General features: G+C 38.5%; 1 protein-coding gene across 2 annotated transcripts; it reads left to right on the top strand.

The window, feature by feature from the left end:
• The first annotated feature begins 94362 nt into the window (after window positions 1-94362).
• cdh8 (cadherin 8) lies at window positions 94363-227320 on the top strand. 2 transcript variants are annotated; one of them, XM_059351455.1, is made up of 12 exons: window positions 94363-94794; window positions 96751-97306; window positions 142487-142781; window positions 176138-176257; window positions 187595-187762; window positions 188006-188193; window positions 200835-201082; window positions 213344-213480; window positions 217980-218101; window positions 218824-218941; window positions 223800-224051; window positions 224946-227320. In XM_059351455.1, exons 2-12 carry the CDS (start codon window positions 97049-97051, stop codon window positions 225431-225433), a joined length of 2394 nt encoding a protein of 797 aa, XP_059207438.1. In that variant the 5' UTR covers window positions 94363-94794; window positions 96751-97048; the 3' UTR covers window positions 225434-227320. The 2 variants fall into 2 exon arrangements, with proteins under 2 accessions (XP_059207438.1, XP_059207431.1); XM_059351448.1 differs by having other exon boundaries at window positions 224940-227320.
• Window positions 227321-288358: the final 61038 nt, after the last annotated feature.

Genomic DNA, 288358 nt, shown 5'->3' with positions numbered 1-288358 from the left:
ACTTATGGTTTCTTAAAGCTTCATTTGGACATCACTAACCCAAAATACGGTCACTAGAGGCTGCCACCTCACAACAAATGTCACTGTGGGTCATGATAAGTTGTGCTCATCAGTATGTGTGTTACATACAAATTACAGTACTTTACTTTTTCACAGACAAGCAAAACAGATGAATTTGCCTCGACCCAATTTCACTGTGAGAACAAATATGTACCGCTTTCCTGCTTGTGCAATAGAAAAGTGCATCCCTATCCTCATCAGCTACGATGTGACTGGATTTATGGGATTTCTGAGTTTACATGAAAAATATTTAAACAGGCAGGTCTGGCGCTTGCTGCCATTTGGAGCAAAGAGAGATTGATGCTGAGTTTATTACTCCTCAAGAACTGGGTAAGAAATGTCTTCATATTAATGAAATGGTTGGGCAATCTTTGTAACCATGCATGATGCATTGTAAACAAGATCATTCTTCTGACGTTTTGCATATTACCTAAATATACTAAATTGTTGTGGGCTGAATATCCTTATCCATATAATATTGCACAGTTTTCTTGTTTAGAGTATAAAATCCCCAGTCACAGAATGCAGTGTTATTTAAACCTGTGCGAAGAAAAGTGGACAATGGCATCTAAATTACTCTTAATGGAAAGTGTTACCTTTCATTCTCTCTCTCAACCTCTCACTCTCTTTGTCTCTCTCTCTCCCTTGGGTGTTATTGTCAACACTGTTGTTAACTGCCATTTTGTTCTATTAGTTGTTTTCCATACAGCGTTCATACTCCCTTATTTTGCACAGCTCAAGTGCTATTAAAGGAAATGAACACTCACAGCGCAGTGTGTTCCTTTATAAAACGCTCAGAAATGTTTTGAAAGTGGAAGACGAGTATGACTCAGTCTGCAGTGTGGTGCATTTCTGTACACAACATGGGGGAGGATGAGACACGGCAGACCTCCTAAAAGTCAGAGAGAAGAACAAAAATAATGTGGAGGGGAAAAAAAATACATTATTGGCCTCAAATTCACTGTCTGTCTGCCGGGTCAGGTGTTAATGATGTGTTAATTCATTGCCCAACATTTGCTTGCTGTTCTCCAGAAATTAGCATCACTGTGAGCAAGCATGTGTGCGTGTCTGTTGTGTGAAGATAGGAGTATTGGGACATGTAGGTGTGGTGTGGGGGGTGCAACAGCAGGCAGCAACAGACGGCTGAACCTTTGGAGTAAGACTACATCAGGCCTGATAGCTGCTCCTCCACTGGTGCTCATCTCAGGGCAATCTGACATTCCAACATGAGAGATGAACAGCTGGATCGGGTTTTTTCGAGTGTAGCGTGTGAGCAATCAGTCTGTCTTTATTAAACATAAAATGTCTCAGTTTCTGGTAAAAGTGATGTAATGCACCAGACCTAGACTGCTCGTCTTGCTCCGATCCTGAATTTGGTGTCATTGTCAGAAAAAAAGTCGGTAACACTTTCTATGAAGACTACATCTATAGTGCATTATGAGCGCATTCATAGTGAATTATAATGCTCATTATAATCAATCATAATGCATTATGACTGCACTCATAAACACATATAAAGCTTCATGATGCACTATATCAACAGTTATAAATATAGCTTATAATGACTTATAAATCCAAGTGTCTTATGAGTGCTCTTGACTGGTTATAAACTACAAGCTGACTGATGAGGCTTATAATACATTACAACTACTCATACCCCTCTATACACACACCTCAACAATCAATTGTTATAAGGACTCATAGGATGCCATAAGTATAAATAAATGATCAATGTATGCTTTAAGTAAAGTGAGGTTCATATAGACGCATCTATAATGCAGTATAGCTAATCATGATGTTTCATTGTTGCCGTTAAGTAAAGTGTAACACATTTTCATGCATTTAAAAGAAGCTATGCTGCATCATAAGTCTATATTTGGTATCTGACGAAATGACTTATGATGCAGCATAGCTTCTTTTAAATGCATGAAAATGTGTTACTTTACTTAAAGCATACATTGATCATTTATTTATACTTATGGCATCCTATGAGTCCTTATAACAATTGATTGTTGAGGTGTGTGTATAGAGGGGTATGAGTAGTTGTAATGTATTATAAGCCTCATCAGTCAGCCTGTAGTTTATAACCAGTCAAGAGCACTCATAAGACACTTGGATTTATAAGTCATTATAAGCTATATTTATAACTGTTGATATAGTGCATCATGAAGCTTTATATGTGTTTATGAATGCAGTCATAATGCATTATGATTGATTAGAATGAGCATTATAATTCACTATTAATGCGCTCATAATGCACTATAGATGTAGTCTTCATAGAAAGTGTTACCAAAAAGTCTTCATCAGCGTAGACGGCATCAGTGTCGAGCTGCTCGTGGCTTCTCCCTTTTAAAGTCAGATTTATCAGCACAGTGCACATTGCTAACATGCCCGTTGTTGTTGTAGCATGGTGATACTCCAACACAAGACCGCCAACATAATCACACCACACACTGCTTCGCTCTGACAAGATGAAACAGTGTCGGCGCCGCAGAGTGCTGCCACATACTGAACAACAGGACAACATCTGGCTCCCCAGTTGAGTCGAGGATCTTTTGCTCACCTCATGGAGTTCTGGCTCTAAAAGAAAAAAATACTACTGCTTTTTTAGCCGCAGCTTCTTGTCCACTAAGTGCATCCTTGGTTAATTTTAAGAGTGCACTTTGTATCAAGCAGATAATCAAACTGGTGACTGTTGGTAGTCATGGATGGAATGTATTTTTTCGCTTGCTGTCTAAAGAATGCCTAGCTAAAAAAAGGCAATTGGCTTTTGTGTGCCTCATCACTCCAGCTGCACCCATATGCTGACACTTCATAGCATAGTCCTCCCATAGTTCTTGACAGCCAATTTTCAACAAGCACATTTCATTTTACAGAGCAATGAAAAACCACTAGGGTGAACCGCAAAACCAAACCTGAAGCCATTATAATGATGACACAGTGTACTCTATATGGCCATGTGTGCTCATATACGGCTATTCACACTTGGACTTATGGCTGTAGACTCATGATCGGATCATTCATGACGCATGTTTTACGCTTCGTACTATGAGCAATGGTATCCATAAACAACAATTTTCTGTCACAGTAGGAATAGAATTCTGCTGTGATATCAACGCAAAAATCTAAATCAAAACATGACAGCTGGGAGGTTGTTTGCTCATGTTGCCACAATTCAGTTAGGCTTGCCATGGTCATAGTGTTACCTAGTGTTCAGCTGTATACCAATCTTCACAAAAAAACCCACTCTACTTACAGTACAGGCCAAAAGTTTGGACACACCTTCTCATCCAATGCGTTTCCTTTATTTTCATGACTATTGACATTGTAAATTCATCAAAACTGTTAATGAACACATGTGGAATTATGTACTGAACAAAAAAGTGTGAAATAACTGAAAACATGTCTTGTATTCTAGTAAGCAAAGGGTGCACTGTAAAAAATGTTAGTAGAAATTACAGTAAAACACTGTCAAATTGCATCAGGTTGTAAAATTAAACATTGTACATCACCAGAGTAGACACTTTTAATTACCGTAAATCAAAGAATAGCATAAAACTTTGAATTTTACTGTCATAAACTGTAGAAAACACATAGTTTTGCAGTAAATATAAAATTATCATGTACAATGTATGGTGAAATGACATGATGACACAATTACCCTAAAAGTAATGGGATTTTTCAGTAAAAAATTACAGTTTTTGCTGATATTTACATTTACATACGCTCACTGTTTTTTTTACGGTGAAGTTCTGGCAACTACAGCTGCCGGTATTTTACCGTAAATTAAACAGATTTTTTTTTACAGTGTGGCTACTTTGAGGAATCTAAAATACAAGACATGTTTTCAGTTATTTCACACTTTTTTTGTTAAGTACATAATTCCACATGTGTTCATTCATAGTTTTGATGCCTTCAGTGAGTATCTACAATGTAAATAGTCATGAAAATAAAGAAAAACGCATTGAATAAGAAGGTGTGTCCAAACTTTTGGCCTGTACTGTAGTAAAACACTAAGGTTCTTGTCAAAAGTGAGCCAAACAACCGGTGCTACAATTAGAAACTGAAAATTTACAGCAGGGTCACAGCACAGAGCTCTGCCAGAAGCAAGCGGTGACCTTATGTAGATTAAGAGGATGATAGTGAAAGAAGCGGTCATGCTTGTGCAGAGAATGTGTCGAGGATGTGAGGATGACGGCTTCACAAGGTCCCTGAGAGAGAAAGAAGAGGAGGAGGAGGGAGTCGCCACTTGTCCTGAGCTGCAGCAACATCAACATCAACTGTTTCTGTTTTCTTTAGGAACGTGTCAAGGGAAGGTAAGTGCTCTACGGATATTGAACGGCGTCAGACAAATACCTTTTCTAGGAAAATGTCCAGTGTAGTTGGGAAAAACGGTGTTGTCATGAGTTACTGAAACTTGTGGAAAAATGTCCTCAGTGTGGCGCCATACACAGATGAAGCAGAATAGCTGAGTTGTTTTCTGAACTTTAACATTGATTGTTATTTATACTAAATGTTATAGAGAAATAGCTGCCATAGCTATTGAAAATCCAAGGGAACTCGTTCAAGAATCACGTGTGTATTATGTGTTGTTAAAATAATTGATTATTTTCTATATTGGTAAATTGTTTTATGCTTGATTTCTGCTTCTCTGTTGTCTGACTCTGTGTTTGTCTCTGTGCGTGACTATCAGGTCAGCCTTGGTAAATATCTCTATGCATTTATATTAAATGAGGCAATATGATTTTGATACAATGATTATGTTTGTGTGTTAATGTTATAACATACATTTCATTGTCTGTTTCATATTTTTTAGACTGTTAGAATCTATGTGAGACAGTGAAAATGTTTTGTAAGCAAATGTTAGTATTTTAATGGGTTCAGGGAGAGAGTCGTGGTTCAGACTTCACAAACTGAAACCCGTCTGTGTGTATCCGGGACATTAGTTTTTGAACCCGGAGAATCTCTGTAAAATGCACATTTTTTGACGTATTGTAATAAAACTTTGTTAAACTGAGAAACTTGGACGTCTTCAGCTCTTCATTCCCCATCAACGATCTGCGCAGAAAAATGGTGAGGTTTTTTCTGTTGGTGACAGATTATCAATTTTCAAGGTTTCCTCATGCAATTTTTCTAACAGTGTCCATATACTTTTGGCCACATAGCGTATTTACCGGTGCCAGGGATCTGATGCAACAGCCCACTACACTACATGTTGCATCTCATATTTGTGATGATGCAGACACAAGTCCAGGCCTTTGTGCCCCCGCATCTGCTACTGTAGTTACACCTCTGCTTTAAGCCTCTGCGGTGTCACACGGCGTCGGCGAGTTCCAGATGAGGTGACTTGGAAACAGGATAGTGCACCTGGCCAACAGAGAGTGTGCAGAGAATATGTAAATGCGCCAGGCAGCAGAGGTTATTTGGTATTTGTGAGATGAATGAAATTCTCCCCTCTTTTTTCCTCATTTCCCCTCTCACATTTGTGTGACTAGACTAGTTAAGTCCCTGTCACTCAAGCTGCCAAGGTCTATGGGGCACCAGAGCGCGAAGCCGAGTAATAGGAGAAAAAGTGAGAGAGAAAGAGAGGGAGGGAAGGTGAGAGAAATTGGGCCAGGGATGATTGCAAATTGTCTGTCTAATGGCTGCCACCCAGGAAGCCATTTCAGGTGACTTGTTATCCGTCATGAGAGAGGCAGACCTGCCAGGATCCCTCTTCTCACTCTCCTTCTCAGTGGGCCACCATACCTAAGAGCTTGAGGCTATCACCAGTGACCTCACCTCTTAAAACTCATCTGTCTCCAATTTTAGATGCCTTTTCTCTCCTCCTCTCCTTCTCTGTTGCTTTCTCCATGTCTCTCCCTCTCCCACTTTGCCTCATCCTCCCTGCAGTGCGTCTCTCTGGCTCCTGCTCAGCAGCTGTTGTTTAGTGATAGATCAGTGAAGCAAAAAATGATGCCGGGTATAAAAAATAGATCTTGAAGCAAAGCACAGCCTCCCTATTCTCACTACCTATTGTTCTGCATTAGCAGCGAGACTTTAGGGATTCATTCAGAGGTAATCATTTGTTACTCAGGGGCACCGTGTCTTTCAGGCACCAATGATGAAGTCACCTCTGAAAGGGCCACAAATGAGAGAGAAATCATTTGCTATCTAACCGTGCTGGATAACCATTGATTAGTGGAGCTACGATGAGAAACCTTAATATCCAAAAGCCATTTTTAAGCCTTTTAATCTCATCCTGTAAGACAGTGTTGGTGGCTCTGTAAACATAGAAGTGTTTTTCTTTTTTTTTTTAAATCATAGCTATTTAAATGGTGTAAAGATTCATGGAGATATGCTTGCTGTTAGCAGGGTGAAAACAGCACTGATCCCTCCACTGCCTCCGATTGACATTAGAGAGGAAACTGACATGCAAACCATGTCTCCTGAAAGTTAATCTGTATGTGCAACGTATCACGTGGATCACAGCTCGGAGGCAGCTAGCATTAAAGGGAACCTGTCAAGCTAAGTGTGCTTCTCAACCTTTCTGCCATTACTTTGACATGTTTTGTGACCCGTGAATTGAAGTCTTGTCAGGACCTGGTCATTTTACCAGCTCTCAACACAGACGGGAGGGCTGCTAGTAAATCTGCCTCTCCTAAAAATGCTTTCTGTCTCTTCTGCACAGCAGGTGGCACCGATTGGCTCCTGCACATATCACTCACTTGTCAACTTGTCCCAGTGATGGCTCAAGGACTGCCCAAGGAAACCTGGCATTAGCCACCAGCCCTGACAATAACTCGTGGATGAAAGGAGATGCTATTGATCGGACTGGATGTCCACACATTCAATTCTTACTTTTGAAATCATGAGTAAAATACCGATCTGTTACAACTTTGGCCATCATTTCTAATGGTGATGATGAAATTGCTCTTACCAAAGCAATTGCTGGGAAAGCTGCAATGGCATGAAGCATGAGCATTCAGATAGCTTTATACAGATTATCTGAAAATGTTTTATTTGAAGGTAAAACCAAGCTGGCTTTGAAGCCAATTTGACATCGTAGTCAAACCACGTGAACACTTAAATAGTCCTAATTTAAATCATTATGTCCTAACGGCTGGAAAGTTCACTTCACAATTGCTGAATCCAGAGTATTTTTCCTTCCTCCAGTCATGTTAATGTGCCTGAGACAGAGCAGTTAGGAAGCGGTGTTATCGGAAAACTAGTACGCTTGGACCCCACCTCCTCCAACGCCATATCCAATTCTCTTTATAACGTTATCACATCCAAAATGTCCCAAACAGGGAAGTTGTGTATGCACAACTGCAACAAGTTTATCTGTAAACTGTTGAGGAAGCCTACAATAACAATTTGGTTAATAATTTTACCATTTGTCGTTTTTTTCTTTCCAAAAACAGTTAAGTAGCCGAAGCATTTGTTTCAAACCTGTGCAAATGTTCCTGGCAATTTCAGATTAATGAGCACAATAATAATGAGAAAGTGTTACTGATCGGAATGATCAAAACTACAGACATCAGGCCGAAATTGGAAATATTATTTCATGTAAAACCCTGTTAGAACTAACTGACCATCTCAATCTAGATACATACATACACACACACACACACACACACATATATATATATATATATATATATATATATATAGTACAGGCCAAAAGTTTGGACACACCCATCTCATTCAATGCATTTTCTTTATTTTCATGACTATTTACATTGTAGATTCTCACTGAAGGCATCAAAACTATGAATAAACACATATGGAATTATGTATTTAACAAAAAAGTGTGAAATAACTGAAAACATGTCTTGCATTTTAGATTCCTCAAAGTAGCCACCCTTTGCTTACTAGAATATAAGACATGTTTTCAGTTATTTCACACTTTTTTGTTAAGTACATAATTCCACATGTGTTCATTAATAGTTTTGATGAATTTACAACGTAAATAGTCATGAAAATAAAGGAAAAACATTGGATGAGAAGGTGTGTCCAAACTTTTGGCCTGTACTGTATATATATATATATACACACCTATATCTAGCCCTACATATTTTCCTGTCACTGAAAATACATCTGTTCACAGAAGACTTTATGTGCCAAAGGACATGTTTATTTGTCCAACGGCATAAAAAGGGATTCAGTGGAACTCTTAACCCTTAAAAACCCTTAAAAAGCAAAAAACAAACAATCAAGCATGAAAGGGATTGGTAAGTTAAAATACAAAAGTTTGCTAGAATTCCTATCAACAGAAAATCTACAAAAAACTTCTAATAATACTTGCTACTGCCACCAACAACAACAATAATAATATTTGTGATTGTAGTATTTTCAGTGGAGCACCTTTTCCTCACAATCTCTCCATTTAAAAAACTAACACGCTTGGAGGTAAGATATCATATAGCTGCTCTGCCTGCGGAAATATTTGTACAGCCATTGCAACCTGCTGTTGGATTGTCGTCAACTTTAAAACATGACATGAAAGAGAAACCCTCAAAACAAAATTCTCTTGGACAAAAAAAAAATAGACTTCAAACATTATATTCCACAAAGCCATTGATGCATCACACAGACCCAACCACTACATAATCAGTCTTCACCTAAAGATCTTTTTCAAGCCGGCCACACTGTGTTCGGCTCTCTGGGGAAGGTTGGACAGCATGTTTTGATGCTTCAGGGCTCTCCAGGCATCTGTCCTGTGGAGCCTGATTGCCTCACAGCCCCCGCTCTGTGGAGAAAATGAGGTTGAGGTGGGCCACTCGGGCCTCTCCAAGGCACAGAGCCATCGCAGTCGAAGTGGAGCCCTGACCCCCAGCAGATTTCTAATGGATTTTAGGCGTCACAGGCAAACACACAGCTGGGCTCCAAACAAACTCATCAGAGCACCCCAGATTTGTGGCTCCCCCATCGACCGACGCACCCACCCACACAATCCTGCTTCTCACACACTTTTTCTGTACTTGTGACAAGCAGTCACCACCTGAAAAACTGAATCCACTGCCATTCTTTGTATTTCTTTTTTTTTTCAAAATTATTTTTATTGGATTTTCCTTGGATGCATAATTATATCAGCTGTCAGAGCACACATCAGTTTATCCAATACATCCATAGACTAGGCAAGTACAAAATAAATGAAAACACCAAAGTTATAGTCAAAATATATATAGTATATGCCATTCTTTGTATTTCTTTTTTTTCAAAATTATTGTTAGTGTGGCTCCGTCTAGTTTTACTTAAAACGCACACTTCAATTATGGAGCGTGAGGATGTAGTTGACGCGTGTCTTAAGCCGAAAAAATCCCACAGTTTCTTTCTTATGGTTTATTGAAAACCTTTCGTTTGAGCATTACAAACAATAAACTGCAGCAATCCAAAATAATAATAATAATTATAAGCACGGTCAAAAACTAGTGTGCTCTCCTCGTCTCCATAATCCTAATTAAAGCAAAGTAAGCAATTATGACGTTACACACATCTCAGCCAATAAGAAGAGTGCAATTCCTACGAACCAATAGGCATTCCTACAACCTCAATAAAGAACTATAAACTTATGAAGTACAAATCTGAATTATTTATCAGCTTCTCTACAATGTACAAAATGGCTCTAACAATTCTTTTTATTGGATTTTCCTTGGATGCATAATTATATCAGCTGTCAGAGCACACATCAGTTTATCCAATACATCCATAGACTAGGCAAGTATAAAATAAATGAAAACACCAAAGTTATAGTCAAAATATATATAGTATATGCCATTCTTTGTATTTCAGCGCAATGCAAAAATGTGATCCATTGCTAAAAAATATGTTAATACTGCTCAATTTCAATAACATCAACAAATTGTTTTAATGAAGTAATTCTTGTGATATTTTTTTCCTTCAACAACTCCATAGGGAGGGAAAGGAAAGTGCTTACAGTGTTATAAAACACTCTTCAGCAGGATTTCCTTGTGTTTCTCTCTTCTATGTCTCTCTCTGCCTCATGCTCTGTCCCTGTGTGGGTGTATATTTGTGTGTAGTCTTATTTTTGTAGAACCCTGTGTTGTATTAAGCCACAGACACAGTAGTTCACTTCGCTTTCAGTTAGGAAGTCAGAAAATAGCAAGGCGACAACCTGAAACATCACGCATTAATCAAAGCAGCATTGAATCTCTAATTTGTTGTGTTTATACTACGAATAATGGGCAATTTGTACAAAAAAAAGAGTATTTAATGTTTGTGTACGACTGAATGTCAGCTACCTGAATGAAGTGAAATTAAAGTGGATTTGAACTAAGCCAGGCTTTGTCGTTGATCCAGTGTCTTTGGGCTCGTGCCATACATGGGAAAGTCATGAGTACATGTCCCTGGCAAAGTGGCTCTTGGCTTGGCAAGGTCTTAGCTTTTGTCTCATAGAAGTCAGGGGTATTGATTCACGCTTGAGGTGTCTCTCTGTGGAGATTGGCTTGCTGCGCTAGCATTATCTTGGGTGGCAGTGTATTCATAGAGTACTGAACAATGGTGCTGAGGGACGATGCAGCTAAATTGTTCTGAATGACTTTCATAAGCAGCGGGGGCCTGTGGGTTGTAGGGGAGAGCAGGTAATATATTTTAGAGGATACTGAGGACAAGGGGACCTCTTCACGCTCAAACTTCCAAGTTATACTTTTTTTTAAGTACCTCAACCTGACATGTTATTTTACCTCTTCCTGAGTCCAATGAATTCTCAATGCCAGCAACTCAGCAGTTAGAGGATTCAAATTAATTTTAAGGCAGCATTTTAAAATGCTTTATGTTCAATATTTTTCCTTGGGTGATGAGAGTCACCTATTAGATTCTTATTAATGAGGCGATTATTTCTCTATTTCTTTGATTGTGCCAATCTTCTGAATTAGCACACTGTTCTCGTTCCCAGTTCTTCAAATATCGATGCTTTGCCAGAAACCCATTCTCAGTATGAAGCTCAAAGCAAGACAACAATCCATTATTCCATATAGTTTGAAACTGACAATTAGTTTAATGACATGAAATCATTGACAAGATGCTAAAAACGGTGATCTGCTCTTAAAAACACAGAGATCCATGGTGCTACTAGTTGTGATAAGCCCCACAGGGTACCCTTAAGTTATGTAGAGAAATAAAAGCAAGTTTGGCAGAAACAGTTGGGTTTGGACCAAGTTCAGGTCTCTGTTGTAAGCTTGTTCAGTATTGCATCGTACTAGTGTTTCCCTCTAGTTAGTAAAGTTTTGTTGGATTTCTGTGAATCATTAGTATTCATCTAACACTAAATCTGTGCAACTTCACAACATTTTCCAAAAATGTCTTTTCTCTGCAAACTACGCTTTGCTTACTTGCTCAGGGGCACACATTAAAAAAAAACGTGTACAGTACTCAATGGACTTTGACTGACAAATACCTACATGGTGATGCAGCAATAAGAGTTTGGAATGTCAGTGGGGTTTCAGATGAAAACTTTTCTTTTATTATCTAAACTTGCACAATAAATGTAATCGCTGAGGCTTGAATTAGCTTCAAGTGTCTTAGTTTCCATTATTTCCCCAGTTGTAAGCTTCACATATTCATTATTTGGAGTCATTGCATGAGATTAATTTTGCCTTCATTCCTCCTCCATAACCTAAACTGACCTCCTGGCAAGCCCAACATGACATCGAGAGAATGATGATGACACTAAAGACAGTATTCCTCATAGAGGATATTCCAGTGATTTCCATCTTATTAACATGTCTTCATCTCTGGAACATTGCTTGTGGGCTGCCTGAGGCAGAAAAAAATCTGAATAAATGCAGCCCACATGGAATTTTCAAGTCAAAGTGCTATTTTAGGCATTGCATTTTGCTATATAATTACATATGATATGTTGGTCCAATGCATTTCACCTGTCACTTTTATTGTGCATGTGAATGACACAAAACAAATTCTGTATTTTGTCAACTGACAGTTGGATTCAGTCACCTTTAATGTTGAATTGAATTGAAGTTTACTTTTTTTAAACTAAAATATTAACTGACACTTCCATCCAAAATGTCAACACCTGCACAATATTGATAAAAAAAATGCCCAAAGTATTTCAAACATAATGGCGATAAAAAGTAAGAAAACTCAAAAACAGAATCACCATAGAAACAGATGAACAGCTCAAGGTGAGCCACTCAAAACAGAGCAAGAGAAACAATACTTTGTGGAGGTGGAGAGCCAAGGCGCATTCTGAAGTGTATGCATGCTTTCCATATGTCTCAGAAAGCTGCATCCTTCAGTTCAAGGTTTCTGCTTCTGGACTCATTCTCCCTCACTAATCCTGAATTGAAGTTGGAATGCAACGTGATAAAGGCTCGGTAACATAAACAAAAGTGCCCGACTCGACATCGTGTTTGGTATTTGGTAATGTGAACGCCATGATTTACAGATTCCATGCCTCCACTGTTCTTTAAGCTGATTGACCCACATAGCTGAGAACCCCTGCTGATCCAAGATCTTATTTCCTGCAGGAAGGAGTGTGGTGAACCAACAGCATGTTTAGTTCTCTGTCCTCCAAATCTGTTCGCAGTTGTACCATTTAAGAGTCTGACGTCTGTCCGTGTAGCCCCAAGCGTCACATTTCACAGTGCCTACAGTGAATAGATAAAGCCATCGAAAACACATGATGCTTTTATAGCTTACCAAAATATCTTTCAGGCAGATATTAAAAAGCTTGCAAGCTCCTTTCACGCTAGAGTTCTCTTTTACAAAAGGCACAAATGACAAAAACAACAACAAGTCATTGAGACATAACATGAATAAGTTTCATTTCATGACATAGTTGTATTTATTTTATAATGGCCCACTACTACCAGTTGTAAGCAGCTAGCTCCAATTTGTGAGCATAATGACCTTGCCAAAGTAATTCTGTGTAATAAAGATATTTCTCAGAGAAAGATGCACAACTAAAAAAGCAAAAACTCCTTTTATTAGGTTTATTTATTTTAGACAACACAAGCTAGTTGGCTAGCTAGTGGTTATCCCAGACTGTATAAAAGAAATGGATTTAGCAGCAGTGTCATCACCCACGGGTTGAATTTTGGAGCCCCAAGAAACCATATTTGGACATCAGGGTGAAGTCGAAGAGCAGGATGCTAAGTTATCAGCTAACACTAGCTAGCTAACTAGCTTGGTTAGCCAGGTGCATCCATAATTCCAAGTGAACAGCTGACTCCTTAGAGTGTCTTATAGTCCAACCGAAGGCCAAACAAGATAATCCAAAATGTTATATTTAGCTGTCATGAACTGAAAACACACTGTAAAAGGGCCAAAATACAAAAGCAAACCAATATATAAGGTAGCCTCACTCTAGGCATACCCCTGCATTCTCATCTATTTTACTATGGGACCATACAAAATGTACATCATGCTGTATTGAAGAAGACTTGGAACTAGCTATCAAGACCATAAACTTATTTGGAAAATATTTACTGAGGCAGTCAATTAAATGAGAGGAGGATATTTTTCTCATAGATTTCTATATAATTGGACTACCTTTCAAAGCTATTGCAGTCCCCCCCTGCTGGGCATTAGAAAGAATGCAGTTTTAATGCACTTCCCTCTTTGCATTTGCCTCTTAGCCATGTGATTGGCTAATAGATGAGGGGGAGGAGACTATGTCAATTTGAAAAAACACCCTATTGGAAAACACCATATTGAAAGCAAAACACAATTTTGAAATTTCCAAATAAATATGAAATAAATTAAATAAAACTAAAAAGTCTATTCATAACAATATCTTGCTTATTTATCATGATTTAGTTGGTATACAATTTCCGAATACTCACTTTGGGCTCCATGTTTTTTAACATCAATCTCACATTCATAAATACACCTTTTATTACTGCTATAAAAAGTCTATATACATCATATATTCACTACGATCCTGTGGAAACCTTGTAATGTTTGTAAGAGGAAATGCCAGACACTAGCTTTACCTTCTTTTATTCATGTGAAGTTTCTTTTCCCCCCATAGGTAACAAAACGCAGAGGGCAAAATATCATGTTTTCTTTGCCCCGAAGGTGCTTCCTTTGAAAACTACTATATATTTTATACATTTATCGGGTGGAGCTTCCTGTACAAGAACCAAACATAGCCATGATTAATATACAATGAATACCTGAGAATTTAAATGTAGCATGAGTTCTTTTGTAGAAATGTTATACTATACTGTACTATATATATATATAAAATATACTGGCCCTGTTTTTCTTTTTCTTTTTCAGTAATTCCGATATGACAGCTGTGAAAGAGGCTATCTCGAATTGTAAGAAGAGGAACTATCTAAGAGCAGACATGTGACTGAGGTATAAAACACTGTAGTTATGATTTAGCTTTAGTTTTCGTGCCGTTTTTCTATCCTCCAATTCAGATTTGATTGCTTTTTTCCATCTTATGTTAGCACAGCAGAGCGTCACCACACTGGCTTTCTCCCCCGTATTACTGTTTGGAGTCTTAAATGTCACCATTTTTAGGCCAACCCTTTTTAATAAAATGCTTGTAATTCCTGTCTAGTTAATGTCATGTATTTCTGTAGAGTTGGTGGATCACAATGGAGAAGGAGTATGATATTTAATTAAATCCCATAAGTGATTCTTTAATGTTAGAAAACCTGGGTTATAGTGCCAATGTTTGAAAAAAAGGGAAGAAAGCTGTTGGAGGGAAGAATGATTTGGTTCATTTTGACCTGAAAACATGCTCAGTTTTATACTCATGCACCTGCAGAGCAGTAGATGGGCTTTTTGGAGAAGTCGCAATAGCTTTTCTGCCAGAGGCCTCATATGGGACTACCTGGCGATAGAATAGACTGCAGCTCAACAGGGATCTGTGGCTGCAAAATCATTACAGCTACAATCCAGTTGCGACTATGCAATCCAGCTCTTACACTTTAAAACTCCTGTATTATGTTTTGTTTTTTTGCCTCTGAAAGCCCCGATCAATACATGCAAAGCAGTTGCAGAGAAACAAGGTCTGAAAACCAGCTGCTGAAAGGGCTGAATATACCTCGAGATATCTGAAAAACCCAACCTTGATGTCCTGCTCTACTCTGACTATGTGATTAAAGATAGTCGTCATGGTAAAATCACTGTGATTAGCTTTCATATATATCAGTCATGCCTGAAGAGAAGTTCAAACTTCCAGGCATGCTGTTCTGGTTTGCTGTGTATAGTGAACTAGAATTTTAAGGTTTTATGATTCCTTTAAATCAATACAGGACTTGGCCTTAGTTTATCTGTTGCAAAGCATTCTACTCTCTGTACACAGACGCATTCTGAGATGTTCAACTGCAAGTCTGTTCTTTGCTCCAGTTCAGATCTCTTGAGATCTCTTGAGTTGAGTTAGCTTTGTAGCAGTACAGTGTGTATGTGCTGCAGCAGGATGTGTTCACTTAGCGACCTCCGTTGTTTACAACAAGCACCGGAAACTGTGTGCACGGTTAGCGATGCCAGTTTGTTTACAATTGGCAGCGGACACTTAGTGTACGGTTAGCATGCCAGTTTGTTTACAATAAGCGGCAGGCAAATAAAATAAAATCAAATATTCCACCTTGCCGGGATGGCTCGTTCATAGTGGTCCTGCTTCCAACAGTCCCACCAATTTTCTGCCTCTGTGACTACCTCTGAAGCTTTACTACCATTTTTTTTTATTTTCAGAGCCCACTAGATGGCATTCTCTTTTCAGCAAAGGATTGAAAGCGCACTGAATTGCCCTTTCTTGAGCTTTTTTCTTTAAACAAGAGTGCTATCTAGTGTTCATTCAACAAAAACAACTAAAGATTCATGAAGCTTCATATGGAGATCACTAATACATACTGTAAACAAATCACACTATAGTTTAGAGGTAGGTTCTATCTCAAAGCAGTTGGTAGTTTTCGCAAAATGTTTCTCATAAAGATTTTTTTTTTGTCTTAACATGTTTTGTTCACAGCTTTACGTCTTTTCATCACATTCTTTTAGTGTAAAATTCCACGTTACTTAATGTGGAGCGAATCACAAAATGTTGATACTAAAGAAATTAGTCAAATACATTTAATCTGATCATCCTTACACATCATACAGAGACACCTGGTTTAATATTCAAATTAAAACATATACTATTTCCTGCCCCAGTATCAGTCATGATGAAAAAATACAACGTCAAAAGTAAAATTGTCTCAAGAAAAAAATCTCCTTCTCCTTCCTTTTAACTGGTTAACACAAATCTTTCCCTGGGAAAATGTAAACTTGTTAAGAATAATTATAAAGAAATAGCCAATCTTTTCACTTCTCTTGTTTGCTTATGTAGGACATATAGAGGTGCAATGTTCAAATGAGACTGTTTCATAAGCTGTATTTGTGGAACACTAACTTCTCAAGACTTAAGAACATTTAATCATGTCTAATAAAACTATTATCTAGAAAGTACAAGCAACGTTGCAGGAATTGTTTGGAACATCCAGCGCATTGTGGTTATGTAGCTTACTCAGCTGTCTGCTCATTATGCTCTTTTAAACCGAAAGTGGAACTATTTTTCTTTTACTTGATCCCCTTTTAATAGCAATGAAAGCAGATGTGTCAGCCAGGGTTGTTTTTGCCAATGTGACTGCTCATTTGTTATTGCTCAGGATTATTACTCAACCAAGGGCTATGACATTGATAGTTGGATTCTAAGATACTGAAAAAACAAACATTTATACTTGCAAGTATAAATGGTTTTTAGTTACACAGTGCAACTGAGGAAGCACATACACATTAAAATTGTCTAATAGCTCTTTTATAAATTAGTGAATAAATTATAAATTAAAATATGGAAACTTTCCTCGGGGTCTTGACTTGCTAGGTGCACAGATCTTGAGTATATTTGACAATTTTGTTACTGAGCCTGGGGTCAGAATGTTTATTTCCAAAGCAGATGTTTACACATGCAGATATGCAAACATTACTAAAGACATTCACTTCAACTATCAAAGGCTCTGTAATCCCTCAATGCCTAAATTAATGTTTAAAATACTGTAGATATGCAGTGTGTAGGTGTAGTTCAGGCAGCCAAATGCCATAGTCCATAGAAGTTACATTTCATGGTATGCCGTTAAAGCAATGCAGCCTGTTTTCAAATGTAAATTCAAAAATATTCATTCTCATGCGGTCCCAGATTTAAAAATAAACAATTGACCCAGTGGCTGGGGATTGGCACTGGGAATTACATTAGTTGAAATAGAGCTCAAATCGTATATTATGTGTGGTGCATTTTTACTCCAAAACCAATGCTGCACAAATGAGCACAAGCAGAACCTGCAAGAGTCACTCCATTGATAAATTGGTGTCACCTGCTGTGTCCATTCACACACAAGTCCTTGATAGCATGTACTGTATTTTTAGGTCACATGTGGCGGTTAACCGGCACAGCTGTGATAATGTGTGGCTCAACACATTTTGGGCAAATCTACACTGAATACTGTATGTTTCAACACACTCTAACAACTGGAGGTGAAATAAATACATCTTTCAGTTCATAACTTTCACTAAAATGGGTTTGTAAATCATCTAGTAAATTGTGGGGGTTATGTACCCTGCACTGGAAAAGTGCATAATGCATTTCTTAATCATGCATTTTCATTAACATATCGGATTGCCGAGCAAAGTCCACTCAAGATGTTGTTTTTTTATTGCAAGACTGCTCAAATCTACACTTTCCTGTGCCTGGCTTTGTCTAGCAAAGAGCAAAACAGGAATTGGACCGTAACAAAAGAAACATAAATATCTAAAAGGCACTGGCAAAGCTTCAGGACATGAGCGAGGGTGAATCTGCCTGGGGAGAGGTATCGATGGCGATTGACTCGTCATTTTCACCTGATGCCTACGTGCTCTGTGTGGACAGAGTACTATAAAAGTCTATGGATAATGTGTGTTTGTGTGTGTGTGTGTGTGTGTGTGTGTGTGTGAGAGAGAGAGAGAGAGATCGTGCTTGTGTCTTTTCCTGCTGAAGCTCTGGTTTCGTTCAGTTGCTCACAACAGCGTAAACAAAATAACTCTTTATTATAACATTTTTAATTCATTATTTAAGCTGATGCTCTTCTACATTGATTAGAATATTTTAATATGATTTAATTTATGGCCTATGGCACATTCCAAATGGCGGTATACTTTATGAATACATTTAAAAATGTATTGGACTTATTCCAATTAGCCCAATCGTCAAATCAATTAACATTAGAAAGTGACTTCTGTTTTGTCAAGTCTTATTTTTTTAAATTAACAACTTCTAAAAATGGTTAAATTGCAATTGCCATCACCGATGCCCTCGGGTATTAAAATGACCCTGTGGTGGTTCTAGGAGGTATTGAGATGTTGAAAGTTCTGGTGTTAAGACTGCATTGCAGATTTGTTCAACAATTCTTAATAATGAATCCCTCATGCTGGTTGGTGTGTGCATGCTCTGCTTGTGTTAGCACTGATTTTTTCACGGGATATCTGGTGTCCACCCAAATTACAAACATGGACAGGTTAGGTTAAATTTTATCTCAAAATTTCCCCACAGAATGTGAGCATGTATGGTTGTCAATCTCTGTGATCACTAATCACTGTGAAGAACTGGTGACTGATCCAGGGTGTAACCCGTCTTTACTCAATGAGGCAGACTTGGGGAGTCTGATGGGCAGGTGCGGGAAAACATAAAATAAAAGGCACCAGCTGCACATTGTGGGGCACCACCATGTAGAATGTTTTCTAGCACGCATGGCAGCATTTAAGGTACCGAATCATAGGCTATAATCTGGTCGGGTGGAACTTCATCTTGTTCTCTTCACTGGAAGAGCACCAAAGAGCACAAATTGTCATGTGTTATCAACCACAGGGGCATCCAAGAGGGCATTTTTACAAACATGGGAGCACCAACGGGGTTGCCTATGGGATTAGAACACTGACACATAAATCGCGCACTCGTAATGAGACCCGCGCGCGTGCAAATCAAACATCCGCGCATGCATATTGTTTTTTCGAGCGCTTTCAAATCACTCGCAAGCTATTTTGTATCCTGCATCTCTGCTCCCTAGAGCAATATTGTAGCCTGCGAGGAGGAAAACACGCTTTGCACGAGTAAATTTGCGCGCGCGGATGTTTGATTTGCGCATGCGCGGGGCTCATTAGGAGCGCGCGATTTATGTCAGTGTTCTAATCCCAAAGTTGCCCCAGTGACCCTGAGCAAGATAACCCACTCCAGATAATAAATGTGTTTTTCTTTTTTTTTTTTTTTTACAAATGTTTGCTGCTTTATGGACTCTGCAGTGAGCTGTGATTGAGATTTTCTTTTGCTGAATTGTATAATTGAAAGAAATGAAACACCTGAGGTTTGAAGGTCTGCCAAACCAATTGAATGGTTCTTGATCCTGAGGCAGCGAGACATCTCTGTATACAATGACAAGGTGATTCAGCATGAATACAGAACGTTAATACGCATTTATATAACACACGAATAGAAGTAAATGACACAATAGAACTGACATTTCTGTAAATGATAAAGTAGCTTAAATGTAATAGTTTAAATATAAAGGAAAGCATTCATATTCCATCCCTCTTAAGCAATCCCTACACTGAGACACTGGGTTAGAACATATCTGAAAGACAGTAAGGTCTCATCATGGAGATTATTACAGTCATCATGTGTATGCTAATGCACTTGTATATGTTGTGTTAGGCCATGGTCTGCTACACACCCTGGGTAGGACAGGAGCCATTCATAATTGATACCCAACGTTTACTGCAAGCCCAGGTGTGTTGCAGGAAATAACCACTGACCCAATTACAGTTTGCATCCAGCATGCTTTGGTTAATTTGTGTAAAAGCCATAATTGCTCTTGGTTTTATAATTCATGAACAAGGGCGTGCGGCACTGGCAGAGCACCAGCATCTATTACTCAACCACCCATGAGTGCATCCCCACACTTGGCTCTACACAGACAAATAGTAAACATGTGCATGTGTGTGTGTGTGTGTTTGTGTGTGCACTCACATGCACACAAAGCCTGGAAATGCACATGGGCTAAATAGTTGCAGATGTTAATATTGTGAGTGAGAAAGATTATGAACTTGAACTCTGATGAGGTGCTACTGGGAGATACTAATGTTGTCTGACTGTTGTGGTTGTTTGTTTTTTTTCCTACAGGTGCTGCTGCCATCCGAAAAGATTGGCAGCTGGTGGGGGTCAACATGCCCATCGTTCACATCATTGCCCATAAAGAGGAACTGCACTACATGCTTGGGGCTGTCTGTGTTCCTGGGATGGCACAGATAGAAATGTACACTGTTTTCTGGTAAATATGTTTTTCTTCTTCACCTCATTTCTCATTTCTTCTCGACTAACTCATTGATGCACTTCATACTTCTGGGTCAATTTTTTTTTTGTCAGATAGACAATGGGCCTCTTGCATGAACTGTTCGTATGCACATATTTGATCTAAAATTGTGTGCACAAGCAACTTAAGGACTTTTTTGGTATTTATCAAGACATTTTTACTTCCTGTTTGTTCTTTGGAGAACCCTGGACCAAATAGCCAATACGTGCTGGGAAATATCAATAATGATGATGAAAAAGCTATTAAGCTATTGTTTTCAACATAAGTAAACACATTAAAAAAACATGTTCTTATTATGTATGCTTGATTTTATGATTCTGAATGTTGTTATGACAACTAAATTAGACCAATATTGCTGCACGCCCACATGCAGACACATCTGTCCTGCGCTCTGGCTGACCGAGGGGAAGCGTGGGGGGAGCCTGTGACCCTACATTAGTCAGGATTATTAACTTTCAACATAAATCTAACCACTTACCACTTAACAACTCCTCAGACTAAGCAGAAGGTGGTCTATATCCCTTTATAACAAAATGCCTGGCACATGCACATCCAATTTAAGATCAAACGTGATTCATTAATAGTCTCTCACGGGTAAGATTGGCTGAACCAAGGGCAAGTACTACTCAAACACAATATTTTGAGCTTGGTAAGATTGATTTGACCTGTAGTTGATTTATTGCTGAACATCCATGTCAACATAAAGGATGCATGTAAGTACGTGGGCAGTAGTGATTACATTGTTTGAATGGTGCATAATAAGGTTTAATTCCAGTCGTGACTTCCAACATGCTGTCCTCTTTACTGTCCCTGCCCCCTTCCCCGGGCAACTATTATATTCCAAAACATCAAAACAGTGATCACACCAGCCCTAACATGTGTTGGCCACCCACGTGGCCTCCGAAACCCCGACGACCACAGCGAACGCACTGGCAGCACTGCTCTATCCCTCAGCCTTGACTCTCTCGCCCCCCTTAAAACCCGATGTGTCTCCTTCACTTGCCAGCCCCCTGGTACACCACAAACTCTGCTCCATGAAGGCCTCTGGTCATCGACTGGAGTGACTCTATAAAACTCTCTAAAACCAAATACTCCTCCACTTTCATTGGTAATCAACAAAGTATCCCACAACGCTATTCCCAACTATCTACTCCACCCCACTGACTCACAGCACCCTCCAGGTAACCATTGCTCCAAGTTCCAGGATTTCTTTCAGGCCTCAGGACTCTGCTCCGTCCCCTGCCCACCTCCCTCAATGCTGCCAAGCTGGTTACCATGGTTAAGGCTTCCACCTGCTCCAAGGACCCCATGCCTCGAGCTGCCTGTCCTTTGCCCCATTACGGTAGAGGTCATCAAACTCAACAACTTGAGATCCTCATTGCTGCTGATTAAGGACACCTGACTATACTCATTATCCTAAAGTGCCTATCTCACCACCTAGGCGAGCCCCCTCCAGCCCCAACTCCCTGGTCAACTGCCTGTATGACATCAAAGCCTGGATATCTTCCAACTTACTGAAGCTCAATAATAATAATGAAGCAGAGCTCATGGATGTGGATATCAAGGCGATGCTCCAGAAGGTTGTAGAACTCCTTCTGGATGTTGGGAAGTGCTCCATCTGTCCTCCGAGGTCTGCAACCTATGCATCATCATGAACTCCACCGTCTCTTTCCAGTCTCACATCAAATCCATCACCAAATCTGCCTTTTTTTTAATCTTGAAAACATCTCCAGACTCCGGCCATCACTCTGTGCGGGCAGAAACCCTCATCCATACATTCATAACCTTCTGTTTGGACTGTTGTGTGGACTCCTGTCTGGGGGACCCAGCAAAGCCCTGGATGGGCTCCAACACTCATCCACCTTCACTGGCTTCCAATTAAGTCCTGTATAAATTACCAAATCCTCCTTCTCATTTACAGATCCCTCCATGCCCTAACCCCTCAATACCTCACTGACCTCCTTCACCCATCTCAGAACCTCTGGTCCTCAGACACTGGCATGCTCTCCATTCCCCACACCAGACTCTGTACCTTCGGAGACAGAGTTAGTTTAGTGTCACAGGTCCATCCCTCAGGAATGCTTTCCTTACAGACATTTGCAACTCTTCACATTGAACATGTTTAAGAAACTCCTCAAATAACATCTGTTTACCACATCCTACAACCTCTCTCAACTAAAGATCAATTAAATTAGAGTTATTATTATTATTATTATTAGTTAGATTGTATGAATTATATATTGATTGTAAATATTGTTCAATTATTGTAAATATTGCTTTCTTTTATTGTTATTAGTTTTTCTTTTCTTTTAAAATGAATAATAGAATGATAATAATTTATTGTAAATATTGCTTTCCTTATCTTGTTATCTTTTTTCTGATGCTTGCGATGTTACGTCATGCCAATAAAGCCAATTGAATTGAATTGAATTGAATTGAATTAAAGATATTCATCTCTGTAACTTGCTTTAATTTGTTTGTTTCAATGTGTTATGTTCTACTTTATATAAAGCGTCCTTGGGTCTTGTGAAAGGCACTATAAACATCAAATATATTATTATTATTATTATTACTTATTACTATTAATATTGGGACGCAAACAACGGTCACCTTGATTAAAGTTATGGCTGGGCTGGTCACCTGATAGCATACCTAGGCAGCTTTTACCATCATATTGCTTCATCACCAAACAAAAAATACAGTTTTACTTTTTAAAAAAAAATACTGGATACTTACTGCCCCACTGTGCCTTAAGAATTCTTCAAATGAAATAAAACAAGACAGAAAAAGGTTGACCTGGTCACCAAAAACGCCCACAGTGAGGCCTGTAAGAGGGTCACAAGGCAAAAAGGGTTGTGAAGACAGTTCAATAATATCAACATTTAAGGTCAGCTATTAGTGTCAAGAACTCACAAGCCAGAGTGTATTTCACTTGCCATCACTGTTTAGCAGTCATACAAGGAAAGACACAAGAGACACTCGTTTCTCCAGTAGCCACATAAGACAAGAATGCATCTTTATAATTTGAACTGGGCACAGTGCCATGGCCTTGTTTTCTCTCCGTGCTCATATTTTCTTAATGAGCTATGATTATTGCTCTGTTTAGCTCTACTTAGAATACAAACCACAGTTGGAAACAAGACTTTTACAATTAAGTGTTAAAGTGTAGATTACAGGTTAAGGATCTTCAAATAGAAACAATGTATGTGTTATATTGAAGCCACTGCTAAAGGTACCCAACACAGCCATGACTGAGCCTTTATAATTCTAAAATGTTTCTGACCTCAAACAACTTAACAACAGAGGTGCCTGCAGGCAGTAGGTTGGGCCTTTTTTTTTTTCTGAGTGCAGTTTTTGTGTGTGTGTGTTTTGCAGGGTAAGGGTTAAAATAGATCCAATGTTTTTGCACAAAATGACCAGAACAACACTAAATTGGCTCATAATAAACATAACATTTGAAGGTTAACCCATAAGAACCCATGGTTTAAACCCAACACTTTAAATCTTCTAGAATCTCCCATATTCAGCTTTGTGCTTCAACTTAACTCATTAAGTCCCTAAGCGATGTATAGTCAACACCCTGGTGTGGTGGTCATGTGACTTTGACAAGAAGTGACTTCTCCAAAATGTGGCTTTGTCTGGAAACAGAAATGTGAAAATTTTCAAAAAGCTTATTTTTTGTTACTAGGCTAAGTTTAAACCCATTTAACCATTCTAATCTGTTAATAGGGTGTCCTGTATTGCATTTAACTTGTCCTGATCAAATTTCTTGAACAAATTAAAGTCAAAATTTTGATATATGTTATGGAGATACAAAATAAAAAGGCAAATTTGTGTCTCTGTAAGCAGAAAATGTGTAGTTTTTTTCTATTTTAAAATAAGAAATATCATAAACATAAATACCTATACGCCCATTGTAACGTATATATATATCACTTCACAGATCTTTGACATTTAGGGCTAGTATTTTTTTTAAAACAGAAATGTGTTCTACGTGGTCTACTTATAGAACACATCCTTTAAGGATAACTGGGTCTGGGTTCTTATGGGTTAAAGATGTAAAATATAAAACCACAATCAGCCTGTTGATGCTGCTTTTCAGCATGTAAACATATGGAGTTCGAACCTCCAGCTGCTATTAATTTATGTTATAGTGAGTCAGATCATTCTCCCCTCAAAAGTAGGCTGTCGTCATTCTGGTGATGTAAAATAAAGAGCAACAAAGTTCCCATAGTGAGGAGGCCAAGGTGAACACGTGGATCAAACAAACAGTGGACTTTGATCAAGAAGACTGCTGTTCTGGATTTTTTTTTATTTTATTTTTTGTACTGGTGACCTTGTGGACAGCACAGACGAAGGTATTTTGTGTCACTGTGGACGGAGAGAGACTAGAGAACTGTGGGGGCCTTAAAGCCTAAAGCTAGACCTGATTCATCAGCCCTTTGTTTAGAACAAAACCTGCCATTGTGTTTTGTTGTAGATGACCCTGTCTGATGTACCTGTTCTGTGTGTATAATTATATGTTTGTGTTTTCTTTTTTCACTGAAAAATCAATAAAGAGAAAGTTTAAAAAAAAAAAAGAAGACTGCTGTTCATGTCCCATGTCCCCTTAAATCAAAACGGGGGCTTTAACAACCGGGTGTTTTCATGAATGATACATTATTCATGTATTTGTTTATTTATTCTATTTATTTTCTATTTTTTTGTAAATATGTATTATTTAAATATGCATGTTTAGGGAAAAAAAAGTGTTCATTGAGTAGTGGAGAAGGTTTAAATAAGCATGTGCTTCATCCTACTCCTTTTCGGACATGTTGCGTTCACATTATAGCTTTTGTTTTGACTATTGCTATTTTTTTTGTTTTGATTATTCTCATTGGATGTATTTTGTTTTTGAGTTTACTTTGTTATGTTACTCGCACATGTTCGAAATAAAAGCTGAACTGAAAAAAAAAACAACTGAAAACTCAACATTGAGTCAATTTAACGTTCACGTATGTGATGTAATAACATCACACACCATATCACCAACTATGTCACAAAGTAGTAGTTTGGTTAAACATGTATTAAAGACAGCTGTCTGTTTCACAATCAAACAATTGACTAACGTTTAAAACTGTGGTGCAACTTTTTTAACGATGTTAAATAGAACAGTCTTATATGTCTTTTTTAGATTCATTGGCAAATTACCGATCCTGTCGTTGAGGTATGAAGAGGTATGAAGTTGAGTTTGTGGTGCGGATTGATCTGCAAGACTGTAACTATATCTATTAACTAGGGCCGGGACTTTAACGCGTTAATTAAGATTAATTAATTACACAAAAATTAATGCGTTAAAAAAATTGACGCATTTTAATCGCACTTAGTTTTGCACCGCGGAACGTTTCTCACTGGATGAGTTTCAGGCGGACCGATTATACTGGAGCACCAACTAGCGTTGATGAGTTCAGACAACAACAAACCACAGTGAACATGAAGGAAGAAGCTGATGAGACGCTTTGGTTGGTAAAATAAACAATATTTTTGTTGCTTAAGCTTATGTATTCAGTCATTATTCAATGGTATACTAAAAATCCATGTGAAAAAAAAATACTTCTCACTGTTCTCAGGTCAAATATTTATATGCGATTAAAATGCGATTAATTTTGATTAATTAATTAATTACAAAGCCTCTCATTAATTAGATTAATTTTTTTAATCAAGTCCCAGCCCTAGTATTAACTACTGGATACATTTTTTTACATATTTGTACGCTTCTTTGGGGGGTTACCAACGCTACCTGTATCATGATAGCAAGCCATGCACCCATTGAGGTTGCACTGGTTGGAAATATCAACTTTAATATCCAACCTTGGCAGTGTTGAAATTAGTACACTTAATAATCATAATTATCATAATAATCATAATCATAACAATGTTACATTTTTAGACCAATGTTTGTTTTCATTTCTGCACACTAACACAATGACAAAGTAGAATGGCTCTCACAAAGAGCACACTCCCCCCAAGGCCAGCCGTGAAGGCCAGATCTGTTGTATTTTATTGCTCAGAGCATACAAAGAAGTTGATAAGAGGCACTGAGCTTTCCACTTGCACCAATGTAAATCCATTCACACACGACAAGACGTTTTGAGAAATGAATGTGCTACACTATAAATAGCAAAAAGCTCCATTTAGGGGAGTTGAGGTGGACAGGTCCAACAGATTCTGGACTTTAACCGGTTTTCATTTCCTGTGTGCAACCAATAATAAGTGTTGTTATTTGGAGTCAGCCTGTGTAACTACATCCAGTAGTTAAGTGCAGTAGTAGTTGTTTTAACCCCACACTGTAATAAATTATTCTGTAGTCATTTAATTTTACTTAATATATTTGATAAAATGTATTAAATATAAATGTGTCCTTGATTTTGAGGCAGTTGTTTAAGTAACTTTAATATAAAAATGTTTGAGATAGAATCTACTTATTTTGATCGCATTAAATATAATCTTTATGTGTATGTAATTCTAAATCAAGAGAATTTTGAATGAATCCAACACAATAGAATTAGTCCGTTTTTAATTGACAGGCACTTCCTGTTAAGTTGTTATTAACTCAACTTGTAACATAGTTAGATTTAATAAATAAAATTGCGTGCAATCTGTTGCCTTAATTTTATTGAGTAGCTATTGTTTATCTTTTTTTACAGTGCAACCCTGTTCTATTTTTCTAAACTTGTTGCCTTTGAGGTTTATTATGAAAAGCTATAATGCATGTAATGAGCAGAAACTTACACGCTGTCCTTGGTAAGTCCAACTGGTGCTAAGGGGTTTCTTGTGTGTCTGTTTTTGACTAGTTGGGATTGAGAATGTTTTGGAAAATCGGGCTAACTGGTTTTTCTGTGATCCTGCTGACAGCCACACAAACAGTAATCGCACTGGAAACGTAACCTCCTTGGCGTAAGTGAAAATATTGTTAAATATTTGTTTTTTCATTGCTTTTTTCTGTCCTCCTCTGCCGTCTGCTCTGCAAATTTGTATCTGCAGGATTGTGTCGTCCATGCCAAACTGTATGTGTACACTGTAAAACTTTTTACTGTAAAATTACAGTAAATTACTGGCAGCAGTTTGGCCAGTAAGTTACTGTAAAATGTACAGTACCTCTAGAAATACAGGTCCATTTACTGACATTTAGCATGAGATTTAAATGTTTAACTCTAAATTATGTTACAACTAATCCATTTAAACTCTATATTAGGATTGCTGGAAAAACAACACATTGTGATTATTTCAGCCCAGACAAAAAAGAAATAAAATAAAACTTGTCTTCTTTTTGGAAATAATGACTTTATTTTCCTGACATGCTCAGCTGAAAACCTGAAAAAAAAATATAATTTTGATCGTTGGAATGCCTGAGCAATCATGATAACTCCCACAATGCATTGTTTTCACAGCAATATACTGTATACTATACAGTCATAATACAGCAAGTTACTGTTAGAATCTGACTGTAAATTTACAGCAAAGTCTTACAGTGTAGCTCTTGTGACTTTGCGGGGATATTTGGATAGAATGGGCAATCACTACTCACATGGCTTTATCTGGGCTGGGGGCTGATATACAGTATATCACAGTAAAAGAGCATGCACAAGAAAATGATGAGGACAATAGAGGGAGAGAGGGCTGTGGTGGGGGGAGATGGAGAAATGTAGAGGAATGTATAAAGGATTTTAAAGACTCATTTGTCTGGCTCCTTAATGAGAGGAAGCGGAACAAAGACCCCGGCTAATATTCCGAGGGGTCTAATTAAAATTAGGTGTGATCCGATGGAGGAAGGAGCCACAGAGGTGATTTTAGTCACAGGCCAAAAGAGACCGGCTAATTAGGGAGAGTGATGGCCTTTACTTGGAAACCACTGGAGAGTCGCAGGGCACACACATTGTCCATGTCCCTCTGGCCTGGCATGGAGATTGCTGCCATACTCCTTGCTACAACCAGGGCAGAGAAAAGAGGACACTACAGGGGAATGACACAGGAACAACGGGTACCAACAGGGTCTGTGCAGTCGCAGGACGGCTGTGGACTGTGATTGGACAACAGAGCGAAGACGGATTCTATCCCTGCCATTTCTCATTTTCACACACAACCAGCTGCTCTATTTCTGTTCTCCTTGTCTATATTTTCCAAGTCTTATTTTCAAACTCCAGGATGGAGGCAGACTTCAACTGAAGCTAAAAAAAATGTTCCCCAGCTCCACAAAGAAGTCCAAGATTTTCATCCTCCCACCCATTGCATGGAGAAAATAACACTGATGCCTGAAATAAATTAATTAGATTCATCCTCGCCAAATTTCGGCATAATTTAATTTCACTACTCAACCGGGATCCCCTCCAAGCTGTTTGAGCCGTGTCACTCTCATTGATGAAGAAACATCAATAGCTATTTGTCAATGTGAGCATTATGTATATGAGCTATCGGGTTTTCTTTGATTTTTCCCAACTGCTTGTACATGTTCATCTTACCTTTGACATTGAGGGAATGCCGTCTTGTTGTTCTTTATGAGACTGTGATAGCACTTGCCCTAATCTTAATTGATGGCGCTGTGGCTCATCTGCTAAAAGCAGCCTATATTTATCTGCTCGGACTATATATGTGCACTAATAGCAATTGCTTTCTGCTGCCTGTCCTTGGGAAGCTGCCAGGAAGACTGTGAGAGGGCAAGAAGTATCACCCTGATGTCTCAACGCCATAGCACACTAAATCATTCTGCTCATAATAGAAGCACATACAAGGACTGCACAGTTACATGCATACATACACAAACACAGAGGCTAAGTCTAATTATTTGTGGCAATAGGTTACATTTAAAAGAGCAAAGGTTTAAACATGTCTTCCTTCAGTCAAGAATTAGAGACTGAGATGAGAGAATGAGAGAAAGATCATAACTCCAGTATGAACAATTATATCTCACACCCCAGGCATGGAATTATCAAATGAAGCAACTGAAATGTCCTGTGTCAGAAAATACTCTCCATGGCTCAGTGGTATTTACAGGAGGATGTGTTGGCAATCTAATTCACAACAGGACAAAGTGCAACCTTGTCTGTGTCCATCATCATGGAGATAAAAGAACAAATACATTTTCAAACAGTTTAAATAACATAATGTTATGTAAGGGCACACTAGAGAATGCAGACCTCTGCTGAGGCAATAAATACCCTTTATTGTAATGTTGGCGTTCTAACTTGAGGGGGCGTTCTCGTAAATATGAGCACAAGTGGAAAATGTATAGAATAGAGAGAGAAAAAATCATGTATCCTCCTTGTGATTTGGATCTGCTCCAAAAAAAATATATGGATTTTATCAGAGCTTGCAAAACCAGAGCTAATCTGGTGGAAAAAGGGTATAAGTGGACTTTATTGCACTTTCAACATGGTCTCACAGGAATCCGTGAAATAGCCACGGATTTGCCTAACTCAAAATCCGTGGAATAGCCACGGAATCACTCAAATTTCTGGGAAACTGACACGGATTTTGCTACAATGCAAGTTAATGACAGTCATATCCCGTGGCTATTCCAACATACAAAGTGATTATGTACATTCACTGAGTGAATATTTAGAAAATAAAACATATATTTCTCGCTAGAAATGTGATCAAAATCCATTTTTATGCAGAAACTAAGTCAAAATATTGATTTTTTTCACTAAAAATTAGAAAACTGTCCACCATGTTTTTTGTTCTGGCCGCCGGGACCTTGAAAGTCACGTGACTTGGAACAAACCAATAGGAAAAAATATCCATGGAATAGCCACGGGATATGACTGTCATTAACTTGCATTGTCACTAAATCCGTGTCAGTTTCACAGAAATTTGAATGATTCCGTGGCTATTCCACTGATTTTGAGTTAAGCGAATCCGTGGCTATTTCACGGATTCCTGTGAGACCAGGTTCTGCACTTTATACTGCGTCATGTGACTTTTGGAATCTTGAAGTCAGGTGAATGGGAATGACAGTTTATTATTGTAACCATGAAAAACAGTTGTAGAAAAAGACAGTTGTGAAAAAGACAGTTTCGGAAAGCAAAGGCAAATGGTCCTCCCGCTAATAGGGTAACACGCTTCTATTTCATTCTTCAGGGCCTGGAAGAAAAATGTGTGTTGTCATTTAATTTGGAGGACTTGTTGAGTTTGTGGCATCAGCCTAATTTAAAATCACAGCAGCCAGCAGCCTGTTACAGCATGCGCTGCTTATTGAAACAACTGTGGCCAGACTATGCAGAAGAACCTTGATGATGAACATGAGTGGATTCCCATAAGAGGCATGACTTTATTAGTTTCAGAGTGATTTGAATGCAAATGATCTCAAATGGAACAAACAGTAATCTTTTGCAAACTATTCAGAGTGGTGGATGCCACAAAGGAAAGCAACGACAGAAATCAGTTTCATCACTAAAGACGGAAGCACCACAAGGGTCTCTTAAGTATATCAGCAGCTGAAAAGTCCAACTAGGTTCAGGGCTTTGCACAAAACAGCAAGTGAGTAATCACACTAAAATCTGCCACTGAGTAATTTGCGGCCTATTATCCCCGGGAATTTAAGTCATAATGGACAAATCTGCATTGCATGTTTCATATCCAAAGCTAACATTCAGTAGCAATGCAGGAAGTGGTGTGCTCTATTCTGCAGCAGAATAAAAACGACAAAGTAGTCTAGTGACAAGTCAACTCTCTGACTTTCATGAACAAGACAAAGGTTCACAACCCCTCAACAGTTAAAACTACCTTTTTTTTTTTTTTTTCTTTTAAGGACCCTTGCTCTGCAGCCCTGTAAGAGCCCACTGTCACCTTGTTTCCATGTAAATTAACTTGAAAAAGTAAAAAAAAATAGTTAAAAAAAGTTTAAAAATTATGAAATTAACATGATTTTGAAAAGAACAATTATTGCAATGGTACAGTACTGCCCCCCCCTACCCCATTTGTGTTTGTAATTTGATTTTGTATATGAGTGTATGTGAGTGTATGCGTGTCTTGTGGTGTTTGTTGTGGTGTGTTATGTCTGATCTATTTTACTGTGGTTGTTTGTGGTTGTATTGTGTCTATCTTATGTTGTATAATAATAAAAATGTTAATAAAAAAATAAATAAAACTACCTTTTTTAAAACCACAACCATATTTTTTTTCCCAAACAGATCTTAAACTTTAGTTAAAGCTGTAGTTATTATTCGGAGATACTGTGGAAAGGAAAAATGCAATACTAAAAGTACTAAAAAGATCTTGTTGTGTGTTATTCTGTAGTTTGCATTACACATACTATAGAAATAAATAATACTAATATGACTATGAATGAATAGAAAACAACAACAGAAAAGATTTGATTGTTTGTTTGAATAAAAATGTACAATGTAATTGAGATTTTGCAGAATTGTGCAATATGAACGTTTTGGGTTGTTTTGTTGTTTTTGGCTATATGGTTATAATTTAATAGCAGCCATGGGACAACGTTTAATTTAGTTTATTGCCTGAACAATTACCAGATACCACTACAGTGAATGCAATGGAAAAAAACCTATATTTTATTTTTTGTCAGGATGAAGTTGATACCTAGACAATTGTTTGTTTCCCACTTTTGTTTTTGAACTTTTCTCATTCCTAAAGGACAGAAGGCATTCACCTCCCTAAAAGTCCTGTTTTTGTTTGTCGCTTTTAATACCATGTCACCTGACTTCCTCTTTTGCTCATGTCATAATAACTATGGCTCAAATAGTTGTATTCTAACAAAAAACGTTAATATGGGATGACCTTTTCTGCTGTTCTTTGGTTTAGGATGCTCTGATCAATTTTTTAAAAAGCGGAAAGATTCTTCTAGCAATAGTTTTACAGTATCTGACATAATATTGATTGGATGCCTACAGACATTCAGTCAAACAACTGCCTTTTTAAGCCTGTTTGTATTCTGAATGTTAGTAATGTATCTACTGTAACAGTGCAGACTTTCACCATGATGTACCCAGACAGTAGTTCATGTCATTTGTGAATTGTCACTTCAAACCTGCAGGAGTCCAGTCCTTTGTTTAAAGGCTCACTGTACTGTGTTACACTCTAAAACCACTCATGTGGGACATGATGTGCCCAGTGGCTGGGATCTGACAGGCTACGGGTGCCACGGCAGGTTTACAGAGACCTCCAATGAGAAATTGATCTGACAACCATTCAAGGGTAAATCATTTCCACAAGTTAATTACTTTGGAAGAAAAAAAAAATTAACACGGCTGAAACTCTGAGGCATCTGTGCAGAGTGTGAGAGCCAGGTCTGTACCGAGGGAACACCACTACTTACCGGCTGATGGATCACACACACGGCTCCAGGTTTGCTGCTGTTTATGGATTCGTCGAACTTTTAAATAAGGACTTTTTTCAAGTCTTCAAGATGCAGTCAGAGAAATGTTATGTAAGGGATAATGGACAGTAAGTGGGTCATTACTGAGAATCACCCTGAAGGGGTTCTTTGGGAATCATGACCTGCTGGATGTACATTACCAAGCTTAGTACATGGCTACGTACTAAAGAAACACATAATTTGACACAAAATACTAATTAAGAAATTAATTTGTTCATCTGTTTTCCATAGAAACTTTAAAAAGAAAAATGAAGACAAAGTGGAAGGGTTAAATACTGTTACAGCAAAAATAAACATGATTACAGCTTGGTACAAAAAACAACAACAAACAACAGTTTTGATCTCTATGGCTTATTCCACCATCATGACAACAGCGTTTTAATCATATTAAGGCCCTTAAAGTTATGTATAATTAAGGGCATGGTCCCCGATCATTGTGGCTATTCATAAACTGGGTGACGGCACGTAGACTACATCCATATTTTATATACAGTACAGGCCAAAAGTTTGGACACACACCTTCTCATTCAATGCGTTTTCTTTATTTTCATGACTATTTACATTGTAGATTCTCACTGAAGGCATCAAAACTATGAATGAACACATATGGAATTATGTACTTAACAAAAAAAGTGTTAAATAACTGAAAACATGTCTTGTATTTTAGATTCCTCAAAGTAACCACCCTTTGCTTACTAGAATATAAGACATGTTTTCAGTTATTTCACACTTTTTTGTTAAGTACATAATTCCACATGTGTTCATTCATAGTTTTGATGAATTTACAATGTCAATAGTCATGAAAATAAAGGAAACGCATTGAATGAGAAGGTGTGTCCAAACTTTTGGCCTGTACTGTAGTCTATAAAACAGATGCAGACAAAAACTGAAATACCTGATTGAGGATTTCTGCCCAATACAATAACTGTTAGTCTGTTGACATCTTCTTTTTTATTAACCGCTCTTTACACTTTTATAACCCATACTGTGTTCCATTTAGTGTTTACTTCAAGTCTATCTTCTTCCGTTTTGTTGGTTTCTCTATCGTCCGGCTCTCTTTGTCATTTTAACCTTTTTTTCTTCTTCTATTGTTGTTCCTGTTCTTGTTCTGTTCTTTTATGTACTGCAGATAGTTCAGCCTTCAACCATGAATTGAAAGTTGAATGTGCTGCAAATATAAGAAAAATATTATAAAAATCTCCAATGGTGTTTTCTGATGTTAACGTCGTTTGTTTTGGCTTCTTTCTTTAAGTGGACGTGTTCCTCCAGAGTTAGATCCATAACAATGGTCTATTATACATATCAGCCTGTTATACATAGCAACAGTTCAGTTGTACCATATTTAGCTCTATACATGTTTCAATCCATAGTCCCTGGGCGGGTCTGATATAAAAGCAATCGTCTGCTCTTCAGAAATAACAGATGATGGAATCCTATAATTGACCAATCAGAAAAGAGTATCCAACAAAGCCGTGAAATAAATAATTTAATGCATTATTGAAGCTCAAAAATTTGTGTTATTGTTATTTGATTTCATCAGTGTTTTATTTATGAATGCTTGATTGATAGCCAAGACTAAACATAATAAACATCCTTTTTTTCATCAGGTTTTACACCATGTAACATCTTTGCCTTTTAGCCAGACAATTTACACATCGTCTCTGATTAGATTTGCGCATTTTAATAAAACCGTGGGTGAACTCCAATCTCCTCTAAGTGACTTTAATCTGCTCAGATTAGTCGATTTGTGCCACGCTTGAGTATAATGCAGTGAGAAGGGATGCATTTTTATGGATAAGTAGTCAATAACATCAGCATGTTACTGCCATAGTGCTCCTTGGCTGGGATCCAACCTGTTAATACCATTACAACAATACTGGTAAAAGGCCTGTTGGCTTTGCAAATTGAGCCACTGTAGGCTCGCTGGGATCTGATTGGATTTCCCCCAGTCCTGCGGCTGGGAACATGTGTTTCTGCGATCCCCAGAGCGGCTGTCAGTTTTCTCTACCGGTGGAAGGACAGAACAGAGAGAGAGGAGATGTGGAGGGGGGGAGACAGAGACAGAGAGAAGCACCCGTGGCTATTTACAAAACATTCATTGTTTTATCTGCGCGAGGCAGTCAGAGGCCTTCCCAGTCCTCTCTACCTCTCATTAATCAGTGACAAAGCCTTATTTAAGTGCTTGTTGTCCTGACCTATTCATGACTGACGTTGGCATTTAAGAAATACCAGCGAGGAGCGCAGCGGTATCGGCAGGGTGGGTGGGACGGGAGGGTCTGCGCGTAGCATTTTAGTCGAAAGCCGAGCCATTAATATGTTTCTCCTCAGAAGAAGCTGTCAGCTCGGCGACAGCCCCCTTCTCAGACTCATCAGTCAGAGGGTGAAGGGAGTTCACTGCGGGTTGATGAGCTCAATGGGTGATCACCTTTTTGTAATGAGAACGACTGAGAGATAGCGAGGAGAGCAAAGCAAGAGACAGGGTGAATCACCTGTTCGCAGAGATAAAAGAAGAAATAGGGACGCTGAAGAAGTGAGTGAATGAGAGATGCAGAGAGGAGAATGAGTCATCTGTTCACAAAGGCACGCAGGACGGAGAGTGAGTCGAGAAGAAAGGAAGCAGAGAGGAGCAAAAAGCAGAGACTACTAGTACAGACGGGATGTAATTATTTTGATGATGGTGTCAATGAGGTCGATATTCCAGCGGCCAAAAAGTGAGCGGAGAAGTGAAGGCGCGCCATGCATTAAGTTGACAAAGGTCAACCTCTCACAACTTCCCCTCCTGACTCCTGGATGGCGGCACATCAGTCAGCATGGCTTCATCATTAACACGTTCTCTGTCAAGGCTTTATCACAGGTCAAGTTCAATGGCGCTCCTGGCAAATAAAGCACTTCATAACTCAGCCGCTTTATAAGCATGACTGGGTGATTGACAGTGGCATAAGTGATGAAGCGACAGCAGAGATGGATGGGAGGAAAGGTAGAGATGAGCGAGGAAGGAAGGCAAATAGGCAGATAGACCACACAGAAAAGTAAAGGGGGAAGCCAATCTCAAATATATATATATATATATATATATATATATATATATATATATACAGTAATGGAAAAAGTAATTAGACCCTTGTTTTCTTAAATTTATTGTTCATTTTAATGCCTGGTACAACTAAAGGTACATTTATTTGGAAAAATATAATGATAACAACAAAAATAGCTCACAAGAGTTTAATACAAGAGCTGATATCTAGCCATTTTCCATGTTTGTTTGTTTTTTTTAAAGACTTTGGTTATTATCAAGCAAACCATGGAAAATGGCTAGATATCAGCTCTTGATTTAAACTCTTGTGAGCTATTTTTGTTGTTATCATTATATTTGTGCAAACAAATGTACTTTTGGTTGGTCTAATATTTTTTTCAATGACTGTATACACTGTAAAAAAAAATCTGTTTAATTTACGGTAAAATACCGGCAGCTGTGGTTGCCAGAACATCACCGTAAAAAATACAGTGAGCGTATGTAAATATAAATATCAGCAAAAACTGTAATTTATACAGAATAATCCCATTACTTTTAGGATAATTGTTTCATCATGGTACTTCTCCATTAACTTTACATGAAAATTTGATATTTTTAGAGCAAAACTGTGTGTTTTCTACAATTTATGGCGGTAGAATTTAAAGTTTTATACTATTCTTTGATTTACAGTAATTAAAAGTATCTGCTACGGTGATGTACAATGTTTAATTTTACGACCTATTTCTGAAGCAATTTGACAGTTTTTTACTGTAATTTCTACAAACATTTTTTACAGTGTATATATATATATTATAGATAGATAGATAGATAGATAGATAGATTATGAATGTATTTTTAATAACAACCATTGCAGAGCTTTTCTGTCTCCTATTTTTCTCGACTGCAGGAAACCCTTCTGCACTGCTGTTACCACTCTCTCCACCTACATGTACACAGCACAGCGAGCCCTTTACTGAGAGCTTGTCAAAAACACATTTCTGGGGAAGTACAATTTCACTAACTGAAGTAGATGTAGACAATGGAGGATGAGAGAAAGCAAAATGAATCACTTATGACTTTTTGTATCAATCTAATCCACTGTAATTGTTTCCAGTGTAGAGTGAATATAAAGTGTTTTTACTCCTTATTGACTTATTGCATATTTTCTCGCATTACAAAACTAATACAGTTTTTTATAAGTTGCAAGAAGCACTCCTAAATCAAAGAAAAGGAGAATTTAATATGGTTGTGTATCTTATGTATTGTGTATTTATTGTAAGAGTGACTGAATTTAAGAAAATAGATGGAAGTATGGAGATTAATTTATAGAACATTCCAGCATGCAAGTGTGTTACCCTTTCATTTACTCCATACACGCATTTCTGTATTTAAATGCACAATATGTAATTTTCTCCCACAAGTTTAGTGACATCTTGAAGCAGCATGGGATCATGGGAGTTGCTGTCTTCACACAGACTGTCCAAAAATATTTTTTTTAGGCCTAACCTTGTTATTTCCAAACCTGAGGAAAGCAATTAACCATTAACAGCATTAACAACAGGTCCAAAACTGATCCTGATGTTTAAAATAGCAAACTGATGTAGTGTACAACAGCAGTCATCAAATGTCAAGAAAGTTACATTTTGTGAGATATGAGGAGTTAAATTATCCGCAGAGGTCTCCTCCTCTCTAAAACAAACTTACCTGTTGATTAAAACTGGTAATAAACACTGAATAAAGCAGATTCATGTTAAAAAAATAAATCTATTTTTCTCCAACACTGTTAGGTGGACAAAGGATCCCCTGGAGGAGCAGGCGACAGGCAACCAAATGAAACAGAGTGTTACTTTGAATATAAATACGCTTTTCCGTGGGTTTTTAAATTGTTAGAAACACTTTGGTTAATGTAAGTACATATTTCAACAAAATATAAAACATAGCTTTAGTGGTTTTTAGAGACTTTAATGTGGAAAAGTTACATATGTTTTATAGTTAATGTTCTATTAATTGAAGTGGTTGCATTGTAAACTGGAACAGTATAGAACAATCTACAGTGAATTCTTTGCAACCTCAAGGTCTTCACTCCACAACCATTTCATTTGAGTTTTATTGATTCTGACATCAGTCTCTGCCGGATTCTAAGCATGTTTTACTTTCTCTAGGTGCACCTCAGGTGAAGAAGAAAAAGTTAGCACAAGAACATTTGCCTGCACAGAGTTGAAGTCAGACAAAAGTTTATAGAATTATTTTAAAGTACGTTTTGAATAGTAGTTTTTCAACAAGTAATAAAGTATTTTCTTTTATTTATTCAGCTATTATCAATATTTATAACAATAGATCCCGTGTGAAAGGGGTTGCTCACAATCCAACCTGGTCTCCTAAAAATTAAATCCCCAGGAACAAAACTACATTGTTAGTTCCTTTTTTAAGGAAAGTCCACACTGCAAAAAAGTAAAAGTTGGGTGAACTCAAAATTTCAAGGCAACAAACTTCGATAAAACTTTAAGTTGGACAATTGAACTAAATATTTTAAGTTTTGTTTTTGAGTTTGCTCAACTCTTAATTCAGATTTTTGTCAACTCAACTGGAAGTTGTACTAACTTACAATTTTACATTGTAATAACTTTTAATCCTTACTTCTGCTAACTTCTGTAATGTGCTGAATTGGCACGATTGTAACGCCGCTATGAAATGTCAGCTAATGTTGCGACTAAAACTTTGAGTTAGCATTGATACGCTAATGGCTACTCTTGTAGCTGTAAAAAGCAGCGCCGCTAGCATCAGTTAGCCGCTAGCTTTCGCTAATGACCGAATTTCACAACAAAGAAATAAGAGTTAACAGAACTATCGTCCCTTGTTTTGAACCCCAACTTAAGTAACAACAACTCACCAACTTGTTTTTGAGCAGACAACTGGCTTTCTTTGTTGTGCTAGCTTACATCATTGCCCTAAATGTCAATAATTTATATTTCCAAGTTTTACCAACTTAAATCACTGTTTTAGGCCAAAGAATACAAGGTGGTTTTTTGCAGTGCAAGTAGGAAAGACGTCAGTGTGGATGTGTCAAACAAACAGGATTCACCAGGCTGCTCTCCAAGTCCGGTGTGAAACCAAAAGTGGACTTTAAATAAGTTAGGTATATAAGTTAAGTTAATTATTTTAACCAAAACCAATTCTGTGAAAACAAAAGTAAACAACTTCTCATGCAACTCCCTTTTTTTAATGGAACTACTTCACTTCCGGCATTTACGTACATTTATTTACTGTTTGAACTGTCTTTTTGTAACGCCATACCAGGAAGATTTTCGTCACAAACCTAGGCCTGCAGTTTTGTAGCATAAATTCACAGTAACTGCAGTCTTTTTTTTATAACTGCGAACCGTACATGTATGTATAATGACATGTGTGCTATTTTTAGAACGCTCCACTGTACCGCAAGCTCAAAAAGCTCATTTGGGTCATTTTGACAAACCATCTATTCTGTCGTTTAGGTTGAAGATATTGTTGCTCATGGTGTTGTTTTGGTCACAGCAGGCAGCTGTTTACAATGAAAAAGCTCTTAAACCCCACTGCACCTGACCTGTTCAGCACCAATCAGCATACAAAATTAGCAACTGCAGGTGCACAGCAGCAACAGCATTTTTTATAAGGAGTTGGTGACCAAATTAATTTGAATTTTGAACTTGCATTAGACAAGTGGACACAAACATACATGTATATGCTGGATGGGCACATAGGATACTGTTGCTAACATATTACCTTTATAAGCTGATAATATGTAGTGATGTCAAAATAAAGCGCCATGAACTATTAGTTGTTTTTGTTGACCCCACTGGCACTCTTGATGTAGCCTAAAAAAAACAGCTCAACAAATGTCAACGCTTTGTTGGACAGAGAGCACCATCGGGTGGTTTAAAAATAAAAACAATGATTCATGAAACTTGATTTGGCCATGATATGTCAATGTTCTGTTTACAGTTTGTTTCCGCTGACCCCAAGTACCAAAAAAGCAAAGTGGTTTGAAAACTGTTCCTGCTGCTAGGCAGTTACCACCGGACGTTCAGCATGGTGAATGGTGCAGCAGCCACTTTATACTCCTACTGCTGCTTCCCCTCAACCCTGTTCCCCCTCATTGAAAAGCCTCTTCAGATTTTCAGTTCATTAAAATGAAAGAAGCCTTCTGTTATTCTTATGGCGATGGCAATCCAAACTTCAGAGGTCATGCACAAAACAAGAAACAGTTCATGGTCATACCAAAGCAAGCTACTGAATGGAAACCATGCTGTTGGATGCGGTGCCTCTTATAGCCAACCACTAAGCATTTAGATGGGTTGTTGTGCTTTCATCGTCGCTTAGTCATTTCATCATAAACTGCTCAAATCACATGAGACTTCACTTCATAGAAAGGTGCTCAAAATCTACTCTAGATGGAATTGGATGATAGTGGTGACTTCTACTAACAGTATAACCGCTGCATCCTCAACTGGAACATTACCAGCATAATGCACCTTAGCTTCCCCCCTGCAGACCTACCCCACCCATCCTACCTCCTCCTAAACCCCCACTATTTCTCACCTAAACCAATAATCCAGCCCTTTCCCTGTTGGATCCACTACCTCACTTTTTTCCCACGGATTGCTACATCCCGCATGTTGGTATTTGGAAACTCTGCTTGTCATCTAAGACCTATCAGAGCAAGGCAAGTCTTCCTGCCAGATGTGATTATTAAAAGATGTAGGGGAGATGGGAAGCAGGGAGGGTTGGGGAGAAGTGGGGGGGCATTGCAGAGAGAGAGAGAGAGAGAGAGAGAGAGACAGGTTGAAGAAAGAGAGAGAGAAACAGAGAGAGAGAGAGAGAGAAGGCCTGCCAGTGTCAAGCAGGGCCGAGTCTCCCGATTCAAAGAGGGATTTTCACATTATGATTCTGCAACAGTGTATTGCATACTTCAAAGACCTTATTACAACGGCCTATTAGCATTCATGCTGCCATTCACATTGCAAGTCCAACACCTGCATGGGAAACAGGGGCAGGATTTGCGGCGTGGAGGACTAGCTGAGGATCACAACGCCGGGGCAGATGACTTGAGGAGGAGGAGGAGGAGTGAGTGAGGAGTCATAGGACATGAATTTTAATTAATACCACTGTCTGAATGCTACAGAGGTGATGGAGCAGAAGGCAGCAAATTCATGAGAACCTCTGTGCTTATCCTTTGTTACAGCATGTTCCTATGTTCTCCTGAAACCCCATCAATTGAGCTCTTTTTAAAGTCTTAATCCTATATTTTTGTTACTGACAACAATAAAATAAAATAGAGTGTTAGTCTGTCCCAAGAACTTGGCAAATTCACTTCTATCTGGAGCACTCAGCTCAAAGTGCATTTACTGGATGTACATTTTTAATAACGGTTCACTCATATTTTAAAAAGACTGATGTCATTTTGGGCACTGTAATTTGAGCACATGATACTCAACAACAGTAAATAGTGCAATTATTGTGGACTACCTAGGTGATTTTTGCCCTGTAACCGGGCAATATATGTTGAGTTAGCAAAATAAATTACAATAAACTGCTCATTGCATTGAACGAAAATACATGCCACTGCAACAGTGTGGTTCTAATTTATGTGCGTTGATAGAGATGCACCAGTCTGACAGATCAGATCGCTCTCGGCTGTGATACTGACCAGTACCAAGTCATGACTAATCAATATTAAATGTGAACATTTTCTGTTCTGCTTCATTTCATTTGCTGCTGTGAGCTCCTTTTTACTTCTTGCACTCCCTTCAGAATAAAATCATTATGATGTGAAGGCAGTAGGCTTTTACTACAATACCATTGACTAATGGTAACTTGTGACTAATTGCAGTAACTAACTGCAATTAGTCACAGCTTGCTCATTTTAGCCAGCATTGACGTAGTATTCCTAAAAGTTCATTTTGTGCACTTCTTGTCAGGAACTCAGTTTAGAACACCGCATATCTCATGGTTAACAAAGGTTATAGGAGAATGTCTAAGAAAACCAGGACAGATGTCGCGTTTTTAGTAATAAAAGTTTAGAATCAATGGTAAATGTAGTTTTAATAAGCTGATAATAATAAGTCATGCATTGGCATCACTGGCTCAGCACTCTCCTTGTTTAAATCCTACCTCTTGGACAGATTTCACTACATCTCCATCAATAACTGCAAATCCCATATCATCCCAGTCACACATGGTGTCCCCCAGGGCTCGGTGCTTGGTCCCCTCCTATTCATCCTGTACATGCTACCCCTCACATCTACGCCATCATGGACGACAATTTCCTCTCCACAAAAACCATCATTCCTGCCATTCTGTTCACCATCACAAACTGCATCACTGACATAAAAACCTGGATGAACAGCAACTTTCTCAATCTCAACTGCAACAAATCAGAAATCATCATCATCGGCCCCAATTCCCCCAACAGTATTCTCTATGGCCTCCCCTCCACCAACCTTCAAAAACTACAATATGTTCAAAACTCAGCTGTCCTATTGCTCACCCACTCTCACTCCAGAGAACACATCAAACCCATACTCAGCACCTTCACTGGCTCTCTATCCAGCACAGAATCCACTTCAAGATCCTGTTCATCACCTACAAAGCCCTCAATAACCTGCTCCCCAATACCTCTCCTCCTACGTCACTCCCCCACCCGCAACCTCAGATCTTCAGACGCCAACCTACTGACCCCCATCACCAGGACCAAGCAATGCACCGTTGGCGACAGAGCCTTCTCCACTTCTGCTCCAACCCTCTGGACCTCCCTCCCTACTCACATCCGCCATTCAGACTCACTCCACGCCTTCAAAAGGCCCTGAAACCCACCTTTTCAAAATAGCTTACAAGACCTGAACTCTAAATCTCTCATCTCTGTTTGGTTTTTCTTTTTTGTGTCTCAGTTCTGTTATATTACACGACTTTGAGTACCTTTTAAAAGCGCTATAAAAATCAAATGTATTATTATTATAAGAATTATAATCTTCTGAGATCAGACGAGATCGGGCATGCTCAGGGTGGTATGGCTGTAAGCCTAGGAAGGTATTTGGCAGACAACATTAGGAGAACAATAAATTTAATTGACTATGCTCAAAATAAAAAGATTGATGCGATATTATTAACATTAGATGCTCAAAAGGCCTTTGATTTACTGAGCTGGCCCTTTATGTTTGAGATGCTAGACAGTTTTGGGGTAGATAACAAATTTTGTTCATGGATGCAAGCGATATATAGTACCCCAACCTCAAGAATTAAAACTAGTGGCACCTTGTCAAGAAGAATTTGAATACAGAGAGGTACTAGACAGGCAGACCCTGTCTCTCCCCTTATCTTTGCTATGTACATTGAAATATTAGCAGCTGCAGTGAGACAAAATACTGAGATAAAAGGGATACAGATTGGAAAAGAAACTCACAAGTTGGCACTTTATGCAGATGATATTATTGTATACCTGACATCCCCAGAGGATTCAATACAAGAATTAATGAAAACAATTGCGGAATTTGGTGAAGTCTCTGGGTACACACTAAACAGGAGTAAATGTGAATCCTTAATAATAGGGAGACAACCCAGCCAGGCATTGAAAGAGTGTTACAGCTTTAAATAGGAGAATAAGAAGGTAAGGTACCTAGGGATTAATATTAGTGCCTATTGTAGTACCAGAGAAATACTTTAAAAACTGTAACAGAATTATTTCAAATTTTATCTGGAACAACAAAAAGCAGAGAATTAAATTTAAAACGTTATGTCAACCAAAAGAGGAAGGCGGGTTAGGGCTCCCAAATTTACAGCGTTATTTCTTGGCTACACAACTCCTAGTAATTATGAAATGGACGACATGCATACATGCACCACCCCTTATTTTCTCATTAGTTTATTTAAGTATATCTTAGTTTTCCTTACTTAGTTAGTTCCTTTTCTTTGAGATTCTCATTTGGGAAATACCAGCTTGCCTTGTATATATGTTTGTCTGTTTGCCCTATGTTTTGTTATTTACTTTGTGAATATATACCTGGAAAAAAAGGAAAAAAATGCAAGGTACAATATTGTAAAGAAAACAAAATGACTGACTATGTTTGTGAAAATAAGAAGCCTTGTAATAAAGTATTTAAAATATATATATATATATATATATATATATATATATATATATATATATATATAATCTAATGGTGTCTATGCTGGGTTCCATACTGATTTATATTTGAGAATGGAAAAAAGAAAAGTGCACAGGTTGCAGACTAGTGGTGTAATACCACCAGTTAAGATTAGTTTTCTGCACTTGTGTTGGTATTGGCTGCATGTTCTGTACTTAATAACTGCATACTTGTATTGCTGATTTTGGTCTTTTCATTGGATTTGTTGAAAATAAGAGCAATTCAGGCTACTGGAGGCTCCTTATAGTAAAATAAATGAATCCCCTTTTTCTTGCATGAGCACATTTCATGAAGAAGGAATTTATACTCAAGAGATCATTAAGGGGAGACCCTCATTTACAACGACATTAGAAAAGTCAATTACAAAAACAAAGAAAAGCAAAAACGCAACAACAATGAAGAGATATACTTACAGAGAAGACGCATCGCCACCATAAAAGTAATTTTTAAAAAGCTATTAAAGCTTTCTAATAAAATTATGTGATATATAAATTTGGATAATTAAGATACAGTTGTGTAAAATAAAGTTAGACTGCAATTAAGGCTGGAGGTTAGGAGGATTAAGATCAAATGTCTAAAATGTCCAAAAGGAATACATTTATTGATTTTCAGGAAGTGCTGTATTTTTTTCCAGGAGAGGGTGCATTCAAATTAAAAGCAGTTTTTATCCTGGAACATGAATGAAAAGTCAGTTGAAGTGGTTGTAGTATGACAATAAAATATCCTAGGTTTATTTCTTGACTTGAATGAAGCAATATTCTCATCCTGACCTTAACCAAAGTTACTGGAATTTGTTCTCATATCAACAAAAGTCGTATTACTCATGATCAACTGGAGGAAAAAAGGCACATCCAGTCCATGTTCATTTGAAAAAATAAATAAGTTGCTCTGTGTCGTTCCTTCTCTTAATGCTGTTCAGCACACATCACAACACCAAAACATGCTACTACTTCGATGAAAAGCAAATTGACTGTGTAGAAGTCAATGCGATTAATTCCCACAGTTATTCGAGTGGAATCTTTGTTATGGGTGACGTCTTTTCTTTAGTACAACACTCACTTCAACTTGTATACATGTCAATGGATTATGTCTATTTTCCACCAGCCGTAGGATATAGTTTCTTCACTTAAGCATGCTCAAGCCGCCGATGAAGGGCTTTTGATGCAACTGCTCTCTCTTGCTACACCCCACAAGCTGTTTGCTATGGTTCATTAGCTTTCTGTTGAGTTGACTGCTAACACTTGATATTGTTGCAGGCTGTTCATTCCACACATTTTCCAAGTGCTGCCCACTAGCAGAGCACGACTGCAGGAAGAGAATGCCTGCCATTATAATGGAACAAATGTTGTGTTCGCAAAGTGCCAACGGAGCCAACAGTTCATCATGTGGACTGTGAAAAGGTGGTGTGCCATCAACAATGTTTTGGCTTGTTTTCCTGATAGATTATTCTGGTTTAAGGTGCTCAGAGAGTCAGAAATGAGGAAGAAAACCTCAAATACCTTTCAGGAAAAGAAGAGCTTGTATAAGCATAGTTCTCTCTTGCTATATATAACAAATAAAACGTGTCTTCAGTTTTCAATAATAAAGTGTGATATAATAAAGTGGCACAATAATAAGACATCCAAGCAATTCTATGCAATGTTGGCTGTGAAGCCACTGTGGTCAAGGACACTGTATTTACAAATGTGTTGCCGGAATTTTTCTAAGATGCATGCCGTATATTGTTTGTTGTATTGTAAAGACTTATGAGCAGCTGAGTGGGTGGAAAAAAACATCCACATCAGCCTCCTGTTGTCAATTTTGCAATTTTCGACTTCTGGCTTCAAAATCTTACATTTGGAGAAAAGAGTGTCAACAAACTGCTGGCAAAACCACCACAGCTGGCATTTCACCGGTATACAGTCCAACATTTAGACTGATATAAATGATTCAGCTGATTCAAAAAGAATATACTGCTATTTTTTTGTTTCTGGGTTTCACTCATAGACTTTATTAAAGAAGTGGCCACCGTGAGGTCGCTCACTGTTTTTGAACTACAGTTTTGAGGCCTCAAATTGGACATTCAAGCCATTGTCATCTTGTTTTATTTATTTATTTATTGGAGCTAGAAGTGACCATATTTTGGCAGGAGTATGAAGCTGGGTAGAAGTTTTCAGCTAATGCTAGTGAATGATCAAGATGTATCAATACTTAAAAATGAAAAGTCGACTTCTAGAGTGAGTGTCACTTAGTACAACAAAATACTGAGCAAGAAAATTTTAACCTCCTGAGACCCAAGCTTTTGTTTGGTATGTATTGTTAGTTTCTCCTAGATATTTCGAATTAGTAGAACCTGATGAGTACAAAAACTAAGCATTGTCTTTGAACAGGAAGTAGTTTTAAAAAAGGGTTTATTTTACTGTAAAAAGCAATTAATTCACCAGTGTATAGAACTTTTATTTCCTTACATTTACACCCTCTCTTTGGAAGAACGGTAGTAAAAGTCTATTCCTTTTCAAATGAGTGCTTACTGATCAGCAGTGTTGTAGCTTGTTGCTATTACTAAAAATTGTCAAACTTGTACAGAATATCAAACAACAAACATTATGAAGCACAAATAAACAAGTTTTTTCCATAAATTCTGATCAGCTTTTGTAACTTTTTTCTGGGGATAAGCTGTAGATTGACTTTACCAAGATGCTGCCATCTGATTTTTACACTGATTGATGTATTGTGCTTTTACCAGAGTGTGTACTATGAGGACAACAGGTTATAGTTAAGCAGAATGAAGTATAAGGTCTAGCAAACCTAAAATTAAATGTCCACATATGAGGACGCAGGGTCACAAGAGGTTAAGGCAACCAATATGTTACAATTAACTTTCAGGACCTGAATGAGCCAAGATCTTTTTATATAAAGAAGTTTGTCATCTTTCAAAGATTTGAGCAGTCCAGTTACATTAGTTCCTAATGTCCTGGTTACAAAAATGGAATAATAATCCACAGTAGAATTAATTCATATATTATCCATGTCTGCTTATCCAAACTCAGGTCATTGGGGAGTTTGGGGGCCAGAGCCAATCACACCCGACATTGGCCGAGAGGCGGGTACACCCAATCACAGGACAGCCACAAAGAGACAGACTCCCATTCACACCTATGGGGATGAAAGTAGTAGTTCTGTCAGCAGTGAGGTCTGTGGATTATGCTGAGAAACTGGAGACATTGTTTCTGGAAAGTTTTTCAAATGTCATCTTTCAAAGATTTGAGCACCACAAACAAAATTGCTTTCAGCTCCATTTTCATTAGGGTAACAGCAGGCATTTCAGAGGTGGATGAATATCTCGAAACCTCATCAAAGTAAAACTGCATCGCTAGAAACCACAAAGGGCGAGTGACAAAGTGTGTGTTCTGTTTGAGCGGGTGTGCGTTTTGAACTAACCCTTTACGGACCAGACTGGGACAAAATTACCTCTTGAACTGTGATCAGGAGGCAGCAGCACATGGACATCAGCAGGCACCAGGAACAGATATCCGACCTGGCACCAGACGTAAACACACAGAGGGATGACAGTTGGACGGATCAATATGGCTGCTCGGAATAAGAAGTACTGGCCTTTTAATACAGATTGCTCTCCTAAATGGATGTGAACGTCTGCTCAAATACCTCCCAGTGTTAGTCGGCTTAGTTGGAATGAGAGTCGAGAGTTTTTCTGTTTTATCTCACTCGTATTAGCACTGCGCTGGCCCCTTAGGTGCAGAAATATCTGGGGTAAAACAGACAAAATTAGCTCTATTTACTAATATTATGCCAAATTTAATGAACCAGCTCAGCCTGGAGGCAAAAGTAAGAACAGTCGGTCAATGATTGACACATATTAAACACCTACAATCCATTTATGTAACTGCTTCTACATTGAACAAAGCTGCAGTTTCTGACTAGAGATGGGTGATGGCATCCCTGTTATGCTCTGTGATCAGTCTCTCCTTAGACGTACAGCGCTCGCCTCAACAAGAGAAAAGACAAACAACGATCAAAGTAGAATGAAAAGAGAGAAGAAGAAGAAAAAAAACAACCTGCAAAGTTAACACAGGATGTATTGCAAACGTTTTAATGAGTCTACTCTTAATTAGTGCCACAGGAAATCGATGGTTACCCCAAATGCTTGTCATTAACAAACGAGCAGACAGCCAACCCGTGGGACCTGTGCTGAATAACTGTTGTTCTGTCACGTGCTGCAGCTGAGGACCAGAAGGAATGTGTGTGTGTCAGAGTGTGTGTTTCTGGGCCTGCCTGTGAGTTGGGCGGCCTGCTGAGCAAAGCAGAGCACCGACATTTGTAATGGCTGGAGGTAAGAAGAGAATAGTTAATGTATTTGAGACGTAGAAAAGGCAAAGCCAACTTGTATTTTTTGGCCTTAAACAGTGATTTAAATTGGTTAAACTTGGAAATATAAATTATTGACATTTAGGGCAATAATGTGAGTTAGCAGAACAAAGCGAGCCAGTTGTATGCTCAAAAACAAGTTGGTGAGTTGTTGTTAATTATATCTTTAAGTTGGGGTTCACAACAAGGGACAATAGTTCTGATAACTCTTATTTCTTTGTTGTGAAATGCAGGAAAGCGGTGAAATTCATTAGCGAAAGCGGCTAACTGATGCTAGCGGCTAACTGATGCTAGCGGCTAACTGATGCTAGCGGCTAACTGATGCCAGCCGCGCTGCTTGTTACAGCTACAAGAGTAGCCATTAGCGTATCAATGCTAACTCAAAATTGTGGTCGCAACATTAGCTGACATTTCATAGCGGCGTTACAATCGTGCCAATTCAGCACATTGCAGAAGTTAGCAGAAGTAAGGATTAAAAGTTATTACAATGTAAAATTGTAAGTTAGTACAACTTCCAGTTGAGTTGACAAAAATCTGAATTCAGAGTTGAGCAAACTCAAAAACAAAACTTAAAATATTTAGTTTAATTGTCCAACTTAAAATTTTATCGAAGTTTGTTGCCTTGAAATTTTGAGCTCACCCAACTTTTCTTTTTTTGCAGTGTACAATATTGTGTATTTTAACTTGACTCATCGTTTCTGTTTCAAACATAACTTTATTTTTGTCTCTGAATAAGAAAAGTCCTTCCTATCACAATTTATCCCCAAATCAAGGAACAATGGATCCTTTAAGCTTTAACCAGGCTATGTCAAATTAAATCTCACCTTACAGACCAGTGAACTTTATTTCTTTGCTTGTTAAGGGGGAAAAAAGGTTCAAAAGAATTTCAAATATTTAAGTAGACTTACTGGTTCAAATGTTTAGTTTTACTTTAAACCCCCAGGAGCAGGTTGATGTGTTTTAGTGACCCCTCGAGTAAAGTGGTATATATTACTCCATAGTTATCTGAGCATTAACTTCCTTTTTTATTTACCTTGCATGACAGCTGGAGTCTCACAATATTACAAGATCACCCGAGAATTGAAAATCCATCTTGTCAGGCTTCAGGTAATGTGTTTGTGTCTGGTCGAATAACTAATTTAACGAACTAATTTAACGAATATTATTATCTATATATTGTAGATGTTGATTGACGGATGGTTCATGCAATCACCTGCCAAGTGCCTGTGCTTTTCCTAACTGTTTCCAATGATGGCTTTTCATATTAAAACATACTGTACATTTTCAAATCAAATCATTTTTATTAATCAAATGTATTTTTTGATTTTTCTTTGTGAAGCTTATTGGCAATCAAATCAAAGGCACGGTTTGATTGGGGTCAAAATGTAAAATGGGAACTAAACTAAAACAATAATAATTATTTATAATTGATAATTGAAAAAAATATTTGTAATACATTAATATTTTGAATTAGATTATGAAGTTAATTAAATTAGAAGGAAAACAGTTTATTAAAAACAAATGTAGAAATCGTCATTATTATTAATATCCCCATTATAATTTCATTTTTAGTGTTTTTATCAAGTAAATAATGTAGATAACTTATTTATTTTTGTTATTTTGTTTTCATGGTCAATCAATAATGGCTTTCAGTTTAAAATGATTTTATATATTATTTATTATTTTTGAGTTATACTACTTTCAATGGATCACATGGCTCATATTTCCTAATCACAATTACTGGTAATATTTCTATGATGCACACATCTATGATGCATTTTAAACATACTTATAATGCATTATAATCTGCTCATAGCACTCTATAATCATATCAACATATTTTAACATTAACAATATTTATGAGTAGTTGACACTTTATATAGCATTTTTACATTACTTAGAGGGTATACTATTATAATAATTAATCACTGCTGATAACTCTGACATTTTTTGTAAAAGTCATAGTGTCATATATTTCTCTATTTTCATAATAAATGTAGTCATATATTACAAGATACTGACTCTGTACCCAGAGGTCATTGGGTGCTTTAAGCGAAGTAATGAAGTGAGGTATAGGCAGAAAATATCATTAAATCTATGCAAAATGTTATAAAATAAATTTATTTAATGAGTCATAATAGACATATAAATGTCACAAGACTAAAGTAATGTAATGTGTTGGCCCTGTGGTGGTCTGGGTGGGCCCCGCCTCGCCAAGTGTCAGCTGGGAATTGGCTCCAGCAGATTATTTTTCTGTTGATCAATTAATTGATTAGTTGACTAATCGTTGCAGCTCAACTTATAAGTCATTATAGGATGTTTTACAATTTACACTTATGGGATACATGGAAAACAATCACGCTGCATGACAGAGAAAACCATTTTTGTGTTCTACATCAAAACTCTTGAGAGTATGAAAAGCATCTTAACTTTTTTTATTTTGTGGATATTAAACCAGCAAAGGAAAACTGCATTAGGTTATAGGAGAGCTTTGAAGATTAAAGTTAACTGTCGTCTCATTCCACATTACAGTAGGTACTTTCATGCTCGGAGACAGCATAATTTATTTTCACCGGGATCTGTCAGCGTCAGTTGCAGGCGGAGTATGGCCTCTGTTTGTGATGGCTTTGACTCCCTGAGCGCTTGATTGGAACACACAAGTTTTAAAAGGGGGACAAGCCCTCTGACTTTGATGGATTTCCGGGCAATATTAGTCAGCGAGCATGTATCCCCCCTAAGCTGTGGTGGAACTGATCGAGGTTGACCAAATAATCTGCCAATTCCCTCCCAAGAAATGCAGAGACGACAAAAAAACGTCTAAGTCTCCCAAGCCCTCATCCCCGAGAGCTGGATCAGCAGTTGTGTCAAAAACTCCCGTTAAGAGCACAAGATTTCAACTTTAGAGAAGGTGGTGGGAAGACTTGCAATTTCATGGTTTCACTTTTAATTCATGTTTAATCACACAATCGTTTACGGGATCACAGAGTGGGTGCTGATGGAGTGTGACAACAGCGTTAAAAGAATTGTGAACAAATGTCACAGCGTCAGATATTGTTCCGTAGCCTCGAATTAACTGTCACATCATTACCTTAAACCTCTTCCTTATTACTCAGGTAATGAGTCAGTACTCAAGGACATATTAATGTTTGTCTGTTTGTAAGTCGTGTCAAGGGCTGGCCTTGAAACTCCCAGTGCTCTCTCATTCATCTCACTTCATAAAGCTGCAGGCTTCCGAGCCCCATAAGTGCTGGAATAGATTGTGTCAGTGTTTTTTTTTTTTTTTTCTCGGGCAATATAGTCAATATGGTTTATGAAGTTGAGGTCTCCCCAGGTCACATGAGAGCAGGACATGAAAGCCAAGCGCTCGGCCTCCACTTCACAAACAAGCTGTCCCTACTTCAAACGGGTGGCAAAGCTGCCCCACATTTCTTCTCTTTTCACTTCCAATAGCCAACATCGCTAATGGCCGGCGGCTCTCTCCATCTCCCCTCTCCACCTGGCAACATGAGCGTGCTCGAAGCCGCGGCCAAAGGTAGCCTGAACTGTGACAGCACGTGGCACGGCACAGCTTTTGAACATAGCACCAACATCCACTTAGAAATTAATCTTTTTGATTTTTCAAGCATTTCCAGTGAAATAAAATCCTTTGACAGAATCAGTTCAGTATTTTTTTTTACTAGAAATAGGTGAACTACAGTGTTTTCAATGCAAAGGCTATTTTTGAAATTTGATTTTCAACCAATACTCTGTACTAGAATTAATTGATAGTATTCATTTAATTTGTTTTTATTGGCATCAGTGTGCCAGGGTGGAAAAGCACACACGTGCACAAAAAAAGGAAAAAAAAATCTGTATAACAATTATTAAGTCAAAACAAGCAACATTAGACAAGTTTTATTAAGACATACATTTCCATACCCTCATTTCCAAATGTATTTAATACTCCTTCATAAAGGTTTTCATTTTCTGGCTCTTCGTTCTATGCAGATTCTCAGGAAGCTGTTGCATTTAATCATATGCATCACAAGCTGCTTCAAGCTGGAATTCTGGCGACTGCTGAGATACAATAAAATGTTGATGCAGACGGATGCAGGAGGGTGCTGGAGCAGTTGTGCACACCACCCAAATCTCAGCATCACGTACTGTAGTACTGCAGATCTGAGTGTCCAGCAAGCTGATAGATTGTTATCTTAATTCCCCTCCACTTATGCTGATAAATCTCATGTGAGACGTGTTTACAGTGCACAGTGATGAAATAACTTCCTGATGTCTTCTATGTTTTCTTAAGATTATGGTATGCTAACATTGCCCTGCATTCTTGTGGACACATATATTATACCTCCAATCTGTACAAATATGAAAGAAACACACGTGAAAATCTGTTTACATTCACTTACCTGCAGCACTCGGAAACATATTTTCACACAAAAAAAAGACAATATACATATACACTCACTGGCCACTTTATTATGCACAACTGCTCATTAACGCAAATATATAATATATAATGTGAAGACGACCTGCTGAAGTTCAAAGTGAGCATCAGAATGGGTGAGAAAGGTGATTTAAGTGACTTTGAACGTGGCATCGTTGTTGGTTTATTATTCACAAACTGCTGATCTACTGGGATTTTCACACATAACCATCTTTAGGATTGACTTATTAAAGAATGGTCAGAAAAAGAGAAAATATCCAGTGAGCGTCAGTTCTCCGTGAGAAAATGTCTTGTTGATGCCAGAGGCCAGAGGAGAATGGCCAGACTGGTTGGAGATGATAGAAAGGAAACAGTAACTGAAATAGCCACTCGTTACAACCAAGTTCTGCAGAAGACCATCTCTGAGTGCACCACACCGCCACGTTATAATTTCACCTCAAAAAGTGGTTCTCTTCCATTCCTTACTTTAACCCTATTCAACTCTTCACATGTCCCCCAAACCATATGACTATATAGGTTGTTTGTTCCTACTCAATTCTACAATTCTACAATGTCATTTAGCAGACGCTTTTATCCAAAGCGACGTACAAATGATAGTAATACAACACAAGCAAGGATGGAGTCAAGAAACATAGCAAGAGTAAGTGCTGTGGGTTCAGTTCGAGTCCATTAGGACTCAAGTGCTTTATAGGTTGCAAGAGCAGTCAGTGCGATACTTGTCGTAGTCGTCAGTGTAGATCAAGAGTGAAGGTGTTCAGAAAAGAGTTGGTCTTCAGTCTCTTCTTAAAGATTGAGAAGTTGGTTCCACCACCTATAGGGGCTCTACAGAGGAGAAGAGTCTGTTTGAGACGTAGAGGCCTTCAGTGGAGGAGGAGCCAGACGTCTTTCACTGGAGGAGCGTAGTGGACGGGAGGGTTTGTGAATCTGAACTCAATAAAGCCACAGTTATGATTTATGATGAGGACAACTGACAGACAGGTCGCTAGAGGTCACCATTACAATAAATGTAGCTGCACTACAAAAAAGCCAACTTGTATTTTTTGGCCTAAAACTATGATTTAAGTTGGTAAAACTTGGAAATATAAATTATTGACATTTAGGGCAATAATGTAAGTTAGCAGAACAAAGGAAGCCAGTTGTATGCTCAAAAGTAAGTTTGTGAGTTGTTGTTACTTATATCTTTAAGTTGGGGTTCAAAACAAGGGACAATAGTTCTGCTAACTCTTATTTCTTTGTTGTGAAATGCGGGAAAGCGGTGAAATTCGGTCATTAGCGAAAGCTAGCGGCTAACTGATGCTAGCGGCGCTGCTTGTTACAGCTACAAGAGTAGCCATTAGCGTATCAATGCTAACTCAAAATTGTGGTCGCAACATTAGCTGACATTTCATAGCGGCGTTACAATCATGCCAATTCAGCACATTGCAGGAGTTAGTTAGTTAACATATTAATTATTTCACAGCAGAATTGTGTTCTGTGAGGTAAAATTACTGTTTTTGAGAATGGAGTCTGATGACTTTGAAGAGCACATAGATAACGACTTCAGTTCTCTCCATGTAAACTTAAACAGGGCTGACTGAAGTGGTGAAACTGTTTTCATGTAAATTAAAAGTCATATATAAACATACACAAACATGTTCTTAGGTGGCTAATGTTTTGTCGCTGCCCCCATCTGTAGTGGTGCTTTTGTGCCAATACTCCAAACTGGAGGCCTGCCACCTGCCATCTACTCTAAATAATACTCTGACACTGATAATACACTGATAGCTTGCACAACCCCACATGAAAAATACTAACTGCCCCTTTTAATAGACAACAGCAGACCCTATCTGTGCCCTGTGCCACAGGTGGTTGTGATCCTTCAAGTATGTTTTCACTAAAACATACAACATTATAACCACTTCAGCCAGTCATTTTATTAATCAGAGTCATGTAATTAGATTCTACAATATGTACAAATTTAAATATTCATAAATGGGATGGTGTCAGGGTCAAGAAGAATGTGCCTGAAATATAAATTAGTGGATTTCCTTTCATATCCTCTACTACTATCCACAATGGTTCTAAACCATTAATTCTCAGATTCACTCTTATTCAACACGTCAATCTTTAGATCTTCATCCTCCAAGATTTCTGACATGCAGAGGTCAATTTGTTGTTCAATTTAGGGGGACCAAATTGTAGAATACCTTTTCCCATCTGGCAAGGGACCCCATCTCTGTAAAATGCTTCAAAAGATGTCTGAAAGCTCATTTAACTGCTGTTTTGAAATTGTAGTTCACACACAAATATACTTTTTTAACATGTTCATTTTTGTTTGTAATTGTTTTTGTTATTGTCATTATAACTTGTTGATGTTATACATTTGTTTTTTCTATTATCAGTTTTTTACTTTCTAATGAAATTTTAGGTGGAGGCTTTAAATAAGCCCATCTGCGTTTTCTGCCTCTCCCTGCACTTTATATTATATGTTATCTTTGTCATTTTATGTAATTCTAACTGTGCAAATAAAATAAAATAAAATAAAGAAAAAATAAAATAAAAAGCTTTCTGCCCGGATCCTCGGAGATAGGACTGTGCTGGTGTCCGCATGTACTGTATGTATGTAAACACAGGTGATGCTTCCCTTTCTGCTCATTTGCCACAGGAGCACACAGGCATGCTTGCCTCCCCTGCCTGTCTGCCACCCCAATCATCTCCACCGGCCCCCCTCCGCCCCAACTCCAGCCCAGCGTGCCGGGCCCCTCCTTCCCTCACCGTGCCGCCAATTTGACTGGAACAGCGAGTGCAGGCCGGGCAGCCTTCCAGGAGCCTTTCTAAAGCAGCTGAATATTCATCTTCATTAAGGGTATCACCACCCCCGCTCCATCCAGGGCTGGGTCCTTTTAACAAGGAGCAAGTGATCCAAATGGCAGGGGGGGTCAGACTCCAAGGGGTTGGTGGGAGGAGAAGACAATTTTTTTTCCCTCTTATTCTTCTGCTGTTTTTTTTTTTTTTTGTCCAAAGGCTGTGTAGGCAGTCTGCCCTTGTCAACATATTTTTAGTTTTTCCTGGTCTTGTTGTTTTGACATAGTAGGAAGAAGACCTGGGCAACAATGGCTGCAAATAGTTTCAGAGCTGGTGCCATTGATTTGCCTGTTGAACACTAACAATATGGGCAGAACACTGAAATGTCAAGAGCTGACAAATCCTGTTCAAGATATTTCATATGAATGACAATTAAATGCCTTGTTATTGATGCTGCATTCCAATTCCACACATTAAAAGCTCGCTTTGCATTAAAAGTAGAAGCACAATGCTTTGTTGATTTGTCAGTTTGTTGTTAATGGTTTGAGCTTTGTAGCTTCTGACTTAAGAAGGGTGAAACACTATTTGAATAGTTCTCCCAATGCAATCCAATGAGGTTCCATAGTTTTATATTTCATGCATAACAACACACTGAATACCTGAACTTCAGAGACACACAGAAAACCTCTTTATTTTTTTAGTTTACAGCAAAATGACATCCTCATAAAATAAATGTGCATTGCCAGTTACTGTATATTTTGAGCAAACCATATTTTCTCCCAGATTACTTTGGTTTTTACGTGTTACAAATATGTTTTTAATCAAAGTCTACAACTCCAAACAAACACAGGATTTTCACCCAGCGGGCTGTGAAAACAAAACATTGAAGTTACATAACAACAAGTTACGTAACAAACATTCTTTTTATTCATTTTTTAACAAAAACTATGATCTCATCCCTGAACCTAGCACACTGATGCTGTTTCAAATTACAGGTTGAACCACAAGTTGAAATCTTAAAAGAACGAAAATGGTTAATGAAGCTTCATTAGGCCATCACTATTGTATATTTAATTTTCCTGCACTGCAGAGATGAATCTCACAAACAACAACAAAAAAAATCTTGAGTGTGAGTTGGATTTTTGTCCACGTCGATACCTGGCCTAGCCCTCAGTCTGAGAACAAATGAAAAACTCAATTCACACACAATAAATATATTGACTGCTCAATAAACCATCCCCCAAACCATAATTGTTTAAACAAAACAACTACAACTAGGCAAAGCAGGTTTATTCAACTTTGTATTTCTCAGCTTGATGAGGCAGCATATGAGGGACACTCAGACTTAAAGACTTTGGGGGTTGAGTCTTTGTTTATCACCTTTCAAAATCCAAAAGCACAACAGCACGTGCAATAACTGGACTGGACAGTGTGTTACTGCTACTGTTAGAATGCTAACTTGCTCACTTACTGCAGTATTAATATAGGTACAAATCAAATGAGAATATACGGAAGCCTTGAACCGCAAGTGAAGAAATTTTTTTTTGAGATGTTATCTTGTTATTTCGAGATCATATCTCATTATTTCGAGATAATACACATATGTAAAAAAAAAAAATCTTCCAAAACTTTTTTTTCTTCAGATATTATGTCATTATTTCGAGATAATATCTCGTAATTACAAGATAATATCTCGTTATTTCGAGATAATATCTCGTTATTTCGAGATAACACACCTATGTAAAAAATTTTTTATTTATTTATTATATATATATAAAATTTATTTTTTTATTTACATAACAAGAAAAGGTCAAACAACTTAAACAGAAAATAAGGTAAATAATTAAAAAAATAAAGAGTAGATATTTACAACACCAGTTGTTGTTTACGTTGATTTATGATAGTTAATAGGTAGGAGGAGGGTTATTGTGTGACCATACATATATGCTGACAGACAGACAGACAGACCAATGGGGGAATTTTATGTGAATGCTACAGATGCGTATGTGTGTGTGTGAGTGTGTGTGTGTGTGTGTGTGTGTGTGTGTGTGTGTAAGTGTGTGTGTACTTTGTATTTATAAGTGTTTGTATATATATGTGGATATTTCAGGGTGTAAAAGGAGATGTGTTGCAAAGTTATGTGGAATGAGAATATTTTCAAACCACATATGTGGAGTTAGAGATTACATTATTATTTTAGTATGTCTTTTGAGTCCGTGTATGTATGTCACCATGGCAAAATGTGGTCCAAGAGACATCTACTGTGGCAGGAACTACCACAGCAGCAGATTTGAGTACTTTGCCAGGTGCTTATATGTCTCTCTGTCTGTGGATCAGCGTGACACATTCAATATGCTGTCAAGAAACTGTACAGGTTTGTAGCTGACATCAACATGAAGGCTGAGTTTAAAAATGGATGTGGTCTGAGCAAGGCTTCTGCAAGTAAGGAGGAAGAAGTAGAGAAGGGGCCAATGGGCTCCCACTTTACACCCACTGGTGTTATCCCATTGCAAGATGGTCCCAGTTATAAACTGCATATGTGCTGTGCCAGAATGGGAAACTCTGACAGGCTTAGCAAGGGGACGCGTGAAACCAATTAGACAAAAACATATCATTAGCTTCAGCTACGACTGTCATGGCTCAGAAATAACAGCAAGCTTAAACCTAAAAGCAAGACTCACAGGCAGACAGGTTGAAATAAAAGTTCATGTTTACTTTATTCAAAAGCAACATGATCTCACATGAATCCGTGAAATAGCCACGGATTTGCTTAACTCAAAATCCGTGGAAAAGCCACGGAATAACTCAAATTTCCGTGAAACTGACATGGATTTCGCTACAATGCAAGTTAATGACAGTCATATCCCGTGGCTATTCCCACATACAAAGTGATTGTGTACATTCACTGAGTGAATATTTAGAAAATAAAACATATATTTCTCGCCAGAAATGTGATCAAAATCCATTTTTATGCAGAAACTGAGTCAAAATATTGATTTTTTCACTAAAAATGAGAGAACTGTCCGCCATGTTTTTTGTTCTGACCGCCGGAACCTTGAAAGTCACGTGACTTGGAACAAACCAATAGGAACAAATATCCATGGAATAGCCACAGGATATGACTGTCATTAACTTGCATTGTAGCGAAATCCGTGTCAGTTTCACGGAAATTTGAGTGATTCCGTGGCTATTCCACGGATTTTGAGTTAAGCGAATCCGTGGCTATTTCACGGATTCCTGTGAGACCAGGTTCTTCAAAAGACAGGCATGGGTCAAAACAAGGCAAGCTGAGAATGATCAGTTCACGGTTCAGGCTGTAGTTCAGGCAGGAAGAGTAATGACTGGAAAGCTAGTTGCAAACCAGACAACCTGGCAACAGACAGGAAAAAGAGGCTGCTATATGTACTGACAGGATGATAGGGAAATGAGACTCAGGTGACCAGGATAAGGAACGTCCATGTGCAACTGGTGGACATGTGGAGAATGGCAATAAAGCTTATTGGACATGGGAATGTGGGAAAAATAAACACAAATAAGGAATCCGTCATGACGGTAACAATCCCAGCCTGACTGATACTCTTCTGTTGGTGAAGCATCAAACTTTTCCACGGTTTCTCTTGCTTACAATCAGAACAAAGGTCCTCCTCTGTTTTCATTCAACCCTTTGATATAATAAACATAGATTTTAACACTAGTGAAATACGCTTGGTCCCCTGACCCTTGGCCTGTATGTTCCATGATCCACTATAATTTTCATTGTTCTTGCTTCTCTTTTTTTTTCTGTTCTATTGTGTTCAAGGACACGTTTTCTCTCCTCCTGCTCATTCTGGCCATGAAGGCCAATCTGCCAACTTGTTATCGATGTTTTATTGTTTTTATTGTTATGGTTATGGTATTGACATCAACCTGCCAAAGGGACTAAAGATGGAAATTAGCTGTCGGCTATAATCTTGCATATTTACATGTATATGTTCATTAATAGGTATTGTCCCTGTTTTAAATAAATAAACTCAAACTCAAACTCAAGGTGACCAGGATAAGGAACGTCCATGTGCAACTGGTGGACATGTGGAGAATGGCAAAAAAGCTTATTGGACATGGGAATGTGGGAAAAATAAACACAAATAAGGAATCCGTCATGACGGTAACAATCCCAGCCTGATAGTAAGGTTTTTCCCCCCATCACACTCTTCTGTTGGTGAAGCATCAAACTTTTCCACGGTTTTTCTTGCTTACAATCAGAACAAAGGTCTTCCTCTGTTTTCATTCAATTTGTCAAGAAGTGAAAATAATGACAGTTGCGTAGGGTGTTTTTCTACTGGGAGCGCATCAAGAGTTGGATGATTTTCAGCTCTGAGAATACCAGGCGCTTCCTCAAAACTGCCAGGAGCAGGTAAACGCAAGGTGCCTGTGGCGCAGAACCAGCATGCAATGCTTCATACTCATTAAAAACAATTATATGAAAAAGGCTTTGCTTGAAATGTCTTTGGTGTGATCACGTCAGACTTGTTTAAAATAATGCGACATATAGCTTTTTGCAATAAGTGTGAGATGCTGAATAATGTAAGCAGTGAAATAATGTGAGTTGTTACTGAGCTAGCAGGCAAAAACAGTTGAAAAGTATACTAGCGGAGTAGGTGTCTGGTGGTATGGTAGATCTCAGGGCATCTTATGGACCTGAGGGCAAAGAGCTCCACAAACAGAGCTAAGCTTCATGCAACCTTCCCAGAGACAGGGCTATTTCTTAGTTATTGCAGTATGTGTGCAAATTTTACTCCTCTGTCAGAACGAATGGAGAACTTTTGCAAAACATAAGGCTTCAGACCCGAGACATTTTCTGCCAATTACATCAGTTATTTTTTTGCAGTTCAGAGTCTAAAAGGGATTTGCCATTTTTTGCTGATATTCCCTGATGCCTGTCAGATTGTGCATTGAGACACTGCCTAAACCCTTCCAACGGAGCACTGAAATATACATTACAGCTTTGCCTGGCATTTGTTTTACCTCCGTGGCAATTAGGCACATGATGCATCTTGCCACAATGTTTTATTGATACGTCAGCCCGGCATGATTCCACACCTTTTGAATAGACAAGAAATGAACACACAACGTGAGCACAAGAAATGTAAAAGTTATTCAGATTGACAAGCAGCTAACAATGTATATATGCCATAGGTGGCTTTATATAATCCAATAAACCTTTTTCTTTTGCTCTCCTTGTGGGAGGAACCGCATGCAAATGGATAAATCTTGAGATGTGAGGGAGGGCTACATGCTATCAAATTGCACTCATTTGTTGCCTTCACGCTTTAAAACATTTGCTTGAAGTCAACATGTTTAGCTGAGAGCTTCAGAGACCTTTGGCAACATTGGAATATTAATGCCTTTTACAATTACATGCCAAAATAGATCATCAGTTGGTGTGCTCAATTTTCTTCTAACTAAGACTTTGCCGCCTCAAAGGGAATTTTCTACTCCTCAGTGAACAGCTTTTTTCTATAAAAGTATGATAGAAATTGTCTGTGACAACCGCCACTCAAACTGAGCGGCCCATAACGACAAGAGAGCCAAGAACAGGCTTAATACTATTTATAAATCTCTAAAATGGCAGGGTTTGCAGGAAAGTGTGAAGGAATAAGGGATGGAGGGTAGGAGGTGGTATGTGTTTTTTTCTTCACCCCAAAGCTTCTTATGACCTTAGTGTTCCTCCAGTCTAAACATAGCCCCACTGCAACACAATGGAGCCTTCCAATCCAGAGCATCCCCTAAACAAGCATGCATTTGAATCACTGTCACACTGCATTGCTGCTGCTTGTGCTAAATGGGAATAATCTTAAATTGTTTTTTTTTTTTTTAGAAGCACCTATTTAATCATTCAAAGTTTGGATATTGTGTTCGTCAGCTGTATCTGAATTTAAAAGTTCCCATTTCTGTACAGTATGATCATTAATTTTCCAAATGAAATATTCCTAATCCCAAAAATAGTTTTATCCTGCACACCATAATTTCAACTCTTGACTCTAAGGCTTCCTACTTTTCCAAGAGCACAGCAAGTGTTCAGTCCTACAACATCCAGTTCTAAGAAGTCCCAAAGGATTAGCCAGATTATTGAATCACGGCTTTAGATAATACCATCAGTTACAGTTTACTTCTGAGAACAGATGCAAAAAGGGGCAATATGGCAATGTTGTGAATGTACTAATGATAGCAGCAGACTTTTACTCCAAATAAGCAGATGCGGTGAAGTTTGAACAGCTGTCAAACGTGATGAGCGTGACACAAGCGCCTGCAGTGGAAACTCTGGGACTTTTCTTATGATATAGCGGCCTACACACAAGCAGAACATACCAGATGACAAATCACGCTATCTGTGGAACACCTGGCGCGTCTCTTTGAGAGGAGATTCAGGGTGCAGAGGAATTATAATGTAATCAAATACGACACATGCAGGTGAAGTAAGTATAGCGACTCAAAGATTACTTAAAAATGATGACAACAAAGCACACAAACATGCAGCTTTATGTCAGCTTATATGTGCTGAAGACTATGCTGCAATATCTCAAAATATAGAATAAAATAATAATAAGACTCTTGAATGAGATTCACTGATTGTTCTTGAACACGACACGTCAAATGTGACAGATTCAATCCTTATGTGAGCTGTTAATTTATGTTGCTGATGTGGCATGACACCACTGTCTTTTTTAAGGGTGACTTCATCCAAATCAGAGAGAAAATAAAACAGATTTTATCTCTCACCTGCTGTGGTGCTGTATCTACCCAAGCAGATCATTTTGGTTTAGTGTGCTGAGATTTATTCCTTCAACCCAAAGCGATGGAGGTGACTGGAGTTTTGTTTGTGGTGCTCAGAGCACTGGAAAATGACAAATGAAAGACTCGACAACAGTGTATCCTTCTAGAAACAATGTTCCAGATACTCTAGGACAGCTATTCTCAACTTTGGGGTCGGGACCCCAATTGGGGTCGCAAGATGATTTCTGTGGGTCGCCAAATCATTTTGGAAGTCAGCTCTGTCTCCACTTGTTAAAGTGTTCATGTGTAAATGTGTTTTAGTCTTTTTGGTCACTTAATGTCTTTTTTTTTGGTCATTTTGTGTCGTTTTTTTATCATTTTGTGTCTTTTTTTTTATCATTTTGTGGTCAATTTGTGTCTTTTTTGGTCAGTTTGTTTCTTTTTTGGTCATTTTGTGTCTTTTTTTGGTAATTTTGTGTCTTATCTGGTCATTTTTTTCCTTTTTTTGGTCATTTTGTGTCTTTTTTTGGTAATTTTGTTCTTTTTTGGGTCATTTTGGGTCTTTTTTTGTCCTTTTTTGGTCAATTTGTGTCTTTTTGTGGTCATTTTTTGTCATTTGGGGGTCAATTTGAGTCCTTTTTTGCTTAATTTTATGTACTTTTTGGTCATTTTGCGTCTTTTTTGATCATTTTGTGTCTTTTTTGATCATTTCGTGGTCAATTTGATTCTTTTTTGGGTCATTTTGTGTCTTTTCTGACAAATCTCAAAGTATCAAGTTATTACTTTCCAAGGAGTCTCTGGCTTGAAGCTGACTGTTACACACTCAGGAGAAATATAAAAATAAAAATATAAAGTGAGCGGGGTTGCGGACAACATGCATGTTAAATAGGGGGTCGCGACTCAAAAAGGTTGAGAACTATTGCTCTCGGGGATTCACAGAGGATGCAGTCAACAGTTTCAGTTGCAAATTTTTCCTTAATAAACAGTACCTTTCACATCCCTTTATATGGAACAATTAACAACAAATACATTATTAATGGCTTATGTTCATTGGCACTTTGGAGCACATGCTATTCACATTTTACTTACTAAATGTATACAGTTTGTACTTTATACTCATTCTTATAGTATTCTGTTCACAAGAAATCAATATACTTAAGGATTTTATACTAACAGGGTTGGATATCAAACTACAAGTCTTGCTTTTCCTTCGAGGCTAAAATGAGATTTGTTGCAGCAACCTTTAACCCTTTAACGTTCCAACAGCCCAGAAGGCATTTTTTTTTTTTTTACAGTGAATATACTGGTATCATATGAAACTAGAATACTAAAGGATGGTCTGCCTTGTCAACCCACAGACTTAACCTTTAGTAAATTCTTATTTATAAGGCTGTATTTGGACTGCGTGCTTCCCAGATCTACTGTGATGGAATGAACGGTTGCTTGGGGTGCCAGTTAGGTCAGCGCCTAACAGCTGTTTTTAATCAGGTTTGCGAGTCAGTGTTTTTTAGTCAACTGCACATTGGATTCCACAGTAGAGCATTTAAAACATACACACACTCATTTCTTATAGCCTCAAAAACCCAAAAGCACACAGGTCCCGAACCTCTGTGTTAGTAATTATACAGGCAAAGAAAAAGAACAAAGAAAAGGAATTCCTTGCCAAAACAATCCAGCTCGTATTTCATCTCAAAAAAGGAGAGAAAATGCGCTTCAGTTCCACAACAGGTTTAGTTTATTACGTTCATTGAAAATTGTAGTTTTTGTTGTTGTTGTTTAAGATAACATTATATGATGATATGACTTAAATTTAGTTGTCACAGCAGCTCAAGACAGAATAAGAACATTAAAAAATTGACCTAAAAACTAGAAAAAAAACAAGAAAGAAAGAAAATAAATTAACTAAGAAAAATATATAAATTATTTTAAAGACAAAAGGAAAATTAAAACTGCTCACAGATTAACAGGAGTTACCTGCCAGTCACGCTTCACGCCAGACATGCAATTTGGAAACAGAATGTATGCAGATTTTTAACTCACAAAACAAAAAGGAAGGACGCCAACAGACACTTCAGTTCCTGCATCAATTTGGATTTTAATGCCATTGCCCCTTAACAAGACGGTAAATCAATCAATCCATCAATCAGACTTTATTTGTATAGCACTTTTCATACAATAGAAATGTAACACAAAGTGTGTCGTTTAGGTTGGAGATCCGGTTGGTCTCCATACTCTATTCTGAACTGGGGAAAAAGGGCATTAGGTCCATTGGCTTGGAATCAGTCGCAAAATTACCTAAAATCTTTTTTTAAAGTGATTCTAAACGACTTGGAAGCAGGTTTATCTGGCTGTTGATGTTTTAAATGATGAGGAATGTGATTTTTGATATTTATGAGTCTGCTATTGTGTTATCTGTTCTGCTTTCCAAACAGTTGATGGCCTTGGCCAAGAAACTCTTGGAAATGAATCTTAACTTCTGGTTGAACAAAGTTGAATAAAAATATAAAATAGAATGAACTTTCTAAACTGTCTCAATACTGTACACAATGTACTTAAACAACCTGCAGCTGCGAGAAGCTAGTGCACTACACTGTGGGACAATAGTCAGCAGCACATTTAAAAATGAAACGTTTTAGTGTGCAAAATGACTTTTTGGGATGTCTGTTTAGAATGAGCATCATAAATTAAACTAAAGTGTTATAAATGATCTGTTCCATGGAAATTTAAATAAATAAATACCAAACATTTATTGGCTCCACTGTGAGAATTCACATCTTTTCTCTGTCTTATTATAAAACAAATCTGTGTTTTAAACTGTACAGTCAAATCATAACCAGCAGTTAATGTTATTGACAAATTGTATTGCATTTTATAAAGATAAGAATAAAATGTGTTTATTTATAATCAACTGATTATCGATAATTAAAAATAATTATGAGTTGTAAGCAGCTTAGCGAAATTCAAAGAATATTGCTAAATGCATTTAAATCCATAATGAGAGAATCAGAGGCGGTTTCATTATGTGTTGGGTTTGGTGGACAAAAGGGAGTATTCCATGAGAACCACACTGCCGTTAGAAAACCTTGCAGGGTCTGACAGTCCTGTCCTGCTCAGTCCAGGTTCTGGTTCTTTTGTGCCACGCAAAAGTGGGCCCCCAGCAGCGTGATCTCGGTACTGGTTCCCAGTAGCGGCCACTGCTGTCAGACACAGAGCTTTCTGCCTCCCACTGAAGCAGGAAAACCAGTTACCAGTCTTTACTTTTTTTTTTTTTTTATTTAGTCTTTTATTTGTGTTTCTCTGTCTGTAACTATGTGTTTTTATATGTGATGCTGCCTGTTTTGGCTGGGTCCCCGTTGAAAAAGAGATTTTTTTATGTCAATGGGACGGCTCTCCTAGTGCAGTAGTCTCAACCTTGGGGTCGGGACCAATTAGATGGATAGATATACTTTATTTATCCCAAGCTGGGAAATTACAGAATTGGGGGTCGCCAAATCATTTTGGAAGTCAGCTCTGTCTCCACTGTGTTAAAGTGTTCATGTGTTAATGTGTTTTAGTCTTTTTGGCCACTTAATGTCTTTTTTTTGGTCATTTTTGTGTGTGTTTTTGGTCATTTTGTGTCTTTTTGGTCATTTTGTGTCTTTTTTTGATCATTTTGTGTCTTTTTTTTAAATCATTTTGTGGTCAATTTGTGTCTTTTTTGGTCAGTTTGTTTCTTTTTTGGTCATTTTGCATCTTTTTTTGGTCAGTTTGTTTCTTTTTTTGGGTCAATTTGTGTCTTTTTTTGGTTATTTTGTTTCTTTTTTTGGGTGATCTGAACTGTGCGTGTGAGATTCTGTTCAGTGAGCGGGGGTCGCGGACAACATGCATGTTAAATTGGAGGTCGCGACTCAAAAAGGTTGAGAACTACTGTCCTAGTGTATTTAAAGCAATGAATGTGTATTAACCTGAGTTCATTGAGTGCTATGTGTTGCCAAGGTTTTTGATTTCAAATTCAGCTCCATGTTACTTGGGAAAAAAGAACAGTAGAGGTGAACTAAAAGGTCTTTAGAAAGACCACAGGTATGTTAAAGCTTTTTGCAGTCAATCCGTAGAATGACTGGAGCTCCTTTACCTCATATCCCTCATATGACAAGCTGCCACCAATGCCTCCGCTGCTGTGTTCTGTTACAGTTACAAGATTAATGGACAGGGTGGATTTTGGTTCAACGGAATTAATTGTGCCTCATTTTACTCCTGTGGCCCGACAGATGAAACAATCAGGCCAGTAAACCTGGTGGTGATTCTTGTCAACACGAGTGCAGATGCAAATTAATAGATGCTCAACAGGCCATAACTTCCCACAGCAGTCTGGGCAGGTTCAGGATATATTGTGGCTATGCACAAAGCCCTCTCAGGGTTGCAGCACTAAAACATCTTTTGTTGTTTTTCTCCTTCACTTGTTCTCACTCGTTGGGTCAAAGTGTTGTGTTCAAGCATGCATCAGCTGAAAGTCCCAATGAATACTGTAACCTCAACAAAATAACTCTGGTCCTTCACTTCAGTCGTAAAGCATTCTTTAATGAAGCATTTCAAAATAATAGCACAGCACAGTTCCAAACAGTAGCTGGTATTTATTGTTGTTATGCATGGTAGTACACTGTTAAAAATCTTTGTAGAAATAACAGTAAAACACTGTCAAATACATCAGAAATAGGGTGTAAAATAAAAAATTGTATATCACCATAATAGACACTTTTAATTAATCAAAATCAAATCAAAGAATAGCACAAAACTTTTACTTTTTTCTGCCATAAAGTGGAAGAAACACACAGTTTTGCTGTAAAAATATAACATTTTCATGCAAAATGTATGGAGAAATACCATGATGTGTGAATGAATGACACAATTACCCTAAAAATAACAGGAATACTCAGTCTAAATTACAGTTTTTGCTGATATTTACATTTAAATTTAGAATAGAAAATCCACTCACTGTAATTTTTACGGTGAAGTTCTGGCAACCACAGCTGCCGGTATTTTACCGTAAAATTAAACAGATTTTTTTTACAGTGTAGAGTAGAAAGACATATTAGTTTTCATTTGACCAATCTAATGCACACCCTTTATAGTAAACAATCTATATGCGATCTAAACATTTGCTCAAATCGAAAATAGGACATATGCTACTGTTTTAGTATCAAAAGGCAGATAGAAAGAGAAGAGGAAACTTAAAGTGTCGGCACAGAAAGCTAAAGCTTCACAGTCACAATGACCTGAAATGTGAAGAGCTGTTAAATGAGCTAACTACTGTAACCTCAACAAAATAACTTCACTTCAGTCGTAAAGCATTCTTTAATGAAGCATTTTAAAATAATAGCACAGGACAGTTCCAAACAGTAGCTGGTATTTATTGTTGTTATGCATGGTAGTAGAGTAGAAAGGCATATTAGTTTTCATTTGACCAATCTCATGCACACCCTTTATAGTAAACAATCAACATGATCTCACAGGAATCCGTGAAATAGCCACGGATTTGCTTAACTCAAAATCCGTGGAATAGCCACGGAATCACTCAAATTTCCGTGAAACTGACACGGATTTCGCTACAATGCAAGTTAATGACAGTCATATCCCGTGGCTATTCCAGCATACAAAGTGATAATGTACATTCACTGAGTGAATATTTAAAAAAATAAAACATATATTTCTCGCTAGAAATGTGATCAAAATCCATTTTTATGCAGAAACTAAGTCAAAATATTGATTTTTCACTAAAAATGAGAGAACTGTCCGCCATGTTTTTTTTTTCTGACCGCCAGGACCTTGAAAGTCACGTGACTTGGAACACCACTAGCCACGGGATATGACTGTCATTAACTTGCATTGTTGTGAAATCCGTGTCAGTTTCACAGAACGTTTGAGTTCATCCATGGCTATTTCACGGATTTTGAGTTAAGCGAATCCATGGCTATTTCACGGATTTCTGTGAGACCAGGTTCAGAAAGACATATTAGTTTTCATTTGACCATTCTCATGCACACCCTTTATAGTAAACAATCTATATGCGATCTAAACATTTGCTCAATTTCGAAAATAGGACACATGCTACTGTTTTAGTGTCAAAAGGCAGATAGAAAGAGTGTAGAAAGTGTCGGCACAGAAAGCTATAGCTTCACAGTCACAATGACCTGAAGTGTGAAGAGCTGTTAAATGAGCTAACAAGACACCAGTGGTGTGGTGCTGCTTGGACATAAAGGGATCGGAGAGACGAAGGCCAGGAGTACTTAAAGCTGCTATAATCAATATTTTTCTATTAATAATGGGTAAAATGACCATGTTTATGTGAAGGAGGTCACACACACACACACACACAGAATTGCAGCCCGACTCTGCAGTTCCTCTCAGCTCGATGGAGTGGCTTCATTTCAGCTAATTATGGTTTTATGGCCCCAATTTGGAGTCATTCTGTGTTTCCAGGGTGCTATGTCCTCCAGATTTACATGGTACATGAAAAGGTTCTACATTTATACATATCTGCCCTCTGAGGGCTCTTATTCCCAGGGTCCTATGTTCATCAAAGGGTCTATCCTCCCATGGTTCTCTGTTCTCCAGTTCCTCATATCTGCTCTCCATGATTTGGAATTTCCCAGGGTCCTGTGGTCGGCAGTTCAATATTCTGTTAACACACATTAACCCCTCAATTGTGTACATGTCAAATTCCACTTGCACCAAGTTGAAATATTTAATAAATTTAATCAACTAACCTCTAAACATTCACCTCTTTGGAGGTGGGAATAGTTAGTTGTTATGCCTTAGCATAACCATTGGCCTCTTTCTTGAATTCAAATTGTTTGGAAATATGATTGAAACCTTTTTTCCAACCCTAAGTAGTTTTTCTTTCGTAATTGGTCAGTTGAAAGAGTGACTATATCTAGACACGACCTTTGCAAGTACAATTTTATAACTGCTAGCGTCATAATTACCTACACTGCAGAGCTGGAGAACGTATTGTTCTGGTTTCCATTATGTGCTATAATAAAGAGCTTGGGACCATAGCACCCAGGGAGAGTACATCTATAGAAATGAGAAACATAGCAGCCTTGAAGTCATGCTTCAATTATGTGTCTTATGAGGAACTTGCGGCGCAGACATTGTTGAGCATAAGAACGACTTAAATCCATCAGAAAGACACTGCCAGAGTCTGCTTGAGGTGTACATAAGCAAGTGTTCTCTAGTTGGATAGATCAACCTAAAATGTGCCAATATGTCACTGTTGTGTTGCTTCCTATGTCTGGAAGTGGCCAAAATCTTGTTTTTTGTTGGGTGAACTCAAAATTTCAAGGCTACAAACTTCGATAAAATTTTAAGTTGGACAATTAAACTAAATATTTTAAGTTTTGTTTTTGAGTTTGCTCAACTCTGAATTCAGATATTTGAATAATTTTACATTGTAATAACTTTTAATCCTTACTTTTGGCACGGTGGTATGAAATGTCAGCTAATGTTGCGACCACAATTTTGAGTTAGCATTGATACGCTAATGGCTACTCTTGTAGCTGTAACAAGCAGCGCTGCTAGCATCTGTTAGCCGCTAGCATCAGTTAGCCGCTAGCATCAGTTAGCCTCTAGCTTTCGCTAATGACCGAATTTCACCGCATTCCCGCATTTCACAACAAAGAAATAAGAGTTAGCAGAACTATTGTCCCTTGTTGTGAACCCCAACTTAAAGATATAAGTAACAAATGTAATAAATGGCAATAATTTATATTATATATAAAGTTGGCTTTTTTTGCAGTGTACTGCAACTCTGTGCCAAAGATTGAGTTTTTCCTTTAATGATTTCCATCTAATAAACACACACAGTGCTAGTGCACCACCATCAACACACAACATACATTGTGTTTTTTTTATAATGGTAAAAGAAAGATTAATTAGCATGACTAAAAAAGTATACTGGTAAATGTACTAGTAATTCACTCAGGATATAAGATATCTGCTGCAAACAATGTGAATGTTAAAATAAAGATTATCTTTATTACTTAAAATGATTATATGTTTACAGCTCATACAGTTATTGGTAATATTAAAGGTTTGGATCTACCACGAATGGATCCCAACCGAAAAATGTATTTAATTTATATCAGAATAGTTGCAGATATCAACTGATTTAAAAGATATATTGTGATAAAAATGATTTTCTATATCACATAGCGGGAGCAGAAAGAAAGAAAATAACTGAATATATAAGTATAAACTGTGGGGAAAGCAGCTAGATAGATATCAAATAATACAATGTGTTTTTGGACAAGAGAAAATTAATCTAACACAGCCTTGGTTTTACCTCCAGGAAGGATACTGTACTGCCTTTTTATTCTGTGTGGAGTCTAAAACAATCCCTCTGTACACAGAGAAGCTCCTAACCTGTCCAGCCACTGCCTCTGCAGTGTTGGGGAATGTCAAGGATCCTTTGAGCCATTTTGAGTTTCCGGTGATGGATATTGGCAAACAGCTTGCCTCTGTGAGTAAGGATAACCTTCCATTTGATCAATCTTGCACCCGTCTCTAAGACTATACCCTCCAATAAATCAATAGCCTAGATGTGTTTGTCCTGGTGCTTTCCATTCTCCTCCAGCCCTTTCCATACGCTCCTGTCCTGAAGTACGTTTCATTCCTTTTGCTACCCTCGACACGTCGTCTTTGATATCTATGTCTCTTTGTTGTTCTTTTACATCTTATTTTTTAGGGTTATTTGTCAGACATGATCTAAAAACATGCCGCAAATTGCGATGCCTGCTAATTTGTCATGATACAGTATTTCACCGTGTTTCCCAGTGTTTGTCATCAAACAGTACTTCACACTCGGCTGTCTGTTTTGGTTAATTTCATAGAGAACAAAGGCAACTTTCTGCATGCCGCACCCAGGGAGAAGCCTTTTTGGACTGTGAAAGCTACAAGATATGGAAAACCAAACACTGAGGGAATTTGATTGAGAGTCGGGACAAGTGGCAATTTATCATCAAACAATGAAGTAAGGCACTGAGAACAACAGGACTTAGGGTGTTAGCGTTAATATTTTTCCATTAAGATTATTCCAGCCTGGAGAAAAAAAACATTTTTGCTTTTAATTTCATGTTAGAACAGAGTCATTATTTTGTAATACTCATAGGAACAAGTTTGTGGATGCCGCAATTAAATTTCCTGAACAAAACACTTTTGGTGCGGCTGTGCGATCCCTGCAGGATTGCTGGTCGCCTTCTCTCTCTCCGAAGATTCAGTGGAAGGGGGTGTTTTCTAATGACTTCAAATAATCTCACAGAGCGTCAGCCACATATACCAATTATTAATTAGAAACTGGAAATCCCTCTGAGATCTCGTCTTGGTGCGGGAAAAAAAGAATTAGGTAGTCGCATAGTTGCCAAGCTGCGAGCTATTTCAAGTTCATCTTCAAATGCACGGTGTACTGCCAAGTATCCGAGAGATGTATGGATAGATAAATCACAACATCTTAGGGAGATTATACGCTGCATATATACACTCTGACACAGTTACATGAGCGTTTTGTTCTTGGTTGTAGTTACACATTAACTTGATGCTCCAACTTAGATATTTCACATTCTCAAATGTCAGATTTAAACGGGAAGAAATAGACTAATTGACAAGGGAAATAATTAATTATACAACCATGTTTCTGAAAAAAGGTGGGACAAAACTGAATGCATAAAATTCTGAATTTAGACTGTATATATTTACAGAAAAAACGCAAAGGTTTCCCAGTTTGAGCATTAGATGACTATATACTGTATTCAATTGAATGAATAGGTTGCAGAGGATTTGGAAATCATTGCATTCTGGGTTTTTTTCTATTTTTTTCACAGCATCTCAACTTTTTTTGAATTGGGGCTGTAAGTCATAACTAGATGAATCATGTTATTATCAATCATTCATCATTCATTCATCATCAAACCAGAAATAACTGATGTTTACCTGGAGCTTGAGTTGGGTATTGAAATCTGCACTAAAGGAACATACCGAATTATTTATTGCATCAGCAGTGGCGGTTCTAGACCAATTTTACTGTGGGGGCCAAGGAGGGGCCAGTGTTTAATCAGAGGGGCACATTAAAAATAGTCAAAAATGATATTTAAGCATTCCAAACCTTTATTTTAGCTAAAAGTCTCATATTTGGAAGAACAACATTGATTGAAGCAATGAGACTCTAACATTAACAGTTATTTTTGTACAACAATGACATTTGTCCTTTTTTTGCACAATCACTTTTTTTTTTTTTTGAAAGTGCAGTACAGTGAGAATGATCTTTATATTTAGCTTTTATTGCACAATTAAACTATTATACAATGTACACATTCTGGGTTCCTTTTGTGTACAATGAGAAATAGTTTGCACAAAAAATAGGTCAGAATTGTTCCGCCGTTCATCGTTATACATTTATCATTTTATAATTAATTTTACACAGGGGCCAATGCAGGGGCCAAGGGCTTCTTCACAGGGGCAGTGGCCCCTGGAGGCCCCTGTGTAGAACCGCCACTGTGCATCAGTTTCTGTCCTTATGTACAGGACATCATGTGTTTCCAAAAGCCTAAAAATTCAGCTTGAGAAACACGGAGTCAAAAAGGCAAGAAGGAGTCAAGAAACCGGGCAGGCAGACAAGAAAGCCAAACATTAGCAGGCAAAGGGCAGCCAAAGGCTCTGAGGTAGGATAGTTGTAGAAACGAGTCAGTCAGTAACCCCTGTGCTGCAGCTTCTTACTGAGCTCACATAAAGGTTATTTGGTTAGTTTCTAATGTCTCCAGCTGTCAGTCAGGTTGTTGTGCTGTGTACCTCACTGTAAATGAAACTAAATGTTGCTCAGATCTGGGCCGGAAAGCTCTTTTGCTTATTGTTTATTGCTGTTGGGAGTTACAAATGGTGTTTATTTATTGCTATTGACTGCCAGCTCACTCAACACTGCACATACTTACAATACATAAACTCTCATACACCCATACATTTATACTATTGTCCATACTGTATATACGTCGCTTAAGAACATGAAATAGACTATTGAGTAGAATAGAATGATTTATAACACTGTATATACTGGACATAGTGGATTTATAGTGTGTTCATCAAAGATGGCCACAAATACATCAACATGATCGAATCATAAAAACTTGCTTATCAAATGTATCAAAGTAAAATACAATACACTGGTATGAGAAATTGAGAAAAAAAAAAAAAGACTAAAGGACTAGCTCTGCTAAATCCCCTTATATATATATATATATATATGTGTGTGTATATATATATATATATATACACACATTATATTAAAGTGACCAATCAGAGTATCATGGAAGTGTGAGGCTGTGAATTCAAATTCAGCTGTGCATGTGTCAGTCAAAGCGTCCATGGATTGATTGAGTAAACAGCGGATTGCAATGCAACTTGAGCAACTGAACAGCAAGGCCACTGTGATGCACTATTCTTTCACAGGACAATAACACTGGGCGCCTTTAGCAGATGTTTTTTTTTTCAAGAGTAATAAATATAAGTGCAGCTGAGTCAGTACTCCAGCTGCAACTTCAAAAGCAACCAATTCAACGAGTGCAGAAGACACAACACACTACCGTTAGAGCAGGGTAAGATGCAGGACAAAATAGTAGAAGAAGAAGAGAAGCATCCTCACTCCACTTCCCCCGAATACCTACAAGAACCATTTAATCATACCCACTTCTGGTGTAACACATGCCAATTCCGAGTACAAACAGACATATACTGTCATGGAAGAAATTATTAGACCCCCCTTTATTTCTTCAATTTCCTGTTCATTTCAATGCCTGATACAACTAATGGTACATTTGTTTGGACAAATATAATGATAACAACAAAAATAGCTCATAAGAGCTGATAGCTTTTTTCCATGGTTTTCTTGATAATGATTTTGGTTATTATCATGCAAACAAACAAACAAACAAACCCTAACCCAAACAAATGTATGTGGTACCAGGCATTAAAATGAACAGGAAATTGAATAAAATCAATGGCGTAATCATTTTTCCCATGACTTTAGATAATGCAAGGTTCTGCAAGTCATCAACAACTTCTTCAGTTGCATAGCTAAGGCATTTCCGCCAGTTGGCTAAGCTAAAAACAAGCCTTAGTCTGTTGCAACGCTGTGCATCGTGGTTCTTCACAAGTTTGAACACTGGATCACATTTGTGTCTATTCACTCATGCAAGTGTAAACAACAACCTTATTAATATTACTTTCCATCATTAACCATGGCCTAAATAATCACTGTTGTCGTCATATCTGTGTGAAAGTCACAGATCTGTAGGAAAAATCTTTCTCCGTCATGTCTGGATAACAAATGTCATCTGGGGGTGCATAGTCTAGTGACTTTCATCAGCTTCTCCAGGAACTGCGTCTAGATGACTGCTGGTACAGTATGTATACATTTACACTAATCTTGCTGTGCATTTATTTTAATAAACTGATCAAAAGGATGCCGGAATAACTTAAACATGATGCAAATGTGAAAAAAAAGGCAAAATTCATGCTTTTTCAGGTCTGTCTGTAAGACTACAGGCAAATAACTTTTAAATTTTATTTTTTTCTGAGCAGAGTTTGGATCCACCAGAGCTTTGCTATGCAGGAGATTATCAGTGCCTGGTGGAAATCTGTACCATACTGAGTGCACTGTGGTTTTGCACATCAGTCTGCACACTTAACACTTCTGCTTATGATTATCTGCATTTATTGTCTCAGTACCTGTACTGTACGACAATGATAATGAAGGTGAATGTAATTTAATCCAACATTATAGAAAATCAGAATATGTAAAGTTGTGTATTTGACATATCTTACACTTCACTTATACATACACACACACACACACACACACACCCCACCACATTCAAAATTTACTAGACCCGCTCCTGGTTTACACTTGATAAGAGCCTTCTGGCTTCTATCACTTTTTTTTTTTTACCTCTTATAATCAATGGAATTCATAAGGCCCTTCCTCTGTGTATGGCCTGACGACAGAGCCCATTTCTCATCCTCGTTAACCAAGTGGCTAGTCTTCTTAATGAGCACTATTAAAGGTAAAGTGTCATTACCGCAGCACTCTGTCTATTCATTACAACCATCAATGTCTATTGATGTCCGTCTTCATCTAATCATAGAACTCTTCTGCTAGCACTTGTCTTCATCTATAACCTCCCACTCACATTACACCCGATTAATGTCAAATTACTTCCTTTTTGCCACATGCAGTTTTGCTATTGTATCCCAATGCTCATAAACTATCACAACTGTCAGAGCGGCTGATGCAGATGGAGTGATGGCCTGATGTGAATACATACTGTCCAGCTTGCTCATGTAAAGTTTTCATGTAACTTTCTCTTGAGTGCGAGAACTAAAAATCAATGCAGCTTAGTGAAACAAACTCACATTTAATCAGATCAATGTATACAAATGGGTTTGTCAATTCCAACCTACAGGTGCCGTCTGGATATCTACTTTAGGATTTGAATTGTGGCTTGTAGTTCCAAGTTCAATACAATGTCACCAAACATTAATTGTCATAGATGCTGATTCTGGGAAATTGTGAGCACACATGTGTGAAATATGCTTTGGGGTGACCATATCAGAAGAATACTTTTGTCCAGTAGAAAACAAACTAGACCCTTTAACCTCAAAATGTGTGTGTGTGTGTGTGTGTGAGTGTGTGTGAAACGTGTATCTGGAGGAGTGTGCGCATTTGTGTAGCGAAAATCGCATAAAGTTACCTGTGCGTGTGTGTGTGTATGTGTGTGTGTGTAATTAAAATCACCTAAAGTTACCTGCGTGTGTGTGTGTGTGTGTGCTCGTGTGTGTTTGAAGCATATGTATGCATGTGTGAGGAGTGTGTGTGCTTACGCGCATGTGTGTGTGTGTGTGTCTGTGTGTGTGTGTGTGTGTGTGTATCTGTAACTGTAATCACATCAAAGATCAAAGGCAATCAGATCAGATCAAAGCAATCAACAGAATTAACTGACACCTGGTCCGGCACAGTGACAGCAGAGGTGAGCAGACTGGAATTTCTGGCCTCGAACAGAAAGCATTTTTGGAAAAACCATAATACCTATCATTGATCCGACTTCACTTTGAGCGTCCTGAATTCTTCCTGAACGTCTACATATGTTTTTTTTAAGAAAAATGAGAAAAAAAACTTTGTTAGAGTGATCTAAAAAAATTGTTACATCTCCCTTTTTCAGAAATCTTCCTGCGTTTTTAATATGGGACCCAATGAGGCTGTTGGTGCGTGTTGGTGGTCCTACGCCCAAACTATAACTCTGACAGCTTTACCAGAGGATTGTGAGAGAGAAGACAAATTTTCCTACGTTTCTATGTATAAATTATCTCTGTAGAGTGAAATTTGGGCCTGGAGCGCATTTTCCAAATTTATTTTTTGACAATTTTTTCTCTCCCTCTACACTCTGGCGATGATGTCACACACTGTGACACGAACATTCCGTGCAATACACACCCATTATAATCTCAGAATTTCTCCAAAAATGATCATGGTCATTGAACAGGGATTGATAAAAAACTATATGACTTATCGAAACGTGGATTAATACACCCATACACAAGACTTGTGTCTAGGTGGCAGTCAGTTCAATAATTATTGGTATAAAAGTATCATAATTAATAAATCAGAATGCAGTCATTTGAAACATTTTTTACATGGTCGCCCATCATTTTGTTTTCAGACACAATCATCTGTTAATTGCGGTTGCATTTTCATTGTGATAAGTTTGGAAGAGATTGATTAATAAAGTTTAAAGAAGATATAGCTACACTTTATCAGTCAAGAATAAATCACATTTTCACAATAATTTCATGGAAGGAGGCAAAAAAAAGATTTACTTCCAATATTATATATTAGAATATTACAAGCATATATTAGTGTTTGTTGTTTCATGTGTAAATTGTAAAGGTTTCCCCTGGCTCTGTTGTTTTTGATTGACTTTGTTGTTTGTATATGACCTCTATTGTCAATAAAGCTTTACCTAAGAAATGTGGAGGGTTTTTTTTTTTTTTAAACTTTATTAAAGCAACATGGTGCAATACAAGACAATACACCAACAAAACGCTGTCAGGGGCTTTCAACAATACAGAGGCAAGCTTTCATACAAAACATTGTAAAATGTACAATGTACAAGTTTTTATAGTTTTCATGTTGGTAGATTTCTTAAAAGGCTTAATATATTGTTTGGTTTCATTATCAAAGACAAGAAAGAGAGGTTTTTGATTGACGTAACGACATTTATGGATATGCCATTTGGCTAACTGTATCATGAGATTGATGGTATAGTATTGTTTTTCTTTTGCAAAAGGAAAGTCAGTGAAACCAAACAGTACATATGTTCAAAGCACAGGGACAAATGATGTTCAATCGAAAAAGAAATCAGGTTTCAAATATCTTCCCATAATTTAGTTGAGAAAGGGCAAAACCAAAATAAATGAAAAACATCCTCAGGGTGTCCTTCACAGAAAGAACAGTTCAAGTCTATGTCTTTCTTAAATCGTTGTAAAAAAAAACTTTAGATGGGTAAATTCTGTGAATTATCTTAAAAGATACTTCTTTAACGTTATTATTGATTATATATCTAGCAGGTAAATTCCAGATATTATTATATTATTATTATATTTCCAGTTAAGGTTATTAATGAGATTATTCCAATAGGTTGTTACATATGCAGAAAGTGTCTGTTTTTTTTTTATGTTTTTGCTTTTTTTGTTTTGTTTTTTATTTATTCATCTATTAATATTTAAACTTGTTTTTTTTTTTATTGCCTGCATGTTCGAAATAAAGACAATCAATCAATATGGAGTTGATACGACTTCTTTCTGGAAAAAAAAGAGCGTGTATTACGGTTACTGTTGCGTGTAGAGAGAAATGTGGAGGTGCTGCATCCGGCATCACGCCACCTGATGAAGACTTCCGTGTCGAGTGTTTCCTCTCTCAGAGCTCCTCCAGAAGTCTCCTTTCTACTTTCTTTTTCGGCTCTTTTAGCTGCATACGGTCCACAGTTAGCGTCATGTGCGGAGGTTTGCACAACGAGCAGATTGGTGCATGTGTGAATCATACAGCAAGTCCTCAGGACCAGAGACTGTAGCTCAGGACGGAGCTGATGACCCGCCTTCAGGTCTCCGGTCAGCCGCCACAGCGACGAAGAGGGAGATTAAAGATGAAGGTAGGTTATGTTGGGGCTGATCCACCGTTGTAAAGAAACCTTATCTATATTAAATGCTAACGCACATCGGAAAGCATCACCCAGAGTGAATATAAACTGGAGCCCAACTCCTAATCACAACTTTGATGAACAACTAAGTGTTACCACAGATACAGTAGCCTTCATTTCTCTCTGACTGTGCTGTAATGTACTAACAAAGACGTGACTTGCAGCTAAAACCAAGGGCAGCAAAGCAAATTAAGGGTTAATATTAACTTTTGACTGCAGCAAACATTTCATTATGATGTGCAGATATTAATAAAGACTATACAAATCTATATATAGTCTCAACGACCCTAAGTTTATAAACAGTGAAGGCAATGAAGGCAGATTAGGTGAAAGGTGGTGGAATAAATATTATTATTGTTATAATTCAAATATTTTTATTGCTTTTCACATTATACACTCACAGTAGTACTCAACTCAAACTCAAAAGAAAATAATAGCAATACAACTTAAATAAATAAGAAATAAAGTAATAAGGCTACACTATATTGAGGGAAGGGAGTTCCTCCTCGAAATACTTTAAAAATGGTTGCCAAACCTTGTAATATCTACGGGTAGTGCCCCGGGTAGTGTATTTAAGTTGTTCAAGTTTGAGATGGGACATCACCTCCTTACGCCTATGAGAGGGGGGTGTGACCTTCTTCCAACTATGGAATAAATATGAGATACTTTATGCAACAGGTTGCTAGAGGCTATATACATGATGTAGGTGGTTATGACAGCAGTGCTCATATCGATAGTGATGATGATGTTTCATGTTAACACAGGGGTGTCAAACTCAAATACACAGTGGGCCAAAATTTAAAACTTGGACAAAGTTGCGGGCCAACATTGATATTTATTGAAAAAATTGACCTAAACAAGTTCAAACGAAGTGGAACAAGCAAAGCTTGATATAACTAAATATTGCAAACATGCAAAATCGAATATCAAATAAAACAAACAAACACATCAATGGCATTCATTTCTTAAAGAAAATTTAAATAAAAATCGTATGTCCCTTTATTTTATATGCGGCCTTCTTTAAATTTAAATTTAACGGTAATCTTTTTCCACAGGCTAAAAATAAATGTAAGAATAAAATAACAATAATAAACCAAATGACTAATAATAATATCCTTCAATGAATGTGCAACCATTCAAGCCCAGACCTTGGACTAGCAAGAAAAAGTGCATAAAGACAACTTTAATTGTTGCTCAGTTTGCTCCACACTGATCTACTGTGTTCAAGCCAAAACACGAGAAGAGCATTCTGGGATTTGTAATATTATTTGCGCTGTATAATACTGGCGGGCCAGCTCTGGTTGTCATTTGGTATTTCCTCGCGGGCCAAATATAATTATACTGTGGGCCAAATTTGGCCCACGGGCCAGAGTTTGACACCTCTGTGTTAACATGTTGAAACTATGATGTAAAGAATTACTGTGGATATTTGGCATTATCTGATTATTGCATTCATTCTTTGTTGGATGTTAGCTGTTTTCAGAGGTGGGTAGTAACGTGCTACATTTACTCCGTTACAAATACTTGAGTAACTTTTTGGATAATTTGTAATTTTAGGAGTAGTTTTTTTGGACCATACTTTTACTTTTACTTGAGTATATATTTGAAGAAGGAACGGTACTTTTACGCCGTTCTATTTGGCTTTTTTTTTTTAAATCTTTTTTTTAATTACATGCAAGATCTATTTCTACGTCTTCAGCTTTCAACCAATAAAAAACATTAGGAAATGATCTTGCCAATCATATGCAGCTACTTGGGTCAGATGACAAGTGTTGTCATGTTGGTCGTAGCCATAGCAACAGTGAACGCGCACTTTTTAACGGCCCGTCACCTGCCTTGACTCACATATGAACTAAAGTGACATCCCATCCTTAATCCATAGGGTTTAATATGACGTCAGTCCACCCTTTGCAACTTATGGAAATATATTGTATCTTTAGTTTGAAGATTGCTGTTTTATATGTTGTTTGCTACTATTTTATACCGTTTGTGTTGCTTTCAAAATGAATCTGAAGAAAACGCAGTACTTGTACTCTTGAGTACTTGAGTAGTCTTTTCACTGCATACTTTTTTACTCTTACTTGAGTAATTATTTTTATGAGTACTTTTACTTTTATTTGAGTAATTATAATCTTTAGTAACAGTACTTTTACTTGAGTACATTTTTTGGCTACTCTGCCCACCTCTGGCTGTTTTTCATAGTGAGGACCTGCAGGAAGAAACGTTTGTGTCTGATGGTTTTGCTGTCCAGTGTTCTGTAGCCTTCTGTATTAGTTCTGTATGTTCTGTAGAGGGGAGAAGTTTGACCAGGGTGTGTCCACGATGTGAAGGATCTGCACTTTATAGCAGTAAGATGACATCAATTTTAGGGTGAGTTTTTCCTACTATCCTCATGAAACGCAGCTGTAAATCCGCATTTTTAGGCTGATATTTTAAAAAATGTCTTAACGGGGAGGCATGCCCCCGGACCCCTCTAGAGAGTTCATTTCATATCTATGTCACCTTTTCACCCCTGATGTTAATTCCAAACACACTGGCAGAGCTTGGCTGCAAGCAAAATCACACAAATAGTCTTATTTTTCTGGATCTGGGTACAAAGAGGATTGAATACAGGAATTGTTTGTTTGAAGACGTTTAAATAATACTTGTTACTAGGTTATTTCAGTCAATACCTCAAAGGCATCGAGCACCGCTTCTCAGAGCTACTTATCATGACCCATATTCACATTTATTGTTAGGGCGACATTTAGCAGCTGCTATAATTATGATTGTAGCAAAGGAGGAAGTCAAGTGATGTAGTTTAGAGAGCCACAGCTTGTGGGTAGTGGTGGCCTAAAGGTTAGAGGAGAGAGCTTGTGAGCAGCGCCGTGTGTGAATGTGATCAGGGCATCACTGAAAAAGAGAGGCTTCCTCTCAGTGGACCTCTGAAACCTCTAAATTCTCTGAATTTATAAAGGAAAAAAATAAATAGATGAATAGATAAGTAATCCAGTGGATGTAACTTTATATTTTCCAGTCAGATATTCTCCGGGTGTGCAAGACACAAAATGACTAGAAAAGACACAAAATGACTAAAAAAGACCCCTAATGACCAAAAAAAAGACACAAAATGACTAGAAAAAGACACAAAATGACTAAAAAAGACCCCAAATGACCAAAAAAAAAGACCCAAAATGACTAGAAAAAGACCCAAAATGACTAAAAAAGACCCAAAATGACCAAAAAAAGACCCAAAATGACTAGAAAATGATACAAAATGACCAAAAATGACACAAAATGACTAGAAAAAGACACAAAATTAGATGAATAGATAAGTAATCCAGTGGATGTAACTTTATATTTTCCAGTCAGATATTCTCTGGGGGTGCAAGACACAAAATGACTAGAAAAAGACACAAAATGACTGAAAAAGACCTAAAATGACCAAAAAATGACACAAAATGACAAGAAAAAGACACAAAATGACTAAAAAAGACCCAAAATGACCAAAAAAAGACACAAAATGACTAGAAAATGATACAAAATGACCAAAAATGACACAAAATGACTAAAAAAAAGACACAAAGTGACCAAAAAAAGACACAAAATGACCAAAAAAAGACACAAAATGACTAGAAAAAGACACAAAAATGAATAGATAAGTAATCCAGTGGATGTTCCTTTATATTTTCCAGTCAGATATTCTCCAGCAGTTGCCAAGCTCTGGAGTTTTCAGTCTTAGCGGCTCACATTGAAAACCTGACCGTGAGTAGGTAAATAAGGTGTATATGTTGTAAATAGTTTCTGGTACTACGCTGTGAATACAGAAGCTGTTGTTTGGACTTTTGGGTTGACTTTCTTTCTGTGGTTGTGATCTGGTTTGGGACTGTTTTGCACATGTGAGGAAAACAAAGCAGACTTTTTGCTGAGTGGACTTAACTCCACATTTGTGCGTGCACATGCAGATGCACACACACACCAATGCAGCTTTGTTTGCCTGATTTAATACACTTATAGAAAACTGAATTGTTGACTTGTTTTCTATTTGTATTTGCATTAATGGTTTTTGGTGACGTATATTCCCTTGCTACTCGCTGTCTGCAAGTATTGTTCTGTATGATTTGACTGAGCTACTTTCATTCTGTTTAATTAATATTTGTCAGCCGTGACTCTGATTAGCACCTTTCTTCAGCTACACTGTGCTCGTAATGAAGGAAAATCCTCATTAGGTAGCTGAGTTCTGTTCATATTTTTGTTACTCTTATGTTTAAAAACATTGACCTGAAGCTCAATTCTGAGTCCGTGCTGTAAATACTTTTAAACAAATGACAGCAACTTCTGATCAACCCATATGAAGTTGAGGCTTAAAATATCAAATTGTGTTTTTTTTTTTCCAGCCATCTGCAGTTTAAACCACACCCACTGTAGCTCCCTCAATTATGGCAAGAGTCATGAGTTCTTTATTGAATACTGGGTACTTTATTCTTATCCAACCCGTGAGAACTAAAAGAAAGGAGAAATAAATAAACAATAATTGATAAAATGGCTGTCATCACAATGCAATCTCCAAGCTACACAAAACATCACAAAATACTGTAAATGTTACTTATATACAGTACAGGCCAAAAGTTTGGACACACACCTTCTTATTCAACGCGTTTTTCTTTATTTTCATGACTATTTACATTGTAGATTCTCACTGAAGGCATCAAAACTATGAATGAACACATATGGAATTATGTACTTGACAAAAAAAATGTGAAATAACTGAAAACATGTCTTGTATTTTAGATTCCTCAAAGTAGCCACCCTTTGCTTACTAGAATATAAGACATGTTTTCAGTTATTTCACACTTGTTAAGTACATAATTCCACGTGTGTTCATTAATAGTTTTGATGAATTTACAATGTCAATAGTCATGAAAATAAAGGAAATGCATTGAATGAGAAGGTGTGTCCAAACTTTTGGCCTGTACTTTAAATCTGACACATGCATTATATTTAAATATATTAAAAACCTGATTTGCTTTTACATTCATCTTCATTATTAGTGTTCCAAAATATTGACCATAATTATTAGACTCCTTTCTACATATTTCCTTAACACACACTTGTACTGTATGTATTAAAAACAGGATGCATACAAAACGGCAAAGCAAAACACATCGTTTCATTCACATAGTAATTAGGGCGTGAATTGCATTACAGTTCATTCATTCGTTGAAGCGAGGAAGTCTAAATCACAGCAGAAAGCTAGAAAAGGAAATACAAAACATACCTCGTAGGCTGCTTGTAATTAAAGGGGCTTAATCTTCCATAATCTTCAATTTTCTGTTTCTTCCTTTTGATTCTTGAAATTTATGTGTGTTAGCATGCACCTGTTGCTCCTTTTCGATCTAATCTGTTTTAGCGCTGCGGTGTTCTATTATTTAGATGCCGTGTGGGAACTTATTAGCGAACATTAGTTCTGCTTCAATGCACTTCATATAACAAACAAAAAATGGACAGCCAATAACTTAAAATTAGAATTATAGTGAGAGACACTTTTAGTTTAACCATGCTCATTCAGAGTATTGATAAAGATACGGATAATAGTGTACATGTTCATCCCTAGTATTAGGACTGGTGAAAAAGAGAACTGTGTATTACAACAGGGTCCTCATGTGAAAACATACGAGAAATGTATAAGTTTGGATGTTTGAAGGGGCCCACAGAGAATGTCTATCTACGCAGTAAACTTTTTTGTGCTATGTCCTTGGTGTGGGTGAGTGGAGAGACAAACAATACTGTGCAAAAGTTTAAAGTTTATAAAAAAAAAACAACCCTTATTTAACCAGATAAAAGACCCATTGAGATCGAGAACTCTTTCACAAGGGCAACCTGGCTAAGAAGGGCAGAAGCACACGAAAAAATGGACAGACAGATAAATAAGAACATACATTGCATACACTGCCCTGTACAACGACATCTATTGTACGTCTGTCGGTCCTGGAGATGGATTCCTCCTCTGCCGCTCTCTCCCTGAGGTTTCTTCTTCTTTTTCTCCTGCTAAAAGGGTTTTTTAAGGAGTTTTTCCCTGGCTGATGTGAGGGTCTAAGGACAGAGGATGTTGTACCATGTACAGTCTGCACTGTAAAAAAATGTTTTGTTTTATTTACGGTAAAATACCGGCAGCTGTGGTTGCCAGAATTTTACCGTAAAAAAAAAAAAGTGAGTGGGTTTTCTACTGTAAATTTAAATGTAAATACGATCAAAAACTGTAATTTAGACTGAATATTCCTGTTGTTTTTAGGGTAATTGTGTCCTTGTGACATTATGGTATGTCTCCATTCATTTTACATGAACTGTTTTATATTTTTACAGTAAAACTGCAAAGTTTTGTACTATTCCTTGATTTACGAAAATTTAAAGTGTCTGTTACGGTGATATGCAATTTTTTATTTACGCCCTATTTTTCATGCAATTTGACAGTGTTTTACTGTAATTTCTACAAATATTTCTTACAGTGTGTGAAGCCCTTTGAGGCAAATCTGTGATTTGTGATTTTGGGCTATATAAATAAAATTGACTTGACTTGACTTGACATTGACATTGACATACTTAGTGCAAAGCAATAAAGTGCAGGAGTTTACAGCAACAATTTAAGAACACAGGCACCAATCAAAGGATTTCTATTGTCTTTTCTGTAAGATGCTGCAGAAATCTTCCAATGAAACAAGTTCTGACAAGTTTAGTTCAGACTGGAGGGCATTCCAAGCCGAGGGGCAGCCAAACTGAATGCTCTTTTTCCTGTTTCAGTTCTAACACGAGGAGCAAAGAGATACAAAATGTCATTTGATCGCAAGCCGTAGTGGCTTTCAGTTCTCTGGAGAAAAGTGCATGAAAAAAGCGGGAACCAAAGTCATCCAGTGTGTATGACGTCTTACATTCAAGGACGGCATGCCAGCTTTAGCATACAGTTCACAGTGGTGGGTGTGTTGACTACAACCAGTGATGAACCTGAAGACACAGTGATAGACCGGAGTCAAAGACTGTAGGCAGCTGGTTGAGGCACACACATACACAACATCGCCATAATCCACAACAGGCAAAACAGTAGCTGACATCAGGAGCTACTGAGCTCAGAGGGAGAAAAACAAAATGCAAAGTGAGTGAACAGAAGAAAAATCTAAATCAAATCAATATTTGCTATGGCCACCCTTTGCCTTCTAACCAGCATCAATTCATTCAATTCTTCGAGGCATTTTTCCACACCTGCCTGAAGACTTTTCACAGTACTGTAGGTCAGTAGTTCTCAACCTTTTTGAGTCGCGACCCCCAATTTAACATGCATGTTGTCCGCGACCCCCGCTCACTGAACAGAATCTCACACGCATAGTTCAGATCACCCAAAATAGAAACAAAATTACCAAAAAAGGAAACAAAATGACCAAAAACAGGAAACAAAATGACCAAAAAAGACACAAATTGACCACAAAATGATCAAAAAAGACACAAAATGACCAAAAAAAGACACAAAATGAAAAAAAAAAGACACAAAATTACCAAAAAAGGAAACAAAATGACCAAAAAAGACACAAATTGACCACAAAATGATAAAAAAAGACACAAAATGACCAAAAAAGACACAAAATGACCAGAAAAGACACAAAATTACCAAAAAAGACACAAAATTACCAAAAAAAGACACACAATTACCAAAAAAGGAAACAAAATTACCAAAAAAGACACAAATTGACCACAAAATGATAAAAAAAGACACAAAATGACCAAAAAAAGACACAAATTGACCACAAAATGACCAAAAAACACACAAAATGACCAAAAAAAGACATTAAGTGACCAAAAAGACTAAAACACATTAACACATGAACACTTTAACACAGTGGAGACAGAGCTGACTTCCAAAATGATTTGTCGACCCCCAGATATCATCTCGCGACCCCAATTGGGGTCCCGACCCCAAGGTTGAGAATAGCTGCTGTAGATCTCCTGTAGCTATGTCTAGCATGCTCTGGGAAAAAATATATGAAATCTATGTCCACTGTAACAGTTAAAAGGATCTGAATGGCTTCACAACATACAGTTTTTCGTAGTTTGAATGACTAAAGTATGTTCTGTAGGTGTTGAATCCTTCAAACACTGTGTCAAACTAAGACAATCTGTAGTTCGTAGCACCTGTTTTTTTCCGTTCTCACCTGAAAACACTAATATAATTAAAATATTCTTCATTAATGAGTTGTGCTAATTATGCTTCAGATTCGGCATCTGCTAATCAACCTTGTTATGTGAAGTTCACTCAACGTGTGAACAACAACTATTTACTGCTTGTTGAGTCAACTCGCAATTTCAAAATGGCAGATGAACTCGGTTCTTAACATTTGTGTGTGTGGGCTGTGTGTGACGCAAGTTAATTCACGTGTGTCTCCGAGGAAGCCAAGGCCTCTCGTCACACATCCCATTACCCCTGCGGTAGACTCATAAATATGTGTGTGTGTATTAAGAAAGTCTAATAATCATTTCTGATGCTCTGGATTCTTGTCGCTGCAGCTTTTCAACCTTGGATTCTCATTTGTCCCTCCATCCTCTCAGCGTCTTATTACATGCATCCCCTAATGAAGCAGGAATGGAATTACTGTTTGTTATATCAGCGGGGGTCTGAGGACTGTCCTGCATAATTGGGAAGTAAGTGGAATAGATATGTGAAAGTGAATAAATAAGCCCAATGTAATTAATGAGGACCAATGATTCGACCGATGATAATTAAATCTGCCGTGTTTTTTAATTTGCATGATTAAGATGTTAGTTAACGTTATGTTGTACCCACGCGTTACAGGTTGTTCATTCTCAAAATGTCAACATATCAGAATTCTCAACACTGCACTTAATTATCTTCAGGAGCTTTAAAACTATCAGCTAAATCAATTAACTTTAATCTGCAACCAATTAAAGTGTGACTTTTAGGAATGCTAATGCGCCACATGCTGTACTTATACCTCGGCCTGCTTAAACACAGACGTCACCCAAAATGGCTCAGTGACTTTAAGCGTGGGGGGGGGTTGGCTGTGCACTTTGCATATATTGTCTGAACAGGAAGTGTTTAAGCAGGAGAGGTATTTTTTAAAACATTTCCCTCACTCGATTTGAATATAAGTTTGATTTTATGCCGCGTACTATGATTCAAACGAGGTCAGGAGTGATTTGCATATTTTGACATTTTAAACAATTCACAGCTCAAAAAAAGGATTTTAAAAACCTGCCTGAAATCAGCCACGGTGGGTTTTTTGAAGGAGCCAAATGGAAGGAACCGGGCTGCGTACTCAATTGTGCTGTTAATATTATACTGTCAAATGGAGAGGGCAACACTTGACAATGAAGAACAATGAGTATTTCCAAGCCTTTCATGTCCACCAGCCACATGCCTTTTGAGTAGAGCACTTTCACTGATATTCTGTTTTAATGTGTTATTGGCCGAGACAGGGGAACAAGGTGAGGAGGAGGGAGAGGAGACAATTTGGTCAGTTTTGACGAACCTGGTCTCACAGAAATCCGTGGAATAGCCACGGAATCGCTCAAATTTCCGTGAAACTGACACGGATTTCGCTACAATGCAAGTTAAAGACATATCCCGTGGCCATCCCATTGATATTTTTTCCTATTGGTTTGTTCCAAGTCACGTGACTTTCAAGGTTCCGGCGGTCAGAACAAAAAACATGGCGGACAGTTCTCTCATTTTTAGTGAAAAAATTAATATTTTGACTTAGTTTCTGCATAAAAATGGATTTTGGTCACATTTCTAGCGAGAAATATATGTTTTATTTTCTAAATATTCACTCAGTGAATGTACATAATCACTTTGTGGTGAAGATCTCGCCAGAAAAATATGACTGTCATTAACTTGCATTGTAGGGAAATCCGTGTCAGTTTCACGGAAATTTGAGCGATTCCGTGGCTATTCCACGGATTTTGGGTTAAGCGAAATCCGTGGCTATTTCATGGATTTCTGTGAGACCATGTTGGTTTTGACGCAGAGCCGACCCCCCCACCAGTATTTCCCACACCACCCTACCACCTGAACTGCACTGTAACTCACTGATATCATCATTCTAACCTTTCTTTTGCCCTCCATGATTGTGGCAGTAACCCAAACATTAGTGAGGCCCGTCTGAGACCGGAGGGAAACGACTAGTTTCAATCTCTTGATCACCTGGGAAATCCTGAGAGGAGGAAGTGAATGAGCATTGGTCCCAACGGTCCAACTTCCTTTATAGCTGCAATGTGGGATTTTTTTTAACAATAAAATGGTAACAGATGAGTTAGATATATATGGCACAGTTCCAGTCTGAATGTGTCTGTTCATGTGCATTGATGGCTCAATAACTGGATCAAAACTTGTGCAACAAAATGTGTCTTTTAGCTTAAAAAACAAGCCACAATTGTTATTAAAAGGGTTCATATGAGCTTTTGGTTAAGTTAAGACAACCTAAATTAATTGTAATTGTATTTGTGGTTAAGCTGCAAATTTAATTTATCAAAAGTTAATTAACAGAAAATGAAAGGTAAATAAAAGGTCTGTTGTTACATTAAGTTTTTCTAGCAAAAGTACACTTTTCCTTCTTTTAGTTTGTCCTGTATGAGGATTAAGTATCTTTTTTACTTGTCTTTTTTTAATATCATTATATATTGAATATCTTTGGGTTTGTAAAGCAGATTTTTGAACTTGTGGACATGCAACAGCTTTTGTTTTAATTTGCGGGGAATTGGATCCGGGCACAGGAATTACAAATAACTATACAGAAAAAGCCAATCTTCTCGCTAGTCTGCTTTGCATTAGTATAAAATTGAGACTGTTTCATAACCAAAACTTTCTTGAAGTTACTTTAAATAAGAACACACTGCATTACAATATCAAAGATGTGAGGAGACAATACAATATATGGTTTGTTTGAACTGGAGAGATAAGAAGGGGCTTAGTTTTGGAATGTTTATTACATTTTTATTAGGGTTTCTGAGAATGGTACTTATTTGCATGACCACAAGGGGTCACTGGTCAAAAAAACGTAAACTAAGACAATCTGTAGTTTGTAGCACCTGTTTTTTTCCGTTCTCACCTGAAAAAACGAATATAATTAAAATATTCTTCATTAATAAGAAGGGGCTTAGTTTTGGAATGTTTATTACAGAATATCTAATAACTGAATGACTGGCTCCATGTTTGTTTGGGTTTTTTTTTTTTTTTTTTTTTAGCTGGGAACCAAAAATGGCCTCTGGGTTTCTGAGAATGGTACTTATTTGCATGACCACAAGGGGTCACTGGTCAAAAAAACGTAAACTAAGACAATCTGTAGTTTGTAGCACCTGTTTTTTCCGTTCTCACCTGAAAAAACGAATATAATTAAAATATATATATATATTTTTTTTAGCTGGGAACCAAAAATGGCCTCTGGGTTTCTGAGAATGGTAATTATTTGCATGACCACAAGGGGTCACTGGTCAAAAAAACGTAAACTAAGACAATCTGTAGTTTGTAGCATCTGTTTTTTTTCCCGTTCTCACCTGAAAAAACGAATATAATTAAAATATTCTTCATTAATAAGAAGGGGCTTAGTTTTGGAATGTTTATTACAGAATATCTAATAACTGAATGACTGGCTTCATGTTTGTTTGGGTTTTTTTTTTTTTTTTTTTTTAGCTGGGAACCAAAAATGGCCTCTGGGTTTCTGAGAATGGTAATTATTTGCATGACCACAAGGGGTCACTGGTCAAAAAAACGTAAACACAGAGTTGTTTTTCTCATGCTGACATGCTGATTTCCCTTGAAGGCACCGTTCCAAAGAGGAAAATATTTTGCAGCATTTGCCATGGATGAGCTTGGCCAGCCGCAGCTGTCAACATGAGGGTTGTGGTGACACAGCAGGGGGGCTCTTACCAGCAACGACAGCAATAAAGGAAAAGTAAAGCAGAGTAAGGAAGCAACATCAAGCTGAAAGCATAGTTTGCCATTCCTGGTTATCTCAACCTGAGGCTGGATGCTGTTTCAATGAAGACTCATCAAAATGAATGGTAGGTGTTGAGTTGGAAACCTGGCCAAATTAGAGTGTGGTGGCAGCGGGGGTGGGGTTGTCTGCAAAAATGTGCCTTTGACGACATTTACCTGCTTTAACAGGCTCGTATACTTGCAACTGAGAATACCCCGGTGTGAATAGCCATAACAGTGGGCGAGCTTGTAATTTAAGTGACTGGTCAGTGAACGAAAAAACATACAAGAAAATGTAAATCAAACAACAACATCTCCATATTGGATCGGCCCCTGCGGCGGTGGTGAGTTCTAGATGTGGAAGCCAGTGGCGCACACTGCAACAGCTCTGTGATTAATACCACTGACAAAGCAGTAACTAATGATCGATTGAGGATGCTTGCATTCTAAAGACCATTTCCCCTTCACTTACTTTGCCTTTTTCGAAGCCATCTGATATTTTGATCACTGGCAGGGCCATGTCGGTGGAATTAATCACTAATTTAAAGCTGGAACCTTCTCATTTGCACAGATCGCCACTCACAGAAGCAGATTTTGAATGATTGCTTAAGTTAAAATTCACCTGATGTCAATTGGAACTTTTACCTCCACTTATTAATGAACATGCCATGAATGATAATAACTCAGCTTAGGACAGTGTGTATTGTTGTATTAAAGGGGACATAGTATGCTCATTTTTAGGTTCATATATTGCATTTTGGGCTTCTACAAGACCATGTTTACATACTTTGCTGCTCACAAACACATTATTTTTCCCATATTGTTGTCTGAATAAACCTGTATTCACCTTCTCTCTGAAACGCTCCGTTTAAGTGCCTGTCTCTTTAAGCCTCCCTCCTGAAAAAGCCCCTTCTACTGTAATTGGGCAGTATTTCCAGAGCTTCTGCATCTTTGCTCTGGCGTCTCTGCACCATAATTGTAACAGCACTGTAGCGGGACTTAATGCCTATATATATAGTATAGTATAGCTGTGACATCACAACCTTACAGAAGTCTTGGCAGCTCATTAAGAGACACAGTTTTATAAATACAGCACATTTCTCTGTGAATTGAGTGATTTGATACTTTCACATATTTATGTCATTACATATCACTCCTAGACCTGCTTTATAATCAAACCAACATGGAAATCTCATTTTATACAATATGGTCCCTTTAAGCATGAATAAGGCCTTCTTCTTTGACAATTTTACTGTGTTATGCTAGGTTCTACATATGTCTAGAGAGGGAGATTATACTGCATCATAAAAATAATTACACCACACCAACAGGTTGAGCTCCTGTCACATACTGTTTTTTTCTTGTTTATATACTTAAACATGCACAGTGATTTTAAACCAACATCCCCCCCGAGCAGTCCTCTTTATACATTTAACTCTATCCACACACACACGCCCGATATGTGTCCGTCAATGAAATCTTCATTTATATCGAGCAAGAGAAACATGGCTCAACATTTACAGCCTAATGTATTATGCAGCAGCAGCTTTTAAAAAAAGATGATTGGAGAATTCCCATCTGAAACACAGCTGCAACATCAAAGTCTGAGTGGGAAGAAAATTAAATGGTACAGAAATAAATAATGGTAGACTTGATGTCTTTGCTAATTGGGATCTCTGGCGCTTGGGTCAAAATGCCTCCACCAGGCAAAGCCTAAGAGGAACAGCTCTGTTGTATTAAGGTGGTATGGTACAATAACATGTTGTGCTTGCAGGCTTTTACTCTTTGACTTGTTGAATATGCATGCATGCACTTCAGCACTCTGTTGCGGTGGTGGGAATGTGATGCTTCATATCATGGATGCCAAACTTAATTTCTAGTTCAGGCGCCCCATACAGCCAATTTGATCTCAAGTGGACCAGACCAGCCCGACAATTGCACAATAACCTTTAAAAAAACACTCCTAATTTTTTTATTTCTGATTGTAAAGAAGAACAAGTATTTATTTCTTCTTTCTTCTTATTTTTCTCTGCTAAAACAAGACCAATAGTCACCAAAACTGGCAGGTGGGTTGCAAGTTCCACCCACTAAACAGGCACAAAAAATGACGCTCATTGACCTTAAGGGGGTGCTATGAAAAACAACTTTACGTTTTCACAGTTACCTCAAAAATCGCTTGGCCTAGAGTTAATTTCTGTAAACCATTTTAATCTTTCAATTGCTCTCCATATTTGCTTTAGTGGTGTTCTGCTCTAAAAATGTCAACTCATCAGAAACGGTTGAGTCAAACATTCTGAAACTTTTTCAGCATCATCTATCGACTCTGCTGATCTAAAGTCGTTAAATAATTTCTGATACACCAATCAGTTTTTGTTTTTTTTTACAGGCAAATCAATGCATCTTCAAAAATGTGAAATAACTCATGAAAATGTTGAGATATCAACCGGAAATTTTAGACACATGTTCAGGAGTTGTCAATCAGCTTATGTGTTAAATTGCATCAAGTTTTACCTCTAGGGGGCGCAACAAATACGAAAAGTTTAAAACTCCTAATTGGCCTTATGGCTTCCTATGACATTCAGTCTGTATCATTTAGGGTCATGATGAGGGTCAATGCATAGCATTTTGTAATGATTGACTGGCTTATTACAATCTAAGTTTCACATTCCAAACTTAAAACAAAAACAAAAAACAAACTAAATAACCCATACAATCTGATTTTTTAAATTTTGTTTTTTACAACAGTTTAACTCACTGTAAATGATCAAAATCAATTAACATTTCTTCATAATCTTCATTCAAAGGCTACCAAACAAACACAGATTTGTTGACTAGATATCACATTTTTCAAATGTTTTACAGACCAATCTTACAGTGACTTACTGAAGAGAAAAATACATTGTTTTTGCATGTGTCATTGCCTCAACTTGTGAGCTGGTGTGTGGAGAACATGTCTCCCATTGTGCAGTCAGTAAGTCACCTCAGGAACAGTCTTTTCAGCATGGATAAATTCATACATATTTTTCAAGTGCTCATTGAGTTCAAAGGTTGGACGCTTTTCATTGCTTATTATTTTAATTCTGCTTTTCTTCTACAATTTTCACACTTTGCAAAGTCATCCAGTGGGCCTGAATGCACCCTTTGGTGAGCCGTATCTGCCCCACGAACCATATGTTTGACACCTATGCTTTATATCACTGGAACAAAGGGATAGAGAGGCAGTGTTTAATACTCTGTAGGCTGGAATGAGTTTCATAAAGAGACTCTCAAAGCTTAAAGAAAAAAAAAAACCATGTGTGTCAGACAGTGTACTGACCATCGTCTCTGGCTGCACTAATGAAGGCTGCTCCCCTAAGGCCTGCTTGGCTGCTGCCAAGTAGCCGGACAAACACTAGAGGGCTCTCTCCACGGACAGCAGCGTGGGACCCTCTCTGCTGTCACTCACACTGCACTCACATCCAGCTATGAAATGATGAGCACGACCTTTTCACTAACTGTCTTAATAAGACCTGTGTAACTCTTCTCCTGCTCCTTGTCTTTTAATCATTATTTTGGCACATTCATGTGTCAGAAATACTCTATACGTGTTAGTTAAAGGGCTGGGGAATGCAGTAAATGACTTCAATAGTTTAACTTTGTATTGTGCCAACAGGGCTACGGTGTCCATCTGTTAACGCTATCAAATGACAGTGTAAATGAGCAGCCTCGGTTCCACTAATCGCCTGTTTTATTTAATTTCACTAAGGGTCAACTCATGCGTCGCTGCCCCTATTAAAAAAAGGGTTGGAATATAGAGGGGGAAAACACCGTAATGATGGGATTCTTACCTGCGCACACCTATGTAATATCTCCAGCTACAGTACAGCCGAGCAATTTGAGACGATAACCTTTGCGCGTCAGTGCCTGGGCAGAGCGGCATGCATTCATTTGTGCGCCTGTTGACCCGGCTCCTCATCAACCCAATGAGCGCCGTGGAGGGGAGGCTCTCTTCGCCACCGTGCTTCTCTCCTCCATCTCCTCCTTCACTTTTCCAGTCGGCCAGCAAGCCTGTCGGAGCTCTTAACTACAAACCCCAACACTGTCACTCCGCCTTGACAAACTGCAGGAAGGATTTCTAGCCCTCTCCGCGTTTTTTTGCTCGGTTCCCTCACCGCCTCGAATGCATTGGACTTTTTTTTTTTTTGCGTATTTTGAAGGAGGAAAAAAAAAACGGTAAAATGATGCAGCAGCGGAAAAGGATGCAAGTCTCACTAGTAAGTATAGCCCGCCACCATGATATTTAAACCTAACAGGTATTAGTGATTTACACTGGTGTTTAGTGGAGGGGTGTACCGGGACTTCTCTTCTCCAACGCGGGGATACGGTACATTTTTTTCCGGCACGGAGCGACAGCAAGTCCACAGAAAGGTCTGCAACTTAGGCTGCCTTCTTTATTCACATTTCACTTGCCTCCGCCGCGCACATATGCTGCCTGTGTATGTTTTATTTTCCGACTGCCTTGCGCGCTCCGGTGCCACATTTGCTGCACTGAGACGGGCTGATTGGAAACAATGTCTCCTCAAAGGGTAAAAACTTCAGAGAGAGGGCGAATTTGGGTAATCGGGGTACGTGCTGCGGACTATCGCAGAGGCGTAAAAAGGCAAGTGCCTAGAACTTTGTGGATCCGTTCTTTTCCGGGTTTATTTTCGTACCGGGGTGACCGGGAGAAATTGGAAAAATGCATCACTCCCTCAGAGAGGACTACCTTGGACAGCTCCTCCGCTGCCGGCGCTCGGTTTGCGGCTGAGCTGTCTGGAACCGGCTGCTTTCTGCCGGGGAGCTGTCCTACCCCTGTGGTGCTGAAACCGCCTGCTTAGTCACGCACCACAGTGACTTAAAATCCTCTGAAAAGAGGGGGAAAAAAGCGCAATTTCACGTCTGCTATTTATGGCTAAATTTAAACATGGTTAATAATTTTATATTTTAACAGCTTTATTTTCGCCCTTTTGCTCTCTCTTTGTATTTTTTTTTTTAATTAACCAGGTCCTGCATCTTTCTGTCTCTGGGTTTTTATGCCTGTAGTTGGAGAATGTCACAGTAACTCGGATCACTCCTCACTTTATGATATTGCAGTTGGCTTCAGGTGGAATACGTTACAGCTTTATTGTCCTTGGAATTGCATCCCTGGAAGCACACAGCATATGACCACAGTGACATACTGCGTGTAGTAAAAGTTACCAGAACTAACACTGACACTGTGCTGAGAGCAAGCCATCCGGGGCTGTGATAGCATGTCCACCTGCATCAGTTTTTAGCTGAGGACAACTCAAAGCCAAGCCTTTGTGTCTGTGCTTTTTTGCATTCTGGTGTGTTGTGCACTGAAGCGACAGAGCTGGTTAAATGGATATTAAAGCGAGAAGTGTTTTGATTAAAGGGCAACATTTACATTAAGCTGCAGCCTTTCTTAGTTATTGTCACTCTGTTGTATCTAATTTTCTCTTGTATTATAGTCTCTCTGTGTTTAAAAAAAAAAGTTAATATTAATTAGAAAAAGGCAGCTCCAGTGTTATATGACATATGTGATTAAATGATTAAACACCTCCTCTAAATAATCTCACAATCTGGATTATATCAGTGATCTGCAGCGATGTTGACATTGTCGCTCTCACCTGCAGCCAGCCTCTCTGTCTAAGTCTTACACTATTGCTTGCATGCATGCACGGATGTTTGAGGAATCTGATTGCAGCCCATACTAATATTTCACCCAAAAATGTATTGTGAAAACATTAATCATAAGAAACATGTAATTGCTCAAAATCTTTCCAGGATAATCCCCAGAACAACAGATTAAAGCAAGGCAATCTGATGTTGTGGGCTGAATAGCCTCAGAGTACAGACGTACCCATTTGTTGTTCAACTGTGGCAGCATAATATGAAAACAAGATTGGAATAAAGGGTCATGACTGCTACAGATAGATCATTCGTAATAATGAAGTGACATCTTGACTTCTTGTAGAGGAATGAGAATTGTATTCCTATTTTTAAAAACCTATTTTTTATGTGTTTTTGCTCGTCTCTCTCTCATTCTGTCTGTCTGATCGGATTTGTTCAAATGTTAATTTGTCTCTACTTTCTTATTCCTGCCTCCCTCTTTCCTCCCCACCTCCTCCTGACAACTCCTCACAAGCCTAACAGACAACTAACAAACAACTGTGATTGCTCCCTTATAGGTCTCCCCTTCGGAATAAAGCCAAATGGATGCTGTGCTGAGCTCCTCACCCCCTCACCAACTGCTATGGAGGCATGCCAAGCCATGCAAGTGACCTTTATCACGCCATGAATGCAAGCTCTGCTGTTCAAAGAGGACACAAGTAACCTTTTCTTGTTATCTAAGAAGGAGCTGTTGATCTGAAGAGAGGAGCTGGAAACGAGAGGCTGAGAGAGAGAGAGAGAGAGAGAGAGAGAAGAGTCTCCTAAAACAAAACAAACAAACAAACAAACAAACAAAACAAATCACACAACGACAGGATGCCAAAGCGGTCCGAGGAGATGCTGATGGATCTGTGGATGTCCTTGCTGTTGGTGTGGATTACTTGTGTTCCCTGCGTGTCTATGACTCCGATCATAGACCGGTCCAAAAGTACACAAACTGGTGGGTCCGCGGCGATGGCGAGCGGTCCTGGCGAAGGACAAAGATTACTGAGCCGCGCCAAGAGAGGATGGGTTTGGAATCAAATGTTTGTGCTGGAGGAATTTTCTGGACCCGATCCAATTCTAGTTGGCAGGGTGAGTGCTGTGATTGTCAGCATTATATTAAGCTCGCTTATCGTGTGGAAACATTAATTCGGCCATTTGAATGCTCCCTCCATTTTTTTTTCTTTCTTCCCATGGGCAGTGGGAGGGTTTTGGTTGTCAAGGGGAAGCAGAGATATGGGGACAAGAGAGAGGGATGTGTAGACGGGGAGGGGGGGGGGGATCCTCACAAAATGACAAAATGCTTTTGGAAATAATTAAACTCATCAAATAATGGTGGCAACATTTTGGATGTCCTTGAAATCCAATATTCTGTCTAGTAGTCACAGATTGTGATGTTACTTTTTTCTTTTTTTTTTAATTTCCACACAAAATACAGATGCATGAGAATTTATTTTTTTTATCTCCTTTTTCTCATCCCTTTTTTCCTGATTTTAATCTGAGCATAGCATAAAAGGAGGCTTGTTTTAGTTTTGGTTAGTTTTTCCATCGCGGCTCTATAATGAACAGAACTGCGGGCTAATCCTGCGGCTAAGGGCCACCTGCTCCCTGGCCTGTGTGGAAGTGTCAGGCAGGTTTCAGGGGAGGAGAAGGCTGCTGGCCAGCCCGGCCAAAGCAGCTTGTTCACAGCTCATTGCTGGGACTCACCTGGGGAGAGTCAGCCTGGCAGCCACGCTCGCTTCCCTCCCCCAGAATATCACCCAGCCACTCTGGCATGGACAGGAATGCAGGCCATCAAGCATATTTGATCTCGTCCAGTAATAGCTTTTGCAAACAGTGTTGCGGTGCCTAATATTTGATAATTGCTGGGTATGTCTTTCTTGTTTATGACATATTGCCATTGCGCTGCACTGAAATTCGTTTTTAAACCTGGCACCTGCCAGCAGTTAAGCCAAACGCTCGCACAAGAAAAAATGAGCGTGGTGCAAGTAAATTCTTCTAATTTAACTTCCTTTTGGTTTTTTTTTCTTGTTTTTTTTCTTCTTCTATCTCGAGCATTGTCATATGGCTGCATCAATTAAACATTTGCCACCATGTGGGATTTGCACCTGTGTTTTCTAAATACCATACGAACACAAAAATGCTGTTAAGTGATGCATTAATTTTTCAAGCGAGTCAATTAGGCAGCCTCTGCAGGATACGACAATGGCTGCTCATCAGAATGCTGGAACAAACAAGCACTCACCGGGGCCACAGTGACCGTATGTGAGCTTGGAATTTAAAGGTTAAATCTCAGCTTTGAGATATTGAGCATCAAAGAATTGATGGATAACCTGAATATATGTTTATAGATTTTATACCTGAAAATGTTTCGGTCACACTTTCTATGATGCTTATATGTATAATGCATTATAATCTGCTCATAGCGTTGTATAGCACTGTTTTTACAAGGACCATAGTGTAATATAATTCTTATAGCTGTAACACATGATATTTTTTCTAATCTATTATAATCACTGTAATAATGCATTATTATATGACTATATAGTTTGGGTATCCTAACCCTGTTTTGCATTATAAGTGGAGTCCGACCGATATATTTATCAGTTGACTGATATTATTAGCCAATATCGGCCTATCAAAGACATATCTGTATTTATTGATATCGCCGTGCATGTTTTCCAATATGCGCCAATATGAAAACCTTTTTTTACACTGTATAAAATACAGAACTAAGGGTGAGTTTGAGATGGTGGCCACTTATTTTATTTTTTATTTTTTTTCGTTAATTAATCAGTCAGCAGTTGACTGACACCGAACACACAGTACTGATGCTTATTTATATATATATAAAAATACATTTTTTATTCTTTATTTTTTCAGATATCATTTTTAGAATTGGTTGGCAATGTAATACACAGTGTGTATGATAATGTCAAATATTCGTTAATCGATTTATTTGTTGAAAAAAAAAAATTGTTTGCATAGGTGCAAAATTCACATAAAAATGGTCTATTTTCATTGTAGCTCAGAATTTCACTTTATCGGCTGCCATATCTGTATTTTCTGATTATTATTTTTCTTCCCTCCAAAAATGGTATTGCATTTTTCTCAAAAATTCCATACTGGTCAGGCTATAATTATAAGCATGGTTACAATGCATCATAAGCATGGGCTCACAAAAGGAAGTCTTATGATATTTGACCTTCTAAATCATTATAAAATGCTTTATAAAGAGCTGCCGTTATTGTTATAAGGCATTATAATATTCATGAGTACTTGTAACTATAAAAATGCAGTTCTACATGAAGATTCTAAGTGTATTTCTACTGCATTATAGACATGGGCTTCATAGAAAGTGCATTTTGTGTATTTTAAACCAAAAAAACGGCAAAAAAAGAAAGCCACACAAGAATAAAATGACATTCACTGTCGACAAATGTGAATAACAGAGTTGTGATTCATAATTCCAAGCTCACACACTTTGCTGTGCGCCTGTGGCCCGAGTGTGAAATGCTCTTCGGATTGTCAACAGAGGATTGGTGGCACAAAATCAAGTTCCCGGTCTTGAAGGATGCTTTCTCTCAAGGCCTCAGTAAATGCTTTTCCCACAAACATGACTGAAGGATCGGTTAGTTTTACATACAGTATGAGCATCTTCCTGTTGAAGGACATTCAAGGATTGGGTGCGGGGTAGGGGGGCAGATCTGGGTGAAGAAGAACTCGGCGAGGTGATGATGATGGGTTGCGTTCACTGCAAGGTTAAGTGCTCATGACTATGCCTGGTAGAGCTAAGATAAGTCCTATGTTAAACCAAGATGGCACTGTATTGGTTTAAGACTATAAATCTCTCCTCCTCTCAGTCCCTTTTCTTCTCCTTTCTCTGTGTTTCTCACGCTTAATTAAAAAATGAATCAAATGGGTGGGAGGTGTGATTCAAATGGGTCATACAGCTCTCTGTGTATTTTGCACAATTTCCTCCAGTGCGTGTGAGGCCGCCTGTGTCTGTGGTTGTGGGCCTATTATCAAGGAAGTACAGGCCAAGATTGGACTCTTTCCATCCCATAGTTTTTTATTGCTGGAGCACTCTGAGGTTTAATTATACGTGCATCCCCAATCTTCTGTCTGCGACCGGGCTCACCTCAACTACACTAACACTGGGAAGGAGAGTGAGAGATAGTGTTTGTGAGAGGGACAGAGAGAGATTGTACCATCGATTTTTAACGGTGTGTCATTCGCCGCGTTCTCTCTCAGCAGAGACTATTAGCATAAACGCAGGAAAAGCAGCAGAAAGGAGGGTTAGAGGAGGCGGAGGTGTGGAAGAGTGAGAAGGACGGCCACAAGGCGTGACAGCACCCTTCCCTTTTGCTGTTCTTCTTCAGTGCATCGTTTCTTGACATTGTGATTCACTGAGCGGCGTGTTCGTCAGCCCCCGTCAGTCCCGTTGGCGTCGGGGAGCAGACATGCAGTACCTGTTAAAGTGAAGCAGGGGAGACAGCTGTGAAAGCTTGTTGCTCGGGCTCTAGCTTAAAACGAACACGGTGTTGGAAGGGATTTTAGGATTACTCATCATGAGCCAGGGACGGCTCAGAAATAACCCGTCATTAAGAATAGAAATAGGAAAATGAAGTGTGAAGGTAGATAGGCTTGAACGTATCGCTCACATAGACCGAGCCAGGGGACGACGCGTTTGCTCATTGTTGACGACGAGTGGGAGATGCCACTTCAGCGAGTTAAGACTCTCATGTAGGCCATTGGGAGGCAAGCAGAGGGTACTTTTAGGTAGAGCGGCTCTTGATTTACCATTACACAGCCATAATGGAAAAGTGTAGCCGGGGTTTTAACTCTTTGAACCCCGAGAAGTTTCAGGGCGTTTTTTTGTTCCTGTCATGCTACTTTTTCACTGCAATATAGAACTCTGCACTTCTATGGAAACAGCACAATCATAGCCAGAAGTCAGGAAAGCTAAAATATTTCTTCTGTGCAGTGGAGGAAATTTGAAATGCCATAAATCATGAATAAAGAAACATAAGTTGAATTTCTGATTTATTTATTTTTTACGAAAATTGAGGTTTCACCAGTGTTTCCATTGTTTGAAGGGAAAAAAATGGGGCTCCACCTGCTATTCATATTCTATTTACATTTTAAAAACCTCTAGCTTTCATGTCCTCTCCTCTCTGATCTGTGCAAACAGCCTGAAGCTCAGTCCAACTTTCACAGTTTTTGTTATTTGACTGTTGGTCTCAGCAGAGACATTAATCCCTTCCTAGCTGTGCTGAGGAGAGCGGAATAGAATATTTTTCACAGGATGTGAATAGTGCAAACTGTTTTTTTTTTGGTAATTCTTCCTGACCAAAGTGTCATGATAAACTCAAAAAAACACCGGTAACTAGAAAATACAATGATAATTTTGGTTTTATAGTTTCTGGTTTTGATGAATGCTTTAATTTTATTTATATATATTTTTTTAAGAAAACATTCCTTTCAATCTGGGTTGTGGATTTCACAGGGTTACAATAAAATGAGCATTCTTCAGTACATACCATTGTTGCAATCTGGTGTAAGATGTGTCTTTGTTTGGGCATCAGACCTTAACAAACCTAATGCAGTGTCAGCCATGCTTTCCCACCATTTTGCCTCTTCAATCAAAGCTATTTCAATTATTCAAACATACAAAGAAGCAACTCATTTACACCAGGCCATTAAAGACAAAACATTGCCTCAGAACAAAAAGACAAACAGTGAACAAATTGCTGTGTTTGCACCAAAGAGAAATCAGAATTCCGTCCTTTGTAGTGCTGAGGCAGATTGATGGCAGTTTGCGCTGGAATATCTAACAGCCTCAGACGTAACTTTTCCAGACTCCTTTACTTCCCGGCGATCATTTAGCATATGGTGTGTGGGGATTGATAATGATGGATTCCGGTCTTCCCAATTGTAGTGCAGATGTGCTAAATTGACTGATCTCCCATCCCATTGTCCAACGCTTTTATCGACCACAGCATTGTATGTGATTTCTCACAAAGAGAATTGATAATCAACCATTAATATTCATCAATTCAGACTGAACTGCAAGATTGTGCAAGACAGTGATACAGAAAGGGAAAAAAGGCTTTGATTTTTGATTCAGCAAAGAAAAGGGATATGTCCGGGAAAAAAAATTGCTTTGTCTTTGTGTGTGTGCTCGGGGAAAGAAACGCAAGCTTTATTCTTCCAAACAAGCTGTTTGACAGGATTCCCAACAAGAGGGGCCACAGTAGTATCAGATTGGTGCTGTAATGGAAGTCTGCAGGGCATATTGCTTGAAGCAGAGGTGATATTCTGCTATATAAGTGATGTTTACTGTGTTCCCCCCAAAATTGAAGACCCTTTTCTAGTACTGACTTGTCTGAAATGGTTTAATCCTTCTTTCTTGTTTTCCCCTTTAGAGGTGCATTCACATGGAACTGATAAGAGATCACAGCTTGGTTGTGTGTGAAAGCAGGTTCACTTAATATGTGTTTATTTATTTACTGAATAGTGTGGCTGATAAAGTGGGATTTTCATGGCTCTCTTTGATACAAGTTAAGATTGGAGTTTTTACCACCTGGACCTCAGGAAACCATCTTTATCTGGGATGTTTTCCCAATTCAATTCAGAACTTTTTGTTGCTTTCTGCACTTTGCGCTGCTAGTACAAGATGTGGGACATCAGTCTATAAATACTGATGCGAGCTACTTCTGCTCGACTGGATTGCCTCTCTCTGTCTCTGTCCCCCACCTCCACCTCCGCCCCTCTCTCTCTCTTTCTCTGTGACGGGGTGATTATGGAGAGAGCGACTCTTGAGCCCAAGTAAGCTTGCCTCCAGGGCCGATGGGGTGTGGTACAATGACATTGTTAAAATTTCTCCAAGTGTTTGGCATTGGCAATGCGAGGCAGCGAGGCAAAGCTAAGACGAGATTGAGTCTTGAATGCAGCTGTCTGGGATTCCCTGGCCCTGCCAGGAGCCCTACTGCTGCTGGTTTAGACCAAAGGTTGATCCCCCTTCTTGGCTGAGCAATGACGGTTCTAAGGGGGGGTTCGGGGTCACTGTAGCAGTTTTAATGTTACAGTGAATGAATAAACCAGTGTCATATGGAACTAGAAAACCTAAGGAATCCATTGGTATCAACAATTTCATGACATCTTGCTGGAAAGGAAATAAAATCTAAAGTTAGGCAACATTTTTGTAAGGAAAAAACTGGCAGGGCTGAGGGGTCCCTTGACTTCTGACCCAAATATACACTACTGGTCAAAAGTTTTAGAACACACCAACTTTTCCAGAATTTAATTGAAAATGATGCAGTTTAATGTCTCAGTGTACTCTGAAATGAATGCACATTTGCAACATTTAAAATTCTTTATTGAGCATGATAGTGTTTTGAAAGTAAAAAAAGATTCAAAATCACATTTTATGTTGGACTAAAGGACTAAAAAAAGACACAAAATGACCAAAAAAAAGACACAAAATGATGAAAAAAGACACCAAAAGACACAAAATGACTTAAAAAAGACACAAAATGACCAAAAAAGACACAAAATTACTTACAAAGACATGAAAATAATTCAAAAATGGACAAAATAGCCCAAGACTCCATAGAGTTAAGTTGTTAACCCATTTCTTGTTCCCTGCAAAAGGCCTACTTGTATAATTCTGAAATGTACATTATTTTTCAGTTTTGGTTAACCTTACCTTTTTTTATTTACCTCTGGCATTTCACCACTTACCTTCGTACCCTTTCAAGCTGTTCATTTGACTTGAACTGCTTGAATTTCAATAAAAAACTGGAAAAATTGGGGTGTTCTAAAACTTTTGACCGGTAGTGTATCTACATGAAAATGGACACTATCTGTACCCAAAGTCTCCCTTGTACAGACATGCCCAACTCATGCAAATCCAAAGCGGTTTGTGTTAGAAACCATGCAGTATGAAAGTTTTATTTTAACTTATTGCATTTAAATATTTCTGCATGTCCCTAAACAGTCTTGGGATTGAATAAATTAGGTATAACTGGAGAGCTGATTCTCTTGTGGATGCAATGCTTCTGGTTGTACTCCTGTTTGATGATGTAAGTCTCCAAAGTAGCCATTTCATTGTTGTGAGAGCATGTTTTAAATCTTCACCTCATTGTATAAAATGTCCTCTAGAATAATCACAGCCTCGTGAAACTTTTCAACCGCAAACTAGAGACCTAGGGGAATTGGAGGATGTATGGCTTTCCTAGGTATATTGACAATAAGGGGATTTCTCAGCAGTTTCCAGAAAATAAGTGCTCACCATCCAATTTGCTGAAAAATGCAATTCCTGCAGAAATCTCCAGAATGTCAAAAGTTTTTGATACCAAATCCCAGCATGGATTTTTCCATGGTGTCCCTCACGGTATTGCTGTCTTGATGTGGTACTTTGCAGGGATCTCTGACCATCATTATCAGTACCTGAGTGGTCAGAAAAATGTTAAATTTAGCACCAAATTCATCTAGTATCACTCCAAAAATTGCTGCAACAACTAATGAGACACACCTGAGCATGAGAATGGCCTTCATATACTCATATCATAATGTTCTCAGAACTTCTTCACTCTAAACTTTACTTCAACTGAATTGCCCCTGTTTCTGAGTCTAGCAATGTGGTCCCTGATTAGCACAGATCCCCCATCTTAATCTGCATTTATCGCTGCTCCAACAATTGAGCCGATATCTGGCTCTGCCTTTGATTGATGGATGAAGAGTGGGAGTTAACGAGAATATTAGCTGAATTGTTGAAGTGATTGATAGCCATTATGACACACAAATTATAAGCATTGGCTCGGATATAATAAATTCTGAAATATAGCCCAAATTAGACACAGGTTCCAGTGCCATAGTGAGAGGGTTGCATCAAGAAGCTGTCATTAAATCCAGAAAAGGAAAACCCGTCGATGTTTGTTGGACTTCATTTCATTGCATTTGGTTTTCTCACACCCACAACAGCTCCTGGAATACAGCTCTGTAATCTCTCTTCAGGCAGCACCTCAAAGATCTGTATTGAGCTGCAGTCTAGCAGCAGCTCCTCTGTCTCTCAGACCTTAGATCTCCATCCCCTCGTCTTGTGTAATTTAGAAAAAAAAAAAGCACATGCTAACATCCCTCTGTCCTCTGCCTCTACCTCCTTTCCCTGCTCGGTTAGCATGCTCTCTTTCCCTGAGGCTCACCTGTACTGTATATCACTGAGGCCGGCAGGGCCATTATATCAATGGGCCATGGTCACAGTCTCCCTCTTCCTTTCCAATCTCTCCCTCTGTCTGTCCCTCCCGGTCTGTAATAAAACACTGGGCCCAGCGGTGGCTCTGATAGAGCTGTGGGATCACATTAGTGCTGCCCTCGAAGAGCTTGACAGGTTGTCTATGGCTTTGTGTTCTCGTCCTGCTTCCCATTAACAAGCTGCGTATGTGTATGTGCATGTGTGTGTCGTACAGTAGTCCATTCGGGAGTGTTATGGACTAAAATGAGATGAGCAGACACAGGCTTGGATGGAGTATATTTAGACATGAGGGTTATGTGTGCAACAGTAAATACAGTGTGTCCATGAAGCTTTATAGCTGGTGTATCTTTACAAACATTTGCTGGGGTGTCAGCGGAGTCATATTTATAAGAGATTCCTTTCTAAACTGCTCGATATGTGTTTTGAGCAGATATTGCAGCCCGGATTCTGTTGTGCTTCCAATTTAATGTTGACCTCATGCTCACTGGCATTATTACTTTTAAAGCAAACGTATCATCATTGCTCGTATCTTAAATGTTATTGCCAGCCAAGTAATTTTACCTGCCTGCCAGTGATGATTTAATAGAAGTACTGAAGAGTATGTTCACATTGTACCGTTGGCAGATGTGTCATTTTTCAAGTATTACTCATTCTGTTTCCCTCTATCAATTCACACCCACACGTATAAACATTAGAGCTGACAGATATATCTGTTGACTGATATTCTCAATCGATATTGGCCTATCAGAGCCATATCGGTATCCATTGGTAAAGAGTGTCTCCACTTCCTCCCACTGTACAAAAGTTAAGCCAAAATGTTCTGGGTACAGCTGCTGCCATCTGTGCTGGTGGCATCATTTGGAGCCAGAGTTTGCACAGCGGTGAAAAAGAGTGGAGCTCATGCCCAAACTCCCATATGAGCCAATCAGAGCACAGTGTGAGCTGTCAATCATAACATTACACCCCAGTTTTTGAGCATCTAATAACTAATTAACACCTAATGAACACTTGAGCATACATCAGCATGATAGGAAAAATTTAAATGACTGAAACCGTATTTTGGAAAAATGTATTTGATGTGTATTTTGTAATTTTTATCTCATCTACTAACATTGAGGGGGCGGAGTTTATGACCTATACTGTAGCCACCAGGGGGCATCAAGCTGTAAGGTGTTTTGGCTTCACTTATGGGCAGCCATCTTTATACTGTTTACAGTCTATGATATCGGTATATACATATATATATATCCAATGAGTGCCAATATGAAAATCATTTTTACACAATGCATAATGGAGAAAACGATAATTGGGGGCATTTAGAAATGGTGTTAGATACTTATTTTATTTTCTATTTATTCTTTATTTAAATGTTTTAGCAATTGACCAACTCTGAACATACACTTCTGATCTTTATATAGCTATTTATTAAATTTTCTCTGATATAATTTCCAGAATTGGTTCACAATGTAGTACATTGTATTTATAATGGATAAAATGTTATATAATTAAGTTATTTTTTTCGCGATATCACAAGATCACAAGATTGCCAATTAATGTCGTCAGGGTTCAAGCATGTGTTTGTGTCCCAACACCAGTTGTTAGACCAGCTACTGTAGGGAGCTACTGGCAGCTATGCCAAGTATGCCAAAACAGTCAAAACAACATTAGTGATGGTGACATAGTGATTGACAGATAATTCATCCAATCACCTGTCAAGTATTGTTTTAAAGTGCCTAAAAACTATCGGCCTCTAAAATCCCATATCAGTCGGGCTCTAATAAACATTGAGCATACGTAGCACACAATGTCCTGTCTCTCCTCTCACATGTACCCAGCGACCACTGTGCATTAAATCACTTTCTGTATTTCCTCCCTGTGTATTTTCATGAGGGAGCTGAAATCATGTTTCAGTTCAGTGTATCATAAAGAGGCACATGACGCGTCTCGTCGGCGATCCCTGGAAGCTCTCTTGTGTACATGCATCAGCTGCAATTATAATTTAACAGGAAAGCACATCCATTCACACAGCTTCAGAGTCCCTGAGCAAAATAACAAGCTTGCTGCTATCACTCACATCTGTGGCTCAGCGTGATTAAATCCATGTTGTACAGTGAGTAGCTCACGCGGGGGCCACTTTCCTCAGCTTCTACATGAGAGTTAATTCACAGCAAATGGCCCCTTTATGGTTTCACCTTGGACTGCGTGGCTGTGATTAGTTCTCTCCCATGTCAGTGTTTGTCAGTCAGCGGTGTCAAACTCTTCCAGTGAAAACCCAGAAAAGCCCCCTCCTCTCATTAAGCCCAACACTCCCCCACTCCAGCTCCCTCTTTAACTGCTCCCCCTCCCCTCTCCTCTCATCTCCTCCTGCCTCCCTCACACTCCCAGGCTCACCGGGCTTGGCCTGGGCTGGCTGTGCGGAGGTGGAGCGCTTAGCAGGCTAAATCATCTGGCACTCTGCCTTGAACTTTGCTCTAACTAATTTATAGGAATTAAAGTGGTTCACCTCAAACGTTTGGCTCGTGCGCCGCTTTGGCTAAATTACTCTATTTTCTTTTCAAAATAAGGGATTTTGCTTTGTTTGGATTATATCGTTCTCAAAGCAGCAAAAGATGCATTTGTAATTAACAGGCTTAAGCCTCTTGGCCTTTGTCTTGTGCTGACATTTAAACGATTGTTGATCTGTCAGACAAAACGCCGGCCTGTGTATAATCATATTTTATACAGGCGCCGATAGACGACTAAATGAAGCCAACATTAAAGAGCCTGATGTTGGACACTTATGCTTTCTTCTCAATCTGCACTGTGTTTTCCAGTCAAAACACCGGCCAAGCATCACTAGCAGTAAATGAGGTTACAATTATTCAAATCTGATTATTCAAATCAAAAGATTATGATTATCTGAAACCTGCTAATTGGCCCCTGCCTCTGACATAGTAGTGGTGGGCATGAGCCGCAGCAGCGGCAGCAGTAGCAGCTAAAGATTCCTGCTCCCCGTGCCAGTGTGCTCTTGTGGGCTCAGTGTTTGGCTCCACTCCCCAGGCAGCTCCTCTCTATGGATAGAGCCCAGCGTATGTGAAATGCTGCAGGCGTCTGCAGGCGGCTTATCCCTGCGCCTCTGCTCCCATACACGTCCCATCATCCAAACTGGGACTGCCGGAGTAATCTTGTTAAGAATGGATGTTGTTATTGTGCGACTGGATGTGCATTTGGCTTCACGGTTAGCTGGGAGCACACGTGGGCTGGAGCAGGAGAGACAATGGGGAGGGAGTTTTGGATCCGGGGTGTGTGTGTGTGCGGGGGGAGTGAGTGCCTATTTCTGGCACTTAAAAGATGACAGTCCTCAACCCTCTTCCTCCGCCTCCTTACTTCCCCTCCTCACTCCTTCCCTAGCTTCCTCACTCGCCTCACACCACATAATAACAACGAAGCGGCCTCGGTAAACAGCGGATGTGACATTTACTTGGAGATCGGTGTCTTCACCTATAACAGGTATTAAAGATGATGATTATCATCACTGCTGAGCAGAAAGCAGAAGGTTGCTCACCTCAATCACTGAGTTGACAATAAAAAAATAAAAAAACACACACAAGCAAAATCAATCAGTCCGTCATTTGCTCTCTCCTCTCTCAATGCAACCACTCCTAACTCTGGTATCTGGGTGCCAACAGACTGTGGCTTTGACCTTTCTCACAAATGAATTATTTCGGTTTAATGATCCCTTCTGCAGAAAGAACAAAAAGATAGCTGAAATAATAGCCACGAGAGGAGTGGGGGGAACGTAAAAGGGCAGCCCCCCCCCATACTTTATTCTCCAACCTTACTTTTACTCTACCTGTGAAGACACCTGTACCCCTCTAACAACGCCTCTTCCTTGTATTTGTGTCTCCAAGGTGCATGTGACACATCCAGCCTGAGCCTTATAAATGAACTGACTTCAAGAAGAAATACCCTGGATGTAACAAGCAGGTGGTGATGATGGAAACACACGCTTCTTTGTGTGTGTGAGAAAGTGACACTTTGGATTTTTTTTTTTCTCTTTCCTCCTCCAATGTTTGATTAATTCTTCTTTTTTTCTGTCAGATCAGAAAAAGGGGGTGGGAAGTAGAGGAGAAGAAGGGGGGGGGGGGGGGGGGGGGTGGATGCATGAAAAATTCAAAACGTTATAATATAAAATCCAGATGAATCATGAATGCTTAATGGGAATCAGGGCCGAGTATGCACGATGTTAAAATTGTTCTCAAAGAATCCTGGTGTATGTGCTTTTGTGTGCCAGCGCCGCATGCACAAAGAGGGACACGCTATGTTACGTCGCTTCTCTCAGCTGCTCTGTCTCTCTCGATGGCAACGAAATGAGGTGTTTAGGGACAGCGAGTAGAGGATGCCAGAAACATGTGAAAAGCTTTTAGGGGGTAGAGGCCGTCTGTTATCGAAGTCTGGCTAATTGCCTTTATCCTAGCCGCAACTGCCTGTTGTTATGCTTGTGGAATCGGACATGCACCGACGGTCTATCTGATGAAATATTAACAAATCTTTGCTAACAACCGGTCTTCTCTATTGTGTTTTAATGAAAGGCAGAGTTCCAAGAAAAACTTCTGCTATTATGAATTATAGAACATCCAATTAGTGTAACATCATCGCAGATGAGTTTGATGAAAGACCGGACTGGTGTAATGTTGGAGGAGTGTGAACATTTAGTTAAGTTATCAAAGTGTTTAAATGTAGTAGGGCTGAGTAGGTTGATTGCTTATGACTCGGTGAAGACGTCATAAAAGACTTTAATTAAAAATTCAAACGGGGAATTTATTTTTAACGTGACTTAGAGTTGAACTGGAGTTTGAATTCCACTTATTGTGAGAGGGAATATAAACTATTAAGATGCAGCAGCTATTTTTTTGTGTTTTGAGTTAGTAAAAAGAGGATGAAATAATTTTGGTACATATTTATGTACACCATGCCTAAACCTCCAGCACCCATGGCAGCAGATATTTGTGAGCCAGCATGGTTAGACGAGCTGCTAACTGACTGGAGGATGTCACACTCTCTGCAAATGTTCATACAAGCTGTGTTTTTTTCCCTTTTTTAAGCACACATACAGCAAATAAGTGGACATATAGCCACTGTGGCATCACCCATTGGTTTTTGGGCTGTTGTTTTGAAGCCATTATGGTCGCGGAGACACATGGGACCACGTTTGCACGGGAGATTCCAAATATAGCTTTCTTGGCCTTGTTAGCAAAGCGCAACTGTAACTCTTGTCACATTCTAATTTTATTTTTACTTTGCGAAAAAGTATGGCAGACTCCTCAGAATTTCAGCCAAACACTGAACAAGACATTTTTAGCTGACCACATTGTTATAATTTACATTTTCTCATAGACTTGTATGCAATAGGACTTCTTTTTTTGCAACCAGTTGAGTCGCCCCCTGCTGATCATTGGGAAGAATGCAGGTTTAAGGCACTTCTGCTTCAACTTCACTTTTTAGAGTTGGAGGTTGCTCCAATTAAAGCCATCTGACCAAATATCAGCATATTCAGTAGTGTATTGGAGGGTAGACACAGGTATACCCACCTCTTGTGTACAACTTGTACAGTATACCAACCTATCAGACAAAAAGCCATTGGAGTATATAGCAAAGTATACACACTTCCTCCTCAGTAACCTTCCCATCTAGCTAGTAGTACATCCATCTCATTAACTCACTACACCACTAATCGAACTGGACAGTTAAGTTTGTACGACTAACTAGCTTGTATGTAGAAACTGATAGCAGAGCCCGCTAACATTAGCACTGGTTTTCATGGTCACCTAACATATATATTTACAAAAAAAAAAAATTGTACTTCTTTTTTCTTGTCTTCTTTTCTTCTTTAACATATAGCACTCCTGTAGCGATGACAGTTAGCTCTTAAAGTTATGTACTTACTTGATTCCTATGGTCTGAGTCTAGTATCATCAGGTTGAATGCACGTATTGTAAGTCGCTTTGGACAAAAGCGTCTGCTAAATGACATGTAATGTAATGTAATGTAATGGTTTTCATGATATGGTACTTCTTGGTCATGTTAAATGAAAACCTGCAGAGTCATTGGCAGCTCCTGCACACAAAATCTTGTCTTCATCCCACATTATGCATCACAGTGGGTTTAGCTAATGTTGGCTGTTTCCTTTCATGAGTTTATTGTTCTGAAGGAAATAACCAAATTCACAGCAGTGAGTAGTCCTGTGACTTCAGCACTCTGCATGTTATCCAATGATTGAAACATTACATGGTGTAACCTACAGAGTGCTCACATTACAGATGGGGCTGAGGAATAGCTCACCATTTTAGCCCACTAGCTGTTTAACTGTCTGTATGGCCATTGCAGTTGAAGTGAAAACTAATTATTTTTACTGCTCGACCACATAGAATTTGCATCAGTGGAAATACAGTGCTGACACTGTAAGTGAGAAGCAAATATTCACACCTACTAGAGAACACTTTTGTATTCTTCTGTCACTGCAGAAGAATGAATATAACTTAAATTTCCTCTTTTTGGAAGTTACAATTTTTAACAAATAAGCATATACGGAAATGAATATCACTTCAACTTTAGCATAGAGCATTTCAATAAGTATATGTAAATGCACAAATGGCTGTTATAAACAGAGCTATCCATTTGCTGAGCTTATCCTGCTCAGGGTCACAGGGGGCTGGCACCTATCCCAGCATGCACTGGGCATTAGGCGGGGTACACTCTCACAGGCTGCCAATCTATCACAGGGCTCAACACACATTGACACATTCACACTCACATTCACACCTACAGGCATTTTAGAATTTCCAGTTCACCAGTTAGACTGCATGTAGCACCAGTGTGCTACCTTTATTAATTAATGTTGTTTTTGGGGTATATAGTTGTTGTATAATACTTCCAATATACTTAAAAATAGCGCTGAACTACAATGATAAAAGCTTGGTTTGCTATCCACTAGTGCAATATAAAAAATGCCACTTGCACTGAACTGAAAATTCCCAAAATACAACATTATTATCCTTTGAGAAAATTCTCTTTTAGCAGTGAAAAGAAGAAGCGTAAAGATACTTTAAATTTTACAAAAACGAGGAACTGTGTCTTGGAGGGAAACCCCCTGCGAGTCTCATGAGATGACTCTCCTCTCCTCTAAGAAGAGGAACACTCTGTGCCAAATGGCACAGTGCCCTTTTATGTTACTTTCTGTGCTTTATCTGCGTCATGATGCCGCGTTGCTGCTGTTAGCTGATGAAGACGAGGAGCAGCTGTGGTGAGGCAGCAATATTTTAATGGCTCCACAGATCTTTGAATGGTTTGTCATCGGGGGGAAACGACCTGGGCCAACCCCAAAACCATTGTAGCCTCCATCTGGATGGAAGCAGTCACACAGGTCCTCATTTCCCTCCATCTCAATCTGTGCAGCACTCCCAGTGTTTACAGAAGCCGGCGCCCGCTTGAATCACCACTTGCCAAGATGTGGCATGTTTATCAGTGTCTCTCTCTGCACACAGTAACACACGGGCACATAAACACAGATGCAAACACACATTGTCTATGTGTCTCATTGAGTGGCCAGATAAGAAAACATGACATTATCTTTTTGGTGTGTCTGGCGTACACACACACACACACACACATGCGCGCATTTGTGCATGCACCCATGTGTCCGCACAATGTGTGTGCAGTCAAAATGCTAATGTTATATCTGCCTTGATGACCTTTTCTTCTTTGTTGATGCCCGGTGTTTTTATAAATACCGTGCTGATATCCTGGGATGTGTAATTACCACACCGCAGCAACACGATGCCTCTTTATTAGTTTTCTGACAATGGCCTTCCTCGTCGGCGCTGAGCTCCGTGTGTGTGTGTGTGTGTGTGTGTTTTAATGCATGTGAGGCTCCTCTGTTGTCCTGTTTACACAGCTGAATCCCACAGTCCTCATAGTACATGCTACTCCTCACAAACGCCTCCTAAAGACAATGGATCAAGTGTGTGATGATCTATTTATATGTCAGTTTAGCCCAACAATAGTCATAATATCACATTTATTATCCTGTTATTCATCTTACAGGAGCTTCCTGGAAATGATCTCAGGGGATTCATAAATGGATCATATCCACGTAACACGTAGGAGAAAATAGGCTGGAGGGATTTAGCTGAGCAGATACCACAGTGCGCTGTATTTCTTCAACAAATACCGCATCAGATCAAGACAGAATTCAGATCAGGTGTCTCGAGCACACAATATGTGTGTGCACATTTACAATGCAAAAATAGGAGCGGGATTCCTGCCTTTGTTGCATCACTGGTGTGGAGGGAAAATGCATGTCAGAGAGGTCTCTGTGCATACGTAATGCGATCCTACTCTGCAGTGGCTCCGGCGTTTGTCGATAAAGATCACACTTCCCAGGTTCGACTCCGGGGATTAGGGCAGAGGCCGTTTGATCTTGGTGGTTTTGCATAAAAATCACAAGTCTTCTGAATCCTGTAGCAAAGGAGCTGAGTTAGCTAATTGGGAGGTGCTGCTGCACGCCGGGATGGACACACTGTAGCTTCATGTAGTGTCCTCAAGATGCCTTTGACAATGCTGCAATTACAGTAAAGTCAGTGCTGTGTTAATGATGCTTTCAGAGTGGAGCACAGTAGAGGGGAGTCATGCAGCCATTGACACACTGTAACCATGCTTTCAAATAGAGGAGAGAGAGACACACACACACACACACACACACAAACGCACGCACACACACATACTGGATTGGATGCAAATAGCAACTTATCCCAATCGCAGCAGGGAATCAGACAGGAAACTTAACATGTCACAAGTCTTCTGAATCATTGTTTCTGAGCTACATTCAGGGTCGCCTGCTTCCACATCGGATCCACATGTGCCTCAGCAGCAAACACAGCAAACGCAGCAAAAGCAGAGAGGGGTGTGCCACTAACGGAACATAATTGCTACTAATGACCATTAGGAGTTTGGTTTTCATCCTCCAGGGGCCGTAGAAAAGGCCTTTCGTCTTATCAGTTGATTAGAAGCAAATAGACGGGGCCGGATCCTGCATATTAAGTAAACAGGGGGCTAAAATGGTGTTACTCTATCAAGGGAGAGCCTAATGGAGTGGCGGGGAGCTCATCCTCTGCTAATGCCTGACTTCTAACAAATGGACAGCTACTCACAAACCCCTGCTCCACTTGTCAAATATTGGGAGCATTTGTTTCTTTTTTTCCGCCAGCTGAAATTGTGTTTGCAAAAAAGGCAAAAACAACAAAAAAAATTGTTCCTTGCCCCAAGCTTGGGGCTTGGAATCAGTTTACTTTTCTGCTCCTAACAGCAAAATGCTGTAGACCTTTGTGCTGCTCTGTAGTGAAGGCACTTATGCTTTTCCAGCAGCAGTGCTGGCATCCAACTGTCAGCGATGGCAGCAAAGTTGTTTTTTCCTCTCCGTGGATTCATTTGCATTATGCAAATGAACAATTGATATGGATCTTCTCCCCTCCAATGAACATTTTGCACAGCAATTTGCCAAGCAAGTAATTACTTATTGATAGAATGATATTACACAGGAAATTGTTGTATAAAATGGCAAACTCATCTCATTGAAATGGTGGCAAAAAAATAATAAGAAGAACAATAATAAAATTAGAAATCATCAGTTAAATGGACATGAGTTATGGAGGCTTGCACTCATCACAGTTGTTCTCAGTGTGCTCTCTTCACCGCCACCTGTGGTTGCACTCTGGGCTTGTGGCTTTGCATTTTAATTAATTCCAAACATTATTAAGGATACAAATTCACTGTCTCACTTGACTGCACTACGCAATGTAGTTGAGCTGCAGGAATATCAGCAATTATCCATATTGTGATAGAATATTTATGCAGTGTTTGTGTAACCTGCATGTCGCATTGTGTCGTGACCAGTGATAAAGCTGTTTTTTCTGCTCCTTACATGGTGAATTGAAGAGCTGAAAAACAAAACAAATTAATTTTCTCAAATACAGTGGAAAACACTTATAGTCATTACGGTTATAGTAATCAACCACTTGTTTAGATCGGAACAGAATCATTTTCATGCAAATGCTGTTTAGATCATTCACTTATAGTAATGGAGTGCGCAGTTCAACTGGAAAAAAAAGGTATTTGTTTTTTAAATTGAGTTTTTTGGGGGGCACAGTCCAGAGAATATCAATCAAATGGCTCTTGGGTTGTTTTGATGAGACGTCTCAAAAATTTTTAAATTTTGCACATCATGTATTTTTATCGTGCAATCAAGGGAAAATCAATCAAAAATAGTGTTGGTTTATTCATTTTAAAAATGGCTTTTATTTGTATTTTGCAAAGAAACTCCTGGAGTCGTCCAGTTACGGGGCTCATTGCAGGTCTTTTCAAACATGACATCTTAGGAAAAAAATGATGCAATGGTAATTCTATTTTTTTTTTTAACATTACGCTTTGTCTCATGTTAATCTGTCTTCTTTCCAGCAGGCTACCTGAGACTGTGGGGAAATGAATGCCATCTTAATAAAAAAAAACGTCTTCTCCAAGCTTATAACAAACGGAGCTGATGACATGCAGCAGTGATTTCCACTGTAGCTTCGTTTAGTTTCCATCAGACAATAAATCCAGTCAACAACAGCAATGAACTGCAAACTTATAATGGCGACTTTTCATCATTAGTATATTTTGATGGACATCGTGTTTTGTTAAATCCAGTTTGTTTCAACATGAGATCTCACTGCTGAATTATAAATCAAAGGCTGGATTCAAAAATCATTTAATGTTTTTTTTTAAATATTTTTTGTTATTAAACTTTTTATTTGAAGAAAAACAAAACAGCACATACATGTTGCTCTACATCTTGTAAACATGTCAAGACTTTTCATCAAAACATAAAAAGAAAGAAATGTTTTAAAAAAATAATAATAATAATAATATAAATAAAATCAAAATCACATCCTTGCAAAAGCATTTAAACTCTATTAAAATACTCTTACAAAGACATACTTGTACCTAAATTGATAGGCAACTTGAAAATCAGAAAAAAATAAAATAAAGATAATAATGATAATTCAAAAATCATAATAACAGCCTTAATAATAGTGAGTTTTTTATATTTTTGAGGCCAGTTTGCAGCCTTGCTTAAGCAACATTAAAGCAGTCAAAACACTGTGACCTCTGGCAACCTTGAGTAAAAAAAAAAAGATTCATCCAAGTCAATAAAGCAATTAATGTCATTCCAGCACAATCAGTGGTCAGTGGTAGAAACATTAGATTTATTTTTAATTATCTATTTGGTCATGATCTCACAGTTTTATTTCCTTTTTTATTGGTTTCCAACTTAATTGCAGAGAGAAATAATTTCCCAACGCGTTGATATCTGTGTTTGCTTCAGCACCATTCTAGCTCTAATATCGAGCATCTCGAGAGATTGGCACCTGGAGGAAAACAGAAAAGGGAAAAAAAAGGGCCAGTGTGCAGCTGCATTTTCTTCCTCAGTAATCGAATCCCTCAAAAGGGGTCCATTTTTCTTCATCTCCCCAGGTCCACAGGACCTTTAAACAGAGCAAGGCACCAAAAGAAGGCGCCATAGAACACAATTATAATTCCAATATAGTCTTGTAAAGAAAATGTAAACAGATAGCCAGGCTGCAAAGCTGGCCCTATTTTCCCAGAAGACTGGTAATAAAGTAGAAAAGATGTAATACTGGAAGAGGCTTTTTACCCCCTGTCCTTTTCTCACTCCAGAAATTGAAAAGCGTTGCTCTCTGTGATGACACTGGTGGAAGAGAAAGGGGTGCTCTGAGATTTATGAGAGATTTAGAGGGAAAACAGAGGACGGGAGACAGAGGAGGGGTACCAGAGGCGTTAATGCCGTTTTGCAAATGAACTCTAATGCATTAGTAGTACACAGCGCAGTATTGATAAGAATTAATGGTGGTCTGCTGTGCTCCTGGTAGAGCCCCTCTTTCCACTATAGTGGCTGCGTGCATGTTTTGTCACAGGCTTAATTTCAGAACCCTGCAGACTCTGACAGGGGGACACAAACAAGCCAACGACCCCTCCAGGAATCTGAACAAGTGCAAATTGGTGGCAAATTTTGATTTGTAACACTGTGCAGCTTTCATATTGGCAAATCTTGAATTCTCCGGGCGAGACATTTTTTATCCCTTTCCATAGTTTTCTCCTCTCTTGAATATTCCGTTTGTTGTGTGCTGTCTAGGGGGTAGCATTTGTTTTATGCCCGATTTTGTTTTTACTCAAGTTTATTCTCCAATCATTGGAAGGCAGAGGAAACAGCAGTGGGCTTCTTATGATAATTTCCTGGCGGTGGTTGCAACTGTCCTAATAATAATTACTGGTAGTGGGAGCTGCTTGGGCACACAGCTTAAGGGTGAATGTGTATACTGGACAGAATTTCTTTTTGTTGCACTCACTCACAGCAGTCATTTCTCTTCAAATCATCTCTCATTGATACTTTAGAAAGTGTTGTAACATTTATGTAAGGTCAAGACTGAAATATGACACCATCGGTTGTTTGTACAGCAGTTTAACCCTTTATCGGGCGAAGAACTATATTTGATAACTTCAGTGGATATCTAAACTGGGTCCCCATGTTTCTCTGTGAGGTTGTAGAACCACATGGATTTCTTCCAGCTAATCAGCAAAGATCAGGCTACGTCACAGACGTTGATATTTTGAGAAAAAAGTTGCAAATTTACTAGATCAAAGTGGCAAATCTGCGGGAAAAAAGTCGCAGATTTATGAGAAAAAAGTGGGGGGAAAAAACAGATTCACTCTCATAAATGTGCTTTTTTTCTCTCGTAGATTTGTCACTTTAATCTCATCAACTTTTTTACCATTAATTTGAGATGTTTTGGTCACAAATTTGAGATATTTTTTTCACAAATTTGTACATTTTTTTACCGTTAATTTGAGATTTTTTTCTCACAAATTTGTACATTTTTTTACTGTTAATTTGAGATTTTTTTCTCACAAATTTGTAAATTTTTTTACCGTTAATTTGAGATTTTTTTCTCACAAATTTGTAAATTTTTTTACCATTAATTTGAGATTTTTTTATCAAAATATTACCCCCCTCCCCAGGGTCCGTATTTATTTTTTTTTACACATTCCACAGTCCACATTCTGGCTGTATGTAATATCCTGCAAATATTCTCTAGGGTTGAAATTTGGAATTTACAAGTATTTCAATGAGTGCCCTATTAAGGGTTAAAAAGCCCTAAATATTCGTTTTTAGTTTGCAGCGCCCTCTAGTGGCCATATAATTCAGATGGATGTAAGGCTGAAGTGATGTTACAGAGTGTAAAGCAAAGAGGCAAGTGGGGATATGACAAGTTATAAAAAAGAACAATATCCATTCATGAGTGATGTCAAATGAAGCTTCATGAACTATTATTTCAGCCCACAAGATGGCGCTCTCTCTTTAACAGAAATTTTAAAGCATACTAAATTGCCATTCTTGGTTTTATTCAAACCAAGAGGGCCATCTAGTGTGGTCTACAAAAACAATGCTTTTATGCTTTACATCACTTACTACCTTACTTCTATCATTTACATTATATTTGTGTCTTTTTTGCTCTTTTTACATTTTATTCACTGTGGCCTTTTATTTCACTCAAAAACTCAAACATACTTATAATGAAATATATAACACAAAAAAGAAAAAAATGCAAGTTGAATTTCTCTGATAAATGATTTATTAAAAATGGAATAAAATAAAATTTATATTTACAATACTTTTCCAAGTGTCATGAATTTCGGGGAAAATGGGTCTCCACATGCTATACATACTGAACTATTTTCATTTTTACTACTTACTACTCCTGTCTTTTCCAGTCTGCTCTGTGAAAACCGATTATGTTTAGTTATGTCAGATTGTCAGTGAATATTTGTCACATGACCATTCGTTGTGGCTGCACAGTGTCGCTGAGGAGCAGAATTGAATGTTTTTAACAATATGTAGTTTTTCCAAACATTTTTTTTTTTTTTGGCAACATAGAATTAAGTGATTTTGACAGAAATATGATCATTTTAAGCTTTGTTTTGGTTACTTTTTCTAATGGAAACATTCATAACCTATGATCCACTCAAGTACTGTTGGAAAATTCCGATGATAACACGAATACAGTTTATTTTCCACAATAAATGGTGTATTTTTGGTAATTTCTTAAAGAAAACATACTTTTCAATCTCATTTGATGAGGTTCAGAGCGTTAACCAAGTACTTCTGTTGCTCAAATTTGAAGAAGCAGGTATGAGGACGTGTTGATCTAGATTAGGGCTGTTCCTACTGTCGGGACTTGGGTTGAAAAAACAACAACAACATAAGTGGTTTGGAGAAATCGTTGGTGAGGTAGTTTGCAAAAACAACGCTGATGGATTTGATGCCATTTTATATTTGTTATTGTTTAGCAAAACAGTTTAAGTTGGCTGTTGTTTTGAGCCTCAAGGGCTAAGAACTTGTGGCGTGACCTTTAGCATTACACTGTCAGTGCAATCTGGTACTCACTTAGCCTGGAGAAGAGGCTCGCGGAGCCCGTTAGTGGGATGAATGTGACTGGCTGCGCAGTTTCCCACTGAGTGTAAATCACAGAAAGAAAGAGCGAGGCATGGACTTTTGTACTTGTCTGAGTGTGCACGTATGAATATGTGTGTGCCCTCCTTGTTGTCTAAGTGTGTGTGTGTGTGTGTGTGAATCGCAGTCTGGGCCAAGAAGCAGTAAGGCCCGGCAGGCCGGGAAGGCGTGGAGGAGGGGGGTGTGACAGTTTAGTGTGAGAAGGGGAAATGGCATGGTGCTGCTGAAGCTAGTCATCCGTCTGCTGTGACACCCAGCGTGCATGGAAGATGTCCCCGGGACTAGGCAAGGCAGAGAGGAAGTGTGGTCGTGCAGAGGAGTGGGCGGTAGAGTGGAAGTGTCATCCTCTCTGTAAGTGTCACTCCGTCTCTGGTTCCCTGTCTGTCTGTGGCACATGGGCGCTGTATCTTTGCTTCGCACTTGCTGTCACTTTCCAAATGTTCGACCACACAAATGCACAAACATTTTTTTAACCCGTTGAACTCTGCTCGGCTGCTTTGACGCTACATTTCTACAGGCCTGCAGCCTGCACAGCGTTTCTAAGCTCTGTATGCTATAGGTTCATTTATATTTTCACTTAAAACATATTTTACAGCAATTATTGAAAATGAGAAGACATGAAAATGAGAAGAAAGTAACAGATAAATGGTTGAAACGTGCAGCATTTCATTCCAAGCAGTAATATTAATGATAATACCTTTTTTTATATAGCACCTTTAAAAACAGTGTTCAAGCATGGATAAAACTCCTGCAAAAATAAGAAACCAATAATGAAGAAGAAATAATAAAAATATACACTACTGGTTAAAAGTTTTAGAACACACCAACTTTTCCAGAATTTAATTGAAAATTATGCAGTTTAATGTCTCCGTGTACTCTGAAATGAATGCACATTTGCAAAATTTAAAATTCTTTATTGAGCATGATAGTGTTTTGAAAGTAAAAAAAAGATTCAAAATCACATTTTATGTTGGACTAAAGGACCAAAAAAAGACACAAAATGACAAAAAAAAGACACAAAATTACCAAAAAAAGACACAAAATGACTTACAAAGACATGAAAATAATTAAAAAATGGACAAAATAGCCCAAGACTCCATAGAGTTAAGTTGTTAACCCATTTCTTGTTCCCTGAAAAAGGCCTACCGTACTTGTATAATTCTGAAATGTACATTATTTTTCAGTTTTGGTTAACCTTACATTTTTTTATTTACCTCTGGCAGTTCACCACTTACCTTTGTACCCTTTCAAGCTGTTCATTTGACTTGAACTGCTTGAATTTCAATAAAAAACTGGAAAAATTGGGGTGTTCTAAAACTTTTGACCGGTAGTGTATATATATATGTATGTATATATACTTTATTGATATGTTTTTCGAAGTTGAGGTTTGAGTCAAAACTTACTCCTAGATCACGGGTGGTGGGTGTTACGCAGTTGGCATAGGGACCAATGAGGAGGATGGAGGAGATATTTTGTGCCATCCAGCAGTTCACACCACTAAGACAGTCTAAAACAGCAGCTAGGCTCCTTGGGTCAGCAGGTCTCAGGGGGAAGTTTATCTGTGTGTCATCTGAGTAACAATGGAAGGAAACATTGTGGCGTTCAATGATCTGGCCAACCCTACTGAAGAAAAAGAGACTTAGCCACTTTGAAACACTGAAATCTCTTGTATGAATGCACATGTCCACATTAGAGCCACTGTGTTTCCTCTGCTGTGAAGACACAAAAATTTCAAAGGCGGATTTTAAAAAAGGATTGCAAGGACTTTGCTGCTAGAGCTGTTCATATAAGACAAAAAGAAACAGTGTAATTCTCAGAGCACCTGCAAAGACTGAAATGCATCCTGAACTGCACTGTCAAGCAAATGTGTCTCCATGCTTCTTGTGCTATTTGCACATATTTTTTCAAGTAATATGCATTAATTTGGTGCAAAATTGGCCCCATTCTATGCTAAAAAGTCTAATTGCAGAAACAGTCCAATTCACAAAGATCAGCGCTATAATAGCAAAAACACAGTTCCAGTGAAACCCTGAGCATCCTGCTGGTAACTGAAGTATATTGATAAGGTGTCAGCCCCAGACTTTTCAGTTATCATGCCATCTTCTTTTACAGTCTGAATTTGAAGACACCAACTGAACCGACTGACTAGAAGGTTAAATCTCAAATACAGTTTCTCTCTGTCACATTTCAATTCCTTGTCTGTATTTTTGAGGAATGTGTCTGCACCTGTAGCTCACCGTCTGAATATTTGTTTTTCAAAAAGCACATGCTCGTGTTCTTTTTCTCAGTTTTTTAGTGCAAAAGCAGCATTTATACTTTGCCACGTGGATAACTGCAATCAAATGGAAAAATAAAGGGCAAATTGCTCTCAGCTGCAAAACTTTATATCTCTTGTGAATCAGACTAATTCCCGGTACTATCACTTTGTGAACTTGCCCCTCAGTGTGCTAAGCAAATGCACATCTTTCTTGTCTAAAACTACAGTTATCATTGCTTCTTTTCAAGGACTTGCAACACTGTGGCATGTTACACTTTATTACATACAGTACATTAAGACAAGTACAAGGTTTTGAAGCTAAATTAGCCCTTTGTCTGGTGCAAAGGTAAACATGTCTGAGTGTTTCACATTTTCAGAGAATGGAACAGAACTTTTAATGTAATGGAGCAGAAAACAATTCCACGAAGGCCATCCCGTCTATCGGAGGGATTAGATGAAGACACTTTTTGTAAATGACTTTTTAGCCTTTACTGACAGGAGACACAGACTGAGAAAGAGCAGGATGACGTGTAACAAAGGTCCAAACATCCAACAAAGGAATACAGCATGGAACTCTGTAGTTCTGTAGGCTGCTTGGAAGACACAGAAGAAGTTCTTTTTCATGGAGAAAAAGTCTGTTTTGCCTCTATTTGAATATGTTTTAAGCACAAAACACAATTTGATTATGTTTGAATAGATAGAGCAGAGTGCCCTTGTACCAGAGATAGAACAATCATGTTGCATCATGTTGAAAGAATATTCTGTCAAAATTATAAAACAAACAGAAACAATCTGTCACTCTTATTGTTTTATCAATAAGATGGATATGCAGTTTTTACAACCAGGGTTCACTTCATTCTTTGGGTGATTTAACAGCAACCAACAACTAGCTAATGCTAAAACTATACTATATATATAGTATTATTGCAAATGACACTTATTTGTTGTTATTAGTAAATGTAAAGTACTATCAGCCAAATGGTTTTACAGTATTAAAAATCAAAGTTCTCTCTATGCAGGACAGTTGCTTTAAGAGATTATATATATATATATATATATATATATATATATATATATATATATATATACATATTGTTGAAGTAGTATATAAGTGCTGTAGAGAGTGAGAGGGAGCTCATTTTAACAAATCTATATACTGTAAGGTAGTTTAATATGTATCATATTTTATAGACTTATGTCAGAAATTGTATTTATTATTTCATTGTATTTATTTGCTGTCACATAAATGTAGTGAAGAAAAAATATAATATTTATTTGTAATGATGAGGAGTAGAAGGATTAAATGGGAACTGGCTGCATCAACATTTAAGTATTTAAGCATTTTATGGATCATTATTTTTTTTTATTTTCATTTATATATTTATTTTAATATGTTATATATATATATTTTTCTGTTATGTATGACTTCTTACTGTTTCCATTTTATTTTAATATCTTATGTCAACCTGCTTCCTGTATCTGTGACTGGACTAGTTGCAATAGTTTTGTCTATCAAACTTTAGTTGCTAGTAGTTTTCTCTGTCTGTGTACAGATGATCAGCTGAGCTCAAACAGGAAATCATTTGTCCACTCTGCACAGTTCTAACTTACTCCATATCATTTTATGATTCTGGCATTACAAGCACTGGTTATTAATGTTGTTACCTTCAGTATCAAGTCTCTCACAGTGGGTGACCCAGTTGGGAAAGGGAGGAAGACAAAGAGAGACAGAGAGACTGAGGGGGGAGCCAGAGTTGCTGGGATTTTAATGGCTCCTGCTTGCCAAGTGTGGTCATGAGCCTCCAGTGCAGAGACGAGGCCTAATCAAAAGCCCCACACGGTGTGAGTGACAGCATCAAAGTGCATCTGCATACTGCAGGGAATTCTCCCAACTTTCTGATTTCTTCACAATTAAAGTGGGTGCGGGGAATGGAAACGCACGCTGTGATGATTTCTTCCTCCTCTTTTTTTTTTTTTGTCTCTCTCCTTTTCCTCTTTCCTCCCGTAAACAACATGAGCGCTTATCCCGTTCGCCTGTTATGTTTGTGTACATTATTCCCCCCAACCCTCAGGAGGCCCAGAGGAGGAGAGGGAGAATTAAAAAGGGGAGAGAAATAGCTGAGGAGTGAAAATGTAGAAAAAGACACCACGGGAAACGTTGCTGAGAGGCAGACAGAGCGGGGAGGGTGTGAGAGGGCTGTATTTTCACACCATTACTGTTTGTAGAGCGTTTTAGCACCCTGAGTAACTACGCCATGTCAAAAAAAAGTGTTGTGCTGCTGCATGAAAACATCTTTCTGGAATATGACAGCCTGACCCACAGCAATAGCTGCTGACCAACAAACTATAAACAAAACTTGAATGATTTTCCATGCTTAAAGACATTACAGCAGTCTCTGCTCAGAGACATTTAGACTTTCTGTCTTTCTACTTTTTACACATTTTGCAATAAAACACAACAAAAAGCTTTTTTTTTTGGATAGCAAAAACACAAATCCATTTGTCAGGTTTATACTTTCTATCTCCATTTCCTTCCCTCCTATTAGCGGATTGGCTATTCAAGTGCTGTTTCCTATCAAGGGAACTGCAAAACTCTGCACGAGCCAGAATGATGGAAATTACTTTTCTGGCTTCTCTGTGTGGCGCAGCTATAAGGCCAGGAGTGTATTTGAAATGTAATTGAGTTTGGTGCGTTCACAAAGGCAAAATGGTGTGTTTGTGACCAAAACCGTGCACATTATTTTTTGCTTTTGGATACACGGCCAGCACAGCTATATTCACCTCCTTCCAAAATTCCCCTGGAACTGTTTGTTAATGTTATGTGATTGTTTTTTTGTTTTCTACCTGCGTCCTTTAGACCTTCCAGTCTCCACTCCCTCTCCTCTCAATGTGACTCTCAAGCTCCTCCATTTGGCTTTGATGTTATTAAATGAAAAGACCTCAGGTTGCAGGGAGCACACTGGCACTTGCTCACAGCATCACACTCGACACCAGCAGCATTTGGGAACACACCAAATTCAATTTCTTTTACTGCCAGCCTAATGACAATAACGACCTCGCAGAGTTAATGCAAAGTTAAACTTTTATTCGTCACAAGCTCTTAGAGATTATTCCTGATCCTGTGACGTCCTTTTGTTTTTTCATCCGCCCGTACCGACAGCGCAGGTCAATAGGTTTGGCCACCCCGTTTCTGTGTATGTAAGCATTTTTGCCAGCATCTGGAGCGACTAAATGGATATTGGAAGCTGTTGCCGGAGCCGAAAGAATGTTGGACAATGGTTGAGATTGATGAGTGTTTGGGCGCTTTCCCTGTGACCCCACCGCATCTGGCAGGAACAAAGTCAGGCAGGTGTGACAGCCAGCATCCATCTACTAGTCAGCTGTAATAGGGAGGGGGCATTTGTACAGGGACACACACACACACACACACGCGCAGGCAAATACACACTAAAGCCCGTGTTTTCTACACACGCAAGGATACACACACACAAACACAATCGGCTGTAAGTGAAGTAGGCACACTCACATTCAGACACACACACACACACACACACACACACTGACTCAGAAAAAAAAACAGAAAAGCTTTCCTGGCAAGCTCCACTGTGTGTCTTTCCAGGAAGGAGTCGTTTTGCGATGCTGACTTCCTTCAAATGTCTGCGAGCTCTCATGTCTTATTATGGGAGACAAACGACATGTCGTACAAACACGGCGTCCCCGCTCGTTAGCTCCGGACATGACAACCATCGTAACGCGTTTCACTTAGTGGCGTCCTCGTTGAACATGTGAAGGACTCAGAGAGGACACATGCTGGGATTCAAAGTGTAATTGTAGATCTATCAGTGTCAGTGACGTTACTGGTGTGACGTTTCTTTTTTTTTTTTTTTTACATTTTTACAGTCAAATATTTTTTTCTGTAAAGTCATATATCCTGTGTAATACTTCTATAGTTGGGACTCCGTGTCTTTAAAGACTCTCCCACCTTTCAAAGCAAACAAAAACATACTGTAGTTTTCAATATACATATATATATATATATATATGTTTTTGATTGCCCTGTAATGCCAGTACTGACCCATTTGCTTCCAATGAAAATATCTCAATCCAGTCTGAAATACATACATATTTACAAACAAACAACTGGAGGTATCATACTCCTCCACACACGTCGTAGAGGGATCCACGGTGTCTACGACTGGTTGCAATAAGTTAATATTCTCAATGATTCCTTTATACACATCTGTCACTGAATGTGCATCTTTAGAAATCCAAAATGTAAGGATTGCTACACAGAACATGATTCAAATTAGTTTTCCTGCTAATATGCACTAAAGGCTAATAACCCGAAATCATATCTAATCGCCACTTCAGATCACTTTCACTGCAAAATGCCTGTTTCCTTGTACATTATGTCTGCCACTCTACCTCACACATTTGTCTTTATTTGTTCTTGTATAGTGATGTGTACTTCTTTTCTTATTTTGGTTGTAGAATTTTTTCTATTGATCTGGAATTATTTCTGTCCTTATGCCGCTGCCACACCTGCATTTCCTCCCTGGGGATCAGTAATGACTTATCTTAATTCCAGTTCATGTGTGTGTGTGTATGTGGAGACTTCTGAATACAATAAATGCACTGAGCTGAACCTGAAAGAACTGCTGGATTTTCTTTAGAAAAAAGGGAAAAAACTTATGGTGCAGTGGATACTATAAAATGGGACCAGGATCAATAGAAGCAATAAAGTGCCTGTAAATATAATTTACTAACTCAAAAAAAGTGGCTTCAGTGTTAGGCTTCTTTTTAAAGGTTGCCTCTCTGTTAGGATCACAGCAGTGTATGTACTATCATTTTTTCCCCTTTTTTCATTCGGATGAATAAACCCTTTCAGGAGGTAGTAACGATATATAATTGTATTTCTCTTGATTTTTTTAGCCACGAATAGCCACGGATTCGCTCAAATTTCCGTGAAACTGACACGGATTTCGCTACAATGCAAGTTAATGACATAGTCATATCCCGTGGCTATTCCAACATACAAAGTGATTATGTACATTCACTGAGTGAATATTTAGAAAATAAAACATATATTTCTTGCTACAAATGTGATCAAAATCCATTTTTATGCAGAAACTAAGTCAAAATATTGATTTTTCACTAAAAATGAGAGAACTGTCCGCCATGTTTTTTGTTCTGACCGCTGGGACCTTGAAAGTCACGTGACTTGGAACAAACCAATAGGAACAAATATCCATAGAATAGCCACGGGATATGACTGTCATTAACTTGCATTCTAGCGAAATCCGTGTCAGTTTCACGGAAATTTGAGCGAATCCGTGGCTATTTCACGGATTTCTGTGAGACCAGGTTGCAAAATAAGTATTAAAATGAAATAAATAAGACTAAAGTGGAGCAAAATAAAAAATAAAATAAAAGGCAGGATCATTTCATAAAACATTAACATGTTATAAAAACACATCGACTGGTAAGCACAAAACCACACGCTCCTGTTGTGAATGGCTGTGAATCAGTCAGTCAGACCTGTGTGCTGTGTGAGGAGGATGGTGACATTTAAGGAGAAGGGTCTGAATGCAGTCATGCAGGTTCTCTTTGCAGTAAAAGCATCTCTCAGCTGGGTGGTCTATGCCACCATTGTTAGAGTGCCTTACTGCGTCAAGCCCCAGGGTACAAACTCTACCCCCCCCCCCCCCATCCCACTCAGTCACCACCACCACCACCATCACCGCTCCCCTCCCTTCGCTGACATGGAAAATCCCCCATGAGCCTCTTCTCTGATGTAAATCACAGGTAGGGGAAATGTGAGCCCGGCTGATGCACCGGCACTGTGCCGTGAAATCTCTGTTGACATTACCGACGGGCGATTCCAGAAAAAGACACAGAGCGAGAGCCGGAAAGGGGGAAGAGAGTGATAAAGAGGGAAAGGGAGCGAAAGAGAGAGAGATGTGAGGAGACGTGAGCATTTCAGGGAGTCACTTTTGACTTTCTTACTTTTTGACTCACTGTCTCATCTTCATCTGCAGCATGTTGGACTGAGCTCAATGGGCTGCTTGCTTTCATCCCCACTCCCTCATTGAGATTTCTCCTCTTTAATGTTTTTTTTCTCCTTTTGTTTTATATTCCTTAAAACCACCATTTTTTACTGGTCTCAAAAAGAGCACCTTTAATTCAGCTGCTGGATCTTACAGCTAATACCCTCTAGACCTAACCTGTTTTCTTACTTTTCTTTGCGTAACCTTTTAACAGACAAAGATTGATTTTTTTTTTCTCCTCCCAGCTCTGGACGCTTTGTTATGTGATAGCAAGAAGATGAAGATAACTTGGAAATGAAGTGAAGGTAACAAGGGAATCAGCGAAATGGGTTATGAGAGGCAATTTCCATGCCCACTCCCTCTTCCCGAGCACCAAAGGAACGAGTAAATGACTTTTACTTTAGTGTGTAAAAAATATTTAGTTTTTCCTCATCTCAAGTGCAGCATTCCAGGAGGGCTTTATCATTCCTCTTGCTGCTTCTTGGTTTTTGTGCTATTGGATTGGTGCAATGGGATGTAAAAGTTGGCCCTGTTTAGCCAAAGGATATGATTATGTAAGCGAGAGAGAGGCCTTGGATATTTGTCTAATGTGGCGGAGGAAGGCTGGGGGATTTTGTCTCTGAGCGACAGAGTAATGCACTCGATGGTGGCCCGTGTGGGGTGAAAGAAGGGATAAAAGGAACATGTCATCACTGTCCACTGCGTTAAAACAACAGAGATGACTCTGTCTCCTCTCTTGTCTACTTTTTCCCTGCTCCTTTTGTTCTCCCTGCCTCCCTCCCTCGCTCTCTGCACTCCGTCTCCTGGTCTGTGTTCCAGACAGAGTGTGAAACACGTATAGTGGCACCATGACACACGGAGAGAGTGCTTGTGCTTGTAGCTGCCGTCCACTCCAAGGTGATCTGACATCTTAAAGCGATGCTCTGCGCAATTGCACATTCACTCAGACAAGCGTGTTGACGTCGCTGCCTAGCCAAAGGACCCCTCCTGCCCCCCCCCTTACCAGTCTGAAGCCGGCTGCCAAGTGCTTCCGCGAAGACGATGGCTTAATTGTTTCTGCCACAGCCATGCTTCTTCTTCATTTTTCTCTCTTTCCTTCCTAATCCCAGGGACGGGAAAATGGAGCTGTTATTTGCATGTCTAATGATACTCGATATCACAGGCCTCTCAAAGGAGAAGGCACAGATGATTATTAATATAGCCAATGAAGCCCTCATTTACACTGCCTTTTGTTCTTAGGCCTGAGCAAATACTGCTTTCCAATACCTGCCTATTAAAAGCCGTATGCCATAGAGAGATATGTTGGCTTTGAATGTGGTAAAACCACAGCAGATACGTGCAAAGCCTTTGTGTGGCTCTCTCTGTCAGTTTGGATGCTGGAATAAGCTACTGATGTACAAAAAAGATACTTAGTCAAAATACTGTAGCTGCGTATTGATCCTTCTGGAGATGAGATCAGAACTGTGCTTAGATGTTTTACACATACAGGTCGTGATCCTTTTTTTCTTCTTTTTTTTGGCAGCGATTGGTCTCGCTCCATAGCTTGCTCATAAACTGATAGCTGGCCTGACATGATAATGTACAGATTACATGATAGATTCTGGCATTCAAACATGCAAATATTTGATCACATGCAGTCAGTGCACACTAACAATTAATACAATAAAGCTATAGTCCGCAGTGCTGTTCTGAGAAAGGGCCTGCAGCAGAGACTTGCTATAAGACAAACAAAAGTGCTTAGCAGAACCTGTCAGAGCCCATTATTCAAGTCCCCGCACAGAAAACTTAGTGTATACCTGCAGGAATTTTCAACACCAGTAATGCATGCCTTTCCAGCAGTGGCAGTTGGCATTGAAACTGGCTAATTTGCAAGGCTTCTCAGGTTGAGAACAATGACTTTGACAGCTTGAACAGGCACTGTAGAGCACATCTGCATTTTTCCTCAGGAATAAGCCCCAAGAATGGCTCCGGCACTTCATGTCTTCCAATTATGGAAATATGTGCATGTCTATATATACTATATATGAAACGCCTCTTAAAACATACTGATTGCAATGCAGAGAAAATCTGAATAATGACTCTGCGACTCTAATTTTATTTATACAATATATTTTTCATTTTCATAGAATTAATCCCAGATAAGTAGATTATGCAGTATAGAATCTCTCGTGTTGTAACGTGTTGAATGTCCATAATTCAACAAGAAATGTGCTGTGTTATCATAGTTTGGCATGGCCATTTTTTAAAGGTGTAAAAAACAATGATAACTTATAACATATTATTCAGATAAATTAAACCACCTTAAACATTGATATACTTTTATTATTGCTCTCAATCATCACCACTTATGACCCACCAGAAGTGTTTTTCTGCCCTGTGTTGTCTCTTTTGTCAGGTAGGCCCTCCACAACATATTAATGTATTCTCTGAACGCTCCTAGACTTTGAAAAAAAAACAACAACTCCAAAAACCACAAGATAACATTTACAACATTCAAATAACATTGTTATATTTGCGCAACTTGTTCAATCGTAAACTATAGCTTTTATTTTTAATCCATCAAATCAAACCAAACTTTATTTATATAGCGCTTTTTATACATAGAAATGTAACACAAAGTGCTTTACAAAAAATAAGGATAAAAACAGACAATAAAAATGACAAAACCCACCCCTCCCATCCCCACATACACATCTGTATGTACACACACACGCACATAGACACGCACGCACACAAGCACACACTCAGACTCACACACAGCACATATTGATTGACATCTATGTATGCATGCTGCAAAGGACGGCTGGAATAAAAGATACATTTAAGATGACATCAAAAGTCTGATTACCCTGTGTTCAGTCTAAAAAACGAATGCAACATACTCTCCCTTTTCTTTTTCTTTTTTTTTCTTTTTTTTAAACTTTGTTTATGAAGTTTTTTCACAATAAAACACAGACATACAGGAACACTCAGAACAGAATCCCCACCCCAGAAAGTATATCTATCTATCTATCTATCTATCTATCTATCTATCTATCTATCTATCTATCTATCTATCTATCTATCTATCTATCTATCTATCTATCTATCTATCTATCTATCTATCTATCTATCTATCTATCTATCTATCTATCTATACTCTCCCTTTTCTGACCTCCACTGCCACCGAATAGTATTTTTTACACTCCCTCACTATACTTGCTGCATTTTCTGCCTTACTTTCCTAAACATGAGCTGCAACACTTCTACCAGGACACTCACCAGTCGCCATGTGTTGTTTGTGACTTCTAACAAGATCACAGGATCGCATGTTTGACAGATGAGTTTGTGATACTTCCACGTCCACATCCACACTCATTTACTCAGCGGTTGAACTATGAAAAAAAAAACGGGAAAAAACCCTGTGAGAGAGAGAAAGAAAGAGGGTGGGAGGAAGGGAAGGGAAGGGGGGGGGAGTAAAATGTTGAAATATGAATTACAAACCCGAGCAGCACCATCTGGACCGAGAAAACACACATCATGGTGGAGAGCCGGCACATTGAATTAGACTTGCTACGGGATCCATCTGCTCCTCGTGAAATCAATCTCATTCCTTGATTTGATTAGGTCAGCCACGCTGAAGAAAGAGAAAACTGTTGTGCTCCTTGATTAAGCTTGTTTTGTTTTGCACCCCTCCACACACACCCACCTTCAGCATGCTGTGTATACCGATGCGTTTTGGGCCCACAGGTAGGGTAATGACAGTAGTCGAGGTTAATGCTAAAAAATCTCCTTCTATTTAACACTCAGCGTGTGCGCCACAGCCTCCGCAGCCGAGCTCATTTACACTTTTTCACGGCTCCTTATTGTTTAGAACATTTCTTTCTTTCGTTCTTTGGAATTTATTTGTTATGCTTAAATCGCAGGTTTTTCTTGCAGACTTAATTCAGAACTCTTTACGGGACACATGCAGAGCTGCCGAGACTCTCACAAACAGCAGAAGTCATGTTTCTTATTTACCTTTTTCTGGCATTTAGGGTGTGTATCGGGCACACACCAATGAACAGACTGATTGTCTAATTCGCTGCTGTTGTAACAACAGGCTGTAATGAGCAGGCGGTAAAAATCCATACTGACGATTGCTTGCATACAATAGGTCATTCTTGAAGTGAGAGCCCATGTAGCCGACAGCCTGGATGCATTATGCAGAGTTGTTTTTATTTTCCTGTTTCCCATTTTCTCTCCCTCTGTGGTGACACTGTACCCTCCTATGATTAAAATGCATCCTCCCGTGCATCCACACTCACAAACAAAAGGCTTTTCATGGGTGGCTAAATCTAATTGTGTTGCCCTCTTGTACTAAAGGTAGCTGCTTTGACTTTGACTTATTCTCCAGAAGCAATAATACGCCGCTGGCACTGAATGTAACACATGTGCCATTGCTCAAAGTGCAGGGATGGACATGGAACACATTAGCCCTGATTGACCTTGGTACAGATTGAACACAAATCCAGTACAAATTGTCTCGTTTTTTTTGTTTGTCTCATTAATTCATGATTGTCCAAGAGGAAAATAAAACGGGATGAAAGCGGAGGGCGAAAGCTTGCAGATGATTCATTCCAAGAAAAGGAAAAGAAAAGCCGTATGGAGAATGTATAGCACTGGGAGTCTCTGAACTGATTGTAATTACTGTATCTTTTCTGAGTGGAGCTGGCTTCAATTACAAGCCGTCACCTTTGCTTGTATCTGGGTCACGACACCATCTCCTTCCCATTGTCTCAATAAAGGAAGAATGCCTGCAGTGATGATGAATGAACTGGAAAACATGCAAGGTACTCATTCCCCTTTTTGGCCTCCATGAATACCGCGTTGACCTCTCAGAAGAGCAATATTGATTATTGTTCTATTGCAGTAGAAGCGCACAAATCCCCATGGATTCAATTCCTTTGTGGCCAGTGTTAGGGAACAACAATAGATGACCTGGCATTTAAAGAGTTTAATTCTCACTGAGTCATGAAAAGAAGCTTTTGTCGTTCTCGGGCTGAGACAGTATAGGATTTTTATGATGAGCCTGCCAGCATTGCCCTTTGCTCCGAGCCTGAAAACCTCATCACAGCGGTCCAAAGCGCCTGCACTAGTGGTGTAAGCACCAACACTCTTCCGTTTTATGTCCACTAGGAAACTCCAAACTCACCAAGAGTTAAATTAGACATTTTATCAAACATTTTATTCTTAAAATATGATCCAGTTCCACCCAAATCAGTGATATAGCTGATAGTGTATTAGTGCCACAGAAGCACTTAACCTGGGACAGAGTACAGGAACAGGCATTGAGGCTGCTGAGTGGGAATGAAAGAGGGACCATTCTCCCTATTACAAGTCAGTGTAGCATCAAAATGATTTTTGATGCTGCAATGCATGGACCAAACATTACATCATGCTGCCTTAATGGCAACCAGATGAAGTAATGAACCAACCTCATCAATCTGCATACAAATAACACAACTTTACACTTTCAAATTACATGCAATTCATACGGCAAATTACAATTTGACGACCCTACCCGTTGCAGTAGATCGACATGTCATTATAGCCTACATAAACTTAAATGTAAAAAAAAAAAAAAGCTTCATTGAAGTTAGGCTACAGAATCACTCCTTTTCTCTAGTTTCGGGCATAAAACTTCTTAGTTAGGCATCATAAAAGATAGTTTAAAAAGTAAATAAATGCATGTATATGCCGGACGTGAAGTAGTTACGAGGATGATGTGAATACTGGAAGTGACATAGTTACTGTACGTAAAAAAGTGATGCACAGACGTTAAGTGATTACATTTGTTTTCACACACGCTTTTTGCTTCAGCGTCATTCGTAATAACTACAGCTGACAGAAGGCACCAATAACTGCAAACGTGAGCTTGGGGAGGATTGGCGTATCATATGCACACAAAATTAGATTTTAGTGTATGCATTTGACATAATTTGAAGTTATGTTATTCATACATAGATTGAAGAGATTGGGCTGGCAAGAACATAAAGTAACACAATTAAATCAATTCTGAATTATTTACATTACTTATAATTATGTGTATTATTATTGTCCATACCAGTTTATCACAATATCCCTCGTTTTTTTTTTATAGTTGAAGTGAAAAATTAATAAATCACATAGTAAAGCTTTTAGATTTGGCCTAATATGAAAACTGAGGAGCCTAAAATATTTCATGTTACAATATTTCTGAATGAAACCTTTGATTTCCAACAGTCAAGCACGTATGTTCACTGTATGGTTTCCTCCAGTGAGGTCTGTTGTGCTTCACACCAGAAGGGAACTTTTCTGTCCAATTTGATAAAACACTTCGTGCCATGAGACAGACTGGAGGGAAAATGTTCCCAAGAATAGCTAAGTGTATCATATATCATGCATCGCGCCATCTGTTCCGTACATTCAAAATGTTATTGCAATATTTAGAATTACAGATTATTCATGTAGGTGTAATTAACAGAGTGGAAATCCAACAAATGGGAGCAAGCTACAATTAATTTCCAGACATGTTTGAGTAGAATCTATCTGGAGTAACTATTTAGGATACAGTTGCCCAAGGCTATACAGATGGGAAAAAATGGTAGCTCTAATTTTATCACTTTTGGCAATGAATTACCCCTGTTGATCCCTCATTACAGTATTCTGCCCTCTAAAATGAAATCTTAGGATTTGTACTATGAGACTGGGTCACATTGACCAGATGAGCAGAACTGGGTCATAATAAGTGACTGAACTGAATAGGAAAAAGGTCAACATCTGGTTATTACAAAAGGTGCTATGTAAACTAGTCCACGCAGCGCATGGCCTAGGGGTCCCCATGCATTTTACATAACAACATGCAATCTACTACATATTTAATGCGTAACATGACATTTTCCAGTGCGATCGCCGGGTCTGGTCATGCAACCTCGGTTAAACAAGTCTGGCGTCTTCACCGCATCAGGATCTCACCAAACATGACATTTAGAGTCAACACAGTGATGCATTATACAGCACATTTTCATGCTGCTCTACGTCTTTGCCTGTTTGCATCATTTTCTACATTAAATAACACGAAATGCTACATCATTTAATAAAAAAGCAGTAATGGAAACTACTGTACTTAATTACCGTACATTATACCTATTTAATACTTGTACTTGAGTACAATTCAGCGGGAAATATTGTACTTTCTACTGCAATCTAGTATTAGTTTAACAGTTTTTCTTGACCTTTTCAGCTAGTGACCTCTTACATAAAATCATTGTGTAGTTGGGGCATCTTGTTGCATATTTAAGATGTGTATTACAACGTACCCAATGTTTTATATAAAAACGGCTTGCAGCTCCACTATCTTAAAGTCATCTGGTCCTTGTTGGGCTGATTACAACCATTTATCTTGTAATGTTTGATACGATGACTGGCATCCAGTGCAAATCAGACTGTCGAGCTAGGCACTGCTGATCAAATATGAATGAAGATTCTATTACTGCGTTGCCTATTTCTTTTCTCAAATATTTTCAAACACTCTGTGTTTTCTTGCTTGAAAATAGGGAGCGCCCAGACTCCCATATGTCATTCAGCACCACGTCACATGCTGCTTTGTTGTGATTGGTTGGGGGCAAGGTTATAATAGTTTTGGATTTTTCATTAGTTTTAGTTTTAATTTCGTTGTGAATTTTTGTTTTCAAATTCAGTTAGTTTTAATTCGTTTTTAGAGTGAGTTTTCTAGTTTTGGTTTAGTTTTTATTTTTTGAAAATGCTTCGTTTTAGTTTAGTTTTTATTAGTTTTAGTGTTAGTTTTAGTTTTTTTGTAATGGGCTGTTGGGTGCGAGATTCAAATAGTGCATAATAAATGTTGCCTTAATTTCCTTTGGTTTATCCATCTCAGCCCCAATAAGGTTATTAACTCTTACAGTTCCAGGTGTTTTGAATTTTGGTTCTAGTTCCCAGTCTCAGTAAACATATTTACCATGTGTTGCATGTTGAAATAGAAACACTGAATTATGAATGAAAAAAGTTGACAAAAACGAAAACTAAGGACATTTTCACTTTAATTATAGTTAGTTTTAGTTAGTTTTGTAACCACGCAATACAGTTTCAGTTAGTTATTGTTTTTTTAAAAACTTTTTATTTCAGTTAACGAAAATGTTTTTTCAATTCTAGTTTTCGTTAACTATAATAACCTTGGTTTGGGGTCCTATTTTGTTGCTCTGAATTGTCTATTCAGAGGCATTTTGGTTTGCCCTCATTGGTAACAGCCTTCAAAACTAAACTAAGAGTATCCAGACTAATATGTTTTTCCAATCTAGTCTGCTAACGCCAGGCTAACCTTTGCCAAAAAGGTTATATTTTGAGTTGATTCTGTTTTTTTTTGTCTGTTTGTCAGCAGGATTACAGATGATGAGGAAGGGTTTAACATTAGCCAAGAAAGAACCCATTACATTTGGAGCGGATCCAAATCATGGGGCACTAGTATGAATTATTTTTTCACTTTGGTTAACATTGCAAGATACATGACCTTGCTGGAGGTTTCCAAGTACCCTTCCAGTGTACTAAGTAAAGGATTTGATTTCTTCATTATTCTACTGATGAATAGTATGAATACCTCAAGTGTGTAAGTGTAGTAGCTGACCCTTACTGATACGAGAGGAAGGATTTGCAGAAGGCGGTCTGACGTACTGTGTGTTCTAGCAGACAGGAGCTGACAAGCTGCATCACAGTGACAGCATCTCCTCCCTCCCTCTCCTTCTCCAGTCCTACTGGTACATACAGAGGAGGAGCACATGTCCTATCTACCATTTGCCCTGACAAGGAGCAAAATCATTAGTTCCCTCTGTAGGGCTGCACTTGAGTCAGTGGAACCCGGGCCTGAGGCGGGGGCGGTGGGGTTGAGAGTAGGGTGGGGTGGGAGTAAAATCTGGAGAAACTTGCTCATTAGGACACAGTGATTGTTCAAGTGATTGCTCTTTAAGCTCATCTTCAGCAGGGACTGACATATTTCCTCCTCCGCTGACAGGATAAGTAGTCCCATGCAGTCCCTGATTGGGAGTTGGCGAATGGAGGTGTGTGTATGTGCGCATGGGCATGCACAACTGAAGCCGAGAGTACTGTAAAGCACTGCCACCAGATAATTTCTTCAGTCAGCCAAGGCTGTCTTTATCACTCCGCGTTGCACCTTCAAAATATATAGATGTCTGTCTTTTCAGCAGACTGCGAAGTCTGAGAGAGGAGTCATAATAACTTCCAGTCTGTATACACAATATAGGCCATATTACCTCTTTTTTATGACTAATCCTTTTAAATTCATACAATAAAGTAATCACACTGTTTACTGGGGTTACAGGTAGTATACAATTCCATATGGCATTATTGAAGGTTTTTTTTACACCATAGAGTGAGAGAAAACACGTCTATTACTTGTCAAATATGCAATAAACATAGGCAAAGCATGAGCAATGACCTATGTGTCTAAACTAACATTACCATACTGTATTGTGACTGCATTGTAGCACATAATCATCATGACTACAGTATGTTTTCCTGAATTCCAAAGTCAATGTCACCGGTGCCGTTTTAGTTGCCCAGGCAACTCAGTTAATGACAGGGACCCCTCTTTACTGTAATTGTCCTCTTTGATGACCGTTTGTGCACTCCAGTGCGAAGGCTGTCTGAGAAGTGGGCGACCGGGGCATTTAGAGGAGACGTCAGTGTTGAGAACCGCAGCTGGTTACAGCCAGCTCAGTTCAACTTTCAGGGAATGTGTTGTTAAAGTGGCAGCTAGTAGTGAGTGATGATTGATTGCATGATTTATTTTTTCCAACAGAAAGCACACTATGTGCCTTTTTTGTAAAGTACAGGATTTTGTTATCCATCTGTAAGTTTTGTTAAGCCATAACGTAATGTAGCGTGTTCTACCTGTGGTAAATCAGTTTAAATGTTACAGTTGTACACACATTTGAATCAGATTTCCATTGGTAATGTTTTCAGCCATGTAGTCAGTGTCTGGCTCAACTTGGTTTCAGAGTTGTACAAGGCACTGCCCTCAAATGACCCAAACCATGCTGTGTGGATACCAGTAAGAACTTTGAGTTCATCCTGCTAAGAGACTTTTACTTGTTCTATAGTGCTGGAGCATCCGAGCACATTGATATGTAACTATATAACCTAACTGCTTTAGGCTATTCATTTATCCATGACCCATAACTAAATATTTGGTGAATTTAGGAAAAATCTACAGACACAAATAATCAATGTGTAGAAAAATGAACACCTCAAGGTTTCTTTTTGAATGTTTTCATTCCACTAGTCTGAGAAAAAGACTAGATATTATGGAAGCAAAAAAGCTAAAAATCCCAATAATGCCCAGTGCATGAAAAAATGATGAAGTGTGCCTTTTTTGTAAAGTACAGGATTTTGTCATCCATCTGTAAGTTTTGTTAAGCCATAATGTAATGTAGCGTGTTCTACCTGTGTTTAAATGTTACAGTTGTACACAGTGGTGGGAAGTAACGAAGTACATTTACTCAAGTACTGTACTTAAGTACAGTTTTGAGGAACTTGTACTTTACTTAAGTATTTCCATTTTGTGTTACTTTTTACTTCTACTTCATTTCATTTTTAGGCAACCATTGTACTTTTTACTCCACTACATTTAGCTGCCAGCTTTAGTTACTTTAGTTACTTTTCAGGTCGAGATTTAACATAAAACATAATAGATTTAAAATTTGTACTAATTAAACCACACAAAAGTATATTAAGTAGTTAAAATGAGCCCTATGTTAACAACAGTAAATTCAAAGCTAACATAAATGCATCAAAAATAATAATACAATAATATATTTGGACAATCTGAGTGAATCCATTATGCATTGCGAATACTTTTACTTTTGATACTTTAAGTACATTTTGATGCTGATACTTTTGTACTTTTACTTAAGTAAGTTTTGAATGCAGGGCTTTTACTTGTAGTGGAGTACTTTCACAGTGTGGTATAACTACTTTTACTTGAGTAAGGGATCTGAATACTTCTTCCACTACTGGTTGTACACACATTTGAATCAGATTTCTATTGGTAATGTTTTCAGCCATGTAGTCAGTGTCTGGCTTGTGCGTGACCCTCAATTTGGTTTCAGAGTTGTACAAGGCACTGCCCTCAAATGACCCAAACCATGCTGTGTGGATACCAGTAAGAACTTTGAGTTCATCCTGCTAAGAGACTTTAACTTGTTCTATAGTGCTGGAGCATCCGAGCACATTGATATGTAACTATATAACCTAACTGCTTTAGGCTATTCATTTATTCATTACCCATAACTGCTTATCCGAACTAGGGTCGCAGGTTGGGCTGGACACAGACACAGACAACCACTCAGAGCTTATATTCACACCTACGGGCAATTTAGAATCATTAACCTAACCTGTGTGTCTTTGGACTGTGGGAGGAAGCCGGAGAACCTAATTTAATAAGCCTACTTTTTTATTATTTAACTTTAATATCTTATTCTCCATAATCTTTTTTATTGGCTTTATTATTTCACTTTTATATCCTCTAATATTATATTTTCTTAGAATGTAAAACACTCTACCCTTTCAGGATATGATGCAACCAAATGAATATATTTAAATCATTGGTACTAATGTTTCTGATAGGTGCTTAAACACTTGGCATGAAACATGACATCAAACTTCTCCAACTGATTACTTACATTAAGATATTTTGTCTACATGCTTTATGAAATATTATGTTTAAATATGTAAATGGGGCATTGAATGTGTTCTTATTTGCACACATTTCCACAGCAGAAATTAAAACATTGGATAAAGTCAGGTTCAAAATTCTTTCATTATAGACATTTTACATTTTAGAGTTTAATATTTTTATGTAGTGTTTTTAGGAATAAAATGTTCAGTAAATCAGTCAATGAATGATATATGAACAAACCCCTTCTGACTTGATGAAACTAGAAAGTCTGGTGTATGTAAGTGTTGCAGTAGAGATTTCTGGCTAATAGTCAGAGAAAACTAATTTTAGCAAAAATCCCAATCTTAATGTAAGTAATCAACGGGGGAACTTTCATGTTAATATCAATTAGTTATGTTTTTACCCTATTTGCCAGTAATGTTTTGTTATTTTACAATACATATATTTAAATACAAATGAGACATTATCTAATGCAAATGTTTGGTGAATTTAGGAAAAATCTACAGACACAAATAATCAAAGTGTAGAAAAATGAACACCTGAAGGTTTATTTTGAATGTTTTCATTCCACTAATCTGAGAAAAAGACTAGATGTTATGGAAGCAAAAAAACTAAAAATCCCAAAAATGCCCAGTGCATGAAAAAATGATGAAGTATCTTGCCTTAAAAGTTGAACTTTTTCAGTTAGTTTTGACCTTGAAACAGGTTTGGATTTAACAGCTTTTTCTACATCTTTTGGGATAGTTTTGTTCAGGTGAAGAAGTGGAATCTAAGTGATAAAATATGGCTTAACCAAAACCAAGCTAAAGACAAGCTAAAAATAGTCATTTTCCACCCCTATGAGGGAAACATACAGCCATATATGCTCAGCTGCAGGCCTCCCACTACACACAAAAAGTCACACATAGTATTAAAAAAAAACAATGACAGACCATCATTAATTTGAGCTCATTTAAAGAGTTTCTCAGCGTGCAGGATGTTGCGAGGCATTTGTGTTAATGAGCTACATCATTCATGTGAAATGATGGCACAATTAGGAAAACAAAAGTGCAAGGTGTGACAATTTAAGTGAATGTGCTTTGTCAGTGTCTGCAAACAACACCTCAGAGACAGTATATGCATAAAAGCTGGCTTATAAAAACATTGCGGGGGGTTTAGAGGTCGGGAATTTCACAGACAGATTTTTACCTTGCTATTCTGCACCCTAACCACGCTCCCACAGGGATCGCTGTTGAAACACTGTGGCAGGAAATGAAATTAAAGCTGCTGAATACAGATGTTTTGATGCATGCCTGTGTGCTCCGTTGTGTGTGTGTGTGTGTGTGTGTGTGCATATGTGTGTTTTTGAGAGGCGTGTATATTAGCGAAAATACAAACTGAAAGAAGAGGGCTGCCAACCGTGTCACAACAACACTGCACCATTGCTGGATTTGTAAATGTTGTACTCTGTGCCTCTCTCCTCCCCTCTGAAAGTCATTCACCTTGGGGATCAAGAGCCTTGTATGAAAGGTAACTTACAGTAAAAGAAGTGCTCTTTCTGTTTATGCAAATAAAAGCAAAGTTCTTTGCTTCCCTGATGTCAAAGCCGCTGCGTTTCTTTTTTCTCTCTGACCTCTTTCGTTCCTGCATCGCTGTATCTCCTGCAATTCCAATTTACCTTTTTTTAACATGGCCTGTTCTTCTGTCCACAGATGTTTCAACCGCCTTATGCAGCATTGTCAGACTCATTAGTTATACTCAGCCCATGCGGCGAGTGGGAGCCGACCACTCAGCCTAGCACGTAATGCAGCTTTAGTGAACTAATGAAACTGTAATTACAAAAATAATGAGGAACATGCAGTATCGTCCAGTAACTTAGGGCTAGTTATTTGCCAGCACGAATCATCATGTGCAGCGTTTCCTCTTTAATTTTTTATGGATTCTGATATTTTTCTCTTCTAGCCATGTTATGGAATGCACATTCAAAACACTTCTAGCTTCTTCGTTTTGTGGATTTCACACTGTAGGGAGCAATATCCCCCCACAATGTGTGTTTGTATGATGTATTTGTGATGTATAATGAGGAACAATGTAGGCTAAGGTCCATTTCCTGTGCTACTTATAAAGTTATTGCCCCCAGCGGGCCTCATTTAGCAAAGTGTAGGCTATGTTGAGCCACGTTTAGTATCCCTGCTACACTAGTTGCTGCAAAGCACAGCAGCAAAAACAACACATTACAGTCACACTGTACACTTATCTGCATTTACATGGTGAGAAATTTTCGAATTTGCTGAGCATACCAACTTGCATTCATTAGCCCCCCTCGCCGGTCTCTGTTTACACAGTGGGATCAAACTTAAGTACTCTGCTCCACCTTTTAACTTCTATTATTTTTTTCTCTCTTCCTCTTAATTGCAGCTACACACAGACTTGGATGTGGGCGGGAAAAACATCAAGTACGTCCTAGCGGGCGAGGGTGCAGGCACCATCTTTGCCATCAACGAATTAACAGGCGACATCCACGCCATGAAGAGGCTGGACCGCGAGGAGAAGGCAGAGTACACGCTAACAGCCCAGGTCGTTAATGCCGACACAGACGAGCCCTTGGAGCCGCCGTCCGAGTTCATCATCAAAGTCCAGGACATTAACGACAATCCGCCGCAGTTCAACGAAGGCCCGTACCGAGCCTCTGTTCCAGAAATGTCTGCTGTTGGTGAGTCACAATAGACAGACTTCATTTCTGGTCGGCGCCGCACACAGCAGCCTAATCAGTGTGTGAGATTTCCGAGACGGCTGATCTCTAATGGGCTATTGCATAAAAATAATGAGTGAATAGGAACAAGAGGAAATGAGAATGCCTATTTTACATGCTTGCTTGCTATGAGTGTGTCGCAAATGACAATACAAGAATGATAAATGAAATCACTCGAACCTCACCCATAGCTCAGTGCTGCAACTTAACAACTGGTGTCAGTGTCGACACACACTTAGCAAGGCAGCGTAATGCTAATGTTGCATCCTTTACAGGAGAGCCAGTCAATAGACAAAAAAGAAAGGGACATAAAGGAGGGGAGTGGGGTCAAACAAACACTGGATTTTCACTCAGGATGCCTGTGTTTGTGTTCCATCAATTAAAAGTTACTTTTATTATGTTCAAAGTTTTTTTTCTTTCAAATCTTTATTGAAACTTACGGAAGCCCTGAACCGCAAGTGAAGAATTTTTTTTTTGAGATGTTATCTTGTTATTTCGAGATCATATCTCGTTATTTCAAGATAAAAAATCTTCCAAAATTTTTTTTTTCTTCAGATATTATCTCATTATTTCGAGATAATATCTCGTAAATACGAGATAATATCTCGTTATTTCGAGATAACACACCTATGTAAAAAAAAAAAAATTTTTTTTTTTTTAAATTTTATTATCTCGAAATAATGAGATATTATCTTGAAATAACGAGATATGATCTCGAAATAACAAGATAACATCTAAAAAAAAAATTTCTTCACTTGCGGTTCAGGGCTTCCGTAGAAACTGCATCCAGTAGTTAGGTAGTTTGTTTTTTTTACACAAACCCTGATCTTTTTCCTAACCATAACGATGTAGTTTTGTTGCCTAAACATAACCAAGTATTTTTCATTATCAACCATGTGTTTAACACTGCGACCCAGTGCGTTGGCATGGAGGAATGAGAACAGGTCGCAGTGGTTAAGTGGTAGTTTGCAGAAATATACAATGCCGACATTTAGTCTAGCGCCTGGTTGAAACAGCCCTCTCAGAAATAAATCCAACAAATAAAATGCAAATAAAACTCTTTAATGCATAACTTGAACTCTACAGATGCTCTAAAAGCACCACATGCATTTCATACCAGCTGCATATGCAGATACAGCACACTCTCCTGGCATCAAAGAAATGCTATTCTCCACTTTGCATTGGTCAAAGGTCACACTATTATATAATGTAGAAATTTTATTGCATTCTTTAACATTTTCATGTGTGCAGTCAGTTATGTGGTACAGTATAAGTCGGTGATCACAACGATCAAATATTTATGGAAATGTGCGAAAGGCACATTTTATTTGATATCGAAGACATTCTGAATTTGACCTTTTTTTCTATTTAACAGTAAGGCTTAGCAGACCTGACTGCAGAAAAGTCTGAGTGGGTAGTTTTTAATTCCAGATTCAACTGTTGTTGTATTACTTCCATGAAACAGAAGAATCCAAATAAAACCATGAAAGATTTGCATTTACACGCAGAAACTGTCACTAACCTTGTCAACACTGACTGATGCTAATTGCCACAAGTTACCTTTCTTCAATCCCCCACAAACTGGAACACAAACTGCTGCAAATACTTTACATTTCACTGTATGCTAATATATTCATATATTCACATTGTTATTCCATCCATGCATTTAAATGACCACTGCATGATGATCACATAATTCACATGTATAGCTCATCTGGGATTGGCAGAAGCCTGTAAGTGGATCTGGGTTTTTTTTTTTTTCCTTCAGGGGAACCTCAGCACTGACCCCAGAGCAGCAGGAGTCTTGTAGAAAATGTTTCTATCAGTAGCCGGAAGGAGATCAGAGTGTGTCTTTATGCCGTTTTGACATTGGAGGAGTTCAGTGTGGGTGCTGAGGTGTGTTGTTGGGCGGTATGCGCTTGTTATTGTGTTTTCTCATCGAGCTTCCCCTTGTTACCTGTCACAAAGCTGACATAACATGCTAGGGCAGATGGTGCTAGGTATGTAATGGAATCTGTTTGGGAAATCCCATCTGTAGGTTGTAGCCTTTACGTCAGTTCTTTGAGGTAACAGTGATATAGCTTCAGCTCCACATGATCGCTGCAGATGACTTTTATTTTTATTATTAGCTGCTGCTGCTGCTGCAGTGGTGGGAAGCAAAAAGGAACAAAACACAGTGCAAAAGAATCCATGTAAACATGGAATAACAGTGAACTCTTGTTGTCTGAACTCTGTTACTTGATCCCTGCTGCTCATTGTTTTGGATCTCAGTTGAAATGTACTGTAGCTCTCCGAGGGTTTTGTCGGTGCAGTGCAGGGACAGCCATAGTGATGGGGTAGAGAGCAAAGTGGTAGTTGACAGCACTCTGTGATTTGCCAGTGGGAATAATGCATAAGAAATGGAAATCGGCGTCTCTTTGTTGATTGTTGTTCCCTTTTGTCACTACTGATTAATTAAACATTCACGAATGCTCAGTTGTTTGCATGAAAGGCTTTTTCTTTCTGTGACTAGTTTTCCTTCTTGTTAAGTTTTCATGTGCTGCGGCATTATGGGAAAAATCTGATGCTCCGGACAAACAAACAATAAGTCATTCATCTCTCTCGCCTCATATTCATAAATCACCAGTTGCTTTAAAGTGGTGTTTCATCTTTATCGTGGTGAAATGAGAATTTTTGCAGGCCTCAGTGGATTACTGGAAGTGTGCTGTGCAGCGGATAACTAATAAAGTCCACAGGAAAGAGAGGAGGAAATAAAGAAATGTTGGTGAAGTCTGCTGCATATGAGCAAATCCCCCCAACAATGAGAAACCGGGAAGCATTACAATGTAATTATGGCACATGGTATATGGAAAGCCCTTTTAACATTTAATCACAAGCCGTAATAACAGTTGTAGATATCAGCTACTTTTTCACTAGTTTGAATTCCAAGCCAACTTATACATAATAGAGTTTTGACCAGTAGCAAGTCTAATTAAAGATATCTACAGCTTAAGTCTCACAAATCAAAGTTTAATACTCAAGATCAACAATTACCTTCTTAGAGTGGAAATGTTCATTATAGATATCTGTAACTTAATAAACTAGTTTCACCAGTGACTTCCATTCAAACTGTTATCCATTTTTTACTTTTATAATCCCAAATCGGGCTAAACGGCAGTGTAGTGGTTAGCACTCTTGCCTCTTAGCAAGAGGGTCGCTCAGTGGCGGTTCTACACAGGGGCCTCCAGGGACCACTGCCCCTGTGAAGGAGCCCTTGGCCCCTGCTGTGGCCCCTGTGTCAAATTAATAATAAAATGATCAATTTATAACAATGAACGACAGAACAATTCTTACCTATTTTTGTGCAAACAATTTCTCATTGTACACAAAAGGAACCCATAATGTGTACATTGTATAATAGTTTAATTGTGCAATAAAAGCTAAATATAAAGATCATTTTCACCGTACTGCACTTTCAAAATAAAAAAAGTAATTGTGCACAAAAATGAGAAATGTCATTGTCGTACAAAAATAACAATGTCTCATTGCTTCAATCAATGTAGTTCTTCCAAATATGAGAATTTTAGGTAAAATAAAGGTTTTGAATGCTTAAATATCATTTTTGACGATTTTTAATGGGCCCCTCTGATTAAACACTGGCCCCTCCTTGGCCCCCACAGTAAAACTGGTCTAGAACCGCCACTGGGGTCGCTGGCTCGATTCCGGCCTGCGGCTCTTCTGTGTGGAGTTTGCACGTTCTCCCCGTGTCAGCGTGGGTTCTCGACGGATTCTCTGGCTTCCTCCCTCAGTTCAAAAACATGCACTTAGGTTTAATTGGTGTCTCTAAATTGCCCGTAGGTGTGAATGAGAGCGTGATTGTCTGTCTCTATGTATCTGCCCTGTGACAGTCTGGCGACCTGTCCAGCGTGAACCCTCGCCAACCTGAGTGCGGATAAGCGGTTAAGAATAATGAATGAATAATTCCAAGTCTTTTTGACTAGCTGTAGTTCTAATTAATGATGTCTACCACTCAGTTCTCACTAGTTTAAATGATCATTAGTGATATATTCACAATTCAATTCTTAAACTAGTCACAATGTTCTTTGTAAATATCTGCAATTGTTTTGAAATTACATAAGTGTAATTCTAGGTATCTATCTAATTCAGTTTAGACTGGTCAAAAATAATTATTTTTATTTTGTAACTATAGTAGAAATGTAATTTCAGATATCAGCAATTGCTACTCCGATTTGTGAAATATATTTTTAGTGAGTGAAAATAAATCTTTTACTAGTAACAATTATATATGAGATATTTACAATTCCTTTTCTAACAAGTCAGAATTGAATTAACTGTAATTAAGTAAAAAAAACATATGTAAATCACTTTTGACCTTAAATGTTATTTCTACATGTGGAAATATGTTTGTATAATGTTAAAATAGTAAAACAGACATCTTCAATTAACAATTCAAATTAGGATACATTTGACATCTAGATATATCATTTCCACTGATGCAAACTAAATTGCTACTAGTCAGCCCCACTGATTAAATGCTAAAAGGGGCTTTCCATGCATGCTGAGAGATTCTGCATTACGCCTGGTATTGAATTGAGACAATGCTGAGTGTGCTGAAGCATTTCTGCTAGGCGTGAACCCACCTGCGTCGAATAATCAAAAATCTAATCCGGACCATAACGTGCTGGTTCTCTTGGCGACGTTATCCACTTACAGAGCTTGTCAGTTCCACTCCAGACTTCATCAATGTCTTACCAGCTCCTCGCTTATCAAGAGTGTGTCCATGGCGTATCTGTGAAACCAGGGACAAATATCAACACCCACCTTTTATCTGTCAAGGACTAGATAGAACACCCCCTCATTGAATGTCACCATCCCCCGTAGGAAGCAGTCCCCACAGCCGGATGAGATATGTGACATGGGCCACTGAGGTCGCCATGTTTCCTGTGTGTGGAGGAGCATAGAGGTTAATGGGAAATGAAGGAGAAAGACCTTTTGTTCTTCCTTTAAAAGGGCCAGTCGGATAAGACGTGTGGCTTTCTGTGACTTTTCTCTGACTTTCATTTGCCTGAATGGCTGAGAATGGAGGTGACTACCGTTCTAATTGTTTAGCGGATCGTCTCGCAAAGTACAGTGCAACAATGAGAGGAAGTGCGGAGCAAAGGTGGTGGCTATGCTGGAGGAGAGACAGCCATTCAGAATAGAGTTTGATCTCATTAGTGTAAGGAGCCAAGAAAAGTGTGTTGATAGGAGAGATTTTGTGGCCGCTGTGCTTGACTGGGTGTATGGTGCTGTTTGACAAGAAGGGGAAAAAAAAACTCTAAAATGTCAACTTTTTAGTAACGAGGAAAAACAGCAGTGTTCTTAAAGCTGCATCAATTGATTCTTTTGTTCTTGTTCAGGGGGGCTGTGGAAAAAAACTAACATATTTACACATCCAGCAGAAACAGAGCAACATTAGAATTCAATTGGATTCCTGTTTCTGGCCACCTGACAAATAGAAGTCATATTTTTACTTTTTTTTATTTTTTTTAGCTCCACTCTCTACTCTCTTCACCATGTCCTTTTGCTGCTAAATACTCCACTGTGTTTAGTCCAACACCACACAATAGAAATGTAAAAAACTGCAGCTGTCCCCCAAATAAATGACTCCATAGGCTGTTTGTACAGGCAGCCTATTGCAACCCATATTATCTTTATTGTGGCGGCAACCTCTAGTGGCGATAGTTATCATGACCTGAGGAAGTCAGGTGACGTGGTATAAAAGGTGACAAAGTCCGCGAGGCTACTGTCTGTGTCCCATTCAAAACCAAAAGTCACCCTTACTTATTTCAACTCAATGTTACTAACATAACTAATGTAACTATGTTATGTATAGGGCTGCACGATTCTGGAAAAAATGTGAATCACATTTTTTTTTGCTTAGAATTGAGATCACAATTCTCTGGCACAATTTTTTTTTCACGAAATGTTTATTACAGAAAAAAAGGACTTAGTACATCATCAACTATTATTAGCCTTTTTAAGATTATTTTTACTAATTACTATTATTATATTATTTATTTTTTACAATACTTTTATTATTATTATTATTTATAAAGGAGCTCACCTATTGCCAGAAGGAGTCTATGACCAAAACATTGCAGCCTGGGCCAGTCATTGAGGGAAATGCCCTTTACTATGTTTTGTCTGTTGTCAATTGTAATGCAGGTCAGTTTACTCTCCATCAGACTCCATGACGACAGGGCATCCTGTCATCCCGGTGCCAGGGCCTCACCTGGTCTTCAGGGAAAACGGGAAAAACGTTTGAAAAGTAGTTCGGGAGGGCATTGAGTACCCGTGTCCAGTGATTATCATCTTCTGAAACCCCTCATGTTGTACAGTGTTTATTGGGGCCATATCTCTGGCTAGGTGATATGTGATAGCTGTGATCTCCTTATGTCTACTGGAGTTTGGTGGCTATTCCGTTGCATTGTACAAGGTTCCGGTTATTGACCTTTGTGTTTGTTTCTTGCCTTGTACGGCTTCATCATGCTTTACTTTGTGGTGACGTTTTAAGGGGACTGTAGAGATTTGTGGTGTTGACTTGCGGCGCCACAACGAGGGCAAAACACACTTTACAATGCACCTCACACCGTTTGTCATCATCTGGCTTCAATCCGAAACACTTCCAAACCGAATGCGAATCTTTTGTGGGCACGAGGTCGGTTCGAGTGGGTGGGTGACTCTCGCCGCTACCGCTTGGCTTTTCGTCGCCACACACTCAACGCTCCTTACCGCAGACTTTCCTCTGTTTTGACTGTGTTAACGTAAAGATGCTTTACCATTGGTTGTGGGAGGAGGCAGCGGCAGTGCTGCGTTTGGGGGCGCTTGAAAAAATCCGGGAGGAAATAGGAGCATTTGTTTTTGATGCAGCTCGAGATATAAAATGCTTCAGAATCGATGTGTGTAGAAATGACATCACGTGTATGTGCGAATCGAGCAGCCATAATGTATACTTAAATTTCGTAAGTGTAACCCCAACCATGATCTTTTACCAAACCTAAGCAAGTAGTTTTAGCGCCTAAACCTAATCAAACTGCAACCTTTTCACAATATTAACCATGTGTAGCCGTTACATTTAGGTATGAAGACATGGGAGACATATCTGAAGTATCGAGGGGAACTGCAGAGTTGGATCTCCCTTTTCACATTACAAATAATCATTTGATCCATTGTTAATATGAAGATATTAATTAGTGCAGCTTTAACCACATATGTTTTTTTAGATGATCTATATTTGATTTTGTTTTATGCATTTTTCAAACCCATGGGTGGTGTAATTTCCTCTGCTTCAGGCAGTTAAAAAACAATATGGTGTGTTATTTTAATTGAAAGATAAAATTCAAATCAATATTTGAAATCCTCTACCTCTCCATATTTCACCTCTATTCCTAGTTTCATATGTATATTCATGAACTAATTAGATTTCACTGTGATGTCAATTAAACTTCAGTTTGTTGTTTATTTGTGAAAGCCCGGCCATGATTAGAATTTTAATTCATTTGCACGGGTTGCAGATCTCCCAGGATTAGTAGATCCCATTTTCCTGTTAATGGGGTCTTCGACTTTAAGGCCAGTACAAGCTGACAAATACCCCCGTATGACTGTGGACCATATGCTGGAATTATGAGGCTCTGCCACCCTTCTGCAGCTAACAAGGGGGTTGTGATGTAGCTGGAAATTACAAAGTCTGCTTGAAGTGACGCTTCAGGTAATTAGGAGGAGGTCGCTAGACCGTCCTCCCTGCGCTAAGGGGGTGCGAATGACAATAATTGCTACACTGCGAAACAAACTTGCAGAAAGTTGTTTTTGCCGGATGGAAGTCGTGCGAGAGATGCCCCAGGAGTGTTGGGCTGTGAGTGTGCTTCATTATCAAGGCGATTAATAATCGGACGCACAGACAGATGGCCCGTCTCCTCTTCGCACGGGCCGTGCTCCCTGAAACCCCAGCAAAATGGGTACCTGTACGGCAGCACGGATCCCCGCCAAATGTGTCAGTATCTGCTAAATTGGAGCGCAGACATAAAATTGAAGTGACATTAATAGATTACCTGGAGTTGATTTGCATTTTCAGAGTTATTATGGGTGTGGGTAACAGGACTAACAGGCACAGCCGTCTATGTAGGGCCTTAATGATGTTTCTGATTACGCTCTCATCACCACCGGCAGCTGCGAAAATAAGTAAAGGCTTGTCATCACAGATTTGGACGATAAATGAGCAGACTTGATCAAGGGGAGACGTATGGAAATGAGCGAGATGCAGACCTTTATCGGAGCTGATCGTCTAACGCTTTAAACATAGAGCAGAACGCGCAGTGTGATCACACATGATTTAATACCCAGTTTTATAAGTGACACACTCATACATTACCCCATATGAAGGATAACATTGTTAAATACTGAATCAAATACACATCAAAGCATGTGTCTCTATCTATCTATCTATCTATCTATCTATCTATCTATCTATCTATCTATCTATCTATCTATCTATCTATCTAGCTATCTCTTATTCACATTTCTCCTCACTTATTTTTCTACACATTGCCATCTTTCAGATCAATACAGGGAAAGCTGAGCTATTTTCAGAGCATTTCATGCTCCACTTGGGCCAGCTGTTCTATAAAAATCCCCTTCCTTGATATACCTAAAAATATTATTGTGCTATGCTGATCTTGCAGTAAATCTTCAACATATCTTGGTCTTGGAAAGTCTGAGTCTGAATGTATTAAATGCAGTTTAACTTGAATAAACCTGAGATGTATTTCAGGGTCACAGCAACCCACATAAGTAAAAAAGAAGAACATTTATAGTGCATCTTTTATCTGCCTTTCTCTGAGCTTTGAGCTTTGAGCTGAGAGCTAAGAGGGAGGGTGTCTGGTGTTTGTGTCTCTGTCTTCTCTGATCCTAGACTCCGGTCTGTAGCTTGGCAGATGGGCTGAGTGGCAGGGGGCCCCTGGCCCTTTAACATAGTGGGCAGCTGGGCCAGAGCTGGGCCAGTGCTGGGCTGGGGCACATCTGAAGAGCAGGCTCCTGGGCTGGGCAGGGACGTGGCAGACCGGGGCTGTGGTGATGGTAGTGGGCGGCTCACAGGCTGAGCTGGGGTGAGAGAGGGTCAGAGCAGTGAACCTGGCCAAGGCTATGACTCTCTCAGGCCTGTCTAACTGCCAGGCAGCGTGCATGCCAGCCTGCCCTTTTCTGTGGCCGTGCTAAATGGGGAGAGGACAGGCCTCCGAGGCAGAAAGGATTTAACTGACATGCTGGAGTTTCTCTGTAAATAACCTGCTACTCCTATCTATCTCACCTCATTTGGCAACAGCATCTGCACTTGTGCATCTGTGTGTGTTTGTGTGTGTGCATGTTCTGTCTGTAGGTTTATTCCTAGTCTTGTTTTTATCTGTTTGTGTCTGTGCTACTTGTCACCTGTCAATAACCCAGTGACTCCCTTTTTTTTGGGAAACATCCATTCTTCTTCACAGCTGCTCTTCTTTGTCGCTGGATAGACAGTCATGGCCAGACACTCTGCTCCCGACATGTCCAAAACTGATGAAAAATGTTTCTTATTTCTGTACATGCAGACAGTGTTTATAACCTCAATGTAGGCAACTGATAATATGTTTCTTTAGGCTGCAGTATTACATATTTGGAAAGGGCTGCACACGTTTTTCTACCTGGTAGTGCCTGCAAGTTTTAGCAAGATAAAAAGTTAAAGTTAAAGAACTCGTCTATCCATTCTGTTACCAGCCGCTATAGTGAAAATGCGTAGGTAGACTTCAGAGTGGGAATATATTGGTTTGTTTTATGAGTAAGTATAAGTACAGAAATGAGGAGTTGCGAGTGAAACTATCTTCCTTCATTCGCCTGTGTTTATGGCTGCATCATAATTATAGACATTTAAATGTTAGATAATGTTAGGCTGCGGTGTTCAGTATGGTATTTACACAAGTAAACTGCTATAAACATACCATCCACAAACAATTTCTGTCACCAGCATCACCGTCTATTTTTAAATTGTAATCCTGCTAACAATCCCATTGTTACAACATCAGTGATCTTGTTACGTCTTTTTTCCATAACCGTACCAGGATACAGTTACCTTTTTTTGTATCCTAGTGATGCTGTTCCATGTATTCCATCACTCCCCGAGCCTGATCTAGATGCACAACTTTGTTTCCCATTTAGCCATATACGCAGCCAACCAAACATAAGAACAAAGGGAAAGTCTGATATTCCCTAGTTAACACATATGTTGTTCGGGAGAAGAAAAAAAACACAAAACATTCACACGCACAGTCACAGCTGCTCAATATCACATACTAATGTGTATTACTAATTCATCAAATGTTATTTATTACCCAATGTACCTCTGAATTATGTATGTAACATCATCAGTCACTGGTCCAGATACAGTAATATAAACCCTTTAGAGCCTCCTGGGGCATTATTTTGTTTCCAGAGCATGTAGGCAAGCATACATGCACATTCTGCACACGGGAAAGTGTGTGTATATCATACACACACACGCAGATCACACATGCACAATAAGTGCACGTGTGCACTAAAACACATAGCTTCTCCGTGTTAGCATAAAGCCGCTGTACAGTCGTAAAGATGCTGTTGTTCAGGTGTAATTTGTCCCCGCTCCCCTGTGTAGCCCGCAGAGACGCACTCTCTTTGAAACTCACTCCCTCTCTTTCTCTCATGCACACACTTTTTTTTTCTCCTTCTCTGCCTCGCTCACCCTCCCTTTTGCTCGCCATCGCTCTCTTTTGCTAAGCTAATGCTCTCTCTCGGTCTTCCCTTGAGGGAGAACAAAAAGTAGCTGGCTTCTAGGTAATGAAGCCCTTCAATGTGATCTGCATAAGATTGCCTCCCTTGCTGGCCTGGCTGCCTTGCCCCGATGAATAGCAAAAGACTCTCAATTAGACTAAGGACAAAAAGCAGCTTTCTCCTTCGCCACTGTGTCGTTTCTCAAACAAAGTCGCCTCCTTTTTTGTGCACCACGAAGTAGAAAGAGGAGCAAAATGAAAAGGATGCAGGTAAATAACAACCATAGTTCATAAAAAGGAAGCTAAATGAGAGAGTGTGTCATGTGTCGGAGCATGTATACAAGCTGTTGTGTGCCCGTGTTTGTAATGATGAGGAGAAGGATGCGAATAGCTGTCACAAATGCCACCCTCTGCGCCGTCTCGCTGAGTGGGTATGATTAAATGGATTTCATGCAACAGGGTCAACAGTGGTACAATGGAACACGAGGGAAGCAAAGGTTAAAAATAAAATTCATTTGGCTGAATGCATTTTCAAAAAATATTTATAAGGCTGAAGTGTTCGAAATAACATTCAAAAAAGACCTTTTTTTCAAAAACACATAACCTGTCACGTCCCGGGCTACACTGCCCCTGTTTAATTAAGTGTTTGTAATGAAAGTTTTTGCAGCCTTGAAATGCGTGTAAGACTCATCTTTCGCTGTCATACTGTCACACACTGCTGATCATTGTATCAAGGTCAGTTAATCAATCTGAGAGTGAAAACAAGGACACAGCATCCTCCCTTCAGCTGTACTGCAGGGGAGGAGAGGCAGCGATCCTCCTTCAGTGAGCCGTCTGAACACTGTGATGCCTTCTAATGGCTGCTGGTAGGCTGATCCCCTTACTGTGAGTGAGTGAATGAATGAATGAATGAAAACCTCGTAATGTGAACAGTCTTGCAGTGTATCTGGATGTAGGATGGACTTGTACAATCTAGCCTTATTGAAACTAAAGCTGACAATGTGCCTGTCGAAGTGTCTTTAACCCACAAGAACCCACGGTGACACGGGTGTCACAAACATTTTAAATGTTCTAGTTTAATGTATTTTATTTGATAGGGACAATGCAGTTAGCATAGATACAGGACATGCATCTGATGTGCTGCATACAGAGATATAGCTTCAGCTAATTTTCAACTCCCGTCCCTAGTTGGGCTTTTACAACTACATACAAAATCACAATACTATAAAAATCCAATATACAATTACACCATCTACAAAATAGAATAAAATTACAAACAATTACAATATACATTTACCCTGAGAAAAAAATAAATAAATAAATAAACCCTGTATAAATATAGCTTAGAGTTTAAAATCATCATAAATCTATACAACAATAAGGAGAAAAGAAAGAAATAACAGAGAAAAAGAAAGGAAAAAAAAAAAACTACTTAAGACTATAAGACTTTAAGAATGGGTACAGCTCTGGTTTGCTTTAAGCCAGTAATGTTCATGTATGTTTTCTCAAGTACATAAGTGTGTTTTTTAGTGTTCTACAGCTACAGTAGCTTGTTGAGAAGCCGTCCAATAAGGCAGTGTTATTTATATTTATTTATTTATTCTCGATTTATTGTTATTTTGTTACTTAAAAACAAATCTGAAATGGAATTTGTTGTCTAGCAGCACTATTAATGTCACAATTTTGATATATGTGGTAGAGATGCAAAGAAAAAGGCAAATTTGTGTTTCAGTAAGCAGAAAAGGTGTCTAGTTTATTCATTTAAAAATATGATGTATCATAAGGTCCACTTGGTCTGTGGTATATCCCCCATAATTTTCCTTTTTAAGGATTACTGGCTCTGGGTTCTTGTGGGTTAAGGAAGACACGGAGCCCCATGTTGCTCCTCGCTGTGCCTTGCATAGACCATTGGTGTATGAATGAGTGTGTTAAGTGTTAATGGGTGATTAAAAAGCAAAGTGTAAACCACTTTGTCTGATAAGGAAGAGAGGCTCTTTAGAAATGCAGTCCATTAATAACCATTAATTTGTTTTAACCTTGCAAAAATGCCAAACATTCCAGAGATCCAGCTTTTCAGCTGTAAGAATTTGCTGCTTTTACTTGCTTGCAGTTCAGAACACATTTTTAAAATTGTTACATTGGGCCTCATGCTAAAATCAGTATCCAAGGCCCAGTACATTTTTCTGGAAAAAAAGCTTTTATTCAGATGGCTGTTTATAATGGTAAAATTTCAAAATCATAGAAAATATTTGTACATATTAAAAAAAGAGCGAGCTAACACCCACGCATAGCAGCAGAAACAGTCTTCTTCAAGGTGTAGCTCTCAGCACACAGTTTATATGCACAGTATATACACAGATTCCCTCTTATATAAGAAATGACAATTTCTTCGTATTTTGATAGTACCCATTGATTTCTGGGATTTAGCAACCTTATTTAAAATTTTACGAGTTGTTGAGAGAACTATTACTAAGATAACAAAAAACTTGTTTTCTCAGTACACACATTATTTTGCAGTCAGAGAAACATGAATAAAAAACTTGAATAGCATATAATCACATTAAAATTCTTATGTATTATTCTATTTTTTGTTCAGATATTATTTTTACATTGATTACACTGATTCTGGGGTCATTTTTCTGCTGAAAGCCTTTTTTTTTGTAGCACATCTTCAACTTTTGGGCTTGTGCTAGAGTATTTCTACACAGCACAACACCTGCCCTTATATGGTGTTTAGGGCAAGTGACCTACGGTAAAAAAACGAATTATTATCATTGTTAAGCACACCTGAGCAGATAAAGATAGTTAAGAATGTTTGGTCCATTTGGATTTGATTTCCTTTGTTTATTTTTTTCCAGAAAATGAAGAGAAAATATGACAGAAATTCAAGAGAATGCTGCTGTGTGAGGTTTTAGGAAATGATAATGGGTGTTTTCACCTTTTTTTAGACATTTTATTGATGAAAATAGTTGATAAAATGATTATACGAGAGAATAAACAGGAGTAGGTATCAGCAATGAAAATATTGTAAGAATCACTGGCTTTTTGGCCGAAGTGGGTGGTAAAGCCTTTGTTATCTATTGGCTGTGATATGAATCTGTGTGCTTGTGATCAGCCATTGATGTAAGACCGTAACAGAGACAGCTTGTGCACAATAAATGAATGACTTCACACTGTGAAAGGAACATTTATTATGACTAGTACCTGTCATTTTAAAAGACTGCTTCAGTAATGTTGCACGTCCATAAAGTCGGGCACTTGCAAGAGACCAATTTTTTTTTTTTTTTTTTTTTTTTAAGAATTATAAAAATCAATTCAGGGGAGATAGAGAAATCCTTTTTTTTAGCCCCAAATTTGGTTCTGGCTCCAAAAAAGAAAACCTGGATTCTAAAATTCCCATAATGAATTTTGAGACAGTATTTTGTTCCACACACTTGCCTGCTAAATACCCACATCTTTTGAACGACACACTCCCCATAATTTAGGCCTTCTGTTAGAAAATTTGCAGTTTCCAAGCATATTTTTCTCTTGACTTGACAAAACTTCTCCAAGAGCCACAGAGGACTTTATACAACTGTTTTCACAAAGTTATGTAGTTCTCACCATGACTTTTAAATTGACTTTAATATAAAGTTAATGTAAAATTGTCCCTGTTTAAGTAAAATTGCACTGCAGCTCTACTGTTAATGGAGTGCTATTCAATTGATTCTTTAGTTAATGATTTGAGTAGGCTTCATTATTCACCGCCAAAGCGAACCAGCTGTCAAAAAGCACATTCTTTGTGTGCACTGACCACAGCTTATACTGGACTCTATCCAGAGCCCTTTTCAGGCTGCACTGGATTCTAGAGTGGATGCGTCTCTAAATGTAAGTAGACACAGAGCAGAAAACAACAAACAGCTGTTGTAACGAAAACACGAAAGAACCATTTTTAAAGGATTCAGTTATAAAATGTTACTTGTTCATCCGGTATCAATAATAAAACAGGCTGTTGTCATCCACTGCCCATATTTATACCAACAGAAATTAATTTGTGTTACCCAAGTTATTGTGAGCAAGGAGGCACAGCTGAAAGAGGTTTATCATTACACTGCAAAAAAAGAAAAGTTGGGTGAACTCAAAATTTCAAGGCTACAAACTTCGATAAAATTTAACTAAACTAAATATTTTAAGTTTTGTTTTTGAGTTTGCTCAACTCTGAATTCAGATTTTTGTCAACTCAACATGATTGTAACGCTGCTATGAAATGTTAGCTAATGTTGCGACCACAATTTTGAGTTAGCATTGATACGCTAATGGCTACTCTTGTAGCTGTAACAAGCAGCGCTGCTAGCATCAGTTAGCTCACCGCTATTTCACCGCTTTCCCGCATTTCACAACAAACAAATAAGAGTTAGCAGAACTATTGTCCCTTGTTGTGAACCCCAACTTAAAGATATAAGTAACAACAACTCACAAACTTGTTTTTGAGCAGACAACTGGCCTCCTTTGTTGTGCTAACTTACATTATTACCCTAAATGTCAATAATTTATATTTCCAAGTTTTACCAACTTAAATCACTGTTTTAGGCCAAAAAATACAAGTTGGCTGTTTTGCAGTGTACTGCGACCTCTAGTGGCTGTAGTTATTACGAACTGAACACATAACAAGTCAGGCGGTGTACTATATAATGTAGTGATTGCCAAATGAAGCTTAATGAACCATTTTCTTTATTTTCTGAGCCCACTAGATGGCGCTCTCTGTTCAACAAAGCACACTGAATTGACATTCCTTAAGCCTTAAGTATGCATCTACATCACTGAGTAACTTCCCAGAGTTATGTATGGAAGTCTTTTAACCCAAACTATTACTCTACTGTATTGCTTTTTTTACTTAACCACTTTGTCTTGGTGCATAAACTTAACCAAGTAGCTATGTTTCACAATGTTTACCACGTGGAAAACTGTTACATTTCACAACATGAAATAAAATGGTCAAATGTTTGTGACAGCAACCATGTGGCCAATATTTATATTTGTTGAACCCTATAGATGGCCCTCTTGGCTTAACCCATTAAGGCCTAAAACGCCTGGAAAAAATGGCTGTAAAACCTCTGGGCGATTTTGAAAGAACCACCTAAAACCTGAAGTTTTTCTGGAAATTCAACAGAAGATTTTTCAGCCTCTGTAGCAGATAGAAATGAAATTCTAAAAGTATAAGAGAGCTTAAACCCGTGGCTTTCATGAGAAGTTGACTTTATTTGTCCAAACCTGCGGTAATGCTTTCCCGGCTTAACTGGGTTAGAGAAAAAGGCTCAAGGAATGCCAATTTAGTTTGCTTTCAGCCCTTTGTTGAACAGAGAGTGCCATCTAATGGGCTCAGAAAATAAAATAAATAGTTCATGAAGCTTAATTTGGCCATTGCCACATCAAATAGAACATATTTATAGGCTATTTCGTAAGATATCGTACAAACTTTGTATGAGCATATGCTGAAATCCAGCATTTTACACTTTTGGTTCAAAGCTTCTGAACAGCAAAAATGTCAGTACCACAGATGTTGTTTAGCTGCACTGATGTACAGCAGCTGGCCTTCAACATTTGACCCCCAACACTCCAATAGCACACATTGCATGACCTTGAAAATGTTATTGCTTTATACAACATTTTACATCCAATTTAATACAAGCTGCACATATTTTGATTACAAAATACGTTGCTACACCTTGTTATTTTTTGACATGCAGATGACAACCTCACCTGTGAGCGAGATCAGTAAAGTTTGCTGCGAGTGCCTGCAGTCATTAGGGCCGGCTACATATCACGTCTTACTGGAGACGGATCCGGTGTAGCTCTGCTGAAATAGTCATTTTCTCACACACTCAGTCATACACTTACTCACTAATTGCCTATCGGCCCCCTGTTCTACAGATGACACACTGAGCTGGGATCAGTCACCGCTCTTTCTATCTGCTATACTGCTGTTCTGTACAATGTGTTTGTTTTTCCAATTTTAGACAGAGCACACTATTTTTTTTTTTTTAATTTGTTGTTGATTTTCTTCATTCATTTATGCAAACACAGCACATCCCTGGAAGTGTATCTCTGATCTTTAACTCCTGGAAGGAAGTCATTTGTGATGATTAAAACACAACACATTTTACGGAATTTCTATAATTTTGTTATCCTTCAATGTGCCACAAAAGTTCCATTTCAAAGATTTGTGGAAGTTATCTAACTCTCCCATGTGTGGGTCTGTCTGGTGTCCTTATCAGCTGTGTTATATATCAGCCACAAGTGACAGGGAAGTGTTTGAAGTCACACTGGTGAGTGGGAGGTCCTCTCTGCATCGGTGCTATAACAGGCAAAATGAGAAGGTTCTCCAGTTCGCACCTCCGACTCGGCAAACGCTTACTCATATCTGCTAAGATGCCAGGATGCTTTCTCATACGCATTCTTCAGTACACAGCCGTGGCTCACCTATTAATTATTGAAGAAGAGAGCTGTGGATATTTAATGTTGTGTTGTAGGGCCTTTTTCGATGCACTTTTGCTGCTCTGCATTCATCCCTCTTTGCTCCTTCCCATGTCCCTCCTGCTGTATCTTGTATTGTGCGGTACGTCATTTCCACTTACTCTTCGCTTTGAGGAAAAAAAAAAGCAGGAACTTTTGCTCTGTGGCTCTGGAGCCAAAAGTCAACATGAATGTGTGTGTGTGTTGGAGGCTGCGCTCCCTTTTCATGCTTCAGGTAATTTTACAGTGTTGAGCAGCCAGAACAGGATCCCCTGTGCTCTCATCCCTCCATGTCTGCATTATTAATTGTCTGAGGTACACAACCATAGCTATTTGGACCCTGCAGGCACCCAGCACTCAGTACCTAAAATTAAAAGCAGCGATTGCATCCCATTGGAAGACATAATAGTACTCTTTTAAGTTGCATTTTATTCTCACACAAGACAGTGTAGACTTGCTTTAAAAGTATAATGTGTAACACTTACATATTAAAATGTATTTTAAAAAAAGCAACAATGTTTTATATTTTGTTGAGTTGTGTACTTACATTACCTCTAAGATTCCCTACAATGTTTAAACCCAAAGAAATATGTAATTCTAATCAAATTGAATCAAGAATCCCCTTTTCATCCCTTTTTATCACCTTTGTGCATGCATCAACAGTGTCATAAAATTACTTTTATCTATTTTTTTTTTATTATACACTTTTTTTTTTTTTTTTTTTTTTTTTTACCAGATAAAGGATTTTAGTCATCAGAGATGTGAATCTCATCAGAGAAACAAGCTGAGCAAGCTACTACAACAACCCCTCCACTGGTGTGGCAAACTGCATTGGAAAAACACTCATTTTTAACATGAAGCTATTTATTCAGTGTTTTTACGAGTTTCATTTAACAGTAAAAATTGTTTTGGAGATGAGGAGACCTCTGTGGTTAATTCAGCTCCCGACAAAAGCCTCCTGAGCATTTGGATCTTAAGTTATCAGAGAAACAAGCTGAGCAAACGTTAGTGGAAGCTCAGCTCCAGCCCTCTGCTGACATGCCATAAAGCATTGGTAAAAGACTCATTTCACAGTGTTTTTACCGGTTTCAATCAGCGGGTCCGTTTGTTTTGGATAGGAGAAAAACTCTTGGATAGTTCAGCTTTTGATAAAAACCTCCTGAACAATGACAACAAAAGAAATTCTAACCAGGGGACTGCAATGATGGCTTACTCTTTTGTTATTGTTTTCACTGAGATAAATCTTGAGAGAAAATTACATACTGCGTGTTTAACTGCAGGAGAAACAAGATAACATAAAGAGGGACAAAAAGGGGGCTTAGCATATATCTTTATTAGCTGTTTTTTCTCTTCATGGTCATGTGTGTTTGTACATCTTCAAGTGGAAAGATTCATGTGCCATACTGTAGCTGGTAGCGGAGGGGGATTGGTCAATATAACATAAATGGGGGTGGAACACATTCATCAAGGTGGCAGAGATTTGAGACTAGAGAGGCCCATCCAATCACCGGCAGAGAATAAAGGGGAGAGGCATAAAAGTCCGTACAGCAAGGTCATTTGAAAAAGAAGCTGATAAGACGAAAGGATCAAATCTCCAGTATACGGGCGAGGCCCTCCTCTTGATGTCTGTCCCCATTAACTAAAGCCCTCGCCTAGCTCGCAGAGTCACTGCCACGCCTCAGCTGTCTGATACAATGAAGGGAAAGTAGAAAAAAGAAGAAGACTCGTCTGCCATGCCCGCTGCTTTTATTTTGTCATCAAAATTTATGGCCCTGCTTGTAATTTAGTTATTTAATCTTTTCTTTTATTTCTTCTCTCTCTCTCGTTCATGTATGACTTTAAATGTCCAGTTTTTTTTATCGTATTTTATAAAACACAAACAAATTTAAATCTGGTTTTCTGTTTGTTTTACCCTCATGTCTTTGCTTACAGGCAGGCGGCTGATTTGTAGCATCACACAGCCTTCTCCTGCTCCGGCTGTTTGTGTATTGGAGCATTGGCAGCTGTATTGCTCTCATCGCTGCAGTATGGATTTAGTCAGTTTGTGGTTTTACCACAGTCACAGTCTGGTGTCCACACACACACACACACACAAAGCCACGCACGCACACACGCAGTCAATCCTACAGCAGGTTTACTATGTCACACTGGGGGCTGCTGTGTAATTGGGTGAATCTGCTCTCCAGCACGCTACAGAGATAGCCCTTTAAAATTTCACTTCACTTCTGGGAGTGTAAACAAACCTTGGGATTACTAGGGGTGTAAATCCACATTCCAACATTTCCGTTGCTCTCCACTTTTCTCATTTTTCCCCCCTTTTTTCTGTTAGCCACCTACTTTGAGAGTTTAGGGGCAGGTTATGTGTTTGCTCAGTATTTGGAGTGTGTTTGTGCATCTGTCTGACTGTCAGCATGTTAACAAGTGCATGAATGTGTCTCCATGTCGGATGTGCGTGCATGTGTGTGTAGGCAGGTAGGTGCGTGCTGTGGGCGTGTATTTTAGCATGTCTGTCGTGTGGACACTTTATGTGGCGGCATGCAGCTTTCTGTCTGTGTGTTCTCCGTGATGGATTGCTTGTCAGACGACAGCATAGCACCGCTCTCACTGGCTGACGAAGACATTAAGTCACCAGTCACGTCGACATAGTACGTTTCAACATTCCTCTGGGAAAACGCTTTAACCCTTCTCGCTCCAGGACAGCTGTCAGATGACAGAGTGTATTACTTAAAAGGTGCTCACCGCTAAAACCCGCAGTATGGCTGGATTCAGTAGAGTTCAACGTCTTAATGCAGTTGTGTGGGAGGTGGAGGACCTTGGTCACACGCTGCTTTTATATGGGCCAGTTGCTGGGGTTATGGGCTACAGACTGTGTGCCACCATTGCTTCTGAGGGGCTTGATGTTTTTTTTTCTTGTTTGTTTGCTTTGATTGTACCTCTGCAGGCTCTAAGAATGTACAATATGTAATTGACAGAGAACATCTTCTTGCACTGCAGCAGCCTGGGGAGTCGTTGCTCGGGAGTCGAGGGATGACAACGCTTCCCTCCAACTCTGTCCTTTGTTTTAATGCAACGTCATTCTCAGAGCTGCAGCTGCCCCCAGAGTATGAAAATAGCACACTCTCAAAGAATGTGAATGTTCATGCAAGAGCCTAAAGAAAATGTATTCTGTCTGTTATAGATAGCAGAAAACACCCCAGAGCATTACCTATACACTCACATTTGGAAGTGAGAGTCCTTATAGTGTTCATTTTTGCAAGGATTTTCATTTTGTGTCAAGTTGTAATGCATTAGTGCAAAGTGTAAATGTACTTAACTTTTATTTCAGTTTAAATTTAGTCTCACTTTCATGCCTTACTTTTAATTTTAGTGGCATTTGTTATATACCTATTTAGACCTTGTTATTGAAATCCAAGATTATCTTGTGATCCTTGTTTATATTAGTTTTTCTCAATAGTATAAGTATAGTAAATATTTGTGCCCTTACTGTGGTTGTAGCACTCCAAGTTAGTCTTTTCAGCATTCCCGCCCTCCTTCACTGTGATTGAACAACTGTGTGACGGTGGCGACTGTTTGTAGCGTTTAAGTTTAAGACTCTCTGTGACCAGAAATAACACCAAACATGCAGCACTTGTGCACAATAGACCTTGTCACGCTGCTGATGTTTGAAGCACTTCAAACCAGTGATAAGAGGACAGAAAAAACTAAAAAAAAATCTTCAAAATCACCAAAACAGTTCCTTGTTTTGTGTTCATCTCAGACCCCTAAACTCATACAAAGAAGCCCATTGGAATAATACAATCACAAGCTAGTAAAACTACAATTGGCACTAAAACATCTCTTTGTTGATTTCCCATCATTTAGAAGTATTCTTCCCCCCATTTTGAATCAGAAAGGCTTTTTCTTGTCTGCACAGTGCTGTCTGTCAAGTGAAGTTCACTGAGATATCTTGTGTTTTTCTCTATACTGATGTGGCCAAATGGTTTGCAGGAGGATCTGATACAGAAGACATTTGCTACTAACTTGCTGTGAGAAGATTAAACTTGATAGCAGGAATGTTACACAGATTATAGTTTAACAGGGATACTCGAATATGACTTTAAAGTGTTTTTTTCACTCCTAATCCCCTCCTTGTTATATTTATCCGTCAAAAAATGTGTATTTTATTATTTTAGTCTGGTTGTGTTATTCCACAGTGGCTTTGCATGCACACAGAATTATAAGCACATACACACTGGGAGTACTGTTGGCCACCGAGCAGCTCAGCTGGAACAGTATTGGGCTACACGCCTCGTTAAGGGCATTTTGGCAACAGTGTATACATAAGTAATTCATTTCTGGAATTAAGTAATAACTTTGATCTCTGGTTTACCACTCTCAGGAGCTAGTGCTGATGTAGTGCGGCAAAAAAAATTAACCGCAAGTCCGTTTTCCACCACAGTTTTGCATTATGCTGAAACTTGTTTTTTTTCCCTCCTCTTTTTTTTTTTTTATTGAAGAAGCATAATTCACATTAAACACTCTCGCCCCTGTGGCAGAGTTCTCAAATTAAGCAACATTTTGTTCATTTACCCATGATAAAGTTGTTCATTAGACAATATACTTTGCCTTATTCTTTGTTATTACCTCGCCATTGTAAATGCCTTGGGAGCAATTAAACATGTGAAGTGCCCAATTTTCCGTCCTCGACTTCCAGTCCTGAACTCTATCTGCATGTTGCACACATTTCCTATGAACTAATTAAAGTGAATCAATGACACAACCCTTTAAAATGGCGGCATATGTCACGGCCATCAGTGGGGAACAAAGGACCCTCTTAATTATTTTGTTCCTGCCGCTCCTGTAAACGGCTTGTCAAGGCAGCAGACTCAGTAGCCGACTCCTTGAAATAGGGATGTCATGCACACACACAGACACATATTGCACACACACACACACGCAAAGAAAATACACACACTGTCCCTAGTTCCTCTGTGACGGCTCCCTCTCTGTCTTATAAAAGACTAGTAATTGTACTACAACAATGACAATGTAAGTGCTTAAGTGTGACGGTCCCCTTACTCCTCAAAAGTGCAGCGTCCCTTATCCATCATTGGCTCTTGGGAACAGTGTCTTGGATGCTGACAAGCGTATCTTATCTTTAAGATATGTTTTTCCCTTTGTAAGCTGGCCGACGTTGCATTGGCCAAGTCTAATTTTGAAAAGTGTGTTAGGGCCTGATATAAACACATATATCCTGATCTTTTCAGCCCCCGCAGGGTGTTCCCCATTCATTTGTCCTGTTCTTCAGCTGCGTTCTGCAGCCCTGCTGAAACACGCACTTTAGCATGAGTATGCATTAGGCCTGTTATGAAGACTAATGGGCTGAGAGAGGCCATGTTTTTTCCTGCCTTGCAATTATTTACCGTGCCTCCTTGTAATCCAAAATACTTATCTTTCAGATATAAATATAAAACATCACGGTGGAGGAGAGCCACCACTTTTAGTCCCAGCCTGGGCTGTAGATCATGGCAGTGTTGGTGGAAATGGTGACAAATGAACGGGTGGGAGGTTTGAGGCCGCATTGGAAAATGAGAGAAAAAGTCCACACATGCCAGTTGTTTATGGGCATGCTTATTTGTTTAAGGGTTTCCCTCAATGCCCATCTGCAGTGTTGCCATAAATGCCCATCTGCAGCTCAGGAATCCAAAACTGGCTTTGACTACTGTAGGAAAATCAACTGGCGGTGCTCCAAGTATGTCATCTTCTCCTCTGAGAGAATAGACGGACGGGGATGGATGGATGGATGAAAGGATGCCTCGACACGCTTGTTTTCTCCACCTCGTTACAACCGTTTCTGTGTTATCAAGAGCTTTGGCCTGCCACACTACAGCACAGCGCTACACTTTGTATTTGACAATACTCTGCCTCACAGAGCTAATCGCCTCTTAATTCTTGCGTTATTCCCCATTCGTGCACATGCATTTCAATCAAATAGGTGGTACTGTCCAAAAATAGTGCTGGCGGCAGCGCCGGGAGAGATGGGCTGTCAGTCTCCCTGTCTGATCATGAGCTATTATCCTCTCTGCCCACAGACAGGAGAGAGAGCAACACCAGTGTCTATGTGATCATGATCAATACATAATCACTTTCCTGTCACCGCAATGGCGCTATCAGGGGACAGTCCAGCCCCACAGACCAGCCATTTTAGAAAAAGGGTTTGGCACGCCATCATTCTGACCTAGAAAAGCAGGAGGGGGGGGCGAGCAGTGGCTAAGTGAAGGCTGGACTCATTTAAACAGTCATTGCCATGGGATGCATTATTACATTTTCACTATGCTTGGCTTCATTACATTAGTTTGTGCTGTTATAAGAAAAGGGAGGACTGTTATGAGACCAGACAAATATTTACTGACCATCAGACAGACTGACTCCTGTCTAATACTAAATGGCAGCAGAGCAGCTACAGCAAATACGCAGTTAACATCATTTCTTACATGGCTTTGTTGCGCAATTGTCTAATTGGCCAATGAATGCATTCTGACATTTGCAATTTCTGAATAATAGACAGCTTCTTCACATTTAATCATGTCACTCTGCAGCCAAGAAGGTTTTTTTTTCAATACAATTTCACATTTACCTGAGTGCCTGAAACAGTATAATGCTAGTTACAGGCTCAGCAGTCTTTCTGCCTTTCAGATGACTCACTTAAAGCAGATTTTGAAATGTGGAGTTTTGGGCCAAAACAGCATCACAGAATTCTGTGAAATAAACAGACATTTAGAAATCTGTGTTAGCGTATGTTCTGTGAACAGTATTAATAATGCAGCAGCATCAACATCTCCTTGCACACAGGTAGAAAGGATCATGGTTGCATGGTTTGCTCTCACTTCACACAGTTCAAAAAGATCTCTTTTTGGGTAACAAGCTACTTGTTATTTGTCTCACGGCGTAACAATGGCACCTAAACCATCACATGACTTTTGATGAACAAATGGATTAAAAAAAGAAAAAAAAACAAGAATCGTGAATGATCCATTGTTCAAATGAAACATGGAAGGATATTAAAATGTCTTGCCTAATTCTGCACAGAAAAACTACAGTCCACAATAAAAACTACAAGTGTGGCATCCATAAAATTAACCAACAATTATTTCAATAATAATTTAGCTGTAGCCAAATTTGTCTAAAAACATGTCCTCTCTGTCCTGCCATTATTACTGCAGCCGTGGCTTAGGCTACTAAACCTCTGTTGTCAAGCTATGACATTTAGCCATTTAGCCCATGAAGATATATTAGAATTATAGGAAATGTTGTTCATTAAACTCTCCCTTTTTTAAGAACTAGCTAACTGCTAGTGTTTTAGCTGCTTGTTTTTAGCAGCTAGCTATTGTGCACCTTGTGTTTTCTTCAGAGCAAGGAGCTTGTAGCTAACAAGCTAACGTTACATAAAACCAAAATCAGTATTTTATTTCTGAAATGGTCAAAAACAGCCAAACAATATTTGCTAAGTTCTTGTGGGTTAGCAGGATTTTACATTTTAAGCTGCTCAGGGCTAGTGTAGACTACGATCTATCAAGCTCCAAAATAGCTAAAAGGGTATTTAAGTTCCCTCTCTTTTCTTTTAGACACATTTTCTAATATTTTCTTTGTGCATACCTTACTGTTGCAATAAACCACTAAGAATTCTGTGCTCTCATGCATGCTACTGCCCCTCTGCCCCTCTCGCTATTTCTCCCTTTGTTTCTCCCTCTTCTTTTCGACCCCCGCAGTGTAAAGCCAGTCAGACATAAACAGTATTGTTTTACCCGGGTAGGGCTCACAGCAGGGCACTGTTAGCCCCACGCCTCATGCAGCCCACAGCTCTCCCCATGCCTCAGTGATATCCTTCTCTATGGCTCAGTGCCTGCATACATATGAATGCCCCCTGTCTTCTACCCTTCACGCTTCTGAGCTGGTCCAAGCTGAGCAGAGCTGAGATGTTACACGGCTGCCATGCTTGTTGGACTTTGGGATATGGAGGAGGAGTGTATAGCATTCCCAGCAATAGTAAATGAACTGTAATGACACATTCTTTTGAGTGATTATAGGTATGATGGTGCTTGAGCTGAGAGTGCTTCCCTGTGGTGCAGTTTGCTGAGTTGTACTAAGCATGCTGAGGGTAAATTCTGGGTGAGCAGCTCATGTTCTTGTCAGATCAACTGGAAAATAGAACCTCTGTGTGTACATAAACATTGTAATGAAGACTTCGCAATAGTTTTGTGCAATGCAGTGTTTTGCACAACAATATCTTATAAAAGTAATCCATGCAGAAAACCATCCCAGTTACCAGTAAAAAAAATGTTTCCTTTTTTTGTTGTCTCATGACAAAATATATTGTTAAAAGCCACATAGGTGCCCCATCAGGTGGATGGCACCAACTAACCCAGGACTTTTATTGGAAGTTATGTCCAGAAATCAAAGTTTTTTAAGCCTAGCTCTACTGTTTTAACCTAACCTTAACCAAGTGGTTTTGTTGCCAACCTTAACCAAGGTGTTTAAAAGGGATTAAAACAGTCATGCAGAAAATGTTGCTTGGCTTGATTTAGAAATGGTGTTAGCTTTATATGTTTTATTCTTTTTGTTTAAATTTCAGTCAGCAATTGACTGAAACTGAACTGTAATTTTATTTATTTAAGTTAACGCATAAGAACCAAAACCCAGTTATCCTTAAAGGAAAATCATGGGGGATATACTACAGACCAAGTGAACCACATAGAACACATTTATGATGTTTTTTTAAAAATTTCTACCCCTAAATGTCAAAGATCTGTGATGTGACAAATACGACATATACAATGGGTGTTTCTGGTATTTATGTTTATGACATTTTTTATAAAAAAAAAAAAAAAGGACACATTTTCTGCTTACAGAAACACAAATTTGCCTTTTTCTTTGCATCTCCACAACATTTATCAAAATTGTGACATCAATAGTGCTGTTTAACAATAAAAAAAAGATTTGTTTTTAAGTAACAAAATAAGAATAAATCAATAATAAATAAAAACAAATAACCATTTGCCTTTTTGTTTGCATCTCCATAACATATATCAAAATTGTGACTTTAATTTGTTCAGGAAATCTGGTCAGAACAAGTTAAAATCAATACAGGACACCCTATTAACGGATTAGAATTGTTAAATGGGTTTAATCTTAGCCTCATAACAAAAAATAAGCTTTTTGAAATTAGCTACTTTTTCACATTTCTGTTTCCAGACACAGCCACATTTTGGAGAAGTCACTTCCTGTCACAGTCACATGACCACTGCACCAGGGTGTTGAGTATGTGTCACTAAGGGACTTAATGAGTTAAGATGAAACATAAAGCTGAATGTGGGAGATTCTAGAAGGTCTCTGTTAGCAGAGTGGTGAAAAATCTTTTTTTTTTTTGTCATTTCGCCTCAAAAATTAACTAAATCTGCCACCAAATCTGTTAATGTTTACAAAGTGTTGCAGACGAGCGGGAAATCAGCAGTCAGTGATGATATATCATATAATAAAATATTTCCAATAAACATAACACGTTTCCAAAATTTTCACTGCAACCATAAAAGGTCATTTAGCATGCCAGAAATGTGCAAAAAAAAAGTATTAGGCTGATCCAGTAGTATAAGAGATTAGCTGCGGACAGACACAATCAGCCAAACACATGATCCCTCCAGGCTAATGGATGCTGGATATAACAATGGTTTTAATTTGATGAAAATCAAAACACTCTTCCTCTCATTTCTTCAAAGCATCTTTTTTGATGCTTGTATCCAGGGTAACTGAGCATTTTAACACATTCGCTCTAATCATGCTTCCTTATATGTACATAAAGCTGTAAACAAGAATAGTGTTCAATTTACAAATGCATGTCCTTCTCCTGCGACCCTGCAGTGTACAGTACACTTCTGCAAATGAGCACCTTATGATTGCTCAAAGCTAAATCTTTACAACCGTCCACTGTTTGATTATTCTTGCAATACTTCTAAGGAAATAAGCAGCCTATACAGATGAAGCTGTGTTGTGGGATAATGTGTTACAGAAATAAGCTGCAATGTCCTTCCACAGCCATTGTGTGTCACATCGGGCTGCATCCCCCAATTTATCCCCTCTCTGGTTCAAGAAACATTCCTATTGATTTCCTATCACTGAGCCACTGTACAGAGTAAATAGGAAGTGTGTGCCCTATTATTTCTGTCGGTTGATAAAACAGGAGGCCAGACCCCCATGTCTTTATTCCGAGCCCTTCAATCAAACAACAACAGCTGTAAATGCCTCGTATACAGTAATGGCATCCTTTAAAAATTATGAGTGTTTAAATTAATGGTGTGGTATTAATTCCTGTATATTTCAGGATATGATTAATGAGATTACACTTAGCGTGGGAAAACAACCGTAAATGCGGGCTGTATTTTCATACATGCTTAATGCGTGTCTCTCTGTGGGCTACTGCCCAAACCAACAGAGGGAGATTTGCTTTCCCAGGAAATGGTTATATGTAAGCTTTCAGTGTCTGGGCATTTGCTCGACAGCAGGAGAAGAGTGAGACAAATCCATTTAGACAGGAAATAGCATGATTGCACCTACTTCCACATCTCAATGGTGTGTAAATGACAGTTTTTAGGTAAAAAAGATGCCAGAGAAGTAGGAGTGTACAGGACATCAGTTTCATTTTCTATCGGAGGCTTTTTACAAACCTAATTCCTGCCTGCAATGTGTTTTTTTTTTGTTTTTAGCAACAATTCTATTTTTTTTCTCCCCTGGAAGTTTATAGGTGTTTTGTTGCTATTATTGTAATCGCCACATTGCTACAGGCTTCAAATAAAAGCCAGAGACAATATCCCTCCTACAGCTGAGTTTCTGTGCCCATTGCCTGGCCTTACAGCTGCATCCATTTCTGCAGTGTCCCTGAAATTTCTGAGCATTATCAAGGGGAAGGACGAGCTAATCTGCACTGATTTGAAACAGGACCAAAACACAGGCTTTCCTAATCCCTCATTTTTTTATCATGGGTGGTGAGGAGCATTTTACCCCTGTGGGAGGGAAAGAAAGAGGGAGCTATTTCATGCTTCACCGGTTCCACTGTTTTTATGAAGATTTTTTCCTACCCTCTACTTCCCCCCACTTCAGTCCACAGTGTAACTGAATTTATAAAGCCGGTTTGCAATAGTCCGACACCTTTTAGAAGTACGAAGGTACTTTTCATAATTAGGGATGTGTAGATGACTGCCTTCTCCGTCTGTAGTAGTAGTAATTTAACTTTAAGGCAGATAAGGCTGTGTATCTCAGGAAAAAAGGAGGTGCAATTTCCTTAGCTGTCTCTCATTTTGTTCATTTGACAATTGGCAAACACCTATGGCACACAGGATATAATTTGCTTCTGCATGAGCACACCAATTTGGATTACTGCACACATCTGTGGGATATAATTCATATAATTATGCTTCCTTACATTCCGTCAACCTTTTTTTTTATTTACTTATCTAACACGTTTGTGGGAAACTTCCACACAACGACAGTTTTTCTCACTTTGAATAGCAGGCGTAGGAGACCTCGTACTGAGGTGTTGGAAGCAATGTGAGATTTTCAACAACATGCGTGCATTCAATGCGAGTATCATGTTTGCAGATTATTAAATATAAATTGCGAGTCAGTGATGTGAATGGCAGGTTAGTGGTTTCAAGTAGAGAAAATACCAAGGCTATCAGCAGCTGACGTCAACTTATAACCTGCTGGGTTTTTTTTTTTGAGCTATCACAGCGAAGCGAAACACAGGAAGAAAGAGAGCTCATTGATCTGCTGTGATCTTAACACTGCAAAAGGCATGGGGTGTAACAAGCAGTATGAAATTTACAAGGTAAGCTTTGGCAACACAACAGCATGGGTCATCATAAGACTATGAATTACTACAACACCTCTGTCTCAGAGGACCACTTGAGGCTCTCTCACTGTGAAATAATTGGGTTGCAACAGTGAAACTGCTCCTCCAGTTAGAGTGCAAAGGTGGCTTTTGCTTTGTTTTGCTGTTACAAGACCACAGACCCGGCGGTGACTATTAATCAATGTTTGACACGTGTAGCTGACGTCATGCGGAGCGGCCCGCTCCAGTGGCGTGTCCAGGTGTTTTTTGACTGGGGTGGACCAAGTGGAGAACTGACTTATGTAGGGGGGGCGTGGAGTATGTGTGGAAAAAGAATCCACTTATTTCTGTCTCTACTGATATCTACACTGTAAAAAAAAATCTGTTTAATTTACGGTAAAATTACAAAAAATTACGGCAGCTGTGGTTGCCAGAACATCACCATAAAAAATACAGTGAGCATATGTAAATGTAAATATCAGCAAAAACTGTAATTTATACAGAATAATCCCATTACTTTTAGGATAATTGTTTCATCATGGTACTTCTCCATTAACTTTACATGAAAATGTTATATTTTTACAGCAAAACGGTGTGTTTTCTACAGTTTATGGCGGTAGAATTCAAAGTTTTATACTGTTGTTTGATTTACAGTAATTAAAAGTATCTACTACAGTGATGTACAATGTATAATTTTACGACCTATTTCTGATGCAATTTGACAGTTTTTTACTGTAATTTAAACAAACATTTTTTACAGTGTACTGTAGTTACTAACATAGAGTCATCAGTTGGTTTAAACTAAGGTCCCACCTCTGACCGTGCAGAATGAATACTCAACTTTTATATCAACATATTTGTGGTTTGCAGTAATATACAGGTGCATCTCAATACAGTAAAAAAGTTTATTTATGTCAGTAATTAAATTCAAGAAGTGGAAATAACACATGATATATAGATCCATTACACACAGAATGAAACATTTCATGTCTTAATGTATTTAATCTCTTCTAATTATAATGAGTATGGCTTACATTTAATGAAGACCTAAAATTAAAAAAGTCATATAAAAATGTTCATCTATATGCACGCAATACTTGGTTGGGGCTATGTGACTATTTGACTTATATATAATTGTTTATAATATTTGTATGTGACTATATTTATTATTCATATAAATATTAAATATAGATATACACAATATGTGTATATAGATATACACAATTGTGTGTATATCTATATACACACAATTGTTCATTATTTCATATATATAAGCATTAATATAGCCTTTTATCATACTGACATGTTAATAACATAATACTAACTATCCAAGCCAAATTGATCTGTTAACGGGTAGGACTTGATATGTTTTTTTTCTTCCTCCTACCCCCTTTCGAGCATGTAGAAAGTGTCTGGGGGTTTTTTTTGTTTTTTTTGCTTCTTTGTTTTGTTTTTTATTTATTCATCTATTAATATTTAAACTTGTTTTTTTTTTTTATTATTGCTTGCATGTTCGAAATAAAGACAATCAATCAATCAATCAATCAAACTACTGGAAATGGACTTTTCAGACTCATGATCTTCTAATGTATTGAGATGCACCTGTACATTGCCCACATGATTTTTCTGCCGACTGTGCTGTAAAGTGGGAGGTAACATGGAAATAAAAAGGTCTTTGTGCTGTTCATGCAGGGCACTTGGACTGGAATGGTTTGCTTTAGGGATAAGTTAAGTCCTCTCAGAGTTTGTTTTAAACTTCTTGGAGATTAGACATCTCTAAGTCATGGCTGAGCTGCTCATTGGTCAGCAGGTCAGTTGGAGGTTGTTTCAGTGCTTGTAGAGGCAGCAGAAGACAGTAAGCCAGCAGAATACAGATGTCTGATATGTGGCTTACATGCTGTGCAGGGATTGTGTTGCCATCGCATCTGGCCTTTTTCAATTTCATGTTTTAATTCATGACTGAAACCTCTGAATCGCAGTGTCGGAGGCAAAACTTGGCGAAGGTCTTCACTACAAGCCTTTTCATCTGCAGTGGACAGACTTAGGTGCCTGTGGCAGGACCTGTGCCGTCTGCGACGAGGGACGTCTCCCTTTGTTGTCAGAACACCTCTAAACATCTTTCACAGAAACAATTAGCATACCATCTGTAGCTTCCTGCCAGCGTGTTGCTCACTGTCAGCATGTCAGCTTCTTTGCTCTCCTTCTCTCTCTCCCTCACTCTCACTGAGACTGATGAGGAGCTAGGTCACTGTGAATTAAAATGGATGGGTTTAATTGCGTTAATAGTCTCTTTATATTCAATTTTTTCAATGCATTTTTCCCTGATACCTTATAATGGAGCTGTGAATGGTGGATTGAATTGTCACTAATCTAATTAACTAAAAACTAATGGCAGAGTTGCTGTATTGATGAAGGTCCTTGTGTACATTTCCTGCAAACCTCATATAGCTGCTGTAAAAAGGACCTCATTTCTGCTAAATTGAGTATTGTTGCAGTGAAGGTAATGGATAATTGCTTTAGTGTTAAAGGAATAGTGATATCCAATTAACATTGTAAGAATATGTGTGCCAACAGTTACATTAACGTAGCCAAACTTCTAATTGGTCGAACTCTTCTCAGAATCCAAAGTGGTTTCTTTGTGAGTTAAGTCTTAAAGTTTGCTTAAAGTGATGAGGCTCAAAGAGATACAATTGATGTCTTTCAGCATTCAAGAAAGTGTTTTCAAGTTACGCATTACAGCTTTCAGTGTGTGTGTGTTAGTGGTCTGCTGCAGTTCTATTAGACCAATACTTGAGAAAGTATAAGTTGGCCCTCAACTGATTTGGTTACTTTCCTTGCTGTGTTACAATAAATGTGTGAGACATCCATCACTGTCATGTTGATTAGAGCGAACTTATCCAGCAGAAGCTAGCATGACAAAAGACAAAATGACTGATCAACACTGGCTAGTTTGTTCAGTTAGGCCAACATCCGTTACAGGAGAACATATTTCATCTGAAGTCACGTCATGTCATTTACATCACGACTGTACACATGATTGGAGGATGAATTTGTCGTAGAATTAATTTGAAGATGTATTAACATATCTGACATATAGCAGTTTAAATATGCATCAAATATGTTTTGATAAACACACAGAAATCTGACCAACAGTCACAGTCTCTTTACAGGAAACTTCTGCTTGATTGAGATATGAACAGCTCGGATTTGGGAAATCCCAAGTGTGCTCTTATATCAAGTGTTTTTCATAACAGGAAATTACAGGACGTTGAACCTTAGTTACACAGAAACAATGACACACCAACCTGCAATTTAAAAAGAGAGAAACTTGGTGTTGTCTCTCAGTGTTGTTCTGACTTTTGGAGTCGTCTGACACCTTTGGCATCTGAATCTGTTTTTGATACTTGTTAAATAAATCCCGCACAAGGCTGCTATTCGAATCGACCTGGTCATCAGTTGTTTTTCCTTTAAAGATTTTCTACAACAAATTCTGGATATGAGGAGGGGGCACCATACAACATGGGTACACACTCTTCAAAAATCATGCTGTTTTAGTTTTAGGGTTTGGCTTTTTTTCTTTTTCCTTTTGCTGAAGGGATGATGTATTTAAATATATCTCATACCAGATTTGTACAAATATATTTATATAATTTGCAAAAACGGAGAAGATATTTTAAAAATCAATAAACCGACACCATTTGGATTTATTTTCCCTTGATTGAAAAAATAAAAATTTGGTAGATATTTTATAATGTATTTTCCCTTTTACACATTGACGTCAAAAGGTACACTATTTTAATCATTTATGCATTCTAAAGCAATGAAAATGAACTTTTGTTTTGTTTTGATTGTGGCTGCCCTTGTGTAATGTTTCCATGAGCACCACTGCCTTGTGTTGTATAGCTCTTGATCTGGCTACCTGCATAAAAATACACTGATTTAAAAAAAAATTCAGATGTCGTGCAGGCTGCTGAAATTCCAGAGCAACCGAAGTGGCAATGTGTTGTAAAAGTCAAGCCTGTCTGCTACAGATGGGAATGGATTTCTCAACACATCAATCCCACATTGGTTGAACAGTCTCCTGTTGATTGGCTCAGCTATGTGGAGATGATTGCACATAGAGTTCTAGGTCCTAATCCTGTATTTCCGCCCCACAGGTACCCCAGTTACCCGGGTAACAGCTACAGATGCCGATGATCCGGTGTACGGGAACAGCGCTAAACTAGTCTACAGCATACTGGAGGGACAACCATATTTCTCTGTAGACCCCAACTCTGGTAAGTGCAGTTCTGTGTTTGTTGATATTTTAGAATTATAAGACAAACCTTTGGGCACAAAGCTGTGAGGGTTGTGTTCCTCCATCTTTAAATTTAATTAAAAGACAAAGCAGCACACCCTGGAGGCCATGTCTGACACTTTGGATACAAGATTCACCTGCAGGACTGCCCTGTCATTTTGCTTACTGCAACCAGCTGCAGTATTCCACTATAAATAGTGTGCTTAATACTACAAGCAATAATACAGAGGCCCAGAGTGATCGCTAAGGAGACACAAAAGGAGGACACCTCTGTGGGGCAGGCAAAGCTCTTTGTGCTGTTATTCATTGTTTGCCTGACAAAGCCTGACGAAGATCTCTGTGAGATCGAAACGTTGCTTCATTAAATTTAATGGGAGCTATTAATACAGTGTGCAAATCCTTTGTCTGTTTCTAACCAATGGAGAGCATAATGCATTACAAAATGTAATGAATGAACGCCACGCCCACAATGGGACAAAAAGGGAAGAAATAGGCTTAACAGTGAGACAGTGATTACATCTAAGGATTATTTCAGTAGTCTTTTTCTTGGAGACAAGGCCAAAACCTTTCAGTATTTAAACATTGTCCTTTTCATTACCTGCTTCAACTTCGATAAATGAGCTTACAAAGTCACCTCAGGCCAAGTCTATCGCTATCGCAGTTTGACCGAGTCTGAGGTAAGTGCGTCCAAGTCTCTGTCGGGAATAACTTTACCTTGGAAGGGTCTAAGTATGCAGATATGTAGATGAAGCTCCTACCTCAACTGTGAGGACTGTTTTAGACTTTCATGACTCAACGGTGTATCAGACGAACAACCCAGTGTATCGACTAATGTCCCTTTAAAGCAGGGGTGTCAAACTCAAATACACAATGGGCCAAAATTTAAAACTTGAATAAAATCGCGGGCCAACATTGAACAAATAAACCTTTTAATATATACCAAACATGTTTTGCTTTAACATTAAATATGGAACCAGCAACGCTTATAAACATACAATATATAACTAAATAGTGCAGACATGCAAAATCAAATTTCAAATAAAAAACACATCAATGTCATTAATTTATTAAATAAAAATTAAATAAAAATCGTATGCCTCTTTTCTACTTGCATCCTTCTGATTTAAATATCAAAATAAACTTTTTAATAAATTCTGCCTTTCTTTTCGCCATTTTTGGGAAGGCGTAGCTCGGAGACGGCTCTAGCTTGAGGTTGCTATGACGACTGTCACAGAGGAGCGCGTTACTGGGTCCTGTCCTGATTGACGCGCCAAAACAACAGCAGGGCATTGTGGGATTTGTAGTTTTAGCGGTAAATGCGCCGTATAATACCGGCGGGTCAGCTTTTATAGTACAATAATAAGATAATAATTTGGTATTGCCTCGCTGGCCAAATAAAATTACACTGCGGGCCAAATTTGGCCCGCGGGCCAGAGTTTGACACCCCTGCTTTAAAGCAAAGATTATGCAGTAGAAAATTCTAAAATATAATATTTTAACTCCACACCATTTTTTTAAAAGCCTTGCACATACACCTGAAGGCAATAGTACAGAATGCAATTCACCATTAGACCGTGACCAATTCATGAATGGGATAATTAATGATCATAATTAATGAAGTTAACTCTGATGTCACATGCGTAAAAATGCGTAAAAATTCTTAATTTGGAGACGCCAGTGGTCAGTCTACAACTTTTCAAATGGAAAGGTCAAACTGGACCATATGCCATTTTATATATCAAGTTTTGGTTGCTATGGGGACTAACATCAACACACCTCATTACAATTGGATTCATTGAATCCACAAGAGTCTCAGTTTTCAAGTCATACATATTTTATGCAATTGCAATGTTTTTTACGGAGTATGCAGAAATATACACAGAAAAAAAATAACACATTTGTACTACATGCAAAAGACTGCATGTTGCATATTTGTTTGACAAAAATGCATGGTATTGACATAAAGTGGGCATGTCTTTAAAGGGGAGCCCTGCGGCTACCCATATAACATATAATGATACCCTTAGGTCAGAGGTCAAGGACCAGGTCATTTTTAAATGCCCATTCCAGTTCTTCCCTTGCCAAAATTTTGCTTAAATGTTTACCGTCATTTAGCCCCCGAATAGCTAACACGACATGGTTTTTGCCAATGGATGGTTAAGTTAGTCCTGTTTCAGAAAATACTAATATCTTCAATCTAGCTTTAAAACTTTGATCCGCCTCTAAAAGACAATCTTGCTGAGATCTAGTCAGAAGGGCCAGAGGGGGTTCCAGGCCTTTTATAACATTTAATGATACATATATATGGACACGTTATAAAGTGATGGGAACATAGTCGCTAAGAGTTAATATTCTAATGTATTATAGACTGAAATTGTAGAGCAAAAAATGACATGACAAAAATAACAAAAACTTAAAATATATGAAAGGTGTTTATTGGTTTATCAAGACGCATTCCTGTGTGAGCTCTGTGTAGGCTCCTGCCAACTCAAGCCACAGAAGTTGCTGCTTTTGTCTCAGAGTTGGAATGTGGAGAAAACATCGTCCTTTGTGTGGAGGCAGCAGCTATCTCGGCTTTGTTTAGGCAGCGAGCGACAGACAGACCTTGAAGTGGCTGTATCACGTTAGAAAGCAGAATAATGGCGGGAATTAAAGCAGCATTGTGAAGTATTTAGGGGCATTCAGATGCAGGAATGGGATTTTAAATATAAATATGAATATTCATAACAATGTTTATTACATTATTATCACCTGAAATTAGGTGAGGCTGCATTTTTGTTGGTTGTGTTTCTGTGAGCCCTCAATATCTACATGGAGCAGGTCCTCTTCCTCTTCCTCTATGCTGACTTTTCCCATTTCCTGAAGGCCACCATATGTTCTCATCACGTTTAGAAGGGGAAGGGTATTCAGGTATCCTCAGCGCTAGATGCCAGTAAATCCTACAGACTGCTCCTTTAAGTTTTTCATGTGCACAAATGATTAAATATAAAGCATGAACTAGTATGTTTTTGCCTTGAAGAAACTTCCTTGTTATGCAGACGAGAAGAATTGAATAAAATCCAAAAAAGTGTTTCTACTGCATGATATGGTCAAGTGAATTTAGAAAAAATATTAGGCGTCAATATGATGATATCAATGATATCGATATCAGGCGTTTGTATGCAGCAAAATAAGACTCACATTTACAGTATGGATGATATTGACTAACGGTCTAATCTGTCGTTTAGGTTGGAGATCTTGTTGGGCCTTTTAATATCAGGTTAGCTAATTTGGATCCTTAGCCGTACCCTACAATGCAGTGGACATGGGTCAAAAGTGAGTGTAAGGGATCTAACCAATGCATTTATTCCTGTAATATTTATGGATAAGATCAACATGATCTCACAGGAATCCGTGGAATAGCCACGGAATCACTCAAATTTCCGTGAAACTGACACGGATTTTGCTACAATGCAAGTTAATGACAGTCATATCCCGTGGCTATTCCAACATACAAAGTGATTATGTACTTTTACTGAGTGAATATTTAGAAAATAAAACATATATTTCTCACTAGAAATGTGATCAAAATCCATTTTTATGCAGAAACTAAGTCAAAATATTGCTTTTTTCACTAAAAATGAGAGAACTGTCCGCCATGTTTTTTGTTCTGACCGCCGGGACCTTGAAAGTCACGTGACTTGGAACAAACCAATAGGAAAAAATATTAACTTGCATTGTAGCGAAATCCGTGTCAGTTTCACGAAAATTTGAGTGATTCCGTGGCTATTCCACGGATTTTGAGTTAAGCAAATCCGTGGCTATTTCACGGATTCCTGTGAGACCAGGTTCGATTAGATATAGATCAGCATATTCTTTGTAATGCTGCCTAAATTTTGGCACTAGAGCTCTCTGCGGTGTGTAGATTTACCTGAAAAAGAAATACAGATGTGACTCCCTTGAGTAAGAGAGTGGCTTTTTAATGTACTGTACATGTGTGCTGCCCACGGCTGCAACAGGTTGTACAGGTGTCACAGCAGGTAGAGATGCAACAGCTTCCCCACCTGCTGGCCCACCTGAGCTAGTCTCACTCTGTTGCTGTACATTAAGCAAAAAATGCATACATTTTCTGAAAGGGCAATAACTTATTTACAGTAAAAAAACACTTTTTTTAGACGCCAATGTGGCAGCTATGTTAAAGAGTGAGGTCTACTACACTGTGTGTGTCTGCATCGCCTCTTTTCAGCGCGCCCATAAGGGACATCATGAGTAAATGCACGCTAAATGGGAGCTGACAATGTTGGTTATAGCTTAAAAAGTTGTGTAACAACAACAGGACTGCAGGTAACTCGGCCCATCTGTTTTTTGAAATGCTTGTAGATTATCGCTGCATGAGGCTGCTGTTAACTCAGGCTCCCGGGCTCGCTCCCTTTCCCTGGATTTTCCCTCTACAGCTGCACACTTGTGTTTCAAAACATGAACAGTACGCTCGGGCAAAAATGTTCATCAGTGGGGGCACTATAACTAATAGCTTTAATTAATACATGGAAATAATAATGAAATCATGCTGTTTTTTTGGATGGTTAAATCATTAACACTCTGCCTAACTTGTCTTTTAGAGGCTGTAGCATGATCAGTCTTAATACTACATTGACGAAAGAGATATCATATTAAACTACACGGCCTAAGAAATCCGTTGGTGTATGCAGTGGCGGTTCTAGACCAGTTTTACTGTGGGGGCCAAGCAGGGGCCACTCTTTAATCAGAGGGGCACATTAAAAACAGCAAAGATGATATTTAAGCATTCAAAACCTTTATTTTAGCTTTTTTTTTAAATCTCATTTAATTATATTTAGAAGATACAAATACATTGATTGAAACAATGAGACTTACCAACAATAACAACTATTTTTGTACGACAATTACATTTCTCATTTTTGTGCACAATTACTTTTTTTATTTTGAAAGCGCAGTACAGTGAGAATGATATTTTTTTTATATATATTCACAAGCTTTTATTGCACAATTAAACTATTATACAATATACACATTCTGGGTTCCTTTTGTGTACAATGAGATATTGTTTGAACAAAAAATAGGTAAGAATTGTTCCATCTCTCATCTTTACAAATTGATAATTTTATTATTAATTAGACACAGGGGCCACAGCAGGGGCCAAGGGCTTCTTAACAGGGGCAGTGGCCCCTGTAGGCCCTTGTGTAGAACCGCCACTGGGTATATGGTATAAAACTTAGACTAAATTTTTGATAGGAAAAAACTGACATGGCCATCAAAGCGGCCCCTTGACCTCTGACTTCAAGATGTCTGGACAAAAAGACATTGTATTTGAATATCTTTTCATACCAGAAACAGTCTTGGAAATGAATAAAGCTGAGACTATTGTGGATTCAATGAGCCCAATTTTGTTCACGTGTGATGATGTTAGTCCACATTGCAGCTATTTCATTTTTGCAATACTTACTCTCACTGTATAAAAAGACCTGCTGTAACCTCAGGGATAATCACAGCCTCATGAAACTTTACAACAACAAACAGTGTCAAGGTATATTGGGAATAAGGGTTTTTGTCAGCAATTTCCAGCACAAAAATGCTCACATTATCACAGAAAAATGCAATTTTTCACCAAATCACAGCATTGATTTTTCTATGTTTTTCTTCAAGGTCTTCATGTGGTATTTTGGAGAGATTTTTGACATTTTTTTATCAATTCTTGTGTGGTAAAAAAAAAAATGGATAGCCAAATGTGTGTAATAAATGGTATTCAAGTAACAAATGGAATTGCTGCCACAACCTGTGAGATATAACTGAAAATGGGACTGACCTTCACATACTTCAATTATAATGTTCTATGGCATTTTACACTGAAAAATTTCAACTTTTGAATTGGCACCTACCAAAAAAACACATTTGCTTCAGATTTATAAGCAGACAAACTTGACAACGGTGTTGAACTGCATCTCGAAATAATCTTCAGTTTTCCAGCTTTCAGATCAATGGCGGTTCTACACAGGGGCCTCCAGGGGCCACTGCCCCTGTGAAGAAGCCTTTGGCCCCTGCTGTGGCCCCTGTGTCAAATTGTTCAAACAATATCTCATTGTACACAAAAGGAACCCAGAATGTGAACATTGTATAATAGTTTAACTCTATTGAGTCTTATAGGGCTATTTTGTCCATTTTTAAATCCTTTTCATGTCTTAACGTGTCTTTGTAAGTAATTTTGTGTCTTTTTTGGTCATTTGTGTCTTTTGTGTATTTATTTGGTAATTTTGTGTCTGTTGTTGTGTGTTTTTTTAGTTATTTTGTGTGTTTTTTGGTAATTTTGTGTCTTTTTTTGTCATTTTTATCTCTTCTGTGGGTTTTTTTTTGTTATTCTGTCTTCTCATTTTGTGTCTTTTTTGGTCATTTTGTGTCTTTTTTTTGTCATTTATATGTCTTTTTCAAGACATTCAAAGATTTTGAATGCTTAAATATCATCTTTGCCATTCTTTCATGTGCTAATGTGCCCCTCTGATTAAACACTGGCCCCTCATTGGCCCCCACAGTAAAATTGGTCTAGAACAGCCACTATTTCAGATGGTGTGTACCATTTCAATGTGGCATCTACTGTTGACCTGCTCCCCTAAATATGGGTCTCAACGTGGGTCTCAACGTGGGTCTCAACGGGTTAAAAAGCACCCACACAGCTGACATGCAGAGTGAAACAGAAATACGACCCCATACTGCGTGTGTGGCTCCCAATAAATTTAATAAGGTTACATTTTGATCTCACAGAGATCTTCTTGTCAGACAACAGTTACTGACATCACTAATGGAAATTATTACATACACACAATATTACTCACACATGATTGCAATCTGCATAATAAAATCACCCTGGCCCTGCTGAATAAGACTGATGCTAGTGTAGCCTTTCACAACAGGAAGTGTAGGCCCCACATGTAGGCGGGTGAGGACAAAAGTGCGCCTCTATCAGTGGGCTACATCGAGAAAAATCCAATGGCTTCTCTATTCTGTTTGTCCTGGTTTAACTAGGTCCACTGATCATCAGTGACATGCTGCATGGTTCAACAATGGCTCGCATGAAATTCATTATTAAAACTACTAAATTAGAAGATCCATATAGGCATCACTGAGTTGCATGTTTCCATTAGCTGATTGGTCGTCCTAAATGCTAAATGGGCCAGTACTCATATGCCGCTGTGCAACATCATTGCGTTATGAATTCAAAATAATAACAATAATTACTTCTTCCTTTCACAAGGCGAACTCTTCAGCAGCGTCATCATGCATAAAGTTATCTCAAAACAGATTCCAGATTGGATCTTTAATTGCTTTTTCAGCTGACTTTTTAACGTGTGTCTGTAAGCAATATGATTAAATAATGGTGAAATTACATTAATAAGAAATGAGATGGAAATCGACTGCTCACAATTTGGAAAACAGCACACAATAAACAAGCTTCAAGAAAAGGGGAGTTTCAAAATTTATGTGCATAATTAGTACGAACACTCAGTTCGACGTGTACCGTAGAAACGGAGCCCGTCCTCGCCGCTATAGGCGCCGTGATCCCGAAAGCATCTGCAGCCGGGACGTGGCTTTAGAAAACGCACTGAACGGACAATTTAAGGATTAGCATTCATGCTTTGTGTGGTTGCGGAGCACATGCAGATGGCTCATTCAAGTGAGCCAGATGTTTTAATGAATGTTAATGAAAAATAAAAGGTAAGGGGAAAACAACCATTAGAATGCGTTTGACACTTACAACGCCACATTGGAAATGAAAAGCATTCAATAAATAAATAAACATCATGCCCCAATTCATCACTTGGTTAATGGTCGGTGAAAAAAAAAAAGTTGAGGCAAATATCTATGGAAATGAGTGTTTGTCTATCCTCCCTTTTCAGTGATTAGGAATTAATTTGAATAATTAACGATGATCAACAGAGATGAGAGTGTTGCTTCTAGCATGATGACTGGAGTGTGTTTGTGTGTGCGTGGAAGACGGAAAACGAGTGACTTGTTTGTGTTGCTCTTTTTATTTATGGCTTCATTTGTTTGCGTGACTCGAGAGGAGGTGGGCCTACCTTGTTGATGCCAGTCAAAGCTCATTTTTACTGCAGTGACATAACAAAAAGCAGCAACCAGAGTATAAATGTCGCCTTTGCAAGAATACGCCCATGCACGTTTTATTTTTTCTATACATAGAGCACACTTTACAATAAGGTGGGAGTATAAGTTGTGTTAAAAGCCTTTATTTAATTGGCAAGTTAATGGTTTAAAATTGTGTAGGTGATGGATAATGTGAACTAAATCCATCCGTCAGGCATCTCTTTGAATCTAATGTCCAAAAACAAGGACAGGTGAGAGGTTCACTATTGTGTATCTGGTGTTTCAGTAAAAGAAAAACGGTAACACTTTACAATAACCATCATTTATAAATGGTAAACAGATACTTTATTAATGTTTAATCATCATTTATAAACAGTTTATAGGCCATTTAGAATGGTAAATACATCATTTATTACTGTTTAACTAACTAAATAATGTATAAATGGCTAATATATAGTATATTAATGTAAATGTATAATTAATTTACCATTAACAAATAATTAAATTATAATTAATACTTTTAGTTTCACTCATTATTACACTTTTAACACCATATTTAGTATGTTAATGATTTTTGAAATGATTCATATACCTTTAAGAAATTGGTTGAAACCATTTAAAGATTAAATATGTATAGCACTTAGTAAATGGTTAATAATTGGTTTATAAACCATCTCCAAACATTACTTATATGGTTATTGTAAAGTGTTACCAGAAAAACCTACAATTTCTATCACCACTTTTATTTTTATCTTTAAGAGCACCTTAAGGTTCTCTGGATTTACTGCTTGTGAATCTGAGCACTTAACCTTTGCATTGTCTACAGTAGTGTTCTATCACATAGCGTTATTCTAAGTATTATGGGAAGTAGCAGTAAAGTAGATATGATTTTCAAAAAGCATATTTGCCCTATGACACAAATAATGTATTCATTCTTTTGAATAAATTAGAGTTTAATGAGTTATTGGACCCTTATGCATTATTGCATTCATAATATTGTCTCCCTGGTCACATTCAAGTACATCTTTTGTTTACATATTAAACATCTTGCAATTGAACATCCTCTGAAAAAGTGAAAAAAAAATAATCTTTACGCTAAGAAGCTAAAAACATAGTGGATCACCTTGATATTAATTGACTTTTTACCTTTTCATTGGTTGAAAAACCTGATTTTGAACTCCACTACAGAAAACTGTGCATTAGTGAAGGTTGTTATGCTGTGCTGTGTCTGTTATTATCATAAGATCAGTTAGATATCTCTTAGGTCTAATTTACATCAAACATAAGTAAAGTGTTCGAACAAAGTCTGGAAAGTTTGGAAATTGCTTAATTGTAACGGTTGTGTTTTCAAGGTTAGAAATATGCTTGATTGATATTATGCTAAAATTATTATATATTCCTTGGAAAATGCTTAAATTTTCACATTATCACATACACCTAAATTGTCACATAATCAGCATTAAAACATACATCTAAGAGAGAGTCTTAGATGGGGTGATGATAGAGCTTTGGGAGTCAGGATATGTTGGTTTAGGTACCTTGAAAGTGCATGAAAAGTGCTTGAATTGAACCCCAAAAAAGCTGTACAAACCCTGTAAGTAACAGAATCATATAGTAAAACATACTTAAAGCCCCATACAGCCCCTATAAGTGTTTGTCCTTGAATGGTTACCGCTTATTTTTCTACATATTGGGGTCTAATAAGTTCACACACAATTGAAAGGACGAAAAAGTTATGTTATTTTTACATATTCGGTATAGCAGTGGTGCCTGTGGGACACGAACACTGACGACGAAAAGCCAATGTCAAAAAACAAAATCAGGGTATCCTTCAAGGTTGAGCTACATTATGTGAAGTAAACTTATAGTCTTGGGTCTGGGAATAATGGTCTATGGTACTAATGTGACCAGCTGGTAAAAAATCTATTGGTTGAGTTGATCCCATGGTCACCAAATGCACCATGTTTTTGTCATGAAAATTGCTTGAGGATGTTAATCATTTATAGAGCTATGGGCATGGTGGTACTGGCAAGTGAAAGTAAAAAAAAAAAAAAAAAACAGTCACACAATGATTCATTAGAAGGGCACTCACTCAGACCTTTACCAACGCTAAATGCCTTATCTCGCACTATTAACCAAAGTAAAATATAATTTCTATATCTGCTTCATACACTCAGAAATTGAATGGGTTCTTCCTTGCCCTGTGCTTCAACCTTCCACCTAGTTTCATGAAAATCAGGCAATTATTTTTCCCATAACCTTGCTGACAGACAAACCAAAAAACTGAACCACAACACAAAAAAAGCTTGTTTTATATGAAAAGATACCTATTTTTTTTTTTTTTTAAATAATCTAAAAAACAAGGTTATTGCATCTTCATCCAGTGCAGTGCTGCTAATGAGGTTAGGTAGCTTTTCTGTTTAAAATGTCCAACTCTTCTCCTTCACATCCGCTAGTGGTTTAGATCATCAGTGTTGTGTGTGACCTCCAAAAGCAACACTGACCCTGAAACTGTGTTACATCTGGAAGGAAAAATCTATCACAAGGTTTGAGAATGCAAGCCGAGACAACAACCTAACCCCTCCCACGTTTTTTCATCATAGCCAAGCATATTCTCATTGTCTGAGGCAGCTCAGGACCAAGGCAGGGTGTCATGCCAAAGCCTGGCTTTTATGAGGGGTTTTATATTCATTTGATGATCCTGCGGGCCTCTGTTTCCTGAGTGGATTATCCGTATATGCCGGTGCTGAGCCCTTTTTATATTCAGCGCCGTGGCAGAGTCAATAAGGTCCATTCTGCATACAATATTCAAGATTATACAAGACAGACAGCATAATTCACACTCAATCAGAATACAAATGACTGCAGACGGCGGAACAACACATTTGAAAACAAACACAGCTGATTCTCAGTGCTGGGACTGGCTCAGTCATGACCACCTTGCCGTGCTCACACAGACTGTGAATAAACCTGCAGGGATTTTTTTTTTTTTTTTTACCTCTCCTCAGAATGGAGTCCTTGTTTTTTGTAAAGTCATGGTCTAAAATAATGCATAGCACAAACTGTGCAGTTAGGGGGGCGTGAAGGTTACAGTAAGCTTCTTTCTTGCTTGTGCATAACCCGCATGAGCATCATTAAAATGATGTGCAGAGTGTATCAGTCATGTTTATAATTGCATTAATGTGTTATGAACTGTCTCCACCTCCAGCGACCATAAAAATTGCTCTCCATGGGATGGATCGGGAGGTGAGAGAGGAGTACCTGGTGGTCATTCAGGCGAAGGACATGGGAGGTCACATGGGGGGCTTGTCTGGAACGACGACTGTCACCGTCACGCTCACGGACATCAACGACAACCCGCCAAAGTTCTCAAAAAGTACGTAACTTCATGACCTTAAACGTCCCAAATCTAATTAGGAGGAGGAATTACTGCTGCTCTAAATGAGCTCTGGTCATAATTGGGAAAAATAAATGTTATTTTTCAAATTGCATCAAACACATTCCTCAGAAAATATTTCCAACTGCTGTTAAGCCTAATTATGATGTAGTACTTTAATAAGCTCCCATGATTTTGTTTAATTTGTTCAACATTTCAAAGCTATGTCTGTTTCTCTTCCAGGTTTGTACGAGTTTGTGATCCCTGAAGACCTACCAATCGGGAAAATGGGCGGCAAGGTGAAAGCAAACGACAGAGACATCGGAGATAATGCCAAGTCCACATATAGCATCATCGAGGGAGATGAGCAAGGCATGTTTGAGATCGTTACAGACGCGCAGACACAAGAAGGGATCCTTCGACTGAAAAAGGTAAGACCTTGACACCAGCTGGAAGTGGCTTAACTCCTCATGCTCTCTGTGTCTCTGTGAGTGAAATGTGAATTACAGTAGGGGGGTAACTGTAATTGCAGGAGCTAGCGAGAAGGTAGCTAGCTTGAGCTAAAGCTGGACACTGTGGCCAAAATATTCCATCCCAATATACACTACTGGTCAAAAGTTTTAGAACACACCAACTTTCCCAGAATTGAATTGAAAATTATGCAGTTTAATGTCTGAAATGAATGCACATTTGCAACATTTAAAATTCTTGATTGAGCATGATAGTGTTTTGAAAGTAAAAAAAAGATTCAAAATCACATTTTATGTTGGACCAAAGGACTAAAAAAAGACACAAAATGACCAAAAAAAGACACAAAATGACAAAAAAAGACACCAAAAGACACAAAATGACTAAAAAAAGACACAAAATGACCAAAAAAAGACACAAAATGACTTACAAAGACATGAAAAGAATTCAAAAATGGACAAAATAGCCCAAGACTCTATAGAGTTAAGTTGTTAACACACTTCTTGTTCCCTGAAAAAAGGCCTACTTGTATAATTCTGAAATGTACATTATTTTTTAGTTTTGTTTACCCTTACCTTTTTTTATTTACCTCTGGCAGTTCACCACTTACCTTTGTACCCTTTCAAGCTGTTCATTTGACTTGAACTGCTTGAATTTCAATAAAAAACTGGAAAAATTGGGGTGTTCTAAAACTTTTGACCGGTAGTGTAGGTCATTTCATATCTCCATAACAACATATATCATGATGCTTTCTGGTAAATCAATCAATAAATAGTCTGTATGAATAGTGAATGTGCATGTAAATGAATGTGCAGACTTATTTTACCATAAGAAAGCTGGACATTAAAATGTCTCAGAAAGCTGAACAACGTAACACACACTGCTGCCTCTCCCTGATAATGATGATGATAATGATGACTGAGTGAAGTCCAACCTGCAAACCGACTTACTCTTCCACTTCCCCGGATCCCAAACAACAACAAAAAAACCCTCAGGTGTGCCTTAATACGCTACTTAACATTACTCAGTTTTTCATTCAGCAGCAGCTCATAATAACCGTTTATTAAATAACTCTTATTTCAAACACAGAGTGCCTGGACTATTTAGGTAAATTGGAGGGAGCCTTTAGTTATTTAGTTCAGTTTTTATAATGCCCAATCCGTTTACAAACATGTGGGGAGAGGAATATTAGAAACACATTTTATTTTATAATTGCAGTCCACTGCAACACCCCCTAAATATTACCTAATTAATACACATAAAGTATAATTAATACCTCTTTGAAACGTCAACACAAAATTAGCATTGTAATATTTCTAAATGTAGAATTTCTACTGATCTGTTGTTATAGATTGTATTCAATTGTAGTGTACTGAACAAATGGTGACTAATTATTAACCCATGGGATTTATTCAATGATAACATGGCTAGGCCCTGGATCTCATTTCACCCCAAATGAAGATAAAAATATTTTTTTTCCTTTTACCTGTAGAGCTAATCAGTAATCGGTAATGCTTTATATTAAGGGCCTTGTAATAACCATTAATTAACAAGTAATAAGGCCCTTATAAGTCCTTACTAGATGCTTATTTACATTCTTTTGTGTTTATAAGCTTATATAAGTGTTAATTAAGGCATTACAAACACCCATGACCCACCCATTATGTCTTTGCCATGCCTTTATTAATCTTATTTTGTTTGCTTATTGATATTAAAATATACTTTATTGCTCATCTATTATAAGTGAACTATAAGTTAACTATGCTTTTTGCAACTACCGGATCTAAAGCGAGAACAATGCCTTATTACTTGTTAATTAATGGTTATTAAGGACCTTATTATAAAGCGTTACCCAGTAATCTATATTGCTTTGGTGTGAGTTGAGTGTTGGAGTTATCAGTAGTAGGGATGTCTGCCTTCTCTCAGATATAATGGAACTAAATGGCACTTTTCTTTTGTTGAAAAACCACATTGTAGGAACTGTTTTCTCTCTAGTTCCGTACATATATGCTCAAAAACAATCTAGAATGATAAGAAGCACTGCAGGTAAGATAAAAATGTGTTTTTTGAGTTTTGGTTGAGATGTCTCTTCAAAGACATTGAGAAAAACTATATAAAATGTGTGTTTTAACTCCAAACGGTGTGTTAACATAAGGCCAGTTTGCTCTTCCTCTCTTGCACCTCTTGCAGTGAATGTCTGTGCTTAGCTTTTTTTGAGCCTTTACTCAAAACAGAACATAAAATAATGAGACACTGGGGCCTGCACTGTGAGCATCTTGGAGGCTAAAAGAGCATTTTTCTTTTTTCCCCCTTCTATTAAAAAAAAGAGAAGATGTAGGAGAAAAGTAACAATACTTTCACCTATCAATTTCACATGGTTCTCGCTTGAAGTAAAGTATGAGCATTCTAACTGCACTTTCTGTATGTGTGTGCTGACATCTGAGCAAATATAGCAAATCTGTGGAAACTCACAGGTCTGGATTGCTTTTTTTTTCAGACAAGATAATCTCATTTTCACATTACAGTCCTGCCAGTTTAGCTGTCTTAGCTCAAGGCACATTGTTACATATTGTAAATTGGTTCACCCTCCATTCTCCATTCAACTTTGGTTGAATTCAGTTTTGCTGACACCCACATTACCATCACTATAAGAGCAGATGGAGTGTACCTGAAGTTGCCTGTTGTTCTCTCTGATGCGAACACATCCACATGTGTGAGCTGCACACTTCCACCGCTGGCTCCGGCTACTTCAGCCAAGCAGTTGCTGCTTAATTGCCTTGCTTTAGGGAACATTAGCAGTAGTGGTTCAGTGAAGAAAACACAATGCTCATTCCGTTTGTACAAGATATTTCTATGTGTATGGTTCTGAGGAAAGCAAGAGACATTCTTGCCACAAAACCTGAATCTCTAACCTTGAGGCAAACACATTAGTGTATAATGGCATGGTACAATGTGATGTTTGCATCAATAGCATTCAATTCATCAGCTAATTTTGAAGTATGGCCGAAACATGTGTTTGCTGCTAATAGTATTTCAGCATCTCGGTGATTTTCACACCACGTAATAAGTTTCTAGATATGCAACAGAAAGGCAGTATGAATATTTCCTGAAGGATAAAAGCCATGGAGGTCTGAGTCTGGATATCATTGCTTGCCTGTAGACATTGAGAGCTCCCAATCCGATATTTTTCTCCATACTGAATAGTGCGGAATTTACATTTGAAAACCACGATGCATTTTAATAACATTGTGACCCCCAAGCAAGTTTCGACGCAGCTGTATCTCAAGGACATCTGTGGGAAAATCAAACTAAGGTTTGAACACATGATATCAAAGGTACCGGAGCTATTTATGCATGTATGCATTCTATATTCTAAGTCTATAGATGCTGTTCTCCATAGAGGATGTTTGTATGTATAGGTGTGATTGATGGATGGGGGCTCTTTAAGTCTTCTTGAGTCATGGTTGGTTCAGTGTCTGGAGAGAACAGCTATACATCACTCAAACGTGCAATGCCATTGTTGTGATGTAAAATGACATTACCCCAAGGACATGTGGTGTGACTTTGTCAAAGTGTGAACAATGAACTGTGTAGGAGGCGGAATATATAAGAGCTAAGGCAATCTGCGGGGACTCCAATTCACTGGCGCTAAAGAAAACATCAGTGCTAGAGAACAAACTCGACACAAAGTCATAAAATCTCTAACTGTTGACAAAGCAAATGTCAAATGTGTTAGTCTTTTAGGCAACCTCCACTTCCATGTCCCGCGGAGAGAGCCACGCTCTTCCCGTGTCTGCTCAGCTCTCTCCCTGCGGCCTCCAGTTGGTTGCCGACATCACTAAAGCAAAATAGATGATAATGTGTTGGGAGAGTAGCAAAGCATTTACACACTTACTGTTTTTGCATTCCTCCAGACGGCAAGTTGAGATGAGAGGCAGTTGTTCTGCTTTGGCTCTTTTGTTCTGCATCCTCACCAGTTGTTATCCTCCAACTGGGGTGACAGAAGAAAAGATTCCCTCTTTTCCCCAAAACACCCTGTCCCCTTCAACATCTGTACCATTCTGTGAACCACCATCTAACGTGGAATTCAAATTATTACAGATCCTTCGCAGCAAGGTTAAGACATATTGATCTAACTGAGGCTGGAGAGGCACAAACCAGGCAAGAGATTCTTTGCTGTTTGGGTTTTAAGCTTTTTATCTGCCAGCCCCCAGGCCTGTCGAGGGATGTTAGTGGGATGCTGAGCTTTCACCCCTGCAGCCAATGCTGAACTTTGAAGTCTCTAAATGGCCTGTGTGTACATACTGATTTGATGCTAACACTTGAGAGAGACCGAAAAATGACACGACAGGGGTGTAGAGTGGGAAACGACTGTGAGGGGTTGTTAACACACCAGAAACTACAGTCTGCTGTCCGCCATTTAGAAATGTAGCCCTAATGTTAAGGTATCTCCTGAAGATTCCTTCACCTTTTTTAGAGGGGTGGGGATAGGGGACAGTGGAGAGAAAGCATGGCAATAGTTGATGTTACATAGAAAAAAATGTTAGTAATGAATCTATTGAAATGATAAAAGAGGGCCTGGCATTTTATGATAGGGGGTATGTGAAGGTTGTTGCAGCATTTCTTGGGTTGATACTATTTGTTTAATAGATTTGTTGCTTAATTTTACAATTTGCAAAAATGGTCAAAAGTCCCTCCTAAACACCCAGTTAAGACAACAAGACTTTGGAGAACACAATTAGAAAAATTCATGCTGTGATTTGGTATAAATAACATTTTTGAGAATTCTGCAAGAATTGTATTTTTTTTGCAATTGAATGGCAATTATTCCTATTCTGAAAACTGCTATGAAAATCTGTAAGTATACAGAGGAAAACTAACATTGTCACACCTGAAAACAATTGGGCTCATTGAATACACAAGTGTTTCAGCTTTCCAGTCATAATCAATGTTTGCATTTCCAAAAAAGAGAACAACTGTAGGGTTTCTTTCCCCCAAACTGCACTGGATTAGCATGAAGCATTTTTATTCAGATATCTCGAGGTCAGAGGTCAAGGGACCCCTTTGGAAATGGACATACCAGTCGCCCTTGGTAGCTTTGGTATTTGGTATGGTATCTAGCTCTACTGTTTTCCAGTATGCATGCTAATAAAAATCAAACTGGCTCTCCCTGGATTGCTCATTTAAAGGGCTGTGTGTGTTTTCATGAATTGATCATTTGAACAGGTCAAAATATAACTTGCGTTTAATATCATACAGTATTTAAAAGAACAGCCTGTTTTTTGATGTTGTAATTGATATAGAAAATAATGAATCAAACCTAAGTAGACTAATCAGAGAAGCTGTTTACCGCAGTTTTTCTTAAACCATGCAAGTGGATTTAGTGTAATTAAATATGCCAGCAGCAGTGAGAGCCCCCCTCTCCCCTTTCCCCTCTCTGTTAGGACCCTGGAAACAAATATAATGAGTTGTTTCTACATGTTGTCAAGTGGGAATAATACCGCAATATTTTGATATGGGAGAAGCCAGTTTTCCTGGAATTTAATATGGAGTAGTTTACTAAATTACTGATGTAGATGTGCAAAGCAGCTCACAAATATACGAGTTATCTTGAAGCTGCATTTATTTATATTGTCATATTAACCACGGATCAAATTACTATGTATAGTGTGAGTGGTGAGTCATGATGACAAACCCACAGGGACCCTGAATTCCCCCGCAGCTGTTGAGTGCTTTGCAGTCTTTTAGCTCATTGTTTTATGGCCATCAGCCTTTGCGGAGTTTCAGTTGCAGTTCAGTTGCAGTTTTGGTTAAATCCATCCATCCATCCATCCATCCATCCATGCATCCATCCATCCATCCATCCATGCATCCATGCATGCATCCATCCATCCATCCATCCATCCATCCATGCATCCATCCATCCATCCATCCACTACCAGGGCCGGGTTGCAGGGGCAGCAGGCTAAGCCAAGTATTCCAGGCGTCCCTCTCCCCAGCCACAACGCCCAGCTCCTCCTGGGGGACCCAGAGGCGTTCCCAGGCCAGGAGAGATATATTATCCCTCCAGCATGTTAAGCATCTTCCCCAGGGCCTCCTACCAGGTGGACACGCCTGGAACACCTCTACCGGGAGGCGCCCAGGAGACATCCTTATGCCCGAAACACCTCAGCTGGCTCCTTTCGACACGAAGGAGCAGCAGCTCTATTCCGAGCTCCCTCCAGATGTCTGAGCTCCTTACAATATCTCTAAGGCTGAGCCCAGCCACCCTACGGAGGAAACTAATTTCAGCCTCTTGTATCCACGATCTCATTCTTTCGGTCATTAAGCACCAAAGCTCATGACCATAGATGATGGTTGGAAGGTTGATGGACTTTGAGATGGAGATGGATTTTTCGTTCAAACATTCTAAAAATGAACAACCATTATCCACAGAATGGGAGGAAGTGACAGTGTTGATGCTGTGTCAAACACGTTCATGTATTGTCTTGCAGAGATATCTACCAAAGTTAGCATGCTAACCAGCTAGCTGGGGCCCATCCTGTCTTGTAATACCACTTGCAGCTCAAGAGGCAGTAGTCAGTCACCGAAGCATCCAGTCTTTTTTTTTTTTTTTTTAAACATGTCGAACCAAATTTTAGCAGTTAATAATGTCAAAGTCAAAGTCAAATGTGTTTATATAGCGCATTTACAGACGGCTGAGCCGCACCAAAGTGCTTCACATAAAAGTGCAAAAAGTGCAATAAAATACAGAATTGACAAAGGTAAAAAGAAACAAAACAAAACAAAAAAAAAACTTTAGTTGTAGGAAAGAGAAAAGAGGTGGGTTTTTAAGTAAGATTTAAAAACATTTAGGGACTGCGCTGCACGGATGTGGAGGGGGAGGCAGTTCCAGAGTCTGGTGTCTACACTTTATGCCAACATTTGTCAACGATCAGCTGATAAAATTGTAGAAAACTGTCCCACCCCTGCTGCTGTCACTCAGCAGAGACTGAAAAAGGACACGACGGGGGTGTAGAGTGGGACACGGCGGTGAGGGGTTGTTAACACACGAGAAACTACAGTCTGCTGTCCGCCATTTAGAAATTTAGGAGATGGAGATGGATTTTTAGGTCAAACATTCTAAAAATGAACAACCATTATCCACAGAATGTGAGGAAGTGATAGTGTTGGTGCTATGTCAAACACGTTGATGTATTTTCTTGCATGACCTGCCACCACAGTCATGGCAATACTGATGGCTGAACACACAAAACAGGAGGCAGATTTGTCTATAGAGGCATTAGAGTCGCATGGGAAGTCAGAAAAACGTAAAGCTGCTGTAAAAAGCAAATGCTGCCATTACACACACACTTTTACGTACACACAGTTCTGTCTAATTATGTTCAGTTGAATTTTCATGTTGAAAGTGAATGAATTCATGTACTTTGCAAGTCATTCTGGGACTCCGATTTTCTCTTTTTTGCCAGCGCGGACATAAAATAAGTCTTAAATTGCATTCATTATGGCCTAAAAAAAAGTCCTAAATTGAAGTTGTTTGAACCTGCAGAAATACTGCTTTAGCAGCAACAGAGATGGATAATGATTTTTTACTCAAGAGTTGGCGGACAACAAAACAGACAACTGTATGCCAACACATTCCACAGTATTTCAGCGCTACATTTACAGTTTATTCTGCTGGCCCCGAGAGGAAGAAAAAGAAACGATACTGCTTTAATATGCAGGTTCAATTTGATGTTTCTCCCCATAAGTTTTTTAAGATGGTGCAGCTTTTATTTTGAGAACTTTCTAGTATCCCATGCCCAGCCAGTGTGTGTTCCTATTAGTATCAGCATGCAAGTGGAATGGCTACAATGGCAAGACTCAGATGTGACTGTAGTCATCAGTTTAAAAAATAACATCTACCTAAAGAAAATAAAAATAAATAAATATTAAGAATTACATTTAAAACTGCATCCTTAATGGAATTGTTAAATTACTGTTGAGTGACAGTTAATTTTACTTCTGCTGGATACCAACGTTTGTACCAAGGCAAGACAATATTATTTATAAAATACATTTCAGTTACAATTCAAAGTGCTTTGGATAAAACATAAAAAGTATAGCGACAAAAGTATAAGTACAGAGGAAACATCATAAAAGAACAATTATTATTACAATTAAAAGAGTCAATTAAAGAGTCAAGACAATAACAAATAAAAACAAGCTAAAATTAATTTAGACAGGTACAAGTTATAAGAACAGAAGCTACAGTGCAGTGAGGGAAATAAATGATTATTTTATAATCAAAGCAAACAGAAAAGTCTTGATTTAAGAGAACTGAGAGCAGCAGTCTGTAACAGGGTTTATAACAGATTATGCATAAATACTGAACGCTGCTTCTCCATGTTTGGTTTTGACTCTGGGGACAGAAAGCAGACCTGACCCAGACGACCTGTGAGCTCTGGATGCTTCATCATGCAGCAGAAGATTAGAAATGTATTTTGGCCCTAAACCATGTAGTGCTTTATTAACCAACAGTAGTATTTTCAAATCAATTATTTGACAGACAGGCAGCCACAGTGTAAAGACCTCAGACCTGGGGTGACGTGATCCACTATCTATCTCTTAATGAGGACTTGAGCATCAGCGTTGTATTTGCTGCAGCTGTCTAATTAGATTTTTGGGGAGACCTGAAAGACAGTGTTACAGTAGTCAAGTCTACTGAAGATAAAGGCACAGACAAGTTTTTTTCCAAATCCTGCTGAGACATAAGTCCTCTAATCCTTCAGATGTTCTTAAGGTGATAGGATGACTTTGTAATAGTCTTCATGTAGCTGTTGAAATTCAGGTCTGAGTCAATGACTACACCAAGATTTCTAGCTTGTTTTTAACACTGTAGGTTGACTTTAATTGTTCCTCCTTGACCCTCCAAAAAAACCCTCAGTTTTAACCCATTAAGATACCCAGGCAAGGCAAGGCAAGTTTATTTGTATAGCACAATTCAACACAAGGTAATTCAAAGTGCTTTAATTACACATTAAAAACAGCAAGACATAATTGAAAACAGTAAAAACAGTCAATTAAAACAGGGAAATAGAAATAAAAATATAAATAGGATAAAATAAGATACAGCAGGATAAAAAAGAGATAAAATAATAAAAAGACATTGTGTAGTTAAAAAGTAAGGGCAGTAGAGTAGAGCAGATAAGTGTTAAAGTTAAGAGTACGCTGCAGTAAACAGTGTTTTTAGTCCTGATTTAAAGGAGCTGACCGTCCATTGCACAACTTTCCTCTGATGTCTAGATGATAAGTGTCGGATGAACAGACTTATTTGGTTGGATGTCTATAAACCAATCAAAGCAGTAGAGCCACAACCCTTTTTTAACAAGCATGGCCTCCGGCATTTTTATCCATTATTCATATTGTAAAAGTACATCATTGGTGTTTGAACTGCATTTAAAGTAACATGATATGTGATTTTACTGATAAATGTTAAAATAATATAAAAGGTGTATATATTTTACTCAAGATTATGCTTTTTATGCTTTTCTATATATTTTAGGACACCATGATAAAGGCAGACACTGGCAGAAACATGGAGTGCCGAAAGTATGAATTGGCCTTTAGTCCATTGAAACAAAATCACAAAGTATCAAAATCTACTTTTTTATTGCTAATAATTTACGAGTGCATTTAGAGTAGATATACACCACAACAATATTTCCTTTTGTAGTCAAGAGCAGCTATTCTCAACCTTGGGGTCCCGACCCCAATTGGGGTCGCGAGATGATTTCTGGGGGTCGCCAAGTCATTTTGGAAGTCAGCTCTGTCTCCACTGTGTTAAAGTGTTCATGTGTTCATGTGTTTCAGTCTTGTTGGTCAATTTGTGTCTTTTTTGGTCAATTTGTGTCTTTTTTGGGTCATTTTGTGTCTTTTTTGGGTCATTTTGTGTCTTTTTTTGGTCAATTTGTGTGTTTTTTGGGTCATTTTGTGTCTTTTTTTTTATCACTTTGTGGTCAATTTGTGCCTTTTTTTGGTCATTTTGTGTCTTTTTTTATAACTTTGTGGTCAATTTGTGCCTTTTTTGGTCATTTTGTGTCTTTTTTTAGTCATTTTGTGTCTTTTTTTGGGGGCGGGTCATTTTGTGTCTTTTTTGGTCATCCGTGTCTTTTTTTGTCATTTTGTTTCTTTTTTGGGTGATCTGAACTGTGCGTGTGAGATTGTGTTCAGTGAGCGGGGGTCAAGGACAACATGCATGTTAAATTGGGGGTCGCCACTCAAAAAGGTTGAGAACTACTGGTCTAGAGTATAATGTCAAAAATTCTGGCACATACCAGTAAATAATACATATTACATTTTTTCCTTTCCATCTAATCATTTGACTATCTGGTCACAATCTCATACAAGCTCTTACTCTGCACTGCCCTCAAAATTTAAGTGTAATCCATTGGCTCGAGGTCCAGCCACACTATGTACTTTCTCAGCACAGATGGCAGGATCAGAGAGAGAAAAGGGAAGGGGTAGAAGGGGGTTATGTGTCAGGAGTGAGGAGGAGGAGGAGGAGAAGAAGGGGAAGTTAATAATGAAAGTGTTCCAAATAGCTTCTCCGACCACGAAGGAGTGGGGCTTGGAGAGGCTTCGGGGGCTTGGTGTGTCTACTGGTGCCCTGATGCCAGGATGTATGAGTGGAGGTCCCAGAGCTGCTGCTGCTGCTGCTTCTGTCTCACAGCTGGACCTCCAGACCCCCCTTCACCCATCTCCCCCTGTGCCCCAAGAGCTCTCAGCACCGGCCCTGTCTGACCTCAGGGACACTTCCTCTTGCTCTCCCCCTCTCTAACTGAATACATTTCTCGTTTTGTTCATCTCCCTCCTCTTAGTCCTTCGCTCTCCCCAAGCCAGCTCCTATCCCCTCAAGCGGCAAGGCCCAGTTTTGATTTCCCTATAAATCCCGGTTATGGAGCGTGGAAGTGACTTGATCCCATTATTCTCGTAGTATGAGAGCGACCAGAGGTGATTCCGAATGAAATTGTGACAGTCTGGGGTGTCCTCGGAGATGCCAAGAGACTAAAATTGTGACTCTCCTCTTTCTTTTAAATATTAATGATAAGCCATCTGTAAAAGAAATACTGCACAGCAATTGAAAAATGTGATTAAACAGATATGTCAGTCACACAATGACATGTCCTGTACAAAATGTTTTTTATATCTTTGGAAAATTACACCTTTTGTTGATAGTCTTGAATAAGCACCTGTTCTCATTTATTTAATGTGAGCTGGTTGTGATAGCAGTCTGAAAGCTCTAATAATCTGCTGTCACTGAGAGCATTAGCGGGGAGATTTGTGTTCTTTCATGCCTATAAAGGTTGGAAAAATTTCCGGTTGTGCAATTCTGAATTTTACAATTATTGTGCCACTTTGATATAAATCAAAATGATGATCAAATAAATAGTTTTTGCTGCAATAGACAGATTCCGTAGATATTATCACAGTCACTCACAAACTCTCTCTCTTCAGATTTAAGCTCCCGGTGTGTGTAATGTTGATGTTACAACAACTTCTCTTCAATGATGATGACAATATGATTCTCTTTAGTAGAAAACTGAGGAAAGTGTTGACAGTATAATAAATATTTATGATAACTTAATTTGGCTTTCAATGGTTTTAGGTGCAGGCAACATTTCACCTACATTTTTTTTCGAAAGCTAATAAAAATCTAAATCATGAACAAATAACCAGTGAGTTCTAAGATTACATTTTGGCATTGCATTCTACCTCATTAAGTCCACACGTAAAGCGTTTACCTGCATGCAGCAAAAATTGATTGGTCAATACTACTTGGAATACAAGTGAAGTACAAACAGACACCAGGATGTTTCTCAGCCTTAGAATTAGCTAGCATTTCTATTTTCTCCGCCAGCTGCTGCTAAAGCTCGTAAAACAGGAACAGGACAGGAAGTCCGACCCCTTCCGCCCCCTTTCAAAATAAAACACAATTCGCAGTTCATGCAGCCTAAAACTCCTTCACATCAACTTTATGTTATGGCCGAGGCACCAGATCAGCAATCAATCAATCAATCAATCAATCAAAGGGTCCCAGAGGATCGAAGACATGGACGACAAGAGACTGATTGTTGAAGTGGAACATCATACAATCATTTATGACATAACACATTGTTTTTATAAGGATAGATGGTCAGATCAACAGATCTTCCACGTCAGAGAAGTAAGCTGTTGGTTGTTGTTGCTGTTTATCACGGGATCTCGCGGTCTCCCGTATTTTCAGGATTATCGCGTATTCTCGTTATCTCGCGTGTATACGACTGGCTCGCTATGCTGCCGTTCCGCGGCCGTAATGCACCTGGTGGAAATCCCCAGTAAATCAGAGGACTCAAAACACTCAGATTAGAAAAATAATAGTGAAAATCTCAGCAGCAGAATGATCCCTACTCGTAGTCCAGAGAATGAGTCAAGCTCGGGAAACATTGGTTCCCATATTTCCAATGATGAAATCCTAGTACAGGATTTGAGAGATGTACCTGATTGGTTTGGACAAGTCTGGAAGCAGAATGAAACCTAGACAATGAGGCTGTCCCTGATTACGTGTCTCTTTGTCCCCCTACAGCCCGTAGACTACGAGAGCAAGAGAGCCTTCACCTTGAAAGTTGAAGCCACCAACATCCGCTCTGAGCCCAGCAGCGGTGGACCGTTCAAGGACACAGCTACAGTAAAGATCGTGATAGAAGACTCCGATGAGCCTCCTGTTTTCTTCAAGCCAGTGTACCTACTGGAGGTGAATGAGAACGCCCCAATCAACACAGTCATAGGGACGGTCACCGCCAGGGACCCGGACTCTTCTGGGAGCCTTGTCAGGTAAGAGAGTGGATCCAGTCTACAGTGAGCACAAACTTTACTGCTGAAACATTTTCAAGACCAGGGCTATCTGAAAACAATCATGAACATTTTTTTTAAAAACTTGAGAAAGAAAAAGCTCTTTAGTGTAACTTCAAGAAGAGATGGAGAGTATAGGTTAACAGTGAGTCTCTTCAAACTATAATGAGTTGTTTTAATAAAAGGGTTGACACTGAGGCATGCAATTAAATCTCTTCATGGCTGTGACCTTTGGAGACTATTGTAATGTCTTTGGAAGTGAGGAAGCAATGCAATGATTGCTCTCATTTCCCACAAATGTAAAAAAAAAAAAAAAAAAAAAGTAGATTATGAGTTGAAGGCGGCACAACTTTCACTTCCAACGAGTGACCAGCAGTGCTATATTCTCCCCTTGTGTGACTTATTCTTGGAAATACCACAAGGGCACCTTGAGGATAGGTTATACAGGCAATTTCTCTCCTTCCATCTTGGCATTTCATTAATTCTCCAGCGACTTGCTGACCGCGTTCCCGGGACAACACTCAACAGGTTGTGTGTAATTGCATGGCGAGCAGAGAGCAGCCTGGGCTTCATAGATTGGCTGAGGCTGTAGAGCAGGGCTGGTTCATTCTACTTTTTTCTTTTCTGGTGGCATCTTCATGTTTAGTGATGAGATTGCCAGGAGAAATTGAGCCCTGAGGTTGCTTGGTGTCCCTCCCTTGGTACAAGAAGAAGTATATTTTATGTGTAATGACATCTTTTGCTTTTCAGTGTCCTTATTCTGTGTTATTTCACTCCTGTTTGTTGAGCAACTCTGTGTTTGTTAGAGAGAGATACAGAGATACCAGGTCAGTCAATTAGTCAAAAGTCAAGGATTAATAAATTGTCAAAATAGCTGCCTATTGTCTAATACATTAAGCGACTAAGTTCAAAATGCAAAAAATGATATTTTGGGCTTTATAAAATATTGAAGAAAACTGACACAGACAAGGCTATTGTATTATTATTTATATTATAAATACTTTAGGTAGTGATGGCCAGATAAAGCTTCATGCCCCATTAGTGATTTTTGTTGACCCTGGTAGATGGCACTCTTAGCTTAATCCATCTAATGCACTGCAAAAAAAGAAAAGTAGGGTAAACTCAAAATTTCAAGGCAACAAACTTTAAATTAAATTTTAAGTTGTGGCTATAACAAGCAGCGCCACTAGCATCAGTTAGCCACTAGTGTCAGTTAGCCGCTGGCGTAAGTTAGCCACTAGCTTTCGCTAATGACCGAATTTCACCGCTTTCCCGCATTTCACAACAAAGAAATAAGAGTTAGCAGAACTATTGCCCCTTGTTTTAGGCCAAAAAACACAAGTTGGCTTTTTTTCAGTGTGGACTAGAATATATAAAAAAAAGGTTCATGAAGCTTCATGAAGCTTCACTGGGTTTAGGAAAACATCATAGTTTGGATTAAAATACATATTTGATGTAGGTACGTTACACTTCCGTGATGTAGTACATGACATGGTTACATAAATATTGTAGTTACACACATTAGGTAACAATAACTCCATGTTGACTTTTGGTCTTTAAAGGACACAAATATCAGTCCTGTGACTGAAAGTCCTGCCTTCCCAGTCCTCCCTACGCAGACTTTGTCTCACTTAATACTGCATCACCTGACTTTCCTTTGCTTCTGTCATAAGTATTACGGCGACTACAAGTCAATGCAGAAACACAGCTTTATGGTAATATCATTTGGGATACAAATATGAGTGGTTTTTAGCTGCTGTACCAACGACCTCCAGTCGTCCACCTCCACCTTCAGTTTGTCTTTGAGGGGGGATCAGTTTAATCAATATGTGTTGTAATCGGCTGCTTGTGCAGCTGTTAAATGGGTGTGGACTGCCTGTTAATTTAATCTTAAAATGTTGTTTATTTTAATTTTTAAATGTTTTGTCTAACAGTCTAAAGCTGAAACACATTCAGTGTACAATGATAACAAACAGAGCCAGATAATTGCTGTAGTTTTTGATTGAAAATCGACATAAATGATTAAGCAGCTGATCCACTAAGCAATTAATCAACTAATTATTGGAACTCTTCATGCAATATAGTCTCTTAGGTCTATATTTAGCTGAACAACATAATAATTGAATACACAGACATGGTCAGGGCTGCTTTGTTTTTAGTTTTTTATCTTAAGTGTTTAAAAGTTAAGTGTATTATTACGTTTAATCGTCTCAAAATAGCATTTCTTCTGAATTGTGTGCAGTATTAATAGCTATTTACGTTTGCCTACATTCTTATTTTTTCACCTCCTTCAGTGTCATCATTGAAAGAAAAAGTGAGTGAATAATGAATGAGTGTGCATGCAGATGGCAGCACCCTGCTGACATGAGCTCTTCACACATTTGCTGTTGTGACACTGTTCAAATATCATCGTCCTATCTTGGCACTTAAATGTTAAATGTTTTGAACATGTTGCAGTGGAAACTAACTCATAGGGTGTCTTTATGCACTACTTGCGCTCTTGCCTTTTTGCGCTCTATTCCTCTCTTTGTTTCTTTTTTTATTTGCCTTGAGGTCATTCGCTTAGCACTCACAGTGTTTATTATGCTTTTAAACACCAGTTATACAATTTAGTGGAAAAGTCAGGACAATGGATTGTTGCTCAGGGGCTTTGTGTGACTGTCAGGCCCTGAAAAATCCACTGCAGTCAGAGAAACAGAATAGAGCTTTATGAAAGTGTTCTGTAGATGTAGAATTCATGCGCAAACTTTTAATTTTATTTTCCAAGAGAAAGAAAAGGAAGTTGTAAGCAACATGGTCTCACAGAAATCTGTGAAATAGCCACAGATTTCGCTTAACTCAAAATCCGTGGAATAGCCACGGAATCGCTCAAATTTCCTTGAAACTGACACGGATTTCGCTACAATGCAAGTTAATGACAGTCATATTTTTCTGGCGAGATCTTCACCACAAAGTGATTATGTACATTCACTGAGTGAAGGTTTAGAAAATAAAACATATATTTCTCGCTAGAAATGTGATCAAAATCCATTTTTATGCAGAAACTAAGTCAAAATATTGATTTTTCACTAAAAATGAGAGAACTGTCCGCCATGTTTTTTGTTCTGACCGCTGGGACCTTGAAAGTCACGTGACTTGGAACAAACCAATAGCCACGGGATATGACTGTCATTAACTTGCATTGTAGCGAAATCAGTGTCAGTTTCACGGAAATTTGAGCGATTCCGTGGCTATTCCACGGATTTTGAGTTAAGCGAAATCCGTGGCTATTTCACGGATTTCTGTGCGACCAGGTTGTTGTAAGTGGCTAATGTAATGCTGCATTAATCGTCTGCCAACTTGTGAAAAGCCATCGATCAGTGGGGGGAAATGACTGCTCAGAGATTACACACACAACCTGACACTTTTTTGACGGTTTGCATTTTGTCATAACAAATTGTTTTGCCTCGACATGCGGTTTTCTTTGAAGTCCAAACGTACATCCTCCCCCTGTAAATATTCAAGATGAGCGTGATCTGTCACAGATGTCAAGTGTTGTCTTTGTGGGGGATGGGATTAAACAAACTATTGTAATAGAGGGCTTATGATGCATCACCCTCACCAAAGACCATGTGCAAATTTTACTTTGCATTTGTATTAGCTTGTAACGCTGAGCTTTGGGCTGATAAAATGATTACAGTCTGGGAGATATTAATCCTCCCAGATATACTGGAGCCTCAATAATGCCTCTTACATGATCAGAAGGATGTTCTAAATTATGGAAAATCTGGACAAAAGCCTCACTAAACAATAAGCCAAATAATTAGACTTTCTAACTTAGTTTGCTTGCATTGCAATACACAGCTGCTATTGTCGTTTTTTACGGTTATTTATGATTACTTGATTAGGCATATGTTATAAAAGCCCATTTCCACCAATGTGATGAAAAAAATCCTGTAAATCATTATAATAAAAAAAATGGCTTACTATAACAACATAATGACAAAGTATTCCAGGGCTCCCTTGAAAAAGAGGTTCTTAATCTCAATGGGATATTCCCTGGTTAAATAAAGGTTAAATAAAATGAATAAAAAATAAGTATCTCAACATAATGAATTAGTAACTCAACCATAGACTGTATATAAATATGGACGTAGCTACACTGTAAAACCCAATGTTGCATGTCTGTTATCATAACTAATTTTCCCTTTTCAATACAACAAAGATCTGTGCAAAAAGTCATTTTAACTTAAAATATTGAGTCAAATATTAGATTTATTTGAGTTAACTCCATTGTCTACGGAAGCCCTGAACCGCAAGTGAAGAAAAAAATTTTTGAGATGTTATCTTGTTATTTCGAGATCATATCTCGTTATTTCAAGATAATATCTCATTATTTCGAGATAATACACATATGTAAAAAAAAAATAAGAATTTAAAAAAACCTATGTAAAAAAAATATTTAAAAAAAAAAAATATATATATATATATTTTTTACATGGGTGTGTTATCTCGAAATAACGAGATATTATCTCGTAATTACGAGATATTATCTCGAAATAATGAGATTATATCTGAAGAAAAAAAAAATTTTGGAAGATTTTTTTTTTTTTTTTACATATGTGTATTATCTCGAAATAATGAGATATTATCTTGAAATAACGAGATATGATCTCGAAATAACAAGATAACATCTCAAAAAAAAATTTCTTCACTTGCGGTTCAGGGCTTCCGTAATTGTCTTTGTTGTCTTGACATAAAATTATTTCGCAGCATGGACACTCAGATATTTAAGTTGAAACAACAAGTTGGGTTTTACAGTGTACTGTGACGTCACCCATTGGTTTGTGGACTGCCCATTTGAAGCATCAAGTTTGGCTCCTGATTGGCTGCTGATCTGATAATGTAAATCAGTCTAACCTGTCAGGATTCTTTCCTTTGTCTCAAACAGAAAGCCAAACAGTTTTAAAACAAAAACAAGATAACAATTAAAATTAAAACAAGAAAAATTAACAATTTAAAAGCATAGTAGAGAAAAGACAAATTAAAACAATTAAGGCATGTCAATAAAAATAAGTCAATAAAGGAAATGAATAAAAGAAATGGGAGAAAAATAGAAACAATGAAAAGATGATAAAAAAGTCATTATTTTGAGATACTAAGTTATTCTTTAGAGAGGATCTCGTATCACAACACAGAATCACAGGATCACAGGATCGTTCTTTTTCATCTTATTTGTTTTCTCTTGGTGGAAATGTGTTTCCATAATTTGTTTCCAGTCGGCATCTTCGAATTTCTTGTTTTGTCCAAACAAAAGCCCAAAGCTCAGAGACAGTTTACAATGATATGAATGAGAGAAAAAAATCAGTAAAGCATCATGCCGGAGAGGCTGGAACAAAGAATTGTTTGAGTTTCAGAGTTGATTATTTTTCTGCCAATCGACTTACTGATTACTTCACAAATAATTGCCGCTCTAAATACAAAGATAGTGTTATGGTCTTTATTTAGGTGTGAAAATTTTTGGCTGTGAAAATGATTTAAATGACATATTTTATTTACCATAACAAAACACATTGTATATATTTCAATATTTATTCAGAAAATGCATGAAAAACAAAGTATTGTTGTGAAAACAAACATGTCAGGAACAAAAGCAGCTTGTTGAGCTTTTCACATGAAATACCCTAAATTATATTTATCAGCCTACAATTTTCCGCCTCTCTCCCTCTCTCTCTTTTTTTTCTACTTTTTGTTTCAAAGATTGGTAAGAAAATAAAGCTGTAGTCAGTGAATGTGGATCCATAGTGACAGCAGTAATAGCAGCATGAGTGTGGACTTTTTCTCCTGACCACCATCTGAACGAGCTCTCGAGTCGACCCCTGATTAGAATCGCTCTCCGTCTCATTCCCCCCTCCAGCTGGACCAGACTAAACCGGTCTGAGACTAAACCACTTGGGGCGAGTGCTCTGGTGGGTTGCCATGTCCTCTGCACTCAGGAGACAAACAACCCCTTAGCTGTACTTAATGCATCCAACCAACAACATTTCAGGTGCACTCCATGAAATACTCCCTCAGTATTGCTTCTCTCTTGAGCCTGTGCTCTGTCGTTTTCTACCTGACTGATCACAAATAAAAAGCAATGTGACATCTGGCAGTCACTATGGCTGTCTGACACAAAGTGCTATTTCAGAGAATAACTGTGACTGTATTTCAGTCAGAAATATTGATACTGTGACAAGGATTGCCAAACTGCTGCTTTGGATTTTAAACAAGTTTGGTTAGTGTTTTTTTTTGTCGCCATTCTCCTTTTGTGCTTTTATTGTGGCTGGAAATTGTAATAAAATTCTGCAAAGCTTGTTTCTTACTGCATGCTGTCTTTGCACAGCTGACAGTTGACATGATGCATATGGTAATACGAGCAGTCATGTAGAGGGGATGGTTTTTGAAATGTAATGTCAAGGAGTCCTTTTTCCGCAGGACTTGATATTTTGTTATTTATGATTTACTTTGTACTCTGAAGGAAAATCACCTTCCTGGGAAAAGGTCTAACCTGAATAAAATGTGATGTTAAAACACAACTGGTCAGCATTCAGGGGATTGCAAAAATTAGTTCTACATCTGCGGCACCCCCCCAGTGGAATTACTGACCTAATAACAAGTAAGAATGTCACAGAGGCTTTTTGTTCTCTGCAGGAAAAAAAAGCATTTGTTCTCGATCTTTTCACCTCTTCTTTTCTCCAGCGTGTACAGTCACTCACACGCTCACACTCTAACAGAGAAAGCAGCACCTCCTGTGCTTCAGACGCACTTGTTTCGTCATTACTTAGTTGGTCTTTCAGAGAGCACGGACAAGTTAATTCCTCAACTATTATGTGCTAGAATTGCTTAGATGTTCACAATAAGGAAAACCGGATGAAATCTTGACTTCACGAGTGATAAAACTAATCATTAATTAATTAAATACAGCTAGTAGTCTTGCAAAATCAATTAATACAATTAATCTATTTTATATTTTGCATCTATAAGTGTATCATAATAATAATAGTTTTTATCCCTAATTACAGACTAATATATTTCATTAGATTCATACTGTGTCAATACAGGTAGTTGATATCTTGTAATCTGAAATTATTAAATGGCTTCATAACTCTTCTCTAATTAAATTGCTGTTACAGATTGTTGTCACTTGTGGCCCTTGTGCTACCATTGATCAAAGGTACATAAATGTAGTATTACTCGTTTTATAAAGTACTTGGCCTTTATTCCCCAGTATGGTCGAGAAACACTGGATCCTAGATTCCCCATTATTCATGAAACTGGACGACCCTGATGATGTCATAAGGGCAACAAGATCTCCAACCTAAATGACAGAATAGACCGTTTCATCAACACCACCCATAACGACTCATATGAGCGTTCTAAAAATGGCACACACGTCATTATACACACGCATATGGTTCACGATTGTAGGCTGCAGTTTCTGTGAATTTAGACTTCAAAACCACTGACCTAGGTTTATGCCAAAAAAAAATCCTGGTACACTGCAAAAAAGCCAACTTGTATTTTTTGGCCTAAAACAGTGATTTAATTTGGTAAAACTTGGAAATATAAATTACTGACATTTAGGGCAATAATGTAAGTTAGCACAACAAAGGAAGAAAATTCAACTCAAAAACAAGTTGGTGAGTTGTTGTTACTTATATCTTTAAGTTGGGGTTCAAAACAAGGGACAATAGTTCTGCTAACTCTTATTTCTTTGTTGTGAAATTCGGTCATGAGCGAAAGTTAGCGGCTAACTGACGCTAGCGGCTAACTGATGCTAGCGGCGCTGCTTGTTACAGCTACAAGAGTAGCCATTAGCGCATCAATGCTAAATCAAAATTGTGGTTGCAACATTAGCTGACATTTCATAGCGCCGTTACAATCGTGCCAGAGAAATTCAGAGTTGAGCAAACTCAAAAACAAAACTTTTTTTGCAGTGTAAGGTGTTAGACATTATACATGTATTTTTCATGCTAAGTATTAATACTAATGAGTTAAATCTGTAGAGTGCCCCTTTAATGTGGCAGCAGCACCCCCCCCCCCCTTTTTACACTTATTCCTTTACATAAAGAACATATAATCACAGTCCAGTTGGATACTAAATGCAATCATACTTGTGCCTATCTTCAGGAAAAAATAAACCTTAGTGTCTCTTATTGACAGAGAATTTCTTCTGCTTTTTTAAAATTTTTTATGCCAGATTGAATCAATTTCAGTTTGCACATCATTGTGATACAGAACCAATTCTACAGCAACATGATCAATGCCAAAGGTTTGATGGTGGCTGCCAAAGTGATTTTTCAAGGTCGGCCCCAAAAAAAGGAATTCAACATTACTTTAACATCACATTTTAGATTAATTTCTTGTTGATAAACGTTCCTGCCCACTGTCTGGTACATCTTTCTGAGAGAGAACATCCTTTGACACACATTATGTGATAGAAAAGAAAGCTCACTGGTTAGTTAGCATGAGCAATGATAGCTACCAGGGCTAAGGAGACAAAAGATTGCCACCCACAGAAGCTCAAACAGAGAAAATGTCCTGGACACACTGTTTGATTGACAGGTGATCTGTGAGAAATGCAGTGCAGAGACTCCACATCAATGCACCAAAGGATCATAAATGAGAGGGAAAAAACGAATAATGATCTCACTGATTGCAGCTTATGGTTATCTTTTTTTATGCACGGCACAGCTTCTGTCACACTGATGCATTCTGATTAGCGTATTATGTTTGTTTTATGTTGAGGTTGAATATATTTCAGTGTCTGTTGCATCAGAAGTCTTCACTGCTGTCTAATATTTGACACAAACAGCCTATCCGCGATGTTTAACAGTTTTTCTGAGGTCAGCTCAGTGGCTTTTAAAGGCCTGTGAAAAAAGCTGAAGCGAGACGATGCACGCACAGGGACACGCACATATGCACACAATCTCACATCACACTCAGGAAAACCGTGCACGTATAACGCTGGATATCATTTTTTATTTGCTTTTAATTCTTTTCACATCACGTTGTCAGTTTGAGTGACAGGTGGCAGAACATTTCAGGGTCTGTCTCCTCGCTTCCACGTGAGGCTGTCAGAGTTTGACTGGGATCCACTCAGTCTGCAGGAGAGAGGCTGCTCCCATGTGGTTTGCTGCTGTCTGCCTGTCTTGAAAGTGCTCTGCGTCTGCAGGGCACGAGAGAAAGAGAGAGAGAGAGTGGTGGGGGTAGGGGGGTGGTTGGTGAGGAAGGGGGGGTCCTCATGGACCTCTCCCAGCCCGGCGTCTGGAGGATTTTACACCATTTCATCTCAAAAATGGAAATGTCACGGCTCGGTACATCTTCCCAACAATTGGAATCTGGGCCAGTGGTTTATTTATTTCATTTCCTATCATTCTTGTATAAGCAGCAGCCTCCTTCATATAAATTGTTGTTATTGTGACTTTGTCTTTGGCTTTCTCTGGTGCTCTCTCTTCTTCTCTTTCCACCCCTGTGTATCCCTCCCTATCTCTTCTCTCTCTCACACAAACACTGTAGGGTTCCTGCCAACAGGTCTGCACTGATAGGGATGAGCAGTTCCACTGCAAGATGGTACAAGACCCAGGGTTAGGAAGGAAGGGAGACGGGGTGAGCGGGGCGCCTGGTGGCCGAGGGATGTCTGTGTGGGGAAGGGGTCTGCAAAGAATTGGATAGGGGGATTGGATTAGGAAGAGCGAGAGACCCAGCTGGATGGAAAAGAAAATACTTTCTGACTGTTGAGTGAGTAAGAGGGGTAAAAGATTGTGAGGGAAGATGTGAGAGAGAAGGGAACAGAGAGCGTTTTTCCTGGAGGTATATGGAAAACACTTGTGCGGTACACGGTGTAATTAGCTCACGTGAATCACTGCGCCCCAGTGTTTTAGGTGAGTAGGATGTTTATGACAGTCACGCATAATGGCAAATGAAACATGCAGAAAAGCAAAGATGACCCACAATGACAGATTCTTTTTTAGTCAGTTTTGTGTGGGCTTGTCCCAAGAATTGGCGCTGTACGCGTTGCAACATGAAAGAGCGATTTCACAGCTTCAAGTGGCATCGAAAAATTCTCTTTTATGTGGATTCCAATTTCATACCCGCTGCTGGAGTTTTTATTTATTTTTTATTTATTTCGAGGGAGTTTTTTATGTCTTGCCACTGTATTCTTAAAACTGCACAAGTCTCACAAAGTCAGTGTGTCACGGGAAGGGTCACAGAGGAACAGAATCAGGAAAAGGATCACTTTACAGATACAGGCTCTGCAACACTGTTGGATTAATGTTCAAGGAGGCTAAAAAGAGAAGTCATGGGGTCAAATGGCATCACATCACGGGGACATGTCTGTCTGTCAGCGTCACATTATATCATTGAGGTTGGCAACAAGAAAAAAATGCCCATTCTGTTTGCTACACAGGACTTTAATTTCCCTGACTAGTCGTTTCATTTACTACACATTAGTGGTTCCCGCCTCTGCACTGGACTGAGCTTCACAGCACTGTCCAAGGTACTGGAAACGCCACACACACTGTGTATGTGCATGTCTGAGGGAGAGTGTAACACAGAGAGAGGTAGAGAAGTTGCATGCAATGTTATTTTAAGTTATGTACATGATAGGTTAGCATGAGACAAATGCCTGGTATGGCAGCTTGATTTCTTTGAAACCCTCACAACCTATTAAATGAAGCGTAAAACCTGTAGTTTTAGCCGTAGTCTGTGTTTTAATTCCCCAATTAAAATACTCAATTAGAATATAACTACATATGCAAACGCAAAATCATTGTTTCCTTTCAAATGAAGGATATTTTCCTTTCTCTGTATTTTTACTGTAAATAGATCATATTTCCAATGCAAAACAGAATCTTTGATTCATAAAACTAGTTGTGATTGTTCAGTCTCCCAGTTGGGGGTCGGAGAGTTCATTAAACATAGTTTAGTTGGAAATAAAGATAAAGATGGAGACAGAGAGAAAGCAAAATTGCAGTTACAGTATAAGGATGTGTAAATATATTTCATAATTAATTTTATGCCCATGTTAAATTAATTGATGCTCTAAAGGGACAGAAATTGCATTCCCAATAAAATCAAGGCTAGAAAATACAACATTTGTCCGATTTAAAGTGCCCTGTCTTCTATCTGAATACAGATACAGACACAGATAATGTTTATTGTTTATTGTTTATTGAATGGATCCCCATTAGCTGACGCCTTGGCGACTGCTAGTCTTCCTGGGGTCCCTAAAAAGGCATAGAAAATGACATACAAACAACATAAACAAAAACAGTACATACAAGAAAAACAATAACAAACTCAATTAATACATACATGCAATACTGTTAAAAATTCTACATTCATATTTACCCGACAAATGATATACTGCAAAAATCATTAATTCAGATGTCTATACTGTCCATATCAGCTGTATACACTTATAATTTGTCATTTCATTAGAGAACATTTAAAAGGAAGAATCATCCGGCTACAGATATAGCAGAGAAAAATAAATAAAATAAGAAAACAAAATAAATCGCAACATATTAGTAATCATTCATTTGGTGGGCGGCATCAAGTGCGTCTTAAGTAATTTTTTGAATGACAATTTGTTTTGCGTGGATGTTGTTGGTTGAACAGATACAGATAGAGATAATAATATGTCTTTACACCTCTAGTTGAAAATGTGCTGCTCTATTCACAAAGACCTAAAAGTCACTAGTGGTTTGAAAAGCAAACAAAATCATTTAGTCGAAGATCAGACAAGGTCACACATAGCCGGCCGGTCATTGGTTCATCTCCATTACATCCATTATCCCCTCCCATCCCCCCCTCTGCTGTTGGTACTCATGTGGGGCACAATGCTGTCCAAACTCATTAATGCAAAGCCTTTGGGGGCCATTGAGTGTTGACAGATCCCAAACAGGGTTAACAACACCCCATCTCTTAACCTGACATAACATGTACTAATGGTGTTTTTTGCAGGAGGGAGATGTTGATGTGATCGGGGGGAGGGGGGCTTCTCGGACCTTATTAGGATTTAATGCCCCCTGCTGCTCATGTGAAAGCTGTAATTATCCCGTAGATAATTATTGATTTCCTGCTGTTTTAACTGTACATTAATCTACAGGTATTTCTTGATGGATATACGGCAATGTTAGCCACAACACCCAAAGGACTGCAAAAGATGCTGGGTCGCTAAAGAGTTTTGGCTCAAATTACTGATTGTCTTTGCAGGTACTTCATCGACCGGCACACGGACCTGGAGAGGCAGTTCAACATTAACGTGGATGATGGGAAGATCACGCTGGCCAAACCGCTGGACCGGGAGACAGACATGTGGCACAACATCACAGTAACCGCCACAGAAGTCAGTAAGTAACCTCTCCTGACTTTGCTGTCCCCTGCTGTGAACTCCATTCCTCATGAATTGTAATGCCCTGTTTTACAAAATTAACATACTATAAGACATTCACTGGCACGCAAGTTTTAAAAACTTTGAACTGCGGGGAGACACGTACGATATCTCCTTCTTCTTCATGGCTTGTCTCAGTGAAAGGAATCACTGACCTGCTACACACAATCCTCTGTTCAACAGTATATCGCTTTGTAAACCAGCGCTTTTAATCGCTCAGAGTATGGCACAAACAATTAGCATTTGAATCCACAGAGGCATTAAATACGTTAATTTGCTGAGTTTTGATTGAATTAAACAGCTCAGTAGTCAATTTGTGGAAGTGCAAGAACATTAAGACGTATCAAATAAACAGTTTTAAAGACATGCTCCAGAGTGGATTGCTCCAACGCCAGCATCCATTACAGATTAAAGAACATCTGCGAACCGCAAAACTCACTGACTACGTAGAAAATCTTGCCGGCAGAGCTACAAACAGCTCAAACCATATGTAAGGCTTTATTTGCATACAGATTGTTTCAGGGGGGCTGTATGTTGTGATAAAGCTTAATGTACCCCTTAAAGCTATTGGAATAGAAATTTACACAGCTTGTAACTTTTTTTCTCTGTCCTCTTCCGCTTTATCTCTCCTTCTCTCTGTGTCTCATCCTCTATCTGTCCCTTTCTTTCCTTAATCAAAGGAAACACACATTAATTGTCAGAATAAATGAAAGCCCAAATGCTGTCATAATGTTTTGGCCGTGCAGCACAGACAAATCCCACCATCGTAGCAGCCCCGTTGGAGGAATTGAATAAGTCTCATTTGATAAGCCGGTTGCCTTGTCATTTCCTTGCACCCATACATTTAAAGCGTGTTTTCATGCCTCTTGGCAAAGTAACTGTGGCTCGAGATAGTGGCATCTCTGAGAACACCTAATAGGAATTTGCCAAAATAAATATGGCAGTTTTGCTATTCTTCACGGATGGGAGGGAAGCCGGTGTCTTCTCTGGCGTGAAGAGGAATAGATGTGTTCCCAGTTCTATCCCGATGCCATTTGCCACCCAAACGGAGGCGCGTTCTGCCGCCCCGCACCAGTTGACATCTGACTAATCAGACTCTATTCCCTGTCTGCTGCTGGGGGAAAGTCACTTTTGTGGAGGGGGGTTCTGTCTCCTTCTCTCCCTCTGCCCTAATCCATCTATCACTGTCTATCACACTGTCAATTTCCCCTCTTCTCACTGCTTACCGCTTTTTCAATGCATCTTCTGGCCTGTCTGATGGCCATAATTTTCTGGGGTATATTGCCCACTTCTCCATGATTAGTTTTGGTAACACTTTACAATAACCATCTAAGTTATGTTTATAGATGGTTAATAAACCAAATATTAACCAGTTACAAAGTACTACAATTAGGTCTACATATTTAATCTTTATAGATGTTTTTTTCAACCATTTTCTTAAAGCTATATAACTAATTTGGAAATCATTAACGAATGCTTAAAATAGTGTTTAAAATGTTATGAGTGCAACTATAAACCATTAATAAAAAGTCCATTGATGAATATTTTTAATTAGAATTGAATTGTGTATTAGTGGTAAAGTAACTATTAACTTACATTAATAAACTATCCATTTGCCATTTATAAATGATGATTTAACATTAATAAACTATCAATTTACCTTTATAAATGATGGTTATTGTAAAGTGTTACCTTAGTTTTTATTAAAATGAATTAGAATATATCCAATCTATTTATATTTTAAGATGCTGCCGTGTTGTTTGTTTGTTGTTGTTTTTGATTTGTTTTAACTTTTATTCTTTTTTTTTTCCTTGTATACCAAAAAAGCATATACAACTATGATTGCTTTGTGTGAAACATGTATTCTAACCAATGTGAACTTGGCAATAAAAAGAATGGCAAAAAAAAAGAATTAGAATAAAGTCATAAGAATATAGGTATCTGTTGGTATACGAAACAGCTAGAGTGAGAAGAAGTGCTCTTACCAATAGTTTAATTCCTAGGCAGTAAAACAGCCTATAAAGCTTTGTTTATACTTTGTTCATACCACGCAACTATGAGCATGCAGAAGCATTTATGCTTGACACATTGTTCTTTGCAGTATTCTCTGAAATGCCAGGGGGCAGACAAACAACATATTCTGTGAATAAGCAAGAAGTAGAGAAGAAGTACAAAGCGGATTTAAAAGAAAGGAAGCGGCCTGGCAACAAGTACTAAACATCTACAGTACCTACCACAAAACAGGACTTTCCTTTCATTTCTAATTGCCACAAATTACTAATTTCATTGCACTTTGCTGCTACTGCTCCGCATAAGGTAGCGTAATTTAGCTAATGCCAGCAAATTTCTGATAGATGCTTTCTTATTGACATTAAGGGAGTAGAATGCAATTCTGGAGAAAAGATAGCTGATTGTTGAGTTCAATCCCAAAGTCATCGGCTGCCTTCAAATGGAACTCTTGAACTCGTAAATTGCGAAGCAATGGCAATTATGTCCAAATGCTACTGTGTAAGGGCCATTGGAAATATTTTCCTCATGACATGACATATTGTGAAATTACAAAGGAAATTGTTGTACGAATAAAATAGCAATATATCAACTTAGCATTCACCAAAAAATGTACATCCATGGCCTCCGACATTTTTTCGGAAAACATCATACATGTCACACCTTGTGAACTCAGAGCATTTAGATATTTTCCACTGTCATGAATACTAGTAAAGGGGGTGTAAGCGTTTGTATGGGCTCATCTTGTAAACATAGTAAACGTGACCCCGTTTTAGGGGTGTGCCATATTGTATCGTTCACGATAATATCGGTATATTTTTTTTATGGTTAAAAAAAATGCATGATATTGGCAACATTCCTACTTCTTGATGTAGTGGCGTAAGGCTAACAATTAAAGTTGTTTCAATCACAAAAAGCTACTTACTCTCTGTCGCTAAACACATGCAGCTTTCAAAATAAGAGCATGGTGTGTTAACAGAACCCACCACAGAAGAAGACTGTCAAAATAAGATGCCTTAAATAAAACATACAAGAACCTTTGTCATTAAAATATGCCCCGGAACCCCTAAATGGTTATTTTTTATTATTTGCTCATACTCAAGAGTCAAGAGTAAACATTTTTGTATTTGGCAACTGTTGAGATTTGCACTTCACACTACATTTTTTGATTTTTATTTATTTATACAGACTAAAAAAAACATATTTTCTATATCTTTTTAAGTATTTCGTAATATCGTGAAGAATAATCATTATCGCAAAAATAGCCTGAAATATCGTGGTATTCTTTTAGGGCCATATCGCCCAGCCCTACCCCGTTTAAAGACAATCAAACAAATACTAACTCATTGGTTTCTTAATGGAACACTATACCAAAACTACGTTTTTGACGACTTTCAGAACTCAATCAACAATCTTTCTCAAGCATTGAATACTACACCATTAATGGGTAGGCTACGTTTTCTGGCTTTATGACTGCATGTGCTTCTGCTACAATTAAACATGTCTGTCAAGCGGTTGACTCAAGAAAAGCTTTGAAAATTAAGGCAAAATGACTTTACTATTATACTTTAGATTAATTTTCTTTGACTTGAGCAAAGTCTACCTTGCTATCTGCTACTATGAGAGACAATCCCTCTGCTCCAGCAATCTTAGATTTGTGTCTAAAAGACAATGCACTAGCTATTTATTCTTCTTAGAAGATGACAGTAGGGGCAAGTTCCCTGAAACCAAATAAGTAAATGAATCAACAGATTTGAAAATATAAAGATACCAGTGTCATTGGCCACAGTGACACAGCCCACTTGGGGCCACATTAATACATAATTGCTTTAAAAGTTGGCATTTGCACTACTGATTAATAAATACAACCGCTTATGTGGACTCTCGAAAGGGACTGTCAATTACCAGCGATGAATAATTCCAATCAAAATCTAATCTAATTAAACTGCCTTTTATTGTCTTTTTAGACTTCAGTTACCAATGACTCATTAATATGCATGTTTTAACCCTCATGTTTTAAACATTACAGTGTACAGGGGATTTTCAAAAGCACTTTGAATGGGATTTTTTTCCTTTTCTGTTGCCTAGAATCCTGTTTTGCATCGCCGATACCGGCTGAAATGTAGATTGATGTGGCTTATCATCTGTCCTCCCATCAGCTCAGGAAATGAAGGGAGAAATAAAGATGGAAAATAAAGGAAATTAAAACTAGGTCACAGAATTTACCTGGGATTTCATGTGTAACCTTGTTTTTTTTTTTGCTATCCTGTTTTATATTTGCTGATTGTCTTTTTCTCATTTATCTCCTTTTGTCTCCCCCTACTTTTTCCCTTACTCTATCTATCTATCTATCTATCTATCTATCTATCTATCTATCTATCTATCTATCTATCTATCTATCTATCTATCTATCTATCTATCTATCTTTCTATCTTTCTATCTATCTATTAGGAAACCACAGTCAGATATCGAGGGCGATTGTGGCCATCAGAGTAATGGACATTAATGACAATGCCCCTGAATTTGCCACTGAATACGAGGCCTTTCTGTGTGAAAATGGAAAACCTGGACAGGTAAGGAAAAAAGTGGCTCATTCATCAAACCAGTGATCTATCGTTCTCTCTTTCCTTTTCTTTCTGTCTCTCACTCCTCCCCTGTAATGATTGGCCACGGTGAATTATAGCCTATTTATTTCACTGGGAAACTACAGAGGTGGGAGTACAGACCTTTTTTTCCCTGCAACAGTCCTCCCTTGACACAGTGTGCATGGAGCAAAGGGGGAAATGAGAGCAGTCAGGATTGATCAGAGTGGATCATAATTCAAGACTGTCTTTCATGTCCTCCTCCAGATGGCACAATGCTTCCTGCAGCCAAAAATTCTGGACAAGTATTTAGCATTCTCCTTCTCATCAATCGACCTCATTCAGAGGACCTGTGTATGTACAATAGGGAGCTTCATTGAAAGGAGGGGAACGGAAAAAAAGGGAAACTGTCCTGCAGGGCCTGAATTCTAATTTCCAATCAATCATAAAGACGTACAGCACGATAAGACCTATGATGACAGATTAACAGATAGAGCCAGGAGCCTCAAAGTGTGCCAGACTAGACAGGACCTCATTGATAATAATCTGAAACTCCAGGAATGAATAGGGCATATATTTCATCAGGTGTGATCCAGCCAGTATTAGACTGAGGCAATCTGCAGTGGCAAAAACAGAGTAATGAATAGGCTGCCTCCTCTAATGACTTGGAGCCCTCCTCTGTATATCTTCTTGTCTCTCTGTTTTTACCACAGGTGATCCAGACTGTCAGCGCGGTGGACAAAGACGACCCGATCCAGGGACACTACTTTGAGTATCGTCTAGTCCCGGAGATGCTCAACAACCCCAATTTCACCATCAAAAACAACCGAGGTGAGAAAACAAAAGCAAAGAGAAGTAAGTCTTTTGTGGCAGCATGACTGAAGTTTCTGTAAATTTCTCCAATGGCTTTCAACTCTAATCTCTAACCCGTGGCGTGTTAGCCGTACTCGAGATGAAATCTGGTGGATCAGTGTAGCTCACAATTAGCAGATGTGAAATTGTCTGGACACCAGCTTCTTTTTACTCCCCAGTGCGTTTTGAGGGAAACTAAATGAATGGGATCCAAATGGCTTTTCCTGGTAGTCTTGCAGCTCAATGTAGGGTGACTTCCTAGGAGCTGTTGCAGCTTGGCAGATGGTACTAAATTTATTTGCTAAATACTCTGATTGGTTTATTTGCCGTTTCTTTTTTGTCTTCGTTCTATTCTTCTTCTCCTGCCTCTACTCTATAACTGGCTCTGAACAGGCTGTGTTCATGATGACATTGTGTAATGTTTTCAGCTTGGGGCAAATAATCTTCATATGGTACTAGCCTTCTGTTTCGACGCTCAGGCTGCAGGCTAACATACTGCAACCTCTTTCTGACGGAGGAAAGAGTCCATAAAAATCAGGTCATCAAATGTACTAGCTGTTTTTTGAGAAGTATAAAAAGCTTTTACTTTTGAAACAGGTACATTATAAGGCAGGAACATGAGATGCCAGGCAGGCAAAGTGAAAATGGCCTTGTCTAAGTATATGTATACATCCTTTGACACATTGAGCAATGACTAAAATGACTAAATCACATTTTTCTTGTCACACATGTACAAAAAATTCTGTCAGAAAGTGAAAAGTCAAAAAATCAGGGCTGTTTAACAGGCACACACTTGCTGCAAAATACTAAATCTTAAGTGGATCAACCTCAAAGTGTATAAAACAGGCAGGTTCCTGAACCCTGCCCTTTTGTTACGAAGAGATTTAATAGTTTCTTAAGATGATGTAACAGATAAAACACACTAGAAATGTTTCACCAGTTTAAGCACAGCTCTGCATCAGTCCAAACGACTAAAAAGCCTGTATATATCTTGCTCGCTTGCCTACAGCCACAGTAAATATATGTTGTGGTGCAGCTCTCTATATATTACATACTGCACCAACCACTTGTCTATGGTATTGCTAATTCCGAACAGAGAAGAGAAGCCCATCTCACCATATCCCCCAGCACTTCAGTGACTATTTCTATCTGATTCGGCAGCTGTGGGAGACACTTGAGTGAAGAGCGTCAGGCTCCTGTGAGCCTCTGTGTGCTGCTTTTGTTTGCGATGATGAGTCTAATTGTAGGGATTGCACAGTGAAGAGGTTAGGGGCTGCCCACACTGAGGAAGACGGCTAAGGTTCTGACCAGCTGTATACAAGATATCGAGCACTTTGACAACTCTGTGATCAGCAGGCGTGGCAGCACCAGAGCAGAGCATCTCGTTCTCAGTAATTGAGACAACATACATTAACCACGCTGCCAAGATTTAAATTATGTTGATGGAAACTCTTTTCAAACTCATTTAAACTCTGTTAGGAAATTACACAATCTTCTGCTTACACATTTTTAAACTCATAAGCAACAAAATAGTTTTTTTTGCAGATACATACTTACTTTGTCTGGTGTGATAAGCACCTTGCGGTGGCTTATGATGCTAATGTTACATCTTGTTTTAGCCCTTAGCATTATCCTAGTGATATCCAAATGAAGCTTCATTAAACATTTTCTTTATTTTCTCAGCCCACTAGATGGCGCTCTTTGCTTTGGCTTTCCTTCAGCCTTTTACTTTAAACCAGGGGTGTCAAACTCTGGCCCGCGGGCCAAATTTGGCCCCCAGTGTAATTTTATTTGGCCCGCGAGACAATACCAAATTATTATATTATTATTGTAAATTAATGACATTGATGTGTTTTTTATTTTAAATTTGATTTTGCATGTCTGCACTATTTAGTTATATATTGTATGTTTATAAGCGTTGCTGGTTCCATATTTAATGTTAAAGCAAAACATGTTTGGTATATATTAAAAGGTTTATTTGTTCAATGTTGGCCCGCGATTTTATTCAAGTTTTAAATTTTGGCCCATCGTGTATTTGAGTTTGACACCCCTGCTTTAAACTAAGAGAGCAATCTAGTGGGGTCAACAAATCAACTAATGATTCATGAAGCTTCATTTGGACATCACTGCATTATCCTGTAATCGTCACTTGTGGCTACAGTGGCTGCTGTTTAGTGAAAATTGCATTCCCCTTTAAAATTACCATCAAGTACTCACCACATTACCTTCAATCTGAGAAGAAAACATAAAAAGTTAATCCTTGATAAAGTAAAGTAAACGCAGGTCAAGTTTAACAACAGAAAAACAACTTACAACAAATTATAACATCTGTTTCAAAATCTCATACAACTAGGTCAGTATAATCACAGTGTCCTTTATCCAGTCATATGCTTAGTACCTCCCAAGCACATTTATATTTCCTAAAATCATAGTATTTCCCACACATTAGAAACATCTGTATCAGGCTTAAGCAGATGTTTTGATATAATTTTGATATGATTTTTTTCAGTTTTTTCTCTGTTCACTGAGGTGTGCAAGAAAAACACACTTTTCGCTAACAATTCAAGGTAACATGCACTGAATACTAGATATACCACTAGATATAGTACTTGGTTTGCATTTCAACTTGATGAACAAGCTACCAGATGAACTTTCACCTATAGATAAAAGAGCTTGCTCATGATTGCTGATTTTGCAAGATAATTAACTTGTTAGTTAAAGTACACTGAACAGCGTAAAAACCTCACTAAATGTCAGTGTCCTTTTTTCTTTTATACCTCTGCCAAGACAACAATGTTCTCAGCTCGTAAGCTACATTTTGTAGTGCAGGTTTGTTTTCATCACATCAGTGCCCCTGCTGGACCAGCTGTCAATCACCCTGCCCATCCACTAAGAGGCTAGAAGGCTAAAGGAGCATTTCACGTGTATCTCTGGAAACCCTTTCTACGCTTTTAGCAATACAGTGGGAAAAAATAATTTTGACAATGATTTTTGACTGCGAAAATGATGACTTATGATGTCAATTGGACTTTAAGCTACACTCTGAATGTTGTGTTACAGTGATATTCAAGCCCAGGGGCTTGTGACATGGTGCCAGGTGGCCCAATGACTATTTTGTAATTCACAATGAAAATAAGAATTATTATTTTTGTACTTTGAATGTAACTAACAGCAGAGTAAATTGTATTTCATCAAAATTTCAATATAGGCAAAATATGTGTCAAAATACAATTCTTAACCTAAGTATTGTGGTGCTGCAACATGTCCGGCCTATAAATCATATTTTACAGAATTTTTAAAAAAATCCTTGCAGAAAATCACACGATGATCATTTCAATATATTTCCCAAGAAAAAGGAGAATAACGATGCAAAAATGATAATTTACTCCAATATTGTTATTCATATCAAAAGTGCAAATCAGTCAAATAATCCTAATAAGGGGAAAAAATCCAAATCATGAATCCCTAATCTTGCTTTGGGTGGTAAGAAGGTTCACCCACTGGTTCTTTTTAGCCTCTTTCAGTCCTTAGTATTGTGCTACTATAAAGCATTTAAGTCCGACTGATTTGGCATTCATGGATGTGCTGTGTCTCATTGCTCACATCATCTTAAGGGACTTTAGAAGTGCAAAAAGTTTTCAGACTATTAGTGTCACTTCTGCTGTCACTGCTGTCATTTGGAACCTCCTACATATTGAGTTATTTATAGCGAAGAATTAATTCAAATGCCGTTTGCTTTTGTTATGGTGATGATTAATATTTCAATGTACACAGTTTTTTTTTAATCAGAATTCATCAGTTGCTAGATGAAAGACTTTTAATGTGCCCTAATATATAAAATTATACAAAGAGCATTCTTGTAGTGAGTTCAATCTGTTTGAAAGTTATCTGCACAGACGCCTTTTTCTTTGAGCAGCAGACTTTTTTATGTGGAAGGGCTGACGGGCAGGAAATGTTTAATTCTATTTTTACCATCAATAGTTGCCAAGAAAATGAAAATGACCTGTATACGAGGACAAGCCCTGATGGTTTACTCCAGTATAGCAGATACTTGCATACTCATTGTGCACTGCTGAGTGATCCAAATGAAATAAGACATGTTGGTGCTCACAAAGCAGAGCGTACCACTTTGTGGCAGCACTCATAAGAAAATAAATCTGAGCATATGTTCACATCAATTACAGATTGTGCAAAGAAAATAATTCTATCATGAAGCATTCCATCTTTTCATTAAGTTTGCTCTGTCAATGCGGATGTTTCAACATGGCCCGTCTCTCTATATCACCACATCTATTTTCCCTCCCTCTTCAGTGCACCCTCAAGCAGAGAGGCAAAGGTTAGACTATCAGAAATCTTGTACGTTTTCCATAAGATCAGCAGGAGTAGATTCTTATGGGAATGCGAGTGTTTGATAATGTGAGCAGGGTAAGGAGAGCTAGCTAATGAGCAGACAGCTTCACAGAAGTGCCATCAAAGAGCAGCTGGCACCTTTCTGGGTCGACATGTGCCATCTTCTAAGTCAGTGTCGCCCGCCGTGGTCCCTTCATTTCCTCTGCTTTCAAAGGGGGACAGCAAACTCGGGCTCGCCATCCTTCAGAATTCCCAAATTGGACTATAGCAAAAGGAAGGTGGCTGAAATCCATCTCCAGCACTGGACCATGAGAGTGCTAGAGAGCCTATAGTGACGATTGATGTGAAATTAGTTTACCCTCATGCTGCACTGATCTTCACACGATTTAATAATAGAACTTCAGTCTGTTGCCACCATGAATAATAATGGGTTTTTCACACATCATCGCGAAAAAATTCATCTCTGGCTTTACCTCTCTCTTGACAGACAATTCAATCAGTGTTCTGGCCAAGCATGATACCTTCCGGCGACAGAAACAGGAGATGTACTTCCTGCCAATCATTGTGACAGACAATGGGAATCCACCGATGAGTAGCACCAACACCTTGACCATCCGAGTGTGTGGATGCAGTAAAGATGGTATCGTCCAGTCCTGCAACGTGGAGGCCTACGTCTTACCTATCGGCCTGAGCATGGGAGCTCTCATTGCCATCCTAGCCTGCATTATACTGCTGTTAGGTGAGGTTTTTCTTTTTTGCATTGTGAAATCATTTCCAGGGGTGGAACAAAATACCAATAAAGAATATTGTATTAATTCCTCTTTAAAGGTTGACAGTCTCTTTCCGCTCATTCCACTCATTCAAACGGTTAACTAGCGTGTAAACAAACTGAAGGTGACCGACTGTGTAAGACACATTCAGTACTCTTTTACTAGATCTTTTCCAGCTTGTTTCATGGTAACCACAGCAACCACTCACCACTTCCTTTATTCAATGTCCGCCACAAACTGACCCCTGAACTCACTTTTTGTCAATCAAATTTAATTTGTGTGTCGTGCCATGTTAAACTTACTCAGAGGGCTTTTAGATATTTTAGAAATTCATTTCTCCACGCAGTTCTTACACTTCTATTTTAAATGTTCACCTTGAAAACCTTTTGAAGTAGTTGTAAAGTTTGATTAAATATATTCTGATTAAATTAGAGTTAAAGCTAACCTCCCTTTAAACATTTATCTCCAGTACTGTTCTGCTCTCTGGCAGTTTGGCCTTTTACAAATTTATGACTATTTTACATTGGAAAGATGGTAAACATGGACACAGACAAGTTGCAGTTTGTTCAGACTTATTGTCTTGCGATGTATTGACTCACAGAATTATTGTATTATGATACGGTCATCATCATGGGCAACGTATGAAGATGGTTTCGTATTGTGAGTTTCTCTGCGATGCCCATCCCTAATTATTACCATGAATTTGTTTCACTGATGTGGATGAAAACTTAAATAATATGACTTTGATGAATGATCTGCTTGTACTAACAGAGAATCCACTTTCAAAGCTTGACCTAGACTTCTTCTTTCTTTCTTTTTCTTTCTTTTTTCTTTCTTTCTTTCTGTCTTTCTGACAGTAATAGTAGTACTATTTGTGACCTTGAGGAGACACAAGAATGAGCCTTTGATCATAAAGGACGATGAAGATGTGAGGGAGAACATTATCCGTTACGATGACGAAGGAGGTGGCGAGGAGGACACGGAGGCTTTCGACATTGCAACGCTGCAGAACCCTGACGGCATCAATGGTTACCTGCCACGTAAGGACATCAAGCCTGACCTGCAGTTCATGCCCCGGGCGGGCCAGCACTCCGGTCCGAACGGCGTGGACGTAGACGAATTCATCAACGTACGGCTCCACGAGGCAGACAATGATCCCACGGCGCCGCCTTACGACTCCATCCAGATCTATGGATACGAGGGCCGGGGATCCATTGCCGGCTCCCTCAGCTCACTGGAGACGGCGTCGTCAGACTCGGACCAGAACTATGACTATCTCAGAGAGTGGGGCCCACGCTTCAGAAGACTTGGGGAGCTCTACTCTGTGGGCGAGAGCGACCGCGAAACCTGACCTTTGGTTTGTTAGAAAAAAAGACCTTTCCGATTTCTTTTCTCTCCACATACTTGTGTATTAAATGCTAGGGGGTTTGCTGGCTTTTAGAAACAGGTGTTTAAAAAGAAAAAACAGTTAATAACAAGGGAGGCCACCTTTTTGTATTCTTCTTAGATTGAGGTATAGCAGTCGTCATCCACTACGTCAAGCGCATTGTAATTGTTGAGCCAAACAATGTCTTTATTAGGAGATCTATGATTCTTGTGGAGTGTAACTTAGATTCCGTTGTGGAGTGTCTAGCAGTATTTTGGGTGTTAGTCATTTGCTGTGACTGCCAGTAGCAGAAAAACCCTGGGATTGCTGGTAGTTGCTCAATGAAAGGAAATACCGGATATCGATGGGTTCTCTGAAGCTTGAGCGGACACTCCATGCACCATGGACAGCAAGCTGGACCTCAGAAGCTGCAGAGGGACTCTTGTTTCATGTCTCCCTAAGCCACCAAGCTGACTGGTGATCTGAAAGAAAATGACAATGAAAAAGCAATATATGGTCTACATTACAATGATGAATGTATGTATGATTTGAAAATAGCAAAAAGACAAACCAGTATTGGCTTTAAGGTGAATTTGTTATCATTTGATATGTTCTCTGGTGGCCACATTTATAAACTATCTAAAGCCCAGAAAGGCTTGCTTTATACAACTCTTTGTATTTACACGCTACAGGTGTGGGTCGCAAGTGTTACTAGCCTATAAAAGACTGATGTGAAGACAAAAAAGAGAAATGTAGAAACTCTGAGGCCTTCTTTTTACAGAAGCAACATTAAATACAATTGTAATCTACTGTTTTTTGACAAGAGATGTGTTGATTCTTCATTATTGTTCTGAGTTTTTGTATTTCTGTTCTTTAATCATTTTTTTCTGTGCTGACAATTTAAAAGTGAGTGTGTTTAGATTTTTTCACATTCAGCTGTTTTTTCAACCACTTGAACACTATTTCATAACAGCCAAACCATATCATGAATTTATTGCAGTTGATAATATAGACTAGATGTAAGCAATCAAACAAGAGCTCTACGTTACTGAAACAATACAGATGATCTAACTAATTGGGACTGCAGGAATGGGACATTTCTGACACATGCTAATTCTGTGTGAAATATATCTCATAATATATTCTGAGGTACAGGCAGTGAGTGTCTGAGCACAATAGTCCAATTGAGTATGTGACTCCCTCCAAACATCAAATCTCATTTAGGAAACACAGATCGCATTAGCCCAAGAAAAAATAAAGACACAAATCAAGACCATGTGCATATTGTGCTTACACTGTATGATATCAATAAAAAAGACTTGTACTGTACATAGAGTTACTGCTAACGTCATTAGCTTTCAATGAGGTGGTAGGTTTGTCTCTGCACGTTAGCTCTTGCACATAATGAGAATTTCAATGGCACTACAGCTGCGTGCATACTCAGTTTGTACTGATACAGTATTATGGCAGTTCTCGGTAGACTAAACAATATATATGGAATAGTCCTACATGCAGATCATATTTTGTACTGTGCTTTAATGCTTATAAATGTGTATGTTCAATTATTTACTCCCTGTACTGTAATCTAAGATACCCTGTATTGTTTCCTACTTTGTGAAATATATTTTTATAAATATTGCTGAATGGGTGTGGTTTTCTTACGCAGATGTGATGTCACTCATTAAAACTGTTAAAGGGGTCAACCGGGGGGTGACTACTAATCAGTCGGGTTGGACGATAATTCAATGTGATAATTTATTGTCTTTCAATGGAATCATGTTGTGATTAAGTCATCTATCAAGATATCATGAAGCAAAATGATGTCGTGTAAATTGATAATAACAAGCACATACTAACTCAAATTCAAATAATTTGAGGGAAAATCATTTGAATATTGCGCTCTACTTTTTACATTTCACCGCACATAATCAGTGTATAGCTGGAAATAATTTTTCCCCCTATAATTTGACCTGAAACAGTTTTGTTAATTTTGCAGTAAAGTTTTTAATTAAATGAGAAAGTATTCTGTGCTTCATTTGTATTTCAAGTATTTCATTCACAAAGAAGTAGTGGTATACAAAAGTAGACTTTAACATGCACCCATTTTTAATGTTATGGACCCATTAAATGGCTGTTTTCAGCCACAATAATGACTTTAAAGTCTCCACCTCCTCTGTATATGTTAATAGGGTTACTATCACACAATTAAATGACCGGTTGCATCGTTGTTAGGTTCACTCACCAAAATGACATGATTAAGTTTAGGAAAGACTGCCTGATCTTACAAAATTACGCGCCACCAGTACACTGCAAAAAAAGAAAAGTTGGGTGAACTCAAAATTTCAAGGCAACAAACTTTAAATATTTTAAGTTTTGTTTTTGAGTTTGCTCAACTCTGAATTCAGATTTTTAGCATCAGCTAGCCGCTAGCATCAGTTAGCCGCCTGCTTTCGCTAATGACCGAATTTCAACGCTTTCCCGCATTTCACAACAAAGAAATAAGAGTTAGCAGAACTATTGTCCCTTGTTGTGAACCCCAACTTAAAGATATAAGTAACAACAACTCACCAACTTGTTTTTGAGCAGACTGGCTTCCTTTATTGTGCTAACTTACATTATTGCCCTAAATGTCAATAATTTATATTTCCAAGTTTTACCAACTTAAATCACTGTTTTAGGCCAAAAAATACAAGTTGGCTTTCTTGCAGTGTAGGACTTCCTGACACCGAATTCTGTGCTGTGGCACGTAATGTGTGATATTACATATTAACTTCGAACAAACGTTGGACTTTCACCTGGTTCGTATCCCGTGTGAAAACAAAAGTAGTTTTTACATAACTTACATTTTTTACATATCTTCAGTGACTCACGGTTTGTGAATTTAATCTTTTTAATGTAACTTACATTGTTTATGTAACTTGTGTAACTTCACCCTCATAATTGCTTCATTTCCAGCATTTGGGAACATTAATTTACTGTTTAAACTGTCTTTTTTAATGCCTTACCAGAAAGGTATTTGCCCTAAACCTAAGTCAGCTAATTTATAGCCTAAATTCACAGAAACTGCAACCTTTTTACAACCACGAACCATACGTGTATATTTAATATTTATTTAATTAATATTTAACTCGGCTGTTTCACAGAATTACGTGAAATGACCATGAGTTCCTAACACCGAATTCTGTGCTTGTGGCACATCATTTTTTGAGATCAGGTTGAAAAAAGAAATTACATGGTTAGATTTAGGCAACAAAAACTATACACAGTTAGGTTTAATAAACAAAGGCCAGGTTTGGATAAAATACCTTACATGCTGAGCATACGTGCATTTACATTATGTTAAAAACATGAAATAGAATGTTTATCAGGATAACTCGGTATCTGCTGGTTTGATTTTTACTATTCTTTTTTAAATCTGAGTCCTATAAGGAAAATACTACTGGAAACTGCCAGAGTACCCCGTTAGAAAAAAAAGCTGTTGGCAGTTTTCCCTGTAATGGATTCCTTGGTCTGTTCTCACAGGAAAGTGAAAGAAGTTTGACTGAGAGTAGATACACAGTAAATTTCAACATTTCCACACAAAATAGCTGCTGGAAAACCTTGAACATCACAGAATAATATCCAAGAACAATCAAAAGGCAAGAAGCACAACTGGACTCATTGTCAAAACAACAGGATGGCTGCTCTAAATCTCTAAAAATGCTTCTGGCAGGCTTATGAGTCATCAAACAGTGTCATAAAGACAAAATCAAGTCGGTACCATTATATTTCCCAGACTGCTCTTCACTTCGCATATTCTGGCCCTGCGCTCCTTCAATGCTATAAAAGTCACTTCCACTGTCTTTCCTGCTGCTGTGGAAAGCAAAAATGGATTTTAACCCACTTGACACAACATTCTATAATTACAGCTTTAGCCTGAACCTGCACCCCAAAACAGCAGCAAGATAGGAAGACACATCAACAGGGAGGAGAAAAAATGTCAAATGCTTATCATTTTTCCCCTGCCAGCAGCTTTTCCTTGGCTTGAAAATGTCTCTGATGTTGAAGGCAACCTTTCATCCCTAAAAGTTGTTCAGAAAATATACTGTCTTAAAAATGTGCTTTATCAGTTTGACATTATGAAGTTGAGTATAATTCAACTTTTAGAAGGATATAGCCAACAGTGCTGTTAAAATAACTTTTGTGGCCCTTTCACACTGTTTGGAACATAGCAGTCCTTTCAAACTTTTGTTTAGCCTACATGAATTGTTACAGAATTAAGTGTGTAATGTGTTCTTATCAACTTAATAAATATTAAAAACAATCTTTAGAAAAAAAGAAAAACTAAAAGGGGGTAGTTGGTAAATTGTTGCCATTTGACAACAACGCATAATCATGGAAGGCCCATAAAATCTACATTTTCTTATTTAATTTAATTTGATAATATCTATTCAGTATCACTGTTCAGTGTCCTTCAACATGTTTTTTCATTCAAAATCATATTCTTCATTCTGACCCAATTTCACGTAGTTCTCTTGACGAGGCTTTTTCTACACAAATGTACACAAAAGTGGAACAACATATATTTTCAGTGGGATGTTACGGTTTCTTCTGATTTTCAGTGGTGGAATTTTAAAATCTAGATAATGCAGCACAGTGGCAAAATGTGTGAATTGACAAAATATAACAAAAAAATACAAAAAGTGAAAAGTGAAAAATGCAATAAAAGCAGAATACATACATATGTAAACCTACAAGTCAACATTTGACTGAATTCAGTACAAACATAAGATATTTAATGTTACAGCTTTTGTTTTTTGGAAATATATACACTCATTCCAAATTTGGCACATCATTTTTATTTACATTTTACACCATATTTTTTGGAATAAGGGTTTCAATATGAAACAATTGTTGCCATATGACAACACTATGCAATAGAGAGGTATGGTCACAATGAATCAGAGGGAATTGAAGATACAAATGTGGTTTTTATCTTTGCCATGGAGCTTGTCATAATCCATGACACGATATATCATTCTTAGGATTTAATTAGATTAATACAACCTAATCTGCTGTCTATCATTATCTATGTCTTATCAAAGAGAAAAAATAAGACTTGAAGACCATTGTGGTTTAATCCTGATTTGTTATTCCCATCTCAGAGAGTTTGTACCGAGGGAGATAAAAGTTTTGCATGAGAAAGGCCTTCATTATATTAATTAGTCTGGGATGTAAATTGTGGTGTTGTGTTACAGTAATACCCATCTTCCTCTATTATTTATTTTATTTTTTATGAGCAAAGGAGATTAGATATAATGCAATTTCCCATTCTTGTCTTTTTTTATTTGTATTTCCCCTTTTTTATTTATTTATTTTCGAACATTGTCTCCTCTTTCTTTGTTAATCTTGTTGAAAGATTAGACTTCTGTTGAGCTTTATCTGATATTGAGGTTTCTCATAAATGACAAAAGCTTTTGATCGTATCAATTGCCGGCTGTGCCTCGCTGAAGTCAAAGGCACAAAATCACACAAATCCACTTGCACATATGTCTATATATAGAGAGACCACTGTGCGCGCGCACACACACACACACACACACGCACAAACACATATATAATGAAGACAGGGAATTGCTCTACTTGATAATGTTCTTGTAATGAAAACAATATGGATATTAGTCACAAAGATCAGATAAATGTGATGTGAAAAATCTGATATATCATACATCTTATCATCTGTTTCCACATTGCAACATACATCTAGTTTTTCCAAAAGTTGCAGAGATGGTGTTGCTGTTTCAGATGCTTCTGCCCTCTGGGATTGGAAGTGATGTTAAACCTGGAGGCTATCTTTACGCACCTGATCCATTAGTCAAAAAATCAGCTATAGAACACATTTTACCGACTGATATCTCCCTCTAAATGATAGCGCAAATTGTTTTCCGGAATGTGCGACCCCGGCAGGTCAGCAGACTCATTTGTAGTCAATCTTCATGCACCTCCACTGCTGTGTATGGCTGCAGGTCTGACAGAGGTTGCCTAACTAAACAGTAAATCAAATTATCTTCTCACTTTTGTCACGTAATGGAAGTGTCCCTCGGGTGACAACCTTGCACTTGTTGTTCCCTGCTGATATGTGCCAGATTTTATAAGGCAGGCCCGTGGCTCCAGCTCGCGTGGTGTAGAAACTGTAATTACTGTTGCCTGGCAGAGATGCCCTCAATTACAAACAAACTTTGGTGCATACAAATTAAGAAAGCTACTTCCTGCTCTGGATTTTGAGATATGCATATCATGGGTTTCTATGCACGTTGCTATGTTGTTTGTTTTCCATATTTACCATTGTGCTGTTTCTATGGCTAGATTAACACCATTAGCGGGGCCCTAGGGCAAAAATCAGCCCTTGGTCCCTACTCTGTTCCCTCCACTCTGTGTATTGCATATGTAGCCAGACCCCTTCAAGCACTTATCAAGCACACCGCGGACTACATATGACAGATAGAGTAAAGAATGCCTGAATCTGAAGAAACCAACCACCAGTCCTCCTGTGTTAGAGATCTACCTGGCCCCAGGTTTCCTGCGCGCCAATTAGTTTGTGGGACTTTGATAAAACACTAATTTATTTAGTATTATGCACATTGTAAGCATGGATTTCTACAAGCAAGTACCCCGAGTCTATTGCTAGTTTCTTAATAATGCAATGTTTGTTTGGTTAATGTAATTCCAAGCACTTACGGTTTTCCCATTTATTAACATATATTTTATATCACAAACATTCCTGTTAACTGTTTTACATACAGTGCCAGAACCTAAAACTATTACTGCATCTTGATATCCTATAGACCAGCTGTTCTCAACCTTGGGGTCCCGACCCCAATTGGGGTCGCGAGATGATTTCTGGGGGTCGCCAAATCATTTGGAAGTCAGCTCTGTCTCCACTGTGTTAAAGTGTTCATGTGTTAATGTGTTTCAGTCCTTATGGTCACTTAATGTCTTTTTTTTGGTCATTTTGTGGGTTTTTTGGTCATTTTGTGGTTTTTTTTTGTCATTTTGTATCTTTTTTTGTCATTTTGTGTCTTTTCTGGTCATTTTGTGTCCTTTTTTTGGTCATTTTGTGGTCAATTTGTATCTTTTTTGGTAATTTCTTTTTTCTTTTTGGGGTTATTTTGTTTCTTTTTTTGGTCATTTTGTGTCTTTTTTAGTCAATTTGTGTCTTTTTTTGGTCATTTTATTTCTTTTTAGGGTGACCTGAACTGTGCGTGTGTGATTGTGTTCAGTGAGTGGGGGTCGCGGACAACATGCATGTTAAATTGGGGGTCGTGACTCAAAATAGTTGAGAACTACTGCTATAGACCACCCAGACGTTGGCACAAATACGATGAATCTAGATATTTTTTAACTACTGACATGTTGAATATGAATGTTTTTGAACTGCTGCAACCCAAACTCATTCCCCACCATGTGGTCAATGAAGCTTTGGGAAAAAACTAAAGCCATACCACACACTAGGTCAACTTCACATTGTCAACCCAGCAAGCTTTGTCACAGCTCCTGAGGTAAGATACAGATGCACGTAGAATCCGCTGCTTCGGTACTGGATGTGTCCGGGATGTTGAGTAAGTTTAATAATTTTCCACTAGTTAACCCTTTATCAGGCAAAGAACTATATTTGGTAACTTCAGGTAACATTTCGAGAAAAAAGTAGCAAATTTACTAGATTAAAGTGGCAAATCTACAAGAAAAAAAAGTCGCAGATTTAAGAGATTTAAAGTGGCAAATCTGCAAAAGTGGGAAAAAACAACTTTTTTCCCCCAGATTCACCACTTTAAATCTCATAAATCTACGCATTTTTTTCTCGTAGATTTGCCGCTTTAATCTCATAGACTTTTTTCTCAAAATATTATTTACGTGTGTTTTTTTTACACATTCTAGCAGTATGTAATATCCTCCAATATTCTCTAGGGTTGAAATTTGGAATTTGAGTGTCCTATTAAGGGTTAAAGTGGTGAATCTGGGAGAAAAAAGATGCTTTTTTCCCACTTTTTTCTTGTAAATCTGCGACTTTTTTTGCGCAGATTTGCCACTTTAAATCTCTTAAATCTGTGACTTTTTTTCTTGTAGATTTGCCACTTTAATGTAGTAAATTTGCAACTTTTTTTCTCGAAATATTACCTGAAGTTACCAAATATAGTTCTTTGCCTGATAAAGGGTTAAGCGCATAGTGACTTTTCAAAATAAACATCCATGTTTACGGGAAAGGTTAACATTAAGCACTGAAACCACTTGACTAAGACCACTTGAAGGTTAGACTGACACTTGGTTTCACACGGGAGACAAACACTGGTCTCCTGGGTCAAATACTGAAGTTTGTTTGACCCATCCACCTCTACTCTCACCAACACTGTGTGGTACTTCTTGGTCTTTATATTACATCTGTTACTCATCCAATACTCTGTATGAACGTAGCTGTTGTTGGCTGCCAGAAGTTGTCATAAATTGACTTTTAAGCCATATTTTATGATGCACCTTTTCAGATCATGATTGATCTTGATCTTGAACTTTATATTTTAATCGGATGAAGGATATTAGTTATCGTAAATCTGGATCTTGGATGGGAGAAACAGACTGAGCAAACGTTAGCAGCGGCTCGGCTGGCAGCCCTTCCAAGCTAAACATTGTTGGAGAGATACAGATTTTTAATGCATGCTTTTACCAGTTTTAAGTCAAGTCAAGTCAAGTTAAGTCAAAGTTTATTTATAGAGCGCATTTAAAAACAACCTCAGTTGACCAAAGTGCTGTACAGTTATTAAAATAGAATAAATCATACACAAATAGGTATAAATAAAAACAATGAAAACAATAAAATACTAAAAACAGTAAATCAATCAAATAAAATAGAATAAAAACTCAATCCAAAACAGAGTTAGAGATTAAAAAAAAAAGACAAATAAAAGGGTAAAAAAGAAAGCCAAGGATTCTTGCCTAGCTGGGACTGAACTCCAAGGAGAATTAACCATGACCATGAGTTTTATACCTGTAAAAACCTCTGGAATGATGACCTCATGCTATGTCACAATGCCAAATTACATATTGAGCTTTTATTGGTGAACATCTCAATGCAAATTAACTCAAACTATCACCATGACAAGATACAACTGGGGGCGAGTGGGGCAATATGCATTTTTGTGATTTGTGTTTACTCTCCCTTCAAGGCCTTTTTCATTTTAGTTGCAATGGGTAATACATGACAAATTGGCATGAATAAAATGAACACTGACCAAGTGAAACACAATCATCCAGGGGCCTTCAGGGCTGACTTTAATTAATTGTATTTATATATGTGTCGAATCTAATTCAAAGCACTATTAAGAAAGGCTTTGTCTTAGATAAAACTAGTTCATTAGCCTCTACAAACACATACATATAACTGTATTAAAAAAAGACCCCCTGTGTGATTTATCTTAGACAAATAGTTTTCTTACCTTTCCTCTCAATAACAAAGTCCCAACAGAATTCACAAATAAACCTGTTTCTTTATGATATGAATTTATTCCCTCATTATGATTGAACTTATTCAGGCAGAATAACCTTAACTGTAACTTTTTAATTAAGTTCCATCAAACAGTGTTTACATGTCTAATTTAGTCCACTTTGATCTTCCGTGAGGTTGCTGCGAGAAATGTTCCACAACATCACTACAAAAGAAAATCAAAGTAAACAGTATGATCAGGTGCATCTATATGTAGGGGAATAAGTGGACTTGTCTAAACAAAGGATAATGAAAATCATCAAAGATTAAAGGCAGGATGCCTCAAAGTTTGTTTCCGGAGTGGACGGAGAATTTCGGGACCCATTAATGTTCTATACTGAAAAAGATCACACTAATGGTCTAACCAATCTTGTGCTTTCACCATTGGTCACTGAACCGCCAAACCACATAAACACCATATGGCCCCAGCTGCTGGTCTAATTCATTCTGCAAGCAGTTTTCAAAGTTTTGTTGACATGAAGGACTATGTGGCCAAAGCTAATTCAGCAAATGTTGACAACCAGTTAAGCTAAAGTTAGAACTTTCCCTTTCTCACATCCTCTGCTTGACCTCTAGCAACCTGTAATTAAAACAACAATAAAGTCATGTTTTTTATAATGTAGAAAAGAGAGCAAGACAGTTTAATCCAAAACAAGTGTCTTGTAACAAGGCAATGTATCGGCATGCTGAATCTTTGCCTCAGCTGTTGAGCAGGTGGTAATGCAGGTGGGTGGAGGCCAGTAGGAACTCCGCTATCTTGGCATTGTAGTGGGTGTGAAGTTATTGTTCCAAACCACAAGAGTACAGGCAGGGAAGTAAGAAATATGTGCACAAATCAAAGTTTTTGTTAAAGTACTTATTTTCAGTTACAGCTCTATCCTTCCCCTGGAGAATTATTCCAGTCATTTTGTGTCATTTTTATTACACTTTTGATTCAACACCAATATGTTTTATGTTCTGCTTTCAGCAGAGGAGAGGATAGCTGTTGTTTTGATTCATTGGTCGCTAACACGGTGGTCCTAATCATGCACCATGGAGTGCATAATTGACCCCCTCTTGCAATTAGCATTAATTAGCACCTCTGTTGGTGGATAGCACAGCCAGCAAAATTGCACCATAACTGTCCTGCCGTTTCTACAGTGCACCGCTGTCTCGGCTTTAGCCAAATGACTGCTGGGACCTAAATCAGTTCCTGAGCCGGCTAGTCTCGCCACAGCTGCTCATGGGATGAAGGAAGCCCGGCCCTGTTGGACAACAGAGTGAGTCTCATGAGCAGATGCATGGGGCTATGTTTGGATTATCTTTGTTTGACACTACTCTGTTGGAAATTGTCGTATTATAACTGGTTAACAGTTAACTGGAGAACACACAGAATATGAGGCTTTATACCATATGTGATTATATTGTGCTCTTTTTATTAGAACCCTTATTACTATGTATTCTCAGAAATGTTTTAAACTATTAGACACTGAGGGTTAATATTGTATGAAACAGACAGCTTGCATCATCTTGCTGATCTATTGTGTTACATACTCAGATCGACTAAACATGATTGTCATGAACTTGCACATGGCTCACCTGAAGGAGATGACACTTACCTAAAAATATTTGAACATGATGCTATAGTTTGGCATTTGCATCAACGTGTTAAGATTATGGGAATAATGTGATTTAAGTGAAGAAAGTAAATACATAGCTATGTACGGGGAAATGTATCAGTTGTTTTGGGCAAAAACATTTGCCAAATGGAATGTATGCAAAGCTTAAGAGCAGATTTGAATCTCTGGAGGCAGTGTGCTGAAGGCTGTTCAGAGTTTTAAGATTTGTAACATCGCCAATAACAAATTGCAAACATGATGAGAACAGTTCTGTTATTACTACGTTTTGATTTTACGTCAAGATGTTCTAATTCTATTTTTCTTCGTTCACTCTGTAGCCAAATCTTTCTATCGGATTAGATCGGATTTTATGAGTAATACCTCTATTTTCTTGGCAATAGAATACAATAAAGTATATAAGTTAACAAGACACGTGCATGGGTACCGTTCTTGCTTCCAGTCAAGTGCAGTACTTGGAAGTGATGGCCAAATTATGCTTCATGAAGCTTCATTAACCTAACGTTTGAAGCCTCGCTGGTTCAGGGAGTGGTTCAAGTGTTTTATGTACATATATAAAGCGCAAAGGATCCCTGCAAAATTGAGTCTAAGCCAGTGGAAAAACTATTGTTTCTTAATAAAAATGAATAAAGTCATCATCATCCCAGTATTCATAAGCACAATCACTGTCCAATCTTTGGAAAACACTGCAACAGTTTTAACAAACATCTCATGTCCTATTGGATTTATTCAAACATTGACGGAAATCATACTGACACGTTTTTTTGACATTAAAATACCTATTACCATTACCCAGTCATTACTCAAAAACAGATTAAATGAATGAATGCACCACACAAAATATAATTAAATTGTTCTTGGCAGTAACTATTCCCATGCTGACAATGTTGCAAGACAGCCAAGAGGCCATCACAAATAGTTGAAATGACAATAAAGGTTTTGACCAGCAGGGGGGTTTGTGAGCACATGAAGCCTTGAGAAATTAACCTTTTTTGGAACCAATTGGATGGAAAGCTTCAAGGCTTCATGACGCTTCATCTTGCCATAACTAACCAGTAAAGAATTGTTAACATATTGGTCGGCTTATATATATATATATATAGATAAATATATAGATGCGATATCTAGGAACAAATCATTAAAGTCTGGTTCATTGACAGACCAAAGAGTAACTTTTATTATTCAGATGTTCAGAAACAAATGCATTTGATGCTTCCTATCATCCTGTATAAGCAATATGTTGTTATGTAGCATCTGAAGTTGGAACAGACTAAATATATATTCTTGGAACCACTTTGGTCAGGACAAAATGACTTAGACCCACACAGTCACTTCAAACTTTGATGTACTGTGTTAGGAGTGTCTGTTTGTATAAAGATCTTTGCCAAAGAACTATTTAGATCTGCCTTTTGCTTTTAGTTTAACTTACTTATGTGACAGATGGGTGCAGTTTGCTATGTGGGGCAACACTTCCACAGCGAGAAAGTTTAGACAAATCAAAGCAAAGTCAATCAAAAAGGCCTCTTCTGCATGGCAACTTATGTGACAGTATCTGAATTTAAACAAGAGTAGCAGAACAATAAAAATGATAAAAGACTTTCTACATTGGATGTGTACATCCAACAAAGTGTTGGCATTCAAGATTGAAGAACACTACAAAGGATCATAATGGCTCTGTTGTTCGAGGCTAGAGTTTTTTAGCCAAGCTAGCAGCATGGCTCGAGAGTTGAAATGTAGGTCTGATGGTCGGTCATTGCTTTGGTCCAGACTGAAACATGATCAACACCACTGAAGCAAATCAGGTTGGAGACCTTTAGGCCTTGTTCAGACTGCCAGCCCCCTCAGTTATTTTGGGAAATCCATATTAATTTATTCATTCATTATCCTTATTCACTTATCCACACTCGGGTTGCGGGGGGCTGGAGCCGATCCCAGCTGACATTGGGCGAGAGGTGGGGTACACCCTGGACAGGGCAATTTAGAGTCACCAATTAAACCCAAGTTGCATGTTTATGGAAAATATGGAAAACATGAAGAAACAAAACACACACGCACATACAATGCATGTTTTGCTAATCAGATCGAAAACACAATTGGCGATGATTTGAAATGCAATTCCAATTAAATTTATTCGTCTGGACGATCAAATTAGATGTGACGCCAACCGTTGAGCCGTCCAAACATCCCCCGACGCATTCAAAAACTGGCAAGCCACCTATCGTCATCAAAAGTTCCATGGTATGCACACCGAAGCCTGCCGATACTACGGCATGGAAGATTGCAATATAAGATTATTGTCTACTGGCCATCCCCAGGGACCTTGTGCGACAGCCGCCGCAAGTGCCGGGCAATGGTGGCTTGCAGAGCTTCAGAGAGCCGAGGATGAGGAGGCGGGAGGGCAAAACAAAAACATCAAGATGGTCTTTATACAACAAAGGGAAAGCACACTGGACTGCCGTTCCTTGGGCCTTTTTCTTTAAACTGAGAGTGCTGTATGGGGTCAACAAAAACATCGAATGATTCATGAAGCTCAATTTGGACATCACTCGTTAATACGAAAAAAACTACTGATAAGGCTATGGCAAAACCACACTACGATTATGCATTAGTCATGGAAAGCCACATCACCAGCATATCTATGTAGTTGCTGGCCTACATCATTACCAACCCAGTCAGTCTGTCTGGAAGATCTGATTTGAAAGCAAATTAGATTTAACTGCAGTCTAAACATAGTCTTATTGTTGTTCCTTAATATCTTAGCTCTTATTTAACTATTTTATTTAAACTGTCTTCACATTACTTTCTTTAAAAATGCACTATCATGGTAAATCTTTATTTACATGCCAGTTCTTCATCTATACTAAATGTAGAAAATATTTTGATGGGCTTTATGTATTTATTGATGTTCCCTGGCTTGTAATCCTGTTGGTTTAAACCAAATATTCTTTCCCCAAAATGTATTATTCATCTTGGGAGATGTTTTGATGTGGGAAATGAAAGAGTTGGCAGGTTTCTCTGTCCAAAGCCTCAGGTAAAAAATGATGACTGCAACTAACCTCCAGCTGGTTTCTGTTATAACCGATCAATACCATTAAATTCAAATCAAAATCAAAGTACCAAAATCAAAGCATTAAACATATGTGTATGGCAAATAAAAATAAATAAATGAATAGTCTCTCTCTCTTTCTGTTCCTCCTTCGCACACACTGGAGTTCTCCCACATCCATCTACTAAAACTGCTTTATTTAGCTAATTTATTTGCAACAATGAAGGTTGCACAACATGATCCACAGACACTTATGTTTCAAGAACACATAAACTCCAGGTTGTGAGCTCTTGTAGGGATGCCATCTCTCTTGTCATCACCTTTGATCGTGATATGCATATTTCATGACCAATGTAATGTCAATGAGTCCTAGACTAATCCACCTCAGAGCCATGGGGAGCACACCCAATGATAAGGGTGAGTGAACTCAAACAGACTGAGATAAATATTGTATTTTACGAGAAGGAGAGAGAAAGACGCGACGGGGCCAAGGGACATGGAGTCAGCGGGAGGTCAGATATCGGGAACGATAGCCAGAAAGGGAAGTATTTGAAGAAGGAGAGAATGAGGAAGACATAGAGACAGAGAGATAGCAGGGGGGGGATAGGGCTTAGGTTATTTCAGGCCAAATGTTGCTGTCAAGAGACACAGGATGCTGGTTGAGCCGAATTTCTGTCAAGTTTACACTTTCCCTCCTACGTTGACCCCGACAGCCTATAGCATTCAGGTCGACAGCAGCTTGTTCCATTATTGACTCATCTCCGATCCATGCATCATTCAAATCAATTAATTTCCTCCAACAACTTGAATTGATGAAACAGAGTGAAAGTTCAAAAATTGAATCTTTTATAACCGCTGCATGTTTTAATCATTACAAATATGTTCTCAGCCCAAGATCTTTTTTATCTGAAACGGCCACTGGGAGACAGATCTAAAGACGCCCCGGTGAGCTGGCAAATGGCTCATACCTAGTGTGCAACAGAACAGCAGGAGAGCACAGGAACCAAACTGGCAGCCAGATATTGAACTCATTCATAGGAAGACAGAACATATGAGGCTCGCTAATTTGCCAGACGTATAGGATTCCTTTTATTCCTTTCCTTTCTGTGTCACACTCCTCCATATTTTACTCCACCCGTCTCCCCCCTACCAATAGCTGGAGCTCAGAAAGAAAGAAGGAGCACTTTAGTTACACATTCCCATGAAAATGCGTTTGATTCTAGGAACCTTTTGATGCAGATGACTTTTGTCTCAAAGCGCCTTGTCCCAGCCCTCCGCTCAGGCTCTTTGGATGTGATGTGACATCGGATAAATGATTATGGGGTCCTCCATCCCCCCCGGCAGTGAAGGGAAGAGGTTATGTGTTAATACAGGAAGAGAGGTTGTATTTTATGTCCAATGATTAGCCTTCTTAGACCTAATTATGTCCCTGGGGACAACGGCACTCCTCTCCTCCTTCACTCAAAACCTTTTTCCTCTCTCTTTTCTCATTTTTTCCCCATCCCTTTTCTCCTCCTCTCTTTCTCTACTCTCCCCCCACCCCCAGGCCCACTCTTTCTCTCTATCTCTCAGGTAATAGACATCCTCCCTTTTCTTTCAACATGAGCAGCATGCATTCACAGACACTTTTCCCCTAAGTCAGCCTGAACCATCTTCAGTGGTGTGAGTGCGAGGGAGAAAGAGAGGTAAGGATGGGCAGACAAGCAGGAGAAAACTACATGAACATGGCTGATGTTTGGGAGCAACAGAGATGAAGAAAAGAAAGAGGGAAAAAGAGAGAGAAAAATGATTTCCACTACACTAAACCCTACTCTCTTGATTGTGCATCAATCCCTGGCTATCTCTCAGGTGCAGATGGAAGTGGAGGGAACCCGATTCCACCTCAGTCTGAAATCTGAATAAAACATGCTCTCTGCTTTACAGTTCAAGGCTGCTATAAAGCCAAACAGGGTCCTCTAAAGTTCTAGAAGTGCGGCTTCCACTCAACAGATGCCAATTTGGCATGCTGTTATGAGTAATAGGAGTGTGATTATCTCCAAGTATAAGCTCGATACCTTTGGGGTGAGAAACTGTGTTCTTCTGAAATGCGTTCCCTACTTTGTTGATGGCTTCTGTAAGTTGAAAAGACTGATGCAGTTTGTTGAAGTCAGCTTAAAAAAAGCAGCTCATTCATGTGGAACTCAGGTTGTATACCATAAGCAAAAAATTGGATTGATGTTGGTGCCATGTAGATATTTATTATTTATGGGGGTACTGGTAAAAATAATGCGAAAACAAATCTAATATTAAATGTAACAATTCACATGTTGAAACGTGCAGCGACTGATGGCTCATAGCTGAAACGACAGAAGCAAGCAATATGTCTATTCACATTTATTATGAATCATCAGCCAATATGGTTGGGCAAAGAGCCAGCCAGAACATTTAAAGACAATGAAATAGTGTGTGGTCATCATAGGCCAGGGGTGGCCAACCTGTGGCTCCAGAGCCTCATGTGGCTCTTTAGGCCGCCTGCAGGGGCTCCCCGTGGCTGAGACAAAAAAAATTATATACATATTTTTACATTAAAATGTTCATTTATCAATGGTGTAGACCAAAAGCTATTTGTATTCCTCAATTGTAAAATTGTATAGCCTTTTTACAGCATATTAAAAAAGACATTTAAGTCAACTAAAATGTGCTTCATAGCTTACGAAAGTCTCCCACCCGCGCCTTAACTTTTAAGTTTTGCCAATTTTGAGTTTAGTTTTGAATTCCCAGAGTTAGACTAGTTTTCAAAATCATATTAATAAATGCTCAATATGACTATTAATAATGTTGGTAGGCTAATTTAGATTTATTAGGCTGTTTAATTTTCATTTTAGGCTCAATATAAGGTTTGCGGCTCCATTCCATTGGCCAACAGTGACTCTTTAGTTAGTAAAGGTTGCCCCCCCCCTGTCATAGGTGAACAAAGTAAATATACTGTAGGTAGATATAGTATCTCTGGAGATGTAAGAAACAACTTTCATCACCAGCATCCTCTGTTTTACTAATGCGATGCTGCAGTATATTGCTATACGATTGGTCAATTGTTAAAGCATGTCTACTTCGTAATATTCATGTTGTTTCCACATTACGACTTAAAGCTCAGTAACACACACAGTTGAAAGAACGACTTCTAAACTGGGGAAATGGGACCATCCAAGGAGCACATGAATGCACCATTGGCCTTGGCGGAGGTCTCAACTCTCTGGGTGCCATTTTCAAATAGAACACTTGGATCCGTTTTATTACAATGTGCTTGCCATTATCGGCAGTAACTACCAGTGTTGCCAAATCAACCAGGACTGATAGAAGCTTAAGAATTTACACTTTAACTCTGACGTCATCCATTTAGTTAGGTGCAGCATGGATGCAGAAATAACCAAATGAAAAGCAACACATTAAATGTGAAAACTACTGGAAAATAAACAATGATTTTGCAGGACCTTCTTTTGTTTCCCTTTGCTGCAGACACAGCATCAGTTTAAAGCTGCACCCCATAGTTATATCCCTTAATTCTTAAATAACAAACAAAACAGAAACACCACGTTTGCATAAAAGTAGTTGATGAAAGGGTTTGAAGAGGCTTTTTGAGTAATTGCTCAGAATTTGAACAAAATTTAGAAGCCAAACATTGACACATGTTTGCCTCTGTGTGGATTTCCTGTCACAGCAGAAGCCCATATCAACTCCCTTTCATGAATTTGCATTCATAAAGTTCAAAATGAAGTCAATCTGTGACTGAGCGAGCAAAACATCTAAGTTTGTGCATTCAAAGAAATTCACATATCTAATGGGTCGAAAAGAAAGTGAATAGGAAATGTGTAGCTCTCCCCTGACACCGATGACATGAAGATGTGATAATTGCAGTTTGATTGCTTTTGAGAAGAAATCTGATGAATCGCATGATTTGTCCAAAGCAGAAAAAAAAAACCCTCCAGTAAACCCTGATTTCAGACTAAATTACAACATTCATCACTGTGATCATTGCACAAGGGTAAGTGACACATAAGAAAGCACAAATAGTTTAGCTTCACATTTAAATTTTAATTGTGTTCTTCTGGGTCTAAATGGCATACTTGCTCTAAATGCAGCTCTGGGAGTGTGTGGAGGGTGGAAGTACTAACTGATTACTTAGATGACTGCAAAATGTGCCATGAACTGGTGTGCCAGGCGGCAGAGCAGAACTGAAGTGAGCGTCCACTGATTGGCTAAGTGTGCAAAGTGCTTCTGTTTCTGCAGTGTGCTGCTCTCTGTGATCACTTCTTTTCAGTACAGAATCAGTTTTCAATTTGTGTGGAATGCATTTGTATGTGAATGTGTATGCATTTCAAAGGTGTAGTATGTCATAGTATGTCAAGCACTATAATAAGAACTGCCATAAAGTGGTCATTTCGAGCAACAGTTCTGATGAGCTTGCATCTCCAGTGGTCATTACCACTGGTGACCAAAGAAATTCATTGTTTCCCCTTCCTTCTCTTTGTAACAACCTATAATTTTCACAGTAAGAACATTACTAGAATAGGAAGTGGGCTGAATAGTAAGTTTGACTTAATATGAAAAGGGCTTTATACTGTATATGTATCCTGAAAAATGTGTCATAATGACAACACACATCAGTGGGGCTGAAAAGTATGCCAGCAGCTCTGGAGATGAGCGGCTTGCTAGTTAGCTAGCGGGTGCTGTCATCCACTGTCCTCCCAGCAAAGTATTCTCTTAGTGACAAAAGGGAGCGTGGAGGAGCAACTATTAGACCTCCCGTTTGCAGCCCACTGTTGGGCTTATTCTCAAGTATGAAAGCATGCCAGAGTGATGAAGGCTAGTTAACTAGCTGACGGCTGGCTGGTTAACAAGCTAGCTTCCTAATTCAACCATGCTTTTATTCTCCACTGGCTATAAATATGAGCTGAACAAAGATCTCACTCATTCAGTGGTAAATATGTGCATTCTCAGTGTGTGGATGAATCATTATGTCATTAAATTTTACGTATTTAGCAGCTGGCTACTCCACTGCTCATTTGGTCATTACTGCAAAACATCATCTCAGTGAGTTGGTTTATAGCCTTCAGACATGTTAGTCACCAATGTCAAGAGTACACATAAAAATGGTAACATGGTCTCACAGGAATCCGTGAAATAGCCACGGATTTGCTTAACTCAAAATCCTTGGAATAGCCACGGAATCACTCAAATTTCCGTGAAACTGACACGGATTTCGCTACAATGCAAGTTAATGACAATCACTTTGTACGTTGGAATAGCCACGGGATATGACTATGTACATTCACTGAATGAATATTTAGAAAATAAAACATATATTTCTCGCTAGAAATGTAATCAAAATCCATTTTTATGCAGAAACTCAAAAAGTCAAAATATTGATTTTTTCACTAAAAATGAGAGAACTGTCCGCCATGTTTTTTGTTCTGACCGCCGAAACCTTGAAAGTCACGTGACTTGGAACAAACCAATAGCCACGTGATATGACTGTCACTAACTTGCATTGTAGCGAATTCCGTGTCAGTTTCACGGAAAATTTAGTTATTCCGTGGCTATTCCACGGATTTTGAGTTAAGTGAATCCGTGGCTATTTCACGGATTCCTGTGAGACCAGGTTCAAAAATGGCTGCAGCTCTGACCATACTGCTGTGTGTATTTAAATGGGTATGTCTGATACCACTTCTACGGCCACAGTATGTTAATTTCACCCAATAACAGAACAGGTAGGGGTGTGATGAACATGCATTATGTCATAGGCTAACTCTATATGATCCATTTTACTTGACTGTGGTTCTGTTATGAGGCGACTATGTTGCCTAGCATTAATGGCACATTTTCAAGAAATTAAATTCTGTTCAATTCACTAAACGCAACTAAAAATCTGCATCTGCTGTTTCTCAAAACTGACATAATTGTTCTAGCTTTATTGAAAAGTGGTAAATAAAACGTCAATGTAGACGTGTGATTGTTTTGCATATGGCAAAATGCATCCTTATGGTCTATGGAATACAATAAAATGTATTTTTGTGTGTTACTATCATGATCTATCATGATTTTTCAATTGTTTTTTGGTAAATCTTGCATGCAAAATATACAATAACATAAGGGCAAGTAATATAACTTTTTCCATTTCACCCTAATATTTTTTCAGTCCTTTAGAAAGTTTTGCACTGACAGAAAAACAAAACGAAAAAGCAGCAAGTAAAATCTGATTATATGTACAGATACAGAGAATGCTGGAGATGGAAACAGGCAAATTAACCCTGAATTATCCTTGCATGATCGATATGTCAAAGCTTTGGCCTTGGCTTTAATGATTAGACTGTGCTAGTATATTAGCTTCATGCATTATAAATCCAATAGGTTTGTCCGCCAGTGCGTGTTTGCCCTAACATAAATGATAGTGACACAATAGAGATCATGCAGAGTATTTAGTCTTAATTTTCCTCAGCATTTTTTAAAAGAAATAGCAGTTATTAATATTCCTCTGTAAGCACACTGTGAATGTCTTTATGCTTTCTCTCCCTTTCTGTCCTCCACTGCTGTCTCTAATTAAATGGGGTGAAACAGCCTTGTGTTTCACTTTTATGTGTTTCAATTTTGTCAGCAAGTTTCCCCACAATGCACCCATCTGAATTTCAAATGATAAATGAAAATCCTGCTCTTAGTGAAGTAATTCCATTAAAGGTCCACATTAAGGAAATAAAGACAAAAACCTACAGTACCTAATTTAATTTTCTGCATTTGGTTCCTCATAGGGACCACAGTGGATGAGACCATCTATCGAATTTACTAATATTTAAGTGCCTCGTCTTCCCTGAAAACCACATTACTTTGTGCATAAATGAAACATTTGCATTCATCCTTTCCCCTAAAATGTATTTCCTTTTTACTTTACTTAGCCTGCATATATTAGATATTTGGAATTTATCTCCACAATAACCAAATCAGTATCCCTGCTCGACCGTGTGTTTGTTCTACCCAAAGTTGACAGGCTTATAATGTTTTGGGAGGTCAAGTTTAGGGAGTTTCAAACAAACAACTAACCCCTCCATCACACAGAAGATTGATGAAGCCAACAGTGCATGTTTGAATAATGTGTAAGACATGACAGAGGCCACTGCCAGGGGTTATTTTCTTGCTCCTGGCATGTGTTTGGCTGCAGCGGTGGCAGCCTTAACAGGGATATGGATCCCGGCCTGGGGAGATGTCTCAGCCGTGCTGTGGGATCATTATTCCGATGGACAAAGCCTCAGTTATAAATAGGTTCATGGAGTTCTGGGCGGCACATTCTTTGTTTTCAGACCGTCCCTATTTGTCTTATTGATCTGAATATGTGTGGCCACAGAGCAGCTGTTAGGAGGAATGGCTGGAAAGATGGTTTGGTGCTGTTTTTACTTCCAGTCTGAATTGGACACACTTATGTCCTTAATGTTAATGTTATTCTGTATATTTGACTAATGAAAACAGCTTAAAGCTGCAAAGATCACAACGAAATGTGAAAGATGTTGCTCATAGTGACACATTCACAAAGCATTATGAATTCACTGGCTTATAAATGTGTTTAAGTGTTCTTCAAGTACATTGTTTTAAGGTTTTTGGCTCACAAAATCAGTTGTTTTGTCTTTGACCCTGTTTCCAGTTACAGCAAGCAGCTGTTTTTGGCAAAAACACGCTAATAAATCAATGTACCACTAACTGCTCAGCACAAAACAGAAGGCAGACAAACTTAGCGACGGGCTCAAAATGGCAGGAAGAGTTTTCTGTTGGCACCCCTATATCATTTAATGCGGAGAATATAATATTAATTTATACAATATTAAATATGTTTGTTATTTAGGGCATAAGAATGAGATGATAAGAATGTATCTTGTTATTTACTATTTATTATGCTTTTTTATGAGTCCAGTACGTGAGTGCATTGAATTTCGTTGTATTTCTGTGCAATGACAAATAAAAATCGAATCTAATCTAATTAGTGGACTGGCACTGGATGGCTTTATATTGAAATGTGTTCCTAATATTTCTTAACCCCCCATGATTGTTTGGCCAAAACATTAGAAACATTTCTTAATATAATCCAGTTCAAGAGCAATAACGATAACTACAACCTCTATAATCAACATACTTAAAGTATTATTAGTGTCACTCAATGACACTATTTTTATGGAAATAGATAACTGCAGAAGCCTACCAGGCACAGGACCAGGGGCCCAATGTGTCAAGGGCCCCTGTGGCTTTTACTTGCAAAATGTCACCTGACAAGATGTGTACTGTGAATGAAGAGATGCATACAAAGTTACCACAAGGAAAACTGAAAAGGGTGATGTACAACAACAACAACAACAACAACAACAAAAAAGAAGACTATCTTCTTCCCAAAATACTACCCCACATGTTATAAGGACCCATTTGGGTGCATAGTTCAGTCCCCCTCTAGTGTCCGTAGTCATTTTGATGGACGCCAAGGTGGAAATGATGTTACAGAGTGTGAAGTGGCAAACGTAGATCTTAATTCTAAAGCAACTCAATTTATTAGCAGTAGGCAGGTACAGCTGGCTCGACTTGTATGTTACTGTTCCTTAATTACTCACAAACCACCGGAGTCAGGTCGTAGTTTTGTTGGTTTATTTATCGTTGCGGAATCCAGGTATTCCATTAATACACATCAATCCAAGCTTCTCTTGGTTTTCCACAACGATCCACAAACATCAGGAACATCTAAAAAGAATGGTAACATCTGAAATGACGGTCAAAAAAACTTTTTTCTCTGTACCTATTAGCACTCTGCTAATCCACCTTTTTACCTTTTACCAAGTCATTCAGAACCATAATGCGCATGTGCAGCGCCTACTTCAGGTGTTGTGGTAAATTTCAACTACAAAATAAAAGGCAATAATGTCATAACACAACCAAAACCAATATAAAACACGTTGTAATCTACAGTAAAAATCTCAACTGTCTTTAACATATTGGCTCCTACAGAGTGGAAAAGCATTGTTTGTGTGTAAATGATGTTATTAAAAGTAACATAACTTAACTTCTGTGCATTACACTTTTCACCACCAATGTAACTACCTCACTTCCAGCTGTTATTAACTATCCGTTGTGATGTCTAAGCACGGCTTTTTTGCCCTTACTTTTGGAATGTAGTTCTGTAAACATATTAAAACTGCGACCATTTCACAATTAACATGTTTAAACTGCCACTGTTACATTTAGGTCTGAGGACATGTTGGTGTCCTGGTTAAGGACGCTAAATTTGGAAATGCTTCTGTGTTCCATATTTGTAGAGTAGATAAAACAACATATACATATGTATGATGTGAATAACAACCAAAAAGTCTGTGTGGTGTTCCTTTATAGATGAGGTGATAGGAGCTTTAACATGTCTATGCCCGGGTCCTCCTTATCTTATCATCATACCATGTTTGTAAAGGGAGAATTTATGGCTGGTTGTTGTATTGGATTACATTACACTTTACAGGTGTTCCTCATGAGTACATCTAAATGAACCTGATAACAGCAGAGCTATTTTAAAAATGTATTTTATTGTACTTCAATGAAGTACTTCAGTTGGCATGCCTTATGGAACAATAAATTTAATAAGAAAATCAACTTAATTAAAAAAGCCACCTAGGCGCATATTGTAATAAGTAAAATTAACGTCTGCCAAATTTTATGGGAAACATAACTAAATGCCCCATCCAATTTTAAACAAATATTCCAAGTGCACCTGAGAGGCTCGTTGGTGTTATGTGTGATCCAGGGGAAGGTGTTCTGGTCTGTAGGTTGGACTCAGACCAGATAGAATAACTGAAGCCTGCAGTAACTTCAACACATCATTATCATTGTATCATCATTACCATGGACAAGGCGGCGTCTTTCATTGTTTAGCTTACTGAGACATGTTAATGTCCAGGAGACTTGCTTTCTTAATCAGTGTGTACGACTGTATATAGACAAACAATGCGCACACACAGGATGCACTGCCAAGTGTAACTCAGAGACTGGTCTCCCCTCAAGAACGTCAACATAGGGCGTTTGTACGTGCAGCAAAACAGGACTTACATTTCCGTTTTAGACTGTCCACGCCGCTATCTTGCTGAGGTAGTAGGAATAATTATCGGCGAAGCAGAGTTTAAATTCAGTCAGGGAGGGACGGAGGGTCAAACAAATGGCGGACCTTCACTTTCAATGGGGTTTGTGTCCTGTGTGAAAACAAGGTAAATTACTTTTTACATAATTTACATCCATCCATAATTATCCGGGGCCGGGTTGCGGGAGCAGCAGGCTAAGCAGGGCATTCCAGACGTCCCTCTCCCCAGCCACAACGTCCAGCTCCTCCTGGGGGACCTCGAGGCGTTCCCAGACCAGGAGAGAGATATAATCCCTCCACCGTGGGACTTCTGGGTCTTCCCCGGGGCCTCCTACCAGTTGGACGTGCCCGGAACACCTCTAATGGGAGGCGCCCGGGAGGATCCTTACCAGGTGCCCAAACCACCTCAGCTGACTCCTTTCGACGTGAAGGAGCAGCGGCTCTACTCCGAGCTCCCTCTGGATGTCTGAGCTCCTCACCCTATCTCTAAGGCTGAGCCCAGCCACCCTACGGAGGAAGCTCATTTCAGCCGCTTGTATCCGCGATCTTGCTCTTTCGGTCACTACCCAAAGCTCATGACCATAAGTGAGGGTTGGGACATAGATGGACCGCTAAATCGAGAGCTTTGCCTTCCGGCTCAGCTCCTTCTTCACCACGACGGTCCGGTACAACGCCTGCATCACTGCTGACGCTGCACCAAACCACCTGTCCATCTCACGCTCCGTTTTACCCTCACTCGTGAACAAGACCCTGAGATACTTCAACTCCTTCGCTTATTTACTGTTTAAACTGTCTTTTGTAATGCCTAACTAGGAAGTTATTTGCCCTAAACCTTGGTCATTGGAAGCCTTAATTAATGGAAATTGCAGGTTTGTTTTTTTTACAACCGAGAACCGTACATGCATGTATAATGACGCGTATGCTATTTTTAGAGCGATTCGCGGTGCAGCGAGCCACAAAACGTTAATTTTGTCAAACGCTGATATGTGTCGTAATGGGTGGTATTGATAGTCTATTCTGTCGTTTAGGTTGGAGATCTTGTTGGTAATAATGTATTAAAGTCACTAATATTAGTGAGCATTTTTACACTGTAGTTTTTTTGTTAAAGTAGCTGTCACATGTTTTGTATTTGCTTTATTGTAGTGGCCTGACTGTCAGGACATAAGAGCTGGGCCCTGGGAACTCTCCAGGCTGCTGCTCCCAATAACAGTGACAGGAGCTGAGCAGAAAGTCCATATTTTCCTTCAATCCATTTAAAACACATTGGTTCCATTGCAGTCATCATCTGGGTTTAGTCCAAAAATACCACACACCAAGAACAGTAAGATGCTGAGCTTGCTGAAAGCAAAATGCTATAGATCTAACGGAGAACATCATCATTTAATTTTTCTTTTCTTCTTTTTTAATAAACATTGGTTGTGTGTGATGATTTAAATAATCCCCAATCAACAGTTTATGTTTTATTTTTATTTTTAAACCACTCATTGAGAACTACATAGTGAAACTACAGTCAGTCATTAAAGTTAGTATCCAAACAGTCCACTATAAATTATAATTTGATCATCACAGCTTCTGCTTAGTTTTGACCTACTGTACTACTGTACTGTTGCCATAGTTCTGTGTGCATAAAGATTTATGGTGAAAGTGACATCCGACATTGGGCATGCACAGTTTTGCTTTCCACAACTATAATTTTAATTCAGTAAAAATAGATGCTTAATTAAATGTCAGTACAAGACACAAGCACTGTCATATTTATAATTTATAATGAGCAGCTAAGAAATATCCCCCGTTGTCAAGTTGTTAAGTTCATACTATTTTCTGGTGAAGTGAACAATGTTTTCATTGCATAAGAACCTTATGGGATGGTGATTTTTCCAGGTATTATGCAAACCCTCCGGAAACAGAGTTATGTCTCGTGAAAAACTTTAGATTTTGGTTACAAAATGCATGAAAAAGGATATCAATAAGTGTGTCATGATTTTGTTTATGCATCAAAAATGTAGCAAAATCAGCTTCCAATTTCAATGAGCAAAATCAAGCAGACCCACCTTCAACCCGGTTCCTGATAATGGACACCTTGTCAGACAATTTCCCTTACATATTCAATTAATCAACTCTGTAGGGTTAAAGATTGTCATAAATTACAATGACAATGATTCATTATGAGATATAAGCCAACTACAGTGTTAGACGGGAGGCAGAGTCTTTCACTTCAGCAGCACTTGTTTAAATGGGTGCAGCTGTAAAAATCTATAATAAAATAAAGAAAACTTTGGTGGTATTTGTAAAAAATGAGTTCTTATTCTAGCTTTCCACCAGTGTGTACAAGAGTAGGTTAATTTCTGCTGCGCTGCATGGTTTCAGTGAGGGCTGAAATCACAGATGTGCTCTACAGGGCTCCACATTGTTACACCGGCGTCAGCAACTTTCCCTACCACCTAGCATATGTGGAAACTCAGCCTGGAATGCATCCATGAGGAAGAGAGCAAAGGAAGCTTTGCTGACCCCAGACAAAATCAAATGGAGGGAGGTGAGGGATGAAGAGAGGGATGGAGAAAGGAGAGCACTGTAGTGTGTGTGTGTTTAGAGAGAGAGAGAGAGAGAGAGAGAGAGAGAGAGAGAGAGAGTAGAGGCTTCCATTTTCAGAGGATTAAAATGTGGCTGTAAAACTTTAATGATTCTCTGTCTATTGACAAAACGACCACGTTACTGTCTACTATGCCCACTTTCCACATATCACACACTCAGAGTTGCATATTGTGCAGGGGCACAGTTAAGAGAGAATATTATATAAACCTATAATGCTTTGTGGAGAATTTAAAAATATGCAAGCTTTGTTTGCAAATCCAACATGATCTGTAAATATGATAAAAGTGAATCGATGAATAAATGGTGGGATTGAAACCTTAATGAAAGCATAATCGCCCTTGAGGATATTTTGACATTTTGCACTCATCCTTCAAGACTGACTTAAATAATTTACAATCAAACACTACTGTAGTAATTACAGTTACAAGCTGTCCATGCAAAAGCTGGGAAGCACTCTGCTGCAGTGAAGCACTGAGCATGTGTCGTGGAAATTAATATGAAGATGTATTAAAATATCAGACATATAGCAGTTTAAAAATGCATCACATATGATTTGACAAACACACAGAATTTGACCAACAGTCACAGTCTCTGTACAGGAAACTCCTGCTTGATTAACATTTGGGCAGCTCTGATTTAGAAAAATCCCACTGCACCATTTGGAACAATAACAAGAAAGCATGAGACCTGACGCACAAATTTTGGCATTTTGCACTCATCCTTCAAGAGTGACTTAAATAATTTACAATCAAACACTACTGTAGTAATTCAGTAATACAGTTACAAGCTGTCCATGCAAAAGCTGGGAAGCACTCTGCTGCAGTGAAGCACTGAGCATGTAGCTCCAGGCTTAGGCCATGGAAATCTGTAATTTTGGTTATGTTGTTAATTTTTCCCCAATTTTGTATTACATTGCTGCTGTAACATGTTTAACTGTGTAGATTTTAGTCCAAGCTTCTTTGTTGGGTTAGGGTTAGGATCATGCTGTCTGTTAAATTTGAAAACACCACAAGCGGCCTATTAGCTTAGCATCAACACCGGAAACAAAATCTGCCTACCAGCATCTGTAAAGCTCGCTAACTAATGGGTTTAACAAACAAGTACACATTAGTGTTTCAGCTAATATGCTTTAGATATTAGAAATATCATAGCTTACAGATTTCAGGCCATCCAAATGCAACTATTTTAGGGACCAGTTATAAATAAAATACTTATTCTACAGATGTTTTGGTTGTATTTGAATGGATTGCATTCATGATGCATGTTTTAGTTTTTCCCTTTGACAATTTTATGACTATGATAGGCTACTAGTGCAGTGGACAGACTGAACAGAAGATATTTTGATGTGTCACTAATGACATTAACAATGAATCTTACATTTAAGTCCCAGTAAGCTATGCCAGTGAGCCAGCATCTGCAAAACCAGGATCTTTGAATTTACATATCTAAATGTAAGGCAGTCCTTATGAAATGTATTAGCTTTACATGTAATAGATGGCTATAAATGGCCATTGTGAGAAAGGTTAACCCATAAAGAGCAAAGGCTAATAGGCAAGCTCCAATTCAACTGATGTCATCACTCAGTTCCATTGGTGGAAGTTCATCACTAACTCAGTGATTCAGGGATAGACTGTTATTATTTTAAGCCATTTATAGGGAATGGTCAAAAGCAAATCAGCACACTGAAGCTTTCATTCACATTATATTCTTGTCAGTGTTTTTGGGATTCTACTTTGGCTTTTTCCTCTGACACTAAGAACCTGTCATTATTTCCACCTTGTCAGAATTAATATACCAGTAAATTCAAGCAGCTCTTCCAATTAGAGGTAAGGTAACAGTACAAAAACGGCTTCTACCAGATCATTCAACTCTATATTTGCATTACCATACGCTTGCTTTTCCAACTACTGAAACCTTCCCACTGTGATGAAATGTAGGTTTCACCTCCTGCATTAAAAGAGAAATGTGTCTTTGCAGTTTCCACCTCAGATATTGCCCTTAAGCTTACATCTTTTATAGCAGCCAATCAGAGTCGTTTTCATTTTCATTTCATGTCCATGGCTGGACGCTGGGCAGGAAATTGTCTTGTGCTCTAATGATGCTGCGAAATGAACCAGTGCATTGAAGTTTAACACAGATTGTAATACAAGGGAAACTAATAATGGTGTACATGGAGACAAAAACATGGGTTCATGTCTTTGTGTGTACCCTTGTGTCTGTGTAAGAATCTGCCTTTATGCTGCGTCTGCATGTAGAATTTTTTGTTTGTGAGTGTTTCTGGACCAGTGTTTGTGTGTGTGTATGAAACTGTATGCTGCTTTCTGTGTCTGAATATGAGAGAGCAGTAGGGAGACTGGCTGACCTTTCAGGGGACCTCCCTCACTGAAGCTGTCCTGTAGTGGTATTTACATTACCATTTCAATACACTGCCAGGCCTGGCTGGCAATAAAATATTCAGCTGACCTTTAAGGCAAAAAAGACTTAGTTAGAGACTGTCATATCATTTAACCTTAAGACTGTACAGTGTAAGTGTGAGCTGTGTCGCTGTATGCCCCTCATTACCGGCCACACTCTGACAGAGTGGTCTGAACTGAAAGCAAGCCTGTGGCAAAGGAACTAACCTAGTGTTCCCACTGAGAGCCATTTCTTCCATCCCTGCCTCAGAACATTTGACCGCCAAATTGAAGACTCAACCTCGAGTCTTATTGTCATTCATCTGAACACCTTTCCTTTAAGTATGCAATAGATTTATATACATGTTGAGCATTTACAGCACTTGTATATACTGCATTGACCTTTATAACAGTGCTCTTTTGTGTTGCAGCCTTCAGGAAGCAAATCTTTTATTGCAGTGTTTATTAGTGTGAGTTTAAAATCACATACTAACATATTGCATCCTACAAACTCAATCAGAATGTAGTACTGCTTACTAGATTAATAATGAAGTATGCCATTACTAACAGACTGAAGTATACTGAAAGAATACATCTTCTCTGCATCACATGATTGTATTGATCACAATGGCACCAGTCAGAGGACGGCAGGATTACAGAACACTGTAAAAATGTTTGTAGAAATTACAGTAAAAAACTGTCAAATTGCATCAGAAATAGGTCGTAAAATTAAACATTGTACATCACCGTAGTAGATACTTTTAATTACTGTAAATCAAAGAATAGCATAAAACTTTAAATTCTACCGCCATAAACTGTAGAAAACACAGTTTTGCTGTAAAAATGGAAAATTTTCATGTAAAGTTAATGGAGATATACCATGATGACACAATTATCCTAAAAGTAATGGGATTTGTCAGTATAAATTACAGTTTTTGCTGATATTTACATTTAAATACGCTCACTGTATTTTTTACGGTGAAGTTCTGGCAACCACAGCTGCCTGTCATTTTACCGTAAATGAAACAGATTTTTTTTACAGTGAATAGGCCTACCAAGCACAGGCCTCAAGGATCTAAAGAGCCAGGGCCCCCCTCTGGCCTTAACCTATAAAAAGTTAGAGATTAGAGATGAGTACCAGCTAGAAATATATATATATATATATATATATATATATATATATATATATATATATATATATACAAATGACTAAAAATCTATTTAAAACAACTAAAATCACAGAAATAAAAACAACTCCAAAGTGACACTAAGTATGTAGGAGAGGCCTTTTGCTGCGTCTGTGCCCATTGTCTCATAATCTGCCCGTGCCTGTCATAGTCCACTTGAATGTAAACACAGAATGCATCCCATAGAAATAAGACATAACACTCAGCTGTTTGATTGACATGTGATCTTTGGGAAGTGTCATGCTAAAAAGCCACATGATGGCTGGCAAGACAGAAATAGGTGCAAAATCTTGTAATGATGAAGCGTAATAATGCCCCTGTTTATGCTGTGTTGACAGTAAATACAAAGCAATAATAAAGCCCACAATAATTTTCTCAAATATTTTTTTGAATTGTAACAATTGTAGAAAGTGATTGTGATATTACCATATCTTTTTTTTTTTTATTATAAAGCAGGTCTAGATGCTATATAAAAATTATAAATAAATAAAAACTGCCATTTTATTAATTCCTCGGCTGAAATGATGTGCAGAGATGCAGAGAGAGCAGATGTGGAAACACTGACCAATCAGAGCAGACCTTGCTTTTTCAGGAGGGGGTTTTAAAGAGACAGGTGCTTAAACATAGCGTTTGAGACAGAGAGTGATTACAGGTATGTGTTAACAGACAGAATGTGTTACAGTGATTTTGTTTCAACCATGAACGCATATAAACATGTTTTGGTAGGGACCCCAAATACTCAATGATTTATAATGCAAGAAAAAGTGGTATTCTGATTCAAAAATCTCTTAGACTTATACAGTACAGGCCAAAAGTTTGGACACACCTTCTCATTCAATACGTTTCTTTCATTTTCATGACTATTTACATTGTAGATTCAACAAAACTATTAATGAACACATGTGGAATTATGTACTTAACAAAAAAGTGTGAAATAACTGAAAACATGTCTTATATTCTAGTAAGCAAAGGGTGGTTACTTTGAGGAATCTAAAATACAAGACATGTTTTCAGTTATTTCACACTTTTTTGTTAAGTACATAATTCCATATGTGTTCATTCATAGTTTTGATGCCTTCAGTGAGAATCTACAATGTAAATAGTCATGAAAATAAAGAAAACGCATTGAATGAGAAGGTGTGTCCAAACTTTTGGCCTGCACTGTATATTGTGAAACTGAAGTTTAAACTCCACTCCCACAGTTTGCCATAAATGGAGATCCTAATCATGTGTTTGCATATAAATACTTCTGCCTGCTACATGCATTTCCATCAACTTGAACACCATCTGTGCTCAATCAGCAGAGATTTCCAACAGCGCCAGAGCAGCATTATGCACAACATTTTACAAATATTTTCACATATTTCCCTTATTTTATCATATGCGTCGGAAAAAAACACCAAATGTCAGAAAGAGAGTCAGTAACAAGAAAATAAAATGATCCATCCAAAAAATGTTCTGAAGTAGACATTAAATGCATTTATATTACGTGTTCTGTTATAATTTCTGAGAGCAACGCTGCTTTATTTAATTGTGAGCTATTAGATTATTACCTAGCTAGCTCTGCAAATCTGAGAGATACAGGAGGTATTTTATACCAACTGCTATAAGGTTTTATAATGCACAAAAATAACTGCACTTATTTATGTCTGGAAGCTGCTTTGACACTATAATTTCCTGTAAAGGATTAATGAATAAATAAAGGTCATATCTATCTATCTATCTATCTATCTATCTATCTATCTATCTATCTATCTATCTATCTATCTATCTATCTATCTATCTATCTATCTATCTATCTATCTATCTAGCACTTTGTGTTTCTCTGACTGGTTTCATGCATGCCCCTTGACTTGTTTTTTTATTTTCTATATATGTTGAATAACTATTGAGCTCTGATATTTTTTTTAGATAATAGTTTGTCAACCTATTTATCTTTTTATTATTATTATTTACTTTCAACACTTGGTTTTCACTTCATAATTGCCATAAAAACCTCCATTTTATTTTCAGTCAAAATATTTTTTATCATCTATTTTTAATTTAACACTTTTAAATAATAGTATGTCAAACTATTATTCATATTTATATTTGATTTACTTTCACTACTTAAATAATGTAACATTTCAAAATTGCTGAATTGCTGAAGAACTTGTTTTTTCAGGTATCTTTAGGGCCCTCCACATGTTGGGGCTTACTATATTTTCAGTATCCAACTAATTTAAATGATTCTGATCACCTGTACAATCAGTGACACTACACCTACAACAAATCTCTCTTCAAAGCAACTCATTTTCCATTTTTGTTTGAACTGTGTCAACTTTGTGGTAATGTTTTCAGGTCCTATTGTACTGGATCACATTTTGTCATCAGGCGCTAATGAATCTCGAGTGTCTTCAGATCCTAACCCTGCCCCTGTTAAATCACCATCATGATCTATTGTTCAGTTTAGTCGGGTGCAGCCTTACTCTTCCTGCCTCTGCCCTGTGTAAACGGGTCCATGCATACAAACATATGCAGATGTAGGGTCCGTTCATTTAAACGTGCATTCTTTGGTACACAGAGACACATGCCGATGTGTGCACACCACAAACACAAACACACAACATATGCATAAGTAAAGGCACATATCAACATTGAGCTTACACTGTTACACACACACACACACACACACACACACACACACACACACACGGGGAGAGAGAGAACCCATCTGCTTGGAACAAACAAAATGGATGCATGCCCTTTGGGAGTCCTGGCAAATGAATACTGTTGACAGAACAATTAGCATCTTAGAGACAGGATAACCTTTACTCAATACATCATCTTTATTATTCTCGACCTTCATTCTAACTCCATGTTATAGTAGCCCTGTGTGTGTGTGTGTGTGTGTGTGTGTGTTTTCCAATGCATGCCTTTGAACGGCCTTATGTGTGTATGAGCATTACTTGGAGGCTGTGTGTATGAGTGTAAAGAACAGTGTGGAGCTGGGACCCTGAGGAACATGTGAAGTGTTTAATGTGGTGAAACAGGTGCAGCGAGACAGAAAGGGCAGCCCAGCCAGAGCTAGTAGGTTAGTCACACTCTGACCCGCACATCACAGAGCTGGCAGCGCTGTGGGCGGAGATGTACAAATTGCTTTGCTTTCCTTCTCCTTTTCTCCTCCCATTGTCTCACTCTGTCTCTTTATCACTCACTCTCACAAAACAATTGTTTAACACCTTCTCTGAGAATTATTTTACACTTAAACTGACAAATTAGTTTACTGGCAATGTCCAGAATAGAAATTATTTGATCACAGCAAGCGGGGTCTTGTTTTTATTGTTCTTGTTGTGGGAGGTTTTTTACTTAACAGCTCAGAGTGTAGGTCTGCCTCAGAGGACAGCTTGCAATTTATGAGAGTTTGGCTCATTGATCACTTCATACCCAGAATGTGGTGAAAGGATTGGCCTGTTTACAATCTGTCTGACTGCTGGTGTTTCTTGCCCTGTCTGACTTATATTTATCCAGATATTCAACAGACCTTGGACATTATTTTTCCAAATGTATTCTGTCACTAGGTGTTCTAATGGTGTTGTGGAGATGGCTGTCTCGCACATCACTTCAAAATCTCCATTAGGTGTTAGGTTAGGTTGACATTTGTTAAAGCAACACTACGTAATCATTTTATCTAAAAATAACCATCATGTTCCCAACTCATAAGCATAAGGGGGGTTAAAACCGACCAAGCTGCAGTATCTGAAAAGTTGTCAGAACGGCTTCAAAATCTGGGAGCGTTGGTGTTTACACCACTAGTACAGGTGCTTTGAATTGCCAGTAGGGGGCTTTCAGGAGTAAATCTTGACTAGACTGTATTTTAGACGCAGCGCTGGTCTTCTTGCTCTTGGAAAAGTAAGTAATATTAGTTGTTATGTTAGTTTGATATTAGCTGGCTTGCTATGTCTTGTGTTGTAGCACTCGCCTGTTGTTTCACTGTTGTTGACTCGTTTTTGATCATAAGTATTGTAATTACAACACTTGTACAGCTGTTCATATTTACAATAGTGGTGCAAAGGCAACATGGTCTCACAGAAATCTGTGAAAAAGTCACGGATTTGCTTAACTCAAAATCCGTGGAATAGCCACGGAATCACTCAAATTTCCCTTTCTGTGTCTTAGTTATAATAATTTAAATATGCCCCAGGGTTAAGGTTCAAAGGTCAATATCTAAAACCAAGAATATTATAGAACCTTCAAATTGATATATGTTACTCTCCAGGCCAAGACATTTCCGGTGATGTATTTGGTTTAGTTCTACAAAGTTTTATTTTTTATCAAACCTTGGACATCTTCCCTAACAGACTTAGATTCCCACAGCACTTTGAGTGCTCTGAGTGCGAGATGTGAAAAAATAAAACTTTGTCATAGAGCTAAACCAAATACATCACTGGAGGGTTGTGAAAATCCTATTTCTACCCAATATATCGAATATTACACACTATCTAATAAATAATTATACTGCATGTTTATTATCTATGCTAAAAAAAGACAACAATGTCTGTTTAGTGAAGATATTTTAACTAAAACAGGAGAGCAGAGTCCGGGCCATTTACAGTGAAGCGCGATTCAATGAGATCGCACCACTTCCGGTAGGATCGCACAACACATCCGGTAGATTACAAAATAAAAGAGCGGACAAACATAGATTGTAACTCGTAGATCGTAAGTCGTCACTTTGTTAACATTAGTGTCTCCCGCTGCAACAGAATAATATGTTGATCAGCAAATCAACCTCAGACACAAGGCATGTAATGGGCGAAGGTTTGATCTGTTAAATACACAGAGGATCAGGGAGATTTCAAAATAAAACACAGCGGATCGTCTTTTTCTGGCGAGATCTTCGCCACAAAGTGATTATGTACATTCACTGAGTGAATATTTAGAAAATAAAACATATATTTCTCGCTAGAAATGTAATCAAAAGCCATTTTTATGCAGAAACAAAGTCAAAATATTAATAACCATCCGCCATGTTTTTTTTTCTGACCGCTTGAACCTTGAAAGTCACGTGACTTGGAACAAACCAATAGGAAAAAATACCAGGTTGGGATATGACTGTCTTTAACTTGCATTGTAGCGAAATCCATGTCAGTTTCACAGAAATTGTAGTGATTCCGTGGCTATTCCACTATTTTGAGTTAAGCAAAGACCATGTTGATAAAGGTGAGTTGCACCAAAATCACAAAAAACTATTCTATCAATGTTTTTTTAATGGTCAAACCATTTATTCTCTCTCTATCCATGTTCTGTATAGAAGCATTCGTTGAAGTTGTTACCTGTCTCTGTTGGTGGTCATTATGGATTCTGATTGTAAGTTAAGATACACTTTCTTGGCTGCCCAGTAGTTTGTTCAGATGCTGAAGAGTTATTACCATGCATGGCACCTCTGTGGTGTAACTTTTTTAAATTAAGTTGTTTGAAATTGATTTTCAAAGTCAAACAGCTATTGTGTGCAGTAATAGGAGAATTGTAGCTGAATAAATGTATTGCTTTGGATCCTCTGCTCAGTTCCCCTGCATGAAGAACTCTATGATATAAAGGCAAGTATGTTAGGAAATACACAAAATGATTCAATTGATGGCTCCATCAGGGAGTTACTCGACATTATTCACAGTTTGATTAGTTTTTCCTTTTATTCACACTGATCAATCAAGTGAATTGTATATTCACAGCACTACATGGGGTTCCCGGAGGAAATTGGGCCTATAATCATTGTTTATTGAACTGCATTTATCTTGGAAGTGCAGATGCATGATTTCAATTTTTTAAATTTAGTTTATGTCGGGGAAGAGATACATTGCTGCCAATGAAACACTTATTGAGCTGTCTCCTTGTTGGAGCAGTATAGCCCGGTCCCTCCTTCAGAGTCATTCTGTTTTTTTTTCTTTATTTGTCCTTTAAGATTTGTCCTAATAAGAATGGCTTTAGGAAATGGAAACAGACATGTCTTAAAAGCACTTTCTCAACCTTTGTACACCATTTCATTGGCAGAAAAAGTCTGAGAGAGTCATAATGTGGAAGATTCTTCAGAGGATATTGATTTTATCCACCACTCCAGGCAATTGTTTGATTTACTTGTGAAGGCTTGCCTAGCACCATGTGCCATTTATGCAGCATTTAACTACTTGTATTTATTGGCATCCGTGATTTACATTTCTCCATGTTGAACCACCCACAGGATGACTTCAGTGTATGAGGGTTGAAAATCCTGTTGAATGATGTTGAATTGGCTATGAAAGCTCAAAGGCATTGTTAAAAACATGAAAAACACTCCCCCGGAAGGTTCAAGTGATGAGTGTGCTCTCGCCACCTCAAATAGAAAATGGAGCTTATAAAAATAGTTGGACTGGTTAAAGTTCAAGGCAGTTTGATTGAAGCTGGCAACGTCTCAGGGCAGAAAAAGCCGATCCAGACTTGGAAATGTGACTAACTCTCCAAATGGATTGGAAACCAGGAGAAGTTGGCATGTAAGTGGCTCGACTTGTGATGCATGCAAGCTCCTCCAAAAACTCCATGCCCGAGCTGTGATGAGATTTAAACGCAGCGCACCCAACCTGTTTATCATCTACAACTTATCATTGATATAAAATGTACTTTAAGGGGATTTGTGGCTTGTCTCGATCACAACCCTCCTTCAGCCTGTTGATAGAGTGGTATATCACTGCCAATAGAGAAGTACTTACCCCATATCTCCATCCGAGCTGCCTCCACACAGAAATGCGGAACCACCCAGACATGAAATGTCACAAACTCATTTGTGATATTTCTCTCTCTTAAACTGAACATGCAATAAAGTACTAAGTAAATATGGTCAGAATAAATCCAGTGGCTGTAAAGCTGTCCCTTTTTGTGTATTTAATTTCACACATATTTGCACAGGGAAATTACATTTTACTTATCTTATAGAGTTGAGGACCACAGGTAAATACTGTATTCCTGGATTTTCCCTTGGATATTGAAACATGAACATGACCCAGGACGGTTTTCTGCCTCCTATCCTTCTCACAGGTCTACTGCTCACACACAGAGAAAATATATTTTAGCACTGGCGAGAGATTCATTGGAGAATAGTAAATATTATGTATCTATCACTCGGAATGGCCATATTCATTCAGGAGTGCCAAAGTTTAATGAAAACCTTTCTCAAACTATACAGAAAAATGGGTCATATGTTTTCTTTCCAAAGTGAGTGATCTGAAGCGCCCATTGGCAATACAACATTGTCAGTTCCTTCTAAAAGTGACCAAATGACTATTACAAAAGTAACTGATATGAGAGTTTTCTGATTTTTACGCTTCATGGTTGAATTATAATAGCCTGGGACTATATCACAAATGAGATATAGTCTGGGTACCACCTATTCATTTTTCCGTAGAGGAGGCGTGGTTTATGATCCTCCAGAGCCGTTTATTGGGCGATACGAATGTCTACCAAAAGCGTCTCTACGTAGCTCTTAGCCAATCGTATCAATAATACCAGATGACGTATGTAGAGCGACAGAAATTCGAGGAAGCATCGAGCAAGAAGACGACTGATGTTTACATAGCCAGACTAGCCCATCTCTACTTTGGGACTAAAATGCTCAATTCTGCTTCTGCAAGATTATTAAGTTTTATGTCTTATTTCCCCCTCATGTCATTCAACCACACACATCCACGGATTTTATGGGCAATACACAAGCTGCTGCAGGTCTCTGGGCGGCTCCGCTGTCCCCCGGCTCGTAGCGAGATCACCGGCGTTACAGCAGCGAGCGGTAGCGGGGCTAGTAGATTAGACTTTTGCCAAATCCTGTCTGAAGCAAGGCTAAAACATCCTTTTTGTGGTGATAAAGGAGTGTAAAGTCATGGACGGCCATTGACACCAGACGCAAGGCAGTATGGGTATATCCAGGCTAGAATTTTAATTCAATTAAAACATAAATTTGACTTGGGTAAGGTTAAGGTAAGGTTAAGGTTGTTGTTGTTTTTTATGTTGTAAAAGGGTTTTATTAGGGGGGAAAATACATGGTTAGGCTTTGAAAAATATGGTAAAAAAAAAAGTAAAATGAATGACTGTAACTACTAAGAGGAAGTTATGTTGGTGATGTAAAACATGGTGTAGACTGTTATGCAGCTACGCACAGGATGCATAACAACCAGAGGAATTTTTCAGGAAAACATAAACAATGTCAAACCATGCATATCAGCCTGATTTCTATGCAGGAACATCACCGTTCCTGGATTGTGAAAAAAGATTCTCACTACATGTTGTAAGAGACAGGATTTGCAAGCATGGCCTTCACACCATGACTTTTGTCTGCACTATATGAACAAATTATCAAATTTTTCTGTCAGGATGTAGCTTTAACAGTAGCCTTCAAAGTGTCAAGATGTTCTTAAACACCCCTTCACTGTGATTACCCTGCCTGTTATAACAGCATGACAACTGGTTGCAGTAGAACTTTCCTCTGGGAGATTTGTGAATTCTGACCAGTGCAGTTATCCAGGAGCTGAGATATGCGATTTCTTCGAGATGACAAGGCATTTATCTGTGAGAAAACCGTGCAGAGCAACGTCAACACCATTGTCATGGCATAGCAGTCCACCATAAATATGGCTAGCACGCACGGTGAATATCCTGCACCATATTTAGAAACTGGGTCTAACAACAGATGCAGGTCGACAGCAGAACATATGCACCTAATGCAACTTCTGCATTAATGATGAGTAATAATCGCTGTAGCAATACAGCAAGCAGAGGGAAATTGTGGTGATCATCTCTGTGAATCACAGCAACTTGAATAAAAATCAATTACAGGTGCATAAAAGCTTTACCTGATGCTCTCCCTCAAAGCCACAGAGAGTAAGTTTGAAGGACAGTACAGGTGTAATCCATCTTTCTTTGTATACTCCGGCAGCCAATAGCAGTCAGCGTGCACACTGACAGACAGCTTGTGGTTAAGCCCTCGCTCTCCAGAGTTTCGGTCAGATGCCCGAACCACAAAATTTACCTCAGGAGGAAATAGCAGAGCGTCGTGGCAGTCAATATTACTGACATGTTCTGACTCGTAAGGGATTACCTTTGAACTTTGAATTCAAACTGAATGTCAACTTATAAAACCTACCTACTGAGGCTTAGAAATACTCCTTCCTAATGTAACTTAGCGTCACTTTGAAGCGACTTAAGTGTGATTTGTACTGTGGAGTTATGTCATGCAGATTTGTGTCAGCCTGTTATGTTGGATTTGAACTCAGTTTCACAAATTAAGTGGTGAGTAAGTCTTATTTTAATATTTACAGTACTGCACCCATGCTTTACTTGTTAAATGGGAAAACAATATCAGCTTTTCCCCATCCCATTAAAAAAAAAATTAATATAAAGAAACAATAATAAGAAAAGGTTAAAATATCGCTAGTCATCGGATTGTGAAAAATTGTGCTGACATGGCTCTACACAAACAGTAATAAATGGGAAATCTACACAAATCTTAAATGTGTACTATTAATATAGTTTTTATTATGATTGTAAAATGTAATGAGGAGGTGTTAACATGTCACAGTGAGAAAATCAGGTACAAATGAAATGAAGAGGTTTTTAATGGTAATCAGTGTTGGGTAATGTTATTTTTTAAATTAACTTGTTACTTTACAGTGTTCCTTACTGAGAAAAGTAACTTGTTAAAGTCCTTCTGAACATCCCTTTCAGATTCCTTGCATACGTCGTCAGTATAAAGGGCCTGCAGGCTACTGTACGTCTACCTTCGTATGTATTGGCTCTACTGTTTTTGATTCATTGTCTTTATTTCGAACATGCAAGCAATAAAAAAACAATTAAATATTAATAGATGAGTAAATAAAAAACAAAACAAAAAAGAAAAGACAAAAAAAAAGAAAAAAAACAGACACTTTCTGCAAGCTCGAAAGGGGGTAGGAAGAAGTAAAAAAACTTATCTAGTCCTACCCCTTAACGGGTCAGTATATACATACATATGTGAATAATCAATATAGTCACATACAAGTATTACAAAAAAAAATATATATATATATATACATATACTATAAACAATTTATATTACATTGTGAATACCTATACATGTATATTGTAAATTACTATATATATATAAATATTATAAACATAGATACAATTACTTTGTATATTACAGAATTACAGTCTACATATGTCCATGTTACAGAGGCTTTTCTAAATTTCTGTACTTTGTAAAGATGATGTATTTATATTTGTTTTTAAACTGTCTTATGTTTTGGCTTTTCTGTACTCCCACACTTAATTTATTCCACAATTTGTCAATTCAAAGCCCTGTCTACAGCCCATAATCTGTAACTTTGCATGCTAATAACAGGATGACATACAATTATGTGTTTAACAAATAAGATTCAGGAGAGTACCAGGGCTCATGCATGTACCCTTGCAAGTTCATACACCGTGTAACTTTTTTTAAAATTTCAACTGCAATGAAGAAAGGTGAATTAGTTGAAATACATATAACTAAATAGAAACTGAGAGTAACGGATGGCACCTGATCTCACAGCAAACTGTGCAGAGTCACATTAGCACAGCTGCCTCATGAAAACAATGGGCTCAGATATCTGACAGTATATCATGTTTCAACATGCAATCAGTTAACTGGGTCAATGCTGCGGCAACAAAAGGAACAAGGAAAAAGGGTAATGGAGTAACAGATTGCTCATGTGAAAATGTAACTGAATAACTGATCACTTGAATTGCCAAACTAATGTGTTAAGTTACAACATAAAAGTAATATTTGTATTTTATTGTGTGTGTGTTTGTTTCGCGTTAAGCCCAGCACTGCTTTTATATTAATGAATGGCTTACTGGGTTACTTGAATAGAACTGAGCCATTGTTGATGTTATATCTGTACTTTTCCTACTGTGACAAGTGAAGTTGATTTAGAAAAGGGAAAAAAAAAGTCCTATTGAGGAGAAATTTAAGGGTTTTACAGACAAAAAGAGGAGTTTATTTTATACAAACACTATTTCTAACAAATCTTGACTGACAAAATAATACTGAGAGGTTGGTTGGTGGCTTGTCAAAACTCTTCTAGTGGTGGGAATGGGAGTACTTTTCAGTGTAGTGAATCACTAGAAGCAGTTCTTTAAAAAGATAAATTCAAAAGATTCACCGAATTATTAAATTCTGCTCGCTAGGTGACTTAAAATTGGCCGTACGTGAATAAGCCAATGAGCTGAGAGTTTAGTTGGATAAAGCTTGAGTTTGCAAACTGAAACCTGCTGTAACAATCATATTTCCGCAACATCCAACTATTAAATACAATAGTTGGCAGCACTTCCTACTTAGAGACTAAGAGGATCCTGTTCACTGTATGTTTAGTGAACTGGCTGAGGCAGATAGCAAATCAGGAATCCTGTTCACTTTACTAGTACCTTTAGTACACAAACTGAAACACTGTCTGACGATGCCAACAGTAAATGGCAGTTCCTTCGAGAGGGCGAGAGGGAACTCTGGGTCAGAAGGTGGCGGTAGTGCACCTACTAGTGATGTGCGGATCGATACTGAAATATCGATACTTCCGATACCAGATCTGTATGCTCTAAAATCGAGTCTCTAATAAAAATATTGATACTTTTGATACTTCAGTCATTTGTGGTAATGTATATCATTAACAGGAATACGGTGGAAAGTAACTAAACTATTCCGATCTTGTCCAAATGACACGCTGCTGGTAGGAACTACTTTTTCTTCCGCCTGGGTAAGAGCCTAATACGTAAGCGCAGTGGCACGCTGCTGCTCACTCGCCTCTCACTCAGTGTGTGTGTGTAATTCAGTGGCGGAGCGGAAAAGAAGCTATATTGTGAGTGAGGCTGCTACCTCAGTATACTTCTGAGTTTAAAATAAATAGCTAAATAAGTGACTCTGATATCTTGTATTCTTAAGCCATTTGAAATACACTTCTTTTTTAGATTTACCAGGCACATTAGGTGTATTTGCACAAAGTATTGGTATCGGATCGGTATCGCCGATACCAGCCTGAATTTTACTCAGTATCGAATCGGAAAGGAAATCGGTGGTATCGAACATCACTAGCACCTACGCTAGTTGCCCACTGGAAAAACAAAAATAGAAGAAGAAAAAGAAAAAAGAAAAATTCAGATGTCTGGAGTGAGGGGCGGACTTGAGCAACTCCTTGCTCACGCTACTTAGCATTTACGGTCTAGAGAGAGAGAGAGAGAGAGAGACACTAGATGGGACAGGAGTTCATCTGAAGTTGAAAAAGAACAAAACTTTTCAGGAAGAGACATCACTGGTCTTTTCTCAAGGATTGGCTTTGACACTGAATGTGAATGGCCTTTCTCTTTTTGTCTAATGACTCCTGGTTGATGACCTATGACCCATCTCCAGACAACGTTATGTCCTGTTTTGGTCTGATGTCATGTAATGATGACACCTGAGCAAGTTTTCTTTACTGATCATGGTCTGGAGGTAAAAAACAAGCGAGTAAATGAACCTCCCAAAGGTTTTTTTTTTTTTTTTTTTTTACCACACACATATACATGCTTTGAAAAAGTATGTAGTTCCCACTGGGAAACCATAAAAATATGAACCCCTTTACGGTACAACAGTGTAAAAAACACAACTTCTTGTAATGTATAATTAATTGCCAACATAGAGAAAATAGCTCACACTACAACGCAGCCAACAAATGCAGAAACCTCAAGAGAGACTGAGAGACAACGGGAGCAACAGCAGTCTGATTTGTGACAAAGTGATCACCATTTTTAACAAGCTGCTGATGCTGCTGTTCCGGTTGCTCATTGTCCATATGAAAAATGCAACGATCGCCTAGCCGTGCTGCACATGTTGCATGTTGTAAGGAGTCTTTTCTGCAACTGATCTCAGTGAGCAGGAGGGAAAAGAACAGAAGAGGATTGGAAAAAGCCACAGGAGGTCCCGCCCTTCCCTGCCGAGAATGTTATGAACTTGTCTGGGAGACGGAGATGTAAGTCCCACGGCTAATACAATATTTATTATTCGCGTTGTACCAGCTGTAGACACAAACAATGTATAATGGATCAAATATCTTTGCTAAACAGCGCTCTCATAACCTTCACCTTGAGGGTGCACTGTATCTGTTCCCTTTCAAGCACTTCCTTAATTGCATGTGCATGTCACCAGGCAGCAGGTTAGGGAACAAACAGGTCAAAGGTCTTGGTTGTTTCTCTGCTGTGAGTGTACATATGTAAGTGTGTGTGTGTGTGTGTGTGTGTGTGTGTGTGTGTGCATGCGTGCATGTCCGACAGCTTGCACATCTCTTCTTCCAAACCCACTTTTGCCTGAAGTAAGTGCGCATCTTCAAAGGCATGGAGAACTTGTTTTGAACTACAAGCAGGTTTGCTTTCTCCCATCCTTTGTTCTGCTAATCATCCCATGGGCACGCGCCGTCCATAACAAAGGATGGAACAACACGCCGTTATCTTGTGAGAAAACAGGAAAGTAGATATCCCCATTGTGCATAATTTAGCGCTGTTCCCATTTCTATTCACCAGTCGTCAAAGGGAATCAGCCTGTACATTTTGAAGAAGGGAGAAAGAGAGACAGGGGGTTGGGGGGGTAGAGGGTTTTTTTTTTGTACATCTTTATTGTATAGCATGATAGATAAGCCAATTTTGGTGGTATGTTCGCCGTGCCAAAGCCTCAAGCTTCATGTCATCATCAGTTACTAGAAACTGGAGCTGCCGGGGCTGAAGTCGAGATGCTACAAGATTTAAGGGGGCAAATACAACAACACATCAAATCATTTCATACTGTAGGAGCAGATTTTGCTCCGCGAAATCCATGCAGATTCATTAGGCATGTCGTGGTGTTTTTAGGAGGCTGGTGTGCTTCTGATAAGGTTGTTCTAACATCTTCACTTCTGTGTATGTGTGTGAGAGAGGAAGAGAAAGAGATTAAGAATGAAAAAAGGAGTCAGTAGCGGTGCAAGTGAAAGAGATTCAGACTTGGCTTACCTGTGGCAGATCTCTGACTTACTGGGAGGGTAAAGCAGCAACACTTAGCCAATAAGCCAGACACCACCTGCCTCACACACACACTGACACCACCAGCGCCTCCTTCCTCAAACCCCCACACCGAGAACAGAGCTTTGAGCTATGCCAAGACTCCTGATTTTGAGCACTGAGATGTTAAAGAAAAGAAAAGTTTGAAACGAGATGCTTTCACAAAATATACAGCACATACTGTATTCACCTGCATAGGCCACACACATACATAGCCTCAGCTCTACCCCCCAATAGCTCAACAGCATGCTGATATAATTTGAAACCTTCTTTTTTACACCTTGTGACATTCGACAAGCTGTAAAAGATGCAGCAGATTCACATTTTTGGCGAAATTCAACCTTCTGAATGAAAAATGTGGCCCCCTCTTGATACCTGCAGATCTGAAGATAATTCTTTATGTAGAGTGGGAAGCGGTGTCCGCGCACCGTCTGGGCAGAGAGACCCTGCTTGAACTCGTGTTTGTAATGAAAGTGTTTTCAGTCGCTGTAACTTGAAATGCTGCTATTCAACGAAGCATCAGTAGCCTTGTGCAGTGAAATTAAATTGTAACAACACCCTCAACATCCTCTGGGCATAGATTTATTTTCGAAAAATGATACAGACGGGTGAGGAACAACCACTCGGTGAGGACAGGGTTCGCTGACAGACCACCTTTCGGTGGTCTAGAGCTCAGAACTAATTAGCCATAGAATCTACTGGCAGACCAGATAGTCCGGTGGCTTAGGACCAGATTTGGGAAGAAAGGGGACACGTCGGACAAAAGCACCAAATTTTTTCCACATGCTCTCTATCACTATAGGTTTCAATTTTTGGTAGGAGCCACTTCATCAAGTTTGCAGATCGGAGATGGCAGCCATATAAAATCTATGAGAACTAGCATATCTTCTAAGCCACTTAGAAGGTCAATCTTATACATTTCAAAATATACATTTTCTGGGTCAAACAATAATTTAAAGCTACTGAGAATATCACTAGGTGATCAAATAGATATGTTCATTTTGGCCATGTATTTACATAATTATTAGATTCCAAACATTTTCAGCTCATGATTCTCTGCTGCAGCATTTGAAGCGAGTTGCCTACCAGTCTGGGTGAAAATGAACATTTCTATCTGATCAAATAATCATCTAGTGATATTCTTAACAGCTTTAAATGATTCCTTGACCCAGAAAATGTAGATTTTGACACCAAGATTGACCTTCTGTGTGGCTTGGAAGATGTATTGGTTCTCATAGACTTTATATGGGTGCCACCTCGGATCAGCCATCTTGATGAAGTGGCTCCTACCAAAAATTTAAACCTATGGTGATAGAGAGCACGTGGAAAAAATTTGGTGCTTTTGTCCAGCGTGTCCCCTTTATTTAGCTAAGCCGCCTGACTAAGAGGGAATTTGGTTTTGATGATCACCAAAAACACATTTATAGCGCTTTAAGAGAGCCACTGTGTGGGTGCCTGTGTTGTGGCTGGGCTTGTGATCTACCATAAGGTTCTCTATTGTAAATTTATTTGGGGGAGTGTCAGTACATAGCCATAGCCGTACTGTTTATCACAGCTAACATTACTGTTTGTAGGCCCTAAATATCTTAAGCTCTGAATATAGCACAGTTATCCTCAGGCCCATGTGAAACCAAAAGTAAATGTTTTTATTGTCAGTTAACTGGCACTACTTCTTCTGTACATAAATACATCACATTCTACTGTGTCCAGGAGTTACATGAAATAATTTTTTTTGGTTTTGTTTCCTGGACCCTAACCACGTAGACCCACCTCACGTTAACCATGTGTTTAAATCGACCGTGCTGCCATTTCCTAACATTAAATGGAATATATTCATCAGATACCAAAAGAACTGTAAGAATATATTCATACGTTAAAGTTACGTGTTACAAAGTGAGATTCGATCCTGTTCTTAGAACTGTCACTTTCTTTTATCCCAGAACACTGAAACACCTTAAGATTCAATTAAAGATAATGAAATAAGGGAATACAAATATGTCAAACATAAATAAAAACAGAATACACTGAGTTCAGAATGTATATTTATAAGGACAGGCTAAAGAAAAGGCCTGAAAGCAAAGATGACAATCACACTTGCAATACCATGTATTTGTAATGCTGCAAAGCAAAGGACAAAGATTTCAGATTTCTGCAAAGTACAGGTAGAACTAAATGGATATCTGTATATTTTTTGTGTTGTTTTTGACTGTATCAGTCACAGTTTTGATACTACAGCAGATTTAAGTTTCATCTTACTTTAAATGTCATTGCTGTTTGTGTGTGATTACGGATGATTCATCTCTGTTCCACCTCCTTGATTGAATTTAAAATAAGGAAAGATAAAATGCAAATACCTACAATACAAAACCATTTTCCACAAATCTATAACAGAGAAGCTTCTGTTGTGGTAAATAATAGCAATTTGATGTTGAAAATGGACACAGTATTTATTGTGCACTTTCAATTTGAGTCAGTGGACTCACAAGCAGCAGGGAAACAACAAAGTCCACAGCTGAAACTCGCCCTTTGGTAGAATATCAATTTGATACCTCACTTTCAATTGAACTCTCAATGTCAAGACACTGCCGTTTTGGGTTGTAAATAGTGACAGGATTCTAATAAACAATCTGCCACGCTTCACCCCGTGTTAATAACCAACTTTCATCTGGTGTCAATCTTAATACAAAACTCCAATTATCCAAGTCTTTACTGGAGTGGAAAGGCTTCTCCATCCACGCTGGATGAGTAGAACAACACCAATCCACATTCACACTGAGCTAAAACCATTTAACTGCTCTCTACTTGCTCCACTGCTCCATCCTCTTTCCTATAATGACAGCCCCATGCAAGGCTACATTATTTTTATGTGTTATATATTACCGTCATATTGTTAAAGTGCTTAATCTAATCTGCTTCGTGCTGATTTCTGAACTGCTTGTTTTTTGGATACCCCAGTTGAAACAGGACGGTGTGCAAAAATTGTTTTTGACAGTCAAAGTCCAAACATATCTACTTCCCTCATCCATGGAAGATGGTGTCTTCTTGCCTCAGGATTGATCAGTTGGCACTTGACTAGTTTGTTTTGGCAGTGGGACAGTTAGACTGTGGAAGCTCTGTGTGTGTTCTTATTTCCATCTCTACTAAAATATATCCAGAGTGTAAAATAGTGGTCTGATTACATACATGATGGGGAATTACTGAAATCACACCAGAAATTGCTGGTTGCACAGTACACGAAAATTATTATAATTATAAAAAAAATATTTTATTATGAATACTGGCAACTTACCACATTTATAGCCTAATCTATTTTGTAATAGATAGGCCCTAATCAAATAAAAAAAACAGCAAAACACACACACACACACACACACACAGAACAACAGAACAAACGTCATCTAACAATAGATACAAAACACACCAAGAAGCCCAGAAACCATATTCAAAAACAGATGATACACAATGCACCAAAGAGTAAAAAGCAAAACAGAACAAAACATAAACCATGACACAATAAACCCAAAACTTAGTCCATATCATTCATGATTACATCACTAATCCCTCTTTCAAAATGGTTTCAAATTTAAATGATATGATATGATTCCAATAGTTATGCAACCTGAGTTCTTTGACTACGAGTTACATGTATTGATCCCCAACAGGGGACATGTCTGTCTGATTAAGGGTCTACTTAAGGCCACCTTACAGGTCCCCGTAGACGCATGCTGTGTTTCTGAGCTAGAAACCTATTAAGGTCTTACCAGGTCACTGAATATGATTGTGAAAGAGGTCACTTGTAATGACTTAGCTGCAGCCACTGATCACCTGAATCAGCAGCTCCCCAAGGCTTTATGGATCTTCATTGTGAGTGAGTGGGTTTCACCCCATTGTTTAGCTGTTAACGTAACTGTTTTGGGTTACTTTCAACAAGGCCTCCAGTCCCAAAGACCACATACGAGGAAATTTGTTCCTACCTTCAAATACGACCCACAGGAGCGTTTCCTAAGATCTACAAATATTCATACATAAATGTAATGGTTTCCGTTTTAAACACATGGCTAACATTGTAAAACAACAAAGTGTCGTTAGGCATCTAATGTACTTTGTTAGGTCCAGAAAATGATTGTGGTTTGGGTTAAAATAGGTGCATGTTTAAGGACATGATGTAGTGACTATGGATGGGTTAGGCTTAAAATTGCAGTAGATGATTCTAAAGAAAGATAGTAGATTGCTTTGCCGTCAAACACCGACCTAGGAATGAGACTCCTGAATTGCATGCTGCGCCTTTAAAGGTTACGTATTATAACAATGTCATGCAGTTATGTAATGTAACAGATATAATTTTACCTACAAGTTAACTCAAAATAAGTTGTAGTTTCAAACTCATGGTTTTATATTTGTGAAAACTCCTTTTTTAGGTTTAGGTACCACATACACAATTAAACAAGTAAGTTATGTGGACCTTGTTGTTCTTTATACTGTGTGTCCTCTGCTTCTCCTTTGCTTTCACGCTCTGTAACTACTGAAGTTACTCCCATTGAATACAAATGTTAGTATGAGTCATTTAAGCAGCTGTATTAACGACACTTGAAGTCATTTTTGGAGGAAGGACAGTCTCAAAAAATTAAATCTTCACTGATGTAAAAGCCTTGTCCTGTTAATGAAGACATTGGTAGTAGTGAAAGTGACTATAAATTTAATATTGACCCTCCCGCTCTTAGCCTGGATGCTCCATTCATGATGATGAAAGTTTAATTTGAGCCATGGCCATATCCTGGCCTGCATAAATGGTATAAATGATGTTTATACAATAAATGCTTCTTTCCTTTCGCTGAGGAGAAGTTTCTTTCTTCTTCTTTTTTGAAGCTCAGGTTACAAATGATGAACTTCATTTTACTCTGTGCAGCAAGCTGTATTGAAAGTTATCAAGATGCTTGGCCTCCCTTCACACAATCAGATTAGAATCTCAAGGTTTTCTCCAGTCCTCCACCTCAGTCTTAAGGTAGGCAACAAAAACTATAATGAGCATGCAAGGCTCAGTGAGCTTCAATGCCACAAGAGGCTTGCCAGCCATTGGTACTATGAGGGGACAAAAGGATTTCTCCATAAAAGGACATTATGTGAATAGCCCTGTGAATAAAATGGCCTCTAAGAAATGCCTGAGAGACAGATGATTGGTTTGCAGTGATTTTTCAAGAATTTCTGTAAATGGCAAAGTGTCTTGTTTTGCAGACGCATCCTTTTTCAGATAATAACGAAATGTAATAAATGGATGGAAAAATGGAAAGTAGAAAAGTCGGTTCAAATAAACCTTTTATTTTTTTATTTTTTGTTTTTTACTATGCTGATGTGTGACCTTGCAGATTATTCACAAAGAGAAAGAAAGAGAGACAGAGTCGGAAAAATAAAGAAACCTCCTCCCTTGTCCCAAGTGTAGGAGTGTAAGGCTCTGGGCTGTTTTCTGGCTTCCTGCCGTTGCCATTGCAATGGCACAGCTGCCACCTGAGATATTCCACACATGACATTTATCCAGGGGAGGGCATTGACAGATGTTTCAAAGCAGCTTTGTGGCACGGCCAAGAAAGGCCCCTCGTCACATTAGATAAGGCAGGGGACTATCATTTTAACCTGCGTGCGGTGCTGCCATGTTGAAAAGTACATAGGACCAGCCAGTGCAGGCATTCCTTGCCTACAGCAAAGCGCCTCACGGAAAGCGACACCCTGAGATGGAAGAAAAAGAACCAACTGCTTGAAAAAATACTCATTGCCACATGCATTCATGTGTTTACATGAGCAGGTTGGCTGGAGCTGTCCAACTTACGTGTGTGTTGCAGGCTGTCAGGCTGCACTCTCTGAGGTGTAGATGGGGTGTTTAGGCTTGATGATGCATGTTCTCCTTGCAGTGTTTACAGTGTGCTCACTCAGTGTGCTTTGTATGTAGCATCCTTTGTGGTTAGGAGCATAATGGAAACCAAACTCAAAAGCTACAAAAAAAAAGCTAGTAGGCTAGAAAGCCAAATTTAGTCAGTGTGGGAAGTTTTCTTTGTGGTTAATTCAAACACAAACTTCTCTTTTAGTAGAGGAGGTATGCCAAAAAATGGATAGCATGAAACAGCAAAAACATTATGATCAGCACCTAATAAGTCCTGCATTGTGGACTCTGCAGCACCCCTTTCCATCTAAGGCAGGGATGGGCAACTTAAATGCTGCAGGGGGCCACATTTACATTTTTCATGGACACTACCACAGGGCCACATATAGGACCGTGCACTTAACCAGATATGATGAAACTGCAATTTTAAGTATTTTTTACAGTGCAGTAACTTAACATATTTTATGCTCAAATGCATGTTTAACAGTATAATTAGGAATACAAAAGTTTTGAAGCAAATAAAAAATAACCACTTACTGTGATTTATTTTTTTAGTGCAAGAACAGCAGACCAACATTAATTGCAAGAAGTAATTCTGTGCATTTTTACACTGCACTTTTAATATTTCATGCTGAAATGCATGTAGTTGTACTGAGGGCCACTTCAAGTGAGGGTGCAGGCCGTATGCGGCCCCCGGGCCTCCAGTTGCCCATCCCTGATCTAAGGTAACCGGCATCAAGTTGGCTTGCATTATTTCAGGGGTGCAAATGTGCATGTTGAATGTTTTATTTTTGGCTGTTTTCACGACACATCACACTGAGTACTAAAAAGCAGAAAAACGGAAGCTAAATGCCTTATTTTGCACTGATCGATAACTTGTGTAACGCCTGGATTCCACTGGATGCGTAACGGCTGCAGATCCGTCGTCGGAGCCGTTACGCACCCATTATAATCAATGTGTGAGATTCCACCGACTGCAGATCCGCTGCGTAATGAGTCCGACAACGCAGGGCCATCCGACAGCCCTCGCAACACTTGCGCAGAGCTTCTATTTTTGTCGGACGACGGAGCACTACGCATAAATTCAGCACAGAGCAGATCGTTCGGGACAGGAAGTCTTGCACAGACACAAAATAAAACACCGGTATATTTTCAAAATAAAATACCTCGGGTTCGCTAACGAGGTCGGCCGGCTCGTTAACAAGCCGGCCGACCTCGTTAGCGCTCGTTAAGACGGAGTCGCTGGATTTGTCTCCAGTCATTAACGAGGAGATGTTGATTATCTTCCAGTTATATCAATTGATTAGGCGTGAATTCGCGAGATCTCGTGCGTCCTCGGGACTCTGCTGTCCGCAACAGCTCCGACACAGACGGATCTGGTGGGTGTTGACGGACTGCGTAGATACGCAGCCGTTGCCGACAGACCCCTGTCGGAGTCGTTACGCATCCAGTGGAATCCAGGCGTAACTCTCCACCTTGCTGCGCTGCTGATGCAGACGTGTACTTCAACTACTCTGAGCTCTTAATACCAACACCACCCAATTTATGCGAAACAAAAAGAGGGTGGCTAGTATTCAATGCCGCTGTTTTCCTCGCCAAAATTTTGCCTTACTTTGGAGATCTTCTTACAAATTTTAACACCTTCCTGAGGATTTCTGGGGGCAGAAATTCAGCCATTGCCCCTAACAGCAGGCCTGGATGTGATCAGGGGGCAACATACTTTTTCTTTCAACCAGAAATGGCAGTGGATAATGTTTTTAAACCTCAAGTTACTACTATAAAATAGGTATATCATGGGGTACAAGCTATATTTCATTTCAATGCCAATGTTTGTTGGGCATTTAAGTTATGTTCAAGTTTCTTTAAGTTACACCATCTTTGCATGGTAAAGGGCAGATTGATTTAAAAAGTCTGCTCTGCATGACCAAAGATAATTCAACTTATCATACATTTGAGATTTATCTTGGGACCCCTTGGGAATCCAGCAACCTGGTCTCACATAAATCCGTGAAACAGCCACAGATTTCGCTTAACTCAAAATCCGTGGAATAGCCACGGAATCGCTCAAATTTCCGTGAAACTGACACGGATTTCGCTACAATGCAAGTTAATGACAGTCATATCCCGTGGCTATTGGTTTGTTCCAAGTCACGTGACTTTCAAGGTCCCAGCAGTCAGAACAAAAAACATGGCGGACAGTTCTCTCATTTTTAGTGAAAAATCAATATTTTGACTTAGTTTCTGCATAAAAATGGATTTTGATCACATTTCTAGCGAGAAATATATGTTTTATTTTCTAAATCTTCACTCAGTGAATGTACATAATCACTTTGTGGTGAAGATCTCGCCAGAAAAATATGACTGTCATTAACTTGACTGTCATTAACTTGATTTTGAGTTAAGCGAAATCCGTGGCTATTTCACAGATTTCTGTGAGACCATGTTGGAATCCAGAGCCCCTAGATTGAAAACCTCTGTGCACTGTGTAAAGTGCAAAAAGTTGCATAACTCTGGTTCCTTCATCTCCTCCTATTCTGCCTCTTTCTTTCTTACACTTACATACTACCCTTTCTTACTAAAATACAATTAAACACATGAGCATAACATGTTACAATTACAGTTTATATGCCTCTCTGTCAAACAGGAAGCATACTACAATCTAATTCAGTCAGATTTCTCTATGTGTGTGTGTGTGTGTGTGTCCACACAAGCTGGCTGCTTCTCTGGCAGTTGAGGTGTGGGTGGTGTGGGAGGTTGTTGGAGGTGTGTCAAGTAAAACTAATCAATCTTGTCTTTATTTCCTGGCATTGCCTCTGTCTGCCCCGCAGTCATGCTCCAACCAAGCGGCACAGAAGAGCCAACAACTATCCAGCGATGCTCCGAACTGCTCCCCAGGCACGGTGAACCGGGCGAATGTTGGGTGCTGATCAAGAGGCAAAGTCAAGGCTCATCACGAGTTGCACTTCAGTGTTTACCAACAGCCCCGCCTGACCTTTACAGGCAACTGTTTCTATTGATCACATGCATGCGTCCTGTCGCACTGATGAAACCCTGTTTTGTTCGGGGCTGCTCGGCATGCCAGCTCGTATTCACCTCCCAGACGGAGCTGTGCCTGCATGTGCGGGAGAACGGTGAGGCGCTGGCAAAGCCAAAGGTCAGAATGACATTACTGGTGTTTCAAAATGTTCAGCAGCAAAGGTGTCGAGTAGAATCCAAAATCTGAGCGAGCTTATCAACAGCATTTCTGTTGCATATTCTCCAAAACTGTCTCTTTAGAAATGAGGATCATGCTGTTTTACTTATTTAGCATAATAAAGGACGTGCTTCAGCTCCCTGTGGGATAGAGGCTTTGTGTTGTACTTTGTTTCAAAGATTATAAAGCGTCTTTTAATATATGGAAAATTCCCGCGATCATTTTTCTGAATTTTTTGTAAAAATACATAACAACCACTAGTGGCAGAAAATAACTGCTAGTGATAATAAAACCTAATTGACCCATGTTGTAACAGTATGTGGAACCAGGCTACAGACAGGGATAAAATAAATTAATTTTTTTAAAAACTATGAAAAAAACAAACACATACACTAAGAATTATCACTCCAATCTGCAGTTACTCCCTGCACTGTATATATATATATATATATATGTATAATATTATAAAGCTTAAGATCCAATTTTGTTGCTATTTTGAACAGTTAACAGGTTAAAATGTTTCATTAAAGTTGTGGTTAACAACTTTCAATAAAGTGAACTAACAACTTAATTTAAAATAACTTAAATAGCAAATGTCAATGGTATGTAAAAAAGAAAAAAAAACTGCCTCCTGCCTCATGATGACATGGGTGAAATATAAATTATAGAGCATTCATTTTTATAGGCAAGAGTGAATGTGGAGAGTAAATGAGAACAGCCTGAATGGCTAAATTATCTTAATGGATGAATTATGTTCTGTTCTATGTGTGCAGCACTTAGCAAGTTAGTTCCTAGAATTTGGTAGTGCAGGTAAGAAATGAAAGAAACATATAATGCTATTTAAATTCAACTTTACTCCACTTGGCCATCACAAGATTTGAAACATGATTTACAATTCATGCTCTGAGGTTTAAAAATGTGTTTTCTGACCAGAAAGCAAGACACACACACACACACACATGAATACCTTATCAACCTGTAAATATCTCCAGACAGTACAAACAAGACCTTGATTTGTCTCTTTGTTTGAAACAGAGTGCTGTGCAATATTGATCAATCAGGTTTAACAAAAAGAGGAGTCAAGACAGCTTATACATATTCACCAGCCAAACACCCCCGTACAGCAACCTTCTCTCCTGTCTCAAAGTGTTTTTCTTTCAGCCACACAGCCGTAGATTGTTATGCATAGAGTGACACGACCTGCAGGCGTTGCTCAGATTCTTATCGTCATGCTCTCATCTGATGGGAATGCATGCTCTGACAAAGGCTGGTCCTCCTAGATTCTGCTCATATCTGCTTTTTAACAATTCCATCAGTGCCGGATAAGCCGGCTGGCAATAAAGACGAAATGGCAATACATAGAGGGATCTGGGCAGCATCTGCTCACAAGAATGACCGATAGCGCAGTGCTGTTTGAATCATCAAAAAGTGGTTGAAAAAATGATGGAGGGAGAGATAATGCAGGCCACCCTAACATAGGCTCAGGTAGGGAAATGTCAACGCTATGGCTCAATCACATCAGACGCAGATCAGATGTGCATTCCTTCTGATTTCTTTTTTCAGTCTTTTATACTATACATAGGATTCAACGACACCCTATAGTGTGGTGTGTAAAGGGATCATATAATGCTAACTTTCATGTTTGAACTTTTTTTGGGGGCCCGCGTGAGGTTACCAAGAAATTAGAAATCAATATAACTGCAGTGCTTTTATTTTGAAAAAAATAGCAAACATTAGCATTAGCACTAGAGCTAACAAGCACTTTTACTATAGTTAAAACAACAAATATAGCCACTAATATATATGACAGAATAAAATAAACTTTAACAAACCTTGTGTCTTGTCAGTCAGCCACTATAGAAACCTTTTTCATACTTTATATCAACTTTATATGAATTATGACGCACTCGTTATTATTTACCGTTCGTTTTTTCATTTAACCGTTCTACCGGTTATTTCCTGTCACTACCTTTCAAAATGAAAGCACCCGTTTTACACCAGACGGCACCTTTTCAAAAATAAAAGCATCACAACATTGTAACACACCTTAAAGTTGTGTTTAAAATAAATTGAAAAGTGATATAGTGATTGGAGTATTACTACTTTTTACTGCTAGATTTGATTTACTCCACATTAACAGTCTTATCATAACATGTATTCCTATCAGTAGCAGCTCAAAACCAGATAATTTACTATATTTTATAAAGCGATTACATTCATATTGAGCAGAATTTAGTTCTGAGTTTTGGTCCGGCCCCTGCAACCTTCGTGGTATTGGTCATGTGGCCCCTTGGGAAAATTAATTGCCCACCCCTGGTCTAGAACTTGTTCCCCACCTCCAAATAACCTCCAAATAAAGCCCAGTCGGCTCTGATTAGTCAATGTTTCCAGGTCTTCCATATCTGTCCTGTGAAGCCCAGTGATGGCAAAAGAGGATAAAGGGTGACATAATGAAGCCAGTTTAGCCTTGTGCTAATTATGATGAATGTAGATTTACTATAGTAGCATACGTAGGGTAGATACATTAATTAGCCTGTGGCTGACATTCCAAGCTCTGGTGTTTCGACTCAAAAAAAGCTAGTAAACTGACTACAGATGTTTACTACCATCTGACAACTTTACTGTTTGTTTCTCCTCTCCTCTGATCACTACCATCTGTCTTGCTCTGATCCACCCGCTCTCTTCAGCTGTGCACCGCTGTTAATAGCCCCACCGGAAACGGAAAGTGATACTATTTTCATACGAAACCTTCAGATATTTCAAAAGACATTACCAGCAGACAAGCAGTAAGCGCCTTCATTAAAACAGCAGTGGCAGCAGCAACAACAGCCGTGTTTTGATGAGAATTTCAGCTGATTGATTGGTGTTCATAGAGGTAAATATGTAACTAGCTTTTGTACCGATTTATTGTCAACAAGTAACAGCCAATGGGGAAGCTCCGACTCAACCAACGTCATCATTCACTTTGATCAAAAGTGGAACCTGATCACACACTCTGTGACTCGGTGGCTCCGGCCCTTGTAGCCAAAAAGTTTAACCTCAATTTACTCCAATACTCATTATCAGGTTATCACCTTGACAACCTGATAACAAGTTGATTTGGCTTGTTGGTTAACAGTTACTTGGAGTAACATTGGCATTAGCTTGGAGTCGTGTTTCTGTCTCATACAGGGGAGTGGGTTTATCAAAACCTGTAGGTCATTAAAACTGAAACTGAAACAAATAATGATAATTCTCAGAGGGTTTGTCATAATGAAAGACCCCTTTCACATTACGTGTCGTCATTTGATCCAATCATAATGTAAACATATAGATCAGAGCAGCTCAAACCGACCAACAGACCCAACAAACAGTCTTAACAAAACCACAATTTGCTTTTGTTCCTCTTTTCTTCCCTAGATCCTAGAACATTACAGTATAACTTGCCTTTATTTACTTGTGTTCATCCCAAACCACTATTTTGTTCCAGTCAAACATTAAGAAAGGATCTCTGTTTTTGTTTTTCTACTTTTATTGATTTTAATGTTTTCTGCAAAGAAACAGTTTTAGATGTAACCGCTGGACTCAGAGCTAAATTCTCCCGTCGACCTGCTGATGTAACCTGCACACTGCAGCTGTATGTGTGTGTTTTTTTGTGTACCTGCATTCTTTTGAGTGTGCTGGTTGTGTGTTATGGCTTGCCCTGCTGCTGTCCAACAGTAACCAGTGCTATATTGTAGATTTTGACTTCTCCAGCGGCAAACTCTTAGCGGCTGGCCACTCAATGCCCGACACACACGAGCCGCATCCTGAGTGACAGGCTGCTCCCTGCAGAGCTGGGGAGGGTAATTGGCATTCAGGATCATCTGGATGATAGGGAGGGTGGCGAATTTCGTGAGACGCCGCTCCCTGCCTTTTATGCCGCGCTACAAAGTTCCCCAACCCGCACCCCATTTGCACAGAGAGAGGGAGATTGAGCGAGAGAGAGAGAGAGAGAGAGAGAGAGAGTCTACTTTGCATGCAGCGTGTTGGCAGAAGCATCCCCGAGGGAGACATTGTCGGTGAGGGGGAAACAGCTTTCTATGCATGAGGAGAAATCTCCTTCAGGTTTGTGTTGCAGCTACCGACCCCCCCCCCCCCCCACCACCCACCTACACCATCCTCATCACCCTCCCTTCCCAGCTTCCTCCACCCCACCTCCCCAAAACCCCCACGCCCATGTCTGAAGGGATTTATGACCTGTCACCCCGGCAGCTCGCGGGGATGGGAGGGTGGAGAGGAGGAAAGAGGGTAAGGTAATGGTGGTGATGGTGTAAGCAGGGTGGGGAGAGTGGGGGGGCTTTTCACGTCACTCCGGCAAGCACGATGTATCAATCTGTCCTGGGATTTTGTCCATTCAACCGTACGGCAGCAGGAAGAATTAACGAGAATTTGTGTGTGTGTGTGTGTGTGTGTGTGTGTGTGTGTAGGGGGTGAGGTTATTGTGATAGCTTCCACACCTAAGCTGTCTCCCAAAACGGATCTTCCATTTCAAACTAAGACACCAACAAGGAGCTGACAGGAACACGCTGCCCCCATCAACATGTCATTTGCCTTGCTGTCAAGTGGCATGTGGTATTTAAAGAAAAAAAAGAAGATAACAGAAGTGGCAATCAAACAAAAAGCTGTGATTCTGTTTTGTTTAGAGAGCAGTGTGAAGTGACATGTGCCTACAGTGTACTGCATTGTATATTTCTCTGTGGACATTTGATGGAGGGCATTAACCTGTAGATTTCTGCCAGCTCCCATAAATTACTCGGCTGTACCTGTGCCCCTGAGGTAGATCATTAGTGTGCTTGATAGGTATAATAACGTAGCACAGTGCATTGCCATTCCGAGGCCGTATAGTCATGACTAAAGAGCTCTCTGTGCAAAGAGAATTGAATTATGCCTTCTGTCAAACAGTTACCGTGAATTTAATGCATACTGAGTCGAGAATCAATAATTTGTCAAAAGCTGCTGATGCATTATTGTCAACTCTGCCAAAATTAAATTATATGGAGTTATTGACCAGAGGAGGCACAGCAGATTCGCCTGAAGATTGCAAACACAATTCAGAAATTGTCATTAAATCGCACCAAACGTGTCAGAATTTAAATCCTGAATTCTTTTGTATTTACTCCTGAGATAATCTACTGAGCCTGACTGTGCAGAGGAGTTTAATAACATAGTGCTGGCTCGTCACGCCCTGATAAAATCTGAATAATGCATATTTACACATTTTATAAATTTACCCTGATATTTTTGGTGCATAACAATAAACATATGGAAATAAAAATACAAAGTAAGCACTGCAACAAGTCAAGAATCATTCATAGAAATATAAAAATTGACAATAAAGAAAATTAAACACATAATTGATTTACACACTGAGAATAAGGCGCCAACTATGTATATATATATATATATATATATATATATATATATATATATATATATATATATATATAGTGTAGGCTCCATCTCTACAACATTTGTAGACACAGCTGTAGATTTAGCAGCATACTAACCTTAAGCCCAATACCACATGTCTTAATTACAGTTAAATACCATAGTTTATAATGCATGCTGTATAACTTGGATTAAGCAAGAATATTAGTATATATTTTAAACTTTCTTTAACCCATGGATAGATTATAGAACTGTATACAGTTCTATAATTCTGGTGCAAAAATCCTCCTGTGACCCAAAAAGCAAATTCTGTAAAACTTACTGGACTGATTACTGGACACCTTGAAATGCAAACAAGATCAGGTTTAAAACTCTTAATCGTTATAATAAGTAGTGCAGTGCCCGTAGGAAGTATGAATTCCTATAGTGAGAGATTAAGTAGATTTTTCAATTATGGCCAAATGAGGTTGTGTGTGAAAGTGGGATGTACGATGAGGTGTAATACTCTTGCATAATGTTAATATACAAAGTGTATATTGGTTAATACATGGATGTACATTGAGATATAAAGAGACACAGAAATTGTTATTTTAAGAAAAAGGGTGCGGTGCGAATTGCCATTTGACCAAACAAATCCAAGCAGCGATAGTGTTGCTAATGGCTCTTGCTAGTGTAACCTTAAATAACACAGAAACGCTATCTTTCTGTCCGTATTATGCTTGGCTGTCAGTTAATAAAGTTTTGTTGTTACTGTTTTCAATGGATCAAACTGATGCGGAACAAAGGGCTTAAATCTCCGCTTAGCATGCTAATCATGAGATAGCACATTACGCAGTATGCTGCACTAAAAGTACATTAACATGAACCCAATTAGCTGATATACTATATTGCATGTAAGTATCTCATATCAAATTATTATGGGCATTACGCTAGGCAACATGAATGTCATCCCCTAATCAATGCAACATAAGAAGCGAATAAAGTTAAATCTCCGCTTAGTATACTAATCGCGAATGACAGAATTTGCACATTACATGCAGACCGCTACAACGTCTGCAACTCCATAAAACACTTACTTTTCATAAGGTACACACACCATCCAGCACATACACATTGAACATTGATATTCGCTGGAAACTATTTGAATATTATTGGAAAATCGAACCTTGCACCACACTTTAAAACTATGAAAGATAGGTAGGCTAAATAGACTTCCAGATGAGATGAGTCAGGCGTGGAAATCCAGAGTGAATTGTGTTACTGACCAGGTGTAGGCCTATCACAAAATTGGGGTGGATTTCCCCTAAAAGGCGTCCGATCGGAAACAGTGCAATGCCGCAACACGTCCTACGTAAATAATGATGATATTTTTTAAAATCGAGGATGCAAACCTTCGTGCAATGCGCAAGCAATTTACGAAATCTTAGGTCAGTCTGACTAACGGTCAGAGAGATATGAACTAGACACACATACAGACACATACAGACACTTCTTGCTTGTATAGATAGATTAGCAATTATTAGGCAAGGCAAGGCAAGTTTATTTATATAGCACAATTCGGACACAGGGCCTTTCAAAGTGCTTTACAGGGGCAAGATTAAAATACATAAAACACATTAGAAGACATTTAAAAGCTAATTTAAAAAAAAAAGTGAATGAATAAAACATTTAAAAGCGAATGAATAAAAATTACAGGTTAAAATGGAAACAGAAAAGTCTTCAGACTTGATTTAAAAGAGCTGAGAGTTGCAGCAGACCTCAAGTTCTCTGGGAGTTTGTTCCAGAGATTTGGTGCATAAAAACTAAACGCTGCTTCTCCTTGTTTAGTCCTAATATATATATAACTCTGGGGACTGTAAGTAGACCTGTCCCAGACGACCTAAGGGCTCTGGACGGCTCATAACGTATCAGTAGATCGGTAATATATTTTAGCCCTAGACCATTTAGGGCTTTATAAACCAACATTAATATTTTGAAATCAATTCTTATTAGCAAGGATATATCAATTTAGAGTTATCAATTAAACCTACATGCAGACTCAGCTGGAGCCCGTGATCCTCTGTGTAGCCCTGATATAATAACAGTTTCATTTTATTTTCTGAAGTTAGAGTTGAGCACAGAGATCCATCAGCCTCCAGACAAAGGAATATTTACCTGCTGATGGATCTCTGTGCTGGGCTTATCTTCTGAATTGATGGAGCAACGGCTGAGGTTTTCTGACTTTTACTCCCTAATATTCGTCAAGCTTAAAAAAAAACAAAAAAACAACAGATGCTACACTTTCCATCATGCAGCTCTTTAAGATTTCGGAAAGCTCCATCAAAGCCATTTATCATTACAAAACTGTTTGAGGCTGAGTAGTACTCACCATGCAGAGAAAACTTGAAGTGTAAAATTGGTTGATTGCCCCTTTAAAATCTAAAATGATTGACAGAAATTATGCCAAATGACCTTGACCAATATCAATTTTGTTTGGGCAAAAATAATCAGCCTGAATATAACATTTGTTATTGATTATATTTCAACACAGCACTAGTTGAATAAGGTTATAAATATTTTAACTTTTATATTATAACATAAAATAAAAAAAATATTTTTAACTTAAAAAAATGTTTACAGATGCTGTGTCATAAGGCTTTTATTAACTGTTTATACACTGCCTATGAAATTTATATAGGAGAGGCTCAAATTATTTGTTAACCTGCTTGGATAGTTTCCTCAGCCAAATATTTCAATGCTGTCAGTATTTGAGGACTTTATCAAACTTTGAGTTGAGTTTTTTTTTGTCATATCATATGGGAACATATGTTCTGAAGAGTTTATATCATTCTTATATGATATCAGTATAATATTAAAGGGACTGTCAGTCCCTGCGTCCTGTCCAGAGGCGCTACAGATAACGGCGAAGAGATCCCAGCTGTCTGTCACACTGCAGGTGTGAAAGCTGATCTGTGTAGGCAAAATATTAATAACACATCCATATTTGGATCAACCAGCAAACCAAAGTAATATAGAGGCCAAATAGGAAATTCAATTGTGATTTATATTATTTGGCCACACCAGAAAATCCTGTATCTCAAGTTTATGCAGATTGCAAAAATGGATCGAACTCGATTTGCAATGTTGCAAATCTCATTGTGGCATGATGTCATAGATTTTAAATGTACTTGTTTAAAGCAATATGATTATTTTAACAGCAAAACAATGAGGAAGGTGGAGTGTCTTAACTATTCCTTCAACGTTTGTATGTAAAGTAGTGTATTGCCAGGGAAATGCTACATATTTACACTCAAAAAAAGCAAACTGGGTGTCTGCTACCTTCTCCTTAGTCTAACATGTAGCTTCTACTAAATAAAATGATGTTTTGTGGTTCTAAAACATGTAGTTTTAGCATAAAATGCAACACTTTAAAATTTAGTAGAATACTTTGTTAAAACAACCTAATTAAATTGCTGAATATAATACGCTGTCTAAAAATTCTTTATTTTCTGAATAATTACTATTATGTTCATTTTCATATGATAAAGGTAATCTTTTAGGCTAAACCACTTCAACCTAACTTTGTTTTGTTGGCTCAGCACAATTCATTCATTCATGTACTTCACTATTTTAAAAAGTAGTTGTAACAACCATATTAAATAAAGTAACTCTTAATAATGTCATACACATTTAAATGGCCCAAGAAAATTATGTTAGTATGTTACAATTACCCTTACAAATCTAGTTAGGCTGACCCCTGGTAATTAATTAACAGTAACGCAAATACATCATGTTGACCCAACATATTTACATTTTGTTCACTCAACAAAATTGTTCCTCACTAAATTAAAGCATTTTATTTAGGTGGAAATTATTTCCATAATTTGATTTTGTTCTGGGAACAAGTTATTTTTTT

This window comes from Centropristis striata, chromosome 2, assembly GCF_030273125.1.
Source record: "Centropristis striata isolate RG_2023a ecotype Rhode Island chromosome 2, C.striata_1.0, whole genome shotgun sequence".
NCBI classification, from domain to species: Eukaryota; Metazoa; Chordata; class Actinopteri; order Perciformes; family Serranidae; genus Centropristis; species Centropristis striata.
The sequence above is the reverse complement of the archived record's forward strand: the minus strand, read 5'-3'. Positions and strand labels throughout refer to the sequence as shown.

Bases quoted from the DNA above. Each gene is read 5' to 3' on its own strand.
- cdh8 (XM_059351448.1), top strand. From the start codon at position 97,049: ATGCCAAAGCGGTCCGAGGAGATGCTGATGGATCTGTGGATGTCCTTG. The intron at 176,258-187,594 runs GTAAGTGCAGTT...CTCCACCTCCAG, and splicing joins CTCTGTAGACCCCAACTCTG to CGACCATAAAAATTGCTCTC. The intron at 213,481-217,979 runs GTAAGTAACCTC...TCTATCTATTAG, and splicing joins AGTAACCGCCACAGAAGTCA to GAAACCACAGTCAGATATCG.